The 288,358-nt window shown below is 43.0% G+C and overlaps 2 protein-coding genes across 2 annotated transcripts; one reads left to right on the top strand and one right to left on the bottom strand.

Annotated features, from left to right (window-relative positions):
* Positions 1-79,118: 79,118 nt before the first annotated feature.
* LOC126484004 (cytochrome P450 6k1-like) lies at positions 79,119-136,370 on the bottom strand. Its single transcript, XM_050107323.1, has 8 exons — positions 136,336-136,370; positions 128,526-128,752; positions 122,498-122,736; positions 98,182-98,444; positions 94,928-95,127; positions 91,199-91,420; positions 89,458-89,709; positions 79,119-79,376 (listed from the first exon to the last, which is right to left on the bottom strand). Exons 2-8 carry the CDS (start codon positions 128,743-128,745, stop codon positions 79,210-79,212), a joined length of 1,563 nt encoding a protein of 520 aa, XP_049963280.1. The 5' UTR covers positions 128,746-128,752; positions 136,336-136,370; the 3' UTR covers positions 79,119-79,209.
* LOC126484002 (cytochrome P450 6k1-like) lies at positions 81,361-275,509 on the top strand. The gene is made up of 8 exons (XM_050107320.1): positions 81,361-81,465; positions 220,072-220,299; positions 228,321-228,559; positions 249,765-250,027; positions 253,095-253,294; positions 262,399-262,620; positions 264,102-264,353; positions 275,155-275,509. Exons 1-8 carry the CDS (start codon positions 81,456-81,458, stop codon positions 275,319-275,321), a joined length of 1,581 nt encoding a protein of 526 aa, XP_049963277.1. The 5' UTR covers positions 81,361-81,455; the 3' UTR covers positions 275,322-275,509.
* The last annotated feature ends 12,849 nt before the right edge of the window (positions 275,510-288,358 follow it).

Below are 288,358 nucleotides of genomic sequence, written 5' to 3'. Positions count from 1 at the left end.
GCGACAAAAGAGTTAATTAAATACATTTTTAAACCGAACTGATAGTGTTTCTATGGGTGTAATGTTAAGAAAGCCTTTTCTGTTGATAATGTTGAAGAACGTGTGTTTTGTGAAGGCAAGAACTAGTAGCTGACGAGGCAGTTCCAGTAGTGGAAGCAGCTTGTGAAAGCGTTACAGAAACAGGAGCATGGCAACATCACCAAAATGAAAGAAAATCATCTAAGGAACGTAACGGCCTTCAAATTGCTTTCACATGACGAAAAAGTTAAGAGAATGCGGTTTGTATATTCTCGAACAAAAGCTGCTGTGAACTCCTCTTGTTGCATGTCGTTCAATTCGTATGCTGGTTCCCTCACAGGAAACGGTTTAAGAGACTGGCAAAGCTTCTCTCTAAACACGAACTGTCCACAATCACATTAGTGAAATGTGAAAGTGTAATGAGCGTTCTGAGAGAATTAAAAACCCAATATTTAAAGGACCAGGCAACTCAAGATCAAACTGATTAGGAAGAAAGGAGGGGGAGACCGATTTCGTTAACGTTATTTCCGATAGAGTGTTTCACTGCCGATAGAAATCTTCCATTAAGAGGCGAGCATGAAATGTTGTGAAACAGAGGCAATGGAAATTTTTAGGGAAAATAGAATCAATGACCAATTTCGATCCCATATTAAATGATCCTATTAATCGTGTGTCCAACTCTAGAAGATTTGTTTGTTACTTAAGTAAGGGCATAAAAAGTCAAATCATTACAAACATTTCTGATGAGATTCTATCTATCATGATGAATTACACACAAAAAAGTAAATATTACAGCACATTTCTGTACGCCAGATTTAAGCGACAAGAAGCATCTAAGTGTGGTTTTAAGAGCAGAAGATGTGTTTTCCAAACCAGTTGCAATTAAAGATTTTTTTTAAAGCGAGTGACAGACGCTACTGAAACAAGTCTCACAGAGTTGTTGCTTCATACAACATGACTCTGGAATACCACTTGCACATTGACGGGAACAATCTTACGGCAACGGAAGTAACATGAAGGGCAAGAAGTGTGATGCTCAAGCTCGCATTGTCCAAGAAAATCCCTTGTTGTGCTCATAGCTTGAACTTGGTTGTTAGTGTCGCAGTTAAATCATCTCTAGTTTTGTTACATTTGTTCGATGTAGTTCAAAGATTGCTCACATTATTTTCTGCCTCTGTGAAGCGCTAGGGATCACTCGAAGAAACACACAAACCTGACTCTGAAACCGTTGCGTGATTCAAGATGGGAGGTGAGTGTTGAAAGAGTTGTGGTTGTGAGATCTGAGGTTAATAACATAAGACTTGCATTGTCAGCGTTAAAGAACATCTGAAAAGATGACCAATGTGTTTTAAAGAAGTATCTAGCCACTTTAAGGTAATCACAAAATTTACGAGTTCTTTGTGTGTGTGATATCGCACAGTGTCCTTTGCCATGCCAACAGAATCAATAAAGCAATTGAAGAGGAAGGTATGCAATTAGACACTACAATAAAATTAATAAACTCAGCGCTTATTGTTACTGAAGGGTATAGAGCCAAATTGAAAAGGCTAAGAGTTAACAGCATCCAAAGCTGCAACTGTTAAAAGTCAGTTTTGTTACGAAACCAAAGATGAACTCATTCCAGGGGAACCGCTTCTATGCTGTGGTAGACTCCACTGTTATGTCTTTGTAAGAAAGGTTTCAGGAGGTCAGTAACTGATGTGACGTGTTCGCTGTCATTTGTGAAATTAAGAACTTCGCCACAAGGAGATACCATCTCAAACAGGAGATTCAGGAATCTTGCAGATGCTTTAAGAGACCCTAAAATGAAGAGACATATTTTTGCAGTATCTTGTAAATGAATTGTAATTGTTGTCCCTTGTGCATCAACAAACTGCCAACACGTATTTTGCGCTTTATTCGTCTTCAAAAACAGCTTGAAAGACGTTTTCCCATCAGTAACAACTGCGTTAAGAAGATTTTTGTACATTCCACTGTCTGTAGCCTCTGCAGAACGTAGCTTTCCCATTTAAAAATCATTAAAAATATCTGAGATGTTCGATGAACTACGAATGGCTAAGAGGTCTTGTCATAATAGCAGTGGAAAGACGGACAGCGTATTCACTTGACTTGTAGAGCTTGATGAAAGACTTCGCTGCTCAAAACGCTAGAAGACTGACTCTTTAGGTGAGTAATCTTTAAAATAATGTTTGTATAAGTTAGTAGTCTTTTTCCTCATTTTATTTGTTGTCAGATAGAAACTATTAAACTATATGCCTAATTCTGCACGGTCATAGCAGTGTACGTGACAGTTGAAAGCCACTCAAGCTTCGCTCGGTACCATTGTGAACTTTTACCAAGGCGCGGTCAACATTGATAAAGGATAATAAAAACAAAGTTTAAGAGTGAGTATAAATCAAGTTTATTCCTACGACAGCTCTAACCTGGTACTTGTGTTGATTATAAAATAGGTCAACATTCACGAATCAGAAAACCAAGTGCAGAACTACTCGCTTTATTACTTCTTAAAAAACAAAAATTGCAACGAAACTTTTAGTCGTTGCTAAGTATCTGTAGTAATCTGTGATTCCACCAATTTATATGAAATATTTTAAGGAAGTTTTTTAACACATTTCAAAATGTGCGTAGGGGTGCTTGCTGTTAAATTTCAAGATAAAGAAAACTTTATATTAGACATTATGATTGAGGAAGTACTTTTCGAGGAATATTTTGCAAGTGACATTGCAAGGAAATTCTATTTCATAACCACCGTGCTGCAAAGGGAACATTTGAAAACTGTTTTGGAAGATGTAATAAAAGCCTTACTGAAAGTATTCGCAAGATGTTTCCTATTTTATTGTGAAAGACACAACTGAAATGAATTCAGGTGTGGCTTAGGATGATTATAATATCAGAAACGCCTAATAAATTTTTAGATTCCTGCTTTTACAGTTCTATGTCGTGTGGGTTTTAGGTAACCGTTCGTTCAGTTTATGTGGATTTTCGTATAATTTTGGTGCATATTCTCCGTGTTGTAGCACATAATTCCGGAGTATTTGTACACATTTTGACTCATAAATGAATATATTTAACATGGCTATGCAAACTGGCTATACAACCGGAGTGGCGGGACCATCGTCTTTATATTAGAAAAAGAAAAAAAAAGAGAAAGAAAAGGTAAATGGAGAGATTAGAAATCTACACTATTTGATACTCTTAAAAATCAAGATTAACATGTTACGCTCCGTATAAAAAATCACTGAATTGAAGTGTGTTTCTACCAACAACTTTGAAGCCCATGCAAAATCGCTGGTTAGCTAGTACCTAATAAACAGCTGGGGCGTTTGTCCATTGAGTCAAAGAAACCTCATTCCGTCATTTTCATCGATACTGTTTGAGCACAGACTTACACACACACACACACACACACACACACACACACACACACACACACATTCAAGTAGACATACGCACATATAATTATATATTCATACCAATCATATGTTGTTGTTGTTGTTGTTGTGGTCTTCAGTCGGGAGATTGGTTTGATGCAGCTTTCCATGCTACTCTATCCTATGCAAGCAGTACGTACTGCAGCCTACATCCTTCTGAATCTGCTTAGTGTATTTATCTCTTGGTCTCCCTCTACGATTTTTTCTCTCCACGCTGCCCTCCAATACTAAATTGGTGATCCCTTGATGCCTCAGAACATGTCCTACCAAACAATCCCTTCTTGTAGTCAAGTTGAGCCACAAACTCCTCTTCTCCCTAATTCTATTCAATACCTCCTCATTATTTATGTGATCTACCCATCTAATCTTCAGCATTCTTCTGTAGCACCACATTTCGAAAGTTTCTATTCTCTTCTTGTCCAAACTATTTATCGGCCATGTTTCACTTCCATTCATGGCTACACTCCATACAAATACTTTCAGAAACAACTTCCTGACACTTGAACCTATACTCGATGTTAACAAATTTCTCTTCTTCAGAAACGCTTTCCTTGCCATTCCCAGTCTACATTTTATATCCTCTCTACTTCGACCATCATCAGTTATTTTGCTCCCCAAATAGCAAAACTCCTTTACTACTTTAAGTGTCTCATTTCCTAATCTAATTCCCTCAGCATCGCCCGACTTAATTCGACTACATTCCATTACCCTCGTTTTGCTTTTGTTGATGTTCATCTTATACCCTCCTTTCAGGACGTTGTCCATTCCGTTCAACTGCTTTTCCAAGTCCTTTACTGTCTCTGACAGAATTACAATGTCATCGGCGAACCTCAAAGTTTTTATTTCTTCTCCATGGATTTTAATACCTACTCCGAATTTTTCTTTTCGTTCCTTTACTGCTTGCTCAATATACAGATTGAACAACATCGGAGAGAGGCTACAACCCTGTATCACTCCCTCCCCAACCACTGCTTCCCTTTCATGTCCCTCGACTCTTATAATTGCCATGTGATTTCTGTATAAAATGTAAATAGCCTTTCGCTCCCTGCCACCTTCATAATTTGAAACAGAGTATTCCAGTCAACATTGTCAAAAGCTTTCTCTAAGTCTACAAATGCTAGAAACGTAGGTTTACCTTTTCTTAATCTAGTTTCTAAGACAAGTCGTAGAGTCAGTATTGCCGCACGTGTTCCAATATTTCTACGGAATCCAAACTGAGCTTCCCCGAGGTCAGCTTCTACCAGTTTTTCCATTCGTCTGTAAGGAATTCGCGTTAGTATTTTGCAGTCGTGACTTATTAAACTGATAGTTTGGTAATTTTCACATCTGCCAACACCTGCTTTCTTTGGGATTGGAATTATTATAATCTCCTTGCAGTCTGAGGTTATTTCGCCTGTCTCATACATCTTGGTCACCAGATGGTAGAGTTTTGTCAGGACTGCCTCTCCCAAGGCTGTCAATAGTTCTAATGGAATGTTGTCTACTCCTGGGGCCTTATTTCGACTCAGGTCTATCAGTGCTCTGTCAAACTCTTCACGCAGTATCATATCTCCCATTTCATCTTCATCTAAATCCTCTTCCATTTCCATAATATTGTCCTGAAGTACATCGCCCTTGTATAGACCCTCTATATACTCCTTCCACCTTTCTGCTTTCCCTTGCTTAGAACTGTGTTTCCATCTGAGCTCTTGATATTCATACAAGTGGTTCTCTTTTCTCCGACATCATACAAAGTGTAAAAAACTACTTTGTAGAAAAAAAGTGAGAGGCCTCAAAACTAGACTTCGCAGGGGGCCCCGAAGTTGTTTAAACCGACCCCGACGAATAGGTAAAAGAATCCAGAGAGAACAATAACAATGTAAGACCAAGAGAGACGTGCTTATATTAAAATGTGTGTACGGCTGCGATGCAGTCATTCTCGCATACCGTTCGACCTGCATATAGAAGATGCAGTAACGGACATTTAAAAAAGAAAAGTTTCAAGAGTGAGTTTGAAATTCGTGGTGAAAGTATATCGGCGTTAAGGATCGCCAATGGTATTAATGTCCTCAATGAAAATGGGGAAAATCTACAAGATCTGTTCTGAATGAAATGAACACTCTAGTGAGAACACAATATGAATGGAGAGAAAATTAAAAACAGACTACAATATTGACGATAAGTGAAAATGAGAACATTGACAACGTTAATATCAAAACTGAAGACGACAAAGCAGACGAGGTGAAGGAATTCTTCTACCTTGGAAGTAAAATAACACACAACTAACGAAGAGAGACTGGTACAGGCAAAGAGGGCATCTCTCGCAAAAAGGAGTGTATCAGAACGTCACATGCGCTTTAATTTGAGGAAGCAATTTATGAGAATTCATGTTTGAAGCACAGCCTCATGTGGGAGTGAGAAAACCGGAAATGAGAATCGATGCATTTGAAATGTGTTGCGATAGAAAGATTCAGTGGACTGATGGGACAGAAAGTGAGGAAAAGAATTTGTGGAGAAACTGTCAAGAAGGCGGGAAAGGGTGATACGGTATGCGTTAAGACGTAGAAAATAATTTCCATTGCACTAGAGGGAGCAAAAACCGTAGGTGAAGACAGAGGTTTGAAACTATCCTAAAAGTAACTGAGAATATATTCTGAGTCCAAGTGCTATAATAATAATAATAATGCCGTGTGACTAGAGCCTGCCGTCGGGTAGACCGTTCGCCGGGTGCAAGTCTTTCGATTTGACGCCACTTCGGCAACTTGCACGTCGATGGGGATGAAATGATTATGATAAGGACAACACAACACCCAGTCCCTGAGCGGATAAAATGTCCGACCCAGCCGAGAATCGTACCCATGCCCTTAGGATCGACATTCTGTCGCGCTGACCACTCAGCTACCAGGGCGGACAGTCCAAATGTTGACATGAGATGAAGATACTGACACATAAAGAAAATGGTTGCGCTCCACATCAAACCAGTCAAAAGAGTGATCACCAGAAATGCCAAAGAAAGAAAGATCTTCTGATAATAATGGACAATAATTACCGAAAGTTCGTCAAACTAATGTGAGTTCTGTTTTACTTGTTGTTGTGTCTTGGGTTAGAATGCGGGTTCGATGCGCTTCTCCACGCAACTCTATCCTGCACAAGCCTCTTCGTCTCCGAACAACTGATGCAACCTACTAACATTTGAACTTGGATACCCTATTCACCCTTTGGTCAGCCTCTACAGTTTCCACCCCCAACCCATCCCTACTTACATACACTCAATCTAAGGATGGGCTTCTGGCATTCTTTCCAGGCCTTTACCCTCCCTCCATTTTAACTCTTCCTCGCTTTTTCTTTGCTGTTTGTCGCGTTGGTGTTCATCTTTTCCCTACCTATTATTCTCTAGCGTTGTCTTTTGGGCTGGAGATTTTAGTGTGTTGCAGAGTGGCTGGCTCATCCTTTTTTATTCTTGCAATCAGCTAGCTCAGGCCATCTTCTATATGACTTTAATACCTTCTTTCACTTTTATCCTTTTAGTGTACATTTTCCCCTTTTGTCTGGCTTCTTTCATTTTCTCTTCAGTGTAGTTCCAAGTTAGTTTCTCCGCCTTTTTTACTTTCCCTGCGCGGTTTGAGGCACGGGCAGCACTGCCAGTCCCGCCGGAGGTTCGAGTCCTTCCTCGGGCATGAGTGCGTAAGTTAGTTTAAGCAGTGTGTAAGTCTAGGGACCGATGCTCTAGGCAGTTTGGTCCCTTAGGAATTTACATACATCTGAAAATTTTACTTTCCCCGACTCATCTGGGGAATGGTTGTACTCCGTGACCTGTTTGAATGTGGAAAGATGGACTGCTTTTTCTCCCAATTCTTTCAGTACTACCCCATTAGTTACTCGATCTACGTGTCAAATCTTTGGTATTCATCTGCAACTACACATTTCAAAATCTTCCACTCTCCTCTTGTCTGAACTGCTTCTCGACCAAATTTCACTTCTCCGGATGGCTACACTATAACAGATATCTTCAGAAACGACTACCCAACACATAAACTGATATTCAGTGTTACTAAACTCTGCTTTTTCAGAAATGCTGTTCGTGCTATAGCCAGTCTGGATTTTATATCCCGCCTCCTTTGACTATTATCAATTATTTTTCTGCCCAAATAGCTAATCTCATCTACTCTTTTTGTGTCTCATTAGCTGGCCGGAGTGGCCGAGTGGTTCTAGGCGCTACAGTATGGAACCGCGAGACCGCTACGTCCGCAGGTTCGAATCCTGCCTCGGGCATGGATGTGTGTGATGTCCTTAGGTTAGTTAGGTTTAAGTAGTTCTATGTTCTAGGGGACTGATGACCTTAGAAGTTAAGTCCCATAGTGCTCAGAGCCATTTGAACCATTTGTGTCTCATTTTCTAATCCAATTACTTCAGCATCGCCCGACTCATTTCGACTACATTCCGTTATCTTTATTTCTCTTTTGTTGGTGCTTATCTTATAATATTTTCTAAACTCACTATTGGGCTGTTCTTATCTGGAGGTGTGTAAGAATTATTTAAAACTGCCTATGCGCTCACACACTTCCAAGCTTGGTCATTCATGAAACTGCTAACGTTTTTAGCACATATGAAACTACACACATCAAGGGCCCGATATTTATATCACGAGAATGTGTACAAAGGTTCAACGAATTGAAATGTTAACACTTGGACCCTGGGTTTTCATCTGACTGCTTTCTGAAATCACTTTTTTTGACGTGATTCAAGCTCAAGTTTCCATCTAGCTTTTGATATCAATAAAATTATTCACTATTTCATTATATACGCTACTGGCCATTAAATTGCTACACCACGAAGATGACGTGCTACAGACACGAAATTTAACCGACAGGAAGAAGATGCTGTGATATGCAAATGATAGCTTTTTAGAGCATTCACACAAGGTTGCCGCCGCTGGCGACACCTACAACGTGCTGAAATGATGAAAGTTTCCAACCGATTTCACATACACAAACAGCAGTTGACCGGCGTTGCCTGGAGAAACGTTGTTGTGATGCCTCGTGTAAGGAGGAGATATGCGTACAATCACGTTTCCGACTTTGATAAAGGTCGGATTGTAGCCTATAGCGATTGCGGTTTATCGTATCGCGACATTGCTGCTCGCGTTGGTCGAGATCCAATGACTGTTAGCAGGATATGGAATCGGTGGGTTCTGGAGGGTAATACAGAACGCCATGCTGAATCCCAACGGCCTCGTATCACTAGCAGTCGAGGTGCCAGGCATCTTATCCGCATGGTTAGCAGTCGAGATGACAGGCATCTTATCCGCATGGCTGTAACGGATCGTGCAGCCACGTGTCGATCCCTGAGTCAACAGATGGGGACGTTTGCAAGACAACAACCATCTACACGAACAGTTCGACGACGTTTGCGGCAGCATGCACTATCAGCTCGGAGACCATGGCTGCTGTTACCCTTGACGCTGCATCACAGACAGGAGCACCTGCGATACTGTATTCAACAACGAACCTGGGTGCACGAATGGCAAAACGTCATTTTTTCGCATGAATTCAGGTTCTGTTTACAGTATCATGATGGTCGCATCCGTGTTTGGCGACATCGCGATGAACGCACATTGGAAGCGTGTATTAGTCATCGCCTTACTGGCGTATCACCCGGTGCGATGGAATGGGGTGCCATTGGTTACACATGTCGGTCACCTCTTGTTCGCATTGACGGCACTTGAAACAGTGGACGTTATAGATCAGATGTGTTACGACCCGTGGCTCTACCCTTCATTCGATCCCTGCGAAACCCTACATTTCAGCAGGATAATGCACGAACACATGTTGCAGGTCCTGTACGGACCTGTCTGGATACAGAAAATGTTCGACTGCTGCCCTGGCCAGCACATTATCCAGATCTCTCACCAATTGAAAACATCTGGTCAATGGTTGCCCGGCATCTGGCTCGTCACAATACGCCAGTCACTACTCTTTATAAACTGTGGTATCGTGTTGAAGCTGTATGGGCAGCTGTACCTGTACACACCAACCAAGCTCTGTTTGACTCAATGCCCAGGCGTATCAAGGCCGTTATTACTGCCAGAGGTGGTTGTTCTGGGTACTGATTTCTCAGGAACTATGCACCCAAATTGCGTGAAAGTGTAATCACATGTCAGTTCTAGTACAACATATTTGTCCAATGAATACCCGTTTATCATCTGCATTTCTTCTTGGTGTAGCAATTTTAATGGCCTGTAGTGTACTTCTTCTAATGAAATTAGCTGTTGCAGTTATTAATAATCTCCAATCATACTCGTACTTCTTAACTAACACACAAATATCTTAGTGTTACAAATCAGAAAGGGTAAATATTGGTACACACTTCAGATACATCGTACACATAATGGGTGTCCTATTTATGTCGTATTTATTGAGTCATTTCAGGCATTAAGTTTAGCTAATCGCTTGGCGTGGCGCAACGTGAGGCACTGCGATGTTCGTTTAGTAATACTGTCCAATGACGGCCGCCACATCGGTTTCTCTCATTCCTCAGCGGCAGCGCTGCTATCTCGACGGCCCACGGTGATTGCAGTGTTGTCCACCAGGTCGCCGCAGACGCACTTGTGATCGGGCGCGAGACATGCACCAGCTCTTCCCAATACTCCTTCGCGTTGCAGTAATTTCCTTTCTACTACGTTTCCCAACGCAAGATAGCACACAATAAATCCCCTATTTGATGCTTCATCCGGTGACTCAGCAATAATTTTCAGTACTTTCTCCTTTATTATTTATGGGACGAGTTCAGGTGATGTAACAACGAACGTCGTAGGCGAAGCGTTGCAACACTATCGATACCATTAAACTGCCCTTCCAAATCCTTTGTTGTGTCTGACAGAACTACAGTGTCATCGTCATGGGAATTATTGAGATCCACTCCAACATATATATGAGACAGGCGAAATGTCTTCAGACTTCAAGATGGAATTAAGGATTCCAATTTCTATGACGGTAGGTATTTTCTATCAGTTTAATACAAGAATGGAAAAAACTGGTAGACGCCGACTTTGTGGAAGATCTGGTTGCTTTCCAGAGAATTGTAGGAACGCGCGAGGCCATGCTGATCCTACGACTTACCTTAGGAGACAGTTAAAAGACAGGTAAACCTACGTTTATAGCACTTGTAGACTTAGATAAGAAGTTTGATAATGCTCACTTGAACTATTTTAAGTTCTGAGGACAGCAGGGACACAATGCAGATAATGGACGATTCGGGAAGGGAGTGAGACAAGATTGTAGCCGATCGTACGGCGTACGATGTTTTTTACGAATGTGGTGCCCGTTATCTTCTTGAATACAGCATCCCAAGAAAAAAAAAGTGACCATTCACCTCCAGTCTAGTCCAGCGCCATGTACTAAGCTTACCGTGTAGCTGAAGATACAGTCAGCTGAGAAAGCTCCACCTAAAGTCTCCACTTCTGGTCGCCCAACCGCCATCGTGACCTGAACACAAAGTGGCGTGAGCTGCACTAACCGCAGTTCAACCCGTTACATAAATCCATCAGTTTAAAAAAACCTGAACGGCTATGTTGTTTCCTCAATATACCTAGAATTTCTGACGCAAAATGTAGATTCCTCCCTTTTATACAAGCTATTTTCGAAGATAGAATAAACGACTGTACACGAGTTTTCACATCTCTAAAGTATCGTTACATGCTATGAACATCCTGTGCGACACTGTGGCAAAGGCCATATTTCCTCTAAGTATGCTCTCATCAGGCAGAAAAATCTGTTCTTATTAGCAACGTCATGCATCACAGGACTAGAATATTAAATTCATTTTTGGCTCATGACAGAGTCGCTTCCTCTGGTACCAAACTGGCTGTTAACCGTCGTCAAATAGTGGAAGACACCCGTGACTAATTGTGTTCTGTCTTTCGATTGTCTTGTCATGCTAGTGGAAGTAAGTCACTTATAATTCTGATGTACTGCATCCGAAGTAATCTTGCTGAGACCGGTCAGTCTATGGGCTAGAATTATGTTTCTTCTCCACCTGCACTGGATCACATGTGAACTGCTGCACCACCATCACTGCATCACGAATCTCTGCTCGCGCATTAGGCTGTACCTCTCCCGACAACCAAGCACCCGCCATTCCTGACAGCTTTTAATGATTCGAGACTCCCAAACATGACCCTAACCTTCTCAGAAGGACTAGGCACTTAAATGGCGCCGGGGTAATGCAAGGATGTCGAACAGTTCGCTTCCCCTCATCCCTCCTGCGAACCAATACTTCCTGAGAAGTGTTTTCCAAATATTCTGGAAAGGCTGGTGCAATGAGCAACACCAAAATACCAGTCTACTGGCCTGAATTACGGCAAAACTGGTAACATTGCTAAATTAATCGCACAATCAACTGTGGTGCTTACAAATAAAGAAATGCCGTGTGGCTAGGGCCTCCCGTCGGGTAGACCGTTCGCCAGGTGCAGGTCTTTCGACTTGACGCCACTTCGGCGACTTGCGTGTCGATGGGGATGAAATGATGATGATAAGAACAACTCAACACCCAGTCCCCGAGCGGAGAAAGTCTCCGACCCAGCGGGAAATCGAACCCGGGCCGTTAGGTATGATATTCCGTCGCGCTGACCGCTCAGCTACCAGGGGCGAACATGTGGTACTTATTACAGTGCATCATTCCATGTTGACGGCGTGTTTTCCATCCCATCCGCCCACTGGTACACTGTTGACTCCCACGTACTGATTGAGTGACACCACTTGTTTGAGATGATGAGAGTTTTGGTGGGAGCAACGCCTTCAGGGCCAGCACCGAAACAGTAATCGCGCACATGGCTGCAATATGATAGATCAATGTTCTTGGTCACGCCATCACTGTGGAACGTGAGATTAAATGTAGAGGTAATCATCTTCGGACAGCTGTTTCGAAACGCTCCACAAAGCCGCAGACTCTTTCAGTTTCCATATGCTGTGACGTCTTCCTCATTTTTTCAATGACAAACAACGCCTCTGTCTTTTATTTCAATTGTAAGAGGTCCATGACTAAGGAATTTATTGCTAGCGCACTCGAGCAGATATAACTTCGATGGATTGCTCACGCGCTGCCTGCGATATGTAAGCTATTATAGAACCGCAGACCAGAGAGCAGTGTCGGCAGTGGTAATGGTAGCAGCTCGCAGTCGGGCGGTTGGGTCAGATCGCTCTTAGAGAGCAGTTGTATAGCTCACAGAGAGCACTTGTGTCCTGTATGGAATTACCAAGGCCGGTCGTGGAGAACGATGGCGGTGCCTGAGCGATGTAGTATAAGGTAAAAGCAAAAATTATTATTATTTATTGCCGCGCGCATATGTAATTTGCAACAACTCATTTTGTGTATTGTTATGTCAAAGTCATATGTAAATAATTTTCAATAATTTGCCAATAATAAGATTTCTTATAAAGATAATTTTTGACAGTCATTAATTTGAATTTAAACTTTTTACTAGTTTCTCCTATACATAGTCATGCCAATTATCGTAAATAAAATCAGTTGTTTTTCATACTTAACAAAATCTAGTGGCAAGCATTGCACTGGGCTGTGCCAGAAAAATTTCTTATGGGAGCAGATATATACGCGTTATGCGGCGACATAATTGAGACAAGAATCTTCAGTTTATTCAGAATGACTTTTCAGGGCCATGAACCAGCATCGCTGACATCTAGATTTTCCAGTTTAGATTCACAGTCAGTTAATTACTGAAAGGTTATATATGAGTCACATTTTTATTGCGAGGTTAGTCAGATTATTATTCCGAGGTTATGGAAATAATTTTAACTGTTGCGAGGTTACACAATCATCGTGTGTGTTGTGGGGACAGCATAGTTTAAGCTATGCAATGTCTAGCTTTCTGTGAGACGAAATGGATCGAAATCCGTTAATGTCGGTTTAGCTCCTGACACAGACGTCGAAGTCATGGTACGAAAGCAAAAAGTATTTCTGTGTACCCAGGAATAATCATACTACGCCTCGATGAGTTACAGCAAAAAACAATGTATCAAACTGCTTATGAACCAACATTACATGAACCCACTCCAGTGGTCGAAGGTCGATGTGGTCTTCCTCCAGTACAGACGACAAAACTTTACACCGATCCGTGGAAGCGACTTCGATCACTGGTCCCTGGTCGAAAGGACCAAGTATATGGTCAATGTCAACACGGAGACGGTATTTGTTTCCCGATGTATCAGAAGAGAGTGGCGCGGATAAAATCTTGCTGAGTTCTGTACCAGTCAGCGTTAGCAAAGTTTTTATAGTTCGTGTTTAGTCTGTTGGAAGTTGCAAAAATGACAAGGATAGAGGGAGAGAGAATTTGCTAAAAACGAAGACTCGGACACCGTTACGATGTCGTATTTCTAGCGTAGTAATCATAGGAACAAGATAAAGGAGATTAGGACATGTACAGAGTGATATTTACAGACGGTCATTCGATATCGATGAATTTTAGGGGTAATGCCACCGAAGTTCTTTGCGCAGTCCGCGTTTACTCTGCATGGTTTTGAATTTCTTCCTGTTCGTTAGTGCGCTATTTCCCTCGTTGTGATAGCTCTCTACGTGTCAGCCTTCTGACTAATGGAGGACTGACGTAGGAACGTGATGGTATTTCGTGAGCTAACAGGGTCTTTAACTTGGCGGAGGACATCTCTTACTCGTCGAAATCACGTGAATTCAAACGCTTTACATCGAAGACTGGAAGATACGAGGGAATACGGCACGTAAACGATACTCTGATGGTAGGTGAATTGTGAGGTGTGCTCTATACCGTTTCTTCTAAGTAGTGTGGGTAAATATATTACAGCCTCTCACATACGACTCGCGTAGTGACTGCAGTGAGAAAATTAGGGCTAATACAAAGGTTTCTAGAGAGTGATAATCAGCAGCAGAATTCCCATCTTTCGAATTCGCAATAAATAAGAGATAATATCTTATGGGAGTTTTGTGTATCTGTAACGGGAAGTATCTTAAGACTTAGACTAAATTTACATTCAAGTAGTAAGCCATCATACAGTGTGTTGCGGATGGTACCCTGCACCAGCACTGGTCAATCTCTTCCCTATTCCGCTCGCAAACAGAGCGCGATAACAAGATTACCAGTATACACTTTAATGAACACCAATTTCTCACATCTTATCTTCGTGGTCCTTATGCAGAATTTACGTCTTACCCCGGCCACCTTTACAATTTGAAAGAGAGTATTCCAGTCAACATTGTCAAAAGCTTTCTCCAAGTCTACAATGGTAGAAACGTAGGTTTGCCTTTCCTTAATCTTTCTTCTAAGATAAGTCGTAAGGTCAGTATTGCCTCACGTGTTCCAACATTTCTACGGAATCCAAACTGATCTTCTCCGAGGTCGTCTTCTACCAGTTTTTCCATTCGTCTGTAAATAATTCGCGTTGGTATTTTGCAGCTGTGGCTTAATAAACTGATAGTTCAGTAATTTTCACATTTGTCAACTCCCGCTTTCTTTGGAATTGGGATTATTATATTCTTCTTGAAGTCTGAGGGTATATCGCCTGTCTCATGCATCTTGCTCACCAGATGGTAGAGTTTTGTCAGGACTGGCTCTCCCAAGGCCGTCAGTAGTTCTAATGGAATGTTGTCTACTCCCGGGGCCTTGTTTCGACTCAGGTCTTTCAGTGCTCTGTCAAACTCTTCACGCAGTATCATATCTTCCATTTCATCTTCATCTACATCCTCTACCATTTCCATAATATTGTTCTCAAGTACATCGCCCTTGTATAGACCCTCTATATACTCTTTCCAACTTTCTGCTTTCCCCTCTTTGCTTAGAACTGGGTTTCCATCTGAGCTCTTGATATTCATACAAGTGGCTCTCTTTTCTCCAAAGGTCTCTTTAATGTTCCTGTAGGCTGTATCTATCTTACCCCTAGTGAGATAAGCCTCTACATCCTTACATTTGTCCTCTAGCCATGCCTGCTTAACCATATTGCACTTCCTGTCGATCTCATTTTTGAAACGTTTATATTCCTTTTTGCCTGCTTCATTTACTGCATTTTTATATTTTCTCCTTTCATCAATTAAATTCAATATTTCTTCTGTTACTCAAGGATTTCTACTAGCCCTCGTCTTTTTACCCACTTGATTCTCTGCTACCTTCATTACTTCATCCCTCAGAGCTACCCATTCGTCTTCTACCGTATTTATTTCCCCCGTTCCTGTCAATTGTTCCCTTATGCTGTCCCTGAAGCTCTGTACAATCTCTGGTTTAGTCAGTTTATTCAGGTCCCATCTCCTTAAATTCCCACCTTTTTGCAATTTCTTCAGTTTTAATCTACAGTTCATAACCAATAGATTTGGTCAGAGTCCACATATACCCCTGGAAATGTCCTACAATTTAAAACCTGGTTCCTAAATCTCTGTCTTACCATTATATAATCTATCTGATACCTTTTAGTATCTCCAGGATTCTTCCATGTATACAACCTTCTTTTACGATTCTTGAACCAACTGTTAGCTATGATTAAATTATGCTCTGTGCAAAATTATACCAGACGGCTTCCTCTTTCATTTCTTAGCCCCAATCCATATTCACCTACTATGTTTCCTTTTCTCCCTTTTCCTCCTGTCGAATTCCAGTCACCCATGACTATTAAATTTTCGTCTCCCTTCACTACCTGAATAATTTCTTTTATCTCATCATACATTTCTTCAATTCCTTCGTCATCTGCAGAGATAGTTGGCATATAAACTTGTACTACTGTAGTAGGTGTGGGCTTCGTGTCTATCTTGGCCACTACAATACCTTCACTATGCTGTTTGTAGTAGCTTACCCGCGCTCCTATTTTTTTATTCATTATTAAACCTACTCCTGCATGACCCCTATTTGATTTCGTATGTATAACCCTGTATTCATCTGACCAGAAGTCTTGTTCCTCCTGCCACCGAACTTCACTAATTCCCACTATATCTAACTTTAACCTATCCATTTCCCGTTTTAAATTTTCTAATCTACCTTCCCGATTAAGGGATCTGACATTCCACGCTCCGATCCGTAGAACGCCAGTTTTCTTTCTCCTGATAACGACGTCCTCTTGAGTAGTCCCCGCCCGGAGATCCAAATGGGGGACTATTTTACCTCTAGAATATTTTACCCAAGAGGACGCCATCATCATTTAACCATACAGTAAAGCTGCATGCCCTCGGGAGAAATTGCGGCTGTAGTTTCCCCTTGTTTTCAGCCGTTCGCAGTACCACAACAGAAAGGCCGTTTTGGTTAGTGTTACAAGGCCAGATCAGTCAATCATCCAGACTGTTGCCCCTGCAACTACTGAAAAGGCTGCTGCCCCTCTTCAGGAACCACACGTTTGTCTGGCCTCTCAACAGATACCCCTCAATTGTGGTTGCACCTACGGTACGGCTATCTGTATCGTTGAGGCACGCAAACCTCCCCACCAACGGCAAGGTCCATGAACAGAGGTCTGTTGCTAAGGCAGAATATTCAAAATTTCTGGGTGTGTGCATTGATGCGAAATTTAATTAGAAGAAACACATCGATGATCTTCTGAAATGGTTAGGTTCAGCCACTTATGCTATTAAGATTATTGCAAATTTTGGTGATAAACATATCAGTAAATTAGCCTATTATGCCTATTTTCATTCACGTGGCATCATATTTTGGGGTAATTCATCGTTAAGGGAAAAGGTATTCACTGCACAAAAGCGTGAAATCAAAATAATAGCTGGAGGCCACCCAAGAGTTATCCGGGAAGAACCGTATGGTTCGCAGTACATAAACAATGAATTGTGCGATTAGCTCCCGCGATAACGTGCAGAGAAACCGCGTGTCACGCTCACTAGGAGGCTGCCGTATCGCTGACGAAATTCATCTGACACGCAGATGCGAGCCCGCCGGCTCTTAACTGCTACTTCCTCTCAGGGGACTTCCGGTCGCGCGGGTGCTGAGTCACCGTTGCCCAATGACGGCTTTTGTTTTACCTCTTAACAGTAGAAAGCACTACGAGTTTCCGACTTTGATTGGTTTTCTACGCCCACGCTCTTGACATGAAGTACACAAAATAGTGCGTTCAGTAGTAAACCAAGTTCGTTTCGAATTATTATTATTTTGCTTAGTTCTTAGACACGTTTAAAGAGTCAGGAAAATCTCTTTTAAATAAACGCAAATTTTGTTGCCATTGATGACTTTTGATAAGCTTAATACTTGTAATAGTTACTTTTCCAGTTCTAGACATACGAAAGACACTGTTGCTTTTGGCCAGCAAGCTAATGTGATCGATATCGCAGTTTCATAGAAGTGGGAACAGAAGAAACTCGTGTACAGGTAGGATATTTTATATCCAAAGCAGTGCAATGATACATTTTGCACCTGATAAAGTGTGTCACTCCATAATAATAACAATAACTAATAACACAATTAAGTCAAATGAACAATCTGCAAATTGTTATTAATATCTTACCACAATGTATGTGATTCACAATTAAAGGCAGATTTCCCATTTTACTCAAGACGTATATACAGTTCTAGGGTCAACTGAACGTACCGACACCGTGACGTAATGATATTGAGATATCATACATACACACAGGGTTAGTCAACAAAAAACTGACAATATTTTTTGTGCCTACATTATTTTTTGGAATGAAAGATGTAGTGACAAACTGATCTATATCTTTGTTTAGATAGAAAGGTGACACTTTGTTTATCGAAAGGCAGAACGCAATTAGCATTGGAAGTCATACACTACTTGACTACGGTTAACAGTCATTTTGGCATCAGAGGACGTGACTACCGTGCCTGTGGGAGGCGAACAGAGCCATCACGGAAACATCTGTGTTACCCGGAGAGTGTAGTCCGTCTGCAGGAAAAAATCACTCTCAATGCACTGGGAGAGATGATCATCATAATAAAATCAGATGTATACACTGCTGGCCATTAAAATTTCTACACCACGAAGATGACGTGCTACAGACGCGAAATTTAACCGACAGGAAGAAGATGCTGTGACATGCAAATGATTAGCTTTTCAGAGCATTCACACAAGGTTGGCGCCGGTGGCGACACCTACAACGAGCTGACATGAGGAAAGTTTCCAACCGATTTCTCATACACAAACAGCAGTTGACCGCCGTTGCCTGGTGAAACGCTGTTGTGATGCTTCGTGTAAGGAGGAGAGATGCGTAACGTCACGTTTCCGGCTTTGATAAAGGTCGGATTGTAGCCTATCGCGATTGCGGTTTATCGATAGCGACATTGCTGCTCGCGTTGGTCGAGATCCAATGACTGTTAGCAGAATATGAAATCGGTGGGATCAGGAGGGTAATACGGAATGCCGTGCTGGATTCCAACGGCCTCGTATCTCTAGCAGTAGAGATGACAGGCATCTTATCCGCATGGTTGTAACGGATCGTGCAGCCACGTCTCGATCCCTGAGTCAACAGATGGAGGCGTTTGCAAGACAACAACCATCTACACGAACAGTTCGACGACGTTTGCTGCAGCATGGACTATCAGCTCGGAGACCATGGCTGCCGTTACACTCGACGCTGCATCACAGACGGGAGCGCCTGCGATGGTGTACTCAACGACGAACCTGGGTGCACAAATGGCAAAGTAATTTTTTCGGATGAAACCAGGTTCTGTTTACAGCATCATGATGGTCGCATCCGTGTTTGGCGTGTGCGGTGAACGCACAACGGAAGCGTGTATTCGTCATGGCCATACTGCGTATCACCCGGCGTGATGGTATCATGATGGTCGCATCCGTGTTTGGCGTGTGCGGTGAACGCACAACGGAAGCGTGTATTCGTCATGGCCATACTGCGTATCGCCCGGCGTGATGGTATGGGATGCCATTGGTTCCACGTCTCGGTTACCTCTTGTTCGCATTGGCGGCACTTTGAACAGTGGACGGTACATTTCAGATGTGTTACGACCCGTGGCTCTACCCTTCATTCGATCTCTGCGAAACCCTACATTTCAGCAGGAATATGCACGACCGCATGTTGCAGGTCCTGTACGGTCCTTTCTGCATAGAGAAAATGTTCGACTGCTGCCCTGGCCAGAACATTCTCCAGATCTCTCACCAATTAAAAACGTCTTGTCAATGGTGGCCGAGCAACTGGCTCGTCACAATTCGACAGTCACTACTCTTGATGAACTGTGGTATCGTGTTGAAGCTGCATGGGCAGCTGTACCTGTACTCAATGCCCAGGAGTATTAAGGCTGTTAGCCGGCCGCGGTGGTCTCGCGGTTCTAGGCGCGCAGTCCGGAACCGTGCGACTGCTACGGTCGCAGGTTCCAATCCTGCCTCGGGCATGGATGTGTGTGATGTCCTTAGGTTAGTTAGGTTTAAGTAGTTCTAAGTTCTAGGGGACTGATGACCACAGCAGTTGAGTCCCATAGTGCTCAGAGCCATTTGAACCAAGGGAGGAATCTACATTTCGCGTGAGTAATTCGAGGATTACTGAGAAAACAACATCCCCGTTTCGGATGTTTTAAATTGAGGAGTTTACGTAAGTGGTTGGATTGCAGTTAGTCCAAATCGCACCACATTGTGCCACGTCCAGGTCACGACTGGGGTTGGGCGAACAGAAGTGGAGGGTTCATAGAGCGGTTTCTCGGCTGACTGGCTCTTCAGATACGCATTACACTCGGTACATGGCCACGGACTAGGCTGGACGTGAATGGTCAGTTCAATTTTTCCTCTTGAGATGCTGTATTCAGGCAGATAACTGGCACCACATCCGTAAAAAATATCGTATGCTGTATATCCCTTGTTTCTGTTGGCTAGGATGCGACTTGCAAGTTGGAAATAGGTATAAGTGTGTTTCATTCCCAAATAATGTTGCTATAAGAGTCCTGAATATACGGACACGCTGGGACAGTGAGTCACAGTTCTAATATTATTCGCCATCCTAATGTTCCTTCCAGCAGCCGCTATTCGCCTGTAGATCGGAAGGAGGCTGTCCACCTGTACTTCAGTGATAGTTTGATATCCTGTTATCATCATACATCTGTCCTATATAGCATGTAAGCAACACACTACAGGTTACTGAACTACACATAGTAGTACAGCAGGGTTCAAGAGTGTATACCCCAACTAGTTACAACTAATTACAGAATACTTACGATAAAACATTCTTTATTAGTGTTGGTGCCTTTTTCAACTTCACATCTTAAAATGACAACATGCATACATGATATAATTGAAAACAGCTGTTCATCACTCGTGGCAACTGTAGTTGGACAATGGTCATAAAGCGGCATCTTTTCTTCATTTGTGTTATCACACATTTGGTTCAAAAAATGGCTCTGAGCACTATGGGACTCAACTGCTGAGGTCATTAGTCCCCTAGAACTTAGAACTAGTTAAACCTAACTAACCTAAGGACATCACAAACATCCATGCCCGAGGCAGGATTCGAACCTGCGACCGTAGCGGTCTTGCGGTTCCAGGCTGCAGCGCCTTTAACCGCACGGCCACTTCGGCCGGCTCACACATTTGGCATCGGTTTAATTATTGTATAATCTGTTGTTATTAACTATTACCGTTACAATGACGGAAAAACTGAAATTGTGTCTCATTAGAAAGATGTCTTTTGTGGCCCATAGTATTGCACGATGGCGATATTCACTATGGCTATATTACTTGCAATTTGGTTCGTTTGTGGACATGAACTGGAGTCGAAAGATTTTGAAGCAGTGTCTAAGGGCGGAAATCCATTGCAAAGTACCAGTATTATAAAGTTTTGTGATATATACTGTGTAATTAATTCGTGTATGTACTCTTCAGCCCTGCCACAGTATTACAGGCACCTGTACGAGGCTGTTGTATATTGTTAAGATGAGAAGAAATCTGCATTGTATCTCAAACTGGACGAATGGCTAGATTACCAGACGAAACCCGTAATCCATCGAGATAAAGAAGATTTCTTATACGATCTTTACTTCATGAATTTTCAGTCTACAACATACATAAAAAATTTACAACAGACGCATATCCCCTGGTTGACAGTGTTAACAAACTCGGTTACTAGAGATGAATCTCAAGACTCTCGTTGGGGAAGGATGGGGAATAATTCATCCTTCCCTTATGAAGCGAACCAACCCATCATCGGCCTTACGCGTTTTAAGAAAATGTACACATGGACTACCGGATGAGGATTCGAACGACCGTACTCCCAGGAACGCGTATAGCGTGTTTAGCCACTGCTTCAGCCACACTACTCGGTTTTATAGCTAGGAATTTGCCACTCGCTAAGCGACAGCGCAAAGTCAGCGTTACGAAGCAAACGATAACCGTGAATCGGAGATATTAAGCTGAGTGAAAACTGCCAAGTCACTTTCACAACACATATCTCATTGGCTGCGTTGTGCGACGCAAAGGTTTGGCTGATTGCCGTCTTCTGTTCTTCAGTTTCTTCAAAAATGAACTCTGCTTCAGCAGTATTGGTCTGCCTAGACCACAATTAATTAACGGTGGTAGCCAGAAGCCGTTACGGTCTGTTTCTGTCGTTCCATAGCCAGGCTGTTAACTTTTACCTACTAGATAACGACTTTAACGGCAACTACATTCAGCATATCAGGAACTCTTGGCTAACTGAAAACCGTTTTAACGAAAGATAAAGTTAACGGTCGTACTAAGAACAGAATATTTTAATCTTGGTGTTGCATTTCACTATTACATTTCAGTATCTTCCTACAAGAAAACTGCTATCGTCACCCCTCAGTAACTAAACGATACTACAAGAAATGACAAAGCACACCACTTCAAGTTCTAATCAATGAAACGAAATGATCGTATGTCATTATCGGCTAGAATACACCACCCACTGGGCAGGCGAGTGAAGGTCTTTTTATTTCACGTCACTTCGGCGACCTGTGCAGCGTGTCTACAGGTTACAAAATTTAAATACAGCGAGACAATCGACTTTCGTTTTCCTTTGTATTACTTTGAGTAACACGAATCACTACAACAGAAGGCGTCTGTCTTTCACAAACGTAATCATTTTAGCCGCGGATGTAACATGACAATAATTTTGTTGTTCATTAAAAATATCAATGGGTCCATTACTAGGAAAGATGCTAGTCCGCAACATCTTCTACGTCATGTGTTGTCGTGCCTGCTTGTCAAATGTTATATTAAGTTTCGTTTATTCACTTTGTTGTACCCCTGCGTGAATGAACAACCTGGAAAATTTTTCTTCCGTATCTCTTAGCTGTCAAGCTATAAATGTGTTAATAAAATTTGATTCTTCCTTCCCCGAACGAGTCCCAGATTCTGCCTTTGTGTGTCCATATTTCTGATACCTTTGTGTCGCCACATTTCCTATGATTTTCGCTTTATGCCATTTCCTCCTCACTTTTTTGGTCCGAAAATTGTAACGATTTTTCATTGCTTTTTCACAGTTCATATAATTTCATATACGCTAATTTCTGTTCTTTCTACTTCATACAGTGATTCAGGAAGTACGGCTGTGTTGTACTGTTTTATTTTACGATGATGGACGTGGATCATTTGTTGTAAGGCGCCTATGAGTGTTCAAATAACGTAAGTTAATACCTGACTTCCAGTGACTGCTCTTAAGTGCACTGACCACTCAATAAGTAACTGGAAGCGCTGTAAAAAATACAAAACTTCTATAAAGTCTGTGCTTCTTTGTTCATTTTGGTGCTATCCTAGAACTAGAACTATTGTCAAGTGGAGCTGGCGCTCCTGCCTCGCGAACGGGAGGCTGGGAATCAGCGAAACAAGGTGGCAGGCAGCACCCTTGCAGATTTGCGCCAACATGGAGGAGCTTGGCGTCGTTAGATTTCTTTTAGATGAAGGGTTGAAACCAGTCGACATTCAGCGCCGGATAGTAGTGCAATAGAATGAAAATAGTTTGAGTCGAACACAAGTGTTCGAGTGGGCATATCATTTCAAACGACCTGTAACAAGTGCTCAAGATTCCTACCATCCAGGACGCTCTGTCTGTGGAGTCACAGAGCACATGATTGCCAGAGTTGGTGAGATGATATGGGAAAATAGGCGTATGACGAACGATATTGCAGAAACGATCAACATTAGTGACAGATTAGTCCACTGTATTGTACATGACGTACTGATGTTCAACAAAGTATGTACCACATGAGTTCAAAACATTTGACACAAGAAATGAAAGGAAGGCACATGGATGTGTGAAGGGACCACAGAAGTTCATCTGCTTAGCGCAGCCCCCATATGCACCGGAAATTACACCTCCAGATTACCACATTTTTATGCCACTGAAAAAAGCTCTTAGTGGCTCAAGGTTCGCTGATGGTGAGGATGTCTAGGCAGCAGTGCATAATTGGTTATGCACTTGCCACGAATAATTGCATGCACCTGGAACTAAGAAGCTTGTCCAGCACTGGCATAAATACTTAGGACCTAAGGGGGATTAGATTGAAAATTAAATGTGTGTTGTATTCCATCCTCGTAATAGAGTCCATAATTACGTTTTTTTTAAATTGAATGACCGTTTATTTCAAACGGGTACTTCCACAAAATTGACTATGTTGTGAATATGGGTAGATACTGCTGTGACAGTCTCTCCAACTACTGAGTATGCTCTTGCAATTTCCTGTCGTTGTTTGGATTATGTAATTTCTAGTTTTTGTTTTGCATTCTGTATTTTGGGCTATGAAGGCGAGAGTGCGGTCAAGTATTACTCCCAGGGATTATCTCAATATTTGGTTTGTGAAAGCGATTCTGGGAGCATAGTGTGCCTGATTGTTGTTTAGGTAGAAGCAGGCTGTCTCTGTCTTCATGGCGTTGGATTTTAGTCGCCGTACTTGGAAATATTCATCCATCTTTTTCAGGTCGTTTTCAAGAGTAATCTCTGATGTTTTGATGTTTCGAAGTCGACTTATTGGCTACTGAAACATATGTCGTCGGGGTAAATGAACTTTTTAGAGTGGGTGTTTGGTAGGTCAGATTTGTAAATATTGAAGAGAACAGGCGGAGAACTGATCCCTGGAGTTATCATATTGATAAAAGCACTGAATATCGGTGAATATCATTGTATTGCATGGAGAATATCACACCGCCCTGAGTGGAATGCGCAATTTCTAATAAATGTTCACCAACCTTGAGTCTTCTATAGTTGTTGTCCCCTGCGCAGAAAACAGCACGTAGGTCGTGAATCCGTCATTTTGAGGCTGTAAGAAACTCTTAGAGAGGAGCTCTTATTTCAGAAATGATTACATTTCCAATAAATTTGTCTATATGGTATGCCACTCGCTTTTTATCAGCGGGGCACGTGAAACTGCACAATTACGTTCTACTTTAGTCACAAATAATTTCTTTTCTTCAACAAATTAATGAATTGCCTATCTCCGTAATTACTGTCACACTGTCTCAACTATATATATCAAATAACCATACATGATAGGACACTATTGTGAGGTGCTTTAAATAAGAAATGCACGTAAATGCGCTGTGTAATATGTCTAATACTAATAATAAAAGATTCCATTTTGGCGCGCAGCTTCCGAACGCAGGAACCAATCGCGTAGAAGGACCACAATTTAGGTGCTCTTTCTCACGATAGCCGTACCGAACAAACCATGTGTTATCCGTAACTCACACCACATTACGTCATCAACTCACTGCTGCCTTCTCAATTGCTCTAACGAGAGCTTCTTGAGCCAAATGTGATGGATGTAAAGCCAGAAGCATTACACAAAGTTTAAACAGATTGCAAATCGTACTCTGCACTAGTATGTGCCTAGGAAGTGGATTAAGGACACTAAAAACCCACCGTGGTTTAATAACGAAATCCAAAAAATGCTGAGGAGTCCAAGGTTGTTGCACTCACGATTCAAATGGGAACGCGCAAATAGCAACAGGCAAAGATTAGTAGAGATTCGTGCGTCTGTGAAAAGACCTATGCGCGAAGCATACAACAGCTACCACGTCATACCATGGCTAAAGATATGGCGGAGAACCCGAAAAAATTATGGTTCTACGCAAAATTGCGAAGCGGGTCTAAGGCTCCAACTTAGTCACTCGTTGACCAGTCTGGTTTGACGGTAGGAGACAGCCAACGGAAGCCTGGAGTTTGAAATTCCACGTTTAAGAAATCGTTCACTCATGAGAATCGTACTAACGTACAGTCGTTTGACCATCGCACTGAGTCCTGTATGGAAGACATAACAATAAGAATCTTTGGCGTAGAGAAACAAGTCAAAGAGTTGAAAACAAATAAGTTGCCAAGTCCGGATGGAATCCCAATTCTGTTTTACAAAGAGTACTCTATGTCATTGGCCTGTTACTTATTTTGCATTGATCGCGAATCTCTCCACCAGCGCAAAGTGTCAACCAACTAGAAAAAACCGCAGGTGACGTCTACATATAAGAAGAATAAGAGAACGGATCTGCAAAATTACAGACCAGTATTCTTAAATTCGCTTTGCTGCAGAATTCTAGAGTATATTCTCAGTTCGAATACAAAAAATTTCCCGGAGACCGAGAAGCTCATGTCCACGTATCAGCACGGCTTTAGAAAGCACAGCTCATCTGAAACCAAACTTATCCTTTTCTCACATGAAATACTGCGAACTGCGGATGAAGGGCTACAGGTTTATTCCATATTTCTAGATTTCCGGAAAGCATCCGACACAGTACCCTCTGCAAACTGTTAACTGGCTCGAAGACTTCTTAAGTAATACAACCCAGCATGTTTTCCTCTACGGCGAGTGTTCATCCGGGATGGTTGCTATTTTCTATATACATAAATGATCCGGAAGATTGTTTGGGCAGCAATCTGTTGTTGTTCGCCGATGATGCTGTGGTGTACAGTGACTCTAGGTTGATACAAGGCGACCTAGTCAAAATTTCTAGTTTGTGTGATGTATGGCAGCTGGCTCTAAATGAAGAACAATGTAAGTCAATGCGGATGAGTAGGAAAAACAGACCCGCAATGTTCTGGTACAGCATTACTAGTGTCCGGTTTGACACAGTTACATCGTTTAAATATCTTGTGAAGCGATATGAAATGGAACGACGATGTGAAGATTGTTGTAGGGAAGGTGAATGGTTGACATTGGTTTACTGAGAGAATTTTAAGAAAGCGTAATTCATCTGTAGAAGCCGCATATAGGATGCTAGTGCGACATGTTCTTAAATAATGTTCGAGAGTTTGGAATCTGCACCAAATCGGACTGAAAGAAGACATCGAAGCAGTTCAGAGGCGAGCTGCTATATTTGTTGCCAGTAGGTTCTATCAGCATGCAAGTGTTACAGATACGCTTCGTGAACTTAAGTGGGAGTCCCTGGAGGAAAAAAGATATTCTTTTCGTAGAACACCACTGAGAAAGTTTAGAGAACTGGGATTTGGAGCTGACTGCAGAATGATCCTACATTGAAGTCCAAAGAAACTGGTATAGACATGCATATTGAAATACGGAGGTATGCGAACAGGCAGACTACGGCACTGCGGTCGGCGACGCCTTTGTATGACAACAAGTGTCTAGCGCAGTTGGTAGATCGCTTATTGCTGCTACAATGGCAGGTTACCAAGATTTAAGTGAGTTTGATCTGGGTGTTATAGTCAGCGCAGAAACGATGGGACACAGCATCTCCGAAGTAGCGATGAAGTGAGGATTTTCCCTTACGACCATTTCACGAATGTACCGTGAATATTGTGAATCCGGTAAAACATTAAATCTCCGACATCTCTGCAGCCGAAAAAAGACGACTGAAGAGAATCGTTCAATTTGACAGAAGTGCAATCCTTCCGCAAATTGCTGCAGATTTCAGTGCTGGGCCATCAAGAAGTTTCAGCGTGCGAACTATTCAAGGAAACATCTACGACATGGGCTTTCGGAGAAGAAGTGCCACTCGGGTACCCTTGATGTTTGCACAGCACAAAGCTTTTCACCTCGCTCAGGCCCGTCAACAGCGACTGTGGACTGTTGATGATTGGAAACGTGCTGTCTGGTCAGACGAGTCTCGTTTCAGATTGTATCGAGTGGATAGACGTGTACGGGTATGGAGACAACCTCATGAATCCATGGCCTCTGCATCTCAGCAGGGAACTGGTCAAGCTTGTGGAGGCTCTGTAACTGTGTGCAGTTGGAGTGATATTGTTCGCCCAAACAAAGTTGACAATCGGCGCGGTGGCTGATGGGAGCGACTGTAAATGGGAAATACCTTTACGGTCGCCCCCATCAGCCACCACGGCGAGTGTCAACTTTGTTTGCACGACCTGGCCGGTGTGGCCGAGCGGTTCTTGGCGCTTCGATCTGGAACCGCTCGACCGCTACGATCACAAGTTCGAATCCTGCCTCGGGCATGGATGTGTGTGATGTCCTCATGTTAGTTAGGTTTAAGTTTAATTAATATAGAGTTTATGATACTGGACCCCCGTCTGTTAATTCATCACTAGGGACCTCCGTCGGCGATGGCCCGTGTACAAAATACAGGCCTGTCCTTAACTGTTGAGCCGGCCGCGGTGGCTGAGCGGTTTTAGGCGCTTCAGTCCGGAACCGCGCTGCTGCCACGGTCGCAGGCTCTAATCCTGCCTCGGGCATGGATGCGTGTGGTGTCCTTAGGTTAGTTAGGTTCAAGTAGTTCTAAGTTCTAGTGGACTGATGACCTCATATGTTAAGTCCCACAGTGCTCAGAGCCATTTGAACGATTTTGTTTGCACGTGTAGTATGGGACAGGTGATACTTCTAGATACGACTCTGAGAGGTGACACGTACATAAGCGTCCTGCTTGATCTCTTGCATCCATTCATGTCCATTGTACATTCCGAAGGAGTTGAGTAATTCCAGCAGGGCAATGCGATACGTCACACGTCCACAATTGCTACACAGTGTTTCAAGGAAAACTCTGATTTGAACACCTCCGCTGGCCGCCAAACTCAGCAGACACGAAACTTACTGAGCATATCTGGGTTGCCTTGCAACGTGTTGTTCAGAGGAAATCTGCACCCACTCGTCCTCTTACGGATTTATGGTTAACCCTGCAGGATTCGTTGTGTCAATTCCCTCTGGCACTACTTCCGACAATAGTCGGACCCATGGCACCTCGTGTTGCGTCACTTCTGCGTGCTCGCGGGAGTCCTGCATAATATCAAGCAGGTGTACCAGTCTCTTTGGATCTCCAGTGTATTATCGCCAATATACATTTGGCTTAGGGACCATGAAATAAAATACAAGACATTAGAGCTCATATGGAGATATATAGATAGTCGTTTTTCCCTTGTTCTATCTGCAAATGGAAGAAGAAAGGAAACGACTAGTTTTGGCGCAGAGTAAGCTCCGCCATACGGTGGCTTGCAGAGTATGTATGTAGATGTAGAAGACGGATGTCACAAACTACGTAAGCATGTATGCAACCAATCTGTATTCGAAGACAGAAATGGAAACACTAGAAACCAATGCTTAGAGTTCACAGATCGTGGATATCAGAGCAATGAAAGCAAAGAGCGTGGATGTGGTGGATCAGAGTCTCAGTTCCCTTCACAGGGACCAAGAAACGTAAGATTTCAGTTGAAGTGTTGGCAAGCAAAAAAATACTGCTTAATGTCCCGTTGTCAAAAAAGTCAATAGAGACGAAACATTTAATACAAAATCTCACTAAAATTTTTCTACTTTGGATTTAAAACGAAATCACGGTAATAGTGTTAATGTTTGTTTAATGGTACTGTATGTCTTACGACTTCCTTCCACATAATGAGCCGTTTGTTCTTGATGAATAGCGCAATTTATGCTATGTGGTCCTTTTACTGACCTATTTACCCATTCCTTCTGGTGGTTACTACCGTGTGTCTATGGTGGGAGGGGGGGCAATGAATCTATCCAAGAACATTATTGGATTCACCGATTAATGTTCTTTAACTATCTGAGATCTTATTATCTGTGAACTGCTGTTTTTTCTTAACACTCTCGATTAAGCTGCGCTGCAGGTGTACTCTTATTGTTCGTGATGATGTAACCCCTTGAGGCCAGAAACAGCCCTGACCGCTCCTCCAACTAAGAGGTATACACTCCACTTCGGGACTTTTCAGCATCTCCAGTCCCTTTTTGCGACTGTGGATTGGTCTGCGGCATACAATGATGAATCCAGATCTCATCTACAGTCCCATGACGACGTCTAAAGGCCTTCGCTCAAACTCTTTAGATTCAGTTGTTAATTGCCCTTCTTTCAGTGTTCTTCATCTACTGAAAGCAAGCACTCGTTATCATCACTATTACACTCAGATTCTTCACAATCACTACTCAGTTCATGAAATACACTAATGGAAAATGAGATGCGTGACAGGTGTTGTTCTTCTTTATCCCAGTATGGAACGAGACGGTCCTGAGGTCAGACAATAGATTCGCTTTCTAGAGCACAGCGGTTCACACTCCCATCCATGCGTCAGTTTCCCGAGATTTCCCTAAATCGGTAAAGGCGAATGCTGGGATGGTTCCTTTTAAACTGTACGTATAATATCCTTCCCATCCTTCCCGTCCGTACTTGCGCTCTGCCTCTAATGACCTTATCGTCGGCGAAACGTCAAACTTTAAACATAATGCCTTTCTTCCAATACAGCAACATGAATTTTATTAACTATTTCCTTGTTCGTCCGATTATAAATTATTTTATTATTTGGTATACATTGGTACTGCGTAAGCCGTGAACACGCTTCTGCGTATGGCCTATGTATCCTTATAACATTTTTGCAGAGGAGGTCTACCTCTGCCAAGACATGGCTTACTGCAACATTAAGGAACACGGAACGGAAGCTGTTTTGGCCAGTGAGGCCACTGACAACGGCGAAATGCTTCATTTCGCGATCTCAGCTGTTGATTCCATACAAAGAGCTAAGAGCTAAGGTCAGGGAAGTGCGACAGAAAACATTTTGGGACTCCTCCCAGTATATCGGGAGATATAGGGAAAGTGATTACGTGCAAATGTACCATTAGCTGCAGCTGCATCAGGAGAATGACAGCTGTCGATGTTTGCACAGCCTCGGAACCACCATCACAATTGGATCTAAGACACTATTGCTTCAGACAATACCTCCATCGCATTCGCACATAACATCCCTGCTGTGTGCGTGCCCAAGAAATTACTCTTCTTCAGAAACGCTTTCCTTGCCATTGCCAGTCTACATTTTATATCCTCTATACTTCGACCATCATCAGTTATTTTGGTCCCCAAATAGCAAAATTCCTTTACTACTTTATGTGTCTCATTTCCTAATCTAATTCCCTCAGCATCACCCGATTTAATTCGACTACATTCCATTATCCTCGTTTTGCTTTTGTTGATGTTCATCTTATATCCTCCTTTCAAAACACTATCCATTCCATTTAACTGCTCTTCCAAGTCCTTTGCTGTCTCTGACAGAATTACAATGTCATCGGTGAACCTCAAAGTTTTTATTCCTTCTCCATGGATTTTAATACCTACTCCGAATTTTTCTTTTGTTTCCTTCACTGCTTGCTCAACATACAGATTGAATAACATCGGGAAGAGATTACAACCCTGTCTCACTTCCTTCCCAACCACTGCTTCCCTTTCATGTCCCATGACTCTTATAACTGCCATCTGGTTTCTGGAGAATTTGTAAATAGCCTTTCGCTCCCTGTATTTTACCCCTGCCACCTTCAGAATTTGAGAGAGCGTATTCCAATCAACATTGTCAAAAGCTTTCTCTAAGTCTACAAATGCTAGAAAAGTAGGTTTGCCTTTCCTTTATCTATTTTCTAAAAATGGTACAAATGCTCTGAGCACTATGGGACTCAACATCTGTGGTCATAAGTCCCCTAGAACTTAGAACTACGTAAACCTAACTAACCTAAGGACATCACACACATACATGCCCGAGGCAGGATTCGAACCTGCGACCGTAACAGTGGCGCGGTTCCTGACTGAGCGCCTAGAACCGCTAGACCTCTATTTTATAAGGTAAGTCGTAGGGTCAGTATTGCCTCACGTGTCCCAATATTTCTACGGAATCCAAACTGATCTTCTCCTAGGTCGGCTTCTACTAGTTTTTCCATTCGTCTGTAAAGAATCCGCGTTAGTATTTTGCAGCTGTGACTTATTAAACTGATAGTTCGGTAATTTTCACATTTGTCAACATCTGCTTTCTTTGGGATTGGAATTATTATATTCTTCTTGAAGTCTGAGGGTATTTCACCTGTTTCATACATCTTGCTCACCGGATGGTAGAGTTTCGTCAGGACTGGCTCTCCCAAGGCTGTCAGTAGTTCTAATGTGTTTAAGTAAACACTTTAAAAATACGCAGCATGTTGGTACAAATCATTATATCGTTTCTCAAAACATTTGCCTTTAAAATTTTTTACACTTTTTCTTGTATTCGATCCAGTTCAGCAACCATGCTGTCTACTTTAGTGTTGGTGCTACAGAAACATGATTTTGAAAGGATCAAGAACTCCTTGAGGGGATGCAAGTCACACACATTTTCGCCTAACATAAGGGAAAAATAATAAGTCTTTAGTCAGGTGAATACCGATAATGAGTCATAAATACGATATTTTTAAGCGTCATGTGACAGGCTGTCATTGTGATGAAGGAGAGTGATGCGAAGTGTTTCCTGGTTTCGTCCATGGCAAGAGAGATGTACAGTACCATTGACCATGTTGAGTTCTTCGATTTACCAAGGCAATGGTCGTGACACGTCCCGTGTAGCCATAGATGCAAATGACCTTGTGACTGCATCACAAATGAAACACATATCCCCAAATAGTCATACTCCTCATCGATACATAGTAGGTGTTAAGGTTGTGAAGCCACAAGTGAAGTGCCCGGCTTGGAATGCATCTGATTTTCCATTAGTGTATTTCATGAACTGAGTAGTGACTGTGAAGAATCTGAGTGTAATAGTGATGATAACGAGTGCTTGCTTTCAGTAGATGAAGAACACTGAAAGAAGGGCAATTAACAACTGAATCTAAAGAGTTTGAGCGAAGGCCTTTAGACGTCGTCATGGGTCTGTAGATGAAATGTGGATTCATCATTGTATTCCGGAGACCAATCCACAGTCGCAAAAAGGGACTGGAGATGCTGAAAAGTCCCGAAGTGGAGTGTATAGCTCTTAGTTGGAGGAGCGGTCAGGGCTGTTTCTGGCCTCAAGGGGTTACATCATCACGAACAATAAGAGTACACCTGCAGCGCAGCTTAATCGAGAGTGTTAAGAAAAAACAGCAGTTCACAGATAATAAGATCTCAGATAGTTAAAGAACATTAATCGGTGAATCCAATAATGTTCTTGGATAGATTCATTGCCCCCCCTCCCACCATAGACACACGGTAGTAACCACCAGAAGGAATGGGTAAATAGGTCAGTAAAAGGACCACATAGCATAAATTGCGCTATTCATCAAGAACAAACGGCTCATTATGTGGAAGGAAGTCGTAAGACATACAGTACCATTAAACAAACATTAACACTATTACCGTGATTTCGTTTTAAATCCAAAGTAGAAAAATTTTAGTGAGATTTCGTATTAAATTTTTTCGTTTCTATTGACTTTTTTGACAACGGGACATTAAGCAGTATTTTTTTTGCTTGCCATCACTTCAATTGAAATTTTACGTTTCTTGGTCCCTGTGAAGGGAACTGAGACTCTGATCCACCACACCTACGCTCTTTGCTTTCATTGCTCTGATATCCACGATCTGTGAACTCTAAGCATTGGTTACTAGTGTTTCCGTTTCTGTCTTGGAGTACAGATTGGTTGCATACATGCTTACGTAGTTTGTGACATCCGTCTTCTACATCTACATACATACTCTGCAAGCCACCGTATGGCGGAGCTTACTCTGCGCCAAAACTAGTCGTTTCCTTTCTTGGTCCATTTGCAGATAGAACAAGGGAAAAACGACTATCTATATATCTCCATATGAGCTCTAATGTCTTGTATTTTATTTCATGGTCCCTAAGCCAAATGTATATTGGCGATAATATACTGGAGATCCAAAGAGACTGGTACACCTGCTTGATATTATGCAGGACTCCCGCGAGCACGCAGAAGTGACGCAACACGAGGTGCCATGGACTCGACTATTGTCTGAAGTTGTGCCGGAGGGAATTGACACAATGAATCCTGCAGAGTTGACCATAAATCTGTAAGAGGACGAGTGGGTGCAGATTTCCTCTGAACAACGCGTTGCAAGGCAACCCAGATATGCTCAGTAAGTTTCGTGTCTGCTGAGTTTGGTGGCCAGCGGAAGTGTTCAAATCAGAGTTTTCCTTGAACCACTGTGTAGCAATTGTGGACGTGTGACGTATCGCATTGCCCTGCTGGAATTACTCAACTCCTTCGGAATGCACAATGAACATGAATGGATGCAAGAGATCAAGCAGGACGATTATGTACGTGTCACCTCTCAGAGTCGTATCTAGAAGTATCACCTGTCCCATACTACACGTGCAAACAACATCGTTCAAATGGCTCTGAGCACTGTGGGACTTAACATAAGAGGTCATCAGTCCACTAGAACTTAGAACTACTTAAACCTAACTAACATGAGGACATCACACACATCCATGCCCGAGGCAGGATTCGAACTTGTGATCGTAGCGGTCGAGCGGTTCCAGACCGAAGCGCCAAGAACCGCTCGGCCACACCGGCCAGCTCGGGCAAACAAAGTTGACACTCGCCGTGGTGGCTGATGGGGGCGACCGTAAAGGTATTTCCCATTTACAGTCGCTCCCATCAGCCACCGCGCCGATTGTCAACTTTGTTTGGGCGAACAATATCACTCCAACTGCACACAGTTACAGAGCCTCCACAAGCTTGACCAGTTCCCTGCTGAGATGCAGAGGCCATGGATTCATGAGGTTGTCTCCATACCCGTACACGTCTATCCACTCGATACAATCTGAAACGAGACGCGTCTGACCAGACAGCACGTTTCCAGTCACCAACAGTCCACAGTCGCTGTTGACGGGCCTGAGCGAGGTGAAAAGCTTTGTGCTGTGCAAACATCAAGGGTACCCGAGTGGCACTTCTGCTCCGAAAGCCCATGTCGGAGATGTTTCCTTGAATAGTTCGCACGCTGAAACTTCTTGATGGCCCAGCACTGAAATCTGCAGCAATTTGCGGAAGGATTGCACTTCTGTCAAACTGAACGATTCTCTTCAGTCGTCTTTTTTCGGCTGCAGAGATGTCGGAGATTTAATGTTTTACCGGATTCCCAATATTCACGGTACATTCGTGAAATGGTCGTAAGGGAAAATCCCCACTTCATCGCTACTTCGGAGATGCTGTGTCCCATCGTTCCTGCGCCGACTATAACACCCAGATCAAACTCACTTAAATCTTGGTAACCTGCCATTGTAGCAGCAATAAGCGATCTACCAACTGCGCTAGACACTTGTTGTCATACAAAGGCGTCGCCGACCGCAGTGCCGTAGTCTGCCTGTTCGCATACCTCCGTATTTCAATATGCATGTCTATACCAGCTTCTTTGGACTTCAATGTAGGATCATTCTGCAGTCAGCTCCAAATCCCAGTTTTCTAAACTTTCTCAGTGGTGTTCTACGAAAAGAATATCTTTTTTCCTCCAGGGACTCCCACTTAAGTTCCCGAAGCGTATCTGTAACACTTGCATGCTGATAGAACCTACTGGCAACAAATATAGAAGCTCGTCTCTGGACTGCTTCGATGTCTTCTTTCAGTCCCTCCTGGTGCAGATTCCAAACTCTCGAACATTACTTAAGAACATGTCGCACTAGCATCCTATATGCGGCTTCTACAGATGAATTACGCTTTCTTAAAATTCTCTCAGTAAATCAATGTCAACCATTCACCTTCCCTACAACAATCTTCACATCGTCGTTCCATTTCATATCGCTTCACAAGATATTTAAACGATGTAACTGTGTCAAACCGGACACTAGTAATGCTGTACCAGAACATTGCGGGTCTGTTTTTCCTACTCATCCGCATTGACTTACATTGTTCTTCATTTAGAGCCAGCTGCCATACATCACACAAACTAGAAATTTTGACTAGGTCGCCTTGTATCAACCTAGAGTCACTGTACACCATAGCATCATCAGCGAACAACAACAGATTGCTGCCCAAACAATCTTCCGGATCATTTATGTATATAGAAAATAGCAACCATCCCGGATGAACACTCGCCGTAGAGGAAAACATGCTGGGTTGTATTACTTAAGAAGTCTTCGAGCCAGTTAACAGTTTGCAGAGGGTACTGTGTCGGATGCTTTCCGGAAATCTAGAAATATGGAATCAAGCTGTAGCCCTTCATCCGCAGTTCGCAGTATTTCATGTGAGAAAAGGGTAAGTTGGGCTTCAGATGAGCTGTGCTTTCTAAAGCCGTGCTGATACGTGGACATGAGCTTCTCGGTCTCCAGGAAATTTGTTACATTCGAACTGAGAATATGCTCTAGAATTCTGCAGCAAAGCGAATTTAAGAATACTGGTCTGTAATTTTGCAGATCCGTTCTCTTATTCTTCTTATATGTAGACGTCACCTGCGGTTTTTTCTAGTTGGTTGACACTTTGCGCTGGTGGAGAGATTCGCGATCAATGCAAAATAAGTAACAGGCCAATGACATAGAGTACTCTTTGTAAAACAGAATTGGGATTCCATTCGGACTTGGCATCTTATTTATTTTCAACTCTTTGACTTGTTTCTCTACGCCAAAGATTCTTGTTGTTATGTCATCCATACAGGACTCAGTGCGATGGTCAAACGACTGTACGTTAGTACGATTCTCCTGAGTGAACGATTTCTTAAACGTGGAATTTCAAACTCCAGGTTTCCGTTAACTGTCTCCTACCGTCAAACCAGACTGGTCAACGAGAGACTGAGTTGGAGCCTTAGACCCGCTTCGCAATTTTACGTAGAACCATAATTTTTTCGGGTTCTCCGCCATATCTTTAGCGATGGTATGACGTGGTAGCTGTTCTATGCTTCGCGCCTAGATCTTTTCACAGACGCACGAATCTCTACTAATCTTTGCCTGTCGCTATTTGCGCGTTCCCATTTGAATCGAGAGTGCAACAACCTTGGACTCCTCAGCATTTTTTGGATTTCGTTATTAAACCACGGTGGGTTTTTTGTGTCCTTAATCCACTTACTGGGCACATACTAGTGCAGAGTATGATTTACAATCTGTTTAAACTTTGTGTAATGCTTCTGGCTTTACATCCCTCACATTTGGCTCCTAGTAGCTCTTGTCAGAGCAATTGAGAAGGCAGCAGTGAGTTGATGACGTAATGTGGTGTGAGTTACGGATAACACATGGCTTGTTCCGTACGGGTATCGTGAGAAAGAGCACCTAAATTGTGGTCCTTCTCCGCGATTGGTTCCTGCGTTCGGAAGCTGCGCGCCAAAATGGTAATCTTTTATTATTAGTATTAGACAAATTACACCGGGCATTTACGTGAATTTCATATTTAAAGCATCTCACAATAGTGTCCCATCATTCCATTATGTCACAGATATTAAGAACCAACAGAATAATAAACAACTACTTAACGAAAAGGCAGACGAAGCACTTCGGTGATCTTCAGATCGCGTCTAACTGGGATGACGTGCGAAGTGGTTCGGCAGTAACATCAGAGCGGGTTCTACAGACATGTTGTCTGCCGCGGTCGGTGTTAGTTAAGACTTTATTAGCACTGTATGGTTATTTGATATACATAGTTGAGACAGTGTGACAGTAATTACGGAGATACGCAATTCATTAATTTGTTGAAGAAAAGAAATTATTTGTGACTATAGTAGAACGTAATTGTGCAGTTTCACGTGTTCCGATGATAAAAAGCGAGTGGCATACCATATAGACAAATTTATTGGAAATGTAATCATTACTGAAATAACAGCTCCTCTCTAAGAGTTTCTTACAGCCTCAAAATGACGGATTCACGACCTACGTGCTGTTTTCTGCGCAGGGGACAACAACTAGAGAAGACTCAAGGTTGGTGAACATTTTTTAGAAATTACGCATTCCACTCAGCGCGGTGTGATATTCTCCATGCAATACGATGATATTCACTGATATTTAGTGCTTTTATCAACATGATCACTCCAGGGATCAGTTCTTCGCCTCTTCTCTTCAATATTTACAAATCTGACCTACCAAACACCCACTGTAAAAAGATCATTTACCCAGACGACATATGTTTCATTAGCCAATAAGTCGACTTCGAAACGTCAAAACATCAGAGACTACTCTTGAAAACGACCTCAAAAAGATGGATGAATATTTCCAAGTATGGCGACTAAAATCCAACGCCATGAAGACAGAGACAGCCTGCTTCCACCTAAACAACAATCAGGCACACTGTGCACCCAGAATCGCTTTCACAAACCAAATATTGAGATAAAACCTCAACCAAAATCCCTGGGAGTAACGCTTGACCGCACTCTCGCCTTCAGAGCCCAAAATACAGAATGCAAAACAAAAACTAGAAATTACATAATCCAAACAACGACAGGAAATTGCAAGAGCATACTCAGTAGTTGGAGAGACTGTCACAGCAGTATCTACCCATATTCACAACGTAGTCAATGTTGTGGAACTTATCGTTTGAGTTAAAAGGTCATTCAATTTTTAAAAAAATGTAATTATGGACTCTATTACGAGGATGGAATACAACACACATTTAATTTTCAACCTAATCCCCTTTAGGTCCTAAGTATTTATGCCAGTGCTGGACAAGCTTCTTAGTTCCAGGTGCAAGCAATTATTCGTGGCAAGTGCATAACCAATTATGCACTGCTGCCTAGACATCCTCATCATCAGCGAACCTTGAGCTACTAAGAGCTTTTTTCAGTGGCTTAAAAATGTGGTAATCTGGAGGTGTAATTTCCGGTGCATAAGGGGGCTGCGCTAAGCAGATGAACTTCTGTGATCCCTTCACACATCCATGTGCCTTCCTTTCATTTCTTGTGTCAAATGTTTTGAACTCATCTGGTACATACTTTGTTGAACATCAGTACGTCATGTACAATACAGTGGACTAATCTGTCACTAATGTTGATCGTTTCTGCAATATCGTTCGTCACACGCCTATTTTCCCGTATCATCTCATCAACTCTGGCAATCATGTTCTCTGTGACTCCACGGACAGAGCGTCCTGGATGGTAGGAATCTTGAGCACGTGTTACAGACTCAAACTATTTTCATTCTATTGCACTACTATCCGGCGCTGAATGTCGACTCGTTTCAACCCTTCATCTAAAAGAAATCTAACGACGCCAAGCTCCTCTATGTTGGCGCAAATCTGCAAGGGTGCTGCCTGCCATCTTGTTTCGTTGATTCCCAGATTCTGGCCGATAATGACATACGTCCATTTCGTTTCATTGATTAGAACTTGAAGTGGTGTGGTTTGTCATTTCTTGTAGTATCGTTTAGTTACTGAGTGGTGACGATAGCAGTTTTTTTGTAGGAAGATACTGAAATGTGATAGTGAAATGTAACACCAAGATTAAAATATTCTGTTCTTGGTACGACCGTTAACTGTAGCTTTCGTTAAAACGGTTTTCAGTTAGCCAAGAGTTCCTGATATGCTGAATGTAGTTGCCGTTAAAGTCATTATCTAATAGCTAAAAGTTAACAGCCTGGCTATGGAACGACAGAAACAGACCGTAACGGCTTCTGGCTACCACCGTTAATTAATTGTGGTCTAGGCAGACCAATACTGCTGAAGCATAGTCCATTTTTGAAGAAACTGAAGAACAAAAGACGGCAATCAGCCAAACCTTTGTGTCGCACAACGCAGCGAGTGAGATATGTGTTGTGAAAGTGACGTGGCGGTTTTCACTCAGCTTAATATCTCCGATTCACGGTTATCGTTTGCTTCGTAACGCTGACTTTGCGCTGTCGCTTAGCGAGTGGCAAATTCCTAGCTATAAAACCGAGTAGTGTGGCTGAAGCAGTGGCTAAAACGCTATACGCGTTCCCGGGAGTACGGTCGTGCGAATCCTCATCCGGTAGTCCATATGTACATTTTCTTAAAACGCGTAAGGCCGATGATGGGATGGTTCGCTTCATAAGGGAAGGCTGAATTATTCCCCATCCTTCTCCAACGAGAGTCTTGAGATTCATCTCTAGTAACCGAGTTTGTTGACATTGTCAACCAGGGGATATGCGTCTGTTGTAAATTTTTTATGTGTGTTGTAGACTGAAAATTCATGAAGTAAAGATCGCATAAGAAATCTTCTTTATCTCGATGGATTACGGGTTTCGTCTGGTAATCTAGCCATTCGTCCAGTTTGAGATACAATGCAGATTTCTTCTCATCTTAACAATATACAACAGCCTCGAACAGGTGCATATAATACTGTAGCAGGGCTGAAGAGTACATACACGAATTAATTACACAGTATATATCACAAAACTTTACTGACTAGTGTTGGTACCAACACGGCTTCAGACGTCATTAATATCGTTCTATTCACACATGAAAAATTAAAAACAGCTTTTCATCGTCCGTGGCCAGTGTAATTGAACGATAGTCCTAAATCGGAAAATATACATTAATAAAGAGAAGAGGCACTGAAAATAGAACAATAGTTTCATCAGGAACAATCTACTAAAATTACTAAATATAAAGTTATCGTCTTACTAAAGGTGTTATGCCGTTTAAATTTAATAACTAGAAATCTACATGTTGTAATAAAAATTTAACGATCAAGATGTAAACGTACTTAAAATTACGTAGCTGACAGCAATACAGCTCGCCTTATAGTTAGACCAATGGGACTTTAACGATAATATATACCACTAAAGAGATCAGCTGACGTTATGTAAACCAAACGATGTAATTTTATGTAATACTTTATAATACTGGTACTTTGCAATGGATTTCCGCCCCTAGACACTGCTTCAAAATCTTTCGACTCCAGTTCATGTCCACAAACGAACCAAATTACAAGGAATATAGCCATAGTGAATATCGCCATCTTGCAATACTATGGGCCACAAATGAGATCAGACTAATGAGACACAATTTCAGTTTTTCCGTCATTGTAACGGTAATAGTTAATAACAACAGATTATACAATAATTTAACCGATGCCAAATGTGTGACAACACAAATGAAGAAAAGATGCCGCTTTTAGACCATTGTCCAATTACAGTTGTCACGAGTGATGAACAGCTGTTTTTAATTATATCATGCATGCATGTTGTCATTTTAAGATGTGAAGTTGTAAAGGCACCAACACTGATAAAGAATGTTTTATCGTAAGTATTCTGTAATTAGTTGTAACTAGTTGGGGTATACACTCTTGAACCCTGCTGTACTACTATGTGTAGTTCAGTAACCTGTAGTGTGTTGCTTGCATGCTATATAGGACAGATGTATGGTGATAACAGGATATCAAGCTATCACTGAAGTACAGGTGAACAGCCTCCTGCCGATCTACAGGTGAATAGCGGCTGCTGGAAGGAACATTAGGATGGCGAATAATATTAGAACTGTGACTCACTGTCCCAGCGTGTCCGTATATTCAGGACTCTTATAGCAACATTATTTTGGAATGAAACACACTTATACCTATTTACAACTTGCAAGTCGCATCCTAGCCAACAGAAACATGGGATATACAGCATAGGATATTTTTTACGGATGTGGTGCCAGTTATCTGCCTGAATACAGCATCTCAAGAGGAAAAATTGAACTGACCATTCACGTTCAGTCTAGTCCATTGCCTTGTACCGAGTGTAATGTGTATCTGAAGAGCCAGTCAGCCGAGAAACCGCTCTCTGAACCCTCCACTTCTGGGCGCCCAACCCCAGTCGTGACCTGGCCGTGGCACAATGTGTGCGAGTTTGACTAACTGCAATCCAACCACTTACGTAAACTCCTCAATTTAAAACATCCGAAACGAGGATGTTGTTTTCTCATTAATCTTCGAATTTCTCACGCGAAATGTAGATTCCTCTCTTATATACGAGCTGTTTTCTAAGATAGAAGAAACACTATACAAGCAACAAAAAAAAAAAAAAAATGGTTCAAATGGCTGTGAGCACTATGGGACTCAACTGCTGTGGTCATCAGTCCCCTAGAACTTAGAACTACTTAAACCTAACTAACCTAAGGACATCACACACATCCATGCCCAATGCAGGATTCGAACCTGCGACCGTAGCAGTCGCACGGTTCCTGACTGCGCGCCTGGAACCGCGAGACCACCGCGGTCGGCTAACAGCCTTAATACTCCTGGGCATTGAGTACAGGTACAGCTGCCCATGCAGCTTCAACACGATACCACAGTTCATCAAGAGTAGTGACTGGCGAATTGTGACGAACCAGTTGCTCGGCAACCATTGACAAGACGTTTTTAATTGGTGAGAGATCTGGAAAATGTGCTGGCCAGGGCAGCAGTCGAACATTTTCTGTATGCAGAAAGGACCGTACAGGACCTGCAACATGCTTTCGTGCATATTCCTGCTGAAATGTAGGGTTTCGCAGAGATGGAATGAAGGGTAGAGCCACGGGTCGTAACACATCTGAAATGTACCGTCCACTGTTCAAAGTGCCGCCAATGCGAACAAGAGGTAACCGAGACGTGGAACCAATGGCACCCCATACCATCACGCCGGGTGATACGCAGTATGGCCATGACGAATGCACGCTTCCGTTGTGCGTTCACCGCACACGCCAAACACGGATGCGACCATCATGGTGCTGTAAACAGAAGCTGGATTCATCCGAAAAAATGACTTAGCCATTCGTGCACCCAGGTTCGTCGTTGAGTACACCATCGCAGGCGCTCCCGTCTGTGATGCAGCGTCGAGTGTAACGGCACCATTGTCTCCGAGCTGATAGTCCATGCTGCAGCAAACGTCGTCGAACTGTTCGTGTAGATGGTTGTTGTCTTGCAAACGCCTCCATCTGTTGACTCAGGGATCGAGACGTGGCTGCACGATCCGTTACAACCATGCGGATAAGATGCCTGTCATCTCGACTGCTAGAGATACGAGGCCGTTGGAATCCAGCACGGCGTTCCGTATTACCCTCCGATCCCACCGATTTCATATTCTGCTGACAGTCAATGGATCTCGACCAACGCGAGCAGCAATGTCGCTATCGATAAACCGCAATCGCGATAGGCTACAATCCGAATTTATCATAGCCGGAAACGTAACGTTACGCATATCTCCTCCTTACGCGAGGCATCACAACAACGTTTCACCAGGCAACGCCGATCAACTGCTGTTTGTGTATGAGAAATCCGTTGGAAACTTTCCTCATGTCAGCTCGTTGTAGGTGTCGGCACCGGCGCCGACCTTGTGTGAATGCTCTGAAAAGCTAATCATTTGCATGTCACAGCATCTTCTTCCTGTCGGTTAAATTTCGCGTCTTCGTGGTGTAGAAATATTAATGGCCAGTAGTGTATATATCTGATTTTATTACGATGGTCATCTCTCCCTGTGTAGGTTGGAGAGATCCCACTCCAACGAAGAAACGTCTGATTACCGCTCCAACTCTTGAATCACATCCGTGATACTCTTGACCTCGAGTTCACCTGCCAGGTAGCACGTCAAAGGTACGAAGCTGATAGGCTAATTAATTAAATTAATTATGAGAGTCCCACTGCATTGAGAGTGATTTTTTCCTGCAGACGGACTACACTCTCCGGGTAACACAGATGTTTCCGTGATGGCTCTGTTCGCTTCCCACAGGCTAGGTAGTCACGTCCTTTGATGCCAAAATGACTGTTAACCGTAGTCAAGTAGTGTATGACTTCCAATGCTAATTGCGTTCTGCCTTTCGATAAACAAAGTGTCACCTTTCTATCTAAACAAAGATATAGATCAGTTTTGTCACTACATCTTTCATTCCAAAAAATAATGTAGGCACAAAAAATATTGTCAGTTTTTTGTTGACTAACCCTGTGTGTATGTATGATATCTCAATATCATTACGTCACGGTGTCGGTACGTTCAGTTGACCCTAGAACTGTATATACGTCTTGAGTAAAATGGGAAATCTGCGTTTAATTGTGAATCACATACATTGTGGTAAGATTTTAATAACAATTTGCAGATTGTCCATTTGACTTAATTGTGTTATTAGTTATTGTTATTATTATGGAGTGACACACTTTATCAGATGCAAAATGTATCATTGCACTGCTTTGGATATAAAATATCCTACCTGTACACGAGTTTCTTCTGTTCCCACTTCTATGAAACTGCGATATCGATCACATTAGCTTGCTGGCCAAAGGCAACAGTGCCTTTCGTATGTCTAGAACTGGAAAAGTAACTATTACAAGTATTAAGCTTATCAAAAGTCATTAATGGCAACAAAATTTGCCTTTATTTAAAAGAGATTTTCCTGACTCTTTAAACATGTCTAAGAGCTAAGCAAAATAATAATAATTCGAAACGAAATTGGTTTACTACTGAACGCACTATTTTGTGTACTCCATGTCAAGAGCGTGGGCGTAGAAAACCAATCAAAGTCGGAAACTCGTAGTGCTTTCTACTGTTAAGAGGTAAAACAAAAGGCGTCATTGGGCAACGGTGACTCAGCACCCGCGCGACCGGAAGTCCCCTGAGATGAAGTAGCAGTTAAGAGCCGGCGGGCTTGCATCTGCGTGTCAGATGAATTTCGTCAGCGATACGGCAGCCTCCTAGTCAGAGTGACACGCGGTTTCTCTGCACGTTATCGCGGGAGCTAATCGCACAATTCATTGTTTATGTACTGCGAACCATACGGTTCTTCCCGGATAACTCTTGGGTGGCCTCCAGCTATTATTTTGATTTCACGCTTTTGTGCAGTGAATACCTTTTCCCTTAACGATGAATTACCCCAAAATATGATGCCACGTGAAAGTAGTGAATGAAAATAGGAATAATAGGCTAATTTACTGATATGTTTATCACCAAAATTTGCAATAATCTTAATAGCATAAGTGGCTGAACCTAACCATTTCAGAAGATCATCGATGTGTTTCTTCTAATTAAATTTCTCATCAATGCACCCACCCAGAAATTTTGAATATTCTGCCTTAGCAACAAACCTCTGTTCATGGTCTACATTTATCAATGATGTTATGTCATTTACCGCCCCCCCCCCATGAACTATAGTTCATGGGGGGGGGGGTAAATGACATAACATCATTGATAAACCTTGCCGTTGGTGGGGAGGCTTGCGTGCCTCAATGATACAGATAGCCGTACCGTAGGTGCAACCACAATGGAGGGGTATCTGTTGAGAGGCCAGACAAACGTGTGGTTCCTGAAGAGGGGCAGCAGCCTTTTCAGTAGTTGCAGGGGCAACAGTCTGGATGATTGACTGATCTGGCCTTGTAACACTAACCAAAACGGCCTTTCTGTTGTGGTACTGCGAACGGCTGAAAACAAGGGGAAACTACAACCGTTATTTCTCCCGAGGGCATGCAGCTTTACTATATGGTTAAATGATGATGGCGTCCTCTTGGGTAAAATATTCTAGAGGTAAAATAGTCCCCCATTTGGATCTCCGGGCGGGGACTACTCAAGAGGACGTCGTTATCAGGAGAAAGAAAACTGGCGTTCTACGGATCGGAGCGTGGAATGTCAGATCCCTTAATCGGGAAGGTAGATTAGAAAATTTAAAACGGGAAATGGATAGGTTAAAGTTAGATATAGTGGGAATTAGTGAAGTTCGGTGGCAGGAGGAACAAGACTTCTGGTCAGATGAATACAGGGTTATACATACGAAATCAAATAGGGGTCATGCAGGAGTAGGTTTAATAATGAATAAAAAAATAGGAGCGCGGGTAAGCTACTACAAACAGCATAGTGAAGGTATTGTAGTGGCCAAGATAGACACGAAGCCCACACCTACTACAGTAGTACAAGTTTATATGCCAACTAGCTCTGCAGATGACGAAGAAATTGAAGAAATGTATGATGAGATAAAAGAAATTATTCAGGTAGTGAAGGGAGACGAAAATTTAATAGTCATGGGTGACTGGAATTCGACAGGAGGAAAAGGGAGAAAAGGAAACATAGTAGGTGAATATGGATTGGGGCTAAGAAATGAAAGAGGAAGCCGTCTGGTATAATTTTGCACAGAGCATAATTTAATCATAGCTAACAGTTGGTTCAAGAATCGTAAAAGAAGGTTGTATACATGGAAGAATCCTGGAGATACTAAAAGGTATCAGATAGATTATATAATGGTAAGACAGAGATTTAGGAACCAGGTTTTAAATTGTAGGACATTTCCAGGGGCAGATGTGGACTCTGACCAAATCTATTGGTTATGAACTGTAGATTAAAACTGAAGAAATTGCAAAAAGGTGGGAATTTAAGGAGATGGGACCTGAATAAACTGACTAAACCAGAGATTGTACAGAGCTTCAGGGACAGCATAAGGGAACAATTGACAGGAAGGGGGGAAAGAAATACAGTAGAAGACGAATGGATAGCTCTGAGGGATGAAGTAATGAAGGTAGCAGAGGATCAAGTGGGTAAAAAGACGAGGGCTAGTAGAAATCCTTGAGTAACAGAAGAAATATTGAATTTAATTGATGAAAGGAGAAAATATAAAAATGCAGTAAATGAAGCAGGCAAAAAGGAATACAACAGGAACATTAAAGAGACCTTTGGAGAAAAGAGAGCCACTTGTATGTATATCAAGAGCTCAGATGGAAACCCAGTTCTAAGCAAAGAGGGGAAAGCAGAAAGTTGGAAAGAGTATATAGAGGGTCTATACAAGGGCGATGTACTTGAGAACAATATTATGGAAATGGTAGAGGATGTAGATGAAGATGAAATGGAAGATATGATACTGCGTGAAGAGTTTGACAGAGCACTGAAAGACCTGAGTCGAAACAAGGCCCCGGGAGTAGACAACATTCCATTAGAACTACTGACGGCCTTGGGAGAGCCAGTCCTGACAAAACTCTACCATCTGGTGAGCAAGATGCATTAGACAGGCGAAATACCCTCAGACTTCAAGAAGAATATAATAATCCCAATTCCAAAGAAAGCGGGAGTTGACAAATGTGAAAATTACCGAAATACATCTACATCTACATCGATACTCCGCAAGCCATCTGACGGTGCGTGGCGGAGAGTAACTTGAGTACCTCTATCGGTTCTCCCTTCTATTCCAGTCTCGTATTGTTCGTGGAAAGAAGGATTGTCGGTATGCTTCTGAGTGGGCTCTAATCTCTCTGATTTTATCCTCATGGTCTCTTCGCGAGATATACGTAGGAGGGAGCAATATACTGCTTGACTCTTCGGTGAAGGTATGTCCTCGAAACTTTGACAAAAGCCCGTACCGAGCTACTGAGCGTCTCTCCTGCAGAGTCTTCCACTGGAGTTTATCTATCATCTCCGTAACGCTTTCGCGATTACTAAATGATCCTGTAACGAAGCGCGCTGCTCTCCGTTGGATCTTCTCTATCTCTTCTATCAATCCTATCTGGTTCGGATCCCACACTGTTGAGCAGTATTCAAGCAGTGGGCGAACAAGCGCACTGTAACCTACTTCCTTTGTTTTCGGATTGCATTTCCTTAGGATTCTTCCAATGAATCTCAGTCTGGCATCCGCTTTACCGACGATCAACTTTATATGATCATTCCATTTTAAATCACTCCTAATGCGTACTCCCAGATAATTTATGGAATTAACTGCTTCCAGTTGCTGACCTGCTATTTTGTAGTTAAATGATAAGGGAACTATCTTTCTATGTATTCGCAGCACATTACACTTGTCTACATTGAGACTCAATTGCCACTCCCTGCACCATGCGTCTATTCGCTGCAGATCCTCCTGCATTTCATTACAATTTTCCATTGTTACAACCTCTCGATACACCACAGCATCATCTGCAAAAAGCCTCAGTGAACTTCCGATGTCATCCATAAGGTCATTTATGTATATTGTGAATAGTAACGGTCCTATGACACTCCCCTGCGGCACACCTTAAATCACTCTTACTTCGGAAGACTTCTCGCCATTGAGAATGACATGCTGCTTTCTGTTATCTAGGAACTTTTCAATCCAATCACACAATTGATCTGATAGTCCATATGCTCTTACTTTGTTCATTAAACGACTGTGGGGAACTGTATCGAACGCCTTGCAGAAGTCAAGAAACACGGCATCTACCTGTGAACCCGTGTCTATGGCTCTCTGAGTCTCGTGGACGAATAGCGCGAGCTGGGTTTCACACGACCGTCTTTTTCGAAACCCATGCTGATTCCTACAGAGTAGATTTCTAGTCTCCAGAAAAGTCATTATACTCGAACATAATATGTGTTCCAAAATTCTACAACTGATCGACGTTAGAGATATAGGTCTATAGTTCTGCACATCTGTTCGACGTCCCTTCTTGAAAACGGGGATGACCTGTGCCCTTTTCCAATCCTTTGGAACGATACGCTCTTCTAGAGACCTACGGTACACCGCTGCAAGAAGAGGGGCAAGTTCCTTCGCGTACTCTGTGTAAAATCGAACTGGTATCCCATCAGGTCCAGCGGCCTTTCCTCTTTTGAGCGATTTTAATTGTTTCTCTATCCCTCTGTCGTCTATTTCGATATCTACCATTTTGTCATCTGTGCGACAATCTAGAGAAGGAACTACAGTGCAGTCTTCCTCTGTGAAACAGCTTTGGAAAAAGACATTTAGTATTTCGGCCTTTAGTCTGTCATCCTCTGTTTCAGTACCATTTTGGTCACAGAGTGTCTGGACATAAGACCAAAATTTCTTAGGATTTTCTGCCAAGTCAGTACATAGAAATTTACTTTCGAATTCATTGAACGCCTCTCGCATAGCCCTCCTCACACTACATTTCGCTTCGCGTAATTTTTGTTTGTCTGCAACGCTTTGGCTATGTTTATGTTTGCTGCGAAGTTCCCTTTGCTTCTGCAGCAGTTTCCTAACTCGATTGTTGTACCACGGTGGCTCTTTTCCATCTCTTACGATCTTGCTTGGCACATACTCATCTAACGCATAATGTACGATGGTTTTGAACTTTGTCCACTGATCCTCAACACTATCTGTACTTGAGACAAAACTTTTCTGTTGAGCCGTCAGGTACTCTGTAATCTGCCTTTTTTCACTTTTGCTAAACAGAAAAATCTTCCTACCTTTTTTAATATTTCTATTTACGACTGAAATCATCGCTGCTGTAACCGCTTCATGATCGCTGATTCCCTGTTCTGCGTTAACTGTTTCAAATAGTTCGGGTCTGTTTGTCACCAGAAGGTCTAATATGTTATCGCCACGAGTCGGTTCTCTGTTTAACTGCTCGAGGTAGTTTTCAGATAAAGCACTTAAAAAAATTTCACTGGATTCTTTGTCCCTGCCACCCGTTATGAACGTTTGAGTCTCCCAGTCTATATCTGGAAAATTAAAATCTCCACCTAGAACTATAACATGGTGGAGAAACCTACTCGAAATATTATGCAAATTATCCTTCAGGTGCTCTGCCAGAACAGCTGCTGAGCCAGGGGGCATATAGAGACATCCAATTACCATGTCTGGGCTTGCTTTAACCGTGACCTTCACCCAAATTATTTCACATTTCGGATCTCCGTCAATTTCCTTCGATACTATTGCACTTCTTATCGCTATAAACACGCCTCCCCCTTCACTGTCCAGCCTATCCAGACTATCAGCCTGTCCAGACTATCAGTTTAATAAGCCACAGCTGCAAAATACCAACGCGAATTATTTACAGACGAATGGAAAAAGTGGTAGAAGACGACCTCGTAGAAGATCAGTTTGGATTCCGTAGAAATGTTGGAACACGTGAGGCAATACTGACCTTACGACTTACCTTAGAAGAAGATTAAGGCAAACCTACGTTTCTAGCATTTGTAGACTTAGAGAAAGCTTTTGACAATGTTGACTGGAATACTCTCTTTCAAATTCTAAAGGTGGCCGGGGTAAAATACACGGAGCGAAAGGCTATTTACAATTTGTACAGAAACCAGATGGCAGTTACAAGAGTCGAGGTGCATGAAAGGGAAGCAGTGGTTGGGAAGGGAGCGAGACAGGGTTGTAGCCTCTCCCTGATGTTATTCGATCTGTATATTGAGCAAGCAGTAAAGGAAACAAAAGAAAAGTTCGGGGTGGGTATTAAAATCCAGGGAGAAGAAATAAAAACTTTGAGGTTCGCCGATGACATTGACAAAGGACTTGGAAGAGCAGTTGAACGGAATTGACAGTGTCTAGCAGGGAGGATATAAGATAAACATCAACAAAAGTAAAATGAGGATAATGGAATGTAGTCGAATTAAGTCTGGTGATGTTGAGGGAATTAGATTAGGAAATGAGACACTTAAAGTAGTAAAGGAGTTTTGCTATTTGGGGAGAAAAATAACTGATGATGGTCGAAGTAGAGAGGATATAAAATGTAGACGCAATTTGTTAACATCGAGTATAGATTTAAGTGTCAGGAAGTCGTTTCTGAAAGTATTTGTATGGAGTGTAGCCATGTATGGAAGTGAAACATGGACAATAAATAGTTTGGACAAGAAGAGAATAGAAGCTTTCGAAATGTGGTGCTCCAGAAGAATGTTGAAGATTAGGTCGGTATATCACGTAACTAATGAGGAGGTACTGAATAGGATTGAGGAGAAGAGAAGTTTGTGGCACAACTTGACTAGAAGAAGGGATCGATTGGTACGACATGTCCTGAGGCATCAAGGGATCACAAATTTAGCATTGGAGGGCAGCGTGGAGGGTAAAAATCGTAGAGGGAGACCAAGAGATGAATATACTAAGCAGATTCTGAAGGATGTAGGTTGCAGTAGGTACTGGGAGATGAAGGGGCTTGCGCAGGATAGATTAGCATGGAGAGCTGCATCAAACCAGTCTCAGGACTGAAGACCACAACAACAACAACATGACATTTACTATACAGATTTGTATATACTGTGTTTTCTTAAAATTTGGTGAGAGTCAATTTGCAGAGAACCACTTAATAATTTTCTGAAAGACATCATTTGCAATTTCCTCAGCTGATTTTTCTTTGTTGGGTATGATTTCTACAATTGCATCATCAGCAAAAAGAACTAACTTTGGATCCTCATGAATACAGAGTGGCAAGCCATTAATACATATTAAGAACAATAAGGGACACAAGACTGAACCCTGTGGGATACCATTCTCGATACCTCACCAGTTAGGGGACTCTGCTGATTTATGTAGAGACTAACTGTACTGTTAATTTCAAACTTCTGAATTCTTCCAGTTAATTATGAGTTAAACCATTTGCGCACTGTCCCACTCATACCACAATACTTACGCTTAACCAGAAGAATTTCTTGATTCACACAGTCAAAAGCCTTGCAGAGATCACAAAATATCCCAGTGGGTAATGTTTGGTTACTGAGTGCGCTTAATATTTGATCAGTGAAAACATATCATTTTCTGTTGATCCTTTTTGAAAACCAAAATGACATTTTGTTAGTAGTTCATTTTTGCAATTATGCGATGCTACTCTTGAATACATTATGTGATGCTACTCTTGAATACATTTCTTTTTCATGAATTTTGGATAAAGCTGTCAGAAGTGAGATATTGCAGTAGTTGTTAGTATCAGACCCATCCCCTTTTTTATGCAATGATTTAACAATAGTGTATTTCAGTCTATCTGGAAAGTGCCATGTTTCAGTGGGGTACTACATATGTGGCTGAAAATCCTACTTGTCTGTTGGGCACAAGCTTTTAGTACTCTGTTGGAAACGCCATCAGTTCCTTGTGAGCTCTTATTTTTAAGTGAATTTATTGTTTTCCAAACTTCAGTAGGACAGGTGGGTTGAATTTCAATCGACTTGCGTAAGTATTGCCTCCTCCATATACTGCCTTGAGTTTTCTAATGAATAGCTGCGTCATAATTTCTCTACGACACATAAAATGATTATTAAAAATGTTTTCTACTTACGACTTTTCATTGAGTTTGATAGAAATACAATCTTCCTGTGCTCTCAGTTTCCCTTTTAACAATATTCCAAATTGGTTTATTTTTGTTATTAGATGTGCTAATCTCAGACATAATGCACATACTTCTGGACTTTTTAATAAATCTTCTTAATACAGTGCAGTAGTTTTTATAGTGTTTCACTGTTTCTGGATAATTACTCATCCTAGCTATCACATACATTTCCCATTTCTTTTTACAAGATATTTTTATCCCTTTGGTAAGCCATTAGTTTTGAGATGGTTTCTTACGATTATGTTTCACTGTTTTTCTAGGGAAACTGTTTTCGAATATACTTTCAAAGGCACCATGAAATAGGTTAAATTTTAAATTAGAATCATGTTCCCCGTACACCTCACCCCAGCTTAACTGTCACAAACTTTCCCTAAATTTTTCAGTTGTTAAGTCCTTAACTGAATGCACTGTTCTGGAGGACTAATTTGCATTATGTATAGAGCTATGTCATATACTGTAACGAGCTGTGCAACATGATCAGACAGACCATTCTTAACAGGAAATTTGTTTATTTGATTAAATTTATCTTGGTCTATCAAAAATTATCTATCAGCATGCTGCTTTCCTGTACCACCCCAGTAGGAAAATAAATAACTGATGTGAAATTGAAAGAACCAAGTAATACTTCAATGTGATGCTTTCTATCAGATTCTTTAAGATAATCTGCATTGAAATCCCCACAAACAATTACTCGCTTCCCTTTATCTGACAGATAGCACAACAAACAATCCAATTTTTTCAAAAATAACTGGAAATTTCCCAATGTGGACCTATACATGGCTACAATTATAAAGGTAACGGTATTTAGTTTAAGCTCACTTCTATATGGTAATCTACACAAAATTTTTAGTTTCCAAATTTTTCACACTATGACAGATTTTAACTTATATGTGACTCCTCCTCTCTCCGTAGTGTCTCTACTTACATGTGCTGAAAGCTTATATCCACCTACATTTACCATTTCCATACCTGTGACTAGATAATGTTTGGACAGGCATAATACATCTGTTCCACCCTCAGTTTCTAAATCTTCTAACGAACAATGAGCCCATCTAATCCCCTGATATTCTGATGCAGTATAGTAACATTTATTTCACTGTGCTTTTATGAGAGTCTTGCGACGTCCTAACATTATTTTTTACTGTACTGTTATGAGACTCTTGTGATATTTTAACATCTATATTACCTGCCTGTCTGAGTTACAGATTAAGCTTAATTTCAAACAATGTTGAATGATTGGACACCGATCTTAGCGTAAAAAAGAACTACTCCCATGAATTTCATTGCCTCCCCCCCCCCCCTTAAAGGCCGGCCAGAGTGGCCGAGCGGTTCTAGGCGCTTCAGTCTGGAACCGCGCGACCGCTATGGTCACAGGTTCGAATCCTGCCTTGGGCATGGATATGCGTGATGTCGTAAGGTTAGTTAGGTTTAAGTAGTTCTAAGTTCTAGGGGACTGATGACCTCAGAAGTTAAGTCCCATGATGCTCAGAGCCTTTTGAACCCCCTTAAAGATTTTACTATCATCCCAGCCAATTTACCCCTCCCTTGGCTGTTAAAATGCAGGCCATGTCTTGTGAAGTTCTACCTATCAATTCCATGTCGTTGTATATACAATGTGGTAAACCATGTCTAGTATTTCGGGCTCTTCTTCACTGGTGGTACATAATGTGAGACTTTCCTTTACGAAGTGATTTGAGCTGCATAGTTAAACTACAGGAATCTCCGTCTAGGTTCCTTGTGTTGGGAGCTGTTCTTGATTGGAAGTCTGGAATAGTTACTTAACCTTCTTTGCTGGAAGAATTATGTAATTATCAAAAGCGTTGTGGTCGGATACTTGTTGACTATCATTTGACACGCAGCTGACCTTAAGAGTTCGTGGAATGATATCTGATAAACTGCTGATTAATATAACTTGTAGTCTGTCATCGATGTCCATCTAGGATTCGTCCCATGCTTTTGCTCTGGTGTTCGCCTTTGAAACAGAGGTCTACAGTGCACGCCTGTGAGGTAATCCCAGAATTGGAGGTAACCGGTTCGAAATCTAGTGTTGGAAGAATTTTTACAGCTAGTATTTGGCCGGCAAGCCTTTGGGAAGGTATTTGCATGAAGTTACCGATTGCTACACTTTGCGCCAATGTCGTGCACTAGACTTCAAATCTCTTCTCAGGATTTCATCAAGTAAGGACGTGTGACACTTTTATGGTGATTCGACCATCAGATGTGGATGTTAAGCACTGTGTGGTGCTGTTCGACTAAGCTGTGTGCTGTCATCGAGTTTCACGTACCTCTTCTTTCATCATACAACTCAAACACAAATTCACCCCACACAAGGACCAACTGTAGTCACATATACTCAGCCAATAAACGTAAGACATGACCCGCACACAAAGCAAGTGAAGGCGCAGTTGTGCAAGGTTAGATGGCAGTACCTGCCCGATGGGTCCTCCAAACAACAGTGCATCACTACTCTGTTCTCTTCTTCTTGCGAAAGATTTTCAATTTAGTATTTCTAGTTTCTTCTTTTCTTCTGTCTCTTAAAATAATGACTCCAAATCGGATGTTTTCTGTGACGAAAACTATCGAGAGAAAACGTAAGTGATATTTAATGTGAGAAATCTATAGTGTGGTGTCAAATCACTCTGTTACTAGACTCTTATAGAGGTCAGTTGCCGATTAGGATACTGTAGCACGAATAATGCTGAATATTTCCAGCAGTAGATGAAGCAGCCTGCTCTGTGTCCTCAGCTCGACGTCATAACGTCTCATATACAGTCTTACTGATTTACTGCTAAGACTGACTACCAGTTTCATATTTTGCTCTACTTGTCCTACAACGCCATTCTCTATACTGACTTCTATCTTTAAACGTCCAATTTGTTATGTGGTTAATGCAGTGGCTTCCGTTGCCTCCTGCATCCTCATGTCTATAGCTGTACTTTCCCGTCCTGAGGACAACAATGTGCTTTGGATCTCTGCCCACTTTACTGACCTGTTTGACAAGCTGTTGCAGCATGAATGTGTCTCCGAATGAACTCTTTCGACTATGAGTGCAAGACGCCTCAGACATTGACTGCCTATGACAGAACTTTACTGTTTGTATTCGAAGCTTGTACATCTCCCCTCAACTTCTTCCTTCTGATTCTCTCCTTCCCACCTCTATGCACTTCGTTTATTACAGTCATTAGTAAAAATCCCACGTTCCCCTTCCAAATTTAGTTGTGCACCAAGGGTCTTTATAAACAATGTCTTTTATGGGTCCCCCCAAGAAAAACTCCAGTAGTGTCAACTCTGGAGAACGAGCCAGCCACGACACATCTCCTCCACGTCCAATCCAGCGATATGGGAATTGTCTCTGCAACTCATTTCTAGCCGTCAGCGAAAAATGTGCTGAATACGCATCGGGTTGATACCACCTGCTAGGTGTACACACCACAATCAGTGTTCTCTCAACTAAATAAAAGCGCGAAATTTGCAGAAGCTGTCAAATAGAAAATTTACATGGGAGGGAATAATGGTCCAGTGCAAACACAAGTCCATACTGAATCTTCTCCAATTTACATGTGATCACGAAAGCAGTCCAACACATACTAAGTATTAGTTGGTTATTCAGCTGTATAGAGAATGACATGGTAAGGTGACCTACATTCCTGTACCACCACCGCTCTTTCCATTCGAATGGCTCCTGCTGTTAGTGGGAAAAGTGAATCATTCCCGCCACAGGCCATGGCCGCCGCGCGCCACACACCCCTAGACAGAATCGTCTTAGGAAAAACTGGCTACATACATATTTAATAACTGTACTTACAATTAAATATTACGATTGCATTCTCAACTGGACAACATTTGGCAATGCGTGAAGTATCGTTAATACACCCTGCTGACGGCTGTGGCTCTGGAAATAGAGATATCTGTATCATTCTTATGATCTGACATACTTTTCACTATTCCATGTTAAATCCATACCTTCCTTATGACTGAACATGGTCATTTCCTTTGCACATGTCGGGAAACACACACATACTTTATAAGCCTGATACTCATGGCAAACCTATCACGCACCCCCAACTACTAAGTATAATAGTTCGCCAGTAACTGATTGCCGGCGATACGAAATAATACTGACCGAAAATCAGCGATGGATGGACATGTCTCATACGTTTTTCTTGCGAGTGGTACCACTGTGTCTTAGAAAGAGGTGCCTAATCGTCTTACAAATCCCCATATGTTAAAAAACTCGATCGCAACGACCATGTTACTATCACAATCGCTCCTGGTTCTATAGGTGCACACAAGTATCCATGATAAAACCTATACTGGCTTGGCATTACCTTCGAATGAAGTGGATTTTCCAGGCAAATACCGCTACACAGACTATAGACGCTGATCGCTGAAGCGTATATTAACAGACCGAAAGGGCGGTCACAAGTCGCCGAAAGCTCGTAATAAAATCACCGAATTTAGAAAGTGATTCGGCTAAGGAATGCAGTATGAAGACGGCATTTGCAGCTCCCTCACGCCGCTGCTAGATATTCCTCCAGTACTTGTAATGGATTCTGTCTTGGTGCCACGTCAGAGGTTCTGCAATATATCCACTGGATTATAGGCGATGGTTGATTGAGAATGATCACAAACGGCAGATGGTGTGCTGATTGAGGTCGTAAAGTGTATACAGGCTTTTCATATGGCTAGTGCTACACTTTCCGGTAGAAATGCTGTCTGCGATATGGAATCAAGTCTTTCCATTCCACTACATACCTGCGTTGGATCCTATGGAGAATTCTTTTAATGATTACAGCCACTAATGAATCATATTTGGGCACTCCCATATCTCGAAAGGAGTCACCCTTTTCGAACCTATCTGCTACAGTAAAATTTTAGATAGTCCCTATGCCTCTTGCAACTGCTGCCATTTGTGTAGCTTTGCGCATGAGATCTTTGCAATTTAAGTCTGAACTGAGCAGAAGTCAGAACTGAGCAGAAGTCGGAAAGAGCTATATCTGCCACCTCCTGCAACCTGTGTAGAAACAGAATGACCTGACTTAGTGCGACAGGTCCGTGTTTTGACCATTTGGTGGAAATGGGAACATGTTGTCATAGCTCCGCCAACAGCGTACAACGTGTAATGTCAGCGCCAAACGAAGCCTGCTCCTGCAACATGAGGTAGTACAAAAAAGGCAGTATAGGAACTGGGAGGAGGACGTGGATTTTGCTACCGCATTGTGGTGCGTCCCCAAACTACATACAGGTACTGCAGTCCGTTGCAGATACACGTCCCTCAGGGCCCATTCATGTCTATCACCCCAACATGCTATCATCGTTATTGTGTACCACCCAACAAAGAAAAATTACGACCTATAAAAGTTTCACTAACTTCATCCGATAGGGAACTTGATAAGATTTTTACCACACCTCTCTCCTCCCAAACATCGAAAACAAATACTGTCTGCATGCCGGTATCAAGCACATGTGACGACCCTATTGAATATTCTGGTATTGATCCAATGTACAGATCAGTGTAAAGTTGCATCGCCTGTACTGTAGGAGGGTGACCATATCCGACAAACTATAAGTCGCAAGAGACACCCACTGTCACCATCTGTTGTTGTTTGAAACCCTTTGTAGACTGCCATACGTTTTTTTTCCCGCCATAACTTTGAGATTTGTGTCAGGTTCTAAAATGATAGTAACACATTCCGATCCATTGCTTCTCACAGAAAACTAAACGTCGCATAGTGTAAATCACGTTGTTGCTGCTGCTAACGTAACACACCACACAGACACTGGATGATTTTAAATAAAAGACAATTACAACATAAGGAAACTGTAAGAGTTTGGCAGGGTTGTGGAGCGTTTCCAAACTGCTGTCCAAAGGTGATGACAACCTCTATATTTAAACTCATCTGTCACAGTGGCGGAATAGCTGATGGCACTGCATTCTATTTTTACTGATTCCTGATATTGCAGTCGTGTACGCGATCACTGTTTCAGTGCTAGCCATCCCCAGAAGGTGTTGCCCCTCCACCAAAACTCTTACTCCATCTCAAACAAGCGATGTCAGTCAATCATTATGTGGTAACCAACAGCGTACCAGTGGACAGATGAGATGGAAAAGACACCATCGATGTACTGCAATAATAAGCATCACAGTTGATAGCGTGAACAATTTTAGCAATTTTACAGTAATTTCAACAGTGATCAATGATGCAACAGCATGTTTCCCAGTTTCAGTGTCATCGCTAAACCACCCGTTCTGTACTTTGCGAGTATCATTGTGAATGTAGATAGATGACTGTGCAGTATGTCCATTCATTGTTAATTGTCGAACATATACATCATGAATGTATACCAGACAGCGCTCTACATATTTCTATCACCTCGAGCATAGTGCATAATTTATGATCTATATCTATATGCATGGGAGTCACAGGGCATTCTCGCAGTCGTAGAATAAAATTAGAGACTGAAAGATCCCCTCACACTATCCTTGACCAACCTGGCCTTGAGCGCCGTTATCAATTTCATCTGCAGCTGACCAGAAGTAGACCGCTACATTCCGTGTCTTGTGAGTGAATGGAGCTTACCGGGTTCTCGCCTGTCTCAGTGCGCAATATTTCTCCAGATGCGCCCATGTCGAGGAGGTTAGCACCCCATATCGGTGTGTAGTAGTAGATTTGAAAGATTTGTGATGTAATAGTAGACAATTAAGAAGAAAAAGAAATGGGTGACTTTCATGCATGATGGAGCTCCAGAAAGATAGATTTCGAAGAATTTTATGTAAATCACCTACGTTATCAATTTTGAAGCATTGTTCTGGTATGTGGGATAGGTACCAGGAGGGTACTGGTAAGAGAGAACATAAAAACACACACGCCTAATTCTAGACGGTTCCGCACTTAAAACAGGCTATAATGTTACATTGCTTCAATTAGTGACGTATCAGTCTTGTGGAATGTAGCGCTGTCAATATTCCATTGTAAGAAATATATTTCCATCGCATGACATAAATCCGTCTTGCAGGTCTCTCTATGATAAACTGTTGTAACAGACTGTAAAATGAAAAAAAAAGCTACTTCCTTAAAATATCTATTCAGTGGGATACGTGCACAATGTAGCTTTCCAGGGATGTATAGCGTCCACTGTTCACATCCGATCGTAGATCAGAAATCATACTATGCCCACATCAGTCCTACATAAAATGATCGTTAGTAACAGAGCTACCTTATAAGGAAACAGATAGTGCATAGCAGCAGCGTTCGACATGTGAAATTACACACCATGCCGCCACTAACTCTGTAAACACCGATCGCTAACTTAGAATCTTCTTAGTTATGAAACTGAAGTGTCGATTTTATACCCAAGATGTGACAATGGAATGGAGTACATTGGATAAATCTTTGTTCATTTAGAGGAATGTGCCGAAACATGGACATTTCATCACACTTGAGATGGAAGTGCTCTGATGACCGAGAGGTTTGCTGTTAACAATCGCAGTAGACAGTGCTCTAAGTCCCATACAGAACACGTGATTGTATACAAGTCAAACGCAGGTTATGTCACGTGGCTGATGCATCCTGACAGAGCAGTGGAAAAAATGTTCAAATGACCTGCAACATCATCTCCCTCCCTCTCTAGAATGCATCATCACTCTGCCATTAAATCGTACCTCATTACAGCTCCATCTGAATCGATCACACTGTCCACTCTCTCTTATCCTTCAATGCATATGCATGTAAGTTTAGAAGCAGATGGTTCTCTGTTTTCCTGAAACACGTCAAATTCAGTAGTCAGCTTGTATCACTGCTACAGCAATAGACACACAGCAGGATGCTACCTCAACAGAAAAAAAAGTTACTCCTTCCCTGGTTCCCTTCGCTTCCATGTTGACGTTTTCTCAGATTCCTCATGCTGTCGCATACTTGTTCCCACGCACAAATTGTTTTGCGTCAACAAGAAGACACGCAAGTACTTCCTCAATTTCCTCACATTTTGGTGTATATTCTCTCAATTTATACTTATTTTCTCTCATTTTTCGCAATACTGTCGATTTTATGTCAGTTCATGCAATCCTGACATGACCTCTCGTTCCATGTTCTAAACTTGTAGTACAGCTGCCAACACGTAGCGCAAATGCACTATTTTTGTGATCAGGAGGCACAGTACAGCACTGTAGTCGATTGCATACATTCGCATCCACCCACATATTCCACATTTGCAGTGCTTTTGCTCTGTTTTATGTATGCCTGTGGGTGTGCATGTGTCACAGACACCTCGCAGTACCAGGTTCTCCCACTGATGGACCCAGCGTCGAACATAGAACATGTCTTCGGACGTAACACATGGTTGGTCCACCTGCAAGTGCTATCCCAAATGTTACATGCGACAGATCCACCTCTGAACATCGGTCTGGATATATAGTGCACGGCAGATCCACATTTGAATACTAACACGTATGTGGTAAATTGTGGATCTGCATCCTAACATGCTCTGTACATTGTGCATCTAGAGATGAGCGTAAAAAGCAAATAAGGAAGCAGGTTAGGACCGGACACAGTAACATCTTTCTACCCAGAGGAAATGAGCTCGCCTTTGTACAACAGTTCAGACAGTGACTTTGGTCCGCTGATGGCGCTCTGGACACACATCGGTAGTGGATGACTTGTGACTGTCAGCTGCGGTGGATGACTGCCTGACCTTGTGGGAAATATCTAGTGCTGCGAGGAGTATATACATTGCATGGGCTTATGCTGTCTGTCTTTGCGTTATATGTACGAGTGTCTGGCGGTCGACAGCTATATGCATGATGCAAAAGGGGCGATTTTGTATGGCGCAGGATACGAATTGTATGTTTACTACATCGATGTGGTACGTGGAGATCGGTTTCACGCTGAGATATACAAGCTTCCGTCCTCAGTGGAAGAACAGCGTAATTGAGCAAGACTCTTTCAGCATTTGACGATCTCTAGGCCACTTTTGCAGGGTTTAACTGTCAGTGCAATGTGGCGATCTGTACAAAATAATTTTGCCACTGAAAGTCTCGTCTGCAGAAAGCAAAAGGCGGACAGTGCTTCCACACCAGCAGCATTAGCAATTTGGTGAGTAAATTCAGAAAGAGCCGATCAGAATGCTCCATTCATTTGCAAGACATTCTTTGTGCTGGGACATAAGAGCTTCTACATAGCAGTGAGAATGTTTGCATTTCGGAGATGTTTGTTGAAAGCGGGACTTAACGATTTCCGGGATGGACGGGGTGCCACGTTAGGACCACCAGGAGGGGTGCATTCGGCGTTATTCTGGGCTATTTTCGTAAATAGGTCCTTTTAGACGAGAATTTCCATGGAGACAAGCTGAGACATCGTGAAAGCTCCTACAAAAGCGACTGTTAGCTGTTTCTATGGCACATTATGATTTCCGAGAGGTAGAATTTGCTCTTATTTACATAGACATGTGACAGCAGTATAACACTGGCAATCATTTAGCTGCATCTGCAGGGGTGAGCCGCTATACAAACATCTCAAGCTGGATCCACAGCTCTGAAAGCTACATGTCAGCCAGAGTAAATACGTGCACAGTTAGATGCATCCTGCATGTCCCATTAGGATCGCTAGGAACAATGCACCCTGTACTATTCTGGGATGCATTGCAATAGATTTCTATATCGTGTTCAGTGAGAGCAACGTTGCTGTTATTTACATAGCCATGCGGGATTAGCCGAGCAGTCTGAGGCGCTGCAGTCATAGACTGTGCGGCTAGTCTCGGCAGAGGTTCGAGTCCTCCCTCGGGCATGGGTGTGTGTGTTTGTCTTTAGGATAACTTAGGATAAGTTGTGTGTAAGCTTAGGGACTGACGACCTTAGCAGGTAAGTCCCATAAGATTTCACACACTTTTTTTGGTTATTTACATAGACATGTGACATCAGTTTAACAGTGTGAACCTTCTATCTGCACCTACGATGGTGAGTCTCTCTGCAATTAATTGTTTGCTGCACTGCTGGTAGAAAGGCATCGCACCAGCAATGGAACACACATGCGCGTGGCCCAGAGGCGTTTCAAATAAGGGACTGGCGAGAACGTACCACCTGACATGCGTGCATTGGGACCTTTGTACGGAAGAGTTCGCTGATATGTTGCAGTTGACGATAGTTCGAAAGCGTTTTTTACATGGAATGAGTGTTTGTGAATTGCATAATTTGCGGCTGTTTAAGTGCTGTGAGCATGTTTGCATAGCGTTACAGATGCATTATTTTTTGACAATTTACGAGTTGCTTTCATATCTGTTGCATTATTTTGTGAACAGGAGCGCAGGTTGCGCAGTGCATAATTTCGGCAGTTGACGATTAGCAAGCGTGTTTGCAGCTCGTTTTACATGCATTAGTTCGACAATTTACGTTTGCGTGTCTGTACTGCATTATTCCGGTGATTTACGAGTAGTTTGCAGGTCTGTAGGCTATGTAATGTAATCCCAGGCACTTCAGACTGAGTGTTTTGTATCAGCGTAATAAATGAACCATGTGAAGTTCATCGCTAAATAAATTGTTCCAAAATAAATAAAGTACAGTCCTTCCTATCCAGCAGCCAGAACAGACAGCGTCCTTTTCCCACCATTTTTCCGCATACAGCCTGGGACGACAGTGCCCTCTGTTCGCAATACTGTGCACTTGGTCAGTTGGACTCAAGAACTCATAGTGAACACACTGGATGGAGCTACTGCCTATGACAACTCAAATTGTTTAAATAAACACTGCCTGCAAAGTAAAGACCTATGTCCATCCTATCCAACAGCTGAGCACGGGCTGAGCCCTTGCCCCACCAACTCCTAGGAACAGGTGGTGGTCAGATGGCTTAGGTCAGTGGAGGTAGTGTAAGTGGCTTTTATTACCGCTATTTTCTTAGGGTAGTGGAGGTAGTCCCAAGTGCCCTTTTTCCACTAAAATTTTAACTTCCCGCCATTTTCTGGGGCAAGGTAGGGGTTAGGTTAGTGGAAGTAGCCCCATTGACCTATTTTCCTGTCAAAATTTGAACTTCCCTCCATGGCGTCATTGCGACATTGCCGTAAGTATCGCCGCCATCTTGGATCCTCCATCTTGAATACATTTGGCAACAATGCAATGTGAGGTGTTAAGACCTTTGTCCCACTTACTCCCCTCCCCTCAGATATACTCATGTACCCTCATGATATGGCATTCCTTGTCCCTCATTTTAAAGCTTTCATTCTCCCAAAGAAATCTTCAACATCACCTTAACTATATTTTGTCATACAGCTATCTATCGCACCTGCCAAGAATACCAAGGCATTAACAGTAGGAAAATCACCTGCTGATTTCACCTTCCTGACTTCCACCACACCATACACAGCGTGACAACTGTTGAACTGTATGAAATAAAATGGTCATAGCGTTTGAACGGTTTACGTTCGGACGTTCAAACCGGATGGTTGGCCACAGGGCATGATGGGAATCAGTATGCGTATGCTCATGATTTAGGGACGAAGCCTACTTTAGTGTGGATAGGTTCTTCAATAAGCAGAATTGGAGCATTTGGGGGACTGAGAATCCGTATATCGCGATCGAGAAGTTTCTTCACCCTCAACAGGTGACTGTGTGGTGTGCATTGTCCAGTCACGGAATAATCGTGTGATACTCCTTGATAGCATGGTACATGAAGGTTCTGGAAGATGATTTCAACATAATTATCCAAAGACACCCTGATTTCGACAAGATGCAAGACGGAGGTCGACTCGATCGAAACAGGAAAGTGTTTGATGTCCTGGAGGAACACTTCGTGAACTGTATACTGGCTCTGAGGTACCCAGTGGCCACTGGCATGGGCCTCGATTGGTAACCATATTCTTTGGATCTGAACACATGCGGCTACTTTTTGTGGAGCTATATTATAAACAATGTGTACATCAATAACCACAAAACCATTGTTGAGCTGGAAACAGCCGTTCAGGAGGCCATCGACAGCATCGATGTTCCGACAATTCAGCAGGTCATACAGAATTTCGCTATCCGTCTGCGCCACATCATCGCCAATGATGGCAGCCATATCGAATATGTCATAACCGAAATCTGAATATCTGTAGTGACGTTTACATGTTGAATGAAGTGTGTGCATGCCGTATTTTGTGACTAATTTACGTTTTTTTCATGTGGTTCAATAATTGTCTTCATGTACAACTATCTCATGCAGCTTACTAGAACACTAACACACTTGGAAATAATTTGCTACCGCATGATATCCTGGAAACTCAAAGTTCAACAAAAACAACTAACTCCAACTACCGACATGCCATACCTTGGGATCACATCGTTTCACTAAACCTCGCACCTACAAGTGCCTTATCTGACTCATTCGTATCTCTGCCAATGCTGCTTGTACTTGTGCGTCTTACATATTTTAAAACTCGCTGACGTTCTTGTGTATGATGTTCAACACATTTCATTCTGCAACCGCCTACACTCGTCTACGTGAATATTTTACTAGCAAATTTTAAGTCCTCAAACTTCAGATGTTTCGTAGAGGCATCTTTGTAAACACGTATGAACTGCGTCAGGAAATCCCCACCGTCCTCACATTTATCACCTACACTCGGCCACTACCTGGACGAACCTCTTTCTCTTAACCTTCATACACCCCAAACCTTCTCTGAAGGTGTTTATGGCCGCTAGCACTACCTGATCCAAGAAATCCGTACATAAATCTATCCGTCGAGTCAGCCATGTGCTAATATTCCGTCTTTCGTCTCTTCTCCAAGAATACAAACTTTGTCGCATTCCCTTTCACCTCCTACGTATAGCGGCCAAACACTCACAAAGAACTATAGTTTCCTTCCACCCACAAAATCGGCACAGTACTCCTGCCACCTGCATTACCGCGTTATTACTGAACACGGCCGTTGTCACTTGTCCTTGCTGCTCAGGCCATTGCCTTTGTGTCATACAGTTACAGTTTATGAGTAGTCCACTTCTGACCATATTTTATGTAGTACTGGTAGCTGTTTTTCTCAAACCTATACACCATATCTCCAGACTGTAGGACTACTTTCTAATCATGGAGACTTTTCCGCACCGTTTGTGCACCTGAGCATATCTCCTCCCTCTTACCGCTCTGTTAGCTGAATCACTACACAGGACCAGAAAGTAACAATGGTAATACAACTAAATATTTTTATGTTGAATTTTAAACGATTTTCCAATAACCCATATTTTCTATTTCTGAAGATGAGGTTAGATTTGTTTATTACTTCATGATAGTATATGTGATATTGAGAAATTACAGCTGCATGGGATATGAAATCTGTTTGTTGGATAGGGTAATTTCTTATCATGCCTCATGTAAATCTCTACAAATAACTACTGATTAAAAACAGAGCTACTGCAAGATACTATAATTATTGTGGATGCAACGCGCTGTACAAGTACAAGAACATATCTTAAATGACTCTATTTATTTCATATTGGTTCTTGACTAGTTTTTCAGTTCAGTCGGCACCACTTTTCTTTTTACATTCATTCTTTGCAATTTGAGCTGCTCAGGTTCCATATTCGCGTCAAAGTTGTATATAACATGATAACTTTTTGAAGCAGACATTTGACTGGGTGTTGTGTGATGTCCTTAGGTTAGTTAGGTTTAAGTAGTTCTAAGTTATATGGGTCTGATGACCATAGATGTTAAGTCCCATAGTGCTCAGAGCCATTTGAACCATTTTTTGAAGCAGTCTTTAGAATTGGTTTCACTCTGGCTTATGTTCGTGGACAGTTTTATTTCTTTCATTTGTATACACCATTGTATGGCATATGTATGGCATAGAAGGTGACGCATGTGTTGCATGTTCGTAATAAGTAAGACATTTAATTGGAGCAAACTGTATGCTGGTATATTTTGAGATTTTGAACTGTCCATAATTTTCTTCCATTTTGGCTGCTGAATCTTAGTAATCTGTTGACAGGGGTATCAAAACATACTTTACCTTTTGCTATTCTTTTAATTTTTCATATTTCTGAATAAAAATGTCATTGCTTTAATATGTTTCTTTATACTCTCTGCAAGATAACAAGTAAGATTCTTAAAATTCACTATATTGTCAGGTGATGTTAAGCAGCTGAGAAAGTTTGCAGCTTGGTACACTATGTGATCAAAAGTATCCGGACACCCCCACAAACATACGTTTTTCATATTAGGTGCAGGGTACTACCACCTACTGCCAGGTACTCCGTATCAGCGACCACAGTAGTCATTAGACATCGTGAGAGAGCAGAATGGGGCGCTCCACGGAACTCACGGATTTCGAACGCGGTCAGGTGACTCGGTGTCACTTGTGTCATACGTCTGTATGCGAGATTTCCACACTCCTCAACGTCCCTAGGTCCACTGTTTCCGATGTGATAGTGAAGTGGACACGTACAGTACAAAAGCGTACAGGCCGACCTCGTCTATTGACTGACAGAGACCGCCGACATTTGAGGAGGGTAGTAATGTGTAATAGACCGACATCTATCCAGAACATCACACAGGAATTCCAAACTGCATCTGTATCCACTGCAAGTACTATGACAGTTAGGCGGGAGGTGAGAAAACCTCGATTTCTTGGTCGAGCGGCTTCTCATAAGTCACACATCACGCTGGTAAATACCAAACGACGTCTCGCTTGGTGTAATGAGCGTAAACATTGGGCGATTGAACAGTGCAAAAGAGTTGTGTGGAGTGACGAATCACGGTACACATTATTGCCATCCGATGGCAGGGTATGGGTATGACGAATGCCCGGTGAACGTCATCTATTAGCCTGTGTAATGCCAGCAGTAAAATTCGGAGGCGGTGATTTTCATGAAGGGAGCTTGCACCGCTTCTTGTTTTGCCTGGCACTGTCGCAGTACAGGCCTACACCGATGTTTTGAGCACCTTCTTGCTTCCCAGTGTTGAGGAGCAATTCTGGGATGGCGACTGGATCTTTCAACACGATCAAGCACCTGTTCATAATGCACGGCCTGTGGCGGAGTGTTTTTTTTATTTTTTTATTTTGATCATTGATCTTCTGACTGGTTTGATGCGGCCCGCCATAAAGTCCCTTCCTGTGCTAAAATCTTCGTCGCAGAGTAGCACTCGCAGCCTACGTCCTCTGTTATTTGCTGAATGTATTCCAATCTCTGTCTTGCTTTACAATTTTTGCCCTCTACAACTCCCTCTAGTACCATGGAAGTCATTCTCCCATGTCTTAACAGATGTCCTATCATCCTGTCCCTTCTCCTTATCAGTGTTTTCCACATATACTTGTCCTCTCCGATTCTGCATAGAACCTCCTCATTCTTTACCTTATCAGTCCACCTAATTTTCAACATTCGTCTGCAGCGCCACATCTCAAATGCTTCCATTCTCTTCTCTTCCGGTTTTCCTACAGTTCATGTTTCACTATCATACAGTGCTGTACTCCAGATGTACATAATCAGAAATTTCTTCCTCAAATTAAGGCCGATATTTGATATTAGTAGACGTCTCTTGGCCAGGAATGCCCTTTTTGCCATAGCTTTTGATGTCCTAATTGCTCCGTCCGTCATTGTTTATTTTACTGCCTAGGTAGCAAAATTCTTTAACTTCATCTATTTCGTGACCGTCAACCCTGATGTTAAGTTTCTTGCTGTTGTCGTTTTTACTACTTCTCGTTACCTTCGTGTTTCTTCGATCTACTCTCCGTCCATACTGTGTTCTCATTAGACGGCTCATTCAGTTCAGCAGATTATGGAATTCTTCTTCACTTTCACTCAGGACAGCAATGTCATCAGCGGATCGTATCATTGATATTCTTTCACCTTGAATTGTAATTCCACTCCCGAACCTTTCTTTTATTTCTATCATTGCTTCCTCGATATACAGATTGAATAGTACGGGCGAAAGGCTACATCCTTGTCTTACACATTTCTTAATACGAGCACTTCGTTCTTGGTCGTCCACTCTTATTATTCCCCCTTGGTTGTTGTAGGTATTGTATATGACCCGTCTATCCCTATAGCTTACTCCTATTTTCCTCAGAATTTCGAACCTCTTGCACCATTTTTCATTGTCTAACGCTTTTTCCAGATCGACAAATCCTATGAACTTGTCTTGATTTTTCTTTAGTCTTGCTTCCGTTATTAACAGCAACGTCAGAATTGCCTCTCTCGTGTCTCTACTTTTCCTAGAGCCAAACTGATCGTCGTCTAGCGCATCCTCAATTTTCTTTTCCAGTCTTTCATACATTATTCTTGTATGCAACTTGGATGCATGAGCTGTTAAGCTGATTGTATGATAATTCTCACACTTGTCAGCTCTTGCCGTCTTCGGAACTGTGTAGATGATACTTTTCCGAAAGTCTGATGGTATGTCGCCAGAGCCACACATTCTACACGCCAACGTAAATAGTCGTTTTGTTGTCAGTTCCCTCAATGATTTTAGGAATTCTGATGGAATGTTATCTGTCCCTTCTTCCTTATTTGACCATAGGTCCTCCAAAGCTCTTTTAAATTCTGATTCTAATACTGGATCTCCTGTCTCTTCTAAATCAACTACTGTTCCTTCTTCTATCACATCAGACAAATCTTCGCCCTCAAAGAGGCTTTCAATGTATTCTTTCCACCTATCCGCTCTCTCCTCTACATCTAACAGTGGAATTCCCGTTGCACTCGTACTGTTACCACCCTTGCTTTTAATGTCACCGAAGGTTGTTTGGACTGACCTATCTGCTGAGTCTCTCCTTACGACAAAAATTACTTTTTCGACGTCTTCACATTTTTCCTGCAACCATCTCGTCTTACCTTACCCACACTTCCTATTTATTTCATTCCTTGGCGACTTGTATTTCTGTACTCCTAAGTTTTCCGACGCATTTTTGTACTTCCTTCTTTCTTCAGTCAACTGGTTTCCCATGGTTTCTTCGCAGCCACCTTATTTGTACCTATGTTTTCTTGCCAACTTCTGTGATGGCCCTTTTTAGAGATGTCCATTCCTCTTCAACTGTACTGCCTACTGCTCTATTCCTTATTGCTGTATCTATAGCCTTAGAGAACATAAAGCGTATCTCGTCATTCCTTAGTACTTTCGTATCCCACTTCTTTGCATATTGATTCTTCCTGACTAACGTCTTAAACTTCAGCCTACTCTTAACCACTACTATATTGTGATCTCAGTCTATATCTGCTCGTGGGTACTCCTTACAACCCAGAATCTGATTTCGGAATCTCTGTCTGGCCATGATGTAATCTAACTGAAATGTTCTCGTATCCGGGAGGACGACGGTTCAATCCCGCGTCCGGCTATCCTGATTTAGGTTTTTCGTGATTTCCCTAAATCGCTTCAGGCAAATGCCGGGATGGTTCCTTAGAAAGGGCACGGCCGATTTTCTTCCCCATCCTTTCCTAATCCGAGCTTGTGCTCTGTCTCTAATGACCTCATTGTCGACGGGACGTTAAACAGTAATCTCCTCCTCCTCTTCCCGTATCTCCCGGCCTTTTCCAAGTATACCTCCTCCTCTTGTGATTCTTGAACAGGGTATTCGCTATTACTAACTGAAACTTGTTATAGAACTCAATTAGTCTTTCTCCTCTCTCATTCATTGTCGCAAGTCTACATTCTCCTGCAACCTTTTATTCTGCTCCTTCCCCTTCAGCTACATTCCAGTCCCCCATGCCTATTATATTTTCATCCCCCTTTACATACTGTATTGCCCTTTCAGTATCCTCATACACTTTCTCTATCTCTTCATCTTCAGCTTCCGACGTCGGCATGTATACCTGAGCTATCGTCGTCGGCGTCGCTTTACTGTGGATTCTGATAATAACAACCCTGTTACGGAACTGTTCACAGTAACGCACTCCCTACCCTACCTTTCTACTCGTAACGAATCCAACTTCTGTTATACGATTTTCTGCTGCTGTTGATATTACTCTATACTCATCTGACCAGAAATCCTTGTCTTCTTTCCACTTCACTTCACTGACCCCTATTATATCTAGACTGAGCCTTCGCATTGCCTTTTCCGATTTTCTAGTTTCCCTACCACGTTCAAGCTTCTGATATTCCACGCCCCGCCTCACTGAACATTATCCATCCGTTGATTATTCAATCTTTTTCTCATGGTAACCTCCCCCTTGGCAGTCCCCTCCCGGATATCCGAATGGAGGACTATTCTGGAATCTTTTACCAATGGAGAGATCGTCATGACACTACTTCAATTACAGGCCACATGTCCTGTGGATACACGTTACGTGCCTTTAATGCAGTGGTTTCCATTGCCTTATGCATCCTTATGCCGTTTATCAGTGTTGATTCTTCCGCCTTTAGGGCGGTTTCCCACCCCTAGGACAAGAGAGTGCCCTGAACCTCTATCCGCTCCTCCACCCTCTTTGACAAGGGGGTTGGCAGAATGAGGCTGACTTCTTATGCCAGCAGTCTTCGGCCGCCAACGCTGATTATTAATCAAAATTTAAGCAGCAGCTGGATTCGTAGTCGGGACCGAAGACGTTTTGATTATGAATCAAAGTCGCTACCCCTTTTTTTTAATAAAGAAAGAAAATTACCTCTCCCATTTCATTCCACTTCAGGTGTTGGCCCCTATCACTCATACTACCCCCAAAAACCTATCTAGCCTAAAAACAAAAACAAAGCTAGTGCCACCGCCACTTTCATCCTAAAGCTAACTAGGACGGCCGTTCGCCACCACTCCAGGTTCCGCCAACGAACAAAAATTAAATATGCCTTGAACTTTGTATAAAAAAAATAAAAGTAAAAGGAGAAAGGAAAGGATATAATACTTTATTATATTTCATTTGTTGTTCATTTTGTTCTTATTTTGTTCTTGTGTATTTATTTGGATTCGAACGCAGGTCTCTTGCCCACTTTTTTTTTTAATCTTTTTTTTATTTATATAGATATCAATGTGCGAACAGTCATAATTAATCAAGCCTGGAAAACTAAAACAGAATGAAGACGCCATCGAAGATATGAAACATAAATAACATGAAAAGGAAGCTACAACGTCATAGTGAGGCTTCCCAGGGACTGCGCCCACTGATAAAGGTTGTTCAACATATGCTCGTTTGCAGTTCGTTCTGACCTCATCTGCCACTGCCTGGAACATTCCAGTTGCACAGCGGGCTGTGAAAGGCACGCCATAGGTAGTTTGCGAAGCACTGTCGATATCTGGTATGCCCGGAAATAGCATGATGTCTTTCTTACAAATGGAGCCATAAGTCAAGGAAATTCTTGTGTCCATCACGACAGAGGTAATGGACTGCATGTCCACGTATCCAGGTGACAGAGTTGGTTCGAGTCTTGGGGTAAAATGTCTCATCCGGAAACAATAACGTGCGTGCAGATATATGCTCCAGCCTAACTCGCAAGAGATAAGCCAGCATCTGCCGCACTAGGTGCCAAACCGGTTCCGCCTCTCCACAGCTGAGGCGGTGCTCGTCAGAATCTACTTTATTACAACCCACACAATTGGGAGATTCTGCCATGTGGATATTGTAGAGACGTTCTTGCGTCACCAGCTTCCCATTAACGACTACGTACCATTGGGAAACAACATCGGAATCAAGCATGGCATCGTGTACAGTCTTCCACACCACGCGCCACCGTACGTCAGGATATTTTAGTTCGACCACATTTATGGGGCGGCGTTGCAGCATGTCATGATATAGGCGTCGAGTTGTGGCCATTTGTGGTGTCGTGAGCGCGACACTCCAATAACTTTGTTCTAAATAGAAACGTCCTATATAAAAGAGGGGCGCTGGGATGTCCTGTAGTGGCACCGGCGCTTTTAGTGAAGCAGGTCGTAGCGCCGTCAGAAGCAGACTCGTGAGGCTCGTAGGACAACGGCGCAGCAGACATACATGTGAGCTAACATAGAGGGCAATGGCCCTATCATGGACGTTAACTAGGCCGAGACCACTTTTTTCCTTGGGGAGGGTAAGAGATACGTATCTGATCTTCAGTAACATACCAGTGGTGACGAAGTATCCCAGCGCTGCCATAATGCTTCAAGCCAAGGGCTTCGGAATGGGTAGCGTTTGGGCGACATGCGGTATGCGGGACGCAAGGTATACATTGGCATAATACGCCCGCTGAACGATGTTGAGGGATCGCAAGCGCTGATTTGCAACACCGGCCCTAATTTGGTTAAGAAGGCGTCAATAATTGAGCATCGTCGCGCGTCGCATGTCGTTCATGAAATCTAAGCCCAAGCAGCGTACAGTATCACTGAAGCGTAAGGGGGCAATGTGTTCCTGCGGTAGCCCAATCCCGATGCTCAAGGCGACGGACTTGTCAACGTTGATTTGGCTACCAGAAGCTGTACCGTAGGTTGCAATCCAGTCCAAAGCCGCCGCCATGTCGTCAGCTCCACGTATGACGATCATCAAATCATCCGCATATGCGGTGCAACGATAGATGGAGCCGCAGAACTGTATTCCAGTGAGCCTGTCTCGGAGACCACACAACAAAGGTTCTAAGGCCAATGCAAATAACAATGTTGATAACGGACATCCCTGTCGTACTGATCGGCGGATCGGCATGGGCGCCGTCAGTCTTCCATTAACAAGAACTCGAGAAGTTGCACCATGTAGTAGGCGTGTCAACACTGTGATAAAGGGGTCGGGGTGTTCCATGCGCCGTAGAACGGCCGTGAGGAAAGTGTGGCCCACACGGTCAAAAGCCTGGCTAAAGTCGATAAACGCGAGGGCTGCCGGCAAACGTCTCACCCGTGCAAGGGAGATGAGATCTCTGTAACGACATAACGCAGTTCTGACGTTGTTGGGTCCCCCCAAGGACGTCTGATCGCCGGACAAGACGTGCAATAGTGTGCCGCGAATACGTTCTGATAGCAGCCTCGAAAAGATCTTGAAGTCGCTGTTCAATAACGTTAAGGGACTATAATCGCGGACATGATTCCGTCCGTTCGGCTTATGGATGGGGATAATCAGACCTTCCAAGAATTGTGCAGGCAATGTTATACCCTGGGACATCAATTCCTGGCAAATTTCAATCAAACACGGTAGCAACAGTTGTTTAAAGGCTCGATAGAACTCTAATGGTAATCCATCGATTCCTGGTGATTTATGGGGAGCACCTTTACCAATGGCGTCGAGCACTTCCTCTTCTGTCACTTCTCCCAGTAAAGTCGGTACCATGTCTGGTGGAACTGTACCGTGGACATGTGCTGAAACGGTGTCTACCGTCGCCATATCAGGGAGCACTGCTGAATAAAGTTGAGCCTAATGCCCATAGAAGGCTTCTGCTGTATCTGCTTGTTCTGCCACGTGTCGACCGTCGTCGGTTATCATGTCGGTTACCAGTGCCCTACGGTGCCTCCTGCGTTCTAGGAGCACGTGGTGCATAGATGGCCTTTCTGATTGTATCATGTCTGGAGCACGCGACCGTATAACAGCGCCCTGTAAATGATGGCGTGCTAAGGAGACGAGCTGCGCTTTCGCGCGATTGACTATGATCTGCCTGTCAGGTGAGGGCTCCATAGCAAGACATTCCCGTAGGACGGCGTAATAAAAGTTTTCCGTGCTCCTCCTCCATGCCGCTGATTCCCGGCCGTAGGACATGAAGGTGCGCCTAAGAGCAGGCTTCGCACATTCAATCCACCAACTGAGGGTCGATCGGTAACGACCACGACGCTGTAAGGACGCGTTCCACGACTTTTCGACAGCACCTTTACATGCCGGCTCGTCCAGATGGGCGACGTTCAGTTTCCAGGGGGGCCTACTGCGCTACACACGTGCAGGTTGGAGGGCAATGGTGCAAATATAGGCTGTGTGGTCGGTGAAAGCAGTGGGCCAGAGCTCTGCTCCTCTCGTCGCCGTCGAAAGGGTGCTTGTGACGTAAATCCTGTCTAACCGACTTGATGAATGGCTTGTATAATGGGTGTAACCAGGAGCTGGGCCATGGATGTGGCGCCACGTGTCAATCAGGTGGAGGTCACGCACTAGCATTTCCAATTCCGCACACGGGACGTGATGTGGCTTCTGATCAGACGGAGATAATGTACAGTTAAAATCTCCTCCGATCACCATATCGTCTATGCGGCCCATAAATAGACGTGTAATATCTTCCGAAAAAAAGCGAGCCCGATCTCTCCGTCTCCCGGATCCTGAAGGGGCATATACATTGATGAGTCGTACACCGTTGACAGTTACTGCCATGGCTCTTGCACTCGGTAAGTACAGTACGTCCGTAGCCGCCAAACCGTCCCGTAGCAGAACAGCCACACCACAATCGGTAGAAGAGGCGTGGGAGATGTGGGCGGTATATCCGTAGAAGTCGGGGAAACTAGCGACACATACTTCCTGTAAGAGGGCCACGTCGATGTCCGCCGCGTCAAGCATGCGTTGTAGCATTGTCAGTTTGTGTGATGCCCTTATCGCGTTGATATTGATTGTGGCAAGGCGCCGGCCGAAGTGGCCGTGCGGTTAAAGGCGCTGCAGTCTGGAACCGCAAGACCGCTACGGTCGCAGGTTTGAATCCTGCCTTGGGCATGGATGTTTGTGATGTCCTTAGGTTAGTTAGGTTTAACTAGTTCTAAGTTCTAGGGGACTAATGACCTCAGCAGTTGAGTCCCATAGTGCTCAGAGCCATTTGTGGCAAGGCGAAAGGTGTACTGCCTAGCCTCTTCACCTAGGGTAGACGCCATGGCAATCAAAGCTAACCGCAAGAGATGCCGGTCCCACCAAACCCGTTACAAATTATGAGTCTTTCACGCTAGGAGTGGCATCCCCAATGCCGCCCCCTCCCCTGTCACCCGTGCCCTCTTCAGGAAGTTCCTCAACATCGTCCGACCACAGTGGGTGCAACACGATGCTGTGTGGCTGATCGGCACCTAAATCTCTCTCACGTACGTCGTATTTGGTAGAGGTAGACGGAGCGCCATCCATCGACGCGACCTGTCGCGTTTGTGGTGCAAGAAGTAACTGGGCACTCGTAGTATGGGCAAGTGAACTGTCTAAACCACTTAGATCCTCAGCAGGCGCAGCATCCATGCTGTCAGATGAGATGTCACCTTCTTGACCGGGCGTGTGTAGGAGGCAATCGTCAGAAGGGGTCCGCCGACGTCGCTTGCGTCGTCGAGGCGAACGTTGCTTTCGAACGTGGACATCCGTATCCGAATGTGGGAGGCAATCCAGCGTCGTATCACCTTCCGCTAGGAGAGCCGCGGTCGGGACAATGTTCGCGTCCACATCCATCGCGTTCTGAATGTTATGTTGCGTCTTGAGTCCGTGGGACTGTTGCTGCTGTTGTTGCTGTGAAGGGGGCGACATATGGGTTGGCACCGAGGGTCCTTCCTCTTCCTCCCTTGGTACTTCTGACGTCGATGGATGTGTCTGATCGCCCGTTTCGTCCTCAACTATGGTGCGCATCGTCGTCTGAGCGTACGCGAGGGGCAGGATTGACGTCCCTGTCGGGGAAACGGAGTCTCCCACTGGTATCTGCGTAATTCTACGTTGTAAGCAGCTCGATCGAACATGGCCTTCCTGCCCACATCCGGAACAGGTACGCGGTTGACCGTCGTACATGATGATTGCACGACAGCTACCAATGTTCAAATAGGACGGCACATGCTTCTTGAGCTCAAGTTTAATTTGGCGCACACCATTGTAGACCTTATACGTCGAGAAAGTTTGCCACTTTTCTGCAACGTGGCTGATAACATTGCCATATGGTCGCAAGGCGTCCTTGACAACTTCCTTTGGGACCTCGAAGGGGAGCTCAAAAACCCTTACAGTCCTTAGACCCGTGCCTGCATGATCCACCGTCACTGCACCGATATGCCCGTCAGATTGTTTGAATCTGAGAGAGTTCGAGTATTTAGAAACCACTGTCGCGCAGACCTCTGCACTGGTCATTTTAACATAAACCACGCTCGCCGTTATAGAAAAATGTATTCCGACGACAGTCGCCGGATCTAAACGTAGATCGTCGCGTATGAACTGTTCTATTTCATAGGCTCGAGGACGCGCGTGATCTGGTTGAAAAGTAATTTTGATCGTATCGTGGCGCCATGTATGTGCCATAGTCGCACTGAACTTGGAACAAATACAACTCGCGCCGCGAGAAGGTAAACACAAGCAAGCGCTCACGGTCGCGCACGGCGGGGTGCAGCGGACGCCCTCGCCCCACCGCAGCCGAAAGCAGACTGACCCCTGGACGAATGGTTGCATGACAGTAATATCCCTGTAATTGACTGGACTGCACGGGGTCCTGACCTGAATCCTATAGAACACTTTTGAGATGTTTTGGAACGTCGATTTCGTGCCAGGCCTCACCGACCGACATCGATACCTCTCCTCAGTGCAGCACGTCGTGAAGAATGGGCTACCATTCCCGAAGAAACCTTCCAGAACCTGATTGAACGTATGCCTGCGAGAGTGGAAGCCGTTATCAAGGCTAAGGTTGGGCCAACACCATACTGAATTCCAGCATTACCGATGGAGGGCGCCACGAACTTGTAAGTAATTTATAGGCAGGTGTCCGGATACTTTTGATCACATAGTGTATGTCTTGAACTTATGAGTGACCTTCCTGTAGAGGTTGTGAGTTTTAGGGTGAAATCGCTGAGATGTGTGGATTTACTGATCTGTTTATCACCTACAGAAATAAAAGATTTGATAAACAACTTCCGTATTCTCTCTTGAAATTTTGCTGATTTACCTGATTTATCTTTATTTATAAAATAAACATAATTTTCTAAGACGAAACTATTAACTTATACTAATCCTCGCCGCACATGATCATAGCTGACTTCCATTTGTCAGCTATTGATCGTAGCGCCACGCCAACAGTCGGAAATGATATCTCATCTGTTCTGCATTTAATGTCAACCTTGTTGTCTTGCTAGGGTTATTTTAATTCTTCCACTACTGTACTTTCCTCAAAGTGAAAGCTTAGCAATCGCTATTCTGCATTCTGCACCTCTTTACAGATTTCCCCTTGCTTCTCCGTTTGCCATATGTCAAGCAGGCTATTCATTTCATTCAACTATTCTTATGTATCTCGCTTTCTTTCAGCGGGGACCTTAGCCTTACCATCTGTCCCCACGCAACCTCATCTGAAGTAGGATGTCTGCTACAGTTTCTGATCCGCTGAAATTAATGTTAGCTACAAGCTCTTGACCAAATCAGCACAAAATTTTATTTCATTATCTTACGTACTGTTGCAATGTTGGAGGCGCTATAAAACCCTTGAAAAAAATTAATTTGATGTTTAGTCTAGGTTTCAAAGAAAGATCAGTAGTATTGCAAGGCCCATTATGTCATAGTCAGAAAACAGTCTTCAGTTAATTCTGATCTCTTACCGTAACAAGACAGAATGAGTGTTTAATCATCTGTCATTTATTTTAAAGTTAATGTAAAATCCTACCCTTCATCCTGCTTGTGTAGGTTAACGCAAGATGCACTAGCCTGAAGTACACAAAGTTAATTCAGACCAAGGTAGAATCTGTGCCGTGCATGGCACACAGTGCAATTTTTACGTCACTTCTACTGTCATCTTGGCAAATGGTGGACTTCGTGCATTTCCGAGGCAAACTGTGTCATTTTGTCAATACTGTTTATTTATTGTAATTTCATCCCTTAGGGCACTGCTGGTAATTGTGCCTCTTGCCACTCTCCAGTAAAATGAATTGTATAAGTAGTAACAGATTTTTTAAAACAAATTATAAGACATAAAATTACAGTATATTTTAACACTGTAGGGAAGCAGCTTACTCACCCCATATAGAATTCATATGCTTTCCATTGTGTGCCAGCCTAGTCCGCTGTAACTAGCTATGACGTCACAAATGTTGCGCAATACCTTAGAAGTAAAGTAAATGATCTGAAAAGTTAATAGCATGTCAGGAGTGATGCTAAAATAATAATGTGTTAAGTTCCCAGTTTAGTAACTTTAATAGTTTTCGAAATTTGGGCGTTTTACATAAAAATCATTGACGCAACAGGAAGGAGCTAGAAACTTCAAAATTTATATTCGGATTCCTTTTTCATTGTAATTTAATGGAAACAGCATGCTGGATGTCACAAAGTAAAAATTTCGTTGAAATTCATGATTTTCTGTTTTTGTATCCTGAGAGTAAGGAAGCAAGATAGATTAAGTAAGTGATTAGATGAAGCTACGATGTTTAGATTTAGGTAGAATGGAGATACGCTATAATAACAAAGGTATGAGAAGTTTCCAAAAGGTAGCTATAAAACTATAGCTGTAGCGTCTCTGCAAAGGGCAAGTTCAGAGCGCATCTACTGCATGCAGTGCAACTACAATAATTCTCTCGCCAAAAGAAATTAGCCTAGCCACATCAGAATTTTATTACAGATACTTACCGGTGTGCTGATAGCACAATTAAATTGGGAACTTCATTGGCCTTCGGCGAATGAAGCCGTTAATTATTTAGTAACTTGAAGTGGTGCTTTACAGGCAGAGCGGCTAGTCAGGAAGGCAAATGCTGTCGGCTGTGCCTTGGGCGGTGCGCAGCGCGGCTATATAAATAAGGGCGTTGCGAGCTAGAGCCAGGCCCCAGTTCTCTTCCAGGTTCCTATCAGAGCGCACTCAGTGTTGGAAGCCTCGTCGCATTGCAAGGAACAGCCTTGGATGCCATATTACGTAACTCGGTATGCACGTAACAATGAGTTCATATTTGGGTAAAGTGTTAATTGCGGAACGACTCCAGTGATTTATTCTCAGTTTGCGTGTGTTGTATTTTCACATGTCGCTGCAGGATAGACCTTCTATCATTACTAGCGTGGCGTTTGATGAGTGTTAACATAAAATTTTGGCGAGCATTCACTTTGAACATTTACATCGATAAAGATTATTGAACAGTTTCGTAATCTAGTGATAATACCATTTGCGCAATAGACTCTGAACAGCTCTGATAGTACAATAGCTGATAGTAGCAGTGCTTGGTAAAACATTTATCTGGAATTTTACGCTTTACCATTTTCAGAATGTAGTGAAAAATGTTATAGTAAACTGCATATACTATGAATCCCAGACATCCTACATCCTCAGAGTAACGAACTTCAGTGATCAATAATATTATTTCTCCATCAGCGTGGGCACAGTGAAATTTAATTACAGGCATTACGTTTTTGCTAATCACTTTCTGGTTGCCAACATTGTAGTTAGAGAGCTTGTGTTGAGAACGGCAACAAATAATACAAAGAAATTAAATTTTTCCACCCGCCGCCCCACAGCTGGTAAAACAGAAGTTCAGCACACATGGTACCGAGAACATCATAAATATTACTGCTTCTTGGAAGTATGAAAATACGAACTTCAGATCCTACACATTTTAGACAACAGTTAAGTTATTCAGATTATTTCATTTGTCTGAATGTCTATTTCATAAAATCACCTCAAAATGCTCTTTTACGAAAGCATAGGTCTCTGTCTTCCTGATGTACAATTTCTATACCATAGAGGCATCTCAGCGTCACTATTGTCATCTATGGGATAGGTACTCAACTGGGAGCCAGTTGTATAAAGTAACCATTAGATGGCCACTGTGGTTTCCCTTTTAGAAAATATTACGAAGAGCAGTTGCAGTAGCAATCATCATCTTACAGTTTAAGTGAAATACGTAGTAGTGTGTTTATTTATTAAAAATAAGTGCACAATATGTGCTAAAAGTTCAATATTGAATGTCAGTTGTCTGCATCTCACGCAATAGTAATTCAAAGAATAAAGCCGTTGTGTAAGGATTATCTACCACCTACAACGCTTAATTACATAGACAACACAGAACACAGTAATTACAATTTCAGGCACCAATACTGATCACTTTGCTCGTGAAGATCATTCTTCTTTGTTGTCCTCCTAGAAACGCCTTACAAACTGAAGATGGATTCCACTTTTAGCCATGAGGACTGGAGACCGTGGATGGTAATCCAGGTTTGCTACTGTCTTCTGCGTGGTTCGCACGCTATACTTAGAGAGGATGTTTGTGAGGCCCACTTTGGTTTGCAACAGGCCCATCCGCATACCTGAAACATGTATACAGATCAAATTGTAGAGCTGGGGGGAGTGATTTTAAATCAGCATAAATTGTGCCTCCTCATTAGAAAGAAACTGCTTTTCTGTATCGTCCTGTCGTCGAAAGTATCCAGACACCCCCAAAAACATACGATTTTCATATTAGGTGCATTGTGCTACCACCTACTGCTAGGTACTCCGTATCAGCGACCTCAGTAGTCATTAAACATCGTGAAAGAAATGAATAGGGCGCTCCACTGAACTCACTGACTTCGAACGTGGTCAAGTGATTGGGTGTCACTTGTGTCATAAGTCTGTACGCGAGACTTCCACACTCCTAAACATCCCTAGGTCCACTGTTTTCGATGTGATAGTGAAGTGGAAACATGAAGGGACAAGTACAGCACAAAAGCGTACAGGCCGACCTCGTCTGTTGACTGTCAGAGACCGCTGACAGTTGAAGAGGGTCGTAATGTGTAATAGGCAGACATCTGTCCAGACCATCACACAGGAATTCCAAACTGCATCAAGATCCACTGCAAGTACTATGAGAGTTAGGCGGCGGGTGAGAAAACTTCGATTTCATGGTCGAGCGGCTGCTTATAAGCCACACATCACGCTGGTAAATACCAAATGACGTCTCGCTTGGTGTAATGAGCGTAAACATTGGGCGATGGAACAGTGGAGAAGCGTTGTGTGGAGTGACGAATCACTGTGCACAGTGTGGCCCTCTGATGGCAGGGTGTGGGTATGACGAATGCCCGGTAAACATCATCGGTCAGCGTGTGTAGTGCCAGCAGTAAATTCGGAGGTGGTGGTGTTATGGTGTGGTCGTGTTTTTCATGGAGGGGGCTTGCACCCCTTATTGTTTTGCGTGGCACTATCACAGCACAGGCCTACATTGATGTTTTAAGCACCTTCTTGCTTCCCACTGTTTAAGAGCAATTCGGAGATGGCGACTGCATCTTTCAACACGATCGCGTACTTGATCATAATTCAAGGCCTGTGGCGGAGTGGTTACACGACAATAACATCGCTGCAGTGGACTGGCCTGCACAGAGTCTTGACCTGAATTGTATAGAACTCCTTTGAGATATTCTGGTACGCCGATTTCGTGTCAGGCCTCACCGAGCGAAATCGATACTTTTCCTCAGCTCATTACTCCGTGAAGAATGGGCTGCAGTTCCCCAAGAAAACTTCCAGCACCTGTTTGAACGTACGTCTGCGAAAGTGGATGCTGTCATTAAAGGCTAAGGGTGGCCTAACACCATACTGAATGCCAGCATTACCGAGGGAGTGCACCACGAACTTGTACGTTATTTTCAGTCAGGTGTCCGGATACTTTAGATCACATAGTGTACGTTTCAGACAGGTAAAATGCGGCCATTTGTATACTTTGACACATAGATACTTTTAATCGATGAATTCCCTGGACTTGTTATAAACGTAAGCTCTAAACGTTACTGTTGTTTGTCCGCAAGGCATATCAGAATAAGTATCCACGGATAAGGTGTCATGTGCTGGTGCTATGTAGGCATATGCTAGGCTCCGTTTTCCTTCTTTTGCTCTCCCTCTCGTTTTTCCTTTTCTTTCTAACAACATTGGCGATATTTACTGAGATCACAGAAGCCAGAGGTATCAGTTTCCGATTTTAAAATGTTTCGAGTTTCAGTATGAAACCAAAATGTTAAATGTCACCTGCTTGCTTCATCTGAGGAACTCAAGGTGACAATCGCGGAAGTAACTGCGGGATAGGATATTATCATGACTTATACAGTAATATGCTCGTTCTGCAATGTGACTTTTGCATCAGAGATGGAGGTTTCTCAATCAGTTGAGAAACTATAATTGTGTTAATTGAGAACTGGTGCTGAAATGCGCCACCGAGAAACCCGGTATTGGTTTTTAGTGTTTACATGGAATGACTTCAACAGAACGCTGCGGTGGATCCTTTTTCAACTGGGCTACTGACCAGTGGAGGGTGAAGACCGGCTGGTTCCGAGCTCCCTCTTGGTGGCCCAGGCAGCCCAACACCCCCGGCCAGACCGGAAGCAAAGAGTCACACACCATGCCTGCCAAGACACTTCATCATGCACGAAGGTAGGTGTGTTCTGTAATGTTCGAGAGTTGTGTGTTTGCGAGTAGAGGAAGTATGTGTAAAATGTAAAAGAGGCTGCTTTATTCACAGCATCATAGCTTGGTAATTAACTTGCTATCGTTTAATTGTCAGGCGAGGTTATAATAGTAATTCGAAATGAAGTAGCAATGTTTCACGTAATTCAGAGTTGACACAGTAGGAAAGCAATGCTTTCTTTACCTCTAGTCTAGTGTAGCTCGTTCATACCTGCCAATCATTTAATTGATTCAACAGTGGGTTCTTGAAGAAACATTGTGTGTTGCATTAACTAACCGAAAGCCCATTTTTAGTACACAACTGACCCCAAAATGGCAACCAACCATAGGTAAACAAGCCATCCTTTTAATATATGTCCCAAGAAGGCTATGACCAGGGACGTAAAATAATAAAAACAATAGCCACAAATACTGAATTTGAATTTAGCGTTATTGACAAAATTCTCTACAAAACTTGTAAAAGCAAGCCAGATCACTATAGTACCCAGTGGACACTGTAGATAGACTGCAAAGGATATTTTGCAATTTACCTGTTACAGATAAAATTTCTAGTAGAATGAGCAAAATTTTAAAGGCAAAGGGTTTTTCTTTGTCTTTATATATCCCACAGACACTGGGTAGATGTTTCTTTAATTCAAAAGGGAAACAAAACGGCCTTAACGGAAAAGTGTGGTTTATAAGATCATCTACCAAGAGTGTTAGTCCTCCCGTATACTGGTCAGACTGGAAAGCCAATCCGTACGAGACTAAAAGTACAATATGGAAGCTAGAGATTAAAGAAGCCAGATTCATCCTTTGCCGAACACTGCTTAAACCAAAAATACAAGTATGTGATAGATGTAGAAGGAGATGTAGAGGGAAAGGGGTGAAGATTAAAAACATTATAAATTAAAAAAACAGATGTTTGTATTCCCACATTAACTATTAAATGCAGAAAATAATTTCAATTATGCAACCCTTTTAGACAATGTTACAAACTCTACGTGCGAGGAGAACCTGGGCGCCTCTTTTATAAAAGGATAATGACAATAAGTCTCATTTCTCTGCACGTACCTCCACTTCAGTGTATGTTTATACGTAATTATTGTAAAAGGTGTTCTAAGAATTGTTTTTGGATGCAAATGTAACTATGGCAAAATTGTCAACAGAGATGATTTTTATACTTTACGTCAACGATCGGTCGATTAAGAAGTTGACGTGTTTATCTGTGCTTGGTTACCTTCACTGTGAACCGAGGATGTAGAATAATAACAACGTTTATGAAACACGACAAAAAAGCGTTTCATGTAGTTAAATGTAGTCAAAATATTATAATTCTTTCAGAAGTTGTAAGGAAATCCATGTCTTCTATCACACCCAAAAAACTGATTTACATCCACATCTATAGACATGCTACACAAGCCGCCGTACGATGTATGGAGGAGGGTTCCACGTACCACTTACTAATCATTTCATTTCTTGTTCCATTCGCAAACAGAGCGAGGGAAAAGGACTGTCTAGGAAACTCCGCTCGAACCCCAATTTCTCGCATCTCATCTTCGTGGTCCTTACGCGAAATGTACGTTGGCGGCAATAGAATCGTTCTGCGATCGGTCTCAACGCCTACTAACTAAATTTCCCGAATGTCGCATCACGAAAAGTTCGTGGTCTACCCACCAGGACTCCCATTTGAGTTCTCGAAGCACCTCCGTAACACTTGCGTGCAGACCAAAGCTACCGTAACACATCTAACAGCGTACATCTCAATTGCTTCGACAACTTCCTTTCATCTGGCCTGGTAGGGGTCCACAACACTCGAACAGTACTGAAGAATGGGTCGCAGTAGCTTTCTATACGATGTCTCCTTTGTGGATGAGCTACACTTGCCCAAAATTCTCCCAATAAAACGAAGTGGAACCTTTGCCTTCCCTACTACCAACCTGACGTGCTCGTTCCATATCGCTCTGCAACGTTACGGCCACGTATTTAATCGATGTGACTATGTCAAGCAGCGCGCTACTAATGCTTCATTCGAACGTTAGAAGATTATTTTCCCTACGCATCCGAATTAACGTACATCCTTTTTTATGCATTTAGAGCAATGTTCTGTTCCTTGTACCAATTAGAAATTCTAAGTCATATTGTATGCTCCTACAGTCACTCAACGACTACACCATCTTGTACACCACTGCGTCATCAGCAAATAGCCGTAAATTGCCGCCCACCCAATCCGTCAGATCATTATTCATCTATACAGAGAATAAGAGCACTCCTATCACGCGTCCCTGGGGCATTCCTCACGCTGCCTTCAGGGACAACGAACTGGGTTCCATTATTAAAAACGTCTTTGAGCAATTCACGTGTCTGAGAACCTCAACTGTATGCTCCGACCTTCGTCTGCAGTGGGGCACCGTGTCAGATGCTGTCCGGAAATCTAGGAAAATAGTATCTGCCTGTTGCCATTCATCCATTGTTTGTAGGATATCATGCGAAAAAAAGGGCATGTGGATACCAGCAGGAGCGACGCTCTCTAAAACCACGCTGATTTGTGGCCACATGCTTTTCTGTGGCAAGGAAATTTGTTACGTACTAGCTCGTAACGTGTTCAAGAGTGTTGCAGCAAACCGATGTTAAGGTTATTGGTCTGACATTCTGCGGGTCCGGTCTTTTACCTTTCTTATACACAGAAGTTAGCTGCGTTTTTCTCCATTCGCTTTGGAATTTGCGCTGGGAGGGGGGCGGGGGGGGGGGGGGAGAGAGATTCAAGATAGATGGAAGCTTAATAAGGCTCCAGACCGAACTGGGTATCCACCCGAACCTGACGACTTACTTGTTTCTAACACTTTCGGCTGCTTCCCTAAGCCACAGATACCTATGTCCTCTATGCGGGAGTTTGTAAGACAGTCAAAAGACGTTATGTTTATAGGATCCTCTTGCAGGAATGATTGCTTAAACGTGAAATTTAAAACTTCAGCTTCCTTTTTGCTGTTTTCTACACAACCAGACTTGTTGACGAGTGGGTGGACAGAAGCCATCGATCCGCTCAGTGATTTTACGCAGGACCGTAATTTTCTCGAGTTCTTGGCAAGATCGTTCGCTGAGGTATAATGATGGAAGGTGTATGCTTACAGCACTGATGTTGCTACGGGAGCACGAATTTCTATTAATTTTTTGCTGTCAACATCTGTGCGCACTTTTTTGAACCGAGAGTGCTACAATCTCTGTTTCTTCAGCATTTTCATTATCTGATTAAAACCACGGAGTCTCCTTTTCGTTCTTAATCGACACACGCCAACATCACCGATCGGTGTCATGCAGAATAGACTGAATTACGGCGCCTCGTATCACATAAATAACTCGTGTTCTCCAGATAAAATTTTTGCTTAAGAGTATTACGCAAAGGACAGATCATTTTGAATCATGGGTAATACCAGAAATTGTTTATTCATGGAAATAGAAAAGTTACGATACGATTCTCAACGCAAAATTTTTAGAGTATTTGATACCTTTGCAAATAGAAGAATAGTGACACAGAGAAGCAATTTTTAGATTGCAGTGTTTAGTGAAGTAAAAATAAAACAAAAAACAATGCTACCTCAGTATATCTGGTAGCACGTTTTAATCCGTAGTGATATAATGACAGTTCCGATTTCTGCCAGTGACGTTGGTGGTAGTTGAAATCTATCCCCCCCCCCCCCCCCCCAAACCCCTACCCGCCACCGCCCTTCCACCCAGGCTCGATCGTGTTGAATGATTCAGTCGCCGTCCCTGAATTGCTCTTCAACAGTAGGAAGCAATAAGGTGCTTAACATCAACGTAGGTCTGTACTCTGGTAATGCCATGCAAAAGACTCCTCCGTGAAAAACACGACCACACCATAACACCACCACCTCCGAATTTTTTGCTGTTGGCGCTACACACGCTGGCAGATAACGTTCACCGGGCATTCACCGTAGTCACACCCTGCTATCGGATGGCCATACTGTGTATACTCTGTAACAAAGTATGACTGAATAAATGTTCTCTCGCATGGAAACCATGCATTTGCAGACATAAGTTCATTGGTCCTTTTTTGTTCCATATCCTCTCGTCGATCAATCCCTTGAGTTTGTATACGGTGGAAAAAGTCGTCCTGTATGTTATATACTATCGCGAAGTTTCATAACGGTTGATACACTGGTGGATTGATCTTTTCTGGTTTTAGCATCTAGGCTGGTGTGTTCAATGTCTGGATCGGCAGTAAAAGCAAGAATATTAGCAACTGTACTACGTTCAAATGGTTCAAATGGCTCTAAGCACTATGGAACTTAACATTTGAGGTCACCAGTCCCCTAGAGCTTAGAACTACTTAAACCTAACTAACCTAAGGACATTACATACATCCATGCCCGAGGCAGGATTGGGACCTGCGACCGCAGCAGCGCGGTTCCGGACTGAAGCACCTAGAACCGCTCGGCCACTGCGACCGGCTGCGTCCAGCTAAAAAGTGGGATGATTGGGTGGGGAAGCGGAGGACATTGCACTGGCTGTAAACTTTGAGCCTAGCTATGTCACCTGGCACTTTCATAAATGTATTGTCCAACTGACGTTATTATCTGTCTCATGTGCACTGTAGTCTGATCGAACTCTGGCCTCTAAACGTGTTATCTGTGTATTCCATCTTCTCTCAATATTACCTTATTTCTGTCAGAGGCATCTAAATATCGCGATATTAACATGAAATTGTTCATGATGTATATTAATGACCTTGCAGAAAATATTAACAATAACCTCAGCCTTTTCATATATGATGCAATTATCCATTATAGGGTACTCTCTGAAAAACTTGCACGAGTATTCAGTCAGATATTGGCAAGATTTTCAAGTGGTGCAATGACTGACTGGCAGCTTATTATTAATATAATTAAATGGATTTTAGAAAAGCTGAGTAGTCGCATACAAACAGGTTCTAGTTTTTTTTGTGCATATATACCAGTTGATATGTTTCTGGCTCTCCCCATCATCAGATTTCCTGGTGTAAACACTGCGACAAATAATTTGTAGTGTCGGCAGACTTGCCAACACTACGTACACTAATAGAAAGAGGCGGCCAAGATGCACGCGCTAACTCACGCAGGGTGGCGTGAGGTCTGAAACAGGATACGTAATGAATACTATAAAGAAAAGTACGTAGCTGCTGGAATACTTAACTTTAATCCATCATTTGTACATCGCTCTTGACGATACAAGTGAGACTCTCTCTAGATAAATGCAATGTAATGCTAATGGCGCCTTGCTAGGTCGTAGCCATTTACTTAGCTGAAGGCTATTCTAACTATCTGCTCAGCTAATGAGCGATGCTTCGTCCGTGTAGTCGCTAGCAAAGTCGTCCGTACAACTGGGGCGAGTGCTAGTCAGTCTCTCGAGACCTGCCGTGTAGTGGCGCTCGGTCTGCGATCACTGAGTGGCGACACGCGGGTCCGACATGTACTAATGGACCGCGGCCGATTTAAAGCTACCATCTAGCAAGTGTGGTGTCTGGCGGTGACACCACATAATTAGTTATACATTTTTTTAAAACACCAAATGTTAACAAGGAAGCGTAAAATCGAACAAAGTGTTAGGACCAATACATACCACTTCATACCAGAAATAACTTTGACAGTTTGTTCCTTAATCATAAATTCACGAACCAAAAGGTGTGACATATAATTTAAACCTGGAAAAAGGGAATGTTTGTCGTGAGAAGGACTACGGAGTACTGCTACTTCAGTGCGCTCGCAGTTGCTATGGAAACCACTCGGTGCAAGAGCGCACCACCTCACGGCAATGCGGCTGTGCAAATGCCGATATTTTTATCAAAAGTCAAAACAGTAACCAATAACAAGTAAAAGTATATCTTATGTGCCTGCACATTGGTAAACACACATTGCAGTAGTACAAAGTACATTACAAAATTGTAGAAGAAATGTTTTGTCTTGGAAAAGGATGACTTGTCCAAGATTACAAAAGGATTTGTCTAAATTGGAAAAGTAAATTACAAAATTGTACAAAAAAGTATTTTGTTTTAGATAGACATGACTTGTCAAAAATTACAAAAAGAAATGTTTAGATTTGTAGTTCCACTCTGCACTGTTCGTCAAACGTAAAAATGTGAAGACATTTGTCCCACCCTATAATTTATTATTACGGTTGTTCATATGCCAATATGTTTACTGCCCGTTAAAGCAGTAAAATAAAAACAACAAAAACACATGTAGTTTGTGTGCACGTAAAGAAAATAGTAAAGGGACGGTGGTTGCCTGCCACATTTAACCTCAGTAAAAGAAGCATCACTGTAATACCTGGGCACGAGATTGTACCTTTCAACAATTAAAAAATTATTTATCTTCAAAGAATAACGTTACAAAATTTCAGAAAATTTGTCTTCATTCACTAATCAGAATGGTACATAGGGAAGGGACTGTACATTTGAAGGTTCAATTTTTTTACTCTTTTTAAATATTTTTATTAAATTTTTACGTGGTATTTGCTAATCACTGTAGGGCGCAAAGAAAAGTAGTAAAGGGAGAAGTGGTTGTCTATATACTCTATTTCAGAAAAGTGGTTAGGAGGGTGATAATAGTTTTTACGTGCCTCTCACAACAAATCGTCAAAATGACTAAAAACCATTCCCCACCTCTACTGATTAGTTCTTTGATTGACAGTTCTGGAGCCACTTGACTGAATGCACGTATTTCAAATTCGCCGGCCGCAGTGGCCGAGCGGGTTCTAGGCGCTACAGTCTGGAACCGCGCGACCGCTACGGTCGCAGGTTCGAATCCAGGCTCGGGCATGGATGTGTGTGATGTCCTTAGGTTAGTTAGGTTTACGTAGTTCTAAGTTCTAGGAGACTGATGACCTCAGATGTTAAGTCCCATAGTACTCCGAGCCATTTCAAATTCCTCCAAGATGTCCCAATTGTTCCCCTTCCTCTCTGTGTGTAGGACTGTCATGCTACTTTCTAATTCTGGCTGAGTATGGCTTTTATCGTTCACATGGGGACGTAATGCGCTACTATCGCTGGCATACCTATGTTCTTTAAACCAGTATTTGAACTCTCGCCCTGTTTGTCCCACGTAAAAACATTCACATGATCCGCACTTTATTTTATGTACTCCAGTTTTACAAAACTTATTTTGCACGGATTCCAGACCGAGCCTCAACAGGTTCCCCAAATTGTTAACCGTTTGGAATCCTACCTGAACGTTAAGCTTTTTGAACAAGTTTGCAATCTTTTGTGAAAGTAGTCCTAAAAAAGTTAACGCTATGTGTTTTACTTCTTCTCTACGTTCCATTTTGCCTGCTGCAATCTTCGCAAAAACTTTTTCACCTAGTCTCCTAACATTAGCTTCATGTTACTCATTTGATAGACCGATCTGTACAATTGTCCCGATTTCCTTATTTATACCAAAAAACAACTAGTACCTGTTTCTTTGCGACTACCCAGCTTTTCTAAAATCCAGTTAATTATCCCACTTATTAAGTTTCAAGAACCAACTTTAAGTGATCAGTCTGGGAATACATTATAATCCCCTGAAAATTGCTCCTGTAAGATTCGTGTAGAATTAGACTAATTTACAGCACTCACAGAACGTTTAAGTAGTCATTCTTACCGCATTCTGTTCGTGGATGAAACAGGAAAAAACTTTGGAAACTGGTACAGAGTACCGTCTGCCATGCACTTCACAGAGGTTCACAGAGTATGGATGAAGATGTAAGGTAAGGGTAGCTCAGAAAACGGTGTATATAGCAACACAAGTCTTATTGAGACAGTCCACAAGTTTGGCTCCGGGCAGTGAATCACATCTTTTCTGTGACCATAGAGCGAGCGGCATTGCAGAACACAGCAGTACACGATCGGCCATACGAAAGTCGGTATAAGATGGTCATACTGGCAGCCTGTGCTACCATGAGGTGACAATGTAACTTAATGCAGGCATCAGACGACTAAGTACTCACCTATGCAAATGCGTGGTCCCTCCCCGAAAGGCAGGTACACATAGGGGTGGCGCTTAGCTTTGGCCTCTTCGGAGAACCTCTCAGGGTCGAAGCGGTCGGGGTCAGGGAAATGCGTGGGATCGTGGTGGAGGCCCAGCACAGACACCACTACTGGAGTTCCCTTCTCCAGAACGACGTCGCTGTCCGGAATCTTGTAGTCTTGGTTGCACTCTCTGTTCAGTACTGCTGCTGGTGGGTGTTTCCTGAGAGACTCTGGAACCGAAATGAAAAAAATATGAATATTGAAAGACAGAAATGCGCTGAACTGATTCGAGAAAGTGATCACGAACAGTATGAGGGCGGTAGGTACTCGAATCGGTTACTTACGAATCGAGTACCACCGGCCTATGCGGAGTTGAACATCTGACGGAGAACTAGCCGAGAGCTCAAGCCTTCAAAGTCAGTGTCGCGTTGGCGAGAGAGACTTATGAATTGCTTCCGATTGTTGCTGGCACTCATTGGCTATCATTATCATTAAGTTCGTAGGGTGTTCAATAAGTAGTGCAGCACCCTCTCTTTCTGAAATCAGGTTGGTTTTGTTCAGGATTCAAACTGTTCCCCACTCCTTTCGCTACGAAACCGTATTTTTCAACATGATCTCCGCATCTCCGTTCAATGCGCCGGCTTTACGCATCATCCACCTACTGCTTCACTGTGTGCGTCCTTCATTGGGAGTCAGAAGGTGCGAGATCCACCAGGAAGCAGAGTCATCCATTTTCATAGTACGTATTAACAATCAGAGCACAACAGTACAGAGACTGTGGCTGTAGATGATTTTTAAATAAAAATTACTTAGCTAACATATGATTAAAAAAACGTTGATGACTGTTAAAACATCAGACTGTCTTAAAGTTTCACTTACAGTGACAGCAATGAGATAAATAATACATAAGTTGGACCAGCTTCCAAGACCGGAACATAAGTGTACGAGAGGTACGGTTGCTGACCAATCATCGCGCTTCTGGTTTTTTTTTTTTTTTTTTTACATCAGGTTTATTCTTATGATGAACGAAGTATAGTAATGTTTTAGGTACGCCCGTCAAAATGTAACTGAGAACACGACTACATACAACGATTTACAACGTTCTTCCGCTTTCCTGAAAAACGTAAATTTTCGAAAAGGTCGGTTTTTTGTAGTTGGTACTGTAATTGTAATCGATACGGGGTTTTAGCACTGAGCGCTGCGAATCTCTGGATAGAGGCAGAGTACAAATTACTGTAATTTTACGCAAAATTTCCGCAGCTTCTTTAGCTGAGCTCTTAGCTGGGTCGAACACAGTCTGAATCGTAACCAAATTCGGCAGCTGCTTTAGCTGACTTTCTCAGATGGGTCGAGCACAGTCTCAATCGTAACCACCACTTTCCTTAGATTAACTAAGCCGTAAATTCGAAAATCTCGACAGTTTATTGAAATCAGCTTCTATTGTTTCTCTTAATCCGTTTAATTTGGGGCCGGGATGCTTCCTCGAACAAGAACAAAGGTGAAACCCTTCCTCAAGAATTTCAATCGGAGTTAAAGTACAGTCTCCAAGGAATTCCATGTTCGCAGAATTTTAATTAGTGATATTTATTCCTTCCGTCTTCCGCCATCTAATAAGCGTGTGGGTGAACCCATTGACTCTCCTAACGTGAATGATGACAGTCCATGATGTGGAAGGTTCGCACAGCACGCCAATTGAAAATGAAGATAGATTTTCCTTACCAGATACAACCTTGTCGAGGTAAGTCATTTTGCCGATGACGTCGTAGGAAATTTCACCGCCGTTTTCCTCGAGCACGGCGTCAATTTCATCGTGAAGCTTGCTCTGTATGTCAGGGTTGAGCGCCAATTCGTGAAGCGTGAAGCTCGTCGCTGTTGAAGAAGTCTCGAAGCCTGCAGCGAAGAAGACGAACGCCTGCGCTGCCATGTCTTCCATCGACAACTCTATACAAAGATAAAAGAAAGTTAAAAGTCACAAAAGACTAAAACGTGAAATGTGAAAGGGAATATCATTGAATTATATAATACTTTCATTATCGAAGACTGTGTACCAAAACAAAAAGGAATGTTTTTGGAGTCTCAAATTGTAGCCTTCACCATATTTAGTTAACCAAATCAGACATGCTAGCGCTGCCAGCGAGGAAGTAAATGTATCAGTTGTTTCATTACTTCGCATTAGTCCCTTGAAACTTGCACAATTTCTTTAATATATGTGTTCAGCCATAAAGAATGGGGTAGTCATTTGGCATTGTTGGTAACAAGACACTAAGTAGTAGCTTCAGCTGTCTGATTGTAAAGGCTTTTCTTTCTCTGTATCTACATACGAGGGTCGTTCAATAAGCAATGGCCTACACTTTCTTAAAAAGCCATTAATATGCATACACAAACGTCCTTGTTGCTGCTTCACATTTGACGTCTGTGCGCTGTTGAAGTTCTGAACCATTCTGGCAGGTGGGTGAGCTGTATTGCAGCGTCAAAATGACGTCTAGATACGACTCACGTGACAAGCAGCGTGCCGTTATTGAATTCTTGTGAGCAGAAAAAGAAACCGTGCTGAACATCCAAAGACGTTTGTGCGCTGTGTATGGCGATGCTGCAGTTGATCGGAGTATAGCTGGGCGATGGCTAAAGAGCGTTGCAGAATCAAGAAATGCAGAAACAGAGCTCCAATATCAGCTGCGCTCGGGACGTCCTGTCACAGCCACTGCTCCAGACATGCTGAATCGTGCGGAAGCCATTATTCGCATCGACCGGCGAGTCACAATTCGACAATTGTCTCTACACTTTGAAGATCACGAGAATGTCAGTCAGGCAGTGAAAACACGGCTATGCCTACCGTACAAGATCTTTTACCAGCAGGGAATACATGCTCTTCCACAACGATGGCGTACTGCCATAGAACGTGATGGAGATTACGTAGAAAAATAGGACATGGACGAGATATGTTGATGTATATTCTCACCAAATTCTGACTCGTAATAATAAATATGTTCTGCGAAAGAAATGTGGGGCGTTAATTATTGAACGACCGTCGTACATAGTCTGTAAGCTTTGTATGGTATAGAGCAGAGGGTACTTTGTACCAATGCTTGTCTTTTCCTACCATGTTACACTCGCAAATTGAGCGGGGGAAGACAACTGTGTATGCCTCAGTACGAGGTCTCATTTTACTCATTTTTTCTTTGTGGGCCTTGTGCGAGTTTTATGATGGTGATACTATAATCATTCTGTAATCTATATGTATATGAAGGTGGTATCTGATCTTTCGTACATTTCCGAAAGAACAGATACCATCAGTGACCATGCAGCTTGTTAGAATGAAATTACAATGAAATGAATACCCCTAGCTGCATACAGGCGTTGACGTAAGTCAACGGGGACAGTTGAAAATGTGTGCACCAAGCGGGACTCGAACCCGGGATCTCCTGCTTACATGGCAGACACTATATCCATCTGAGCCACCGAGGACACAGAGGATAGTGCGACTGCAGGGACTTATCTCTGGCAAGCCTCCCGTGAGACCCACATTGCCAACTTATTTTCCCGCACTATATTCATAGTGCCCCTGCCCATTATACTCATTACTCGCGGCTTTTTGCCGATTCCCGTTAGATTTCGGGCACTGTTTGTGCATCCACACAGAAGATGATGGTCAAATGGCCGGTGAGCCTTAACTAGTTATATATATATATATGAAGATGGTATCTGTTCTTTCGGCCATGTCCGAAAGAACAGATACCATATCCATATAAGTATGTAGTTCTGGCAATACCGGCCATGACCTTCTTCTTCTGTGCGGATGTTCACATATTCCCCGAACTCTTAAGGGACTTGCTAAGAATGTCTTCAACGAGTAATGATTGTGTTTGGGTGGGACACTACGAATGTAGTGTGTGGACATACAAGGTGAGAATGTGGGTCTCGCGGGAGGCGTGCGCGAGATAGTCCCTGCAGTCGCACTATCCTCTGTGTGCTCGCTGACTCAGATGGATAGAGCGTCTACTTTGTAAGCAGGAGATCCCGGGTTCGAGTCCTCGTCGGGGCACACATTTTGTTCTGTTCCCATTGATATATATCAACGCCTGTCAGCAGCTGACGGTATTAATATAATTCTAATTGAGATACAAATATATTGGGGAGGTTGTAAGATGCGCGGAGCCATGAGAGAATTAACGACCCATTAACAACAGTTGAGCTGATATTCTGGGATGTCCGCTTATTGCTACAGGAGGGCTCCTACAAGTGTTAAACGGAACGGCAACGGCCTTGCCACCGTGGTAACACCGGTTCCCGTCAGATCACCGAAGTTAAACGCTGTCGGGCTGGGCCACCACTTGGATGGGTGACCATACGGTCTGGCAAGCGGGGTGCACTCAGCCTTTGTGAGGCAAACTGAGGAGCTACTTAATTGAGAAGTAGTGGCTCTAGTCTCGTAAACTGACATACGGCCGGGAGAGCGATGTGCTGACCACATACCCTTCCATATCCGCATCCTGTGACCCCTGTCGTCTGAGGATGACACGGTGGCCGGTCGGTACCGTTGGGTCGTCCAAGGCCTGATCGGACGGAGTTTAATTTTAGTTAAACTGAATGCTAAACTGGTTCCACATAGGGAGGGGTCAGTAGAAGGAAGTACTAACCCACAAGAAAGTATGTTGCTTTTCTGCATGTTATATGTCTTGTTACATTCAAAGTCAAGATCATAAATACAGTGAGACAAAGCACTTTATCTAGTAGGCTGTAATTTATAGTGGTACTCATTACTAGCATGTCCTGCATTCGAAACCACAACAGATAACGCAACGACCCTAATTCTTACTAAATTGTGGGGTTTAGAGTTATCTCTTTATTTCACTCAAGTTCTCATACAAACTACGGAATCACGACTCACAAACAATAGAAGACACAATCATCAGTTATGTGATTCGTAGACACACAGAGAATATGATGAAGTTACTGTCATGTAACGAAGTCTTTGTACTGTCAGGCAGAGACCACCTGTCCGGATAGCCACGCACGTTATGGCGTTGATACCAGGATAGGAGGTGCGGCGGTCCCGGATCGTTTCTGCCTGGCGGATTAATGACGAGGGTCGGTGTGCTGGGGAGCCTGGATGTGGTTCTTTTTTGCGGTTTCCCAAATTCGTCTAGGTGAATAACGGGCTGGTACCCAATTCCTGCCTCAGTTGCACGGTTCGCAAACGTTTAAAAACCTTGCTCACTTTTATGTGAATATCACTACAAACAGACAGTTGAGGAGAAAATATTTCGTCTTGGAGGGCTAATGGTATGATGACAGGAAGGATATGTGGTAACCGCTCTAAATCCGTAAATGTATGTGCCGACCCTGCGCCGATCGGGACAAAGGCACAAAAGGAAGAAGGCCTTCAGAAAGAGAGGGCACTATGTGTGCAGGTAAACACTAACGAGAAAAAGAAGAAGAGGAACTTACTGTCGGTGGTGCCTACTCCTTTCTGCTGTCCATTCTCCACTGTCTCTCCTTTGTCAGGGTCGACGTATCCCTTGTTTTTGAGCTGAATGAGAAGGTCTATGAAGTCTTTCCTTCTAAAGTTGTTCTTCTCTCTGTAAGCGACAGTGTCTGCAACCATCTGCTGGAAATATTTGCTGACATCCGATCTTCCTCCTTTGATTCTAGAAAAGAAATATAACAGTTGTTTAAAAAAAAAATTAAAATGGCTGGGAGCACTATGGGACTTAACTTCTGAGGTCATCAGTCCCCTAGAACTTAGAACTAGTTAAACCTAACTAACCTGACACCACACACATCCATGCCCGAGGCAGGATTCGAACCTGCGACCGTAGCGGTCGCGCGGTTCCAGACTGTAGCGCCTAGAACCGCTCGGCCACACCGACCGGCTTAAAACAAAGATTCTATCAACAATTCCTCCTTTTCCACTGTGGAAGGAGATTACTTATCTAACATATCCCACATTTTATGTACAGTGGCCAATGTAAGAGACAAGTTACTTAGTTTGTGAAGATTAACAAGAAGCGAGAAAAGACTGTGAACCATTCCTAGTACAGTGGCAGGAAGCAGGAAGAACGATGTGTGCTGGCACATGACTGCTAGCAAGCCCATGTCCATTTGTTCCATAGTGTGGTGTCAAGAAAAGTCTAATCGGCAGATGGACGCAATCCAAGCAGATTCGTGTTGATAGTGTTCAGGTAATGCCGATAACTATAAACAAACGTCGGCTGTTGGAGATTTCATGGACGATTATGGTGAACTCATGTGGCAGTTTTGTTTCCTTTAGCGATCTCTTAATACATTACTGACCATGAAAAGTGCATCACCAGGGAGAATGGCAAACGTACTCAGAGGATGTATATGACTTTAGCGTGTGCATTCTATTGTGAAGGACGCAAAAGGAAAAGTAGGCTTTAAAAACCCACGGGCGACGAGACCAGTAGAGACATATAACTCCTACATCCGTTGAGCATTCTGCCCCAGATGAACGTGACTTCATACACGAAAATTATGTAAGGAGGAAGCCTCTACAGCCGTCCATAACAACGAAGGTGTTGCTAGTGAAGGATTTTCTACACAAACTGACCTCTCCATTATGTCCCATAAACGTTCGATAGCTGGCCATAACATTCGCTCGAACTGTCCAGGACGTTCTTCAAACCAATCTCCAACAGTTGTGTCCTGGTGGCATGGCACATTATCGTCCATCAAAATTTCTTCGTTGTTTGTTAACTCCGTGAAAGGCTGAAAATGGTCTCCAAGTAGCCGAACATAACCACTGTCAGTCAGTGATGGGATCAGTTGGAGCAGAGAACTCGGTCCATTCAATATAAACATAGTCCATATCATTACGAAGCCACCGCCAGCTTGCACAGTGCCTTATTGACAGCTTGGGACCATGGCTTTGTGGGGTGTGTGCCACACTTGAACCCTATCATCAGATTTCAACAACTAACATCGGGACTCATCTGTCCGGGCCACGGTTTGCCAGTCGTCTAGGGTCCAACCAATGTGGTCACGAGCCCAGGAGAGGAGCTGCAGGCGATGTCCTGCTGTTGGCAAAGACACTCGCGTCGGTTGTCTGCCGCCACTTTTCGCTTGACTGTCCTAACGGATACGTTCGTCGTACGTCCTACGTTGATTTCTGCGGTTATTTTATCCCGTCTTGTTTTTTTTCTGTTAGCACTACAACTCTACGCAAACGCCTCTGTTCTCGGTCGTTAAGTTAATGGCGTCAGCCATACCTTGTCCGTGGTGAGACAAAATCATCAGAACAGAAAAGCAATTACTGTAACACCAGGGTGGCTTGAGGGCCATGTTCTGATCATTCACCAGTTACGCCCCAAGACTGCAGCTGTTTGTTTCAACACAGTTTTAGCAGAACCACTGCCGAAGAACAGTTAGTGACTTGTAATCGGAAAGAACGAAATGAAAAAGGTAAATCGTCTTTGAGCACGGTAATTGCAACAACGTAGCACTCCGTCGTGCTGCACATCGGTCGATGCGAATTTGGCGATGCCCAAGAAGATGGATAAGAAAGTACGACACTTTCCAGTCACAGATGCCCATGGAGGTAATCAAAAATCAAATGTTCAAATGTATGTGAATCTTATGGTACTTAATTGCTAAGGTCATCAGTCCCTAAGCTTACACACTACTTAACCTAAATTATCCTAAGGACAAACACACAAACCCATGCCCGAGAGAGGACTCGAAACTCCGCCGGGATCAGCCGCACAGTCCATGACTGTAGCGCCCCAGACCGTTCGGCTAATCCCGCGCGGCGCCATGGAGGTAATCGCCAGAGATAACTTAACCTCTCGTTTCAAAGAAGTTAGCGCACCAAAGTGACCGACTACATATAGTTGAACAAAGATTTCAAGTGAGGAACCCCACTGAAAATCAATACGGTCATATTCTAAGAGCGCACGAAATGGCAAAATGAGTGAAAGTTGCTTGTTTCACTCTCCTGATATATTCAATGACTACATGATGTTAACCACAAAGTATAGAACAGTTGAGTTCATTGCTTTGTACAAACAAAGATTTGTAGGTTCTCACGTTCCACAGGCTGAGTTATCCCACAACACTTTTTGACTTCATAACTGTTGGTTTGGCTGTTTTTAGAATCTCAAACTGGCAGACTTGCTCTTGGCATCATTCTTGAATTTTTGGACCACTGTCATGAAAACACCCTGTAGGCAACGATACACAGTGAAGTAGTGCAAAGCCATAATAATTTACTTTTTCGAGCAAGTCCAGTATCCCCACGATTAGTGTATAGAAGCATTAATAGTCCATGAAGACGTCGTGGAATGGACGTAACTTCAAAATATTACTTTTGAGCCCCTGAGAAGTGAATTCGGCAGCAACACAATAGGGATGCGCTATGTTTATGATATGAAGGGTGTTGTCCATCACATCCAAGCTCTCAAAGAGGACGATTAGGATTTAATGTTCTATTGACAAACAAGACACTACAGACGAAACGAAAGCTTGAATTGGGAAGCGATTTCAGACGTGTCTTTCTAAAGGAATCTTTCTGACGTTTGCCCTAAGGGATATAGAGAAACTACAGAGAAGCTAAATCTGCGTAACTGGGTGAGGATTTGAACAGGTACCCTCTGGAGCATGGTACCAGACTCTTATCCATTGCGCCTTGAGGCTCCTCATATCAAAGTGATTCCTCTGGTGGAACGGAGCGTTGCAGGTCTCACCTTACATACTCCATTAATGTTGGGCTGACGAAGTTAAGAACGAAAGCGATGCCTGCTTGCCAAGAAGGCTCAAAAATCTTGCGTCCCCACTGCCGGAACTCGTGGTCTGGGTTCCGCTGGCAGTTGCACTCCTGACCGAAGGCGACGGAGGAGATGACGTCAGTGGTGAACCGTGCTATCAGCTCGCGCACCTCCACCGACTCCCCGCGGTCCACCATCTCCCCAATCACGTCCATCATCTCTTGCCCGCAGTCCTGGATCGTCTGTCACAAACACAGATACACTTCGTTGGTTGGTTGGTTGGTTTTGGGGAAGGAGACCAGACAGCGTGGTCATCGGTCTCATCGGATTAGGGAAGGATGGGGAAGGAAGTCGGCCGTGCCCTTTCAGAGGAACCATCCCGACAGTTGCCTGGAGTGATTTAGGGAAATCACGGAAAACCTAAATCAGGATGGCCAGACGCGGGATTGAACCGTCGTCCTCCCGAATGCGAGTCCAGTGTCGATCCACTGCGCCACCTCGCTCGGTCCATACACTTCGTCAGTGTCCATAATAGAGAAGAGTGTTTCAGCAAACTTGCATTTTTTTGTAACTGGATTAAAGTTTTTTTGTAAGAAATAACTTAATTCTTTATTCTTAACGGTACTAAATCAACAGTATTGATGTTTATTTCTGGTGTACCTCTGAAGAATGTTATAGGATCAGTACTGTTAACAATGTACAGACCGATCTTGCTAGGTGGGGACAAACTGCAGGACGCAATCTCTGCAGGTATAAGGGACAAAAAAAGTAATGTAGGTATAAGGCCAGAAATGCGTTCTGAGGGAGGTATATTCACTTGAACTGGAGAAGGGATTTCTGACAGTGACCGCGGTATCAGCACCAGGCACATGGCCCATCAGCTTAGGGTAAGTCAGACGACCATGTCGGACATATCCCATGATAACTGGCACTACCTGTACCACATGCGACACGCGCAGGTGGTACTACCAACAGCCTTGCCTCTGAAGCACGGTTCTGTCGTTGGTTCACTGCACAGGCCACCCATGGTTCTAGAACTTCAATCATCCATCTCTCCCAAACTGAGAATGTTTGGAGCATTGTAGGGAAGGCTCTCCAACCATCTCTGGGTTTCGACAGTCTAACGCGCCAATTGGACAAAATTTGACCCGATATCCATCAGGAGGACACCCAAAAACCCTGTAAGCCAGTGCCAAGCTGAACAGCTCCTTGCATAAGGGCCAGAGGCGGACCAGTGCGTTATTGACTTGCTCAGTGTGCCCTGTCTCTAGAATAAATCTTTCAATTTTTCTGAAATTATTTGTTTGTCTCTACATGGTCCGCCCCGATAGCCGAGTGGTCAGCACGGTGGTCTGTCACGGCAAGGGGCCCGGGTTCGATTCCCGGTTGGGTCGGAGATTTTCTCCGCTCAGGGACTGGGTGTTGCTTTGTCATCATCATCATTTCATCATCATCAGTGGAAGGCAACGGGAAACCACCACTGGAATTACTTCCCTAGACGATCATGTAGTGGACCTCTCTGACGAGGCTTCCCCCTTGACAACACCTGCCGTAAGGCAGAACACGAAGTTTGTCTCTACATGTGCATCACATCTACTAATTTCCATCCCATTTGGATAATTCCTTCATGGTGCGTCGTTTTTTGCCTCAAAGAGCACATATACATATATCCATGTGTATATTTATGCAGATACACATAAATACATACATGTAAATGCATTTATATGTGCATGTATATATGCACCTCCCAAAATAAAAGAAAGACGTGCTTGCAACTTAAGAGTTAAACTGCTAAGGAAACACAGAAATAGTTAAATAAGTAGCTTGCTGTCTGCTTGGTTTCTGGAGACAGTTACAGGCTTAAAGTGTAAATTCAGGCTGCCTGTGGCGCATTTGTTATTCATTTGTTTGTTTTGAAGAGCCAGCAACAGTTTGTTTCAGCCCAGTCAGGTTCCTACACTCGCCTGCTACATCAAGTTACGTATTTAGCTCTTTTTGTGTATTCTTAGTAGTGCTGGGATGGAAAGGACGCCCGCATGCTGTGTGTGGATGCAGGAGGAGCTGTCCATAGTGTGTAAACAGCTGAAGCAGCTTTTGGGTACGGTCAGGCATCTTCAGGCTGCTTCCTGAGATAAAGCAATGGCGGAGCATCTGGCATATGACATAGGACATTTCAGGTGTCTCTTGTTTAGCTCACAGGCTCTGCCACTGAGGCATCTCCAAGTGGACCCAACGGGGTGATCCGTCATCGCTGCAGGCTGAGTGGCGGGCTGTAATGCATTCACGTTGCTCCAGGTGGAGGGTCAGTATGGAGGCTGGCCATTTGGCCTCGCCCATTCACCCTGTGACTGGCTCCTTCAGGAGGGTCTGACCAGGCACACGGGGTGAAGCGTTTGCCAGTTATTGGGAGCTCCAATGTTGGTGTGTTATGAAGCCTCTTAAGTAAATAACATTCAAGACCAAAAAGAAAGCCAGAGTGCACTCGGTGTGTCTATTGTGAGGCATCATCTGAGTTGCATGCGAGGCCCTGCCTGCGGCTATCGAGAGTACAGGACGCTTATGTCAGCACCAGTGAGGTCTGTTGCTTGGGTTCTAAGGCCGTCCTCAGTTCATATGGGCAGCTGGCACAGGTGTTGAAGGCTGCTAACCTCACGCATGGTGTGCAAGCACCGTTGTTCTCAGAGTTGGTCGGGGTCTTTTGGTTTGGAACTGAGTGGAGGGTCCCAAAAAAGTCTTCGTTGACTCTGTAACGGTCTTGGCTGTAGATTTTCTGGACCTGCGTTATTGGGTGGAGAGCTTTAGGCTCCTCCTCATAGACCAGGGGTGTGCTACGTAGACGAAGCAGCTACTCGAGTAGCAGAGTACTTATGGAGTGCACATGTGGATTTTTTAGGCTCGGTCGTGATTTGAGGCACTTGGATGAATACTCGCCAGTGGACATTCACGTAACGAAATTTGACCAGGTTCACAGTAAGGACACGCAACTGTCAAAATTGTATCAGTAAATTGTCGAAGTATTCGTGGAAAGTACGCGAATTTACTGATTCCCACACTGTCGGACACTAATTATAATCGGGAATAAGAGTTGGCTGAAACCCAAGGTAGAAATCTCTCAAATTTCTAACGAGTCACGGAAGGTGTATCGCAAAGAGAGATTAGTTGGCATATTAGGATGAGTCTTCATTGCAGTGTACGAAAATATTGTGTCTAATGAGGTCGATTTTGAGTGTGACAATGGAGTTATTTGGATGCGTGTAACAGATCTAGGTTAAACCAAGTTAGATGTTGCATGTTTCTACCGGTCATACGATTACGCCGTAACAGTTTTGGAGTCATTCAAAGACTGTCTGTGCTCAGTATCGCGGAAATACTCAGATCATCCCATATTCGTCGGAGGTGTCTTTAACGCACCAAATATAGATTGGAGGGACAGGCATTCTTGTGAAATACTTTCGAACACCTTTTGCAAAAGCTGTCATCAGTAAACCAGTTAATAGCAAGTTCGACAGCTCACACGTAATGGAAACATTTTAGACCCTGTAGCTTCAAAAGGCCTGACCTTATCGACGGTGTCAGTATAGAGACAGGGATTAATGACCGTGATGTCATCATAGCGACCTTTTTTTTTTTGGTCATCAGTCTACTGACTGGTTTGATGCGGCCCGCCGCGAATTCCTTTACTGTGCTAACCTCTTCATCTCAGAGTAGCACTTGCAACCTACGTCCTCAATTATTTGCTTGACGTATTCCAATCTCTGTCTTACCCTACAGTTTTTGCCCTCTACAGCTCCCTCTAGTACCATGGAAGTCATTCCCTCATGTCTTAGCAGATGTCCTATCATCCTGTCCCTTCTCCTTATCAGTGTTTTCCACATATTCCTTTCCTCTCCGATTCTGCGTAGAACCTCCTTATTCCTTACCTTATCAGTCCACCTAATTTTCAACATTCGTCTATAGCACCACATCTCAAATGCTTCGATTCTCTTCTGTTCCGGTTTTCCCACAGTCCATGTTTCACTACCATACAATGCTCTACTCCAGACGTACATCCTCAGAAATTTCTTCCTCAAATTAAGGCCGGTATTTGATATTAGAAGACTTCTCTTGGCCAGAAATGCCTTTTTTGCCATAGCGAGTCTGCTTTTGATGTCCTCCTTGCTCCGTCCGTCATTGGTTATTTTACTGCCTAGGTAGCAGAATTCCTTAACTTCATTGACTTCGTGACCATCAATCCTGATGTTAAGTTTCTCGCTGTTCTCATTTCTACTACATCTCATTACCTTCGTCTTTCTCCGATTTACTCTCAAACCATACTGTGTACTCATTAGACTGTTCATTCAGTTCAGCAGATTATGGAATTCTACTTCACTTTCACTCAGGATAGAAATGGCATCAGCGAATCGTATCATTGATATCCTTTCACCTTGTATTTTAATTCCACTCCTGAACATTTCTTTTATTTCCATCATTGCTTCCTCGATGTACAGATTGAAGAATAGGGGCGAAAGGCTACAGCCTTGTCTTACACCCTTCTTAATACGAGCACTTCGTTCTTGATCGTCCACTCTTATTATTCCCTCTTGGTTGTTGTACATATTGTATATGACCCGTCTCTCCCTATAGCTTACCCCTACTTTTTTCAGAATCTCGAACAGCTTGCACCATTTTATATTGTCGAACGCTTTTTCCAGGTCGACAAATCCTATGAAAGTGTCTCGATTTTTCTTTAGCCTTACTTCCCTTATTAGCCGTAACGTCAGAATTGCCTCTCTCGTCCCTTTACTTTTCCTAAAGCCAAACTGATCGTCACCTAGCGCATTCTCAATTTTCTTTTCGATTCTTCTGTATATTATTCTTGTAAGCAGCTTCGATGCATGAGCTGTTAAGCTGATTGTGCGATAATTCTCGCACTTGTCAGCTCTTGCCGTCTTCTGAATTGTGTGGATGATGCTTTTCCAAAAGTCAGATGGTATGTCGCCAGACTCATATATTCTACACACCAACGTGAATAGTCGTTTTGTTGCCACTTCCCCCAATGATTTTAGAAATTCTGATGGAATGTTATCTATCCCTTCTGCCTTATTTGACCGTAAGTCCTCCAAAGCTCTTTTAAATTCCGATTCTAATACTGGATCCCCTATCTCCTCTAAATCGATTCCTGTTTCTTCTTCTATCACATCAGACAAATCTTCACCCTCATAGAGGCTTTCAATGTATTCTTTTCACCTATCTGCTCTCTCCTCTGCATTTAACAGTGGGATTCCCGTTGCACTCTTAATGTTACCACCGTTGCTTTTAATGTCACCAAAGGTTGTTTTGACTTTCCTGTATGCTGAGTCTGTCCTTCCGACAATCATATCTTTTTCGATGTTTTCACATTTTTCCTGCAGCCATTTCATCTTAGCTTCCCTGCACTTCCTATTTATTTCATTTCTCAGCGACTTGTATATCTGTATTCCTGATTTTCCCGGAACATGTTTGTATTTCCTCCTTTCATCAATCAACTGAAGTATTTCTTCTGTTACCCATGGTTTCTTCGCAGCTACCTTCTTTGTACCTATGTTTTCCTTCCCAACTTCTGTGATGGCCCTTTTTAGAGATGTCCATTCCTCTTCAACTGTACTGCCTACTGCGCTATTCCTTATTGCTGTATCTATAGCGTTAGAGAAGTTCAAACGTATCTCGTCATTCCTTAGTACTTCCGTATCCCACTTCTTTGCGTATTGATTCTTCCTGACTAATGTCTTGAACTTCAGCCTACTCTTCATCACTACTACATTGTGATCTGAGTCTATATCTGCTCCTGGGTACGCCTTACAATCCAGTATCTGATTTCGGAATCTCTGTCTGACCATGATGTAATCTAATTGAAATCTTCCCGCATCTCCCGGCCTTTTCCAAGTATACCGCCTCCTCTTGTGATGTGTGACAATGATTACTAAAGTTAATAAATCAGTCAAGGTGGTTAAGAGAGTATTTTTGGTAGAAGGAGCTGATAGGCAGCTGATAGCATCAGTCTTAGACAATGAGTGGAGACCGTTTAGATCTGATATCATGAAAGAAGAGGAGGAATTATTGGCAAAGTTTAAACGGTTTTGCAAATCGCGCTCTGGAGATAAATGCCGAGCAAGTGGATTAAGGACGGAAAAATCCATCGTGGTTTAACAACAGGTTTGGAAAATGTTTAGGAACGAAGATCGTTGCACTCTCGGTTCGAAAGAGAATGGGCGAATGACGACTGGCAATAGTTAATAGAGGTAAGCGTGGGTAAAAAGAGCTATGGACGAAGCATACGACAACGACCACCGTCATACACCAGCAAAGGATGTAGCCGAGAACACAAGAAAACTCTGGTCCTAAGTAAAACGGCTAAGCTGATCGATGGCTTCTACCCAGTCAGCCATTGGTCAATCTGGTGTAACAGTAGAAGATAACAAAAAGAGAGAAATCGTTCATAAGAAGGATCGTACAAACATACCATCGTTTGATATTCGAACAGACTCTCGTGTGGAGGACACAGAAATAGGCATCTCTAGGGCAGAGAAACAACTGAAAGAGATGAAAACAAATACATGGCCCGGTGCGGATGGAATCCCAATTAGATTTTACAGAAATTACTCTGCAGCCTTGGCCCTTTACTTAGCATGCACGTATCGCGAATGTCTCGTCGAGCGCAAAGTCCGAAGCGAGTGGAAAAAATAATTAACATGAATGCAGATGCTAGCGAAGCCTACAGGTTTGATTGCTGTATTTGACCACAAACAGCACATTTGTAATGTCTCCAACATGTTGCACGTGTCAGTCGTGGCCTGAACAATGATCTGTGTAGTTGAGGGTGCATTATGTTGGAGCTAAGAGAATTCTAATCTGTCGTGCTTGCACGGTCGGTGCCCCCATAACGCAGGCGGCTGAAGTGTTTGGTATTTCAAGAGGCATCATATTGAAGATTTACATCGCATACAGGAAAAGGAAATACATCATCGGATAGATCACACTGTAGGTAAAGTGTGTTTAAGTGAACATGACGGAAGACCGTGAGAAGGATTTTCACGAAAAATAAGAAGACAACATCTCCAAAAGTAGCTACAAAATTGAATGGCGCAGTTGCAAACCCAATTAGCACAAAAATAAATAAATAAATAAAGAAAAATGCGGAAGGAGCTCCATAAGCATGGAATTTCTGTGCGAGGTGGAGTTCCAAAATCACTCTTCAGTGAAGCTAATGTGTGTGCTTATGTACGTGTGTGTGTGTGTGTTTGAAGTTCCAGGGCACTCAGTGGCGAGTTTATCAGCTTCCTTAAAATATTAAAAGAAACGAATGTGAGGAAAATATCTAAAACTGTAAACCGACAAAACGACACTCAATCACTCACTCCTACCTTATTCGTGTTGATCCACACAATCACTCTATCTCACATGCCGTAATATAGAGGAGAGAAGGTAAAAGGTGGTGTACCTCGGATGAAAACACGGATAAAACGAAATGGTTCAAATGGCTCTAAACACTATTGGACTTAACATCTGAGGTCATCAGTCCCCTAGACTTAGAACTACCTAAAACTAATTAAGGACATCACGCACATCCATGCCTGAGGCTTGATTCGAACCTGTGCCGTAGCAACAGCACGGTTCCGGACTGAAGCACCTAGGTAAAACGACAGAGCAGCTAAAATAGAGAACTGTGACTTGCTGACCACATACGAAAAACAATGGTGAGCCAGTTGTAAAATACCTTAAAGATGCTAAAACGGAAAGTAAAACAAAAAATACGAGAGAAGAGATAAAATAACAGCTTAGAGAAAAGTTACTACTTGACCACACTAAAACCTGGGTGAGCCATTCACCATTTTAACACTTTAAAAAAAGCTCCCTAAAAGTTTAGGAAACATAAAATCTCTGACCACATTCGTTTGACTGTCACTTAAAAGAGACGGCAGGTCTGTTGGCATATCTGCACCTCTCTTCTGGTCTGAAAATAAAACAGAGTCTTGTAAAAAGTGTCGTACAGTGATCTGAACGCCACAAGCACCATACATTGAAGGGTCCTCTCGCCACAGCAAGAAGCCACGCTTAGAGAGCTGTGTCCTATAGGAAGATGAGTGAGGAAAACCTCATCCCACCTGTGTGGCTGGAAGGAGGTATGCCGTGTCCACGTTGTGGGCTCTACCGGATGCAGCTTCTTGTCTCTCACTCCCAGTCACTCTTCCACACCCTCTTCCACACACTTGTACCTCAACAGCGAGGCAATAGCCCGTAACTAACTGAGTAGTGCATCTGTGGTCTAGGGGCCTACACAGCCATACTTTCCATTGCCAGGCATAAGTGGATGACATCCTGCTCCTGGCACTTTCACCTACAGAAATACAATACGCCATTGCATGGATCCGACAGTATGGAAGATCCTCTGGAAACATCCTCAATGTAGCCAAATCAGCGGTTATGAACTTTGGTAGTGGCCTCCAAGACAAAGGGGCACTGTCGTTCCTCACAATGGGCAAATTCCATTACCTGGGTATTACATTCAATGGAAATACCTATCGTATGGCGGCGTAGGCCAACCGCCGTTTGCTTCACATAATATGAGCCCACATACAACAGAATCGCCGCTGCAGCTTGAATAAAGTCTAGCCAGTGGCCTACAGCAACACCAGTGTTGTGCCCAAGCTAGAACCCGTTACCCAAACCTTCTCTTTGCCAATGGTCCTTGGGCGACAATTTCAGGTGGCCATTGGGTACTTAATATCAGCAGGAACCATCTTTAAGGTCCCTTATGACACTTTCACCCTCCCCACTTCAGCAGAAGGACTCGGTCTCGTCGATGCTAAAGCCAGGAGATCCGCTTTATAATTAACTACTACGATTAGGTGTTGCACATCTCCTCCACGTCACCCATACACAGCCACATACAAGATGCGCTTCCGAACACGAGCGCACCATGGGTGAAACAGTTTTGCAAATTGTTTTCGCAATGCATCCCCTCCCCTCCCTGCAATATGTTGGAGAGCCTCCACCCAGTTATTCATTGGACAAGAGCGTTGAAGAACATCCATGTACCTTTACTTCCAGCGGATGCACGAGCCCTGTGGTACCGCGTCGTGAACGGTAAAAACGTGACGAACCAGCGACTTCACTGTACTGGACTGACTGAATGACCGTCATGTATTCTGTGTCAGAGTGAGAATACTGATGAGCATCGTCTCATATGTTCGTCAATGCACGATATATGGCAACTCGTGCAGTGGATACTGGTGATGATGTGCACTCCAAGTTCGACTTTTGGTACCATGTTGTAGTCGCTCACACCGCTCTTGAGCTAACGCCATTTTACCGACTTCAGTTTGCTAATTACTTACACAACGTAATTTACGATCCTCCCCCTCCCCCCGCCCGCCACACAGTTGGAGTTATCCAACATTCAGCGTGCCTGAAAACTCATGACAACCTTTTCAAGAACGGTAACAGCCCAGTCCCGGGTGCGAGCCGCAGATACTCTCCAAGAAGTGTGCGCTACATCTCCCAAGTTATCTTCCTTTATCTTCGATAAGGATGGAAGCCGATGCAATGAATTACAATTTGTGGCACAGCCACGACTTGAACCCAGGTCTGCTGCTTGCTAGGCAGACCTTCGAGCGATTACACCACTGTAGCGTTGCGACTACCACAGCTAGATGGACTACCTAAGTCCAACGCCTTCCCTAACACAAACTTCGTTCAAACCTTCAATCCATTATATTGTTCTCACATCATCACCACTGCTGAGGTTCAGGACGCTATCTTGCTCTTGCGGTGGGAAACTGCCCCTAAAGGTGGAAGAATGAGGAAAGATCAACAACATGCAGGGGGCAATGGAAACCGTTGCATTAAAGACACATAATGTGTATCCACACATGTGGCCTGTAACTGAAAAACTGTCATGATGATCTCTCCATTGGCGAAAGATTTCAGACTACCCCCCCCCCCCCCCCAATATAGATCTCCGGGAGGGGACTGCCAAGGGGGACAAAGAGTAAAGTCAACGTTAATGTCAGAAATTTGAACGTGGTAGGAAAGCTAGAAAATCGGAAAAGGATAATGCTAAGGCTCAGTGTAGATATAGTGAGCGTCAGGGAAGTGAAATTGAAAGAAGACAAGCATTTCTGGTGAGATGACTATCTGGTAGTATAAACAGTATCAGAAAATGGGATTCGTGTGAATAGGGAGGTAGGGCAGAGATGAGTTACTGTGAGCAGTTCAGTGATAGGGTTGTTCTGATCAGAATCGACAGCAAACCAAAACCGACAACGATAGCTGAGGTATGTATGGCAATGTTACAAGCTGAAGATGAGGAGATAGCGAAAGTATGTAAGGATGCTGAAAATAGGTGATGCAGTACATAAAGGGAAATGAAAATCCAGTAGACATGGGCTATTCGAATGCAGCTGCAGTGGAAGGGGTAGAAGGAAGGGTTACTGGAGAATATGGGCTTGGTACTAGAAATGAGGGAGGAGAAAGACTAATTGAGTTCTGCAATAAATTTCAGCTAGTAATAACGAATACTCCTCTCAAGAATCACAAGAACAGGAGATACACGTGGAAAAGGTGAGGATATACAGGAAGATTTCAGCTACATTACATCATGGCCAGGCAGAGATTCTGAAATCAGGTACTGGATTGTAAGGCGTACCTTGAGCAGATATAGACTCAAATCACAATTTAGTAGTGATGGAGTACGCTGAAGTTTAAGAGATTAGTCAGCAAGAATCGTAAAAAAGTGGGATATGAAAGTACTAAGGAATGAAGAGATATGCTTGAAGTTTTCATAGGCTATAGATACTGCTGTAATGAACATCGCAGGGGGCCGTTTAAACGAAGACGAACTGACATCTCTTAAAATGGCAGTCACAGGAGTTGGAAAGAAAAACATAGATACAAAGAAGGTAACTGCGAAGAATCTACATGTAACAGAAGAAATACTTCAGTTGATCGATGAAAGAAGAAAGGACAAAGGTGTTCAGGGAAATTTTGGAATTCAGAAATACAAGTCACCTAGAAATGAAATAAGTAGGAAGTGCAGGGAAGCTAAGGGGAAACGGCCGCATGAGAAACGTGAAGAAATCGAACAATAAATTATTGTCAGAAGGACTGACTCAGCATATAGAAAAGTGCAAAGAATCTTCGATGAAATTAAAAGCAACAGTGATAACACTATCATTGCAATGTGAATTCCACTGGTAAATGTAGAGGAGAGAACTGATTGTTGGAATGAGTAAATTGACGGCCTCTATTGGGAGAGGGGGGGGGGGGGAGGGGGAATTGCCTGATGTGATGGAAGAGGTGGATGATCCAGTATTAGAATCAGCATTTAACGAAGTTTTGGAAGACTTATGATCGAATAAGCCAAAAGGGATCGATAATTTCCTCATCAGAAATTCTAAAATCATTGGCAGAAGTGGCAACAAAACGCCTATTCATGTTGGTGTGTAGAATGTATGAGTCTGACCATTGACTTTTGCAAAAATATCATCCACACACTCCCGAATAGTGTAAGAACCAGAAAGTGCGAGAATTATCGCACAATCAGCTTAACAGCTCATGCATCCAAGCTGCTGACAAGAATAGTACACAGAAGAATACAAAAGAAAACTTAGCGTGTGTTACATGACGGTCGGTTTGGCTTTAGGAATGCTAAAGGCACCTGGGAAGCCTTTCTGACGTTGTGGTTGATAATGGAAGCAAGACTAAAGAAAAATCAAGACACGTTCAATGGATCTGTCCACCAGGAGAAAGCGTTCGACAATGTAAAATGGTGCAAGATGTTCGCAGTTCTGAGAAAAATATGGGTAAGATGTAGGGTAAGATGGATAATATACAATATGTACAAGAGCCAAGAGATAACAATAAGAGTAGAATATCAAGGACGAAGTACACAGACTAAAAAGTGCGTAAGACAAGGATGTAGTCTTTCACCCCTGCTGTTCAGTCTATACACCGAAGCAGCAGTGAAGGAAATATAAGGAAGTTTCGAGAGTGGAATTAAAATTAAAGGTGAAACGATATCAGTGATAAGATTCGCTGATGACATTGTTATCGTAAATTAAAGTGAAGAAAAATTACTTGATCTGCTGAATGGAGTGACAGTCTAATGAATACATAATATGAATTTAGAATAAATCGGAGGAAGACGAAAGTAATGAGAAGTATCAGAAATGGGAACAGTGAGAAACATAACATCAGGAATCGTGATCACAAAGTAGGCGAAGTTAAGGAATTCTGTTACCTAGGCAGCAGAATAACCCACTACGGATGGAGCAAGAGGACATAAAAACCCAACTGGCAAAAATGGTAAGAAAAGTCTGCTTGTAACAAGCTAGACGTTAATATGAGGAAGAAATTCCTGAGACTGTATTTTGGAGCACATCATTCTATAGTAGTGAGACATGGACTGTGGGAAAACCGAAAAGAAATGAATGAAAGCATTTGAGATGTGGTGCTACAGAGGAATGTTGAAAATTAGGTAGACTGATAAGGTAGGAAAGAGGAGGTTCTACAGAGAATCGGCGAAGAAAGAAATAGATTGAAAACTTTGGCAAGAAGAAGGGACAGGATGGTAGGACATCCGTTAAGACATCACAGAATAACTTCGATGGTACTGGAGGGACCTGTAGACGGTAAAAACTGAAGGGGGAAACCGAGATTGGAATACATCTACCAAATAATTGAGGACATGCACTACAAGTGCTTCTCAGAGATGATAAGCTAGGCACAGGAGAGGAATTTGTGGCGGGCCACTTCAAACCCGTCAGAAGCTGTTCCATCCGTCCTTTCATTTCATCGAAATACCCTTGTGCCTTGGAACCCAGCAGAAAGACACCTTTTCCGCCAGCCTTTGTAGTTGGAGGAGGGGGTTTTGAATATTGTCGACTGTCTTATCCGCTTGGTACAAACATTGCAGAGGGTGAAGGGCACTGAGGAATTTAGCACTCTACACACATCTCATCTGCTCCAGCACCTGCAAGGTCGCGCATAATTCCACGCTGAAAACAGTGAAGGGTGCAGGAAGGCGGATCTTGAGGATACGCTCAGAGAAAGCTACAGAGCAAACAGTGGAGTTCCCTGTTTAGACCCATTCACAAATACAGCCACATAATTGTGGTGTTGATTTGAAATGTTATAAAAGAATGTATTAAAAACATAAGCAGTAGTACAACCTGTCCTGTACTGCAGTAAATCTAGAGTTACTCTATTGATGATTGTTAAAGTGACATTAATAGTTGTACGAGCAGCAGTACTTGCAGCAATCAACATTATCGAGCAGGACTGAAGAGTTATTCAAGTCTCTGATGGATATGTACTTTTGTAAAGGTTGATCATTGTACTTCAAGAGAACAGTTTATTTATTACTGTACCAAGTGACGCTTTAATAGTTATGACAGTTGTAAGTTATCAAGCCCTCCTGTGGCAAAGGACACTCTCAAATTGGGAAAAATCTTTTTATCACCCATGTAATAAAGTGAACTAATATTTCAAATGTTGCGTTTACAATGAACCCTCTCCCACAGCAGTCAAAGAACCCAGAGTTTTGCAGCTTCCTCGGATTCTAACAGAGCGTAATGGCGAGTAACGAGGAATTTATATGGCCGATGCACCATGAGAAGCTGCTGACAGATTCCAAGTAGCAGCTTATCAGCATCAGCATAGAGACTGGCTATGAGGCTAGTTCTGTAAGTGCCTGCACCCAGCCTCATCCCCTCATAGTGTATAGCATTAATGATCTTCAGGTAAGAAGGCCACTATGACCGACACATTGTGTCGGTCTTCCCAAGACCTGTGGCTAAGACACTTCAAGATATTCAGTGCCTTCTGGTCCTCGCCTTCAGGTCGTTGAGGTGTAGTAACCAGGACAGTTTAGAGTACAAAATGCGGCCCAGAAACATCAGAGAGTCCTTAAAAGGGTGAATTATGTTCCACATATGCATTTCACGTAAAATTAAAAAAAGACGACGAGAACGACTAAAATGAACACATACACTTCTCTGTAGAAAATATAAACCAAGTCTCTGCAGCCCATATCTCCAATCTCTTCACCAAGAGTGGCGACTGACGACTAGTAGAGGACCAGAAATCCCTCGTCCACAAATAAGCAGCATTGGGAGGGAATTCTTACTCTGGACGTTACACTGTTAACAGCTGTTGGAAAGAGGGTGACACTTAAAACAGTGCGTTGGGAAAACCAATTTCCTGCACAAAACTGACAGGATCTCACCAACGCTGTACCTAAAAAGTTGTCTTGGGGGGAAGCACTGATTAAAGAGGGAAATTGGCCACAAAAGCACCATTAGTGTAGCTACTGGAAATATTGCACCTCTTGGTAGTGTCACAGACTTCACTGACATCAAAAAGTACCACTAGACAATGCTGTGTACATAGGAAAGCCTGCTAGATTCCGCCCCTAGCTGGATCAGATTGTCGACCGTTGATTGAGATCTCCTGAATCCACAATGAGAATTGCTAAGGAGTTTCCTGGTCTCTAAAAGACGGTTGACTATGTGCTCTAGCGTCTTTCCTACACAGCTCATTAAGGCGATGCTCTGGTAACTGCTGGTACACGTTTGTTTCTTTCTTGGTTTAAGGAGAGATAAAATTTCTTCTCGCAACGAGTCGGTAAATTGGCATGACAGACATGTGGAATGAAAGTATTATAAGAGAATTTCCTTTGACAACATCTGTAAGTGTTGCAGCACGGTATGTTAGATTTGGTGGTGACCAGGTGCTGTATCATAAGCGACAGTCAGTGCTGAATCTACCTTCCACATGGAAAATGCACAGTTGTAGGACTCTGAATTGGTGGACCAGAAGTCTAACTCGATCCTTTCAATGGTGGCACAGTAACAATGAGACACTGTATTCTAGTTGGCAGTGGCAGTAATCAGTGCAAAATGCTCGTCCACCATCTGCACAATGCCTCCAGCTTTTGTTTGGAGACACCTCTGTTCCTACAACTGGAAATACTCCTGATGGTTTCCCATACTATTTCAGAGCACGTGAGCTGTTTAGAAAGTCGATGAAAACCTCTCATACCCTTGTCTTGCTCTCGCTGATGATGCCTCGAGCCTTGGCCTTTGCTAATCGAAATGCTGCGAGGTTTTCTGCCATTGAGCGACACTTAAATAGCACAGAGTCACACGTGTGACGTGCATCACTGAAGGCACTCATAAGTTCATCAAGGGACAGGTTACCTCCTAAGATGACAAAGTACATCGGAATGGAGAAGTCATCAACACGGCAAATCAAATAGGTCATTTTATCCTCCCATTCCTGTATTTAGTCATGGCGTTCAAATATATCTAGCTGGCTGAACAATGTCCAGTTGACTCTGCTGCTCATGTATCATTGCTACATCCCTCCAGTGAGAACTCCATCCGGCAGATGAATCCAGAGTGGGAAGTGATCACTTCAATGAAGATCATCAGCAACTTCCCACTGAACAGAGTCCACGAGGACTGAAGAATAGCAAGATTGGTTGATGGCTGAGGATGACCCAGTAGCAGCATGGAAATGAGTGGGAGTGCCTTTGTGGAAGATGCATAGTTCGTGAGACGTCATCAGGCTCTCCAAAACCCAAACCTGAGAACGAGCAGAAGTCAAGGCCTACAGTAAATTATGGGCATTGAAGTCTCCCACTAGGAAAAATGGTCGGAGGAGTTTTTATATAAGATCTGTGAAAGCCTCAGTGTGTGTTGCATCTTGTGGAGATAAATACAGCAAACAAACAGTGATCTGACACACCAAAATTTCAACTGTAACTGCCTGCAGGCCAGCAGCCAAGAAAGGAAAAGGAGTGGTGCATGTTATTGACAAACATAGACCCCTGTCTAATTTACCAGTAAAGTCATTGTTGCCATGGTCCTGTAATACAGGGCATGATGCTTTAAAATGCGTTTCCTGTCAATAACCACATGGGAAATTCCTGTGACAGGAGTTTCAACAGAAGTGAGTTGACAAACGCAGTACTAGTGCTGACACTAACAACCTCACCTTGCATTGGGTTTTCTGAAAAGGTTTCTTAAGAGCTGAAGCAAATGAGGTAGCGGACATGGGGGGCAGCAGGCCTAAGGCATCTTTTGGCCTCACCATATGCGATGGGCTATATAATTTTAAACTTTTGTACCTTCTTTTTCTCAAGATATATGCTGCGGTCCCTACTCCAGACAGGGTGATCCCAAAAGCAATTAACCATTTCAAAGGAGAAGAAACTCCTACTTCGTGGGTGGTTCTACCAAGTAGCTTCTCCCATTTGGTCCAGTGTAGTGTGCCCAAAGCGCTGGCATTTGAAACAGGGCACTGGCTTGGATAGATAAGGCCGCACATTTACATGAAGAAAATATGCCTTGACACACATTGGTAACTTCACACTACTGAAAGTGAGGCTGAAAAAGTGGATTTGATGAGATCACCATCTATCCTTTGTATGATATTCTGAATGTCACCAATACCTTCTTGGGCCTACTCAGCTTTTAATGTTTCTTTAGCAATGCTCATCAGATCCATACATGACAAAACAGTTTGCTGTATTTCAGAGTGGTGCATAGCTCGGTTTCAGTGGCATATTATACATGGCTTTTCGCGTTCTGCCTATTTTTCAGTTGTTGGAAACTAGAGGGTTCGACCAACAGTGTCCCATTATGGATCCAGTTGACAGATTTTAAAGTATCTGCCACGCTCTCTAAGCTGGTTTGAGTGAGAAGTTTCTCAAAGCTTCCTTCTCTTCGTTTAAGTATGAAAAACACATTCTGGGCCAAAGCATATGTTCTGCTACAAAAGACTGGCATACCCTGAAGAAATCTAGAATGTTGGGGCTCACCTCATAAGACCGCTGTAGAGACTGGGTGTTGATAGCTACAAGTGGCCCATCCGTTATGCTAGGGTGGTGGAGGAGAAAATTTCAAGGGTTTCACCTCGGTCACATGAGCATGACAGGGTCCTCTCACATGAAGTCCCCCTGGCCTGAAAAGCCTTATACAACTGAGGTGTGACAGTTCCTCAGTGGTTGCCCACTGACAACCATTCCACCTCAACAGCGTTGCATGTCATCAGCAGAGCGCAGCACACCTTGAGAGTGAGGGTTTTATAGAGGTTTTTACGACTCTCTTGCTGAGGTCGGTCAAGCCAAAATCCCCATTCCCCGTGGCACACAATGCACCATCATGGAGCCATAAGAAATTGGAATTTGTGGTGAGGACTATGGGCCCAAACTGCTGGGGGTCATCAGTCTCTAGGCTTACACACTAATTAAAGTAATTGTACCTAAGTTATACTAAGGACAATACACACATCCATGCCTGAGGACCATCATGGAGCCATAAGAAATTGGAATTTGTGGTGAGGGCTATGGGCCCAAACTGCTGGGGTCATCAGTCTCTAGGCTTACACACTAATTAAAGTAATTGAACCTAAGTTATACTAAGGACAATACACACATCCATGCCTGAGGGAGGATTCGAACCTCCTCTAACTTCTGGTCAAGTTTGTGTCCCATGTGTGGAACTTGGCGGGTGTTCAGCGATGATATGAGTAGCCATATCATCCTTCTCTATGGGCCCCATGGTTCCTCTGCAAGGTCGCATTACAGGCAAAGAATCTGCTTGCTTATGAGATCCAGCCCAAGGTACAATGCTTGTTCCCCAATGATGATGGCGGGTGTTCAGCGACGATTTGAGTAGCCATATCATCCTACTCTATGGGCCCATGGTTCCTCTGCAAGGTCGCATTACAGGCAAAGAATATGCTTGCTTATGAGATCCATCCCAAGGTACAATGCTTGTTCCCCAATGATGATGTTGTGCGAGATGATACTGCCCCATTCCCACAGCTTGTATAGTCCAGAACTGGTTTTGTGAGCAGGGGATGAATTTCACATCTCCCCTGGCCACCACAGTCTCCACATCTCAGTAGTACTGAGCCTTTGTTGACTGCTTTCGAGGGAAGAGAGCGTGATCATCATTACCTGAGCTTGCCAGGGTTTTGTAGGAATAATGGTATAATACTAATTTGTAGAAATAAGGCGAATGAAAGCTGTTTCGAATGCCAATGGTTTTCCTACACCTGTAATGTGTTGTGTAGACTCAACCAATGAGCGAGGTCTCTGAGCATGTGGAGACAGCGACATCGAAAGTGACACCACAGTATTCACTGGTTAGTTTGAAGCGAGTCGACACCTGTGGCTGCACAGAATCCCCATGGTACCATGGCAATAAAAGCAGCAGTACTAGGTCAGCCTCATTGTAAGGATGGCGATTATTGGCGACTGCCTTGTGCGACCTGTGATCCTACATCAACGCTTCACAGGCGAGGTGTACAGAATTCTGCACTTCCTGTGTATGATCCTGCAGGAGGATGTTCTTTTGGTGGTGTGAAGGGCAATGTTGCCACTACGTGATGGTACTCCACCCCACTGTCCTCTTTAGTGGCGGAGTTCAAACAGCTGTATAGACAAGAAATCCCCATTTATCTGGTATGTTCTTAGGGGTGCTTTCAATGACTGAAACCTACAGAGTCAAAGATCGTTTAAGATTTCCACTATACCCACGTAATCGTTTTTGCTTCCTAATTTCTCACGTATTGTTCGCTACACTTTGTGGCCTTTTAGCAGAATCACCCTGAATTTAGTCTTGGGCATGACGTTGGATGTTCCATGAGGCTATTTCCAAACGATGCTGTGGCCTGCAGGAAGATGGTAATGCTGTAAGACTGTAGCGAAATGCAGGAAGATCTGCAGAGGATCAAAGATTGGTGCAGAGACTGGAGATTGATACTGAATGTAAATAAATGTTGCGTATTGTGCAGAACTAAGTGAAGAGACCCATTGTGGTTCGACCTATAATGGAATGACCATAGAAAAGTCATTGTAGGATAGACTGGCACCAGGCCTGTGATTTACTGAGACTATCTTAATGAAACATAATTCAGCCATGAAAGCAGAGGTTACAAAACTATTGTTTGACCATTTCTTAGGTATTGTTGATAGATCTGGGCTGTTACCAAGTAGGATCATCAGAAGAGAGAGAGAGAGATGATCCAAAGAAGAGCGGCACATTTCTCCAGGGGCTCGTTCAGTTGGGGTGTGTGCATGACAGATATGTGAGTAGCAGGATAATGTAAGTTCTGGCGCACCCTGTTCTTGCAAGGTACATACATTCAGGGACAAACTTGACTGGTTTATGACCATCTCATCTCCCCTTAATCTATTGTTCTTTTAACAAATTTATGACCACCTGTGGATAATCCATCCTTCTGAGAAGCCCCTCCCCTCCCCCTCCACATTTCCCACCTCTCTGGGAAATCCCCTCACATTACAAGCACACCTTTGATATTAAAATAATGACTAATGGTAAATTAATTAACCCTCCCCCTAAGGGAAATCCCCCATCCCTCACCCCTTCACCCTCTTTGAAACAAGCACACTTTCAGGCCTGAGTTAGTCGAATAGTCTCATTCTGCTCTATTAAGCTGACAGACTAATTAATTAAATCAATAACCTTTTGTGTGGGACAGTTTCCCTTTGTGGGTACCGCTCCCTTCTGGAAATACTGATTGATTGGCTATTTGGTGGGAAATCAATTGCAATACATGGAATACTGTCTAAACAATTTCTGGCAGACAAGGTGATGTGTGGATTATTATTTATTAAAATAATTTATTGGATACATAGTGAGGTAGAGAATATAGTTTATTTATTTAAAGAATTTTGTGGGAAATCATTTACAGTGTATAGAATATTGTTTAAAAAGCTTCTGGTAGACAAGGCAATAGATTATATATTGTTTATTTGAACAATATATAGGATACAAGGCAATGTATGAAGTATAATTTATATATTTAAAGAATTTGTCAAGAAATTGACTATACTATGGAATTCTATCCAAACAAATTGTGAGTGACAAGGCAGTGTGGAATATTTAAAAATATATTGCGCTTTTTAATCTAACTGCGCAAGGAATAGTGCCATGAAAGACTCACCACACATAATTACACTGTTACAATCGCACTAAGCAAATCTGGTGAAAAAAACCTCCTGATCATGTCACTGACTTTCAACACACCACACATGCCACTGGTCAGGGACTACCGAAGCTGCTGGACCACACTAATCTTCTGCTTATGAAGCATCAGGTAGTGGCATTCCTTTGAAATTTGATACCAGCTTCATTTCCTTCCCCTCTCCCTCTCCATTTCAAGTGGTTATGTCCTGTTTGTGTGAACCAATGTATGCAAACACACAAAAACCAAGATGTCCTCCACAACCCTTCTCCCATCCCCCTCCCCTGTCCCCTTCGCCACCTATGGAGACCTGGCACTGGTAATCGGTATATACTCATATCACTCATCCAATTACACACAATCTCTCTAGATGCTTGCATGTTAAGGAGTTTAGCACTATTTTTGGTATATAGCACATGTGAGCCTGATACATTTGAGAGAATTGTGGGGATATAACAGACTATTAAGAAGAAGAAGAAACATTTGAATTATGCATGATGGGACTCCAGATGGAATGATTTTGAAACAATTGTGTAGATAACTTGTGCCAACAAATCTGTAGAATTTTTGTAGTGTTTGGATTCAATATCAAGAAGCTACTGGGAAGAGAGAAATGATCACAGAACATAAACATAAATGCATAGGAGCATCGTTTAACATGTAAAATTACATGCCATGCTACTCTAATTCCATAAACAGAATACGATCTCTTCAACACCAACAACATCTGTCAAGCAAATGTGTACACAGAGATTGCAGTAGCTCACAAACTCCTGTCACTAACTTAGAATCCCTGCAGTCATGAAACTGAACACTCGATTTATATCCATGATGTGGCAGAGAAATGGAGTAATTCATGTACATCTTCATTAATCTAGAGGAGGATGTTGAAATAGGGTTTCCATCGATGGACATGATTCATCACACATGTGTTGGAAGTCCTCAGCTGTCTGTGGTATGAAGAGGTTTGCTGTGAATGACGGCAGGTAGATAGCTCTTTAAGTCACATGTAGAACATGGTATTGTATTTGAGCCAAATGCAAGTTATATCTCACAACTAATGCATCCCGAGAGAACAATGGAAAAAGGTAGAGAAATGCGTGATAAATGACCTGCAGAAAAATCTCCCTCTCTCCAGAATTCATCGTCAGCCTATCATTAAATCTACCTCATTACAATCCCTCTCAACGGATCACACTATCTACTTTCTATCATCCTTTTATGCAAACCCACCTCAGTTTAGAGCTAGATCATTCTCTTTTCCTTGAAAACATCAAAGACAGTAGTCAACTTGTGCATATCCCTGTTACCTCAAAAGACATAGAGCATAATTTTGTTAAAAAAACAAGCCATACAGAAACTGATTGTGAGGTTTTTGTTAGCTGACACAGAATAGCTGTGATTGGTGGAGAGTACAGAGAAACACATTACAAATATCGTTACTTAGAATCGAAACACCTAAACAGTCTCTGCACGGGGTCAAACATTAATCCTTTCAGTAGATGTATATCACAGTCCCCCACCAGGTAATACAAGGCTCTTTAGCTAAGGTCACGTTATAAATATCTATATGCTGGTTGCCAATAACATTGGGATCACACCTGGCCTTGTGATCCGACATACATAAATTTATTACTCAACATTTCGTGGTCATCCACGTCAAACAATCTATTCCAGCCATCTTATCGCTTTCTACGAAAAATAACTGTTTCTCTGGTTCCCAGTGCTTCCATATAAACTTTTTCTCTTATTCCTCACTGAGCGAGGTGGCGCAGTGGTTAGCACACTGGACTCGCATTCGGGAGGACGACGGTTCAATCCCGTCTCCGGCCATCCTGATTTAGGTTTTCCGTGATTTTCCTAAATCGCTTCAGGCAAATGCCGGGATGGTTCCTTTGAAAGGGCATGGCCGATGTCCTTCCCCATCCTTCCCTCACCTGAGCTTGCACTCCGTCTCTAATGACCTCGTTGTCGATGGGACGTTAAACACTAATATCCTCCTCCTCCTCCTCCTCTTGTTCCTCCTGCTGCCACATTCCTGTTCCCAAATACAACAATTTTCCAGCATCAAGCAGACATGTAAGTACTCCCTCACTCTCCCTGAATTTCCCCACAGCCGGCCAATGTGGCCGAGAGGTTCTAGGCGCTTCAGTCTGGAACTGCGCACATCGCTATGGTCGCAGATTCGAATCCTGCCTCGGGCCTGGATGTGTGTGATGTCCTTAGGTTAGTTAGGTTTAAGTATTTCTAAGTTCCAGGGGACTGATGAGCTCCGATGTTAAGTCCCATAGTGCTCATAGCCATTTGAACCATTTCCCCGCATTTTGGCGTATTTTCCCTCAATTCATGCGTATTTTCCGACAATTTTCGTAATTTTACCGATTTTGTGTCACTTCTGCTCATGTGTTCATGACATAACTTTTCCCCACGTATTCTAAAACTACTTGTAAATGTAGTACGGTTGTCAACACCTAGTGCAACTAAGGTATTTGATATCAAAGGTATGCTTCTAGTGTCGAGGGATTTGCGAGAGGGTTGGGGAGGTGGAGGGAGAGGGGAAGCGGTGGAGGGGGTTTCTCAGAATGATGGATGATAACCAGTGGTCATAAATCAATTAACAGAACAATAGGTTAAGGGGTGGGTGAGGGGTCATAAATCAATCGAGGTTGCTCCTGAAAGTATGTAACCTGCACTAGTCAACTGCGCCAGAATATATACTTTGTGTCACTGAGAGCATCGATGTTCATATTAAGAGGTACCAGTACAGTACACTGCAAGAAGAGACGGCCGTCATACCTCCTCCCACATACGTCTCATGAAATGACCATAGGGAGAGAAATCGGAGCTCATAAGAAAGTTTATAGTGAGCGATTCTTGACCCGCACTATTTGTGAATGCAAAAGAGAAAGGGAATAATGACAGGGGTACAAATGGTACTCTCCACCACACAATGTAAGCCGGCTTGATGAGTATGGATGTACAAGTGACAATAGAGCTGAAATCCTACTTCGGATACTCATTCTCCAACATGCTATAAAAACAATATGTACATTACTTTTCTTGTGCTGAACCTAAAGCTAGTACAAGCATATAACCCAGTTAAAATGTTGCAAAGAGTTGCATGCAAAGGAAGTGACTCTCCATATTCTGTACTAAATTGTCTGCACACTAAATTGCCCTTCAGCCTAAACATACAGTATATACATAATATTCTGGGAGGCTATCACGTCGTTATTATGACGGGTAGATGGCGTAGTGTTTTGAGCCGGTATCCTGGACTCCAGTTCAGTCCTCATCTCATATCCGTTTCGATTGACTGTTAAGACTTTTTGAGTCTCGTACATGCATAGAATGGGAAAATTACACACTATATGGCAACCTAACTGTGAGGGGACAGAGGGTGAATTTCTGTCGTAATACTACATAGACTTCCAACGTGTACTGAAACGTTACTGTATACTTTTATCCGTTGAATGGTGGCTGATCAGCTCCATGTCATCTAATAGCATCACAGAAAATGGGGATCTAGGCTCAAACGCAGACATTGTGAAATATGTATATGTAAGGGGAAGACCCAAGATAACTAAACGGTATTATTATTAAATAACGATGTCTTAATCCTTTCAGACCCATTGGCTTCCATTGTGTACATTAATGTTTAATGTGTCACCGCTGAAAAAGAAGTACTTTCCCCCAATGGAATCCTGAAGCACACATTTGTGAATATTCAGCCCTCTCATTATGGTAAAGCGCTGCCAGCTGTTGGGCATTACTATGAAAATATTAACATGTCAAAGTAGCAATGTGCACCAGCTCGTCACCACTGGAATACACAGATGTGGTTGGTTCGATGTATTCCACTGTTGTTGTTATTTTGCATGGTAACTACTGAATGATCTTTTTTTTACTACAACAGAGAATCTTTCATAATTAGTTATTTTAGTCCATAAAATGAAGCCAAGTCTACAAAGTATGTTTTGAAAATGGGTACATATTTTTGTAAAACTTTTCCTTCTAAAACCATTAAAAAATCGCCTAAGAGCATTACCACGTAAAGAAAAATTTTCCTTCCTTCAAAAACAATACAGGTCTGAAAGGGTTAAAGGAGCGATGATCGATTCTGAACCTATAGGCTCCAACAATATTCAAACAGATTTTGCGCTTTGCCAGCATTCCCCACACAAGGAAAAATTCTCAAGCTTTCAAGAAACAGTTTTTGCATCAAGGATTCTTGATCTATAACAGAAAAGGGCTATCCACGGGTCGCACAACAGCTCACCTTAAACATGCCCTTCAGTTTGCCGGATGTGAACGTAGGGCTCAATTTGATTCTCAGCTGGCGCCACTTCTTTCCTGCCAGGAAAAATAGATGTTTGTTGAGAGGTTCTTCATCGTCGATGAACAGTCCCCTGTCGTGGAACGTCCCAAAATCCTTGATAAGGACGTGGCGAATGAGTTCAGGGTCACGGATAAGCAGCAGTGGTCGATGGAATCCGTAAAACCCGACGTACCTCTCTTCTGAAACGAAAACAGAGTACAGTTACGAATTAAATTAACGACAGATATCACCTCTGGGTAGTAACACATACATCCTACCACAATTATTGTCGTATTGACCCTCAGTCTTAAGTAGATCCACAGCTAAGACGGCATGACGAGTGCGTGACACATCTAAATGCAGACGTGCTCTGTGACGAGAGTCCCAGTAAACTTGGCCAGACTATGTTTGGCATGGGTTCGGCGACCCTGGTATCCCGTCAATGGTGGATTATCAGCTCTGCTTCATCTGTTAGGTGGGCAGGTAACGGGAATCTTGGCTTCATCTACTTCTTCATCTACATGAATACTCTGCAAATCATATTTAAGTGCCTGGCAGGTGGTTCATCGAACCACCTTCACAATTCTCTGTTATTCCAATCTCGTACAGCGCGCGGAAAGAATGAACACCTATATCTTTCCGTACGAGCTCTGATTTCCCTTATTTTATAGTGGTGATCGTTCCTCCCTATGTAGGCCGGTGTCAAAAAACTATTTTCGCATTCGGAGGAGAAAGTTGGTGATTGGAATTTCGTGAGAAGGTTCCGTCGCAACGAAAACAGCCTTTCTTTTATTGATGTCCAGCCCAAATCGTGTATCATTTCTTTGACACTTTCTCCCATATTTCATGTTAATACAAAACGTGCTGCCTTTCTTTGAACTTATTCGATGTACTCCGACAGTCCTATCTGGTAAGAACCCCACACCGAGCAGCAGTATTCTAAAAGAGGACGGACGAGCTTAGTGTAGGCAGTCTCCTTAGTAGGTCTGTTACATTGTCAGTGTCCAGCCAATAAAACGCAGTCTTTCTGTAGCCTTCCCCACAACATTTTCTATGTGTTCCTTCCAATTTAAGTTGTTCGTAATTGTAATACCTCGGTATTTAGTCGACTTTTAGATTAGACTGATTTATCGTGTAACCGAAGTTTAACGAGTTCCTTTTAGCACTCATGTGGATGACCTCACACTTTTCGTTATTTAGGGTCAACTGCCACTTTTCGCACCATTCAGATACCTTTTCTAAATCGATACAGCGTCAGCACTGGAAATCTTTACAAAGGTAGAAAAAAACCTCAATGAGTGCTAAATGGCATAGGAGCGTGCGACTGCTGAGGACAAACAGTTGTCATGGAATTCCCTTCGGCCAGTAACCTGATTTCTGTTCTAAGAAGCTTACTGTGGTAGTTGGGTGCGCAGTAAGTACTATAACTTCCTCTAAAAAGCCTGTTACAGGTTCGGGTGGCTTGTTGGACAGTGCAACAAATGTAATCTCGTGGGCTGTTTGCCGCCAGAAAAATTTTCGTATAATTCAGAAAACAATGATAATGGAAAGTCGCCTGTCGAAATGTGTTATACGTTGTGAAACGAGAGCAAAAAAAAAATCTATAAAAATTTCGTATCTGTATACATAAATAACATTCAGTACAGCACGAACTGCGAATTCCATGTGGCGATTGTCCTTATAAAGCTAAATGCTTGGAAAATTTCTCTATCGTGATGAAGTTGTTCAGTACACTGAATTACAACAAAGTAGACCCGCCGTGCTAGAACATAATTGATCTTGATGCAGGTGGCGGAAATAGGAATGGTAGTCGGCGAGTATCAGTGACGAAAAAAAAAAAAAAGTATGAATAAAGGTAGTCAGTGAGCAGCATGAAACTCTTGTACGTGTGTTAAAGTTAAGTATAACGGCACTCTAAGGATTTATTACGGCAGATACCATCCACCTCTTAATACGGACCTACGTTTCCGTCTCGTTACGATATTTTAAATGCCAAATCTTAGTACAGCAACTGTGGCGTCTAACGATCAAGCTACATGTGATTAATTTAGCAGGGTGCTCCAGAAACAGTGAAGTGTTGTTAATCTTCTGCACAATATCTTAACTACACAGGTAAAGTCAGTAGTTACCCACCTACTCGAAGGAGACAAATATCTAAGGTCCTGAAAAATACTGCAGCATATTACTTTTTTCGAGCTAGAAAGGCCATCAAAGCTCTGCAGCGCAATTTATTTCAAAGATACGGTCACAAAATGCATGTAAGAAGTTTCTGTATCCACACAAGCAAATGGCGAAAGCAATGCCACATGCTCCTCTAAGTAAAACTGCGAATGGAAAATCAGTTCGTGAAAAGTCACAGTACAGCGTTCCAGAGTCAGTAGACACGACTGGCAAAGTCGAGGGACTCAGGGTGATGTGGAAGGAGAAATTTACTAAGTTTTCGGAATTAAGAACTGGATGGGTTCCGACAGGAATTGAAATTTGCCCGAACACCTCTTTTTTCTCATCATTCTATGAAAGTGAGTTCGCCATGCTGCGATGTCCTCCATCTCAACCTGAAATGTTCTGTATTTAATTTTTTTTAATAGGAAGCTATCATTTTCGTTTTTCTTCTAGACAGAATTGAGCTACGTTAATTATTGACACTTATTTATCTGAGCAAACTCTTCGATAACGTATATTTGCATGATGACCAACCATTTCAGAAGCTAAGAATATGCAGAGTTATTAACAGAGTATGACTGTACAATGCCGTGTCACGTGCGTTGGTCGTGTACTGTGGAGTACTGTCAAACACCTTCTTTCCGGTCTGCACTAAACAAAGCTTGGTCTTGCCTTCTGCCGTCGACTACTGTAAAGCGAGGTTATTACTAACTTGACATGTAGCTAATCTAAAGTAAACCTGATAAAGAGATGAAGTGAGTAAACAAGCAGACACAGATAAAACGGCAGCGAGACTGTTGCTGCGCTAAGCGTGGCGGGTACCCAAGGGGCCCAAGGGGGGGGGGGGGGACTGGGAAGACGCCCTCCAGGCCTTCGCCATGGGGAAAAACCGTGCACTTACTTCTATGCTCTGTGATCACAGGTCACCGAGGAGGCGGCGTGTGATGCCGTCCATCTCTCTCAGCAGCAGGCGGTCCCCTGGGCCGTGCTGTTGCTGTTGGTGAATACGCGGGGACCGCGAGGTGAGCCAGCAGTCACGTGGCCAACAACAAGGGGTTTGTAACGTCACCGCGGGCGATTTTCCCCAGGAGAGTGGACGTTGCAATTCAGTGTGAGGTTGGGGGCGGGGAGAAGACTCAAAGGCCGCAGGTTGCTTTATAGATGCTACGCAAGTGTGCGTACTAATAAAGGGTGTGGAACAGGCAGCAGCACCACATGAAAAAGTGAAACGAAACGAGACGAGGAGGTTCGTCTAAACACCCCCTCTGTACACATACAATACATTAGGCACCGATGGTGGAAACTATAGACCTACCAGCTACTTTTAAAAGTTATAACTTCAAAATGGCTTGAGGTGAGCGACAGGGTGACAGTCGAAAAAACTGGAAGTTTTTTTATTGCGGTATCAGAAGGTATATAGATTGAAGAATTAGTCCCCAAAATATTATGCGCGAACTTTAAAAAGTTACGATTCTGTGAGCGTTTGAAGCCCAGAATTCACTGCAGGCCTCAGCAAAAGAGGTCCGGTTCCATGCGTACACTTCCTATTTATACCGATTTGAGTAAACCTCATTGGCTGGAGCGTTGTTTGTGCGGTTTTACTCGAAATGTGAACGAAACTTTCAATAGTCTTATTTGGAGATGCGCTCCAAAAATAACATGAAGCCGAAGCGAAATAGTCAACGTCGCTTCAAATTTGGCCGCATGTCTATTCAGTGTAGATCCTTCTGCATTAATGCACGTGGTAAATGCCATTCAAACCAAAACTGGCGACGGAATTCGCCGATTCTGTGAAGACAGAGACGCCAGCGGCGATGCACTCAGCGACGAAGAGGGCTTTGAGGTCGTAAGTGAGGGCTTATTAGGTCAAAGTAGGAGAAAGCGGCCGTCCACTAGCCAGGGCGATAGTTATTACTGACGAGGAATCGATGCTATCCCTTAAGTTCCAAGCTTTCTCCCTTTTTTGTATGATAAATATTTGTCAAACTTTAAAGGCGGTTTTCTCAAGCGGCCATCCACTAGCTGCAGCGATCGTTATTACTGACCAGGAATTGATGATATCCCTTAAGTTTTAAGATTTGTCCGTATTTTATATGATAAATACTTGTCAAACTTTAAACACGGGTTTCTAAAAACTACACCCACGCTACAATTTTCGTCCGGCTTTAATAATTTTTCGACTCCTTTGAAGCAAATCCTCTTCACTCCACCGTAGCCGTTTTTTTGTAAATTGATGTTTAGTATTTTATTCGGCCAAAAAAGAGGGGTCAGTAGTGGGACGAACCTAGCTGCAGTACGATGCATTCGAAAATGTTGTGTCACGATTTCATGGCATGATCTAACTGAAATGTTCCATTCTTCTGCGGTCTCTCGGACAGTCAGTCTTCCACTGGAACGCACGACTTCGTGAAGTTCCTGACTTGAGCGTCGTCAGTAGACGTCGAAGGGCGTTCTGAACGAGGATCATTTTTAACTTTGACCCCCCTTATGAACCATCTCTAACACCGGGTACTCATCACTGTAGGCTTCCTGCATCATTTGGCGAGTATCTGTAAAGGTTTTCCGAGTTGCACGCAACATTTAATGCAGACGCGGTGCTGCTCTATCTCTGACATGTCGAAGTTCCCAAACTATGCGACACATACAACAAAGAAACAAACGGTAGTTCCAGATTAAAGACAGGCGTGTGTAGGTATGTCAGCCGCATTTCTCTCCAATACACCACTGGCGCGAAATTACAAATTTTCCGGAATTTTTTAATTGTTCGGCGCTGACAACCGCAAATTCCGCATTGCCCACATCCCAATCGCGTGCTACAGAAAGAGGAGCCAGCTTCATCAGGTTAAGACAGCCACCTCTCCTACACCATACCGCTAATCAGTGCGATGATCAATTCCGTCCGCTGGACTGGACAACGAGCACCACAAACCGTCATTGTTCCATTTGAAAATGGTTACCAGCTTCTCGTGCCGCTCTCTGCTGTATAAACAAAATTTCATAACCGTCCAAAGTCAAAAAAGTTAGGGTGGCACACAGAAACACTACGCTTCAGGTATCCACCGGAAAGAACGGAACAACGGAACTTACTGTGAAGTGTTACACACGTCGGTGAGACCCCATCCAGCTCGCTGATGGCTCCACATCTTGCTAAGCCGCCTCTTTCTGCCTACTGTGTATGCGTTGGCTACACCGCCGTAGTCGCCTTGGAAAGAGCACAATGAACAAGGCGGTGCCCATACACAGTAACTTGCCAACTCTTCCACAACCTTTTGCAGAGGCCAACAGCTTCATTAGTGACTGACTGCCGACTTCCGAAATCCGTCCGTGAGGTTTCAGTATTCACCACCTGCATGCCATAAGCATTTGCAGTCGACTTTGGCGAGTCGCGGGTAGCTCCACGAAATTATCTAACAATGAGCCCTTCCAGCCAGTCAGAGTCAGCAACAGAATTCACGCGTTTCTTCCTACACGCTAACTGCACTCGCTGCGAGGTGCTGCTACCTGCCATGTCTTCCAGAAGGGTTTCCCCAACAGTTTCTGGTGATGACCAGACAACTGAACCATTCGCCCTTGAGCCAGCCGCCTCGGCCTCCACAGCAGCACACTGAAGAGAGACCAGTCCGTCTGAGGCTACCGACCGCCTCAGACACCAGTCTGTGGCGTCCACAGCAGCAGCAGAACGAACACGCAGTTGCGGACAGGAAGTGGAACGTTGGAAACGCACAGAGCACGTCTACATCATCACATATTATGTCCCAGATTCTCTTAACAAATAATGAATATAATTATAGTCTGTTTATCACTGACAAAAATTTTAATTTCTTACTTGGCAGCTGATTGTATATGTTCTGCATGGTCTGAGCAATACATTCGTGGCCGAAAAAGTTTCTCCAGAAGTTTCCAAACGGAACTGTAGGTTCTGCGTACGGCACCCCCTTGTTCTTCCAGTACCTGTAGCTACTGGAGAACCAGAGGTAGAGGGCGAGCACGGCCGCCGACAAGACGACGACCAACTCGGCGATCCACGAGTCCAGGAGCAGCGCCATCTGGAGCCTGGAAAAAAAGTACAAAGCGGGGAACGGCGTCAACGTCCATTGGACTTACAGTAAGCTACGCACGACGTGGAAACTTATAATGGTGTGGGTGAGAATGGAGTGCACGAATGATGCTCTGCTGGAGATGGGTGAAGGTGCAGAAGGTAGCCAAATGTTGTGAAATGCCTTTATTTTTAACCCTAAGGAGACGTATTGCAGTGGCCCAGAGGCGACGGACGTTGAATGTGACACCTGGGCACGCCGGTCTGAGCACTCCACTATAAGCACTTCTCGAAGAGGCAGACCCGTAGCGAGGGGCTTTGGCCGTCGCCACATTCCGGGCGGCCGGCTGTTTCCGAGTCAGCATTGCCTGGCAGCGTTTGGAGTGAGGTGGCCGTGGCGGAGCAGGCGGGTGACCGGCCCAGAGGGAGCGGCAGTCACTTCGGGGCGACGAACCCAGAACCGACGGCTGTGGCGCTGCGTCCCATGGCGTCGGACCCCAGCGGCTCACCGCCGCGAGGTCCTCGCTTTGTGCCGTGACGCTACGGCATGATCCTTGGAGGGGGGTCTCGTGGAGACGACGAAGGACTGAAGGCGGTCTGGTGGCTGGGACTGTCAGACAGCTGTCTCTGACACGCAGCCTGTCTGAGTCAGCAGAGTGGCGGGCGGCGTCATGAGACAAGCCCACACACCCGGCAGGTGTCAGTCCGTACTCCAGTAGTGCCTTGCCGGTAACCCAGTCCGCCGGCTAGGGGGTGTATATGTACGGTCAGTGCTTAATTTATAAAATTTTAGGTCTTTCAGTCCATATGTGTTGCGCTCGTTGACATACCAAGACAAAACAACGATGCCCCTTCGGAATTCACCCAATCCACCTTCTGTCAGGGAGCACAATTACATTTCTTTGCCATTTATGGGCAATTTTAGTTATGAACTGGCAAAACTTTTCCGGGGAGTGGGCTCTCGTATAGTATTTTCCGCGGCTACCAATCTCCAGTTTATGTACATACATAATGAATCACCTAAAAAGAACAACCTTTTGGCTTCGGGGGTATATCTGCTGGAGTGTAGCGATTGTAATGCAGGATATGTTGGACAAACAGGCAGGACCTTCAAAATTAGATTGCAAGAACATCTTCTTAATAGATGGGGACAGGTAAAACAGAGCTCTGCCTTTGCCCAACACCTTAAAGCCACAGTCTTCCGCAAGTACAAAATCTTAAGATTTTGCATTTTGCGCAAAAGGGTAAGAAGTTAAACGTTTTGGAAGAAATTGAAATAGTTAGGCATATGGAAGACAAATATTTGTCTCTCCTTAACGGCCAAATAATTGGCGCCGATCAGGCCTTTTTAGAAGTTATGAAATAGGTGTTATTAATGTAATCCTGGAGCTCTCGTAGTCCTGCCTACTGCCTAAATATGAGCCCTGTTCCTCTCTGGTCTTAGAAAATCCATTAGGTTTTTTTTTTTTTTTTACTCAAGTAGGATACTTGCGAGTTTGTCGCTTTAAATGACGAGGTTACACATTTCAATGTAGCTATAAAAAAAAGGGGGGCGCAAGTTTACCCGCATAACGTCCGTCTTCCACGTTGGTGTGTATTTTTTAGGCCTAATAATTTTACTTGTATTTTATAAAAGAAAGTTTTCTTGCTAGATGCTCTAGCTCCGAATGACGCAGTTTTATTTGAAATTACGGTACTGTGTTTTTAATGTTCTCGTTCTAGTGGTATATGATACGAAAAATCTGTTTATGTACTGCATCTGTGTGTTGTATTATACACCCTGTTTTCTAATTTTGAATTTACCGTCTTCATTATATTTTAATTCGCCAAAATTTTAGGATAAGTTAAGCACAATTGTAGCCACTAGTAATTCCATCTGATCAATGTCTTATGTGAATTACATTTATAAACTTATAGTGGGTTTGTATATCCAGTTTACAATCTCTGATTTTTAATCACTGCTGCGTCGCAGCGCCACCTCCTGAGGTGATTCTGTCTTAGAGGCTTCAGTACTGGCACACGACGCTGGGGCGCATTATGCTTACTACCTGAGCCCCCTTCTTACTGTTACTCGCTCCTGTGAACGGGAACGCGTTATGCGGATCTTGGTGCCTCTCGCGTCCATCTAGAAAAGGTAATGATTTTACTATTTTATATTTATAGTTTTTACCGAGTTTAACGAAGGCAATGTTGGCCTGATATATTCGACGATGCCCTTTGGCTACACTGACTAAATGATTCTTAAGAAATACCAAATTAAGATATTTGCTCTTTCAATAGGTGATCTGTTTATATTTTCACTAGGTGATCTGTTTATACATGCTTATAGGTTATCCAAGTCTGCACAACGCGATCGCGATTGTTAAATAGATGTATTTCTTCTCTGTCTTCTATTTAGATAACCTGAAGATGCCTAAATAAGGCGAAATGCGTCGTTGAAAAATAAAAAAACTAAAATTGCAAACAAGACTGTTTTTAACCAATAAAATTATAGGTGCAAGAACGCACCCCTTCGAGCACCCAACACCGCACGTCCTTCCTTCCCTCCCTCCACCCAACCGCCTCGCCCCTTTCCGTACCCGACGCCACCCCGACCCCGCCAGCCTCTGCCACATGCAGGTCTTAAAAATCACAGGTGTCGAGTGTCGAAATTATTTTTACTAACCAATGTTCTGAAAGTGAAGTTTTTAAAGAACTATCTCATTTAATCAAACCATCAAAACGACAAGATGTAATATAAACAAGATTTCGTCAAAGCAAATTATACAGATGCTTATGTTCAAACACTCGTTAAGTAATTTATTACATCTACATTTACATCTACATATCTATATCTGCACAGCCACTCCGCAAGCCACAGCACGGTGCGTGGCGGAGGGTACCCTGTATCACTACTAGTTATTTGCTATCCTGTTCCACTCGAAAATAGAGCGAGGGAAAAACGACCATCTATATGTTTCTGTATCACCCCTAATTTCTCGCATCTTATCTTGGTGATTCTTACGCGGAATCTATGTTGGCGTCAGTAGAATCGTTCGGCAATCAGCTTCAATTGCCGCTTCTCAAAATTTCCTCAATAGTGTTTCTCAAAATAACTCAGCCTTCCCTCCAGGGATACCCATTTGAGTTCCTGGAGCAACACTTACGTGTTGTTCGAACCTACCGGTGACAAATGTAGCGAACCTCTTCAATGTTTTACTTCAATCCGACCTGGCGCGGCTCCCAAACACTCCAGCAATCCTCAAGTACAGGTCGCACCACTATCCTGTATGCAGTCTCCTTTACAGATGGATCACAATTTTCCACAGTTCTCCCAATAAACCGAAGTTGACGGTTCGCCCTCCCTACCAAAGTTCTCACATGCTCGTTGCACCTCACATCGCTTTGCAACGTTACGCCCAGATATTTAAAACATATGTCTGTTTCAAGCAGGACACTAGTACTACTGTATCTGGACATTACAGGTGTGACCTTTCTATTCATCCGCACCAACTTACATGTTTCCACATTTAGGGCCAGCTGCCATTCATCCCACCAACTGAAAATTTTGTCTAAATCGTCTTGTATCTTCCTACAGTCACTAAACTTCGACACCTTACCGTACACCACGGCATCATCAGCAAACAACCGTAGCTCATTGATACACTTGGCACGAGACGTCGCCATGCTACTAGATCGCTGATGTTGCTGGCAATCATAAACAAAACACTGTTGACAAGAAGGCTACCGATTTGGACCAATCACAACTTTGGAACGAAGCTCAACTTAAGTTGGGTGCAGAATCCCACACACACCCACACACCCACACACACACACACACACACACACACACACACACACACACACACACGGTCGGACACTATCATGCCTCTTCTCATCACACCGACGTTCATCTTCCTTTGTCACGTTCTTGGCCGAGCGGTTCTAGGCGCTGCAGTCTGGAACCGCGAGACCGCTACAGTCGCAGGTTCGAATCCTGCCTCGGGCATGGATGTGTGTGATGTCCTTAGGTTAGTTAGGTTTAAGTAGTTCTAAGTTCTAGGGGACTGATGACCTCAGAAGTTGAGTCCCATAGTTCTCAGAGCCATTTGAGCCTTTGTCACGTTCAGGTACAGTGGTAAATTATAGTTACACTGTGGTTTAATACAAGTGTTCTATTTTCAAATTACCAGAGCCAACTTGTTCCAGTGATTTCAAAAAACAATTCTTTGGGAGGTATGTTACGGCAAAAATTAACCCCCTGTATGCGGCCGAAGGAGGCCTTTTAACGTGGAAGACGAGTACTATCTCATACATTAGCCCTTTGGAAACTTCCCGAAGGCTCTTCATCTCCCACAGAGCTGGGTCGCTATTGAGCAAGATGTCGGTCTGACAAAACGCTACATTGCTTGACTGAAATCCGCGCCCAGAGTATGCCCGTTCTGTCACCCCATCAACGCTCAAAAATATTTAATCCTCGTTTCAGCTCTGTTTGTAGACAATTTTAGACAAGCTTTATACCTGGTGATAAGCTCACCATAAAGCTGAATCACCTGAATCTATGTGTGTGTTAGTACGAGCCGGAAAATAAACAGCAGTCAATTGCTTGGCTGTTCTGACATGAACCGACCCTGACAAAAGTGCTCCCTTATCAAGACTTCTATCAAAATGACTACCTCTGTTCCTTTGATTACACTAATCATGGCTTGACCGTTCCCTTAGACAGTCAAACGATAGTTAGCGCAAAATGGTATTTCCATACTATAATATAGACGATGCCTACCATAAATAAATACACATGCTCTAACGGGTATAAGTAAAGACATTTTTACATGTTGTACACTGATACATACGCACACAATATGTTGTTTATGTTTCTCTGCGTCAAACATTCGTCCCACAAGCACATTACAAAATTTACGATCTGACGCTTTCTGCACCGCGTAACTGCACCACCAAGTGGACTGCTCCTGTCAGTATAGACCAACCGTTTTGCGTCAACACGTCCACATTGTAACATCTGACCTGCTGCCCAGAGGAAAATAAGCATTAGTGGCTTATTGATGCCACACCTACTCGGAGATACTAGCCTACCTAAAAACATACAACTTGTAATAGCTATAATTTTTAGTCTGCAAATGATGTAAATATTGATGTAATGTTGTTTGCTACACAGTCCTCAGTCACCAATAGAAATGTCTGCACTTATACCTGTTACACCCCATATGTAATAACTACAGCGGAAATTTATATAAAAATTTAAATGTGGTTAGTTCAAGACATTAAAGCTCTTAAAGTTCTGCACCAATTGCTTCGAAATTATGACGCAACAGTGCATTCGAATTCAGGTATATTTTATACGTCTACTTTTAATATATATCTATTGTGAATAGATACGTAATATATACTCTTCAAAATAATAAGAGAAAAACGTCTACAAACTTGTGATATGTTAAATCTATTTTGACGTAGGGGTTACTTGTGGTCTTACTTCATGGTGTGAGATCTTCGCTTTCACTGTAGACAACAATTAAAATCATTCGCCATGTATTCGCTGTGTTATGCACTACAGTGTTAGGTGACTCCTAAGAAGAAAGTGAGTACTGGTGCACCAGTGTTTTCTAATGAGGTACACAGATGGTAGATGTCACTTGTGGACGTTGTATTTAAACAGGCGCATAGACTGTGGCATTTGAATTAAGTACATGTTGCAAGGGCGGTCTGTTTGAAGCAAAATGGATGAAATTTCTGTAATGTTGCTATAGATGCCAATGCCTCTCAGTGTGTCATCCATAGGTTGTGGACATGGTATAGGGAGAAACGTCAATGCACAAGGCTATTTGGGTAAGTTTACACACCCGGAAACTTCTCCATTAGGCGTCAAACGTTGTCATCCACAAATTTATTTGCATAGGGACAACATGGAACTCAAGAATCTTGCAAATCAGTGTGTCGAGTATACCAAATTTCGGGCATTGCCTCTCACCACGTACGAGGCAGTGGTCGATGGCTTCACTTAGCTACCAAGAGCAGCGGCGTTTGTGTAGAGTTGTCAGTGCCAACAGACAAGCACAGAAATGACCGCAGAAATAAATGGGCGACATACGAGGTACGTATCCGTTACGACAGTGTGGCGAAATTTGGCGTTAATGGGCTATGACAGCAGACCACGGACGCGAGTACTTTTGCTTACAGTATGAAAGCGCCTGCAGCGCCTCTCCTTGGTTCGTGACCAAATCAGTGGAACCCTAGACGACTGGAAAACAGTGGCTTGGGGAGATGCGTCAGAATTTCAGTTGGTAAGAGCTGATGATAAGGATCGAGTGTGGTGCAGATCCCACGAAGCCTTGGACACAAGTTATCAACAACGCACTGCGCAAGCTTGTGGTAGCTCTGTATGTGTGTGGGCGATGTTTACATGGAATGAATTACGTCCTCTGGTCCAACTGTACCGATCATTGATTGGAAATGGTTATGTTAGTCTATTTGGAGACCATTTTCAGCCATTCATGGACTTTGTGTTCCCAAACAACGATGGAATTTTTGTGGATGACTACGCCCGTGTCTCCAGTCCACAGTTGTTCGCGTTTTGTTTGAAGAACATTCTTGGACAATTTGAGCGAATGATTTTGCCACCCTGATCGCTCTACATGAATCCCATCGAACGCTTATGGCACGTAATCGAGAGATCAGCTGGTGCACAAAATCCTGCGCCAGAAACACTTTCGCAATTAATAGACGGCCATAGAAGCCGTATGGCTCAGTATTTTTCTATCAGATCTCCAACAACTTGGTGAGTCAATTCCACCTCCTACTGCTGCACAAAATCGGTCAAAAGGCAGTCCGACACGATATTAGGAGCTACCCTACGACTTTTGGCACCTCGGTCTATAATCCCTGTAGTCATCCGTGGTTTTTTACGTAGTTCTTTCATGTCCTTTCTGATTAATTTATATGGAAAGAGTTTTCAAATAATGACATGAGTTTACTATGGAATGAATTAAATTTTATGTTAGCATTTGGTTCATTATACATTTTATCCTAGAACGTCTCTTGTAAACTATTCTTAAATGCATTTGTCCTGGCTTTTCAGTTATTCGAACTGGTTTCCACTGACACGATTAAATACTGTGAGGCATTGTCTTATTTATCCTAAGCATCTGAGCGTCATGATAGGAGAGAGCATTTGTTACTCAGTACACACTAACTTTCTTTCTCTGACCTTCACCAAAGTAGACATTATCAGTTAGGGTCCTACTGTCTTTACCCATAATCACCTTCCGCCTCGACGTCGACGACTTTCAAAAACGATAGTTCCAATGGCTCTAAGCACTATTGGACTTAACATCTGAGGCCATCAGTGCCCTCGACTTAGAACTGCTTAAATCTAACTAACCTAAGGACATCACACACATCCATGGCCGAGACAGGATTCGAACCTGCGAACGCAGCAGCAGCAACGCGAATCCGGACTGAAGCGCCTAGACCCGCTCGGCCACAATGGCCGACATGACGAATTTACTTGTAACGAGAACATAGAATGAAAAGTAGCACCACTGATGTTAAATACTGACATGCTAGATGTACCGCACAGGGTACTTGTAGCCAAACGCGCACCGACCTGTAACGGGCAAGCAGCGTCTGGTAGCTGGGCCGGCGGTGTCGGCTGCACTTTCCGGGGTCTGAACTGCGCCGCAGTTGCCGAGAGGAGACTGTCCTGCCGTCACCTGGATGCCGCGTTTAAATCTAGGAGGACGCGGCGTGCATCGTGACGCGTCAGACGCCGTCTGCGATAACGGTGGCGGATCCACCTCAAGGCCAGAGTCCGTTTCCCAGTCACCCACACGGGAAGACACTACGATGCACGCATTCGATTATACTGCGCTCTGCACGTACCTGAAATATCGGTATGAGGCTGATTTTCTTTCATTTACACAGACCACACTTCGTTGGCATTTGTAACAAATATAGCGAACAGGGCCAACTCTTCCCTGCTATAAGCTCAGTAACAAACTTGACTACGCGGTGTCAGGCAGCCGTTCTCATGACGTCACAATCGTACCGTTGCGCGGATACGTATGGACATTTCGGCGTGTTGAGCTTATTTTAAGTCTGAAACTTGTGTCGGAGGTTTAGTAGCCTGCGATGGTGTCTCCAGCATTAGTAAATTAAAGTTTAAGCGGAGAAACGTGCCTTGTTTTAGCTGACTTTTTGGGGTGAGTCATCGATCTTCTGTATGGGTTAATACGCCCCCCACGAATTCCTCTCCTGTGCCAATCTCTTAATCTCAAATTAGCAGTTGCACATAACGTTCTCAGTTATTTCTTGGATTTATTCCAATCTGTACCCTCTTCTACATTATTTCCCCTCTACAACTCCGTCAAGTATCATTGAACTGTTTGTGTGAAATCTTATGGGACTTAACTGCTAAGGTTATTAGTCCCGAAGCTTACACACTACTTAACCTAAATTATCCTAAGGACGTCACACACACCCATGCCCGAGGGAGGACTCGAACCTCCGCCGGGACCAGCCGCACAGTCCATGACTGCAGCGCCTTAGACCTATCATGGAACTAATTCCCCGATTTCTAAACACATCTCATATCAGCCTGTCCCTTTTTTCGTCTCACTGTTCCTCAGATATTCCTCCTCTCGCCAATCCTGCGGACAACCTCATCATTTCTTACCTATCCAGTCTATTTAATTTTCAACATCCTCCTACAGCATCAGAGACGTGTGTTGCGTTGTCGACCAGCCGGGCACCGGGTGAATGATGATTATTCCGAGGTGACACCAAAGTCTACGGCCTTTTTGCCTCACACAGGGGCATGTCAAACAGCATTTTGAAGAAATATAATGTGAAGTATCTTTTTCGATCACCAACCACGATCAGGGTGCTTTTAGGTTTCGTAGAGGATGATCGTGGATTGAGTGAGGCGGGTGTTTACCGTATTACTTGCAGTTATGGCATACATAGGCTAGACTATCAGTGCTGTGGAGGACCGGCGTATTGAGCATAAGTGCCTCACACGCTTACAACAACAGAGCAACTCCGCCATTGCACAACATTTTCTTGTCACGGTCCCGTCATCCTATGGAATGTAACAACACGGAGATTATGGCACGCACTTCCAGCTATTCGGACGGTGTTATTAAGGAATCTGCTGAAATTAAAATAGCAAGTAACCTTATAAATACCGATGGTGGGTTTTGTTATATTCTACTTGGAATTGTGCTCTCCTATGTCAAAAAACAGAGGGACACATTTTGTGCTACCACACCAGTCGATTATTAATTTCATTATCGATAACTTCTGAGGCCGGTCATCTTTGGTTTGTGATGGCGCTAGTGTTTACAGTAGTTTGTGTGTGTGTTTTTTTATCTTTACTCGAGGTTATGAACTCCCTTGCTCAGTACTTACTGTTTTTTACGTTTACTCGAGGTTGTAAACTCCCTTGCACAGTACTTACTTTCTACAGTATTGCCTTGAAAGTGGACGGGTTTCCTCCCGTCGAAATATCGGCTGTTATCGATGATTTCGTCTGGCTGCATTCCTCTAAGTTATTTAAACATTGTCTATGGCGTGAGAAACTCAGGACTACACCACCGTCTTATTACCTTTCTAATCTAAGGCCTTCGTTCTTTGTCTTCCGTGGTTACCAGATAATACGGTAACGGCACTGGTGTCTCGCTAGTTGCAGCACGAACCACTTGTAGCGGTCGATACGTGGATTCTGATGTCCAAGGCTACGAATTAGCGCACTCTCCAAAATTTGTGCAGTGTGCTGAAATTCTTTAGCTTGCTCCTGAACCCCGTGGACCACTTCCTGTCATTGTGCTTCCGGTTTTATCAGAAGGGGCGGACGTGCAGGGGGATGTGACAGATCTTTCTCAACGCCTTCTTCTGCTGCTGTAGCAATCATTAGAGACATATCTGCACTTGTAGGCTGCGTTCCATGGATGTTTGTTGTTGAGTAGCTCACTGAGGATGACACCAAGATACTTAGCTGTACTCGTCCAATGTACTGTTGTGCCAGAGAGGGTGATGTCCGTTGTGGTTTGTGGAAGTCTTTTCTAGAGTAGCAGAGCATGACTCTTACAAGGGAAATTCCCCATCACACACCCCTCAGATTTACTGTTAAAATGGTCCATTGGATAGCGCGTCACTCATCCGCGTATAAATTAAGAGCGTCGATAAGAGATTCCTATCACAAGACACTCATACATACTGTCCCTAATGCCGTGTATGACTCATCAGACATGTTGTCCGGAGGAGGATCCGGTTCATTTATCGCCTTGTCATCAAACGTTTGCAGTTCTCATTCGAAAGCCACTTTATAACGTGCTACTTGCGTAGAACAGATACGAGGTACCTCACACCTCGCTGTTACAAACGGACGTTACACCTTGACACAGACACAAATTTGAATACAGAGAGGAAAAAACAATTGGCGCTACGGGAATCCGAACACGACTCTCCCCCCTTGCAGTCCCATATCGTGACTACGTGATCACGACGTCATGTTTTTTTCAGCATAGTGTTATACTTCTTTTGCTTAAACTGTTCACTGTTTCTATTCAGCTTTTTTTCCACCGTTCTGTATACCTTTCTCCTGTTTTCGCGCTTGATCCGTGTTCAGTTTTTGACGGGCTGTCTGCAGAGCCCTCTTACTGCCAAATCTGAGGTGGGTGCGATCGGGAGTTTCGCTTATTAGCTGCGTAGAAGCCAATGCGCCATGTGCTATCCACTTCTAGAAATCACTGCAGGCTTCTTGGGGGCGTCTCTAAATCGCTTCGTAGTGGCTGAAGACTACAAAGTTTTCTTAAACATACTTTACATTTTCTACGTGACGTAAACTGTTCGAGTAATGACCCGCGTGGAAATAGGGAATTTGCAGGAAAATACCAGACACGGTGGTACATTGGGACACTAAATCACAATTTTAATTATTTAACGGGCAGTGATGTTGCCGCGTAAGTGTGCATATTAAATAGACACAATTTACAGTAGACACCTGCAAAGAATGCCTGCGAGAGCTGAGGGGGAGAGCGGATAAGCAGCACTTTGCCTCACTCTAGACGCTGGTCTGATTGCAGTCGAACCCACTTCCTGATTCAAGGCACGTGACGTGGCTGTGAGATCCGGCACAGCAATTTCTCTGACCGTACCTGTCCTATCGGGCGCTAGTCACTGGAGCTGCTGAGATCCTGCAGGGCATTGAAAATGGCTCTCTTGAACTCATCGATTACATAATCCCATGACAGTCGTCGCACCTAGAGCAGCACTAGGAGAAATTACACAGAACATTAGACACCAGTCTACCACGGGAAGACATCCTGACGCTGTCGAATTACGATACGCCTGGCACACGTTTCTGCTTCTTACGCGAGGCATGTCACGATTTTCTCTCGAACGACCAACATTCATGTGCCATTTCTGGATGACAAACCCACTGTGGAAACTCTCCCTATACGCAGGATGTAGATGGTGTTATTCATACCTGCAGTAGCGCTGGAAATCCGCGTATCCCAGCACCCCAGTATGATGTTTGTAACACGCTGGATGCCTTCGTGGTGCCCCAATTTCAATTACCAGCAGTACTAATTCAGCCTTGAATAAGCACATCCCAGAATGCCGAAGGAGGATCAATGCGAGGGAAATAAATTTAATTTAAAAATGGACAGAAGAGAATTACTAGTGGTTAACATTCCGCCGACGACTTCGTTATGACACACTCCGCACAAACTCCTATGGAACGACGATGGCGAAGTATATTCGCTGTGTCCTTATCAAAGAAACCAATCCAGAATTTGACTTCAGTAGTTTAGAGAAAACTACGGAAGATGTAAACCAGACTAGTCTGCAAAGGTTCAAATGGCTCTAAGGACTATGGTACTTAACATCAGAGGTCATCCGTCCCCTAGACTTAGAACTACTTAAACCTAACTAAGCTAAGGACATCACACTCATCCATTCCCGAGGCAAGATGCAAACCTGCAACCGTAGCAGCAGCTTGGTTCCGGACTGAAGTGCCTGGAACCGCTCGGCCACAGCGACCGGCAGTCTGCTAAGGATTTGAACGTATTTCCTCCGGAAAGCAAGAGAAAGATTCAATCATTGTTCCAAAAAATGAAAAGACGATTGGAGACGGGGCTGTGTGTCACACCGTGCTGAATGTCCAGCAAAATCTACCAAAGACTTTCATGAGGCCATGATGTGTAACTTTATTTTTCAGTAGTTATTCTGCTACTTAAAGTTAAGGAAACAGAAAGGCTAGTAATTAACTACGTCGTTAGCGTTACAAGTGTGCCTTGTAGTTGGAAATATTTTAAGACACTTGTTGAGAGATACGAGTTTCGTCGTTCCAGTATAGTGACCGTCATCACAAACCAAGTTAAATTGTACGAAGTCAGTTTTTGCGGCAAGACTGATATGGGAACAATGGTAGCAAATGCTTACAATTCACAGAAATATTCCACAACAGACACAAATTTTGTAAGCAATGGCTTACGTGTGGTAGAGCATATTTTCAGTTCATATTCTGAGAATAAAGTAACATACAATTTCATTCGAAATAATCGAAAGGAAGAAGACACTTTGTGTCCCATAGTCCACAATACCAGTAAAGGCGAAAAATTTAGTACGGAATCTCATAGAAAATTTATAATTTTGTATGTGAAACGAAGTCATGGTAATGATGCCAGCGTTTGTTTACTGATACAGTATCTCTTACAGCCCCCTTTCATACAATGGGCTAAACGTTTTTCGTGAATACCATAACAACAACATGATTCGTGATGTATCTTCGAGTGCTTGCTGTGGGCTTCTGTTAGTGAGCCAGTCCTCCTAGGCGTTAAGGGAATGAGATGAGGAGGCGCTACTGAACCAATCCGAAAACTTCAATCTCTCGTCAACGTTCTTTAACTGACTGGGGTCTTATTCCCTATGAATTACTATTTCTATTAACAGGTAGCTTCGCCACAGGTGTACCCTTTTCTTTACACCGAGATAGAAATGGAACCCCTTAGACCAAAATGAGTCTTCATAGCTTTTCCCCTGCAACCAAACGGCGTACACTCTATTTTAAGACTTTTCAACTTCTGCATTCGTCTTTTCCGACTGTGGACTGGTCTCCACAGTCTAATGGTGAATCCATATTTCACCTACAGAGTAAAGTCCCATTACAACATCAAGAGTCCGACATTTGCACTAACGTATTCAGATTCAGTTTTGAAATGCCCATCTTTCGGCGCTCTTGATCTGATGCATGGAAACAAATTATGGCTATCAGTAATACACTCAGATTCTTCACACGCAGTACGCAGTTTATGAGAAACGCAAATGAAACATTAGATACATCGCATACCGGGTTTCATAGCCTTAACACCCACTTCGTCTCGATGTGGGGAAAGGTGTTTCGATTGTGAAGCGTTCCCCACATTGCTTCCTTCTTTGGTTACATCCGACATGTCACGACTATTGCCCTAGACGATAGTGATGATGATGATCATGATCATGATATGGTGGTGAGGTCGCACGACAGCAAAGTATTTAGCATCCGTGGACTGACTACTCTACATAATCTGATTCGACATCATGTTCGTCGTCGATGGGTGTGTCTCTTTTCTCTCAAGACCAAGGATGGCAATGTTGTGGTGGCACAGAAAGACACATTACATGCTTTACATCAATTCTGTGTGGCCTGTATGAGGTACTCATTCATGTCACTATGTCATACGATTTGTTTGTTCGAGCTCTGGTTCCTAGACATGCACTTACTTATAATCCTGCGAGTTTAGATGCGCGACGTCTATAACCCTGTTGTCAGATCGCCTTTTGGTAAGTCGCTAGGATTGGATGGTCTGCCTAGGAAGATTTATGCACGTTTTTGTCGTTTGTTGGGTACTACTTTCACATTGTTTTTGATCGAATTGTTGAGAGAGGGATTAGTGCCCATCTCGTTTGAAGTTAGCAAAGTCGTGTTAATTCCTAGGAGTTCTCCTCAGGCAGGAATTGATAAATTTCACCTGATCACTTAGATTTTAATTATTAGTCGGTGGCGAGGGCGGTGAATAGCCGGTTGTCTGGGTTGCTGGAGAAAGTTGTTGCAGGCCATCAAAGATGTATTCCTGGTCGTACAGTTCTGACTGGAGTAGCTGAAATTCTAGGTGTCATACTTGTGGCCACTGTTACTTCTGTACCTAATGCTCTGTCTTTTTGGATTTTGACAAGGCGTTTGACGAGATCAGCCATGGCTTCCTTCTGCAGGTACTGGAGGCCGATGGGTTTACAACTGACGTGCACAGCGTCTTGTCTAATTTGTTTACGGGTATCCAAGCTTCTGTAGCTGTCAATGGCCAACTGACACCCTCAATTAATATCGATAGGGATTTTCCTTATGGAAGCGCGTTTCAACTGTCGTTGTTTGTTATATCACTTGTGCTCCTTTTTCCAAGGATCGTCGCTCCGTTACGAGTATGGAGTTTCTTGGGCATGACGATCCCGATGCATATACGTGGAGGATCTGGTTGAGTTACTCTGTTCTCCTGCTGAAAATTCGTTGGTCTGGGCTATGTTGGATGCCATTTCCCTTGTATCTAGCATCCGAATCAATGATGGCATGTGCTGGATGATGAAATTATGGGGTTTCGAGAATGCTGTCATTTCGAGGGCGACAGTAATCGATCTTCGAGAGCCATAATTGAGCAGTCTCTACTCCAAATGGCTACACTTAACTGGAAGATGTAAGGTGCTATCTTGGAAATTGAACGGGGTTCCCTTAATCTGCTTCAGAAAATTCGGATCCTCGTTACCAACATTTTTGGCAAAGCATATCACATCGCTCAGATCTCTCTGCTTCACACGATGATGGCTAGGAAACTAAAGTAACTGTCTAGTCGTTATTTATGGAAGCATCACATCTTTCCATTGCGATATGAGATGGCTGGGCGTGCGCATTTCCTCGTGGATTCGGACTTACCGTTATTGAATGAAAAGCGTCTGTGTTATTTGTTTGGCCCACAGTGCTGACTATCCCTCAAGCAATTCGCACGTTCAAAACTATTTTATTTTACTGTCTGAGGCCGGGCGATCTTTAAGTGCCTGTCGATGTTGGTCGATTGAATTTCCAGTTAAAACATGCTTATGAATTTTATGTTACTGTCAGATATTAGGGGGCTGATACTCTACAGGGGCAGCATCTCACCACCTCATTTTTGTCAATGCGTCAGGAAGGGATTAACTATACGGCGCCTGTTGAAAAGCCATCACCGCAAAGTTCTTGGAAGACGCTGTGGTTTCATCTTAACTTTTCTGTTGTACCGACGGTGGTGGCGTGTTCTGGTATTAGGTGGTACATAACCTGTCACCCATCAATGAGCGCCTATTTCGTACGTTGAAACGTCCCCTTAGAACAATTATACACGACTGTCCTTAAACTGATACACAATATTTTTTAGCGCAACGCAGTCTGAGTTTCAAAAATCCCTACAAAAGAATGGCCCTGACTAACATTAACCTATAAGTTTCACAAATCACTTACCTCACAAAAATCTTCGCTACTCAAGCTACTGCAATACAGCGAGCGCCACTACTGCCAGCTAAATAAAAGTTTCAAAGTACTGAAGGCACTAACTACTGATAGGCATAGTTAGCAAATGAAAGATTTTGATAGAGAACAACCAATGTATTTACCTCAATAGTCATAATATATATAGCAGTTCATGACAAATTTCAAAACTCCGCCATCTCTCTCCCCACATCCACCACTGCTGGCGGCTCACCTCCAACTGCGCAACGCTACGCGCTGTTCACAGCCAGCTGCCGCTGCCCAACACTACAATGGCAGACAACAATGCAAACTAGACACAGACTGCACACAGCACAGCCAGTGAATTTTATACCGAGCGCTACGTAACGTTGCCAATAAGAAAACATAAACAGCCTACTTACATAGCCCCCATGCTCCCCACAAAAATTTTACAAATTTTTTTGGGCAGTGGCCAATAATGATTTGATAAAATTTTTCATAATTACAGTAAGAAAGATATCAAATGCACACACTTCCTGATACAGTATTGGTCAGAAGCTAAAATTTTATCACAGTCTATAAAGACAGTCCTGATTCATCACAGTAAAATTACAGTGTTTTTCTTTTTTTGTTAAAGTCTGAACAGTAAAAGAAAATGCACACAGAAGTAGTGGATTTCCATGCAGTCTTGAAGAAGTAGTGTTGTCCTTCCAACGGAAAGACAGTGCTGACTCTTGACATGCTGACAGGTAATGGGCCACAACAGAGCAAACCCACCGCAGAGTCAGTCGAAGTTTTGAAGAATATTGGTAGGTAGGTCATCACAGAGCAGACCACTGTAGTCCTGGTAGAGATTGTGGTATTGGTGGGCCACCAGAGGTGCAGACCCACTGCAGTCCTTGTAGAATTAATGGTATTGGTGGGCCATCAAAGATGCAGACCCACTGTAGTCCTTGTAGAAATGATGGTACTGGTGAGTCAGCAAACGTGTAGACCCACTGTAGTCTGTAGTCCTTGTAGAAATGGGCAGCAGCCATCTGTTGTGACTGTGCAGGTGCACAATCACCATTGAAGAGTCTTGCGGATAATATAGCAAGTCCATAAACCACCACTTGTGCACTCACAAAGTTTTTGGAATTGTCCTTAGAACCAGCAATGCTGTTATCCAGTCCCTTGCTGAATTATTAACACACGTGCAAACACTAACAGTCCCTACTTCTCACATATTGTCCATATACTATGACCAACAGAAACGTGTGCAGTGAAATGGAACTTACAAGTTAATAATATGATGAACTGGTGTCAATTACAATTTTATAACATAGAATACAATTACAAAGGTACAAAATACATCATTAAAGAACATAACAATACAGAGAACATTTGTAGTACAGGCTTTACAAAAGAATCGAAATAACATATACGTCACTGTTACAGGAATTATGACATGAGTACATACATAAAAGATCAGAATAACTTTCAAAACATCAACTTCACACATGAGCATTAAAACAAAACAGAATAAATAATGTCTAAACATCTTTACAAAGTAAATAACATATTATTAGAAAAATTCTACAACATAACTCTTATTAGCTAAACACATAAAGACAGGAAAAACGCAAATATACAAGAGTACACAAACACATAGGGGGATAACACAATGGAAAGGACAGGGTTTGTTTTACTGCAGTATTTTGCATGGAGATCTCCCTTTGTTCATCATTATTCCCAAAAGTATTATCTAAGCCTGCTTTCTGTATTCTGTTCACATCCTCGTTCAAAATAGATTTTCTCCACTGAACACTACTTTTTTTTATATCTTCTCAATGCATGTCTTCCAATTCATCACAACTCGTTCTCTTATATAGCCTACCCCCTTTTTAAGCTAACTTAAATCTACTGAGCTCAGATACTAAACTAAGGGACGAGGCAATGCAGCAGCGCAAAACAATTAACGCAAACAGCAATGAAAAAAATGCAGATTTGCGAAGCAAGCAGCATTATAGAAATTAGCAAAGCAATTGCAATATTACAACTAATATAAGGCAATGTGCAGCAAACAATAAAAATAAATCATTAGTAAAACTGGCTTCACAGAGTAATACAAAGTCAAATTCAGTAACATTATGCCTGGCAAGCAGCAGCAGTAAATGCTATAATGTATACCTAAGCATGACAAAGCTCAAGCAGAAAAAATTGTACACTAAAAATGGCCATGTCTAATACCTATGTCACATCTTAACACTATAGTGATGCATCACGAGAACTTACACTAGCAGATAAGTTACCAAATCGTAAAGAAATTGTTTATGCAATTCCTGTGAAGGGAAATGTCTATTTATGTGCCCTCGTTTTCTTGGAAGTAGATCATAAATTTCTTATTGACTGGATCTGTAGGCATAAAATAACTATATTAGTACATATATTAAATTTTATTTTATCCAATGCTGCAGTGCAGCTAGAAACTATATATTAAAGAAAATGAGCAAATATGTACAAAGGAAGGCATGAAACATCATTCATTAGCCATATGGCATTTCATAAGGCAGTAAAAATTCTCTCAATTCTCGAGAAAGACGCTTGTCATAATCAGGGGTGCAGATGTAAGTATCTTTCCAAGTAATGAGCGTGTCGTATTTGCGGTGCTTTCTACAAGGAATGTCAATAGCGAGGATAATGGCCTCCCTTTTTTTCTTTTCTACCTGTGCCTCTGAAAGGGGCACACGCTAATGGCTTTTTTTTTTCAGGCGAATGTCGCCCAGCTGGGTGCCCACGACGCATTACGTGCAGGTGGTCACTTAACTTTCTTACCAAAATATTTACGACACCAGTTTCCGCTACAGTGACAGTCTCATATAAAAATATTTCACAGGTCAAGAATTTGCGTTACAAATCTGTAGAAACAAAATCCTGTAAATATAACAGAGTGCAAAAAATTTTCGCCGGCATTGTGATACATTCACGCATTTACACACATTTCATAACTCTTAAAGTACGATTCTTGGTTTCCAACATCCTTTTTCACAAGTCAGAGTCCCTAACCACTATTCATTACTCCTTACCTTATTACACATATATATATTCGTCGACACATCAATCTTGCGACGACACTTCAATACTTCATCATAATAAATACATAGCATAATCAAATAACTCATATAGCATCAGCTTATTGATCGTAAACATACCGCAACAGCATAATACACATCATCATCGTGATAATAACATCATAACACCTCAGTCAACTCTCAAAAGCGTCGTAGCTTCCTCCAATAATTTCAAAACCTAAAAAAAATTCTCTACTCATGTCAAAAGTGTCAGCTGCCTCAAACGTACTTTAAAAATCATAATCCCTTTACCAAATACATCATTCAAAGCTCTCATAGTATCACAATGGTTCTGAAAAAATATGAACAGTTCACAAAGTACAGACAAAATACAGTTTCATAAGTGTGAAGTTATCCAACTGTGTAATTATGTAAACACCTGTCACTGATGTAGTAAAAAAAGTTTCTTTCTCTGTTAAATGATCAGATAGCTGTGTAATTCTGTGTTAGAGAAATATGGTACCAACGTGTAAAGTTGTATAAGCAAATACCATATTAGCTAGGGCTCCTTGTGCTTGCCAAACACATGGTACACAAAGTAAGCATGTACCCCCCTGAGGATTAATGTAATTATACCCTCAGGTGTTACAGATTACAACAATGGAATGAAATGTATTACGGAAAACCTTTGTATTATTGTACTTCAAATATCTTTAAAAATAAATTATTTAAGTACAAAATTAATCACTCAAGTACATGTCCTGTAGCGCTAAATGTGCGTCATGCTGTATGATAATCTATGTTGAAGTGTTGTAGTTATTGTCCTCCGAAAGCTAAGTTCTGCAGAAGCCAATGTACTTACCTCATCATAAACAAAAGTGAAATGCTTTGCGTATAGATATCTTAGATATTACGCTTATTGTTGTGATGAAGAAATTACTGTGCTGTAACATATTGTTGTGCTACGGAAAAGGCTGTCTCATTGTAGCTATACTGCAAAAGTTACTACTAAAACATGTTTTACTTTCCAGAATAACACAGAAAACTGTGCAGATATAAAACAGATACACCACAAAAGCAACATTGTAAATTGTCACTCATTAGTAGCGTCGTGATAAAATCGTGTAGCTGTCACATAAACTAACCACTGTCTCATCTGGTATCTCACAGAAAGTACTTTAAATCCAGAATGTATTTTCAAGTAAACCAAAATATTGCATTAGAATCTCATTAGCAGTACATGTTCTAAGTATGTAAGCCTTATAGTCGTTACGTAATCGAGCAACTAACAAGCAAGAATGTACACACACAATAACACTGTGTCATCTGTTCACAATAACAATGCATTCATAATTTCTGTTTAAATAAGTTTTCTTGGTTCTTGATTGGATATTTAACTTCAAACATTGTTGCATGTTAACAGTTTCTTAAGTCTGACAAAGCATACTAGAAATGTGAAGTGAAAAGTTTTATGGCAAAGACAAAGTTAAAAAGCAGATTATCTCTCAATAAATGGTTTTACATGTGAAATGTGGTGTAAACCTTTACTCATCCTAGTACTCACAGTTTGATTTGAATGCAATTATCATGTTGTATACGTCGGTAAGGAATGGTAAAATTTTTCTCAAGGTTAGCGTGTATGCTATTTTTTTTTTCCTGAGCCAGCCGGCGCAGGTGGCTGCCTGCGATGCGAGTCATTGTCTGTCTCTTTGTTGGCGCACGCCGTTATTGGGATTAGGAGACCGAACTTCTACAAATTCACGTTGTCGAAAGTGCCCTGCTTTGTTTGAATCCCGCCAGTTCTGATGAAATTCAGGCCTGTCGTTATGTTTATCTCGTCAGTCGTCATGTCGGTAGATTCCATAGTTTCTTTCTTGTCGGTCACGTGGTGGAGAATTTCTCCCTGAATCGTAACTGCGCGCTGGACCGTTGTGTCTAAAGTTATTCTGTCTCCCTTGATAATAATTATTTTGGTTCCCAAATTGTCTGTTTCTCTGATTGTCTCTGTGATAGTCACTACCACAGAGAGGTGATCTTTCCCTGTAATTGTTACTACTCTGACAACGGTTGTCATACGGGTGGTGTCTGTTTCGGTCACGATTTACGTTGAAAGAATAGCCTTGTGGTATATTATTTCTGTCATCGCGGAATTGTGACGGATGTGATCTGTAATTGTTGTGCTCCTGTTTCCGCGTTCCCCGATTGTCAGTGTCAATTTCCAGTTCTTGTAACAGTCCCTGAAAAGCCTCAATGTCTTCTTTGCAACGTCCTGCTAAAATAATATGTCGTAAATGTTCAGGTAATTTGATTAAGCAAATGCGGTTGAGTTCTGAGGGGCTGTATGGGTTTGCCAGGTACTGATTCTTGTGCAACATGTCTTCAAAATATTTCACAAGACTGGAAAATTCAGATTGTTCGAAATGTTTCATCATTATGATGCTATGTTTTACTCGGTCTTGTGTAGCTTGAGACCAATATGCGGAGAGGAAGGCATGATAAAAATCTCCCTCATTGTGGCAATCGTGAATGACCGATCGCATTCTTACAGCTGGTTCATTCTCCAAGTAGCCACACATAAATTCTAACCTGTGCTCTAATGACCACTTGGGAGGAAAACAATGAGAGAATTGATGGAGCCACGCTTGTGGATGAATGTCGTTGCCAGAATTCTTAAATGTTTTGAATTTACGTGTAGTAATGAACAGCTTATAGTCAAAGTCATCATGTCGGCGAGTCGCATATCGGTCATTGTTACGTCGTGTCGGCGGTTCCATCTAAAAATTTGGTGCACCTTGCCAATTTCTTTCATAATTTCCGAAATGCCCTGTGTTATTATTTTGTGGCTTTTCCGTATTTCTAAGTTCCTCTTCCCGTGTTGGAGCGCGAGTGTCCTCTGAAATATGAAATTTTTGTATTACTTGTGCCAACTCATCATGTACTTCCCGGATTTCTCTTTTGTATTGTGTATTAATTTGATTCTGATTTTGTTTGAATTTCTTAATTTGTTCATACTCTTCTGTGTCAGTGATGGCTACAGGTCTTGTGTCATTCTGGTCATCATCTACCTTTGCAGATAAGTTAGTGAACTGATCCGAAAGTTCGGCTACTTTCTCCGATAGTGTACTTATTTCCTCAGTGTGTTTTTCTGGACCAAGTTTCAGAGTGTCCATTTGTGTTGAAATCGTATCTACTGTGTCCTTTAAGTTTTCTTGAGTTTTTGCAAGTTGTGTAACCGAATCGGTAGATGCAACTGAGTCAATTTTAGCTTGCAAGGTGTTGTGATTTTCATGAACAATAGTTTGCAGTTCTTTTATGGCTGCTTCATGATTCTGTAATGCATTTTCATGGCGCGAAAAAATAGGTTGGAAATGCTCACAAATTTGTGTTTTTACGTCATTACAGACTTTTTGACATTTCGATTCGATGCTATGTAACTCAGTAGTTAAATCTTCACGTGTTTGTTCAAGCGTGGTGTGAAGATTTTGTTCCATTGCGTCTAACTGTTGCTGTGTTTGTCTCTGGTGTTGTTTCATTGTGTCTAACTTTTGAAGCTTTTGCTGTGTTTGTTTCTGATTTTGTTCCATTGTGTCTAACTTTTGAAGCTTTTGCTGTGTTTGTCCCATTTGTTGTATTAATTGTAATAACAATGCATTGGTGTCTGAAACATGTTCCTCAGTGCTTTTCGGCGGTGAATTTGCACCGGCAACATTCACATTTTGACAAGCGGAAAATGTGTCTTGACTCATTTGAGAAAACGGTGAGAACCCAAAACCTGAGTCTACAGTATTTGCTATATTGTGTTCTGTCATTCCCGAATCCTGAGGCGGGCTGTTGCCGACCGATCGATCGATAATGCTTCCCTGTTCACTACCTGTTTCACTGTCTACACCATTATTTGACGCCCGCTCCATTTCCCTATGCACAGTTACCAAATTACTACTTTGAACATTAGTAAATTCATTACTCGGCGGCGCTGATAAGCTACGCTCGTCGTCACTACTATTTCTCAGTTTACTTTGCAGCCTAGTGTTACGTTTTTCACACGACATTATTGCCACAATATTTCACACGATAACACAGAAAAGCACAATTTGAAGAGCAAAAATAAGAGAACACATTAACATAGCACTGAAAAAATATCTAGTTAATTGCACGCGCTGCTGAGAAATACTTGGTGTAAAACTGCATGCATGCTACAACTGTTTTACTGTACCACAATGAAAGATTGCAACTACAATGGAGATTCTCTCTACAATTACGCGCTAGCAATAAAGAAAAGCTACACTAATTACACAAACTACAAGAAAAAATCAGAAGATTCCAGTGAGATATCCTCGGCTAAGGGTCGACATATGAAACGTCCCCTTTGAACAATTTATACACGACTGTGCTTAAACTGATACACAATATTTTTTAGCGCAAGGCAATCTGAGTTTCAAAAATCCCTACAAAAGATTGGCCCTGACTAACATTAACCTATAAGTTTCACAAATCACTTACCTCACAAAAATCTTCGCTACTCAAGCTACTGCAATACAGCGAGTGCCACTACTGCCAGCTAAATAAAAGATTCAAAGTACTGAAGGCACTAACTACTGATAGGCATAGTTAGCAAATGAAAGATTTTGACAGAGAACAACCAATGTATTTACCTCAATAGTCATAATATATATAGCAGTTCATGACAAATTTCAAAACTCCGCCATCTCTCTCCCCACATCCATCACTGCTGGCGGCTCACCTCCAACTGCGCAACGCTACGCGCTGTTCACAGCCAGCTGCCGCTGCCCAACACTACAATGGCAGACAACAATGCAAACTAGACACAGACTGCACACAGCACAGCCAGTGATTTTCATACAGAGGTGGCGTTACCAATAAAAAAACCTAAACAGCCTACTTACATAAAGAAAACATAAACAGCCTACTTACATAGCCCCCATGCTCCCCACAAAATAAGAGAAATCAGATCTCGAACAGAAAGGTTTAGGTGTTCGTTTTTCCCGCGCGCTGTTCGGGAGTGGAATGGTAGAAAGATGTGAATTGCAGAGTAGTCATGTAGATGTAGATGTAGATGTACTGGAGACCGATGGTTTACAACTGACGTGCACAGCGTCTTGTCTAATTTGTTTACGGGTATCCAAGTTTCTGTAGCTGTCAATGGCCAACTGACACCCTCAATCAATATCGATAGGTATTTTCCTTATGGGAGCACGTCTCCACTGTCGTTGTTTGTTATATCACTTGTGCTCCTTTTTCCAAGGATCGTCGCTCCGTTACGAGTATGGAATTTCATGGGCGTGACGATCCCGATGCATACGTGGAGGATCTGATTGAGTTACTCTGTTCTGCTGCTGAAAATTCGTTGGTCTGGACTATGTTGGATGCCATTTCCCTTGTATCTAGTATCCGAATCAATGAAGGCAAATGCTGGATGATGAAATTACGGGGTTTTGAGAATGCTGTCATTTCGAGGGCAACAGTAATCGATCTTCGAGAGCCATAATTGAGCAGTCTCTACTCCAAATGGCTACACTTAACTGGAAGATGTAAGGTGCTTTCTTGGAAATTGAACGGGGTTCCCTTAATCTGCTTCAGAAAATTCAGATCCTCGATACCAACATTTTTGGCAAAGCATATCACATCGCTCAGATCTCTCTGCTTCACACCATGATGGCTAGGAAACTAAAGTACTGTCTAGTCGTTATTTATGGAAGCATCACATCTTTCCATTGCGATATGAGGTGGCTGGGCGTGCGCATTTCCTCGTGGATTCGGACTTACCGTTATTCAATGAAAAGCGTCTGTGTTATCTGTGTGGCCAACAGTGCTGACTATCCCTCAAGCAATTCGCACGTTCAAAACTAGTTTATTTTACTGTCTGAGGCCTGGCGATCTTTAAGCGCCTGTCGATGTTGCTCGATTGAATTCCAGTTAAAACATTATGAATTTTATATTACTGTCAGTTATTAGGGGGCTGATTACAGGGGCAGCATCTCACCACCACATTTTTGTTAATGCGTCACGAAGGGATTAACTATACGGCGCCTGTTGAAAAGGCATCACCGCAAAGTTCTTGGAAGACGCTGTGGTTTCATCTTAACTTTTCTGTTGTATTAGGTGGTACACAACCTGTCACCCATCAATAGCGCCTATTTCGTACGTGTCTTAGTGTCACGGACTAATGCAGTAGCTGTCGCGCCGTATACACGCTACAACATAGATTTGCCTGTCATGGTCACGAAGTGAAATGTCACTGGCTTAAAAAGCAATTAGCGTATCTGACTCGATCTGATGAGACTGCCATTTCGACTGATATCCTGCTGTATCCAGACTCTTCCGAGGGCAAATTCAAATACGACTGCATCGCTGTTGGGCCACTACGTTCATTACATTTTGAATGATGGGGGCGACACGGACGCACTTGCCACCCAGCAATATGTGGCCACTGCGTTTTGGAAGTGTTTGTTCCTGCCGCAGTGTCGCGACTTATTCACCAGCATGCTGAACCTCATGCTTCGTCGTCACGGTATCGGTTGAGGTAGCCAGCCCTCGTAGCATTCTAATCGTGGCCCCTTTTGAGGTATACTTTTTCACAGTTTATCTCATTTTTGTGGCAATGTTGGTCTTTTCAAAAAATGTAGTAGCTGGCAACGTCTGAAAAGGGAAAAAGTCTTTTTCTTATTTTGGTAAGTGTAAGTCGTGGTACCATGTAAGAATAACTCCAGTTTTTGTTTTATTTCTTTTTGAGTAGCAAGTTTAACTTGCAATTTTAGAGAATTAGTTGGAAGGGAAGTGGTCTGCGCGACAGACGCTCATATGGGTGATCCACGTACTGTTGTTGGTAGGACCAGGGACCTTTTTTTTTTTTTTTTTTAAGAAAATGTGCTAAAGCGTCTGGCTACGAGCCGAAGGGCTGTAGGATCTAATCCCAGCACGATTTCTTTTTTCACTCAACCTTGTAACCTAGCATTCACCTCTCAAGACGTGGAGATCGCACGAAACGAAACGTAAAACGCTGCAGGGGACGCAGCTTTGCCTCCAGTTTGGATCGAATTCTGCCAGAGATACTTTACTGAGTGGTACTGAGCAACGCAAGTTTCATACAAATGGAATATACAGGGTGTTTCACAATTCATGTTACATACTTCTAGATGTCGTAGACAGGATTTACCACACCCATTTTTGCATAGGAACCCACGTCCAGAAACGTCATACAACGACGGTACGGAACATCAAAGCTATAGACGGTGTCACCTGTAAATGTATGTATATACAGGGCCATTCCGCGATGGTGTTACAAGCTTTCTAGGATGATGGAGAATTATACATGTATCAATGTGAGGTAAGGGACCATCTACCGGAAACGAACGAGTTGAAAGTTACAAACGAAAACCGTTCTGATTTCTCTGACAGTGTAATACATGTACCGGCACTGTTGTTGCTAAAATTGTAGGGTACACCTTTCAGAGGTGTTAGTATGGACCAAAACAAGGAACAAGGGAAAAGTATCCAGTAAACATGGGCTCTAAAATGCGTATCTTAACAGCTATGAGCACCTGTTCATCTTCGGCACTGTGAAACACATCTCCTCTACTGAATAAGTGCTCGTATCTTTTAAGGAATGCATTTTAAATCCCATTTTACTGTACATTTTCTCTTGTCTCGGTCCATACTGCCACCTCTGAAAGTTGCCTACCCTACAATCTTAGCAACAACAGTACCAGCTCATGTATTTCAGTGTCCGAGGTATCAGGACGGTTTTGCTTATAACTTTCAACTCGTTCATTACCCGTACACTTCTCCACATATATATATCCAGGGTGATTCCGTGATGACGTTATAAACTTTCTATGATTATATATATATATATATATATATATATATATATATATATATATATATTTATAACTAATCTACTAAGTCTCTCCTCTACAACCTGCAGTACTGTGTAACATGAAGTGTGAAGCACCCTGCAGATCAAATGTCACTGTAAGTACACGGCGTAATCATCGTTCGCAAAAATTTAATTTCGGAGGCCACTATGTTGTTGTGTTCAATTAAAAATTGTCTACCGACATTCTTACGCTTGCATTTAAATCTTACATTTATCAGGCAGAACATTACTGCCACTTAACTAATAACCGGTATGTCCACTTTTGGCACCGGGCACAGTTGCGACGGTTCGTGTTATGAAGCAATGAGGTCTTGGTAGGTCGCTGGAGGGACTAGGCACAATACCTGCTCACATGAGTCACCTAATTCCCGTAAATTCCGATGATGGGGAGGATGAGCTCCGACGCCACGTTCAGTCACAGCCCAGATGTATTTGACTGGGTTCAGATCTAACGATCTGGGGTCAGGACCCCAACTGGAACTCACCACTGTGTTCCCCGAACCACTCCATTACACTCCTGGCCTTATGACATGGCGCATTATCTTGTTGAAAAATGCCACTGCCGTCGGGAAACATGATCGTGATGAATGGGTGCGAGTGGTGTGCAACCAGTGTATGATACTCCTTTGCCCTCACTGAGACTTGCACGAACTCCACTGGACTCATGAATTTCCTCTTGAATGTTCCCCAGAGAATAATGGAACTACCGATAGCTTACCTTCCCCTGGAAGACGACGGATTCGCGGCGTCCCATCGATATGATGAGGAATTCTGCTTCATCAGACCATGCAACATTCTCCCACTCCGCCAACGTCCATTGTCGATGGTCACGTGCCCATTTCAGTCGTTGTTGCCGATCTCACGGTGTTAACATTGGCACATGCATGGGTCGTCGGCTGCTCAGGCCAATCGTTGGGAATGTTCGGTGCACTGTGTGTTCAGACACACTTGTACACTGTCTAGCATTAAAGTCTGATGTTAGTTCCACCACAGTTCGCCGCCTCTCTTGTTTTACCAGTCTGTCCAGCCTACGACGTCCGATATCGGTACTGAGCGATGACTGTCCAATCCCACGACGTCTGGTCGTGATTTCACTTTGGTTTCACCACGTGTTGAAGACGCTCACTACAGCACTGCTCGAACACCCGACAAGTGGTGCAGTTACCGAAATGTTCGTGCCAAACCTCCAGTTCATCAAAATCTGCCCTCCGTCAAACTCAAAAGATAGATTGCGTATTGCGTACATTCCCCATTCTACACATGGACAGCTCACTCGCTGATACTACATGCACGGTGCACTTCTCTAACTAACAGTCGTTCCTCACCAGGTGAGGCTCCTATTGCCTGGACGGGTTTATATCGATAGTAGATCGCTGATCAAAATCTCCTTGCTCGTCAGTGTATATCGTTTAATATGTGTCTAGCAGAACCTGTAAAATTTATTTCTTCAGTTAACGTTTTTGTGAATGTTGCTAATGCTGGTATTCACCATTGTCGTAGAATTCAATATGTGTCTCGCCGACCTAGCAGATCCTGTAAAATTTATTTCTTCAATTAACTTTTTTGTAAATGTTGCTAATGCTGGTATTCGCCATTGTCGTAGAATTCATATGTTGTCCAGAAGACGAATCCTTTATTAAAGTCCTTTAGTTTGGTTGAAGAACTGTCTAGTTTATTATATTTTTGTGGGAGAATCGGATATTTGGGATTTTCCGTCTCGACAGACGCTCTGTGTTCTTAAATCAACGCCACAAGCTGCAACACAAACAGCCTCTACGTTAGAAAGGTTTTTTCTTACAATGGTATTTTTCTTCGTTGACATATCACTGCGTATCTTGCTATCATCGCTATTGAGTATTGCCGCCTTGCGCAATCTTTCGTAACGAAAGTGTATGTAGATGGTAACGATTCACCAACATCGTCTGCATGATGCTTTAAGTATTTACAAACATTGTGGATTAGAGATTCGCTCTGTCGCCGAAATTTGGTCGCCGTTTTCAGCCGCATTCTCCCTGATATGAAAATGCGTTCTGTAGGAGTTGTTTGTAAACCCCACCCACACTGTACAGGGGAAATCTCTCTTTTTTCCTGCCTTTTCATTTTAAACTTACGCGAACACTTCCACTCACTAAAGAAATTGCACAGATCATACCACAAAATAAAATTCTTTATTTCGGGTCAAACTACTGCAACTACACCTGCCTAATATCGTGCACGGCCCCCGCGAGCGCGCAGAAGTCTGCGACGCGACGTGCCATGGGCTTGACTAATGTCTCAAGTAGTACTGCAGGGAACTGACACCATGAATCCTGCAGGGCTGTCCATGAATCCCTAAGAGTACGGCTGGGTTGAGATCTCTTCTCAATAGAGAATTTCGCTGCACAGTGCAGACGAAGTGTAACATCCGTGCTGCACAGAATTTAACAGATGACGGACCCTAGTTCTCCGAATGCAGCCTTGGAAAAAAAATAAATGAATAAAATAAAATAAGTGCAGCCACCGGCTTTCACACACTCTGAACGAAATATTATTAGTCACAAATCGAGAACGATTAAAGCAATGCTCGGATGGAAGGTACCGTTGTTTTTCTCGTGTAGCTCTCCATATGTTTCACATGTCGCCTTAGCTCCCCCCCCCCCCCCCTAACTTTACAATGAAAATTACTAGCTGCATCCGAGATGGCGGATTCCATAATGGCCGCCGTGCTGGTAACATACCCTCACAGACTAATGTTCATGTCTGGAGAGTTTGGTGGACAGCGGAAGTGTTTGAAATCAGAAGCATGTTCCTGGAGCCACGCCGTAGCAGTTCTGGAAGTCTGGGGTGTCGCATTGTCCCTGTGCTACACATGCCATCCATGACGAAATAGGTAACTTCGTAGCGGATCTGCCGCCTCTATATCAACACACCGCCGACGGCGTAATGCTGTGCAGTAAGCCTGGGACAGTCATGTTCACCGCCAATGTGCATGGATGTTACGAGGATTTTATCGACTATGTGAATTTTACCAACCGTGTGCTTTTTACCAACTGGATTTTTATCAACATACACTAAAGAGCCAAGGAAACAGGTACACCTGCCAAACACCGTGTGGGGCTCCCACGAGCTCGCAAAAGCGCCGCAACACGACGTGGCATGGGTGCTACACTCCGTCTGCACCGCGCAGCGAAATTCCACCACGCAGCTGTGGCCACGGCCACCGTTTCCCATGCAGCACCGCGTGGAGGTGCGGGTGCGTGGAGAGCTTTTGTCCTATATTGTGTAAGATACAACTGTGATCACTCCTTGAAATTATAATTCACGAAATTTAGAAATGAAAAATTATAACATTTTAGGGAATGAATAACACCTACTTGTAAACACTTTTATTGTTCCGAGATGATTGCTTTCAACAGTCTTATGCTGCCACCATCTGATCTAAACGGAAAACATAAAAATAATTAGGGGGGGGGGAGGGAGAGTACAATTAGTTTCATCAGTTATATAAAATACGAAATTCGACATAACGTCGAACATACAATAAAACTGGCATGTTATCTTAGATGCACTCAAAGCATGAAAGACACTCCACACACATCATGTCCTGATAACAATCCCGTTGATAAAATGCACACAGCTCATAAAATGCACACAGTCGATAAACTGCACAGAGATGATAAAATTCTCTTACGATCAATGAGTATCGGAAGTGAACTTGACTCTCCCAAGCTTGCCGCACAGCACTATGCTGACAGTGGAGTATGAAAACGCACAAATTTGCAGAAGTAAAAAGAGATACCCAGATCAACTTCTTGATGACCAGTTAAAGTCAGCAGATCAGAATTTTCTTAGCGTTTTGGTGATGTATTATAAGTTGAGTTAAGGCTCTGGAGGTGATTGTAGTTTACTACACTCCTGGAAATTGAAATAAGAACACCGTGAATTCATTGTCCCAGGAAGGGGAAACTTTATTGACACATTCCTGGGGTCAGATACATCACATGATCACACTGACAGAACCACAGGCACATAGACACAGGCAACAGAGCATGCACAATGTCGGCACTAGTACAGTGTATATCCACCTTTCGCAGCAATGCAGGCTGCTATTCTCCCATGGAGACGATCGTAGAGATGCTGGATGTAGTCCTGTGGAACGGCTTGCCATGCCATTTCCACCTGGCGCCTCAATTGGACCAGCGTTCGTGCTGGACGTGCAGACCGCGTGAGACGACGCTTCATCCAGTCCCAAACATGCTCAATGGGGGACAGATCCGGAGATCTTGCTGGCCAGGGTAGTTGACTTACACCTTATAGAGCACGTTGGGTGGCACGGGATACATGCGGATGTGCATTGTCCTGTTGGAACAGCAAGTTCCCTTGCCGGTCTAGGAATGGTAGAACGATGGGTTCGATGACGGTTTGGTTGTACCGTGCACTATTCAGTGTCCCCTCGACGATCACCAGTGGTGTACGGCCAGTGTAGGAGATCGCTCCCCACACCATGATGCCGGGTGTTGGCCCTGTGTGCCTCGGTCGTATGCAGTCCTGATTGTGGCGCTCACCTGCACGGCGCCAAACACGCATACGACCATCATTGGCACCAAGGCAGAAGCGACTCTCATCGCTGAAGACGACGAAGAAATTGGTTAAATGTATGATGAGATAAAAGAAATTATTCAGATAGTGAAGGTAGATAAAAATTTAATGGTCATGGGTGACTGTAATTGGATAGTAGGAAAAGGAAGAGAAGGAAACGTAGTAGGTGAAAATGGATTGGGGCTAAGAAATGAAAGAGGAAGCCGCCTGGTAGAATTTTGCACAGAGCATAACTTAATCATAGTTAACACTTGGTTCAAGAATCATAAAAGAAGGTTGTATACATGGAAGAACCCTGGACATACTAGAAGGTATCACATAGATTATATAATGGTAAGACAGAGACTTAGGAACCGGGTTTTAAATTGTAAGATATTTTCAGGGGCAGATGTGGACTCTGACCACAATTTATTGGTTATGAACTGTAGATTAAAACTGAAGAAACTGCAAAACAAGTGGGAATTTAAGGAGATGGGACCTGGATAAACTCACTAAACCAGAGGTTATACAGAGTTTCAGGGAGAGCATAAGGGAACAATTGACAGGAATGGGGGAAAAATACAGTGGAAGAAGAATGGGTAGCTTTGAGGGATGAAGTAATGAAGGCAGCAGAGGATCAAGTAGGTAAAAAGACGAGGGCTAGTAGAAATCCTTGGGTAACAGAAGAACTATTGAATTTAATTGATGAAAGGGGAAAATATAAAAGTGCAATAAATAAAGCAGGCAAAAAGGAATACAAACGTCTCAAAAATGAGATCGACTGGAAGTGCAAAATGGCTAAGCAGGCATGGCTAGAGGACAAATGTAAGGATGTAGAGGCTTATCTCACTAGGGGTAAGACAGATACAGCCTACAGGAAAATTAAAGAGACCTTTGGAAAAAAGAGAGCCACTTGTATGAATATCAAGAGCTCAGATGGAAACCCAGTTCTAAGCAAAGAAGGGAAAGCAGAAAGGTGGAAAGGGTATATAGAGGGTCCAAACAAAGGCGATGTACTTAAGGAGAATATTATGGAAATGGAAATACCCTCAGACTTCAAGAAGAATATAATAATTCCAATCCCATAGAAAGCAGGCGTTGACAGATGTTAAAATTACCGAACTATCAGTTTGATAAGTCACGGGTGCAAAATACTAACGCCAATTCTTCACAGACGAATGGAAAAACTGGTAGAAGCCGACCTCGGGGAAGATCAGTTTGGATTCCGTAGAAATATTGGAACACGTGAGGCAATACTGACCCTACGCCTTATCTTAGAAGCTAGATTAAGGAAAGGCAAACCTACGTTTCTAGCATTTGTTGACTTAGAGAAAGCTTTTGACAATGTTGACTGGAATATTCTCTTTCAAATTCTGAAGGTGGCAGGGGTAAAATACAGGGAGCGAAAGGCTATTTACAATTTGTACAGAAACCAGATGGCAGTTATAAGAGTCGAGGGACATGAAAGGGAAGTAGTGGTTGGGAAGGGAGTGAGACAGCGTTGTAGCCTCTCCCCGATGTTATTCAATCTGTATATTGAGCAAGCAGTAAAGGAAACAAAAGTAAAATTCGGAGTAGGTATTAACATCCATGGAGAAGAAACAAAAACTTTGAGGTTCGCCGATGACATTGTAATTCTGTCAGAAACAGCAAAGGACTTGGGAGAGCAGTTGAACGGAATGGACAGTGTCTTGAAAGGAGGATAGAAGATGAATATCAACAAAAGCAAAACGAGGATAATGGAATGTAGTCGAATTAAGTCGGGTGTTGCTGAGAGAATTAGATTAGCAAATGAGACACTTAAAGTAGTAAAGGAGTTTTGCTATTTGGGGAGCACAATAACTGATGACGGTCGAAGTAGAGAGGATATAAAATGTAGACTGGCAATGGCAAGGAAAACGTTTCTGATGAAGAGAAATTTGTTAACATCGAATATAGATTTAAGTGTCAGGAAGGCGTTTTTGAAAGTATTTGTATGGAAGTGAAACATGGACGATACATAGTTTAGACAAGAAGAGAATATAAGCTTTCCAAATGTGGTGCTACAGAAGAATGTTGAAGATTTGATGGGTGGATCAGATAACTAATGAGGAGGTACTGAATAGAATTGGGAAGGAGTTTGTGGCACAACTTGACTACACGAAGGGATCGGTTGGTAGGACATAATCTGAGGCATCAAGAGATCACCAATTTAGTATTGGAGGGCTGCGTGAAGGGTAAAAATCGTAGAGGGAGACCAAGAGATGAATACACTAAGCTGATTCAGAAGGATGTAGGTTGTAGTTGGTGCTGGCATATGAAGAAGCTTGCACAGGATAGAGTAGCATGGAGAGCTGCATCAAACTAGTCTGTGGACTGAAGACCGCAACAACAACAACTTGTCATTTACTGTACAGATTTGTATATACTGTATATACTGTTGCTCGTGACTGACATGAGGAACATTCTCGACAATTCTAGGGAATAATTTTGCCATGCAGATCGCCCGACATGAATCCCATCGAAAGTTTACGGTACATAACGGAGTGGTCAATTGGTGTACAAAATCCAGCACCAGTAACACTTTCGCTATTATGGATGGCTATAGTAGCTGCATGGCTCAGTATTTCTTTAGCAGATTTCAGCGAATTTTTGAGTCCATGATACGTTGTGTTGCTACACTATCCCTGGCAAAAGGAGATCTGACACGATATTAGGAAGTATCCCACGGCTTGTGCCACCTCGGTGTATAATCCCTGTAGTGATCCGTGGGTTTTTGAATGGGTGTTTCATGTTCCTTTTAATTAACTTAAAAGGTTTTTTAAAATAATGCTATGAATTTACCATGAAATAAACTAAATTTTATGATAGCATTTGGTTCATTATACATTTTATCCTAGAACATCTCTTGTAAACTATTCTTAAGTGAGTTTGTCCTGGCCTTATGAATTATTCCAACTGAGGTGGTGGTAAGTTCCTTGAACCAAACTGCTGAGGTCATCGGTCCCTAGGCTCACACATCACATAATCTAACTTAAACTAACTTATGCTAAGGACAGCACACACACCTATGCCCGAGGAAAGGTTCGAACCTTCGACGGGGGGAGCCGCGAGAACCGTGGCAAGGCTCCTCAAACTGCGCGGCTTCCCGTCGCGGCTGTTCCATCTGATTCCCACTGAGGAGTATATACAGGGTGAGTCACCTAACGTTACCGCTGGATATATTTCGTAAACCACATCAAATACTGACGAACCGATTCCACAGACCGATCGTGAGGAGAGGGGCTAGTGTAATTGTTTAATACAAACCATACAAAAATGCACGGAAGTATGTTTTTTAACACAAACCTACGATTTTTTAAATGGAACCCCGTTAGTTTTGTTAGCACATCTGAACATATAAACAAATATGTAATCAGTGCCGTTTGTTGCATTGTAAAATGTTAATTACATCCGGAGAAATTGTAACCTAAAGTTGACGCTTGAGTACCACTCCTCCGCTGTTCGATCGTGTGTATCGGAGAGCAATGCAACATACATCGCGTTTCTACAGAATGATCTGCCAACGTTGCTCGAAAATGTCCCACTGGAAACGCGTCGACGTATGTGGTATCAGCATAATGGTGCACCTGCGCATTCCGCAATTAACACTAGGCTGACCCTTGACAGGATGTTCGACGGGCGTTTCATAGGACGTGGAGGACGCATAAATTGGCCAGGCCGTTCTCCTGATCCTACACCTCTGGACTTCTTTCTGTGGGGTACGTTAAAGGAGAATGTGTACCGTGAAGTGCCTACAACCCCAGAGGATATGAAACAACGTATTGTGGCAGCCTGCGGCGACATTACACCAGATGTACTGCGGCGTGTACGACATTCATTACGCCAGAGATTGCAATTGTGTGCAGCAAATGATGGCCACCACATGGAACATCTATTGGCCTGATATGTCGGGACACACTCTATTCCACTCCGTAATTGAAAACGGAAACCACGTGTGTACGTGTACCTCACCCCTCATGGTAATGTACATGTGAGTCAGTGAAAAAGACCAATAAAAAGGTGTTAGCATGTGGACGTAATGTGCTGTTCCAGTCTCTTCTGTACCTAAGGTCCATCACCGTTCCCTTTGGATCCCTACGTAATTCGGTGCTCTCCGATACACACGATCGAACAGCGGAGGAGTGGTACTCAAGCGTCAACTTTAGGTTGCAATATCTCCGGATATAATTAACATTTTACAATGCAACAAACGGCACTGATTACGTTTTTGTTTATATGTTCAGATGTGCCAACAAAACTAACGGGGTTCCATTTAAAAAAACGTAGATTTTTGTTAAAAAACATACTTCCGTGCATTTTTTATGGTTTGTATTAACCAATTACACTAGCCCCTCTCCTCACGTTCGGTCTGTGGAATCGGTTCGTCAGTATTTGATGTGGTTTACGAAATATATTCAGCGGTAACGTTAGGTGACTCATCCTGTATATTGTAAGGTACTATCTTATTTATACTAACTAACTGTGACTCATGATCAGAGACAGCATTCGTTACTAGGTACACAATTATTTTCTTGCTCTGAGCTTCACCAAAGTAAACATTATCAATTAAGAGTCCTTCTGTCCTAACCCACAGTCACCTTCCGCCTCGACGTTGAGGACTTCACTTGTAAGGAGAACATAGAGTCAAAGTGGCAGTATTGGTGTTAAATACTGGCATGCTATATGTACCGTACAGCATGCTGTAGCCAAACCCACACCGACCTGTAACGGGCAAGCAGCGTCTTGTAGCTGGGTCGGTGGAGGTGGCTGCACTGCGCCACAGCTGCCTAGAGGGGACTCTGTAGCCGTCGCCTGGCAACCGCGTTTAAAACCGCGAGTACGCGGCGTGCGTGGTGACGCGTCACGCCCCGGTTGCGATAAAGGCGGCGGACCACATCAAGGCCAGACAGCGTACGTGGGCCAGTCACCCGCACAGGAAGACACTACGGGACACACATTCTCTTACTATGCTACGCACATACCTGAAATATCGGTGTGAGGCTGATTTTCTTTCATTTACATATACAACAGTTTGTTGGCGTTTGTAGTAAATATAATGAACAGCGCCAACTCTTCCCTGCTATAAGCCCAGTAAGACACGCGAATACTCGATATCAGGCAGTGTTCCGATGACGTCACGATCCTACCGTTGCGCGGATACGCAAGAACACTGCGGTTTGTTGAGCTTGTTTTAAGTCTGAGACTTGTGTCTCAGTGTTAAAAGCGTGTGATGTGTCCAGCAGTAGTAAATGAAACTTTAAGCAGAGAAACATGCCTTGTTTTAGTTGACTTTTTGGGGTGAGTCATCTATCTACTGTCTGGGTTAATGCGAACGTCACAAATTCCTCTCCTGTGCCAGCCTCTTCATCTCAGAGTAGCATTTGGACATAACTTTCTCAGTTATTTCTTGGATGTATTCCAATCTGTGTTCTCTTCTACATTTTTTCTCCTCTACAACTTTCTCAGGTATCATGGAAGTCATACCCTAATTTCTAAACACATCTCCTGTCAGGCTGTCTCTTCTTCCTGTCAATATTTTTCACATCTTAACCTCCTCGTCGATCCTGCGGACAACCTTATCACTTCTTATATAATCAGTCTACTGAACTTTGAACGTCCTCCTATAGCGTCAGGTCTCAAACGCTTCGATTCTCTTCTTTTCCCCTCTTCCCACCGTTCATGATTCGCTCTCATAAAACTCTGTGTTCAAACGTACATTCTCACAAGGGAAATTCCCCATAGCACCCCCTTAGATTTAGTGGTAAAAGGGCCCAGCAGATAGCCCTCTCAAAAACTGAACAAGGATCAAGCAGGAAAACAGGAAGAACGTGTACTGAACTATGAAAAAAAAGCAAAATAGAAACAGTCAACGGTCCAAGGACAAGAAGAGCAATATATGGCAAATCGAAACAGCACCGGCGTCGTGCTTAATTGATTACGGTGTTGGACTGCCACGCGAATGAGTCGTGTTCAAACCTCACTTGCACCAATTTATTTATTTATTTCTTTTTTCGCTGTCCGCCGTATACAAATTTGTGTCAATGTCGTGGTGTGACGTCCGTTTTCCACAGCGGAGTGTAAGAAAGGGACCTATAATGACAGTTGACTCTGCACAAATACTCTATTAGCTGCCGAAAGGAACTTGCTTTCAAATGGGAACTGTAAACGATTGATGACAAGGTGACAAGCCAACCGAATTCTCCACCGGGAAACACGTCTCGTGTGTCACACACGACATTAGTGAGAGTACATATGTCTTATGATAGGAATCTGTTACCGACGCACCTAATTTGTACGCTTGCCCGATTTAGGTGTTCGAATGAATGAGAATGTGATCACCTCCAAGGGAGTGAAGAAAACAGAATAGTTTATCAGGTAAACTGTAACAAATGAACACAACAGTTTCACAATCACACACTTTCTCTGTGCTTTGCCAAAACATGTTTTTAAGGTTTTTGAAGTTCCGTTCCGTTTTCGAAGTTTCGACTCTTGCAATTCTTTGTTGTAATATAGTTCAGACACATTTATGTGTTGTTTTCATTTCTGTGAGACGTCTATGTGATACCTCGCCTATTCTCACACCTCATCACGTTTACTTGCGACAGCAAAGTATTCTTACTACATGGCTCATATTCTATAAACAGCGTATAGTGTGACAACTCTCAACATTACAGATTCGTAATGTTACGAAAAAAAAATTAAATGAGTGACACGAGGGATGTTTGAACCATGACCGCTTGATTACGACGCCATGGTTCTTCCGTGTTCTTCGATGTTACACTTGTTAAGCTTGGAACGTTCTGTGATCCCGTTTTGATTTCTTTTTTCACAGTTCAGTGCACCTTCTTCCTGTTTTCATGCTTGATTTGTGCTCAAGTTTTGACGGGATGTCCAATAGGCAATCTTACCAATCTGAGGGGTAAGCGATGGGGAGTTTCCCTTCTAAATCATGCTCTGCTACTATTGAAAAGACTTCCGCCAGCCACACCGGACATCACCATCTTTGGCACATCAGTACAATGGACGCTCACAGCTAAGTTTATTGATGTCATCCTCGATCGGCTGCTCAACAGCAAACATCCGTGGAACGCAGCCTATAAGTGTAGATACGTCTCTAGTGATTGCTACAGCAGCAGAAGAAGGCGTTGAGAAGGATCCGTCACATCCCGCTGGACGTCCACCCCTGATGCCTACACGCGAAGCATAATAACAGGAAGTGGTCCACAGATTTCAGGAGCAAGCTAAGGAACTTCAGCACAAGTTTTGGAGAGTGCGCTAATTCACAGCCTTGAGCGACAGAATCCACATATCGACCGCTACGAGTGCTCCGGGCTACTACCAGTGAGACAGGAGTGCCATTACGGTATGACCTGATAGCCACGGAAGATAAAAAAACGAAGGGCTATGCGTTTTTATGTCCTTACTTCGCCCACCATGTGTTATTTTGCTTTTTAGAACAAGTGAATTCAGTCCACTCCAATACTTGTTTCAACGTGGAAGTGGAAAAGGATGGTTGTCTTCTGTTCCTTGGTCAGCGGGAAGGTGGATGGTACGTTGGCACATGCCGTTTATAGAAGGCCCACTCACACTGACTGCAGGCTGGTAGTTGTCACCATCCGGCTCAATGTGAAGGGCTGAGTTAAGCCACCTCGAAGTCACCTTTCGTCAGAACGGTTATGGTGAAAGAGAGATGAGACGTGCGTTGTGCTGCCGACGAACTGGGCAAGTGACGATAATACCGAGGCAACACCAAAGTCTACGGTCTTTTTGCCTTACGCAGGGGGAATTTCAAACAGCATTTTGCGGAAATATAATGTGAAGTCTGTTTTTCGATCACCAACTAAGATCAGGATGCTTTTAGGTTCCGTAAAGGATGAACCTGGTTTGCGTAAGGCGGTTGTCTACCGTATTCCGTGCAGTTGTGACACTTCATATGTCGGCTAGACTATCAGTACTGCGGAGGACCGGCGTATTGAGCATATGTGGCTCACACGCTTACAACAACCGAGCAAATGCGCCATTGCAGAACATTCTATTGACACCGGTCATCCTATGGATTATAGCAACACGAAGATTGTGGCAAGCACTTCCAGCTATGGGGATGATGTTGAAGTTAAAGTAGAAAGTAACCATACAAATAGGGAAGGTGGGTTTTGTTTAAATTCTGTGTGGAATCCTGCTCTCTCCCTTGTCAAGAAATAGAAGGACACAGTTTATGCTACCTCACAAATCGATTATTAATTTCACTATCGATAACTTCTGGCGTCGGTCATCTTTGGTTTGTGATGGCGCTAGTGTTTACAGTGGTTTGTGTGTGTGTGTGTGTGTGTGTGTGTGTGTGTGTGTGTGTGTGTGTGTGTGTGTGTGTGTGTGTGTGTGTGTGTTTGTGTTATCTTTACTCGAGATCATAAATTTCCTTGCAGAGAGCTTAATCGCTACAGTTCTGCCTTGAAAGTGGCAAAGTGTGTTCCTGTCGAAATATCGGCGGTTGTCGACGGCGACACCCGGCTGCATTCCTCTAAGTTATTTGAACATTGTATGTGACTACACCCCTTATTACATTGCTAATCCGAGCTCTTCGTTTATTTATCTTCCATGGCTACCAGGTCATATTATTATGGCACTGTTGCCTCACTAGTGGCAGCACGAACCACTTGTAGCGGTCGATACGTGGATTCTGTTGCCCAAGGCTGCGAATTAGCGCACTCTCTAATATTTGTGCCGTGTGCTGAAGTTCCTTCAAATCTAAAAGAGCCGTCATCACTTTTCCCCTACAACTGAACGATGTACACTCTATTTGAGAACTTTTCAGCTTCCGCATTCCTCTTTTCCAACTGTAGATTAGTCTCCACAGTCTAATGGTGAATCCATATTTCATTCACAGAGTACAGCCCCACGACAACATCAAGAGCCTTAACTTCTTCAGATTCAGTTTTGAAACGCATATCTTCTAGCGTTCTCGATCTGATGCATGGAAACAAATTATGATTATCAGTATTGCAGGTAGATTGATCACACGCAGTAGGCACTTCATGAGAAACGCTAATAAAAAAATTAGATAACACCACGTTCCGAGCATGGCTTCATAGTCTAAACACCCACTTCGTTTCGATGTTGTGTGTTACTAATCGGGGAAAAGTGTTTCAATTCTGAAGTGTTCCCCACATTGCTTGCTTCTTTGGTTACACCCGACCTGTCGCGACAATTTCCCTAGTTGATAATGATGGCGATAATGATGATCACGATACGGTGGTGTAGGCGCACGATAACAAGGTCTTTAGCATCCGTACGAAAGTGTTACTAGGCGAGTGTCGATACAATACAGTTGACAGAATTATAAAACTGCAACTACAGCTAAAAATAGCGAAAAATCCGCAAAACATGTTGTAGACGCGTACGCACATACACAGAGTGGGGGAGCGGTAATACCGACTTTAATGGCATTCTTATCGGACAATAATTACGAAATACACAGAACTGAGATTAACTGAGACGCTGAATCAACCAAGTGACTCCTACCTGACGTTGGCACCGCGCTGTACTACAGATCGGTGTGACACCACATTCTGTATTACAATAAATAAAAAAAACTAATATTGTCACTGTTTTATTCTCTTCCCGTTTACGCATGTATGACATCACAGTATAACTAAAGTTATGTATAACTGTCTTAGTTTATAGAAGAACAGTTGAACGCACGCTGTGTGATGTCCGAAAGAACAGATACCATCTTCATATAGTTTAGGCTAACCGGCCATTGACCTACTTCTTCTGTTCTGGATGCACACGCATTGCCCGATCTCTTACGGAACTCGGTAAGATTGTCTGTCGCGAATAATGAGTGTAATGGGCAGGGGTACTACGAATGTAGTGTGTGGGCATTAAGTTGGGAATGTTAGTCTCACAGGGAGCGTGCAAGGGATAAATCGCTGCAGTCGCACTTTCCTCTGTGTCATCGGTGGCTGAGATGGATGCCGGCATGGTAGCTGGTTGGCCACTGTAATAATAAAACTGAGTGAAAGGATCAACAACGAACTTGAAAAGATGTCATTGACGTCCGCAACGACCAAACACAACGAACAACAACGAACAAAATGAAAAAAAAATAAATGGATAGAGCGTCTATCATGTAAGCAGAAGATCCCGATTTCGAGTCCCGGTCGGGGCACAAATTTTCAAATGTCCCCGTTGATGTATATCAACACCCGTCGACATCTTAAGGTCTTGATTTAATTATCATTTAATTTCTTTATCATGTTTGGAGTGGGAAATTGCACCCTGAAACCGTCGCACTATTCTCCATAATGACAAACTGTTACACAGCACGTCAAAATATTGATTGTTTGATGGAAGACACATCGAATTTATAAATCATTGAACGTATTCACCTGACTAACCACTTCATATTGTCCCCTTATGTCAGACAAATGTGTCTGCGAGTTTCAGCATCTCAAGAAGTTATTGCCCCTTTAATAACCACGCGTTTGTAGTATCAACATGAGAGTTAACAACAAAAACGCACAAGAAGAAGCGTAAACAGTGTTAAAGGCGAGTATTTTGAGAAACATTACTAGCTACTTATTTTATAAGTGTCTGGGTAAACACTAAACAGGGCGCTCTCGCATCTCGCACTCGTTCAAATGAGATGTGTAACATGTCAAAAATCTCAGTAAACTTTTTGTGTAGCTCTTCTCTATCCTAGTAGCAGGCGAGATCGTGCTGAGGTCAGGCAATAGACTCACTTTCTGGAGCACAGTAGTTCATATTCTGTCCATGTGTCGGGTTCCCGTGATTTCCCTAAATCGGCTAATGCCGATATGTTTCCTTTTAAAATGTAAGTACAATTTCCTTCCCAGACCGCACTCGTGCTCTGCCTCTAACCACCTTGTCGTCGACGAGACGTTTAACTTTAAGCATCCTACCTTTTTTCCAGTACAGTAATGTGAATTTCATTGGCGATTTCCTCGGAACGTAACGAAACTGCACAGTTCCTTCCTTCAATTATAAATTATTTTATCGCTTTATAAATAGTGCCTACTACACTGAAGCAACTTCTGTATTTCCTACTACAGTTTCTTTAGATGTAGCAACATCACTGTGAACGTTCAAAAACTCAGTCAGCTTACGTGTTTTTGATATGACAGTTTTCCCCGTTTTTACTTTTGCTTTTAACACTTCACTTCCAGACGCATAATGTCGGTTGGTATCTCTAAGGCTACTGATTATACGGGTTACCTAGATCTGCATAGAAGGGAAAATAAATTACAAAATAAAATGGAATTCTACTATTTAATCAAATGGCGTTACGCATCGGTTTAATAATTTGCATTTGTTTGGTATTGCCGGCCGGGATCGCCGAGCGGTTCTAGGCGCTACAGTCTGGAACCGCGCGACCGCTACGGTCGCTGGTTCGAATCTTGCCTCGAGTATGGATGTCTGTGATGTCCTTAGGTCAGTTAGGTTTAAGTAGTTCTATGTTCTAGGGGACTGATGATCTCAGAAGTTAAGTCCCATAGTGCTCAGAGCTGTGTTTTGTAATGAAACCAGTGCCAGTTGGTTGCTTCACGTTGCCAACAGAGATCGCGGATAAATGCAAGGTAAGTAAGAGGCCAATGCTGCAGAATACTCTTTGTAAAACGGAACTTGGATTTCATTCAGACCCGGTGACTCATTTGTTTTCAACTCTTTCAGTTGTTTCTCAATGGCAGGATGCCTATTACTATGTGCTTCATATGGGAGTCTGTGCGATGTTTAAATGACGGTATATTTGTATGATTCTCTTGCGTAAACGATTTCCTAACGCGAAATAACTTCCTGTCTTCTACTGTCACACCATACTGGTCAAGGAGTGACTGGATAGTTGCCTTCGACACAAGTAGCAGCAGAATTTTCTCGTGTTCTCGGCAAGACTTTTACTGAAGTGGTAGTTGTATCCCTTGCACACATATCATCTTTACAGACGCACTAACTTTTGCCTGTCGTCATTCGGCCGTTATGTTGTGAACCGAGAGCAGAGTGCAACAGTCTTTGCTTCCTAAGCATTTTCCAAAAGTTATTGTAAAACTACGGTGGGTCTTTTCCATTCTTAATCTACTTACACCGAGAGCACAATTTACCGTCTGTTTAAACTTTGCCCATAATTTCTCTCCATCAGTCGTACTGGAACTAAATGCTGTCCATTCATTATGTAAGTGACATACTACATACTGCTTATGTACTCCAGAAGGAGTTTTTCACTCTGCAGCGGTGTGTACGCTGATATGAAACTTCACAGAAGTGCTTCTGTGAAGTTTGGAAGGTAGGAGACGAGGTACTGGCAGAATTGAAGCTGTGAGGACAGGTCGTGAGTCGTGGTTCGGTAGCTCAGATGGTAGAGCACTTGCCCGCGATAGGCAAAGGTCACGAGATCGTGTCTCGGCGCGGCACCCAGTTTTTATCTGCCACGAAGTTTTGTTTGCTTATCTACTCTTTTCAGCAAAAATACTCTGCAAGCCTTCTTGATTGTTGTATTAATTCTATCAAACGTCGTTGCTATGACGACATCATGATCATTAAGCCCTGTGTCTATACTGACACCCTTGATAAGGTTAGGCTTGTTTGCAGCTACAATTATTAAAATAATTCCATTGCACGTGGATTGCCAAACTACCTGCTCAAGGCAGTTTTCCGAAAACGTGTTCAAAGGTACTTCGTAAGACTGTCTGTTCGTACTGAATCCATAGACATCCCAGTCTATGCCCGGTACGTTAAAGTCAGCTCCAACTGGTACTGCATAATCTGGATATTACTGTGCTACTGACTGTAGACATCCTTTTAATGACTTTAAAACTGTCACAACGGAACCTAGTGGCTGGTAAATCGTCGAGCAATTAAGTTGATTTCACGTACATCTGTTCTACGTGGCCGAATAACTTCACTGTCACACTAAAATTCGAGGTCATGCAATGCCACAATGAAGCATAGCCAAGGCGCAGCAGTTGAGTAAGTGAACGCTCATGTCATCTGTTGGATAGTTGCGCAAACAAAAGCACAGGTGATTCCGCCTGGCAGTATCTGAATAGTGCTGCGCTCGGACGACGAAATAAAGAAGCACTACACTAGGATAATATTATTATGTGTAGTAAAAATATTAATTTGATATTATATATATATATATATATATATATATATATATATACGTATATGTATGTATATATAAAATGACTGTAATATGGTAATGTTATGGTATGTCCACTTGTAATTAGAGAACTTGGCATGGTGTAAATTAATGTTTAAGTGTGAGGGAAATCCCCGAGAACGCGAGCAATGCAGGTTGGCACGTGAATTTGGCGGTAGAGAGAGATGTGTTCTGGAACTGTTCAGATGCAGAACAGAGATTACGCGGCGCGAAAGTGACGGTTTAAGTACAGTATGGTAACGTTGCTTGTGAAACGTCCCCTTTGAAGAATTATACATGACTGTGCTTGACCTGACACACAATATTTTGTTAGCGCAACGCAATCTGACTTTCAAAATTCCCTACAAAAGAATGGCCCTGACTAACATTAAACTATACCTTTCACAAATCACTTACCTCACAAAAATCTTCGCTGCTCAAGCTACTGCAATACAGCGAGCGCCACTACTGCGAGCTAAATAAAAGATTCAAACTATGGAAGGCACTAACTACTGATAGGGATAGTTAGCAAATGAAAGATATTAATAGAGAACAAACAATGTATTTACCTTGATATCATCATATATAAATATAGCAGTTCATGACAAATTTCAAAACTCCGCCATCTCTCTCCCCACATCCACCACTGCTGGCGGCTCACCTCCAACTGCGCAACGCTACGCGCTGTTCACAGCCAGCTGCCGCTGCCCAACACTACAATGGCGAGTATTACAACAATGCAAAGCAGACACAGACTGCCCACAGCACAGCCAGGGATTTTCATACAGAGGTGGTGTTACCAATAAAAAAACCAAAACAGCCTACTTACATAGCCCCCATGCTCCCCACAAAAAATTTTACAAATTGGGTTGGGCAGTGGCCAATACAGATTTGAAAAAAATTTTTCATAATTACAATAACAAAGAAATCAAATGCACACACTTATTGATACAATGTTGGTCAAAAGCTAAAATTTTCTCACAGTCCATAAAGACAGTCCTAATCGTACATAACAGTAGAATAGCAGTGTTTTTCTCAAAGTCTGAGCAGTAAAAGAAAATGCACACGGAAGTAGTGGATTTCCATGCAGTCTTGAAGAAGTAGTGTTGTCCTTCCAACGGAAAGACAGTGCTGACTCTTGACGTGCATACAGGTAATGGGCCACAACAGAGCAAACCCACAGCAGAGTCAGTCGAAATTTTGAAGAGTATTGGTAGGTAGGTCATCACAGAGCAGACCCACTGTAGTCCTGGTAGAGATTATGGTATTGGTGGGCCACCAGAAGCGCAGACCCACTGCAGTCCTTGTAGAAATAATGGTACTGGTGAGTCAGCAAAGGTGTAGACCCACTGTAGTCCTTGTAGAGACGGCCAGCAGCCATCTGTTGCAAATGTGCAGGTGCACAATCACCATCGAAGAGTCTTGCAGAGAATATAGCAAGTCCATAAACCACAACTTGTGCACTCACAAAGTTTCTGGAATTGTCCTTAGAACCAGCAATGCTGTTATCCAGTCCCTTGCTGAATCATTAACACACGTGCAAACACTATCAGTCCCTACTTCTCACATATTGTCCATATACTATGACCAACGGAAATGTGTGCAGTAAAATGAATGCTAACAAGTTACTTAGTTTGATAAACTGGTGTCAATTACAATTTTATAACATGAGAATACAATAACAAAGGTACAGAATACATCATTAAAGAACATAACAATACGGATAACATTTGTAGTAAAACAGGCTTTACAAAAGAATAGAAATAGACATATACATCAATGTTACAGGAATTATGAGATAAGTAGATACATAAAATATCAGAATAACTTTTGGAACATCAACTTTACACATGAGCATTAACACAAAACAGAATAAATAATGTCTAAACATCTTTACAAAGTAAATAACATATTATTAATGCCAATTATATTCGAGGATAACAGTATTCCTCATCATAGTGAATGTAGCTTAATATTAAAAGAAGAAAAAATTCTATGAAACTACACAGAGACAGGAAGAAAACAAATACACAAGGATACACAAACACATAGTGGGATAACACCAATAGGAAAGGACAGGGTTTGTTTTCAGTGTAACATTTGGTACTGCAGTCCAACCCAAAACTTCATATATCTTTCCTCTTATTTCATCCTTTGTTTCCACCAAAAAAATTCTATCTAAGCATGCTTTCTGTATTTATATGTTCACACATTTCTTACCTCAACATTTATTTCCAAGAAAATCCTACCTAAACCTGTTTTCTGTACTTTTTTCGTATAACTTCTCAATGCATTTCTTCCAATTCATCGAAACTCATTCTCTTAGAGGCTACCCCCTCTTAAGCTAACTTAAATCTACTGAGCTCAGATGCTAAACTAAGGAACGAGGCAATGCAGCAGCACAAACTAAGTAACACAAACAACAATAACCAAAAAAATGGAAAATTGCAAAGCAAGCTACAGTAAATCTAAATTACCAAGCAATGCAACATTACAACTAATATGAGCCAATGTGCAGCAACAAGAAAAATAAATCAGTAGTAAACTGGCTTAGCAGAGTAACACAAAGTCAAATTCAGTAACACTATGCCTGGCAAACAGCAGTAACTTACCCGTATACCTAAACATGACATAGCTCAAGCAGAAAAAATATTACAGTAAAAACAACAATACAGATAAGGGAAATGTATATTCACATCTTAATGTCTATGTAATTAAAGTGGTGCACCACAAGAAGTTATTCTACCAAAAAAATTACCAAGTAGTTGAAAAGAAAATTCCGTATGCAATTCCTGTGAAGGGAAATGTCTTTTTATGCTCCTTCGTTTTTTTTTTTTTTGATTAGATCATAAAATTATTTACTGGATCTGTAGGCATAAAATGTTTATACTAGTACATCTATTAAATTTTATTTTAACCAATGCTACAGTGCAGCTAAAAACTAGATATTAAAGAAAATGGAAATATGTACAAGGAAGGCATGAAACATCATTCATTAGCCATATGGCATTTCATAAGGTAGTAAAAAATTCTCTCAATACTCGAGAAAGACACTTGTCATTATCAGGTTTGCAGATGTAAGAATATTATTTCCAGTCATTTCATTAGGCATTTCAGTAAATATCATAAATTACGAGCTCCACAGTATGCTTTCAACAAGGAAATGTCAATAGCGAGGACAATGGCCTCCCCTTTCTCTTCTTCTACCTGTGCTTCTGATGAGCCACTCACTAATGACTTGTTCTCCCGGCGTCTGACACAGCTGGGTGCCCACGACGCATTACGTGCAGGTGGTCACTTAACTTTCTTACGGAAATATTTATGACAGCAGTTTCCGCTACAGTAACAGTCTCACATAAAAATATTTCACAGGTCAAGAATTAGCGTTGCAAATCTGTAGAAAGAAAATCCTATAAATATAAGTGTCCAAATAAATTATTCGTCAGCATTGTGATACAGTCACGCATTTACGCACATTTCATAACTCTTAAAGTACGATTCTTGGTTTCCAACATACTTCTTATTCCTCATATACGGTAGCATCATCTTATTGATCATAAACATATCTCAACAGCATAGTACACATCGTCGTCGTAATAATAACATCATAACACCTCAGTCAAATCTCAAAAACGTCGTAGCTTTCTGCAATAATTTCAAAACCTAAAAAAATTCTCTGCTCATTTCAGTAGTGTCATCTACCTCAAACGTACTTTAAAAATCATGATCTCATACCAAATACATCATTCAAAGCTCTCGTAGTATCACAATGGTTCCGAAAAATATGAGCAGTTCACAAAGTACAGACATATACAATTTCATAAGTGTGAAGTTACCCAACTGTGTAATTGCGTAAACATGTGTCACTGATGTAGTAAAAAAAGTTTCTCTCAGTTAAATGATCAGATAGCTGTGTAATTTATGTTTCAGAGAAATATGGTACCGATGTGTAAAGTTGTATAAGCAAATACCATACTAGCTAGGGTTCCTTGTGCTTGCCAAACACATGGTACACAAAGTAAGCATGTTCCCCCCTGAGGATTAATGTAATTACACCCTCAGGTGTTACAGATTACAGCAATGAAATGAAATGTATCACTGAAAACCTTTGTATCATTGTACTTCAAATATCTTTAAAAATAAATGTTTTAAGTACAAAATTAATCACTCAAATGTGTGTCCTGTAGCGCTAAATGTGCGTCTTGCTGTAAGATAATTCTGTGGAAGTGTCGTACTTATCGTCCTCCGAAAGCTAAGTTCTGCAGAAGTCAATGTACTTACCTCATGATAAACAAAAGTGAAATGCTTTATGTATAGATATCTTAGTTATTCCGCTTATTGCCATGATGAAGAAAGTACTGTGCTGTAACGTATTGTTGTGCTACAGAAAAGGCAATCTCATTGTAGCTATACCACAAAAGTTACTACTAAAACATGTTTTACTTTGCAGAATAAAACAGAAAAACTGTGCAGAAATAAAACAGAAACACTACAAAAGCAACATTGTAAATTGTCACTCATTAGTAGCGTCGTGATAAAATCGTGTAACTGTCACATAAACTAACACTGTGTCATCTGGTATCTCACAGAAAGTACTTTAAATCCAGAATATATTTTCAGGTCAACCAAAATGTTGCATTAAAATCTCATTAGCAGTACTGGTAAATGTTCTAAGTATGTAAGCCTTATAGTCGTTCCATAATCGTCCAACTAACAAGCAAGAATGTACACACACAATAACACTGCGGCGTCTGTTCACTATAACAATGCATTCGTCATTTCTGTTTAAATAAGTTCTCTTGGTTCTTGATTGAATATTTAACTTCAAACATTGTTGTATGTTAACAGATTCTAAGTCTGACAAAGCATACTAGAAATGTGAAGTGAAAAGTTTTATACCAAAGACTAAGTTAAAAAGCAGATTATCTCTCAATAAATGGTTTTACATGTGAAATGTGGTGTAAACCTTTACTCTTCCTAGTACGCAGAGTTTCAACTTCAACGCAATTATCATGTGGTATACGTCGGATTCTGTATGGTCCATTGTAAACTAGAAAGAATTTGTGACTCAAGTGTTTCTTCTTATGTGACAATGAATGAGCTTTAATGAGAACTTTCTGACCAATATACAATTTCTTTGCATTTGCTTTACCGTGTAGTTTTCTCCTTTTGTCTGCTGCAGATTTTATATTTTTAAGTGTCAAATCAATTATGTCTTTGTGTCGAAGTTTACGTGTATTCGGGAAAGGTACAAGCTCTCTGATTCTGTTCGGTGGTTCTTCATTCTTCAGTACAAGAGTAGTTGGTAAAGCAGTGGAATCATGAGGCATTTCATTCAGCACGTTTTGAAATAAGTGTAAATATCTGTCCCAATGCTGATGCTTTCTGTGACAATAAAGCCTGCAAAGCTTATTGATTTCTTTCATAATCCGTTCGGAGGGGTTACAATGTGGTGAGTACAATGAAATAAAAACAGGTTTGATTTTATGGTTGCGAAGCATGCGTGACCAAACAGCAGATCTGAATTGCGGTCCGTTATCTGAAATGACTTTACTAACATGTCCAACTTCACGTAAGAAATTTTTAACAAATGCGTTGGATACAGACCGTCCAGTGGCTTTACGTAACGGTGTGAAAGAAACAAATTTTGAAGTAAGTTCAACAGCGACTAGAACGTACGAAAATCCATTAGATGTTCTGACATGCGGTCCCAAGAGATCAACAGCAGCAAATTCTTTTAATTTAGAAGGAATGATAGGAAACAACGGAGCACGATGTGAGACAGTAGATGATTTCGCCTTTTGACAAAGTTTACAAATAGACAAGACTCTTCGAATTCTCTTTTCCATGTTGTTAAAATAACAAGTCGTTCGAAGAATATGATAACATTTTCGTGGACCAAAATGTGCGTAGCTGAAATGAATGTACCAAATAAGCTTATTAACAAAATCGTCTGGAATGCAAAGTACCCATAGCTTGTCATCAACAGTGCAGCGTTTGAAGAGTATGTTGTTTCTAACCAGGTAATAATGCCGAATCTGTGTGTGTGTCTTTTCATGCCATTTGCTCTTGATGTCTTTCCAAATCGGATCTTTATCTTGTTCATGAGCAATGTCCTTTAAAGATGTGGTGATGAAGTTTTCAAAGGCGACTTTCTGAATGTAAAGAATACTGAAATTTTTCTCGAGGTTGCCTTCTGTGGTACTTTTCTCAAGCCCAGCCGGTGCGCGTGACAGTGCGTCCGCAACAATGTTCTCCTTGCCGGGAATGTAGACTATTGTGAAGCGGAATTCTTGCAGAAACAATGCCCAACGTTTTAACCTGTCATGATTTAATTTTGAAGACATAAGAAATTGTAATGCACGATGATCACTGTATACTTTTACGTGCTTACCAGAAAGAAAGAAACGGAATTTGTTAAATGCCCAAACGATAGCTAAAGCTTCTAATTCAGTAACGGAATAATTTTTTTCAGATTTTGTTAGCACTCGGCTAGCAAAAGCAATGGTTTTCTGAATGGTAGTGCCATTTTCTATGGCTTCTTGAAATAAATGGGCACCAAGACCGACTTTAGAAGAATCCGTGCTAAGGCAGAAATCTTGTGACAGATCTGGATGAGCTAAGACTGGCGCGTGAAGTAACGCTTCTTTCAAAGAATTGAATTCCAACTGTGCTTGTTCGTCCCAGTTCCAAATAGTATTTTTTCCAGTGAGAGAACAAAGTTTTGGTGTAACAAGAATTTGCATATTCAGAAAACGAAGGTAAAAATTTACGAGACCTAGAAAACTGCGGACTTGTCTTTTTGTGGATGGAACTGGAATGGCTCTGATTGCTTCTAACTTTTCAGGATCTGGCTGAATGCCTTCAGAATAAATAATATGTCCCAAAAACCTCACCTTTGACCTACCGAATTCAGACTTTTCCAAGTTAACTGTAATTCCAGATTCTGCAAAAATACGTAACAAACTGTTGAGGATGCGATTATGTAGTTCCCATGAAGCTTCTGCTATTAGAATATCGTCCACATATAAGGTGATGTGACGTTTTAAGAACTCAGGTAATATGGGATTTAGCCCGCGAATGAATGCTGCTGAAGAAATGTTCAAACCAAAGGGAAGTTTCCGAAACTGATAACAAACGCCGAAACAAAGGAAAGCTGTGTATTTTCTACATTCTGGATGAAGTTCGATCTGATAAAAGCTGAATCTGAGATCAATGGAAGACAACACTTTTACACCATTAAAATTTTGAAGAAGTTCTTCCAACGTTTGCGGCCTGTCTGTTTCAGGAATAATGATCGTATTGATTTGTCTCGAATCTAAGACAAGCCTGATCGATCCATTTTTCTTCTCAACAATATGTATTGGATTGTTGTATGAGCTTACTGCAGGCTCAATAATGCCCTCGTCGAGCATAGATTGTATTTCTGTTCTAACACGGTCCCTATAATGTGCTGGAATTACATATGGTCTAACACAAAACTTAGTATGCTCACGAACACGAAATTGGTATTGAAATCCCTTGATTGTTCCTGTTTTATGAGTAAAAACTGTGGAATGTGCTTGTAAAATCTCAAAAAGGTCCTGCCTATGAGTGTCATTCCAATTCTCAATTGTTTGAATTTTATTCTGAATTAACTTATTAGTGTCAAATGCGCCGTCGATATCATCCCTGTCAGTACTTGCAGAATGATTGTTAGCGTCAAGTTCCGTAGAAAAGTCCGAACTGTTGTCTAACAGAAGGTAAAGCCGATTAATTTCCTCGTCATGGTTTGAGAGCCAATCTTCAAATTTCAAAGCTATTGACTTACCTTCTTTCTCTAAACTTATTTCAGCATAGTGAAAGTTTAAGATTGCTTTGTATTCATTCAAAAAGTCTACTCCCAATATAATTTCCGTCGACAATAATGGAACAATAAGAAAGCTCATAGAGAAGCTGTGGCTTTGACAAAAGAATTCTAAGTTGGTTTGTTGGCGTACATCTACACTTTTTCCAAAGATTGCACCTTGTAATTTAATCTTACGTAACGGAAGTGTGGGACAATCGTTCGATTTGTTGCATTTGCTAAAGGCTGTTTCACTGATTACTGAAATGGGACTGCCAGAGTCAAGTACTGCTGTAAATTTTACGTCATTTACAGTAATGTGAATCACAGGATATGCAATGTTGTTATGTTTTACGTCGTGTTCCTGGAGTAAGATGTCCCAAATGTCTTCCATTTTTACGTAATTACTAGCTACGGCAGCTGCGTCGTTAGTGTCATAAGAACGTTTTGTGGCTGCCAGCGCTGTGAGTCATTGCCTATTGTCTCTTTGTTGGCGCGCGTCGTTATTGGGATTTGGAGACCTAACTTCCACAAATTCACCTCCTCCAGAGGGCCCTGCTCTGTTTGAATCCCGCCAGTTCTGATGCAATTCAGGTCTGTCGTTACGATCACATCGTCTGTCGTCATGTCGGTAGTTCCTGTAGTTTCTTTCTTGTCGGTTAAGTGGTGGAGAATTTCTCCCTGAATCGTAACTGCGCGCTGAACTGTTGCATCTGAAGTTATTCTGTCTCCCGTAATAATAATTATTTTGGTTCCCATATTGTCTGTTTCTCTGATTGTCTCTGTGATAGTCACTACCGCGGAGAGGTGATCTTTCCCTGTAATTATTACTACTCTGCCAACGGTTGTCGTACAGGTGGTGTCTGTTTTGGTCACGATTTGCGTTGTAAGAATAGACCAGTCGTGTCCGGTTATTGTTTCTGTCGTCACGGAATTGTGACGGATGTGACCTGTAATTGTTGTGTTCTTGTTTTCGCGTTCCGCGATTATCAGTGTCAATTTCTAGTTCTTGTAACAGTCCCTGAAAAGCTTCAATGTCGTCTTTGCAACGGCCTGCTAAAATAATATGCCGTAAATGTTCAGGTAATTTGATTAAGCAAATGCGGATGAGTTCTGAGGGGCTGTATGGGTTTGACAGGTACTGATTCTTGTGCAACATGTCTTCAAAATATTTCACAAGACTGAAGAATTCAGATTGTTCGAAATGTTTCATCATTATGATACCATGTTTTACTCGGTCTTGTGTGGCTTGAGACCAATATGCTGAGAGGAAGGCATGGTAAAATTCTCCTTCACTGTGGCAATCGTGAATGACCGATCGCATTCTCACAGCTGGTTCATTCTCTAAGTAGCCACACATAAATTCTAATCTGTGTTCCAACGACCAGTTGGGAGGAAAACAATGAGCGAATTGATGGAGCCATGCTTGTGGATGAATGTCGTTGCCAGAATTCTTAAATGTTTTGAATTTACGTGTAGTAATGAACAGCTTATAGTCAAAATCATCATGTCGGCGAGTCGCATATCGGTCATTGTTAGGTCGTGTCGGCCGTTCCATCTCAAAATTTGGTGCACATTGCCAATTTCTTTCATAACTTCCGAAATGCCCTGTGTTATTATTTTGCGGCTTTTCCGTGTTTCTAAGTCCCTCTTCCCGTGTTGGAGCGCGAGTGTCCTCTGAAATACGTAACTCTTGTATTACCTGTGTCAGCTGATCTTGTACTTCCCGGATTTCTCTTTGGTGTTGTGTATTAATTTGATTCTGATTTTGTTTGAATTTTCTTATTTGTTCATACTCTTCTGTGTCAGTGAAGGCTACGGGTCTTGTGTCATTCAGATCATCTACCTTTGTAGATAAGTTAGTGACCTGATCTGAAAGTTCGGCTACTTTCTCCGATAGTGTACTTATTTCTTCAGTGTGTTTTTCTGAACCAAGTTTCAGAGCATCTACTGTGTCCTTAAAGTTTTCCTGAGTTTTTGCAAGTTGCGTAACCGAATCGGTAGATGCAACTGAGTCAAATTTAGCTTGCAAGGTCTCATGATTTTCATGAACAATAATTTGCAGTTCTTTTATGGCTGCTTCGTGATTCTGTAATGCATTTTCATGCCGCGAAAAAATAGGTTGAAAATACTCACAAATTTGAGTTTTTACATCATTACAGACTTTTTGACATTTCGCTTCAATGTTATGTAACTCAGTAGTTAAATCTTCATGCGTTTGTTCAAGAGTTTGTTCCAATGAGTCTAACTTTTGAAGCTGTTGTTGTGTTTGTCTCTGATTTTGTTCCATTGTGTCTAACTTTTCAAGCTTTTGTCCCATTTGTTGCATTAATTGTAATAACAATGCACTGGTGTCTGAAACATGTTCCTCAGTGCTTATCGGCAGTGAAGTTGCACCGGCAACATTCACATTTTGACAAATGGAAAATGTGTCTTGACTCATTTGAGAAAACGGTGGGAACCCAAAACCTGAGTCTGCAGTATTTGCAATATTGTGTTCTGTCATTCCCGATTCCTGAGGCGAGCTGTTGCCGACCAATCGATCGATAACGCTTCCCTGTTCACTACCTGTTTCACTGTCTACACCATTATTTGCCGCCCGCTCCATTTGCCTATGCGCAATTACCAAATTACTACTTTGAACATTAGTTAATTCATTACTCTGCGGCGCTAACACACTGCTTTCGTCTTCACTGTCATTTCTCAGTTTACTTTGGAGCCTAGTATTACGTTTTTCACACGCCATAATAGTCACAATATTTCACACGATAACACAGAAAAGCGCAATTTGAAGAGCAAAATAAAATAACATAGCAATGGAAATAATGTATACTTATTTGCAGCGCAGCTGCGAAATACTTGGTGCAAATCTACATGCATGCCACAACTGTTTTACTGTACAACAATGAAAAACTACAACTACAAAGGAAATTCTCTCTATGATTACGCGCTATCAATAAGCAATAGCTACACTAATTACACAAACTACAAGAAAAAAATCAGAAGATTCCAGTGAGGTATCCTGGGCTGAGGGTCGACATATGAAACGTCCCCTTTGAAGAATTATACATGACTGTGCTTAAACTGACACAAATATTTTGTTAGCGCAACACAATCTGACTTTCAAAATTCCCTACAAAAGAATGGTCCTGACTAACATTAAACTATACCTTTCACAAATCACTTACCTCACAAAAATCTTCGCTGCTCAAGCTACTGCAATACAGCGAGCGCCACTACTGCGAGCTAAATAAAAGATTCAAACTATGGAAGGCACTAACTACTGATAGGGATAGTTCGCAAATGAAAGATATTAATAGAGAACAAACAATGTATTTACCTTGATATCATCATATATAAATATAGCAGTTCATGACAAATTTCAAAACTCCGCCATCTCTCTCCCCACATCCACCACTGCTGGCAGCTCACCTCCAACTGCGCAACGCTACGCGCTGTTCACAGCCAGCTGCCGCTGCCCAACACTACAATGGCGAGTATTACAACAATGCAAAGCCGACACAGACTGCCCACAGCACAGCCAGTGATTTTCATACAGAGGTGGTGTTACCAATAAAAAAACCAAAACAGCCTACTTAGACTTGTAGACAGTTAAAAGTGAGCTTGCAACAAACATGAACTGGATTTATGGTGTGTCAGCAAGTCAAATGGACAATAAGGCTTGCAGGATGCAACATTTCGACGGAGACGGCTTGTGAGCGATATAGTTACTGTTACCGCTCAAAAAGCACATGGCACGCCTTGTGGAAGTCCGCGTAATTTACGACGGACTGCAGCGCCCAGCAGCAAGGTATGAAGTGACCAGTGTCTGCATCTAATGTTGCAATGTGATCTTACTACCATATGGGATTCATTGATGAGCTCACGCCAGCAGAAGCAACGAACAGGTAGTTATCGTACGACAGTGTTTTTATGAACAGTGCATTTTATACCGCCACCATAACAAGTACATTTATTCGTAGCGAACCAATTTATGTATTTATCAAGTCAAGTTCTCTACAGTGTAATGGCTGAGTGAAATAATAAGTTTGTGATTCAAAGTGCATTCCACGTGTGTCATCAATTATTTACAGAAAATAATTCATTATTATCCCAAATCCATCACTGTGTGTGCAGCAATACAAGTGAAAAGGCTATATTACATGTGTATCGGCGTATTAATGCAACAAGAGGATATAATCGGAGTTAACGCCGAAAATTTCCAACAAACGCCGGATTATACAACTGACAGAAGACGCCAGGTACTGTGCCACATTAATTACAGTTCAACTCGATGTGGTGGCTTTTCAGTACATTATCAACGTAAAAACTCATTTAGTTTCATTAGAACAAAATGATTCTAAAGTAATGTTTTTGACATCTCTAGTAACCATCAGTACTATAGTGTTCATTGATTATTCAATTAAATAATTTATTGCCACCACAGTACGATAACTACCTTCAGTACAATGCAAATTCAGTAACATTAAAATCATTACTGACAGTTGGTGTGGATCGATCTAACTTACAGCAAGTTCAAGTGTTTATCATATGTGTGTGTATATTGTGTTACGTAAATGTTGTTCACCTTCTATGCGTGATTAACGTACACAAGTTAGTGCATTCTGTTCAGTCACTTCAAAGAGGTTATTTTTGTTAATGAAAATCAGAATTCATTTAACATCCGATTTCTTGTACGCCATCGCCAATATTTATTCAGTAATTCCGTGTAGTAGTCTGAACTACATACCAAAGCTATTCAGGTTTATTACACGCGATGACCTCTTTCCAGAAGTCCGATGCCGCATGGTCTAATAATATTACAGTACATTCTGATAGTGGCATCGGATATGGCTTTGCCGTGGCAGGACTCGTCACAGTAGCCAATTTTTCGTGGTATTTGACCGCCACGTGGCGACCATAGGCGAAAGAGGTATTACTCTTAAATTAGTGTCCTGAACTTTGCAGTTAAAATTGGGTGTATTTTAAGTAATACGATCTCTAAATATTTACGAAATTCCAAGATGGCGGACAAGAGAAAATTGTTAAATGACATGGTCAAAGTAGAGCAAGATGGCGGAAGTCCAAATAGTAACAGTGGGAAGATAACACATGTGAACCAGAGATGGCACAGTATTTGAGAGTAAACCAGAACGTGTTCGATAGTTGTGCAAAGAGTAGTGGGGCTGAAGAGGACTTACAAAAGAATGTGAATGTAAAGATCGAAACTATAAAGCAGGAAGTCACAGATAGTGACCAAAGTAATTTAGAACGGACAACTGCATACCCAGTACACGTAGGAAAGATAAAAATGGAACACATAGGGGAACCCACTTGGGATTTAAGTATGTTGGTAGGCATGTTGCAAACAAGGAATGGAAACATAGGCACAATAAACGGAAATATAGGTTTGCTGAAAGAGGAAGTAAATGAAAATATAGCTTTGCTGAAAGAGGATATGAATGAAATAAAAGGGGAAGTGAATGAAAGAATAGGCTCACTAGGCGAAAAAACAGACACTGTAAATAGAAATATGGAGGCATCATTGAAAGTAATGTGGGAGAGGCCAGACACCTATGAAGGACGTGTTAGTGCAGTTGAAAAGAGTGTAGAATTAGTAAACTTTGAAGTCAAACATATTTAAGGATCTCATGAGATAGTAGCTCAGGAAATGAAAACCGAAATACAGGAATCCGTTTCTGAATTGGAAACCAAGATTATTCATGTTCAGTCAAGCACTGAAACCAAAATGCAAGCAGTTGAAGAGGCTGTAGATAGCAAAATTGTTAATGCAGTAGCAGTAATAAAGCAAGATGTAGTTGGTAAAAATAAAGTCTTAGCTAGCCATGTGCATCAACAAATTTCTGAATTGAAAGTGAATGAGGTAGGAGGGCTAATTACAGTAACTTCACAAATTGCTGAAAGGATTGAGAGTTTGGAAAATGCGAAGAAGTCAGCTATCATGTATTCATTTGGAGGGGCATGTCATAACCATATAGGTGCCGAATTGGAAAAATTTGACCCGAAAGGCAAAATACATCCTGTAACTTCTATGAAAGCTTAAAGGACTTTGATTCCTGGGAAAACTCTCTGAGAAAAATAGAATAATGATAGCAGAAACTAAGATGATTGGTGATGCTAGGAATTGGGCAAGTAAGGCCGCAGATGGTTGTGAAACTTTAGAAGAGCTTTTGGGTAAATTTGAAGAGGAATTTTGGTCCAAGAGTAAACAGAGTGAAGTGTACAGGAATTCTTGGATACTGCACCATATAAACTAGGTAACAACAGGACCATGAGAGAATATTGTGAGGACTTGTGTCGAAAAGTAGATAATGTAAGGGGTTTGGTAACAGAGGAGCACTTGCTACATGTGTTGCATAAGAAGTTACCTTGGAATGTACAAGGGTATATTAGCTCGGCAAGTAGTTACAGGAAATATTTCTTGCGAAGGATAGGTGAACTGGATGTGTGGAATAGGAGCAATGAAAACAAGTCCAACTATAATAACCAGAACAGACACAATTACAGTAATTATCATAATAATAGTAATAATAACAGGAATGAACAGAGGCAGGAATATGGAGTGAGAGCAATGAGGACTTAAAGAGGTAGAGGAGGTGGAAGAGGTTTTGGTGGTAGAGGTAACTACAATGGTAGACCTCTGTACCAGTTGGAAAATGAAGAGCCGCCACAGTAGAGGGCCGAACTGGAGAGGAATATGGGGTAGGCCCAACAACAGTATAATAGGAACCAACATTATCACCAAAATAAGAATTACAATAATAATAGGCAATATAATAGACAGAAAGTAAATTATTGCAATAAGAGTGAACAGAATGAATACCATGCTTGGTGTGAGAAAGATATGAAGCAATGGGGGAAGAGAGAATGGGACTCTAAATTAAAATGGGTACAAAGTTTACCTGGATTTTGTAGAAAGAAGGAACTAGATACGTATTACAAGCTAAGGAAAGCCTATCAAGTAGACTTAGATGATATCTTGCCAGAAAATGAACATAATAGCATAACTTATGTTAAAGAAGGGATACCCAAAAGGGAAAAGCTTGGTACTTGCAGAAATATAGGAAAGATTATCAATGGTAGTACCGGAAAAGAAGTAGGAAGTGTAGTTATTGAGAGTAAGTCTCCCATTAATACTAGTGGTAAGGAAGGATGTGATCACTGGGTAAATGACTTATATGAGTTAGGTACAGGATTAATAGAGTATGAGAGGGAGCTAGGAGAGGATACTCGTAGTAGATACGAGAAAGTTGAAGGAAGGGGTAGAATTGAAATAGAGGAGAATATTGAAGATATTCCCAAAATATGTAGTGAAATGGAGGAGGAATCATTAAGTAGTACCAGTGATCACAGTGATGAGGAAACTAGTAGTGACGAGAGTGATGAGGAGGTAATGGAGAGGGGTGCTACTACTGATAATATTGAACTATGTAGTGTGAGTACACGGATAGAGCATAATTTGCAAGGAGAGTGTTTCAAAGGAAATAATTCAAAGAGTGGCCAGGAAGGTAACAGCTTGGTAGACATGGGTACTGAAATCATTAGTGCAGAGGGGCAAGTATTTAATGGTAAATGTGATATGGTGATAGTAGGTGAACCTAGTCAAGAACATGAGAGGTTATATGGTACCCAAAGAGCAGAACTAAGTAAAAGAGAGTATTCCACTCATACTGAAAGGGAAACACAAGTTTACCTTGTCAAAAGAGGCAATTGTAGGGATCTGAGCCAAGAGGATGAAAGTGTGATAGGTGGTAATGAAAATTCCTCAATAGAAATGAGTCAAAACACAGTAGGAGAGACAAACAGAAAAATACCCCAGAGAGAGTTTGTCACAGAGAGGGAAAAGGAACCACCTGATAAGTGTAGTGATAAGTTAGTGCAAGGAATGTTAGCAGATCGGACTAATGAGGCAATTGATCAAGATTTGCTAAGGAAGAGGAAGATGAGTCATCAATTAGGTTAGGTCAACCCTTAATAAGTGTACAGTTGTATGATGTAAGTGAATATGCATTATTAGATACAGGTAGTGAGATAACTTGTATTTATGAGACCTTATGGAAACATATTAGTAGTAAATATGAGATTCCAGAAATGTCTATGTCTGGACTCAAGATAGTAGGTGCCATAGGGAAGTGAAGTAAACCTGTGAAAAACAAGTGTATTTCTTTCAAAATGGGCAATTGTAAGATGGAAAGTATGTTTTTAGTTATTGGCTCTGAGGACTATGAGACTTAACTTCTGAGGTCATCAGCCCCCTAGAACTTAGAACTAATTAAACCTAACTAACCTAAGGACATCACGCACATCCATGCCCGAGGCAGGATTCGAACCTGCGACCGTAGCGGTCGCCCGGCTCCAGACTGTAGCGCCTTGAACCGCACGGCCACTCCGGCCGGCTTTTAGTTCTTCCTAATTTAAGTATAAATATGATTACAGGTTCAGATTGGATGATGGAAAATCAAGTAATAATAAATTGTGACCAAGGGCTGATTCTGTTTAAATATTTGGGTACAGAACATACAGTGAATTTTGCAGGACACATGGTAGATGAGAAGGAACCATTAGGTTGTCTCAAAATAGTGGAAGGGTCAGTAGTGGAATGTTGTGAAGAGTGGGAGGAAGGAAATGTTGGTGAAAGTGAGAATCTATGGTTAGACAAGAATAGGTTGTTCCATCAGAAGGTGAGTGAAGTGGACGGTATTGATGTACAACAAAAGGAGGAGCTGTATAATCTGTTAGTAGAAAACGAACAGGTGTTTTCTGAGGAACCAGGAAGAGTAATCGATTTTGAATGTAGGTTAAATGTTAAACCTCATAAACCATTTAATAGAAGACTATTTGATATAGCTACAGCAAAGAGTAAGTCAGTAGCCGCTGAATTGGACAGGATAGAAAGAAGTAATAGCAATTATAATAATCCGATGATGTGTGTACATAAAAAGGATGGTGGAATGAGAGTAGTAGTGGATGCCAGGAAGCTAAATTCAATAATAGAAAGAGAGTATGACAAACCAGACAGTTTAGATGGTATAATACAAAATTTTAATGGGATTAAATACTTAAGTAGTCTCGATTTAATAGCGGGATATTGGCAAATAGACCTGGCAAAGGAGCATAGAAAATAAACAGCTTTCTTATTTGGAGGAAAATGTTACCAATATTGCGTGGTACCACTTGGTCTGAATATTTCAGCATCCGTAATTATTCGGGCTCTAGACAAAGTATTACGAAAGGACTTGAGTAGCAAAACTACAGTGTATGTGGACGATATACTCATAGCTACCAAAAGTTGGAAGGAACATTGTACTATATTGAGAGAGGTGTTTCATGCATTGCATAAAGGAGGAATGACGTTACGATTGAAGAAATCTGAATTTGTGAAAAGTGAGATTATGTTTGTAGGTTACATAACTAGTAGTCAAGGAATTAAGAAAGATCCAGAGAAGATTAAAGCGATAAAGGAATTCCCTGTGCCCAAGTGTAGGAGGCATTTGAAAGCTTTTCAAGGATTGTGTGGTTTCTTCAGAAAATATGTGTCAGTCCAGGCATTTAATAGTTCAGCACTCAATGAGTTACTAAAGGTTGGTTGGTTGGCTCTGAGCACTATGGGACTTAACATCTATGGTCATCAGTCCCCTAGAACTTAGAACTACTTAAACATAACTAACCTAAGGACATCACACAACACCCAGTCATCACGAGGCAGAGAAAGTTACTAAAGAAAAGTAAAGCTTTTGTTTGGTCAAAAGAGTGTCAGGAGGCGTTTGAACATCTGAAAGAGAAACTTAGTGATGATAGTATTTTAAGTCATCCAGACTTAGGTCTGCCCTTTTGGTTAGAAACGGGCAGCAGTGAATATGGATTAGCTGCACACTTATTCCAAGTAGTCAATTTGGAGGGGCATGAGGAAAGAAAATCTATAGCATTTGCAAGCAGGACATTGAGTAAATGTGAACGCAACTATACCATTTCAGAAAAAGAAGCTCTAGCAATAATTTGGGCATTTAAAAAATTTTATAACTTTTTGTGGGGACATGAAGTAATAGTGTATACTGACCATCAGGCATTGACATTTCTTAATAAATGTAAGTTAGTACATACCAGATTGACACGATGGGTGTTGTATTCACAGTAGTTTGACATTGAAATGAAGTATATAAAAGGTGAACAGAACGTGGTATCAGATGCTTTGTCCAGGCTACCTATAGGAAAGAGACCAGAAGAAGGAGTGTTAGGAGAAGAAGGTTACAAGAGAATTCACTACATAAAAGGGATGAAAAATCAGAAAGAAATCAAGAGTACACGTAAGAATTTAAGAAGGGAACAGAATAAGGATCCATTTTTAGTATTAGTGAAAACTGAACTTCGTGTAGGGCAGTAAATTCGGGAAAATCGTCTCGAATACTTCGACAGCCCACTGATAAAAATTTGTTACAGCTGCAGTTTCTTTACTTTGAAGGCGCTCTGATTCGCTGCCTGCGTGTCGTCTGGCGAGTGTTATCAGAGTACTTCCAACTACAGCGTAGTCTAAAAAACCTTGTGAATTCCATGTATGTAATCCAAATATGCCTTCAAAAATTAGATTGAGATTTCGTTTTTCTGTGCATGAAATTAAAGGTTCTGCATTTGAGTCATTCAAGTTATACTTCTACTGGTCGAGGTGGCTGATGAAGTCACCCATGTAAATACCTGGACGTAGGTGTTTACGGATAACATGAGATGGCCACTGAACTGCTGGAGGTCTGTAGATGTTTACAATAATTAAATCCCCAATTTTTGTAACAGTTTCGTAGGTATCGTTAGACATTTCTGTTGAGATTCACTACTGTATAGTGCACTCACACTGATCAGCCAGAACATTATGACCATCGACATATTATCGATATAAACCAGTCCAGGCGATAGCAGCGTCATCTGGCGAAGAACGACTGCTAGTAAAACAGTATCAGTGATCGTGCTGTCCGTGTGTAGAATGGAAGATGCGCCATCTATCTCAATTCGACCGTGGGCAGGTTGTGATGGCCCAGAGGCTCGGCACAAGCATTTCGGAAACTGCACGACTTGTCGGGTGTTCGAGGAGTGGTGAGTGTCTTCAAGACGTAGAGAAAATAAGGTGAAACCACGTCCAGACATCGTGGGGTTGGGCGGCGACCACTCTTTACAGATGTGGAACGTCGTAGGCTGAGCAGACGGGAAAAGTAGGACCGGCAGAGAAATTTGGCAGAACTGACATCAGACGTTAATGATGTGCAGAGTACAAGTGTGTCTGAACACACAGTGCACCGAACACGCCTAACGATGGGCGTACGCAGCTGACAACCCATGCACATGCCAATGTCAAAACCCCACGATATCGGCTACTACGACTGAAAACGGCACATGACTATCGGCGCAGGATGTTGGCGCAGTGGCAGAGCGTTGCATGGTCTGACGAATCCCGATACCTTCTTCATCATGTCGATATGACGGTGTGAATCCGTCATCTTCCAGTGGAACAGTTCCTTAACATCTATATTGTAGGACGGAGACAAGCTGACGGCGTCTCCGTTATGTTCTAAGAAACATTCCCTTGGGCAACCGTGGGTACAAAGGACCTCGTGCACGGCACAGTGAAGGACGAGGACTATCGTACATTGGCAGCACGCCAAGCGCACCCTTTAATGACGATTATGTTTCCCAACTGCAGCGGCGTTTTTCACCAAGATAACGCGCCATGTGCCAAGTCCAGGAGTGTGATGGAGTGGTTCGAGGAACACAGTGGCGAGTTCCAATTGATATCCTGCCCCCAGCTCATTAGTTCTGAACCCGATCAATCGCATCTGGAATGAAATTGAACGTGGCGTCAGAACTCATCGTCCCCATCACAGGAATCTACGACAATTAAATGACTGATGTGCGCAGATGTGATGACAGTTCCTTCCAGAGACCTACCAAGGACTCATTTCTTCCAAGCCACGACGCTTCTCCGCTGTTGTCCGTGGCGAAGGTAGACATACCGGCTATTAGGTAGGTGCTCATAGTGTTCTCGCTGATCAATGTATGTGGCAATCCCGTCAGTTGGATGGTAAGTTGGGCCAAGTAGGTGGTATCATCGTATTTTACCCCTTGTCTTTAGTTGATCCTCATCACATGGATAGCGATGACGCCACCATTATTTTCCAGGCATAGTTTTAATAAATATTGGCATTTATGTTTGTACTTCTCTCTATATGATGGCCGTTTGGAAAGTCCGAACAAAGTCCCAGAGATGGCACCACCGGCGCGTATAGAGGTCATGTTTAGCTAGTAGCATCTTTGGAAAGAACGCACACGAAGTCTCAGGCATATTGGTCTATTTCTTTGTGCTTGGCATTCGTGTGAATCAAGGAAGTCGAATGATTGTCAAAAAGTGGATGAAAAAGAATTTCGTGTGGTGATTAAACATTACTTTATGAAAGGCAAAACGCTTAAGGAGACTGAAGAGGAGCTCGATAAACATTACGGTGACTCTGCACCTTCGATCAGAACAGTTTATAAGTGGTTTCAAAACTGTCGGAGTGGCCGTATGGGCACAAGTGATGCTGAACGTTCTGGACGCCCTGTGGAGGTTACGACATCAGAAATCATTGATAAAATCCCTGATGTGGTGATGGATGACAGAAGGGTTAAGGTGCGTGAGATAGCTAGTGCTGTGGGCATCTCGAATGAACGGGTAAATAATATTTTGCATAAGCATTTGGACAGGAGAAAGCTATCCGCAAGATGGGTTCCGCGATTGCACACGCTTGACCAAAAACCGAATCGTGTGAAGTGTTGCGAGGATGGTTTGCAGCTGTTCAGGAAGAATCCGCAGAACTTTAAGCATCGTTTCGTCACTGTGGATGCAACATGGCTACATTACTATGCTCCTGAAACCAAACAACAGTCTAAACAGCGGGAGAATCCGCACCAGAAAAGGTGAAGAGCATTCATTCGGCTGGAAAGGTTATGGCGACTGTCTTTTGGGATTCGCAAGGGATATTCCTCATCTACTATCTAGAAAAGGGTAGAACTATTACAGGTGAATATTATTCATCGTTATTGGATCGTTTTGAAAACCGAGCTGCGAGGAAAACGCCGGCGATTGGACCGCAAAAATGTCCTTTTCCATCTCGACAATGCACTAGCGCACAGCTCAGCAGTTGTGGTCGCAAAATTAATGGAAATACGATTCCAACTCGTTTCACATCCCCCCTATTCCCCGGACTTGGCTCCCTCGGACTACTATTTGTTCCCCAATTTGAAGAAATGGCTGGTGGGACAAAGATTTTATTCAAATGAGGAAGTGATTGCAGCAACTAATAGCTATTTTTCAGACTTGGACAATTCCTATTTTTGGGAAGGGATCAGTAAATTAGAACAGCGATGGACGAACTGTATAAGTCTAAAAGGAGACTATGTCGAAAAATATAAAAGAGGTTTACCCCAAACACATAAGTAGTTTTTATTTTTGCATGGACTTTTCAAACGCCCCTCGTATAAATCAATAAAATTCTATAAGAGCCCAAAATATCTAGGTCTTTGGTCCTTAAAAGAATCGTTGTTGATGTTAGGATCCATACTACTGCGTTGTGTTAGGAGACCACGAGGACTTTATAGCTGCTAATGTCGTTGCTTACTTAGAAGCACTCAGGTGCCTCGTATTGAATACATGAGACCTGTGGTGCATATGTCCACTACAATGGAAAGCTGTTAATGGTGGCTTTTTTGACGTTTCCAATCAGTCCTGAGGCAGAAAATGTACTCGGTACACAGCACCAGTGGGGAGTGCCCTTTGGGTGGACGGCGTGCATTTGCAGTCTCAGGACTGACTGAAGACGCCGAAGAAGCGACCAGTAACAGCCGTGCACTGCAGTGCAGAAGCACACCACATTAGGTTGCACCTACCGATCTGGAGTAAGACCGACCCTCAACGTTATTATATTGCGATGTCGTGCATGACCAAACGGGAAAAGAACAGAACAGTGATAGTACTGGGTTCTTTTTTTTATTCTTTGTAATACAGAATGCTGCGTACCCGATGCCAACGTCAGGAAGATGACACTTTGTTGATTGAAGGTTTCAGTTAAGGGGAGCCGGAGGTGCCTATGCCGCCCATGTTAAAATCACTAAGTTTGAGGAACATTTATGAATTAACTACCAAATAGAAAAATTTGAATTCTTTTTTACATATAGAGTGGTTTAGTATTGCAGTTATGACAGAGGGCTTTTGGAGTATCTTTTCTAGTTTCCTTCCAATTATTTTTTTTATTAATGACCCAAATTTTTTTTACAAATAATTGCTTTATAGTTAAACTGAAATGAAACTACTGAACATATTGCCAAATGGCTGTGTTACAATGTACGTTTGACCACTAGGAGTGCTGTACAAAAATTTAATCTCTCTAGCTTGAGTGGATTTTGAGAAAATGTTCCTTATATTCGAAAAATTCTAATTTACGGGAAATGGCTGTCAAAGTTTCTCAATACATTCCTGCACTATAGAATGGATTATCAGGGTTTTTTTCTTCATCCTCCAAAAGCTTCCTCTTCTGTCTTCTTTCCTGGCCTGTTGTTCCATCATACTTCATATGCCTTTCTCTTCTTTCTGCTCCTCTTATCCTTTCTCTGTCAATATTTCTTAGTGCTCGTACAGTGTTCACCCCAGCTGTAAATCCTAATGCCTTCAGAACTTCACACTTCACACTGTTCCCTTTGTTGTAGGTTGCTATTGCGTCATAAATGCCAAAGTGCAGTGTTTTTATGCTTACAAACACCCTTTTAGGAATCACTTTCCAAATCAAATTGTTTGCGCTCTAATTAGGATTCTGCGTCTTTCCGTGTAGACATTTGTGTAACAATTCTGGCTGTGCCAAGTCATGTAAAATTGGTTTTATTGTTCCCTCCTGATTCTTGTACATACTGCATATTACCCGCTTTACACAAGAAGTATGATATCACCAACAACAGGTGCAACACTGAACTAATTCGAAACGGTAAACAGCAAAGAGACGATGTTCCGCGCTCTTATTCATTGTGGTATCGCAACTTGGTATTAGTGTTAATTTTCTTTTACCTACGTTCTTCCTCTTCTTATATACACGGTTACTAAAACGTGACATCGTAACCAGAACAAAAGAGTATGACAATATTAAATGGAGCAAGATGTTCGAAATTCTGAGGAAAATAGGAGTAAGCTGTAAGGAAATACGGGTAATATTTGTCACAGAAAACAATGTAGCCAACCCTTGCACAGTCGCTGAATGCGTAAAATAAGGTGCTGTATGCGTAACAGGCCGAGAAAATCCCAAGCAGTTCGCCAGGAAGTCACGAGAGGGTGTTAGATGCATTCAGCGGCCGCCCATTTCCTCTGCAGGCGTGGGGGAAAATGGTAATAACTCCACTTCTAGGGCGAGTAGAACAATAATTCAAAGTTTGCATTAAAGAGGAATGTTCCAATTAATTTTCGGTAGCAAAAAAAATCGTAATTTTTTGGATTTGACCACCTCCGGCTCCCCTTAATGTCAGTTCTACATAATTCAAAATTATTGTCCGACAAGGACGCCATTAATGCCGGCAGAGGACATTTTTAGCAGGTCTGCCACTAGAGCACGTGTGGAATCACGCAGATATACGAAATCGATCAAGATACGGGCACGCATTCAGCAGGGATGTTATGTAGCGAACGCAGTGCAGGCATTCTTTGAAGCAACCATGTCTGAGACCTAGGTATGTGATGGTGGTTCTGAGCCTGCTCGAACATCGGCAGTTTTTCTATTGAAGCATTTGTAGCGAATGGTATATTTGTACCTCATTCCTTTTCCTATTTCTGCGGGAGTCCCAAAATTCTTTCTGTCGTACTTACCTGGCTTTATCTCTTGACTCTTTGTGTGGAATCCAGAGCTGAGATCCCAGAATGAAGCATTTCGCCAGTGGGCTCTCTGGCCAAAATAGCTTCCGTTTTGTTTCTCTTACTGTTGCAGTCTGCCCTATATCTGCAGCCGTGTTAGGTCACGCGCAGAAGCGTGTTCACGTCTTACGCAGAGCGAATGCTTCAATGTAGAATACACTGTTTATTAAGCGATAAAATAATTTACACTCGGACCAACGAACTGTGCAGTTTCGTTAAGTTCCAAGAAAATCGCCAATAAAATTCATATTAACGTATTGGAAGAAAGGCAGGAAGTTTCAAGTTTGACGTTTCGTCATTAGAGGCAGAGCGCAAGTACGGACTGGGGAAGGATGGGAAGGAAATTATACGTACGTTTTGAAAGGAACCATTCCAGCATTCGCCTTAAAATATTTAGAGAAATCCCAGGAAACTGACGCATGGACTGCATGTGAACCGCTGTGCTCCAGAAAGTGTACCCATTGTCTGACCTCTAAGCACCGTCTCGCTCGATGCTAGGATAGGTAAGAGCAGACTGAAAGTATTGTAAGAGTTATGAGGTGTTACGCATCTCATTTGAACGGGTACGGGATGTCAAGACGCCATGTTTAGTGTTTACATGACACTTAAACAATTAGTAGCTTGTTGGTACAGGTCGTTCTATGGTTTCTCAAAATACCCGCCCTTAAATGTTTTTACACTTCTTCTTGTGTTTTTTTGTTCTTAACTCTAATATTGGTTCTATAAAAGCATGGTTTTTAAAGGATCAATAACTTTTCGAGAGGATGAAAGTCAGAAATATTTTTGTTTGACATAGGAGGACAATGAGAAGTGATTAGTCAGGTGAATACGAGCAATGATTTGAAAATTCGCTGTTCCTCCATCAGTCAATCGATAAATTTGATGTTTCTTCCGGCGAATAATCGATTGTTGGACATTAAAAAGAGCAGCGCGATATTTCAGGTGCATTTCCTAATTTCATACATGGTAAATAAAGTTGTATATCGTACAGCATGCATCAACGGTTCCCCTATAATCTCTCTCTCTCTCTCTCTCTCTCTCTCTCTCTCTCTCTCTCTCTCTCTCTTCCTCTGTGTGTGTGTGTATGGGGGGGAGGGGGGAGGGGGGGTGTCTGTGTGTGTGCGCGTGCAAATGTTTTTCTGATTTTTCGTTCTTTTTAATTGTCATTGCAGTTTCATAGTACCATCAACTAATTTATCGATACTCGTCTCACACCAGTTTCATACGGATGTTAAAGACTTTGGTGTCGTACGTCCTCATATCGCGCAACCTTTCTTCAAAAGAGAATGAAATAAATTATTCTGATGATTGGAAATGAAAATGTATTGCTAAAAATTCTCTTTTATGTTGGTTAAAAGTCACGGCTAATTGTTTCTCAGGGCGCTATCGCCATAAATATCATACGTATTCCAACGTGAAGACATTCGCCTTATTCACGATGCATTTAAAAAAAATCTTTCTTTCATGTTACGAGATAAACCAGCTAAATAAACAGCTTAATTATTTCCTTTTCTGTGAGGCTTGATGCCACAGTATAGCTGCTTATGTGCAGTGGTAGCGTACACATTAATAAAAATTATTATTCGTAAAACTGTACCTCTGGCCTAAAAAATGAAAAGTAAAATGTTACAAGAAGCCGTTCTGTATTTATTACGATTATTATCTTTAATACTTCTTGTAAGAAATGACTATTAAAAGCGTTTTTATCATTAATGTCGTCGCTACAACAAGTAACTTGCACAAAAGGGCCAGGACAGCCTTTAATTATTACGTAAGTGAATCATGGGTCAGAGAAGGTACATTTTGCTACCAACAAAAAACACATTCTACCACAAATCATTGCATATATATTTAACAAAATTGATAATAAGGCTACAGATAATTATTTTAATTATCTCTATGCGATCGTCACATAGGACATCAGAACCAACAAGACCAGGAAGACAAAGAAGAAGACAAACAAACAAAATGTCCTTTTCTTATACAAGGTGCTCTATTGATCGTGACCGGACCAAATATCTCGCGAAATAAGCGTCAGACGAAAAAACTACAAAGGACGAAACATGTCTAGCTTGAGGAGGGAAACGCTATGGTTGGCCCGCTAGATGGCGCTGCCATAGGTCAAACGGATATCAACTGCGTTTTTTAAAATAGGAACCCCCATTTTTATTACATATTCGTGTAGTACGTAAAGAAATATTATTGTTTTAGTTGGACCACCTTTGTCACTTTGTGATAGATGGCGCTTTAATAGTCACAAACATATGACTCAAAATTTTAGACGAACAGTTGGTAACAGGTAGGTTTTTTAAAGTAAAATACAGAACGTAGGTACGTTTGAACATTTTATTTCGGTTGTTCCAATGTGATACATGTACCTTCGTGAACTTATCATTTCTGAGAACGCAAGCTGTTACAGCGTGATTACCTGTAAATACCACATTAATGCAATAAATGCTCAAAATTATATCCGTCAACCTCAATCCCCAATTGGCAGCAAGTATTACGACGTTCCTCTCAACAGCGAGTAGTTCGTTTTCCGTAATGTTCGCACATGCATTGACAATACGCTGACGCATGTCAAGCGTTGTCAGTGGATCACGATAGCAAATATCCTTCAACTTTTCCCACAGAAAGAAATCCGGGGACGTCAGATTCGGTGAACGTGCTTCGACGACCAATCCACCTGTCATGAAATATGCTATTCAATACCGCTTCAACCGCACGCGAGTTGTGTGCCGGACATCCATCATGTTGGAAGTGCGTCGCCATTCTGTCATGCAGTGAAACATCCTGTAGTATCATCGGTAGAACGTTACGTAGGAAATCAGCATACATTGCGCCATTTAGATTGCCATCAATAAAATTGGGGCCAATTATCTTTCCTCCCATAATGCCGCACCACACATTAACCCGACAAGGTCGCTGATGTCCCACTTCTCGTAGCCATCGTGAATTTTCCGTTGCCCAGTAGTGCATATTATGCCGGTTTACGTTACCGCTGTTGGTCGATGACGCTTCGTCGCTAAATAGAACGGATGCAAAAAATCTGTCATAGTACCGTTTTTCTCTTGTGCCCAGTTGCAGAACATAGAAATATGGTACGGGTGCAATCTATGTTGTTGCAGCATTCTCAACACCGACGTTTTTGAGATTCCCGACTCTCGCCCAGTTTGTCTGCTACTGATGTGCGGATTAGCTGCGACAGCAGCTAAAATACTTACTTGGGCATCGTCATTTGTTGCAGGTCGTGGTTGACGTTTCACATGTGGCTTAACACTTCCTGTTTTCTTAAATAACGTAACTATCCGGCGAACGGTCCGGACACTTGGATGATGTCGTCCAGGATACCGAGCAGCCTACATAGCACACGCCCGTTGGGCATTTTGATCACAACAGCCATACGTCAACACGATATCTACCTTTTCCGCAATTGATAAACGGTCCATTTTAACACGTGTAATGTATCAGGAATCAAATACCGTCAGCACTGGCGGAATGTTACGTGGCACCACGTACTTACACGTATGTGACTATTACAGCGCCGTCTATCACAAAGCGAGAAAAGCGGTCCAACTAAAACATTCATATTTCTTTAAGTACTACACGAATATGAAATAATAATGGGGGTTCCTATTTACAAATCCATTTGACATATGAGAGCGCCATCTAGCGGGCCAACCATAGCGCCATCTGGTTTCCCCCTTCAAGCTAGACAAGTTTCGGTCTTTGTAGGTTTTTCAGTTGACGCTTATTTCGTGAGATATTTGGCCCGGTCACTATCAATGGACCACCCCGTATACTACGATACAGAGATAGTAATTATTGAACATCTAAGGGCGCAGAGAGCGCTTCCATTGTTGATGCATATCGATAATTGAATGCCTGCCGCGGTGGGCTGTGCGGTTCTAGGCGCTGCAGTCCGGAACCGTGGGACTGCTACGGTCGCAGGTTCGAATCCTGCCTCGGGCATGGATGTGTGTGATGTCCTTAGGTTAGTTAGGTTTAAGTAGTCCTAAGTTCTAGGGGACTGATGACCTAAGATGTTAAGTCCCATAGTACTCAGAGCCATTTGATAATTTAATTTACATAACTCTTTTCCAGAGGCTACGCTATACTCACCACCATAACGTGATCATCATCATCATCATCATCATCACTATCGTCTAGGGCAGTAGTCGTGACATGTCGGTTGTAACCAAAGAAGCAGGCAATGTGGGGAACGCTTCACAATCGGGACACCTTCCCGACATCGAGACGAAGTGGGTGCAAAGGCTATGAAGCCCGGTATGCGGTGTATCAAATTTTTCATTAGCGTTTCTCATTAACTGCGTTCTGCGTGTGAAGAATCTGAGTGTAATACTGATAGCCATAATTTTTTTCCATACAGTAGATCTAGAACGCCGGAAGATGGGCATTTCAAAACTGAATCTGAAAAAGTTAGAGAAAATGTCACTCCTGATATCGTCATGGGACTGTACTCTGTAGGTGAAATATGGATTCACCATTAGACTGTGGAGGCCAATCCACAGTCGGAAAAGACGAATGCAGAAGCTGAAAAGTCCTCAAATAGAGTGTACACGGTTTGGTTGTAGGGGAAAAGCGATGACGACTCTATTCGGTCTAAGGAGTTTCGCCACTACACCTGTGGCGAAACTACATCATACCTGTTGATAGGAACAGTAATTCATAGGGAATAAGATCCCAGGCAGTTAAAGAACGGTGATCAGAGATTGATGTTTTCGGATTGATTCAGTAACACCTCACCATCTCATTACCTCAACACCTAGGAGGTCTGGATCACTAACAGAACACCACAGCAAGCACTCAAAGATTCGTCACGAATCATGCTGTTGTTATGCTATTCACGAAGAACGTTCGGCCCATTATATGAAAGGGGGCTGTAAGAGATACTATATCAGTAAACAAACGGTAGCAGCAATGCCTTGACTTCGTTTCACGTACAAAATAATAAATATTCTATGAGATTCTGTACTAAATTTTTCGCCTATAGTGGGTATTGTGGATGATGGGACACAAAAATGTGTTCTTCCTTTCCATCATTTCGAATGAAATTGTATGTTGCTTCATTCTCAGAATATGAACTGAAAATATGTTCTACCACACGCAAGCCATTGCTTACAAAAACTGTGTCTGTTGTGGAATATTTCTGCAAATTGTAAGCATTTGCTGCGAGTGTTTAAATATCAATCTCGCCGCAAAAACGGACTTCGTACAATTTAACTTCGTTTGTGATGACGGTCACTATACTGGTACGACGAAACTCGTATGTCTTAAAATATTTCCAACTACAAGGGGCACTTGTAACGCTAACTTGTGTGCTCCCTGCCGCCGTTGGATGAGCAGCTGCAGCAGCAAGTCGTATACTCCTAGCTCACTCATTTGTTACATAGTTTAATTCTTAATTTCTTTGCGTGTTCTTGGTACTTGCATCGTTTAATTCATAAATTTCGGGCGTATTATAGTATTTGAGAGTTGTAGCATCGCGTTTTAGTACCTGAATAGTGTAAATTCGCGTAGTCGTTTGTCTTCTGTTTTTGTTATGAACGGCCAGTGTCGGTTGGTCACAGTCAGTGTGCTCCCTGCCCGTTGGATAAGCAGCTGCAGCAGCAAGTCGTATACTCCTATCTCACTCATTTGTTACATAGTTTAATTCTTAATTTCTTTGCGTGTTCTTGGTACTTGCATTGTTTAATTCATAAATTTCGGGCGTATTATAGTATCTGAGAGTAGCATCGCGTTTTAGTACCTGAATAGTGTAAATTCGCGTAGTCTCCTTCCGCCGCCGAGCAGTGTGTCAGCAGTGCGCAAGTAGCAGCATTACTGTTTTTACTAGGCAATCTTGTATTTTAATAACCGTTTAAATTTCGTGTCGATTTGTTTGCGCTCTCTGTAGATTAGTTCAGACGTTCTTTGCACAAGTTTTTAGCACTAATAGGGACTGCAACTACTGTGTTCGGATGCAGGCTGAGTTGGCATCACTTCGCTCCCAGCTTCAGGCAGTGTTGGCTTCGGTCTCACAGCTTGAGGCTGTTGCCAATGGGCATCACTGTGGGGGTCCGGATGGGGGTTTGTCGGGGACAGCCAGCTCGTCCCACGCATCCCCCGATCGGACTACGACTGTGGTTGCCCGGGATACTGCCCGCATTGAGGCTGATCACTCACCTGTGGTAGAGTGGGAGGTCGTCTCAAGGTGTGGCAGGGGGCGAAAGACATTCCGGAGGGCTGAACGGAAGGCCTCTCCAGTTTGTCTGACGAACCGGTTTCAGGCTCTGTCTCAGGCTGATACTGATCTTCGGCCTGACATGGCTGCTTGTCCTGTTCCAGAAGTTGCCCCTCAGTCTGCAAGGTCCGGGCGGTCGCAGAGGGTGGGCTTACTGGTAGTTGGGAGCTCCAACGTCAGGCGCGTAATGGGGCCCCTTAGGGAAATGGCAGCAAGAGAGGGGAAGAAAACCAATGTGCACTCCGTGTGCATACCGGGGGGAGTCATTCCAGATGTGGAAAGGGTCCTTCCGGATGCCATGAAGGGTACAGGGTGCACCCATCTGCAGCTGGTCGCTCATGTCGGCACCAATGATATGTGTAGCTATGGATTGGAGGAAATCCTCTCTGGATTCCGGCGGCTATCTGATTTGGTGAAGACCGCCAGTCTCGCTAGCTGGATGAAAGCAGAGCTCACCATCTGCAGCATCGTCGACAGGACTGACTGCGGACCTTTGGTACAGAGCCGAGTGGAGGGTCTGAATCAGAGGCTGAGACGGTTCTGCGACCATGTGGGCTGTAGATTCCTCGACTTGCGCCATAGGGTGGTGGGGTTTCGGGTTCTGCTGGATAGGTCAGGAGTCCACTAAACGCAACAAGCAGCTACACAGGTAGCAGGGGTTGTGTGGCGTGGGCTGGGCGGTTTTTTTAGGTTAGATGGCCTTGGGCAAGTACAGAAAGGGCAACAGCCTCAACGGGTGCGGGGCAAAGTCAGGACATGCGGGGACCAAGCAGCAATCGGTATTGTAATTGTCAACTGTCGAAGCTGCGTTGGTAAAGTACCGGAACTGCAAGCGCTGATAGAAAGCACCGAAGCTGAAATCGTTATAGGTACAGAAAGCTGGCTTAAGCCAGAGATAGATTCTGCCGAAATTTTTACAAACGTACAGACGGTGTTTAGAAAGGATAGATTACATGCAACCGGTGGTGGAGTGTTCGTCGCTGTTAGTAGTAGTTTATCCTGTAGTGAAGTAGAAATGGATAGTTCCTGTGAATTATTATGGGTGGAGGTTACACTCAACAACCGAGCTAGGTTAATAATTGGCTCCTTTTACCGACCTCCCGACTCTGCAGCATTAGTGGCAGAACAACTGGGAGAAAATTTGGAATATATTTCACATAAATTTTCTCAGCATGTTATAGTCTTAGGTGGAGATTTCAATTTACCAGATATAGACTGGGACACTCAGATGTTTAGGACGGGTGGTAGGGACAGAGCATCGAGTGACATTATACTGTGTGCACTATCCGAAAATTACCTCGAGCAATTAAACAGAGAACCGACTCGTGGAGATAACATCTTGGACCTATTGATAACAAACAGACCCGAACTTTTCGACTCTGTATGTGCAGAACAGGGAATCAGTGATCATAAGGCCGTTGCAGTATCCCTGAATATGGAAGTTAATAGGAATATAAAAAAAGGGAGGAAGGTTAATCTGTTTAGCAAGAGTAATAGAAGGCAGATTTCACACTACCTAACAGATCAAAACGAAAATTTCTGTTCCGACACTGACAATGTTGAGTGTTTATGGAAAATGTTCAAGGCAATCGTAAAATGCGTTTTAGACAGGTACGTGCCGAGTAAAACTGTGAGGGACGGGAAAAACCCACCGTGGTACAACAACAAAGTTAGGAAACTATTGCGAAAGCAAAGAGAGCTTCACTCCAAGTTTAAACGCAGCCAAAACCTCTCAGACAAACAGAAGCTAAACGATGTCAAAGTTAGCGTAAGGAGGGCTATGCGTGAAGCGTTCAGTGAATTCGAAAGTAAAATTCTATGTACCGACTTGACAGAAAATCCTAGGTAGTTCTGGTCTTGCGTTAAATCAGTAAGTGGCTCGAAACAGCATATCCAGACACTCCGGGATGATGATGGCATTGAAACAGAGGATGACACCCGTAAAGCTGAAATACTAAACACCTTTTTCCAAAGCTGCTTCACAGAGGAAGACCGCACTGCAGTTCCTTCTCTAAATCCTCGCACAAACGAAAAAATGGCTGACATCGAAATAAGTGTCCAAGGAATAGAAAAGCAACTGGAATCACTCAACAGAGGAAAGTCCACTGGACCTGACGGGATACCAATTCGATTCTACACAGAGTACGCGAAAGAACTTGCCCCCCTTCTAACAGCCGTGTACCGCAAGTCTCTAGAGGAACGGAAGGTTCCAAATGATTGGAAAAGAGCACAGGTAGTCCCAGTCTTCAAGAAGGGTCGTCGAGCAGATGCGCAAAACTATAGACCTATATCTCTGACGTCGATCTGTTGTAGAATTTTAGAACATGTTTTTTGCTCGAGTATCATGTCGTTTTTGGAAACCCAGAATCTACTATGCAGGAATCAACATGGATTCCGGAAACAGCGATCGTGTGAGACCCAACTCGCTCTATTTGTTCATGAGACCCAGAAAATATTAGATACAGGCTCCCAGGTAGATGCTATTTTTCTTGACTTCCGGAAGGCGTTCGATACAGTTCCGCACTGTCGCCTGATAAGCAAAGTAAGAGCCTGCGGAATAACAGACCAGCTGTGTGGCTGGATTGAAGAGTTTTTAGCAAACATAACACAGCATGTTGTTATCAATGAAGAGACGTCTACAGACGTTAAAGTAACCTCTGGCGTGCCACAGGGGAGTGTTATGGGACCATTGCTTTTCACAATATATATAAATGACTTAGTAGATAGTGTCGGAAGTTCCATACGGCTTTTCGCGGATGATGCTGTAGTATACAGAGAAGTTGCAGCATTAGAAAATTGTAGCGAAATGCAGGAAGATCTGCAGCGGATAGGCACTTGGTGCAGGGAGTGGCAACTGTCCCTTAACATAGACAAATGTAATGTATTGCGAATACATAGAAAGAAGGATCCTTTATTGTATGATTATATGACAGCGGAACAAACACTGGTAGCAGTTACTTCTGTAAAATATCTGGGAGTACGCGTGCGGAACGATTTGAAGTGGAATGATCATATAAAATTAATTGTTGGTAAGGTGGGTACCAGGTTGAGATTCATTGGGAGAGTGCTTAGAAAATGTAGTCCATCAACAAGTAGACGAAAGTAATAGCTAGCCTTTCTGTTTTCTGAACTTTAAGTAGCAGAATAACTACTGAAAAATTCCTTAGTAGATCTTGCTTGACACTCAGCACGGTGCGACACAGAGTCCAATCTCCAATCGTCTTTTTCCTTTTTAGAAACAATGATTGAATCTTGCTTTCTGGAGGAAATACGTTCAAATCCTTAGCACACTATTCTGGTTTAGTTCTTCCGTAGTTTTCTCTAAACTACTGAAGTCGAATTCTGGATTGGCTTCTTTGATACGGACACAGCGGATATACTTCGCCATCGTTCAATAGGAGTTTTTGCGGAGATTAATAACAATGTTGTCGGCGGAATGTTAACCCCCAGTAATTCTCTTCTGCCCATTTTGAAATTAAATTTATTTCTCTCACATTAAACCACCTTCGACATTTTAGGATGTACGTATTCAAGGCTGAATACTGTCGGCAATTGAAACTGGGGCACCACGAAAGCATCCAGCGTGCAACAAATGTCGAAATGGAGTGCTGGGATACACGGATTTTCAGCGCTACTGCATGGAACTTCCGACACTATGAGTAACGCCATCTACATTCTGCTTATAAGGAGAGTTTCCGCGGCGGATTTGTAATGCAGAATTGGCACTTGAATGTTGTTCGTTCGAGAGAAAATCGTGTCATGCCTCGCATAAGAAGCAGAAACGTCTGCCAGGCGTGACTTAATTCTACAGCTTTAGGATGTTTTCCCATGGTAGACTGGTGTCTAATGTTCTGTGTAATTTCTCCTAGTGCTGCTCTAGGTGCGACGACTGTCATGGGAATATGTAATCGATGAGTTCAAGAGAGCCATTTTCAATGCCCTGCAGGATCTCAGCAGCTCCAGTGACTAGCGCCCGATAGGACAGATACGGGCAGAGCAATTGCTGTGCCGGATCTCACAGCCACGTCACGTGCCTTGAATCCGGAAGTGGTTTTTACTGCAAACAGACCAGCGTCCAGAGTGAGGCAAAGTGCTGCTTATCCGCTCTCCACCTCAGCTCTCGCAGGCATTCTTTGCAGGTACCTATTGTAAATTGTGTCTGTTTAACATACATGCTGCCCATGTTAGGCAAAATTCTTCTGCCTGACTCATGTAGTACTATCACCGTCAGAGGGTGGTAAGGGACTACAAGTCCCACCGCCACACCTCCAAAGTGATTTGCAGTGACGGAGTTACTGCCCTGTGGAAATTTACTGCCCCACCAACACAGTTAGACCGCAATAGACCGGTGATGCTGTATTGTAACATATCACCCCGGACTACAAGTCCATTAAAAACAAAAAAAACCATACATGCTCACACTGCAACAACGGTGCATTAATCAGATTCAGTTGTTTTCTCCGTATGATTATGATAGAACTGACATGTGTCAGTCGTTAATGTGGCTTGTATCGCGAATGGAACTACCAGCCAAGTAATCTAAACTGTCACTCAGTATCCCAATGTACCAGCTTGTCTGGCAGTTGCCTGCAAATTCCCTGATTCCACATGGGTCATTACCCAAACAGTCCACGTCACTTAGAAAATCAAGAGTATGCTTAGAAAAACTTTGTGGTCTCAGCAAATACGAAGCGATTCAGAGACGGCCCCAAGAAGCCTGCAGTGATTTCTGGAAGTGGACAGCAGATTGGCGCATTGGCTTCTACGCAGCTAACAAGCGAAACTCCGCATCGTACCCTCATCAGATTTGGCAGTAAAAGGGCTTAGTAGACAGCCCGTCAAAAACTGAACATTGATCAAGAGCAGAAACAGGAGAAAGGTATACTGAACGGTGAAAAGAAAAGCACTAGAAGTGTAACATAGAACAAGCTGAAAAATACATGACGACGTGATTAAGTAGTCATGATATGGGACTGCAAAGGGGGCGAGCCGTGTTCAAATTCCATAGCGACATTTTTTTTTCCTGTCGAGGTGCAACGTCCGTTTGCAACAGTGAGGTTTAAGGAAAGGACCTCCAGACGTAAGTACCTCGTATCTGTTCTACGCAAGTAGCACGTTATAAAGTGGCTTTCGAATGAGAACTGCAATCGTTTGATGACAAGGCGATAAATGAACCGGATCCTCCGCCGGAAAACACTTCTGATAAGTCATACACGGCATAAGTCACAGTACGTGTGCCTTGTGATAGGAATCTCTTATCGACGCTCTTAATTTATACGCGGATGAGTGATGCGCCCTCCAATGGACAATCTGAATGCGATCACTTACAAGTAAATGATGCAAGCATGATTGTTTAGCACATACGCTGCAACAAAGGAACGCAATAGTTTCACAATCACACAGTTTTTTTGTGCTCTGCCAGAACATGTTTTTGAAGTTGCGTTCAGTTTTGAGTCTCGCACTCCTTTGTTGTGATGTAGTTCAGACCAGTTTATGTGTTGTTTTCATTCCTGTGAAACGTCTATGTGGTATCTTGCCTACTTTTACACCTCATCACGTTTACTTGTGACGGCAAAGTATTCTTACTACCTGACTCATATTCTTCAAACGGTATATAGTGGTCCGCAGCTCGTGGTCGTGCGGTAGCGTTCTCGCTTCCGCGCTGGGTTCCCGGGTTCGATTCCCGGCGGGATCAGGGACTTTCTCTGCCTCGTGATGACTGGGTGTTGTGTGATGTCCTTAGGTTAGTTAGGTTTAAGTAGTTCTAAGTTCTAGGGGACTGATGACCACAGATGTTAAGTCCCTTAGTGCTCAGAGCCATTTGAACCATTTTTTGGTATGTAGTGTGACAACTGGCAAGATTACAGAAACAGCACAAACATTTCAATGACTGGACGGACAATTCATAATGTTTTGAAAAAAAAAATAAAGAAAATTACACGAGGGAGGTTTGGACACGGTTCGTCCACTTTGCGGTCTAACACCGTGACCGCTTAACGACGACGCCTTGGCTCTTCCGCGTTTCTCAGTGTTGTACTTGTTAAGGTCGGACCGCTCAATGTTTATACTCGTATTTTGATTTTTTTTATCACAATTCAGTACACATTCATCCTGTTTTCATGCTTGATCTATGTTCTGTTTTTAACGCGCTATCTTACCAGTAAATCTGACGGGTGTTTGATGGGGAGTTTCCTTGTAAGAGTCACGCTCTGCTACTCAAGAAAAAGACTTCCGCCAGCCAAAATGGCCATCACCCCCTTTGGCTCAATCGTACAATGGACGAGTACAGGCAAGTATCTTGGTGCCATCCTCAGTGGGCTGCTCAACAACAAACATCAATGGAATGCAGCCTGTAAGTGTAGATATGTCTCTAGTGTTTATTTTTGAATACATTGTGGGAGTGAACAGTGATCAATGTGTTACAAATATTTACTATCAAAAACAGTCTTGACCATATTTTATTTATTACGGTGACGGGTTTCGACCACTACTGTGGTCATCTTCAGACCAATGAGTAAGAACCTCCTTCTGGAGGTAAATCACTACTTAGTAGGCGTTGAGAAAGATCTGTCACATCCCACTGGACGTCCATCCCTGCTACCTACACGCGGAAGCATAATGACAGGAAGTAGTCCACAGATTTCAGGAATTTCAGCACATGGCACAAATATAGGAGAGTGCGCTAATTCGTAGTCTTGGACAACAGAATCCACGTATCGACCGATACAAGTGGTTCGTGCTGCAACTAGTGAGACAGCAGTGCCATTACAAAATGCTTCAAATGGCTCTGAGCACTATGGGACTTAACTTCTGAGGTCATCAGTCCCCTAGAACTTAGAACTACTTAAACCTAACTAACCTAAGGACATCACACACATCCATGCCCGAGGCAGGACTCGAACCTGCGACCGTAGCGGTCGCGCGGTTCCAGACTGTAGCGCCTAGAACCGCTCGGGCACTCTGGCCGGCTACATTATATAGGATGACGGGACCAGTGTCAAGAAAATGTTGTGCAATGGCGGATTTGCTGGGTTGTTGTAAGCGTGTGTGCCACTTATGCTCAATACGCCGGTCCTCCACAGCACTGATAGTCTAGCCTATGTATAACACGCCACAACTGCAAGGAATACGATAGACACCCGCCTTATGCAAACCAGGATCATTCTCTACGGAACCTAAAAGCACCCTGATCGTAGTTGGTGATCGACAAACATACTTCACATTATATTTCCGCAAAATGCTGTTCGACATGCTCCCTGTGTAAGGCAAAAAGGCCGTAGACTTCCACCTCGGAATAATCATCACACACTCGCTGCTCGGTTGGTCGACAACCAACACACATATCAGCTCTCTTTCATCATAACCATTTTGACGAAAGACGACATCGAGATGGGCTGACTCAGCCGACAACGTCTCAGGATCCGAGATGACGTGGGCCCTGTATTCACATGTAGCCGGGTGGTGACAATTGTCTGCCTGCAGATACAAGTCAGAGTGAGTAGGCTTCCTACAAACGGCATGTCCCACTATACCTTCCGTCTTCCTCCTGACCAAGACATCAAGGAAGAGAAGACAGCCATCCTTTCCCACCTCCATAGTAAAATAAATGTCCGGGGTCGACTGAATTCAGATGTTCTTAAAAACAAAATAACACATGATGGGCAAATCAAGGACATAAAAGAGGATTAGCACAGGCAGAGAGCACTTGTCAAAAGAGATTTACTAGGGTCAAACAATGCCTTAATTGAAGGAGCAAATTTCCGAGAATGTACCTTTGGTACACAGAATTTTATGGAAGCCAATCATAAACTGTGAGAAGAGGGGAAAAGAAGAGAATCGAAGTGATTGAGATCTGATGTTGTAGGAGAATGTTGAAAATTAAGTAGATTGGTTGGGTAAGAAATGACGAGGCTGTCCGCAGGATTGGAGAGGAGAGGCATATCTGAAGAACAGTGAGACGAAAAAAGGGACAGGCTGATATGACACGTGTTTAGAAATCGGGGAATGACTTCCATGATACTTGACGGAGTTGTATAGGGAAAAAATGTAGAAGAGGATACAGATTGGAATAAATTCAAGAAATAAGTGAGGAAGTTGTGTACAAATGCTACTCTGAAATGAAGAGATTGGCACAGGAGAGGAATTTTTAGCGGGCGTATTAACCCATACAGAAGACTGATGACTCACCCCAAAAAATCAGCTAAAACAAGGCATGGTTCTCCACTTAAGCTTTTATTTACTAAGGCTGAAGACATCGCAGGCTACTAAACCTTAGACAAAAGTTTCAGACTTACAATAAGCTCAACACGCCGAAATGTCCATACGTATCCGCGCAACGGTACGATTGTGACGTCATGAGAACGCTGCCTGATATCGCGTAGTCGAGTGTGTTACTGAGCTTATGGCAGGGAATAGTTGACCCTGTTCGCTACATTTATTACAAATGCCATCGAAGTGTGGTATGTGTAAATGAAAGAAAATGTTTCAGGTACGTGCAGAGCGTAGTATAATCGAATGCGTGCCCCGTAGTGTCTTCATGTGTTGGTGACTGGCCGACGGACTCTGTCTGGCCTTGAGGTGGATCCGCCACCGTTATCGCAGGCGGCGTCTGACGCGTCACGACGCACGCTGCGTCCTCCTAGATTTAAACGCGGCTTCCGGGTGACGGCAGGACAGTCTCCTAAAGGCAACTGCGGTGCAGTTCAGACCCCGGACAGCCGCCACCGCCGGCACAGATACCAGACGCTGCTTGCCCGTTACAGGTCGGTGTGCGTTCGGCTACCAGTACCCTGTGCGGTACATCTAGCATGTCAGTATTTAACACAAGTGCTGCTATTTTTCATTCTATGTTCTCGTTACAAGTAAATTCGTCAAGCCGGCCGCTGTGGCGGAGCCGTTCTAGGCTCTTCAGTCCGGAATCGCGCTGCCGCTGCGGTCGCAGGTTCGAATCCTGCCATGGATGTGTGTGATGTCCTTAGGTTAGTTAGTTTTAAGTAGTTCTAAGTCCAGGGGACTGATGACCTCAGATGTTAAGTCCCATAGTGCTTAGAGCCATTTGAACCACCGTTTTTGAAAGTAGTCGACGTCAAGGCGGAAGCGATTACGGGTGAAGACAGTACGACCCTAACTGATAATGTCTACTTTGGTGAAGGTCAGAGCAAAAGTAAGTGTGTACCGAGTACCAAATGCTCTCTCTCATCATGACGCTCAGATAGTTAGGATAAATAAGACAATGCCTCACAGTTTTTATACGTGTCAGTGGAAACCAGTTCGAATAACTGATAAGCCTGGACAAACGCATTTAAGAATAGTTTACAAGAGATGTTCTACGATAAAATCTATAATGAGCCAAATGCTAACATAAAATTTAATTCAATCCATAGTAAACTCATGTCATTATTTGAAAACGCTTTCCATATAAGTTAATCAGAAAGGACATGAAACAACCACGTAAAAACACCTTGGATCACTACAGGGATTATACTTCGAGGTGCCAAAAGTCGTGTGGTGGCTCCTAATATCGTGTCGGACCGCCTTTTGATCGATTTTGTGCAGAAATACGAGGTGGAATTGACTCAACAAGTTGTTGGAAATCTGATAGAAAAATACAGAGCCATACGGCTTCTATAGCCGTCTATTAATTGCGGAAGTGCAGGATTTTCTGCACCAGCTGACCTCGCGATTGCGTCCCATAAGCGTTCGATGGGATTCATGTCTAGCGCTCAGGGTGGCCAAATCATTCGCTCAAATTGTCCAAGAATGTTCTTCAAACAAAACTCGAACAACTGTGGACTGGAGACACGGGCGTAGTCATCCACAAAAACTCCAAGTAGACTAACATAACCATTTCCAATCAATGATCGGTACAGTTGGACCAGAGGACGTAATTCATTCCATGTAAACATCGCCCACACACATACAGAGCTACCACAAGCTTGCGCAGTGCGTTGTTGATAACTTGCGTCCATGGCTTCGTGGGATCTGCACCACACTCGATCCTTATCATCAGCTCTTACCAACTGAAATCTGGACGCATCTCCCCAAGTCACTGTTTTCCAGTAGTCTAGGGTTCCACTGATTTGGTCACGAACCAAGGAGAGGCGCTTCAGGCGCTGTCGTACTGTAAGCAAAAGTACTCGCGTCCGTGGTCTGCTGTCATAGCCCATTAACGCCAAATTTCGCCGCACTGTCGTAACGGATACGTACCTCGTATGTCCCACATTTATTTCTGCGGTCATTTCTGAGCTTGTCTGTTGGCACTGACAACTCTACACAAACGACGCTGCTCTTGGTAGCTAAGTAAAGGCCATAGACCACTGCCTCGTACGTGGTGAGAGGCAATGCCCGAAATTTGGTATACTCGACACACTGATTTGCAAGATTCTTGAGTTCCATGTTGTCCCTATGCAAATAAATTTGTGGATGACAACGTTTGACGCCTAACGGAGAAGTTTCCGGGTGTGTAAACTTACCCAAATAGCCTTGTGGATGGACCTTTCTCCCTATACCATGTCCGCAACCTATGGATGACACACTGAGAGGCATTGGCACCTATAGCAACATTACAGAAATTTCATCCATTTTGCTTCAAACAGACCACCTTTGTAACATGTACTTAATTCAGATGCCGCAGTCTATGCGCCCGGTTAAATACAACGTCCACAAGTGACATCTACCATCTGTGTACCTCATTAGAAAACACTGGTGCACCAGTACTCACTTCCTTCTGAGGAGTCACTTAACACTGTAGTGCGTAACACAGCGAATACATGGCGAATGATTTTAATTGTTGTCTACAGTGAAAGCGAAGATCTCACACCATGAAGTAAGACCACAAGTAACCCCTACGTCAAGATAGATTTAACATATCGCAAGTTTGTAGACGTTTTTCTCTTATTATTTTGAAGAGTATATAATATGTATCTATTCACAATTGATATACTTTAAAAGTAGACGTATAAAATATGCCTGAATTCGAATGCACTGTTGCGTCATAATTTCGAAGCAATCGGTGCAGAACTTTAAGAACTTTAATGTCTTGAACTAACCACATTTAAATTTTTATATAAATTTCCGCTGTAGTTATTACATACGGGGTGTAACAGGTATAAGTGCAGACATTTCTATTGGTGACTGAGGATGTGTATCAAACAACATTACATCAGTATTTACATCATTTGCAGACTAAAAATTATAGCTATTACAAGTTGTATGTTTTTAGGTAGGCTAGTATCTCCGAGTACGTGTGGCATCAATAAGCCACTAATGCATATTTTCCTCTGGGGAGCAGGTCAGATGTTACAATGTGGACGTGTTGACGCAAAACGGTTGGTCTATACTGACAGGAGCAGTCCACTTGGTGGTGCAGTTACGCGGTGCAGAAAGCGTCAGATCGTAAATTTTGTAATGTGCTTGTGGGACGAATGTTTGACGCAGAGAAACATAAACAACATATTGTGTGCGTATGTATCAGTGTTCAACATGTAAAAATGTCTTTACTTATACCCATTAGAGCAGGTGTATTTATTTATGGTAGGCATCGTCTATAATATAGTATGCAAATACCATTTTGCGCTAACTATCGTTTTACTGTAAGGGAACGGTCGAGGCATGATTAGTGTAATCAAAGGAACAGAGGTAGTCATTTTGATAGAAGTCTTTATAAGGGAGCACTTTTGTCAGGGTCGGTTCATGTCAGAACAGCCAAGCAATTGACTGCTGTTTATTTTCCGGCTCGTACTAACACATACATAGATTCAGGTGATTCAGCCTTATGGTGAGCTTATCACCAGGTATAAAGCTTGTCTAAAATTGTCTAAAAAACAGAGCTGAAACGAGGATTAAATCTTTTTGAGCTTTGATGGGGTGACAGTACGGGCATACTCTGGGCGCGGGTTGCAGCCAAGCAATGTAGCGTTTTGTCAGACCGACATCTTGCTCAATAGCGACCCAGCTCTGTGGGAGATGAAGAGGCTTCGGGAAGTTTCCAAAGGGCTAATGTATGAGATAGTACTTGTCTTCCACGTTAAAAGGCCTCCTTCGACCGCATACAGGGGTTAATTTTTGCCGTAACATACCTCCCAAGGAATTGTTTTTTGAAATCTCTGGAACAAGGTGGCTCTGGTAATTTGAAAATAGAACACTTGTATTAAACCACAGTGTAACTATAATTTACCGCTGTACCTGAACGTGATAAAGGCTCAAATGGCTCTGAGAACTATGGGACTCAACTTCTGAGGTCATCAGTCCCCTAGAACTTAGAACTACTTAAACCTAACAAACCTAAGGACATCACACACATCCATGCCCGAGGCAGGATTCGAACCTGCGACCGTATCGGTCTCGCGGTTCCAGACTGCAGCGCCTAGAACCGCTCGGCCACGAAAGTGACAAAGGAAGATGAACGTCGGTGTGATGAGAAGAGGCATGATAGTGTCCGACCGTGTGTGTGTGTGTGTGTGTGTGTGTGTGTGTGGGTGTGTGTGGGTTTCTGCACCCAACTTAAGTTGAGCTTCGTTCCAAAGTTGTGATTGGTCCAAATCGGTAGCCTTCTTGTCAACAGTGTTTTTTTTTTACGATTGCCAGCAACATCAGCGATCTAGTAGCATGGCGACGTCTCGTGTCAAGTGTATCAATGAGCTGCGGTTGTTTTCTCATGATGCCGTGGTGTACGGTAAGGTGTCGAAGTTTAGTGACTGTAGGAAGATACAAGACGATTTAGACAAAACTTTCAGTTGGTGGGATGAATGGCAGCTGGCCCTAAATGTGGAAACATGTAAGTTGGTGCGGATGAATAGGAAGGTCACACCTGTAATGTCCAGATACAGTACTACTAGTATCCTGCTTGAAACAGACATATACACTCCTGGAAATGGAAAAAAGAACACATTTACACCGGTGTGTCAGACCCACCATACTTGCTCCGGACACTGCGAGAGGGCTGTACAAGCAATGATCACACGCACGGCACAGCGGACACACCAGGAACCGCGGTGTTGGCCGTCGAATGGCGCTAGCTGCGCAGCATTTGTGCACCGCCGCCGTCAGTGTCAGCCAGTTTGCCGTGGCATACGGAGCTCCATCGCAGTCTTTAACACTGGTAGCATGCCGCGACAGCGAGGACGTGAACCGTATGTGCAGTTGACGGACTTAGAGCGAGGGCGTATAGTGGGCATGCGGGAGGCCGGGTGGACGTACCGCCGAATTGCTCAACACGTGGGGCGTGAGGTCTCCACAGTACATCGATGTTGTCGCCAGTGGTCGGCGGAAGGTGCACGTGCCCGTCGACCTGGGACCGGACCGCAGCGACGCACGGATGCACGCCAAGACCGTAGGATCCTACGCAGTGCCGTAGGGGACCGCACCGCCACTTCCCAGCAAATTAGGGACACTGTTGCTCCTGGGGTATCGGCGAGGACCATTCGCAACCGTCTCCATGAAGCTGGGCTACGGTCCCGCACACCGTTAGGCCGTCTTCCGCTCACGCCCCAACATCGTGCAGCCCGCCACCAGTGGTGTCGCGACAGGCGTGAATGGAGGGACGAATGGAGACGTGTCGTCTTCAGCGATGATAGTCGCTTCTGCCTTGGTGCCAATGATGGTCGTATGCGTGTTTGGCGCCGTGCAGGTGAGCGCCACAATCAGGACTGCATACGACCGAGGCACACAGGGCCAACACCCGGCATCATGGTGTGGGGAGCGATCTCCTACACTGGCCGTACACCACTGGTGATCGTCGAGGGGACACTGAATAGTACTCGGTCCATCCAAACCGTCATCGAACCCATCGTTCTACCATTCCTAGACCGGCAAGGGAACTTGCTGTTCCAACAGGACAATGCACGTCCGCATGTATCCCGTGCCACCCAACGTGCTCTAGAAGGTGTAAGTCAACTACCCTGGCCAGCAAGATCTCCGGATCTGTCCCCCATTGAGCATGTTTGGGACTGGATGAAGCGTCGTCTCACGCGGTCTGCACGTCCAGCACGAACGCTGGTCCAACTGAGGCGCCAGGTGGAAATGGCATGGCAAGCCGTTCCACAGGACTACATCCAGCATCTCTACGATCGTCTCCATGGGAGAATAGCAGCCTGCATTGCTGCGAAAGGTGGATGTACACTGTACTAGTGCCGACATTGTGCATGCTCTGTTGCCTGTGTCTATGTGCCTGTGGTTCTGTCAGTGTGATCATGTGATGTATCTGACCCCAGGAATGTGTCAATAAAGTTTCCCCTTCCTGGGACAATGAATTAACGGTGTTCTTATTTCAATTTCCAGGAGTGTATTTTAAATATCTGGGCATAACGTTACAAAGCGATGTGAAAAGAAACGAGCATATGAGAACTTTGGTAGGGAGGGCGAACGGTCAACTTCGGTTTATTGGGAGAACTGTGGAAAATTTTGATCCATCTGTAAAGGAGACTGCATACAGGATAGTGGTGCGACCTGTCCTTGAGGATTGCTGGAGTGTTTGGGAGCCGCACCAGGTCGGAAGTAAAACATCGTAGAGGTTCGCTAGATTTGTCACCGGTAGGTTCGAACAACATGTAAGAGTTGCTCCAGGAACTCAAATGGGTATCCCTGGAGGGAAAGTGCAGTTCTTTTTGAGAAACACTATTGAGGAAATTTAGAGAAGCGGCATTTGAAGCTGATTGCCGAACGATTCTACTGACGCCAACATAGATTGCGCGTAAGAATCACTAAGATAAGATGCGAGAAATTAGGGGTGATACAGAAACATATAGATGGACGGTTATCCCTCGCTCTATTTTCGAGTGGAACAGGATAGCAAATAACTAGTAGTGATACAGGGTACCCTCCGCCACGCACCGTGCTGTGGCTTGCCGAGTGGCTGCGCAGATATAGATATGTAGATGTAAATGTAGATATAATAAATAACTTAACGAGTGTTTGAACATGAGCATCTGCATAATTTGCTTTGACGAAATCTTGTTTATATTAAATCTTGTCGTTTTGATGGTTTGATTAAGTGACTTTTAGAACATTTCTTAGTAAAAATAATTTCGACATTCGACACTTGTGATTTTTAAGACCTGCATGTGGCAGAGGCTGGCGGGGTCGGGAAGGCGTCGGGTACGGAAAGGTGCGAGGCGGTTGGGTGGAGGCAGGGAAGGAAGGACGTGCGGTGTTGGGTGGTGGAAGGGGTGCGTTCTTGCACCTAAAATTTTATTGGTTAAAAACAGTCTTGTTTGCAATTTTAGTTTTTTTATTTTTCAACGACGCGTTTCGCCTTATTTAGGCATCTTCAGGTTATCTAAATAGGAGACAGAGAAGAAATACATCTATTTAACGATCGCGTTGTGATAACCTATAAGCATGTATAAACAGATCACCTAGTGAAAATATAAACAGATCACCTATTGAAAGAGCAAATATCTTAATTTGGTATTTCTTAAGAATCCTTTAGTCAGTGTAGCCAAAGGGCATCGTCGAATATATCAGGCCAACATTGCCGTCGTTAAACTGCGTCATTCGGAGCTAGAGCATCTAGCAAGAAAACTTTTTTTTATAAAATACAAGTAAAATTATTAGGCTTAAAAAATACACACCAACGTGGAAGACGGACGTTATGCGGGTAAACTCCCCCCCCCCCCCATTTTTTTATAGCTACATTGAAATGTGTAACCTCATCATTTAAAGCGACAAACTCGCAAGTATCCTATAAGAGTAAAAAAAAAAAATAGGAAACCTAATGGATTTTCTAAGACCAGAGAGGAACAGGGCTCATATTTAGGCAGTAGACGGGACTACGAGAGCTCCAGGATTACATTAATAGCACCGATTTCATAACTTCTAAAAAGGCCTGATTGGCGCCAATTATTTGGCCGTTATGGAGAGACAAATATTTGTCTTCCATATGCCTAACTATTTCAATTTCTTCCAAAACGTTTAACTTCTTACCCTTTTGCGCAAAATGCAAAATCTTAAGTTCGTGTACTTTCGGAGGACTGTGGCTTTAAAGTGTTGGGCAAAGGCAGAGCTCTGTTTTACCTGTCCCCACCTATTAAGAAGATGTTCTTGCAATCTAATTTTGAAGGTTCTGCCTGTTTGTCCAATATATCCCGCATTACAATCGCGACACTCCTGCAGATATACCCCCGATGCCAAAAGGTTGTTCTTTTTAAGTGATTCATTATGTATGTACATAAACTGGAGATTGGTAGCCGCGGAAAATACTATACGAGAGCCCACTCCCCGGAAAAGTTTTGCCAGTTCATAACTAAAATTGCCCATAAATGGCAAAGAAAAGTAATTGTGCTCCCCGACAGAAGGTGGATTGCGTGAATTCCGAAGGGGCATCGTTGTTTTGTCTTGGTATGTCAACGAGCGGAACACATATGGACTGAAAGACCTAAAATTTTATAAATTAAGCACTGACCGTACATATACACCCCCTAGCCGGCGGACTGGGTTACCGGCAAGGCACTACTGGAGTACGGACTGACACCTGCCGGGTGTGTGGGCTTGTCTCATGACGCCGCCCGCCACACTGCTGACTCAGACAGGCTGCGTGTCAGAGACAGCTGTCTGAGAGTCCCAGCCACCAGACCGCTTGTGTCCTTCGTCGTCTCCACGAGACTCCCCTCCGAGGATCCTGCCGTAGCGTCACGATTCAAAGCGAGGACCTCGCGGCGCTGAGCCGCTGGGGTCCGACGGCATGGGACGCAGCGCCACAGCCGTCGGTCCTGGGTTCGTCGCCCCGAAGTGACTGCCGCTCCCTCTGGGCCGGTCACCCGCCTGCTCCGCCACGGCCACCTCACTCCAAACGATGTCAGGTAATGCTGACTCAGAAACAGCCGGCCGTCCGGAATGTGGTGACGGCCAAAGCCCCTCGCTACGGGTCTGCCTCTTCGAGAAGTGCTTATAGTGGACTGCTCAGACCGGCGTTCCTAGGTGTCACGTTCAACGTCCGTCGCCTCTGGGCCACTGCGATACGTCTCCTTAGGGTTAAAAATAAAGGCCTTTCACAACATTTGGCTACCTTCTGCACCTTCACCCATCTCCAGCAGAGCATCACTCATGCACTCCATTCTCACCCACACCATTATAAGTTTCCACGTCGTGCGTAGCTTGCTATAAGTCCAATGGACTTTGACGCCGTTCCCCGCTTTGTACTTTTTTTCCAGGCTCCAGATGGCGCTGCTCCTGGACTCGTGGATCGCCGAGTTGGTCGTCGTCTTGTCGGCGCGCCGTGCTCGCCCTCTACCTCTGGTTCTCCAATAGCTACAGGTACTGGAAGAAGAAGGGGGTGCCGTATGCAGAACCTACAGTTCCGTTTGGAAACTTCTGGAGAAACTTTTTCGGCCACGAATGTATTGCTCAGACCATGCAGAACATATACAATCAGCTGCCAAGTAAGAAATTAAAATTTTTGTCAGTGATAAACAGACTATAATTATATTCATTATTTGTTAAGAGAATCTGGGACATAATATGTGATGATGTAGACGTGCTCTGTGCGTTTCCAACGTTCCACTTCCTGTCCGCAACTGCGTGTTCGTTCTGCTGCTGCTGTGGACGCCACAGACTGGTGTCTGAGGCGGTCGGTAGCCTCAGACGGACTGGTCTCTCTTCAGTGTGCTGCTGTGGCGGCCGAGGCGGCTGGCTCAAGGGCGAATGGTTCAGTTGTCTGGTCATCACCAGAAACTGTTGCGGAAACCTTTCTGGAAAACCTGGCAGGTAGCAGCACCTCGCAGCGAGTGCAGTTAGCGTGTAGGAAGAAACGCGTGAATTTTGTTGCTGACCCTGCCTGGCTGGAAGGGCTCATTGTTACATAATTTCGTGGAGCTACCTGGAACTCGCCAAGTCGACTGCAAATGCTTATGGCATGCAGGTGGTGAATACTGAACCCTCACGGACGGATTTCGGAAGTCGGCAGTCAGTCGCTAATGAAGCTGTTGGCCTCTGCAAAAGGTTGTGGAAGAGTTGGCAAGTTGCTGTGTATGGGCACCGCCTTCTTCATTCTGCTCTTTCCAAGGCGACTACGGCGGCTTAGCCAACGCATACACAGTAGGCAGAAAGAGGCGGCTTAGCAAGATGTGGAGCCATCAGCGAGCTGTATGGGGTCTCACCGACGTGTGTAACACTTCACAGTAAGTTCCGTTGTTCCGTTCTTTCCGGTGGATACCTGAAGCGTAGTGTTTCTGTGTGCCACCCTAACTTTTTTGACTTTGGACGGTTATGAAATTTTGTTTATACAGCAGAGAGCGGCACGAGAAGCTGGTAACCATTTTCAAATGGAACAATGACGGTTTGTGGTGCCCATTGTCCAGTCCAGCGGACGGAATTGATCATCGCACTGATTAGCGGTATGGTGTAGGAGAGGTGGCTGTCTTAACCTGATGAAGCTGGCTCCCCTTTCTGTAGCACGCGATTGGGATGTGGGCAATGCGGAATATGCGGTTGTCAGCGCCGAACAATTAAAAAATTCCGGAAAATTTGTAATTTCGCGCCAGTGGTGTATTGGAGAGAAATGCGGTTGGCATACCTGCACACGCCTGTCTTTAATCTGGAACTATCGTAAGTTTCATTGTTGTATCTCTGTTAATTATTGTTGAGTACTGTATTGAGTAGAACGTTGTGTCGCATAGTTTGGGAACTTCGACATGTCAGAGATAGAGGAGCACCGCGTCTGCATTAAATGTTGCGTGCAACTCGGAAAACCTTTACAGAGACTCGCCAAATGATGCAGGAAGCCTACAGTGATGAGTCCTTATGCCGTACCCGGTGTTAGAGATGGTTCATAAGGGGGGTCGAAGTTAAAAATGACCCTCGTTCAGGACGCCCTTCGACGTCTACTGACGACGCTCAAGTCAGGAACTTCACGAAATCGTGCGTTCCAGTGGAAGACTGACTGTTCGAGAGACCGCAGAAGAATGGAACATTTCAGTTAGATCATGCCATGAAATCCTGACACAACATTTTCGAATGCATCGTACTGCAGCTAGATTCGTCCCACGACTGACTCAAGACCAGAACGACTTTGCCTCGCAACGTGTGAAGAGCTTTCGAATCGTGCAAAGGAGAACGAAATGTACCTCAAGACAATCATAGCTGGTGACGAGACATTGGTCTACGGTTATGATGTTGAGACCAAGGTTCAGTCTTCATAATGCGTCGGTAAAGGTTCTTCGAGAGCACAAAAAGCTCGTCAGGGAAGAGCTTTCGAATCGTGCAAATGAGAACGAGATGTTCCTCAAGACAATCATAACTGGTGACGAGACATTGGTCTTCGGTTATGATGTTGAGACCAAGGTTCTGTCTTCATAATGCGTCGGAAAAGCTTCTTCGAGACCACAAATTGCCCGTCAGGTCAGGTAAAATGTCAAAGCCATGATGATAGATTTCTTTGACTTTAGTTCATCATGAATTTCGTGCCGCAGGGACAAACTGTTAATCGATGGTACTGTCGGGACGCGTTGCGATACCTGCGAGAAATTGTGAGAAGGAGACGGCCTGAAATGCGGAGAGAGAATTCACGCCTCTTGCATCACGATAACACAGCCGCACATTCATTCCTGTAGGTGCGTGACTCTTGCACAAAAACCGAAATCACTGTGCCGCCTCCTCAGTACTCTCCAGACATGGCCCCTGTGGACTTACTTTTATCTCCAAAAAAAAAAAAAAAACCCTTGAAACGACGAAGATTTTCAACGATAGACCAGGTAAAAGAAAATTCGCAGACGGCGCTTCGCGCGATCCAGCAAGAGGCGTACCAAGAGTGTTTGCGGAATGGAAACGGCACTGGGAGCGGTGTATCGGTGTATCAGTTGTGGAGGAGAGTATACCGAAGGAGAAAAAAAAAATGGTTCAAACGGCTCTGAGCACTATGGGACTTAACATCTGAGGTCATCAGTCCCCTAGAACTCAGAACTACTTAAACCTAATTAACCTGAGGACATCACACACATCCATGCCCGAGGCAGGATTCGAACCTGCGACCGCAGCGGTCACGCGGTTCCAGACTGTAGCGCCTAGAACCGCTCGGCCACTCCGGCCAGCACCGAAGGAGATCAGGGTCAGTAAGTGAAAGGTAAGCTCTTCACCTGACTATCCCTCCCTCATAAACACACACGATATAAACATTACGGTCTTGAACATATACGACGTTAGGTTGGCAACAAGTAGGTAAACACACCGAAGAGGAGGAAACACGTAAAGATGCCGCAATATTTACGTTGTTAAAAGCGCAGTGTCCGAAGAAATAATTTTATCGAGTGGCAAAATAACAATAGTACACCACAGAAAAGAGGAAGAAACATAGTGAACAGTGTGAAAAAGGTCGGAACTCAAAATTGTGCTTATGTATTGGTAATAAAGTGGTAGCACAATCTCCAGACCAGATGAGAGGAAACGCTGATCACAACAAATCGTAAGTAATTACTTTTTACATAAAAAATCGTGACGTGAACTGTTTGATAATCTAAAAATAACAAAACTGTATCGTTATAGATCTCACTGATCATGCCTTAGCATAAGAAAAATGCGAAACGTGTCTTGGAAAAATAAATTAATTGGCAGCAGGAAAAGGCGGTTTTATTTACGAAACAAGTATTAAAGAGAATTAAACTATAGAGATAGTCTTTGTAGTCTATTACGTAATAGTGGCGCTATACACATCTTTTGCAGTTTATTTTGAGCTGAAATGCGTTTTCTAATAATCTGAATGAACATTCCGAACCATAACTCACATTGTACTGCTCTTATATAAACTGTAAACATAATGTCAGATAGTGATCTCCAAGCGCCATTGTTCGACACTTCAAAAAAATGGTTCAAATGGCTCTGAGCACTATGGGACTCAACTGCTGAGGTCATCAGTCCCCTAGAACTTAGAACTAGTTAAATCTAACTAACCTAAGGACATCACAAACATCCATGCCCGAGGCAGAATTCGAACCTGCGACCGTAGCGGTCTTGCGGTTCCAGACTGCAGCGCCTTTAACCGCACGGCCACTTCGGCCGGCTGTTCGACACTTCATTTGTTAAGATTCCTTAAAGGGGAACGACAGGGTGACGGACGAAAACATTGCTCAAATTCAGGATTCTTTTCTGCGTACTAGAATGTAGTAGACAAATGTGGTTTGCTGCAATGAATGCGGCATAAATTGAAAATTTATTGGGTATTTTTTTAACGAAAAATACTAATGTCTTCACTGTGTAATGGTGATTTTCCAGAGGCTGCTCTGAAAGGAGGCAGATCGACGGTTGTTGCTGTAACTTCGGTTGTGGTTAACTGCAACCTGAAATAAATGTGTCACCCTGATCCTTACAGATGTAATTTTAGTTCATCATACGGATTCGGAAAAAAAAAAATTGGTGAATTATACATATTTTAAAAAATTTGGATATTTTCGGACCCCTTTTTTTTGGCCGAATAAAGTAATAAACATCAATTTACAAAAAAACGACTGCGATGGAGTGAAGAGAACTAAATTTGCTTCAAGGCAGTCGAAAAATTATTAAAACCGGATGAAAATTGTAGCGTGGGCTTATTTTTAGAAACCCGCCTTTAAAGTTTGACAAGTATTTATCATACAAAAAAGGGAGAAAGCTAGAAACTTAAGGGATAGCACCGATTCCTCGTCAGTAATAATTATCGCCCTGGCTAGTGGATGGCCGTTTTCTACTACTTTGACCTAATAAGCCCTCACTTACGTCCTCAAAGCCCTCTTCGTCGCTGAGTGCATCGCCGCTGGCGTCTCTGTCTTCACAGAATCGGCGAATTCCGTCGCCAGTTTTGATTTGAAGGGCATTTGCCAAGTGCATTAATGCAGAAGGATCTACACTGAATAGACATGCGGCCAGATTTGAAGCGACGTTGACAATTCCGCTTCGGCTTCATGTTATTTTTGGAGAGCATCTCCAAATAAGACTATTGAAAGTTTCGTTCACATTTCGAGTAAAACCGCACAAACAACGCTCCAACCAATGAGGTTTACTCAAATCGGTATAAATAGGAAGCGTACGCGTGGAACCGGACCTCTTTTGCTGAGGCCTTCAGTGAATTCTGGGCTTCAAACGCTCACAGAATCGTAACTTTTTAAAGTTCGCGCATAATATTTTGGGGAATAATTCTTCAATCTATATACCTTCTGATACGGCAATAAAAAAAATTCCAGTTTTTTCGACTGTCACCCTGTCGCTCACCTCAAGCCATTTTGAAGTTATAACTTTTAAAAGTAGCTGGTAGGTCTATAGTTTCCACCGTCGGTACCTAATGTATTGTATGTGTACAGAGGGGGTGTTTAGACGAACCTCCTCGTCTCGTTTCGTTTCTCGTTTTCGTGTGGTGCTGCTGCCTGTTCCACACCCTTTAATAGTACGCACACTTGCGCAGCAACTGTGAAGTAACCTGCGGCCTTTACGTCTTCCCCCCCCCCCCCCCCCCGGCCACAACCTCACACTGAATTGCAACGTCCACTCTCCTGGGGAAAATTCACCAACAGCAACAGCACGGCCCAGGGGGCCGCCTGCTGCTGAGAGAGATGGACGGCATCACACGCCGCCTCCTCGGTGACCTGTGATCACAGAGCATAGAAGTAAGTGCACGGTTTTTCCCCATGGCGAAGGCCTGGAGGGCGTCTTCCCAGTCCCCCCCCCCCCCCCCCCCCTTGGGCCCCTTGGGTACCCGCCACGCTTAGCGCAGCAACAGTCTCGCTGCCGTTTTATCTGTGTCTGCTTGTTTACTCACTTCATCTCTTTATCAGGTTTACTTTAGATTAGCTACCTGTCAAGTTAGTAATAACCTCGCTTTACAGTAGTCGACGGCAGAAGGCAAGACCAAGCTTTGTTTAGTGCAGACCGGAAAGAAGGTGTTTGACAGTACTCCACAGTACACGACCAACGCACGTGACACGGCATTGTACAGTCATACTCTGTTAATAACTCTGCATATTCTTAGCTTCTGAAATGGTTGGTCATCATGCAAATATACGTTATCGAAGAGTTTGCTCAGATAAATAAGTGTCAATAATTAACGTAGCTCAATTCTGTCTAGAAGAAAAACGAAAAAAAAATTAAAAACAGAACATTTCAGGTTGAGATGGAGGACATCGCAGCATGGCGAACACACTTTCATAGAATGATGAGAAAAAAGAGGTGAGCGGGTAAATTTCAATTCCTATCGGAACCCATCCAGTTCTTAATTCCGAAAACTTAGTAAATTTCTCCTTCCACATCGCCCTGAGTCTCCCGACTTTGCCAGTCATGCCTACTGACTCTGGAACGCTGTACTCTGACGTTTCACGAACTGATTTTCCATTCGCAGTTTTACTTAGAGGAGCATGTGGCATAGCCTTCGCCATTTGGTTGTGTGGATACAGAAACTTCTTACATTCATTTTGTGACTGTATCTGTGAAATAAATTGCGATGGATAGCGGCTGCAGAGCTTTGATGGCCTTTCTAGCTCGAAAAAAGTAATATGCTGCAGTATTTTTCAGGACCTTAGATCTTTGTCTCCTTCGAGTAGGTGGGTAACTACTCACTTTACCTGTGTAGTTAAGATATTGTGCAGAAGATTAACAACACTTCACTGTTTTTGGAGCAGCCTGCTAAATTAATCACATGTAGCTTGATCGTTAGACGCCACAGTTGCTGTACTAAGATTTGGCATTTAAAATACCGTAACGAGACGGAAACGTAGGTCCGTATTAAGAGGTGGATGGTATCTGCCGCAATAAATCCTTAGAGTGCCGTTATATTTAACTTTAACACACGTACAAGAGTTTCATGCTGCTCACTGACTACCTTTATTCATAATTCTTTTTTTTTTTTTTTGCATCACTGATACTCGCCGACTACCATTCCTACTTCCGCCACCTGAATCAAGATCTATTATGTTCTAGCACGGCGGGTCTGCTTTGTTGTAATTCAGTGTACTGAACACCTTCATCACGATACAGCAACTTTCCAAGCATTTAGCTTTTATAAGGGCAATCGCCACATGGAATTCGCAGTTCGTGCTGTACGGAATGTTATTTATGTATACAGATACGAAATTTTTATAGATTTTCTTTTTGCTCTCGTTTCACAACGTATAACACATTTTGACAGGTAACTTTCCATTATCATTGTTTTCTGAATTATACGAAAATTTTTCTGGCGGCAAACAGCCCACGAGATTACATTTGTTGCACTGTCCAACAAGCCACCCGAACTTGTAACAGGCTTTTAGAGGAAGTTATAATACTTACTGCGCACCCAACTACCACAGTAAGCTTCTTAGAACATAAATCAGGTTACTGGCCGAAGGGAATTCCATGACAACTGTTTGTCCTCAGCAGTCGCACGCTCCTCTGCCATTTAGCACTCATTGAGATTTTTTTCTACCATTGTAAAGATTTCTAGTGCTGACGCTGTATCGATTTAGAAAAGATATCTGAATGGTGCGAAAAGTGGCAGTTGACCCTAAATAACGAAAAGTGTGAGGTCATCCACATGAGTGCTAAAAGGAACTCGTTAAACTTCGGTTACACGATAAATCAGTCTAATCTAAAAGCCGTAAATTCAACTAAATACCCAGGTATTACATTTACGAACAACTTAAATTGGAAGGAACACATAGAAAATGTTGTGTGGAAGGCTACAGAAAGACTGCGTTTTATTGGCAGGACACTTAGAAAATGTAACAGACCTACTAAGGAGACTGCCTACATTACGCTTGTCCGTCCTCTTTTAGAATACTGCTGCTCGCTGCTCGGTGTGGGGTTCTTACCAGATAGGACTGACGGAGTACACCGAAAAAGTTCAAAGAAAGGCAGCACGTTTTGTATTAACATGAAATATGGGAGAGAGTGTCAAAGAAATGATACACGATTTGGGCTGGACATCAATAAAAGAAAGGCTTTTTTCGTTGCGACGGAACCTTCTCACGAAATTCCAATCACCAACTTTCACCTCAGAATGCGAAAATAGTTTTTTGACACCGACCTACATAGGGAGGAACGATCACCACGATAAAATAAGGGAAATCAGAGCTCGTACGGAAAGATATAGGTGTTCATTCTTTCCGCGCGCTGTACGAGATTGGAATAACAGAGAATTGTGAAGGTGGTTCGATGAACCATCTGCCAGGCACTTAAATATGATTTGCAGAGTATCCATGTAGATGAAGATGTAGATGAAGCCAAGATTCCCGTTACCTGCCCACCTAACAGATGAAGCAGTCATAGTCTGGCCAAGTTTACTGGGACTCTCGTCACAGAGCACGCCTGCATTTAGATATGTCACGCACTCGTCATGCCGTCTTAGCTGTGGATCTACTTAAGACTGAGGGTCAATACGACAATAATTGTGGTAGGATGTATGTGTTACTACCCAGAAGTGATATCTGTCGTTAATTTAATTCGTAACTGTACTCTGTTTTCTTTTCAGAAGAGAGGTACGTCGGGTTTTACGGATTCCATCGACCATTGCTGCTTATCCGTGACCCTGAACTCATTCGCCACGTCCTTATCAAGGATTTCGGGACGTTCCACGACAGGGGACTGTTCATTGACGATGAAGAACCTCTCAACAAACATCTATTTTTCCTGGCAGGAAAGAAGTGGCGCCAGCTGAGAATCAAATTGAGCCCTACGTTCACATCCGGCAAACTGAAGGGCATGTTTAAGGTGAGCTGTTGTGCGGCCCGTGGATAGCCCTTTTCTGTTATAGATCAAGAATCCTTGATGCAAAAACTGTTTCTTGAAAGCTTGAGAATTTTTCCTTGTGTGGGGAATGCTGGGAAAGCGCACAATCTGTTTGAACATTGTTGGAGCCTATAGGTTGAGAATCGATCATCGCTCCTTTAACCCTTTCAGACCTGAATTGTTTCTGAAGGAAGGAAAATTTTTCTTTACGTGGTAATGCTCTTAGGCGATCTTTTTATGGTTTTAGAAGGAAAATTTTTACAAAAATATGTACCCATTTTCAAAACATACTTTGTAGACTTGGCTTCATTTTATGGACTGAAATAACTAATTATGAAAGATTCTCTGTTGTAGTAAATAAAATGACCATTCAGTAGTTACCATGCAAAATAACAACAACAGTGGAATACATCGAACCAACCACATCTGTGTATTCCAGTGGTGACGAGCTGGTGCACATTGCTACTTTGACATGCTAATATTTTCATAGTAATGCCCAACAGCTGGCAGCGCTCGACCATAATGAGAGGGCTGAATATTCACAAATGTGTGCCTCAGGATTCCATTGGGGGAAAGTACTTCTTTTTCAGCGATGACACATTAAACATTAATGTACACAATGGAAGCCAATGGGTCTGAAAGGATTAAGTCATCGTTCTTTAATAATAATACCGTTTAGTTATCTTGGGTCTTCCCCTTACATATCCATATTTCACAATGTCTGCGTTTGAGCCTAGATCCCCATTTTCTGTGATGGTATTACATGACATGGAACTGATCAGCCACCATTCAGCGGATTAAAGTATACAGTAACGTTTCAGTACACGTTGGAAGTCTATGTAGGATTACGACAGAAATTCACCCTCTGTCCCCTCACAGTTACGTTGCCATATGGTGTGTAATTTTCCCATTCTATGCATGTACGAGACTCAAAAAGTCTTAACAGTCAATCGAAACGGATATGAGATGAGGACTGAACTGCAGTCCAGGATACCGGCTCAAAACACTACGCCATCTACTTGTCATAATAACGACGTGATAGCCTGCAAAAATTTATTTATATACTGTATGTTTAGGCTGAAGGGCAATTTAGTGTGCAGACAATTTAGTGCGGAATATGGAGAGTCACTTCCTTTGCATGCTACTCTTTACAACATTTGAACTGGGTTATATGCTTGTACTAGCTTTAGGTTCAGCACAAGAAAAGTAATGTACATAATGTTTTTATAGCATGTTGGAGAATGAGTACCCGAACTAGGATTTCAGCTCTATTGTCACATCTACATCCATACTCCTCAAGCCGGCTTACATTGTGTGGTGGAGAGTATCATTTGTACCCCTGTCATTTTTCCCTTTCTCTTTTGCATTCGCAAATAGTGCGAGTCAAGAATCGCTCACTATAAACTTTCTTATGAGCTGCGATTTCTCTCCCTATGGTCATTTCATGAGACGTATGTGGGAGGAGGTATGACGGCCGTCTCTTCTTGCAGTGTACTGTACTGGTCCCTCTTAATATGAACAGTGATGCTCTCAGTGATACAAAGTATATATTCTGGCGCAGTTTACTAGTGCAGGTTACATACATTCAGGAGCAAACTCGATTGATTTATAACCCATCACCCTCCTCTTAACCTATTGTTCTGTTAATCGATTTATGACCACTGGTTATCTTCCATCATTCTGAGAAACCCCCTCCACCGCTTCCCCTTTCCCTCCTCCTCCCCAACCCTCTCGCTAATCCCTCGACACTAGAAACATACCTTTGATATCAAATACCTTAGTTGCATTAGGTGTTGTCAACTGTACTACATTTACAAGCAGTTTTAGAATACGTGGCGAAAATTGATCTCGTGAACACATGAGCAGAAGTGACACAAAATCGGTAAAATTACGAAAATTGTCGGAAAATACGTATGAATTGAGGGAAAATACGCCAAAATGCGGGGAAATGGTTCAAATGGCTATGAGCACTATGGGACTTAACATCGGAGCTCATCAGTCCCCTAGAACTTAGAAATAATTAAACCTAACTAACCTAAGGACATCACACACATCCATGCCCGAGGCAGGATTCGAATCTGCGACCATAGCGGTGTGCGCAGTTCCAGACTGAAACGCCTAGAACCTCTCGGCCACATTCGCCGGCTGTGGGGAAATTCAGGGAGAGTGAGGGAGTACTTACATGTCTGCTTGATGCTGGAAAATTGTTGTACTTAGGAACAGGAATGTGGCAGCAGGAGGAATAAGAGAAAAAGTTTACATGGATGCACTGGGAACCAGAGAAACAGTTATTTTTCGTAGACAGCGATAAGATGGCTGGAATAGATTGTTTAACGTGGATGACCACGAAATGTTGAGTAATAAATTTATGTATGTCGGATCACAAGGCCAGGTGTGATCCCAAAGTTATAGGAAACCAGCATATGGATATTTATAACGCGACCTTAGCTAAAGAGCCTTGTATTACCTGGTGGAGGACTGTGATATATATCTACTGAATGGATTAATGTTTGACCCCGTGCAGAGACTGTTTAGGTGTTTTAAATTCTAAGGAACGATATTTATAATGTGTTTCTCTGTACTCTCCACCAATGACAGCTATTCTGTGTCAGCTAACAAAAACCTCACAAACAGTTTCTGTATGGCTTGTTATTTTAACAAAATTATGCTCTGTGTCTTTTGAGGTAACAGGGATATGTTCAAGTTGACTACTGTCTTTGATGTTTTCAAGGAAAAGAGAATGATCTACCTCTAAACTGAGATGGATCTGCATTAAAGGATGATAGAGAGTAGATGGTGTGATCCATTGAGAGGGGTTGTAATGAGGTAGATTTAATGATAGGCTGACGATGAATTCTGGAGACAGGGAGATATTTCTGCAGGTCATTTATCACGCATTTCTCTACTTTTTTCCATTGTTCTCTCGAGATGCATTACTTGTGAGATATAACTTGCATTTGGCTCAAATACAATACCATGTTCTATATGTGACTTAAAGAGCTATCTACCTGCAGTCGTTCACAGCAAACCTTTCCATACCACAGTCAGCTGAGGACTTCCAACACATGTGTGCTGAATCATGTCCATTGATGGAAACCCTATTTCAACATCCTCCTCTAGATGAACATAGATGTACACGAAGTACTCCATTTCTCTGCCACATCATGGATATAAATCGAGTCTTCAGTTTCATGACTGCAGTGATTCTAAGTTAGTGACAGGGGTTTGTGAGCTACTGCAATCTCTGTGTACACATTTGCTTGACAGATATTGTTGGTGTTGAAGAGATTGTATTCTGTTTATGGAATTAGAGTAGAATGGTATGTAATTTTATATGTTAAACAATGTTCCTATGCATTTGTGATTATGTTCTTTGATCATTTCTCTCTTCCCAGTAGCTTCTTGATATTGAATCCAAACACTACAAAAATTCTACAGATTTGTTGGCACAAGTTATCTACACAAATGTTTCAAACTCCTTCCATCTGGAGTCCCATCATGCATAATTCAAATGTTTCTTCTTCTTCTTAATAGTCTGTTATATCCCCACAATTCTCTCAAGTGTATCAGGCTCACATGTACTATATACCAAAAGTAGTGCAAAACTCCTTAACATGCAAGCATCTAGAGAGATTGTGTGTAATTGGATGATTGATATGAGTATATACCGATTACCAGTACCAGGTCTCCATAGGTGGTGAAGGGGGCAGGGGAGGGGGATGGGAGAAGGGTTGTGGAGGACATCTTGGTCTTTGTGTGTTTGCATACATTGGTTCACACAAACAGGACATAACCACTTGAAATGGAGAGGGAGAGGGGAAGGAAATGAAGCTGGTATCAAATTTCAAAGGAATGCCACTACCTGATGCTTCATATGCAGAAGATTAGTGTGGTCCAACAGCTTCGGTAGTCCCTGACTGGTGGCATGCGTGGTGCGTTGAAAGTCAGTGACATGATCAGGAGTTTTTTTCACCAGATTTGCTTAGTGCGATCTGTAACAGTGTAATTATGTGTGGTGAGTCTTTCATGGCACTATTCCTTGCGCAGTTAGATTAAAAAAGCGCAATATATTTTTAAATATTCCACACTACCTTGTCACTCACAATTTGTTTGAATAGAATTCCATAGTGTAGTCAATTTCTTGACAGATTCTTTAAATAAATAAATTATATTTCATACATTGCATTGTATCCTATATATTGTTCAAATAAACAATATACAATCTATTGCCTTGTTTACCAGAAGCTGTTTAAACAATATTCTAGAAACTGTAAATGATTTCCCACAAAATTCTTTAAATAAATAAACTATATTCTGAACCTCACTATGGATCCCATAAATTATTTTAATAAATAATATTCCACACATCGCCTTGTCTGCCAGAAATTGTTTAGACAATACTCCATGTATTGCAATTGATTTTCCACCAAATAGCCAATCAATCAGTATATCCAGAAGGGAGTGGTACCCACAGAGGGAAACTGTCCCACACAAAAGGTTATTGATTTACTTAATTAGTCAGTCAGCTTAATAGAGCAGAATGAGGCTATTCGACTAACTCAGGCCTGAAAGTGTGCTTGTTTCAAAGAGGGTGAGGGGGTGAGGGATGGGGGATTTCCCATATGGGGAGGGTTAATTAATTTATCATTAGTCATTAATTTAATATCAAAGATGTGCTTGTAATGTGAGGGGATTTCCCAGAGAGGTGGGAAAGGTGGAGGGGGAGGGGAGGGGCTTCTCAGAAAGATGGATTATACACAGGTGGTCATAAATCTGTTAAAAGAACAATAGATTAAGGGGAGGTGAGATGGTCATAAACCAGTCAAGTTTGTCCCTGAATGTATGTACCGTCAATAACAGAGTGCGCCAGAACTTACATTATCCTGCTACTCAGATATCTGTCATGCACACACCCCATCTGAACGAGGCCCTGGAAAAATGTGGTGCTCTTCTTTGGATCATCTCTCTCTCTCTCTTCTGATGATCCTACTTGGTAACAGCCCAGACCTATCAACAATACCTAAGAAATGGTCAAACAATAGTTTTGTAACCCCTACTTTCGTGGTTGAATTACGTTTCATTAAGCTAGTCTCAGTAAATCACAGGCCTGGTGCCAGTTTATCCTACAATCACTTTTCTATGGTCATTCCATTATAGGTCGAACCACAATGGGTCTCTTCACTTAGTTCTGCACAATACGCTACATTTATTTACATTCAGTATCAATCTCCAGTCTCTGCACCAATCTTTGATCCTCTGCAGATCTTCCTGCATTTCGCTACAGTCTTACGGCATTACCATCTTCCTGCAGGCCACAGCATCGTTTGCAAATAGCCTCATGGAACATCCAACGTCATGCCCAAGACTAAATTTAGGGTGATTCTGCTAAAAGGCCACAAAGTGTAGCGAACAATACGTGAGAAATTAGGAAGTAAAAACGATTACGTGGGTATAGTGGAAATCTTCAAGGATCTTTGACTCTGTAGGTTTCAGTCATTGAAAGCACACCTAAGAACATACCAGACAAGTGGGAATTTCTTGTCTATACAGCTGTTTGAACTCCGCTACTAAAGAGGACAGTGGGGTGGAGCACCATCACGTAGTGGCAACATTGCCCTTCACACCACCAAAAGAACATCCTCCTGCAGGATCATACGCAGGAAGTGCATAATTCTGTACACCTCGCCTGTGAAGCGTTGATGTAGGATCACAGGTCCAACAAGGCACTCGCCAATAATCGCCATCCTTACAATGAGGCTGACATAGTGCTGCTGCTTTTATTGCCATGGTACCATGGGGATTCTGTGTAGCCACAGGTGTGGACTCGCTTCAAACTAACCAGTGGATAATGCGGTGTCACTTTCGATCTCGCTGTCTCCACATGCTCAGAGATCTCGCTCATTGGTTGAGTCTACACAACACATTACAGGGGTAGGAAAACCATTGGCATTCGAAACAGCTTTCATTCGCCTTATTTCTACAAAATAGTATTATAGCATTATTCCTACAAAACCCTGGCAAGCTCAGGTAATGATGATCACACTCTCTTCCTTCGAAAGCAGTCAACAAAGGCTCAATACTATTGAGATGTGGCGACTGTGGTGGCCGGGGGAGATGTGAAATTCACCCTCCTGCTCTCAAAACCAGTTCTGTACAATACAAGCTGTGGGAATGGGGCAGTATCATCTCGCACAACATCATCATTTGGGAACAAGCATTATACCTTGCGATGGGTCTCATAAGCAAGCAGATTCTTTGCCTGTAATGCGACCTTCCAGAGGAACCATGGGGCCCATAGAGTAGGATGATATGGCTACTCAAATCATCGCTGAACACCCGCCGCCATCATTGGGGAACAAGCATTGTACCTTGGAATGGATCTCATAAGCAAGCAGATTCTTTGCCTGTAATGCGACCTTGCAGAGGAACCATGGGGCCCATAGAGTAGGATGATATGGCTACTCAAATCATCGCTGAACACCCGCCAAGTTCCACACATGGGACACAAACTTGACCAGAAGTTGGAGGAGGTTCGAGTCCTCCCTCAGGCATGGATGTGTGTATTGTCCTTAATATAACTTAGGTTCAATTACTTTAATTAGTGTGTAAGCCTAGAGACTGATGACCCCAGCAGTTTGGGCCCATAGTCCTCACCACAAATTCCAATTTCTTATGGCTCCATGATGGTACATTGTGTGCCACTGGTAATGGGGATTTTGGCTTGACCGCCCTCAGCAAGAGTGTCGTAAAAACCTCTATAAAATCCTCACTCTCAAGGTGTGCTGCGCTCTGCTGATGACATGCAATGTTGTTGAGGTGGAATGGTTGTCAGTGGGCAACGACTGAGGAACTGTCACACCTCAGTTGTATAAGGCTTATTCAGGCCAGTGGGACTTTGTGTGAGAGGACCCTTACTATTCTAGTTGCTCATGTGACCGAGGTGGAACCCTTGAAAATTTCTCCTCCACCGCCCCAGCAGAACGGATGGGCCACTTGTAGCTATCAACACACAGTCTCTACAGCGGTCTTATGAAGTGAGCCCCAACATTCTAGATTTCTTCAGGAAATGGCAGTCTTTTGTAGCAGAACATATGCTTTGGCCCAGAATGTGTTTTTCATACTTAAACGAAGAGAAGGAAGCTTTGAGAAACCTCTCACTCAAACCAGCGTAGAGAGCATGGCAGATACTTTAAAATCTGTCAAGTGGATCCATAATGGGACACTGTTGGTCGAAACCTCTAGTTTCCAACAACTGAGAAATAGGCAGAACGCGTAAAGCCATGGATAATATGACACTGAAACCGAGCTATACACCACTCTGAACTACAGCAAACTGTTGTGTCATGCAGGGATCTGATGAGCATTGCTAAAGAAACATTAAAAGCTGAGTAGGCCCAAGAAGGTATTGGTGACATTCAGAATATCATACAAAAGATAGATGGTGATCTCATCAAATCCACTCTTTCAGCCTCACTTTCAGTAGTAGGAAGTTACCAATGTGTGTCAAGGCATGTTTTTTTCATTTAGATGTGCGGCCTTATCTATCCAAGCCAGTGCCCTGTTTCAAATGCCAGCGCTTTGGGCACACTACACTGGACCACATGAGAAAAGCTACTTGGTAGAACCACCCACGAAGTAGGAGTTTCTCCTCCTTTGAAATGGTTAATTGCTTTTGGGATCACCCTGTCTGGAGTAGGGACTGCAGCATATATCTTGAGAAAAAGAAGGTACAAAAGTTTAAAACTATAAAGCGCATCGCATATGGTGAGGCCAAAAGATGCCTAAGGCCTGCTGCCCCCCATGTCCGCTACCTGTTTTGCTTCAGCTATTAAGAAACCTTTACAGAAAACCAACGCTGCCATGCAAGGGGAGGTTGTTAGTGTCAGCACTAGTACTGCGTTTGTCAACTCACTTCTGTTGAAACTCCTGTCACAGGAATTTCCCATGTGGTTGTTGACAGGAAACGCATTTTAAAGCATCATGCCCTGTATTACAGGGCTATATCCTCCATGGCAACGATGACTTTACTGGGAAATTAGACAGGGGTCTATGTTTGTCAATAACATGCACCACTCCTTTCTCTCTCTTGGCTGCTGGCCTGCAAGCAGTTACAGTTGAAATTTTGGTTTTTCAGAAGATCACTGTTTGTTTGCTGTATTTATCTCCACAAGATGCAACACACAGTGAGGCTTTCACAGATCTTATACAAAAACTCCTCTGACCATTTTTCCTAGTGGGAGACTTCAATGCCCATGATTTACTGTAGGTCTTGACTTCTGCTTGTTCTCAGGTTTGGGTTTTGGAGAGCCTCATGACGTCTCACGAACTATGCATCTTCCACACAGGCATCCCACTCATTTCCATGCTGCTACTGGGTCATCCTCAGCCTTCAACCCCTCTTGCTATTCTCCAGTCCTTGTGGACTCTGTTCAGTGGGAAGTTGCTGATGATCTTCATTGAAGTGACCACATCCCACTCTGGATTCATCTGCCGGATGGAGCTCTCACTGGAGGGATGTAGCCATGATGCATGAGCAGCAGAGTCAACTGGACATTGTTCAGCCAGCTAGCTATGTTTGAACGCCGTGAGTAAATACAGGAATGGGAGGATAAAATCACCTACTTGATTTGCCGTGTTGATGACTTCTCCATTCCGAAGTCCTTTGTCATCTTAGGAGGTAACCTGTCCCTTGATGAACTTATGAGTGCCCTTCAGTGATCCAGGTCACACGTGTGACTCTGTGCTATTTAAGTGCCGCTCAACGGCAGAAAACCTCGCAGCATTTCGATTAGCAAAGGCCACGGCTCGAGGCATCATCAGCGAGAGCAAGACAAGGGTATGAGAGGTTTTCATCGACTTTCTAAACAGCTCACATGCTCTGAAATAGTATGGGGAACCATCAGCAGTATTTCCAGTTGTAGGAGCAGAGGTATCTCCAAACAAAAGCTGGAGGCATTGTGCAGACGGTGGCAGAGCATTTTGCACTGATTACTGCCACTACCAACTAGAATACAGTGTCCTATTGTTACTGTGCCACCATTGAAAGGATCGAGTTAGACTTCTGGCCCACCAATTCAGAGTCCTACAACTGTGCATTTTCCATGTGGAAGGTAGATTCAGCACTGACTGTCGCTTATGATACAGCACCTGGTCACCACCAAATCTAATATAGCGTGCTGCAACACTTACAGATGTTGCCAAAGGAAATCCTCTTATAATACTTTCATTCCACACGTCTGTCATGCCAATTTACCGACTCGTTGCGAGAGGAAATTTTATCTCTCCTTAAACCATGAAAGAAACAAACGTGTACCAGCACTTACCAGAGCATCCCCCTAATTAGCTGCGTAGGAAAGACGCTAGAGCACATGGCCAACCGTCTTTTAGAGATCAGGCAACCCCTTAGCAATCTCATTGTGGATTCAGTAGATCTCAATCAATGGTCGACAATCTGATCCAGCTAGGGGCGAAATTTAGCAGGCTTTCGTATGTACACAGCATTGTCTAGTGGTACTTTTTGATGTCAGTGAAGTCTGTGACACTACCTAGAGGCGCAATATTTCCAGTAGCTACACTAATGGTGCTTTTGTGGCCAATTTCCCTCTTTAATCAGTCCTTCCTTCGAAGACAACTTTTTAGGTACAGCGTTGGTAAGATCCTGTCAGTTTTGTGCAGGAAAATGGTTTTTCAACGCACTGTTTTAAGTGTCACCCGCTTTCCAACAGCTGTTAACAGTGTAACGTCCAGAGTAAGAGCTCCCTCCCAATGCTGCTTATTTGTGGACGAGTTTCCGATTTCTGCTCCTCTACTAGTCGTCAGTTGCCACTCATGGTGAAGAGATTGGAGATATGGGCTGCAGAGACTTGGTTTATATTTTCTGCAGAGAAGTGTATGTGTTCATTTTAATCGTTCTCATCGTCTTTTTTTAATTTTACGTGAAATGCATATGTGGGACATAATTCACCCTTTTAAGGACTCTGATGTTTCTGGGCCGCATTTTGTACTCCAAACTGTCCTGGTTACTACACCTCAACGACCTGAAGCCGAGGACTAGAGGGCACTGAATATGTTGAAGTGTCTTAGCCACAGGTCTTGGGAAGACCGACACGATGTGCACTGTGTGTCGATCATAGTGGCCTTCTTACCTGAAGATCATTAATGCTACACACTATGAGGAGATGAGGCTGGGTGCAGGTACTTACAGAACCAGCCTCATAGCCAGTCTCTATGCTGATGCTGATAAGCTGCTACTTGGAATCTGGCAGCAGTTTCTCATGGTGCATCGGCCATATAAATTCCTCGTTACTCCCCATGCATCAGTACGCTCTGTTAGAATCCGAGGAAGCTGCAATCATGTGGCATAACTCTGGGTTCTTTGACTGCTGTGGGAGAGGGTTCATTGTAAATGCAACATGGGTGATAAAAAGATTTTTCCTGACTTGAGAGTGTCCTTTGCCACTGGAGGGCTTGATAACTTACAACTGTCATAACTATTAAAGCGTCACTTGGTACAGTAATTAATAAACTGTTCTCTTGAAGTACAATGATCAACCTTTACAAAAGTACATTTCCATCAGAGACTTGAATAACTCTTCAGTCCTGCTCGATAATGTTGACTGGTGCAAGTAGGGCCACGAACTGGGCAGAACACTTTCATTCTCGGCTCTATATCGACATCTGTGCAAGGGCACTGCTGTGCTGAGAGAGAGCGCGCGTCTTCGATAGTCTTCTCATGTGTCATTGCCGATTGCAGCGAGACATCGCAAATGCGTGTGGTATCGATTTGTGTTGCCGACTTTGGTGTGGCGCCGGGAAATTTGGACTATAGCTCATACCGTACAGTTGCTCGTACAACTGTTAATGTCACTTTAACAATCATCCATAGAGTAACTCTAGATTTACTGCAGTACAGGACAGGTTGTACTACTACTTATGTTTTTAATACATTCTTTTATAACATTTTAAATCAACACCACAATTATGTGGCTGTATTTGTGAATGGATCTAAACACGGAACTCCATTGTTTGCTCTGTGGCTTTCTCTGAGCGTGTCCTCAAGATCCGCCTTCCTGCACCCTTCACTGTTTTCAGCGTGGAATTATGCGCGATCTTGCAGGTGCTGGAGCAGATGAGATGTGTCTGGAGTGCTAAATTCCTCAGCGCCCTTCACCCTCTGCAATGTTTGTACCAAGCAGATAAGACAGTCGACAATATTCAAAACCCCCTCCTCCAACTACAAAGGCTGGCGGAAGAGGTGTCTTTCTGCCGGGTTCCAGGGGACAAGGGTATTTCGATGAAATGAAAGGACGGATGGAGCAGCTTCTGACGGGTTTGAAGTGGCCCGCCACAAATTCCTCTCCTGTGCCTAGCTTATCATCTCTGAGAAGCACTTGTAGTGCATGTCCTCAATTATTTGGTAGATGTATTCCAATCTCGGTTTCCCCCTTCAGTTTTTACCGTCTACAGGTCCCTCCAGTACCATCGAAGTTATTCTGTGATGTCTTAACGGATGTCCTACCATCCTGTCCCTTCTTCTTGCCAAAGTTTTCAATCTGTTTCTTTCCTCGCCGATTCTCTGTAGAACCTCCTCTTTCCTACCTTATCAGTCTACCTAATTTTCAACATTCCTCTGTAGCACCACATCTCAAATGCTTTCATTCATTTCTTTTCGGTTTTCCCACAGTCCATGTCTCACTACTATAGAATGCTGTGCTCCAAAATACAGTCTCAGGAATTCCTTCCTCATATTAAGGTCTAGCTTGTAACAAGCAGACTTTTCTTGGCGAGGAATGCCATTTTTGCCAGTTGGGTTTTTATATCCTCTTGCTCCATCCGTAGTGGGTTATTCTGCTGCCTAGGTAACAGAATTCCTTAACTTCGTCTACTTTGTGATCACGATTCCTGATGTTATGTTTCTCACTGTTCCCATTTCTGCTACTTCTCATTACTTTCGTCTTCCTTCGATTTATTCTAAATTCATATTATGTATTCATTAGACTGTCACTCCATTCAGCAGATCATGTAATTTTTCTTCACTTTCAGTTAGGATAACAATGACATCAGCGAATCTTATCACTGATATCGTTTCAACTTTAATTTTAATTCCACTCTCGAAACTTCCATATATTTCCTTCACTGCTGCTTTGGTGTATAGACTGAACAGCAGGGGTGAAAGACTACATCCTTGTCTTACACACTTTTTAATCTGTGTACTTCGTCCTTGATATTCTACTCTTATTGTTATCTCTTGGCTATTGTACATATTGTATATTATCCATCTTACCCTATATCTTACCCCTATTTTTCTCAGAACTGCGAACATCTTGCACCATTTTACATTGTCGAACGCTTTCTCCTGGTGGACAGATCCATTGAACGTGTCTTGATTTTTCTTTAGTCTTGCTTCCATTATCAACCACAACGTCAGCAAGGCTTCCCAGGTGCCTTTACCATTCCTAAAGCCAAACCCATCGTCATGTAACACACGCTAAGTTTTCTTTTCTATTCTTCTGTATATTATTCTTGTCAGCAGCTTGGATGCATGAACTGTTAAGCTGATTGTGCGATAATTCTCGTACTTTCTGGTTCTTACACTCTTCAGGAGTGTGTGGATGATATTTTTGCAAAAGTCAATGGCCAGACTCATACATTCTACACACCAACATGAATAGACGTTTTGTTGCCACTTCTGCCAATTATTTTAGAATTTCTGATGGGGAAATTATCGATCCCTTTGGCTTATTCGATCATAAGTCTTCCTAAACTCCGTTAAATGATGATTCTAATACTGGATCTTCCACCTCTTCCATCACATCAGGCAATTCCCCCTCCCCCCCCCCCCCCTCTCCCAATAGAGGCCGTCAATTTACTCATTCCAAACATCAGTTATCTCCTCTACATTTACCAGTGGAATTCACATTGCAATGATAATGTTATCACTGTTGCTTTTAATTTCATCGAAGATTCTTTGCACTTTTCTATATACTGAGTCAGTCCTTCTGACAACAATTTATTTTTCGATTTCTTCACGTTTCTCATGCGGCCGTTTCACCCTAGCTTCCCTGCACTTCTTATTTCATTTCTAAGTGACTTGTATTTCTGTATTCCAAAATTTCCCTGAACACCTTTGTCCTTCCTTCTTTCATCGATCAACTGAAGTATTTCTTCTGTTACACGTAGTTTCTTCGCAGTTACCTTCTTTGTACCTATGTTTTTCTTTCCAACTCCTGTGACTGCCATTTTGAGAGATGTCAGTTCCTCTTCGTTTAAACGGCCACCTGAGATGTTCCTTATAGCAGTGTCTATAGCCTCTGAAAACTTCAAGCATATCTCTACATTTCTTAGTACTTTCATATCCCACTTTTTTACGATTCTTGCTGACTAATCTCTTAAACTTCAGCGTACTCCATTACTACTAAATTGTGATTTGAGCCTATATCTGCTCAAGGTACGCCTTACAATCCAGTATCTGCTTTCAGAATCTCTGCCTGGCCATGATGTAATGTAGCTGAAATCTTCCTGTATATCCTCGCCTTTTCCACGTGCATCTTCTGTTCTTGTGATTCTTGAACGGAGTATTCATTATTACTAGCTGAAACTTATTGCAGAACTCAATAGTCTTTCTCCTCTCTCATTTCTAGTACCAAGCCCATATTCTCCAGTAAACCTTCCTTCTACCCCTTCGAGTGCAGCTGCATTCGAATAGCCCATGTCTACTGGATTTTCATTTCCCTTTATGTAGTGCATCACCTATTTTCAGCATCCTTACATACTTTCACTGTCTCCTCATCTTCAGCTTGTAACATTGCCATACATACCTCAGCTATCGTTGTCGGTTTTGGTTTGCTGTCGATTCTGACAATCCTATCATTGAACTGCTCACAGTAAGTCATCTCTGCCCTACCTCCCTATTCACACGAATCCCATTTTCTGATACTGTTGATACTACCAGATATTCATCCCACCAGAAATCCTTGTCTTCTTTCCATTTCACTTCCCTGACACTCACTATATCTACACTGAGCCTTAGCATTATCCTTTTCCGATTTTCTAGCTTTCCTACCACGTTCAAACGTCTGACATTAACGTTGACTTCACTCTTTCTCCCCCTTGGCAGTCTCCTCCCGGAGATATATATGGAGGGGGGGGGGGGGTAGTCTGAAATCTTTTGCCAATGGAGAAATCATCATGACAGTTTTTCAGTTACAGGCCACATGTGTGGATACACATTATGTGTCTTTAATGCAACGGTTTCCATTACCCCCTGCATGTTGTTGATCTTTGCTCATTCTTCCACCTTTAGGGGCAGTTTCCCACCGCAAGAGCAAGATAGCGTCCTGAACCTCAGCAGTGGTGATGATGTGAGAACAATATAATGGATTGAAGGTTTGAACGAAGTTTGTGTTAGGGAAGGCACTGGACTTAGGTAGTCCATCTAGCTGTGGTAGTCGCAACGCTACAGTGGTGTAATGGCTCGAAGGTCTGCCTAGCAAGCAGCAGACCTGGGTTCAAGTCTTGGCTGTGCCGCAAATTGTAATTCATTGCATCGGCTTCCATCCTTATCGAAGATAAAGGAAGATAACTTGGGAGATGTAGCGCACACTTCTTGGAGAGTATGTGCGGCTCGCACCCGGGACTGGGCTGTTACCGTTCTTGAAAAGGTTGTCATGAGTTTTCAGGCACGCTGAATGTTGGATAACTCCAACTGTGTGGCGGGCGGGGGGAGGGGGAGGATCGTAAATTACGTTGTGTAAGTAATTAGCAAACTGACGTCAGTAAAATGGCGTTCGCTCAAGAGCGGTGTGAGCGACTACAACATGGTACCAAAAGTCGAACTTGGAGTGCACATCATCACCAGTATCCACTGCACGAGTTGCCATATATCCTGCATTGACGAACATATGAGACGATGCTCATCAGTATCCTCACTCTGACAGCGAATACATGACGGTCATTTAATCAGTCCAGTACAATGAAGTCGCTGGTTCGTCAGGCTTTTACCGTTCACGACGCGGTACCATAGGGCTCGTGCATCCGGTGGAAGGAAAGGTACATGGATGTTCTTCAACGCTCTTGTCCAATGAATAACTGGGCGGAGGCTCTCCAACATATTGCAGGGAGGGGAGGTGATGCATTGCGAAAACAATCTGTAAAACTGTTTCAGCCATGGTGCGCTCGTGTTCGGAAGAGCATCGTGTATGTGGCTGTGTATGGGTGACGTGGAAGAGCTGTGCAACACCTTATCGTAGTAGTTAATTATAAAGCGGATCTCCTGGCTTTAACATCGACGGGACCTTCTGCTGAAGTGGGGTGAAAGTGTTGTAACGGACCTTAAAGATGGTTCCTGCTGATATTAAGTACCCAATGGCCACCTGAAATTGTCGCCCTAGGACCATTGGCAAAGAGAAGATTTGGGTAACGAGTTCTAGCTTGGGCACAACACTAGTGTTGCCGTAGGCCACTGGCTAGACTTTATTCAAGCTGTAGCGGCGATTCTGTTGTATGTGGGCTCATATTACCTGAAGCAAACAGCGGTAGGCCTACGCCGCCATACGATAGGTATTTCCAGTGAATGTGATACCCAGGTAATGGAATTTGTCCATTGTGAGGAACGACAGTGCCCCTTTGTCTTGGAGGCCACTACCAAAGTTCATAACCGCTGATTTGGCTACATTGAGGATGTTTCCAGAGGATCTTCCATACTGTCAGATCCATGCAATGGTGTATTGTATTTCTGTAGGTGAAAGTGCCAGGAGTAGGATGTCATCCACTTACGCCTGGCAATGGGAAGTATGGCTGTGTAGGCCCCTAGACCACAGATGCACTACTCAGTTAGTTACGGTCTATTGCCTCGCTGTTGAGGTACAAGTGTGTGGAAGAGGGTGTGGAAGAGTGACTGGGAGTGACAGACAAGAAGCTGCATCCGGTAGAGCCCACAACGTGGACACGGCATACCTCCTTCCAGCCACACAGGTGGGATGAGGATTTCCTCACTCATCTTCCTATTGGACACAGCTCTCTAAGCGTGGCTTCTTGCTGTGGCCAGAGGACTCTTCAATGTACGGTGCTTGTGGCGTTCAGATCACTGTACGACACTTTTTAGAAGACTGTTTTATTTTCAGACCAGAAGAGAGCGGCTGATATGCCAACAGACCTGCCGTCTCTTTTAAGTGACAGTCAAACGAATGTGTTCAGAGATTTTATGTTTCCTAAACTTTTAGGGAGCCTTTTTTAAAGTGTTAAAATGGTGAATGGCTCACCCAGGTTTTCGTGTGGTCAGATAGTGACATTTCTCTAAGCTGTTATTTTATCTCTTCTCTCGTATTTTTTGTTTTACTTTCCGTTTTATCATCTTTAAGGTATTTTACAACTGGCTGACCATTGTTTTTCGTATGTGGTCAGCAAGTCACAGTTCTCTATTTTAGCTGCTCTGTCGTTTTATCTAGGTGCTTCAGTCCGGAACCATGCTGTTGCTACTTCGCAGGTTCGAATCAAGCCTCAGGCATGGATGTGTGTGATATCCTTAATTAGTTTTAGGTAGTTCTAAGTCTAGGGGACTGATGACCTCAGATGTTAAGTCCAATAGTGCTTAGAGTCATTTGAACCATTTCGTTTTATCTGTGTTTTGATCCGATATATATCACCTTTTACCTTTTCTCCACTATATTACGGCATGTAAGATTGTGTGGATCAACACAAATAAGGTGGGAGTGAGTGATTGAGTGTCGTTTTGTGGCTTTACAATTTTAGATATTTTCTTGACATTCGTTTCTTTTAATATTTTAAGGACGCTGATAAACTCGCCACTGAATGCCCTTGAACTTCAAACACACACACACATACATAATCACACACATTTGCTTCACTGAAGAGTGATTTTGGAACTCCACCTTGCACAGAAATTCCAGGCTTATGGAGCTCCTTTCGCATTTTATTTATTTATTTATATTTTTTTTTGTGCTAACAGGGTTTGCAAGTGCGCCATTCAATTTTGTAGCGAGTTTTGGAGATGTCTTCTTATTTTTCGTGAAAATCCTTCTCACGGCCTTCCGTCATGTTCACTTAAACACACTTTATCCACGGTGTGATCTATCCGATGATGTATTTCCTTTTCCTGTATGCGATATAAATCTTCAATATGATGCCTCTTGAAATACCAAACACTTCAGCCGACTGCGTTATGGAGGCACCGACCGTGCAAGCACGACGGATTAGAATTCTCTTAGCTCCAACATAATGCACCCTCAACTACACAGAACATTGTTCAGGCCGCGACTGACACGTGCAACATGTTGGGGACATTACAAATGTGCTGTTTGTGGTGAAATACAGCAATGAAACCTGTAGGCTTCGCTAGCATCTGCATTCATGTTAATTATTTTTTCGACTCGATTCGGACTTTGCGCTCGACGAGAGATTCGCGATACGTGCATGCTAAGTAAAGGGCCAAAGGTACAGAGTAATTTCTGTAAAATCTAATTGGGATTTCATCCGCACCGGGCGATGTATTTGTTTTCAACACTTTCAGTTGTTTCCCTGCCCTAGAGATGCCTATTTCTGTGTCCTCCATACGAGAGTCTGTTCGACTATCAAACGATGGTATGTCTGTACGATCCTTCTTATGAACGATTTCTTTCTTTTTGTTATCTTCTGCTGTTACACCAGACTGACCAATGGCTCACTGGGTAGAAGCCATCGATCAGCTTAGCCGTTTTACTTAGGACCAGAGTTTTCTTGGGTTCTCGGCTAAATCCTTTGCTGATGTATGACGGTGGTCGTTGTCGTATGCTTCGTCCATAGCTCTTTTTACCCACGCATACCTCTATTAACTATTGCCAGTCGTCATTCGCTCATTCTCTTTTGAACCGAGAGTGCAACGATCTTCGTTCCTAAACATTTTCCAAAGCTGTTGTTAAACCACGGTGGATTTTTCCGTCCTTAATCCACTTTCTCGGCATTGATCTCCAGAGCGCGATTTGAAAAACCGTTTAAACTTTGCCAATAATTCCTCCTCTACTTTCATGATATCAGTTCTAAATGGTCTCCACTCATTGTCTAAGACGGATGCTAGCAACTGCCTATCAGCTCCTTCTACCAAAAATACTCTCTTAACCATCTTGACTGATTTATTAACTTTAGTAACCATAGTCGCTATGATGACATCACGGTCATTAATCCCTGTCCCTATACTGACACCGTCGATAAGATCAGTCCTCTTGAAGCTACAAGGTCTAAAATGTTTCCATTATGTGTGAACTGTCGCTCTAACTATTCAAAACAGTTTTTGGAAAAAAATGTTGGAAAGTATTTCGCAAGAATTCCTGTCCGCACCCTCTGTAATGAATCTGTAGACGTCCCAATCTATACTCGGTCGGTTATAGTCATCTCCAACTAATACTGGATGATCTGGGTATTCCCACGATACTGAGCACGGACATTCTTTGAATGATTCTAAAACTGTTACGGCGTCATCGGATGGCCGGTAAAAACATCCAACATCTAACTTGGTTTCACCTAGATCTGTTACACGTATCCAGCTAACTTCACTGTCACGCTCAAAATCCATCACATTAGACACAATGTTTTCTTAAACTGCAGTGAACACTCATCCCCTCATGCCATCTAACCCCTCTTTCCGATATACCTTCCATTTCAGAGCTTTCTATCTTGGGTTTCAGACAACTCTTATTCCTGATAATAATTAGAGTCCGACACTGTGGTAATCAGTAAATTCGCTGACTTTCCACGAATACTTGGACAATTTACTGATAAAGTTTTGGCAGTTGCGTGTCTTTACCCTGAACCTGTTCAGATTTCGTTATCTGGATGTCTACTGGCGAGTGTTCATCAGAGTGCCTCAAATCACGGCCGAGCCTAAAAAACCCACATGTGCATTCCATAAGTACTCTACTACCCGAGCAGCTGCTTCCTCTATGTAGCACACCCCTGGTCTATCAACAGAAGCCTACAACTCTCCACCCAATAACGCAGGTCCAGAAAATCTACAGCTAAGACCGTTGAAGATTCAACGAAGACTTTTTTTTGGGACCCTCCACTCAGTTCCAAACCAAAAGACGCCAACAAACTCTGAGAACAACGCTGCGTGCACACCATGTGTGAGGCTAGCAGCCTTCACCACCTCTGCCAGCTGCCCATATGAACTGAGGGCGGCCTTAGAACCCAAGCAGCAGACCTCACTGGTACTGACATAAGCGTCCTGTACGCTTGATGGCCGCAGGGAGGGCCTCGCATGCAGCTCAGATGATGCCTCATGATAGACACACCGAGTGCACTCTGGCTTTCTTTTCGGCCTTGAATGTTACTTACTTAAAAGGCTTCATAACGCACCTAACATTGGAGCTCCCAATAACTGGCAAACGCTTCACCCCGTGTGCCTGGTCAGACCCTGCTGAAGGAGCCAGTCACAGGGTGAATGGGCGAGTCTAAATGGCCAGCCTCCATACTGACCCTCCGCCTGGAGCAATGTGAATGCATTACAACCAGCCACTCAGACTGCAGTGATGGCGGATCACCCCGTTGGGTCCACTTGGAGATGCCTCAATGGCAGAGCCTGTGAGCTAAACAAGAGACACCTGAAGTGTCCTATGTCATATGCCAGATGCTCCGCCACTGCTGCATCTCAGGAAGCAGCCTGAAGATGCCTGACCGTACCCAAAAGCTGCTTCAGCTGTTTACACACTATGGACAGCTCCTCCTGCATCCACACACAGCATGCGGGCGTCCTTTCCATCCCAGCACTAGTAAGAAAACACAGAAAGAGCTAAATACGTAACTTGAAGTAGCAGACGAGTGTAGGAACCTGACTGGGCTGAAACAAACTGTTGCTGTCTCTTCAAAACAAACAAATGAATAACAACTGCGCCACAGGCAGCCGGAAGTTACAGTTTAAGCCTCTAGCTGTCTCCTGCTATACATCTGCAGACAGCAAGCTGCCTATTTAACTCTTTTTGTGTTTCCTTACCAGTTTAACTCTTAAGTTGCAAGCACGTCTTTTTTTTTTATTTTGGGAGGTGCATATATACATGCACATATAAATGCATTTACATGTATGTATTTATGTGTATCTACATAAATATACACATGGATATATGTATATGTGCTCTTTGAGGCAAAAAACGACGCACCATGAAGGAATTATCCAAATGGGATGGAAATTAGTAGATGTGATGCACATGTAGAGACAAACTCCGTGTTCTGCCTTACGGCAGGTCTTGTGAAGGGGGAAGCCTCGTCAGAGAGGTCCACCACATGAACGTCTAGGGAAGTAATTCCAGTAGTGGTTTCCCGTTGCCTTCCACTGATGATGATGAAATGATAATGATGACAAAACAACACCCAGTCCCTGAGCGGAGAAAATCTCCGACCCAACCGGGAATCGAACCCGGGCCCCTTGCCGTGACAGACCACCGTGCTGACCACTCGGCTATCACGGGCAGACCATGTAGAGACAAACAAATAATTTCAGAAAAATTGGAAGATTTATTCTAGAGACAGGGCACACTGACCAAGTCAATAACGCATTGGTCCACCTCCGGCCCTTATGCAAGGAGCTGTTCAGCTTGGCACTGGTTTACAGGGTTGTTGGGTGTCCTCCTGATGGATATCGGGCCAAATTCTGTCCAATTGGCGCGTTAGACTGTCGAAACCCAGAGATGGTTGCAGAGCCTTGCCTATAATGCCCCAAACATTCTCAGTTGGGGAGAGATGGATGATTGAAGTTCCAGAACCATGGGTGGCCTGTGCAGCGAACCAACGACGAAACCGTGCTGCAGAGACAAGGCTATTGGTAGTACCACCGGAACGTGATACCGCGATCACTGTCAGAGATCCCTTCTCCACCTTCAAGTGAATATACCTCCCTCAGAATGCATTTCCGGCCATATACCTACATTACTTTTTTTTGTTCCTTGTATTCCCAGGGATTATGTCTTGCAGTTTGTCCCCTCTTAACAAGATCAGTCTGTACATTGTTAACAGTACTGGTCCTATAACATTCTTCAGGGGTACTCCAGAAATAACCTTCAATACTGTTGATCTTGTACCGTTAAGAATAAAGAATTAAGTTATTTCTTATAAAAAATCTTGAATCCAGGCCCAAAAACATGCAAGTTTGCTGAAACTTGCTTCTCTATTATGGACACTGACGAAGTGTATCTGTCTGTGACAGACGATCCAGGACTGCGGGCAAGAGATGGTGGACGTGATTGGGGAGACGGTGGACCGCGGTGAGTCGGTGGAGGTGCGCGAGCTGATAGCACGGTTCACCACTGACGTCATCTCCTCCGTCGCCTTCGGTCAGGAGTGCAACTGCCAGCGGAACCCAGACCACGAGTTCCGACAGTGGGGACGCAAGATCTTTGAGCCCACTTGGCAAGCAGCCATCTCTTTCGTTCTGAACTTCGTCAGCCCAACATTAATGGAGTATCTAAGGTGAGACCTGCAACGCTCCGTTCCACCAGAGGAATCTCTTTGATATGAGGAGCCTCAAGGCGCCATAGATAAGAGTCTAGTACCATGCTCCAGAGGGTACCTGTTCAAATCCTCACCCACTTACGCAGATTTAGCTTTTCTGTAGTTTCTCTATATCCCTTAGAGCAAACGTCAGAAAGATTCCTTTAGAAAGACACGTCTGAAATCGCTTCCCAATTCAAGCTTTCGTTTCGTCTGTAGTGTCTTGTTTGTCAATAGAACATTAAATCCTAATCGTCCTCTTTCAGAGTTTGGATGTGATGGACAACACCCTGCATGTCACAAACATGGCGCATCCCCATTGTGTTGCTGCCGAATTCACTTCTCAGGGTCTCAAAAGCAATGTTTTGAAGTTACGTCCATTCCACGACGTCTTCATGGACTATTAATGCTTCTATACACTTGCTCGAAAAAGTAAATTCTTATGGCCTTGCACAACTTCACTGTGTATCGCTGCCTACAGGGTGTTTTCATGACAGTGATCCAAAAATTCAAGAATGATGCCAAGAGCAAGTCTGCCAGTTTGAGATTCTAAAAACAGCCAAGCCGACAGTTATGAAGTCAAAAAGTGTTGTGGGATAACTCAGGCTGTGGAACATGAAAGCCTACAAATCTTTGATTGTACAAAGCAATAAACTCACATGTTCTATACTTTGTGGTTAACATCATGTAGTCATTGAATATATCAAGAGAGTGAAACAAGCAACTTTCACGCGTCTTACCATTTCGTGCGCACTTAGAATATGACCGTATTGATGTTCGGTGGGGTTCCTTACTTCAAATCTTTGTTCAACTGTATGTGGTTGGTCACTTTGGTGCGCTAACTTCTTTGAGACGAGAGTTATGCAGAGATTAAGTTATCTCTGGCGATTACCTCCATGGGCATCTCTGACTGGAATGTGTCGTACTTCCTTATCCATCTTCTGGGGCTTCGTCAAATTCGCATCGCCCGATGTGCAGCGGGACGGAGTGCTATGTTGTTGCAATACCGTGCTCAGAGCCGATTTACCTTCCTCATTTCGTTCTTTCTGGTTACAAGTCACTAATTGTTCTTCGGCAGTGGTTCTGCTAAAACTGTGTTGAAACAAACAGCCGCAATCTTGGGGCGTAACTGTGGAATGATCAGAACATGTCCCTCAAGCCGCCCTGGTGTTGCAGTTATTGCTTTTCTGTTCTGATGATTTTGTCTCACCACAGAGAAGGCATGGCTAATGCCATTAACTTAACGACCGAGAACGGAGGCGTTTGCGTAGAGTTGTAGTACTAACAAGAAAAAAAAGGAAAGAAAAAAAAAAGAAACAAGTCGGCATGGAAATAACCGCAGAAATCAACGTAGGACGTACGACGGACGTATTCGTTAGGACAGCCCAGCGAAAAGTGGCGGCAGATGGTTCAAATGGCTCTGAGCACTATGGGACTCAACTGCTGTGGTCATAAGTGCCCTAGAACTTAGAACTACTTAAACCTAACTAACCTAAGGACATCACACACATCCATGCCCGAGGCAGGATTCGAACCTGCGACCGTAGCGGTCGTGCGGTTCCACTCTGTAGCGCCTTTAACCGCTCGGCCACTGCGGCCGGCGTGGCGGCAGACAACCGACGCGAGTGTCTTTGCTAACAGCACGACATCGCCTGCAGCTCCCCTCCTGGGCCTGTAACCATATCGGTTGGACCCTAGACGACTGGCAAACCGTGGCCCTGTCAGATGGGTCCCGATGTTAGATGTTGAAATCTGATGATAGGGTTCAAGTGTGGCACACCCCCCACAAAGCCATAGTCCCAAGCTGTCAATAATGCACTGTGCAAGCTGGCGGTGGCTTCGTAATGATATGGACTATGTTTATATTGAGTGGACCGAGTTCTCTGCTCAAACTGATCCAATCACTGACTGACAGTGGTTATGTTTGGCAACTTGGAGACCATTTTCAGCCATTCACGGACTTCACGCTAACAAACAACGAAGAAATTTTGATGGACGATAATGTGCCATGTCACCAGGACACAACTGTTGGCGATTGGTCTGAAAAACGTCCTGGACAGTTCGAGCGAATGTTATGGCTACCTATCGAACGTTTATGGGACATAATGGAGAGGTCAGTTTGTGTAGAAAATCCTTCACTAGCAACACCTTCGTTGTTATGGACGGCTGTAGAGGCTTCCTCCTTACATAATTTTCGTGTATGAAGTCACTTTCATCTGGGGCAGAATGCTCAACGGATGTAGGAGTTATATGTCTCTACTGGTCTCGTCGCCCATGGGTTTTTAAAGCCTACTTTTCCATTTGCGTCCTTCACAATAGAATGCACACGCTAAAGTCATATACATCCCCTGAGTACGTTTGCCATTCTCCCTGGTGATGCACTTTTCATGGTCAGTAATGTATTAAGAGATCGCTAAAGGAAACAAAACTGCCACATGACTTCACCATAACCGACCATGAAATCTCAAACAGCCGACGTTTGTTTATAGTTATCGGCATTACCTGAACACTATCAACAGAAATCTGCTTGGATTGCGTCCATCTGGCGATTAGACTTTTCTTGACCCCACACTATGGAACAAATGGACATGGGCTTGCTAGCAGTCATGTGCCAGCACACATCGTTCTTCCTGCTTCCTGCCACTGTACTAGGAATGGTTCACAGTCTTTTCTCGCTTCTTGTTAACCTTCACAAATTAAGTAACGTGTCTCTTACATTGGCCACTGTGTGTTTAATGTGGGATATGTTAGGTAAGTAATCTCCTTCCACAGTGGAAAAGGAGGAATTGTTGATAGAATCTTTGCTTTAAGCCGGCCGGAGTGGCCGAGCGGTTCTAGGAGATGCAGTCCGGAACCGCGCGACCGCTACGGTCGCAGGTGCGAATCCTGCCTCGGACATGGACTTGTGTGGTGTCCTTAGGTTAGTTAGGTTTAAGTAGTTCTAAGTTCTAGGGGACTGATGACCTCAGAAGTTAAGTCCCATAGTGCTCAGAGCCATTTGAATTTTTTTTGCTTTAATAATAAATAACTTATATTTCTTTTCTAGAATCAAGGGAGGAGGATCGAACGTCAGCAAATATTTCCAGCAGATGGTTGCAGACACTGTCGCTTACAGAGAGAAGAACAACCTTAGAAGAAAAGACTTCATGGACCTTCTCATTCAGCTCAAAAACAAGGGTTACGTCGACTCTGACAAAGGAGAGACGGTGGAGAATGGACAGCAGAAAGGAGTAGGCACCACCGACAGTAAGTTCCTCTTCTTCTTTTTCTCGTTAGTGTTTACCTGCACACACGCAGTGCCCTCTCTTTCTGAGGGCCTTCTTCTTTTTGTGCCTTTGTCCCGATCGGCGCAGGGTCTGCACATCCACATCCACATATCCTTCCTGTCATCATACCATTAGCCCTCCAAGACGAAATATTTGCTCCTCAACTGTCTGTTTGTAGTGATGTTCACATAAAAGTGAGCAACGTTTTCTAAATGTTTGCGAATCGTATAACTGAGGCAGGAATTGGGTACCAGCCCGTTATTCACCTAGACGAATGCGGGAAACCGCAAAAAAGAACCACATCCAGGCTCCCCAGCACACCGTCCCTCATCATTAATCCGCCAGGCAGAAACGATCCGGGACCGCCGCACCTCCTATCCTGGTATCAACGCCATAACGTGCACGGCTATCCGAACAGGTGGTCTCTGCCTGACAGTACAAAGACTTCGTTACATGACAGTAACTTCATCATATTCTCTGTGTGTCTACGAATCACATAACTGATGATTGTGTCTTCTATTGTTTGTGAGTCGTGATTCCGTAGTTTGTATGAGAACTTGAGTGAAATAAAGAGATAACCCTAAACCCTCAATTTAGTAAGAATTAGGGTCGTTGCGTTATCTGTTGTGGTTTCGAATGCAGGACATGCTAGTAATCAGTACCACCATAAATTACTGCCTACTAGATAAATTGTTTTGTCTTACTGTATTTATGATCTTGACTTTGAATGTAACAAGACACATAACAAGCAGAAAAGCAACATACTTTCTTGTGGGTTAGTACTTCCTTTTGCTGACCCCTCCCTATATGGAACCAGTTTATCATTCAGTTTAACTAAAATTAAACTCCGTCCGATCAGGCCTTGGAAGGCCCAACGGTACCGTCCGGCCACCGTGTCGTCCTCAGACAACAGGCGTCACTGGATGCGGATATGGAAGGGTATGTGGTCAGCACACCGCTCTCCCGGCCGTATGTCAGTTTACGAGACTAGAGCCGCTACTTCTCAATTAAGTAGCTCCTCAGTTTCCCTCACAAAGGCTGAGTGCATCCCGCTTGCCAGACCGTATGGTCACCCATCCAAGTGGTGGCCCAGCCCGACAGCGTTTAACTTCAGTGATCTGAAGGGAACCGGTGTCACCACGGTGGCAAGGCCGTTGCCGTTCGGTTTAACACTTGTAGGAACCCTCCTGTAACAATAAGCGGACATCCCAGAATATCAGCTCAACTGTTATTAATGGGTCGTTAATTCTCTCATGGCTCCGCGCACCTTGCAACCTCCCCAATATATTTGTATCTCAATTAGAATTATATTAATGCCGTCAGCTGCTGACGGGCGTTGATACATATCAATGGGGACAGAACAAAATGTGTGCCCCGACCAGGACTCGAACCCAGGATCTCCTGCTTACAAGGTAGACGCTCTATCCATCTTTTTTTTCCAATACAATGTCAGGTTATCACCTTTGCTGACATACATTTTGTTGTACTACCGCATAAATAGTGTCTACAATGTCCATATGTTGACAAATAGTGCCTAATTAGAAAATTATGTAATTAAGGAAATGAATAAAACAGAAACACCGAAATGAAAGACATGAAGACATTGCGGAAAGTACAAATGCAAAAGAAACGTGCTCCTGTAGCAATGAAATGAAATTCGTGTCGGGGGCGACACCTGTTCACGACCCGACGTTCGATATAGCAAGAGAGCCATCTGTCGACTCGTTCTTCAGAGATTGGTGTTAGACTGGGTCGTCTTCTCGAAATTAACTAAGGGTCCGTAAGTGTGATCGATGTCTATCTCGGCTTCTTCGTCTGTCTCATCTCTCACCCGTCACACCCCATCTGGCCGGCGGGTCGGTAAATGTAAGTCGCAAGTAATTAGCGAAGTCTTGCCCATATTTCTTATGCTGTTGCAGCTTCGTGTTTCAATCCAGGAGAAAATGCCAAAAATCAATTTTGTCCTTTTCCGATTCGTTATACACGTAGCCCGCCACCATTCCCCGTACCCGTGTCACTGCATTGGTTTTTTGGACGGGAAAATAAGATTCTTAGGGGAACAAAAGTGTGTCTGGTGAAATTGTGTGAGGGGCGGAGCGTAACAGGAACGCCAATATCTGTTGTGCCAAGTGCCACACTGGAGCCGTCCCACCACATGCTAAACGATGTTCATCAGTGTCCACTGTTGCGCAGCCTAAACATAGTGGAGTGTCTGCCAAAAGAATCGCGTGTCGCCGTTGATTCGTTGCGAACTTCCTATTTACCACCACATACCATGTTGAGCGTACCGACGTTGGGAGGTAAACGTTCCGTATAACGCGCCATATCTGTCGCCAGTTCTTGTCTGGGTACTTCTTTTCCAGGGTATTCCTGGGACACCGGCGCAGTAAGAGTTGGTATACATCTCGCGTCGTCGGTAGTCGTGTTGTTGGGAAGGAATCTCTGACATAGCTAAGCTCAAAAAAAAAAAAAAAAAAAAAAAAAAAGAGACTTGAAATGTGACAGCTTCGGTGAAATATGGCCCACATTGACTGGGGGCAGCATTGAAGTGGGCACTAGGACATCGGCCAACGCACCCGAGATATTGCGAAACTGACCGCGCCAATGTCGGAAAATCGTACTGACGAATAACGCCCGTGCCTTTTCATATACGTTCACTAGACCAAGTCCACCCTCTCCAGGTGGTAGCGTAAGTGTTGTGTATTGGACCTTAAGCAGGTGTCCCACACTCACGTAGGTTCCGAAAGTTGCTTGTATCCGTGATGCCATTGCGCGCGTTAAAGGCAGGACATGCGCCACGTGAATGAGTCTCGGTGCTAGGTATACGTTAACATAGGTCACCCTCTGAATCATATCCAACGCTCTTAATATCAGCACCATTGTCCGCATCAGCTTCAATATGCGTCGGTAGTTTTCCGCTGCTGTCCGCTGCACATCCGTATGGAACGTAATACCTAGGCATTTTATGGTCTTAACTAACATGAGCGGGCCTTCCTCCCCCGGTTGTAATCCTCTACCGACATTCATGCAACGTGATTTCTGTAGATTAAACACGCTTCCTGCCGCCATCCCGTATCGCTGTATCCATGCCAACGCCGTACGTACTACTTCGCCTGTCCGTGCCACCAGCATCACATCGTCAGCATAAGCGCGGCAATGAAAGGTCAGTTGTGGCAACGGCACTCCCTCCAACAGTCTTCGGAGACCATATAGACTGGGTTCCAAAGCCATTGCATACAAAAATATCGAAAGGGGGCAACCTTGACGAACTGACCTTGAAATAACAATGTAGTCAGTGCCCCGTCCATTCACCGAGACCTTTGATCGCACGCCGTGTAACAGTCGCATGATCACTAGAATGAAGGCCTGTGGGATTCCCAGTCTGCCCATCACCGCATGCAAAAAGGTATGATCCACTCTGTCGAACGCATGCTCGAAGTCAATAGCGACGAATGCCCCACGCACTCGGCATGCCGCTGCTAATGCGACGATATCTCGGTAGTCACCGAGCGCCGTATGTACGTTACTCTTGCCGCCGAGGCAAGTTTGATCTATGAGGAGTCTATCAGAAATTGAAGACCGCAGGCGAGCCCCAAGGATGCGCGCGAAAATCTTATAGTCGCGGTTCAAGAGATTGAGTGGTCTATAATCTCCTGGCCTTCTGCCACCGCGTGGTTTGGGTATTGGGATGATGATACCCTCCGTGAAATCGGCAGGTATCTCAGTCTGCGGTAACAGGAGTTCGTTGTACATCTGAATCCAAGTCCGTCCCATGAGGTATGCAAAGGCGCGGTAAAATTCAATTGGGAAGCCGTCCTGTCCTGGGGACTTGTTCGGAGCCCCCCTGGCAATTGCATCCGTCAGCTCATCCTCTGTTATCGCTGTGATGAAAGTCTCTGCATCCAGTGGTGGTCCTCTATCTGGCATTTCCAAGATGACATCATGTAGTGCCTCGTGGTTCACTTATACAGATCCATATAAGTGGCGGAAATAGTCAGTAAACACATGCGCAATATCACGCTGGTGCACAACTTGCTGGCCAGTTTCAGAGATTAGTTCCCTGATCAATGTCCTGCGTCGTCGTTGGCGTTCACGTACTACGTGGTGCATGGAGGGCGTTTCGGCAGCAACTGTGTCCGCCAATCTCGCCCGGACCATTATACCTTCCATTCTTAGTCTCGTCAGCTGTAATAACTTGGCTTTTATCCTGCGCATGGCCGTGTGCCTTTCCAGCGATGGTTGTTGGGTCATCAGCTCTCTCAGAGCTGTAAAATAAAAATCAGCCGCCGTGCGGTTCCACTGCGATTTGTCCTGCCCGTATCGTATCAACGTTCTCCGTAACGTTGGTTTTGCGCATTTAATCCACCACTGGAGAACCGAGGTGTATGCTCGTTGGCGGCAAACGCAGGTCTCCCAGGCCGCCTCTATCGTCCGGCGACATTCAGTGTCACATAAACGTGCACAATTCATTTTCCAGTGACCCTTACTCCGCCATATCTTCTGACGCGTTAGTGAAATCGTACAGACGTACGCCATATGATCCGTAAAAGCCGCTGGCCAGATTTCGGCATCCAGTATCGTCGTCCGTAGAGCTCGTGTCACGTACACTCTATCAAGTCTACTCGCCGAGTGTCCCGTGACAAACGTATAACCCGGTCTGTCACCATGCTGCAGTTCCCAGGTATCCAGAAGCGCCATTTCGGTAATCAACGCACGCAGTTCCACGCAGGGCACATAATGAGGTACTTGGTCCTTTTTGTCGACGACACAATTAAAGTCGCCGCCCACTATATAGTTGTCATAGCGTCCAGCGAACAACGGTGCTATCTCTTCGGTGTAAAAGGTCGCCCTTTCTCTGCGTTTTGTGGAGCCAGATGGCGCGTATAAATTGATGAAACGAACGCCGTCGACAGTGATCGCTATGCCACGTGCCGAAGGGAGAGACATGACGTCCTCCAGTCCCATTCCTTCCCTGGTGAGAATCGCCACACCGCATCCATTTTCATCGTGCACTGAATAATGTGCCTCGTATCCGTAGAACTCTGGCGGCGATCTGAAACGCACTTCTTGTAGGAGTACAATATCCACGTCCGCAGCGCGTAACATATCTTTCAGCATTTGAATTTTAAGCGGTGTCCGAATGCCATTAATGTTTATCGTGGCAATGCGGTACGCCTGGCGTGTGTTCATCAGTTGTAGGGCGGTGTCATTAAGCGTCTATCTGCACCCCCGGCGCTCCTCACCACACTAAGTTGTTCAACATTTCCCGACCCCTCCCGGCCTCTGGCCAGGACTATCGTCAATCGTCGCGTTCGTATTTTCATTCTGTTCCTGTTGGTCCATTTCTTGCGCCCAGTCCCCCAGCATATTTCCGGAACTGGTCGACGGATGGGAGGCAACGTCGTCACCGCTCTGATGTTGGACAGTTGTCATCTCCACTTCTGCCTTCCGGTCACCAGAAGAAGAGTTCAAGTTATCGTCGCTGTGTAATTCCTGCATCGTCATCTCGGTATCTGTTGAATCCACTGGTCTCAGGTCGATACTGTCGTTGTCGTCCACTGTCCCCTCGGGACTATGGCTATCGTCAGCAGAAGTCAGTCGACGCTTCTTTCTTCTCTTCGGCGAACGCTGTTTCCGTTGCCTTGCTTCCGCATCGGCTGTTTGGGTTGCGTATCCTCCGTCCTGGCCCTGGCCTATCACGCTCTCGGTGGAAGCACTGGCAGCCACCACGGATGAGCCTGGAGCGGCCGTCAGCTGCATCTCTTTTGTGGTGTCCTGTGTCTGCTGTAGTGGAACCGGTGGTCGGAGTTCCAATCCGTTGGTGTCCATGTTCTGTATAGGGGGCAGCTGCTGGTTCCCATCGGAAATCTCCCTCACATCGCCTCTCAGGGCTTCCACAAAGGTCAACGGTAAGACAGTCATCTGTTGTGGCGCCTGAACGTCATCCCGTAGCGTTTGCACTAAACGTCGCTGGAGGCATTCCGAGCGGACGTGACCTTCTTTCCCGCACCCCGAGCAAGTGCGAGGTTGCCCATCATAGATTATAATCGCTCGACAACCTCCTATGTACAAATAAGAGGGGACGTGCTTTCGCAGTTCCATCCGTATTTGTCTTACCTCATTTAAAACGGGGTACGTGGTAAAACTCGTCCATTTTTCGGCCACATGGGATAGAACTGTACCGTATGGTCGAAAGGGGTCGGTAACAAGTTCAGGCGGGACCTCAAACGGAAGTTCGAAGACTCGTATAGTGCGGATCCCCATTCCCGCGTGATCGACTGTAATCGCACCAACATTCCCGTCGGCATGACAGAAACGATACCCGTTCGGTGATCGTTGTAGAAGTCTTTCGCAAGCAGCCTCGTCAACAAGCTTGACATAGACGACGCTAGAAACGATCGATAAATTGATTCCCACGATTTCCTGTGGATCGAATTTTACCTCTTCTCTTAAGAAACGTTCAGTTTCGTGTGCCTTTGGTCGTGTGTAGTCGTTCGCAAAACTGAACTTCAAAGTCGTTTTTCTGTACGAGTGTGCCATCTCGTTCTTGACTCACAACACCGCACACGCGAAGCTGCTCCGGCGTAAACAAACAGGCGCGCGCACCACAGCGCGGCCGGCAGGCAACACGGTCCGCACTGTGTCACTGCCGAAGGCAGACTGCATCCCGCTTGCCAGACCGTATGGTCACCCATCCAAGTGGTGGCCCAGCCCGACAGCGTTTAACTTCGTTGATCTGACGGGAACCGGTGTTACCACAGTGGCAAGGCCGTTGCCGTTCGGTTTAACACTTGTAGGAACCCTCCTATAGCAATAAGCAGACATCCCAGAATATCAGCTCAACTGTTGTTAATGGGTCGTTAATTCTCTCATGGCTCCGCGCATCTTGCAACCTCCCCAATATATTTGTATCTCAATTAGAATTATATTAATACCGTCAGCTGCTGACAGGCGTTGATATATAAAATGGGGACAGAACAAAATGTGTGCCCCGACCAGGACTCGAACCCGGGATCTCCTGCTTACAAAGTAGACGCTCTATCCATCTGAGTCAGCGAGGACACAGAGGATAGTGCGACTGCAGGGACTATCTCGCGCACGCCTCCCGCGAGACCCACATTCTCACCTTGTATGTACACACACTACATTCGTAGTGTCCCACCCAAACACAATCATTACTCGTTGAAGACATTCTTAGCAAGTCCCTTAAGAGTTCGTGGAATATGTGAACATCCGCACAGAAGAAGAAGGTCATGGCCGGTATTGCCAGAACTATATACTTATATGGATATGGTGTCTGTTCTTTCGGACATGGCCGAAAGAACAGATACCATCTTCGTATATGTATAACTAGTTAAGGCTCACCGGCCATTTGACCATCATCTTCTGTGTGGATGCACAAACAGTGCCCGAACTCTAACGGGAATCGGCAAAAAGCCGCGAGTAATGAGTATAATGGGCAGGGGCACTATGAATATAGTGCGGGAAAATAAGTTGGCAATGTGGGTCTCACGGGAGGCTTGCCAGAGATAAGTCCCTGCAGTCGCACTATCCTCTGTGTCCTCGGTGGCTCAGATGGATATAGTGTCTGCCATGTAAGCAGGAGATCCCGGGTTCGAGTCCCGCTTGGTGCACACATTTTCAACTGTCCCCGTTGACTTACGTCAACGCCTGTATGCAGCTAGGGGTATTCATTTCATTGTAATTTCATTCTAACAAGCTGCATGGTCACTGATGGTATCTGTTCTTTCGGAAATGTACGAAAGATCAGATACCACCTTCATATACACATAGATTACAGAATGATTATAGTATCACCATCATAAAACTCGCACAAGGCCCACAAAGAAAAAATGAGTAAAATGAGACCTCGTACTGAGGCATACACAGTTGTTTTCCCCCGCTCAATTTGCGAGTGTAACATGGTAGGAAAAGACAAGCATTGGTACAAAGTACCCTCTGCTCTATACCATACAAAGCTTACAGACTATGTACGACGGTCGTTCAATAATTAACGCCCCACATTTTTTTCGCAGAACATATTTATTATTACGAGTCAGAATTTGGTGAGAATATACATCAACATATCTCGTCCATGTCCTATTTTTCTACGTAATCTCCATCACGTTCTATGGCAGTACGCCATCGTTGTGGAAGAGCATGTATTCCCTGCTGGTAAAAGATCTTGTCCGGTAGGCATAGCCGTGTTTTCACTGCATGACTGACATTCTCGTGATGTTCAAAGTGTAGAGACAATTGTCGAACTGTGACTCGCCGGTCGATGCGAATAATGGCATCCGCACGATTCAGCTTGCCTGGAGCAGTGGCTGTGACAGGACGTCCCGAGCGCAGCTGATAATGGAGCACTGTTTCTGCATTTCTTGATTCTGCAACTCTCTTTAGCCATCGCCCAGCTATACTCCGATCAACTGCAGCACCTCCATACACAGCGCACAAACGTCTTTGGATGTTCAGCACGGTTTCTTTTTCTGCTCACAAGAATTCAATAACAGCACGCTGCTTGTCACGTGAGTCGTATGTAGACGTCATTTTGACGCTGTAATACAGCTCTCCCACCTGCCAGAACGGTTCAGAACTTCACCAGCGCACAGACATCAAAAGTGAAGCAGCAACAAGGACGTTTGTGTATGCATATTAATGGCTTTTTAAGAAAGTTTAGGGCATTACTTATTGAACGACCCTCGTATGTAGATACAGAGAAAGAAAAGCCTTTACAATCAGACAGCTGAAGCTACTACTTAGTGTCTCGCTGCCAACAGTGCCAAATGACTACCCCATTCTTTATGGCTAAACACGTATTTCAAAGAAATTGTGCAAGTTTCGAGGGACTAACGCGAAATAATGAAACAACTGATACATTTACTACCTCGCTGGCAGCGCTAGCATGTCTGATTTGGTTAACTAACTATGGTGAAGAGTACAATTTCAGACTCCAAAAACATTCCTTTTTGTTTTGGTACACAGTCTTCGACAATGAAAGTATTATATAATTCAATGATATTCCCTTTCACATTTCACGTTTTAGTCTTTTGTGACTTTTAACTTTCTTTTATCTTTGTATAGAGTTGTCGATGGAAGACATGGCAGCGCAGGCGTTCGTCTTCTTCGCTGCAGGCTTCGAGACTTCTTCAACAGCGACGAGCTTCACGCTTCACGAATTGGCGCTCAACCCTGACGTACAGAGCAAGCTTCACGATGAAATTGACGCCGTGCTCGAGGAAAACGGCGGTGAAATTTCCTACGACGCCATCGGCAAAATGACTTACCTCGACAAGGTTGTATCTGGTAAGGAAAATCTATCTTCAGTTTCAATTGGCTTGCTGTGCGAACCTTCCACATCATGGACTGTCATCATTCACGTAAGGAGAGTCAATGGGTTCACCCACACACTTATTAGATGGCGGAAGAAGGAAGGAATAAATATCACTAATAAAAATTCTGCGAACATGGAATTCCTTGGAGACTGTACTTTAACTCCGATTGAAATTCTTGAGGAAGGGTTTCACCTTTGTTCTTGTTCGAGGAAGCATCCCGGCCCCAAATTAAACGGATTAAGAGAAACAATAGAAGCTGATTTCAATAAACTGTCGAGATTTTCGAATTTACGGCTTAGTTAATCTAAGGAAAGTGGTGGTTACGATTGAGACTGTGCTCGACCCACCTGAGAAAGTCAGCTAAAGCAGCTGACGAATTTGGTTACGATTCAGACTGTGTTCGACCCAGCTAAGAGCTCAGCTAAAGAAGCTGCGGAAATTTTGCGTAAAATTACAGTAATTTGTACTCTGTCTCTATCCACAGATTCGCAGCGCCCAGTGCTAAAATCCCGTATCGATTACAATTACAGTACCAACTACAAAAAACCGACCTTTTCGAAAATTTACATTTTTCAGGAAAGCGGAAGAACGTTGTAAATCGTTGTATGTAGTCGTGTTCTCAGTTACATTTTGACGGGCGTACCTAAAACATTACTATACTTCGTTCATCATAAGAATAAACATGATGTAAAAAAAAAAAACAGAAGTGCGATGATTGGTCAGCAACCGTACCTCTCGTACACTTATGTTCCGGACTTGGAAGCTGGTCCAACTTATGTATTATTTATCTTATTGCTGTCACTGTAAGTGAAACTTTAAGACAGTCTGATGTATTAACAGTCATCAACGTTTTTTCAATCATATGTTAGCTAAGTAATTTTTATTTAAAAATCATCTACAGCCACAGTCTCTGTACTGTTGTGCTCTGATTGTTAATACGTACTATGAAAATGGATGACTCTGCTTCCTGGTGGATCTCGCACCTTCTGACTCCCAATGAAGGACGCACACAGTGAAGCAGTAGGTGGATGATGCGTAAAGCCGGCGCATTGAACGGAGATGCGGAGATCATGTTGAAAAATACGGTTTCGTAGCGAAAGGAGTGGGGAACAGTTTGAATCCTGAACAAAACCAACCTGATTTCAGAAAGAGAGGGTGCTGCACTACTTATTGAACACCCTACGAACTTAATGATAATGATAGCCAATGAGTGCCAGCAAAAATCGGAAGCAATTCATAAGTCTCTCTCGCCAACGCGACACTGACTTTGAAGGCTTGAGCTCTGGGCTATTTCTCCGTCAGATGCTCAACTCCGCATAGGCCGGTGGTACTCAATTCGTAAGTAGCCGATTCGAGTACCTACCGCCCTCATACTGTTCGTGATCACTTTCTCGAATCAGTTCAGCGCATTTCTGTCTTTCAATATTTATATTTTTTTCATTTCGGTTCCAGAGTCTCTCAGGAAACACCCACCAGCAGCAGTACTGAACAGAGAGTGCAACCAAGACTACAAGATTCCAGACAGCGACGTCGTTCTGGAGAAGGGAACTCCAGTAGTGCTGTCTGTGCTGGGCCTCCACCACGATCCCACGTATTTCCCTGACCCCGACCGCTTCGACCCTGAGAGGTTCTCCGAAGAGGCCAAAGCTAAGCGCCACCCCTATGTGTACCTGCCTTTCGGGGAGGGACCACGCATTTGCATAGGTGAGTACTTAGTCGTCTGATGCCTGCATTAAGTTACATTGTCACCGCATGGTAGCACAGGCTGCCAGTATGACCATCTTATACCGACTTTCGTATGGCCGATCGTGTACTGTTGTGTTCTGTAAAGCCGCTCGCTCTATGGTCACAGAAGAGATGTGATTCGCTGCCCGGAGCCAAACTTGTGGACTGTCTCAATAAGACTTTTGTTGCTATATACACTGTTTTCTGAGCTACCCTTACCTTACATCTTCATCCATACTCTGTGAACCTCTGTGAAGTGCATGGCAGACGGTACTCTGTACCAGTTTTCAAAGCTTTTTCCTGTTTTATCCACGAACAGAATGCGGTAAGAATGACTACTTAAACGTTCTGTGAGTGCTGTAAATTAGTCTAATTCTACACGAATCTTACAGGAGCAAATTTTAGGGGATTATAATGTATCCCCAGACTGATCACTTAAAGTTGGTTCTTGAAACTTAATAAGTGGGATAATTAACTGGATTTTAGAAAAACTGGGTAGTCGCAAAGAAACAGGTACTAGTTGTTTTTTGGTATAAATAAGGAAATCGGGACAATTGTACAGATCGGTCTGTCAAATGAGTAACATGAAGCTAATGTTAGGAGACTAGGTGAAAATTTTTTTGCTAAGATTGCAGCAGGCTAAATGGAACGTAGAGAAGAAGTAAAACACATAGCGTTAACATTTTTTAGGACTACTTTCACAAAAGATTGCAAACTTGTTCAAAAAGCTTAACGTTCAGGTAGGATTCCAAACGGTTAACAATTTGGGGAACCTGTTGAGGCACGGTCTGGAATCCGTGCAAAATAAGTTTTGTAAAACTGGAGTACATAAAATAAAGTGCGGATCATGTGAATGTTTTTACGTGGGACAAACAGGGCGAGAGTTCAAATCCTGGTTTAAAGAACATGGGTATGCTAGCGATAGTAGCGCATTACGTCCCCATGTGAACGATAAAAGCCATACTCAGGCAGAATTAGAAAGTAGCATGACAGTCCTACACACAGAGAGGAAGGGGAACAATTGGGACATCTTGCCATTTTGCCTGCTGCAATCTTAGCAAGAACTTTTTCACCTAGTCTCCTAACATGAGCTTCATGTTACTCATTTGACAGACCGATGTGTACAATTTTCCCGATTTCCTTATTTATACCAAAAACCAACTTGTACCTGTTTGTTTGCGAGTACCCAGCTTTTCTAAAATCCAGCTAATTATCCCACTTATTAAGTTTCAAGAACCAACTTTAAGTGATCAGTCTGGGGATACATTATCATCCCCTGAAAATTGCTCCTGTAAGATTTAGTTTCAAGAACCAACTTTAAGTGGTCAGTCTGGGGATACATTATAATCCCCTAAAAATTGCTCCTGTAAGATTCGTGTAGAATTAGACTAATTTACAGCACTCACAGAACGTTTAAGTAGTCATTCTTACCGCATTCTGTTCGTGGATGAAACGGGAAAAAACTTTGGAAACTGGTACAGAGTACCGTCTGCCATGCACTTCACAGAGGTTCACAGAGTATGGACGAAGATGTAAGGTAAGGGTAGCTCAGAAAACAGTGTATATAGCAACACAAGTCTTATTGAGACAGTCCACAAGTTTGGCTCTGAGCACTATGGGATTTAACATCTGAGGTCATCAGTCCCCTAGGACTTAGAACTATGTAAACCTAACTAACCTATGGACATCACACACATCCATGCCCGAGGCAGGATTCGAACCTGCGACCGTAGCGGTCGCGCGGTTCCAGACTGTAGCGCCTAGAACCGCTCGGCCACTCCAGCCGGCGAATTTGAAATAGTGCATCCAGTCAAGTGGCTCCACAACTGTTAATCAAATAACTTATCAGTAGTGGTAGGGAATGGTTTTTAGTCATTTTGACGATTTGTTGTGAGAGGCACGTAAAAACTATTATCACCCTCCTAACCACTTTTCTTAAATAGAGTATATAGACAACCACTTCTCCCTTTACTACTTTTCTTTGCGCCCTACAGTGATTAGCAAATACCACGTAAAAATATAATAAAAATATTTAAAAAGAATAAAAAAATTGAACCTTCAAATGTACAGTCCCTTCCCTATGTACCATTCTAATTAGTGAATCAAGACAAATTTTCTGAAATTTTGTAACGTTATTCTTTGAAGATAAATAATTTTTTAATTATTTCAGGAGTGCTAGTTCTGCAAGGTTCGCAGGAGAGCTTCTGTAAAGTTTGGAAGGTAGGAGACGAGGTACTGGCAGAAGTAAAGCTGTGAGGCCTGGCCGTGAGTCGTGCTTCGGTAGCTCAGATGGTAGAGCACTTGCCGACGAAAGGTAAAGGTCCCGAGTTCGAGTCTCGGTCGGGCACACAGTTTTAATCTGCCAGGAAGTTTCATATCAGCGCACACTCCGCTGCAGAGTGAAAATCTCATTCTGGAATTTTTTAATTGTTGAAAGGTACAATCTCATGCCCAGGTATTACAGTGATACTTCTTTTACTGAGGTTAAATGTGGGCAGGCAACCACCGACCCTTTACTATTTTTTTTACGTGCACACAAACTACATGTGTTTTTGTTGTTTTTATTTTACTGCTTTAACGGGCAGTAAACATATTGGCATATGAACAACCGTAATAATAAATTATAGGGTGGGGCAAATGTCTTCACATTTTACGTTTGACGAACAGTGCAGAAGTGTAATTACAAATCTAAACATTTCTTTTTGTAATTTTTGACAAGTCATGTCTATCCAAAACAAAATACTTTTTTGTACAATTTTGTAATGTACTTTTCCAATTTAGACAAATCCTTTTGTAATCTTCGACAGTCATGCTTTTCCAAGACCAAACATTTCTTCTACAATTTTGTAATGTACTTTGTACTACTGCAATGTGTGTTTGCTAATGTGCAGGCACATAAGATATACTTTTACTTGTTATTGGTTACTGTTTTGACTCTTGATAAACATATCGGCATTTGCACAGCTGCAATGCCGTTGGTGCGCTCTTGCACCGAGTGGTTTCCATAGCAACTGCGAGCGCACTGAAGTAGCAGTATTCTGTAGTCCTTCTCACGACCAACGTTCCCTTTTTCCAGGTTTAAATTATATGTCACACCTTTTGGCTCGTGAATGTATGATTAAGGAACAAACTGTCAAAGTTATTTCTGGTATGAAGTGGTCTGTATTGGTCCTAACACTTTGTTCTATTTTGTGCTTCCTTGTTAACATTTGGTGTTTAAAAAAAAAAAGTATAACTAATTATTTGTTGCAGTGTTTACACCAGGAAATCTGATGATGGGCAGAGCCAGAAACATATCAACTGGAATATATGCACAAAAAACTAGAACCTGCTTGTATGCGACTACTCAGCTTTTCTAAAATCCATTTAATTATATTAATAATAAGCTGACAGTCAGTCATTGCACCACTTGAAAATCTTGCCAATATCTGACTGAATACTCGTGCAAGTTTTTCAGAGAGTACTCTATAATAGATAATTGCATCATATATGAAACGGCTGAGGTTATTGTTAATATTTTCTGCAAGGTCATTAATATACATCATGAACAATTTCATGTTAATATCGCGATATTTAGATGCCTCTGACAGAAATAAGGTAATATTGAGAGAAGATGTAATACACAGATAACATGTTTAGAGTCCGGAGTTCCATCAGACTACGGTGGACATGAGACAGATAATAATGTCAGTTGGGCAATACATTTATGAAAGTGCCAGGTGACATAACTAGGCTCAAAGTTTACAGCCAGTGCAATGTCCTCCGCTTCCCCACCCAATCATACCACTTTTTAGCTGGACGCAGCCGGCCGCAGTGGCCGAGCGGTTCTAGGTGCTTCAGTCCGGAACCGCGCTGCTGCGGTCGCAGGTCCCAATCCTGCCTCGGGCATGGATGTGTGCGATGTCCTTAGGTTAGTTAGGTTTAAGTAGTTCTAAGTTCTAGGGATAGTGCTTAGAGCCATTTGAACCATTTGAACGTAGTACAGTTGCTAATAAGCTTGCTTTTACTGCCGATCCAGACATTGAACACACCAGCCTAGATGCTAAAACCAGAAAAGATCAACCCGCCAGTGTATCAGCCGTTATGAAACTTCGGGATAGTATATAACATACAGGATGACTTTTTCCACCGTATACAAACTCTAGGGATTGATCGACGAGAGGATATGGAACAAAAAAGGGCCAATGAACTTATGTCTGCAAATGCATGGTTTCCATGCGAGAGAACATTTATTCAGTCATACTTTGTTACAGAGTATGGCCATCCGATAGCAGGGTGTGACTACGGCGAATGCCCGGTGAACGTTATCTGCCAGCGTGTGTAGCGCCAACAGCAAAATTCGGAGGCGGTGGTGTTATGGTGTGGTCGTGTTTTTCACGGAAGTCTTTTGCGTGGCACTACCAGAGCACAGACCTACGTTGATGTTTTAAGCACCTTATTGCTTCCTACTGTTGAAGAGCAATTCAGGGACGGCGACTGAATCTTTCAACACGATTGAGCATGGGTGGAAGGGTGGTGGGGAGTAGAGGAGGGGGGGGGGGATAGAATTCAACTCTGTTACCTTACCACCAACGTCACTGGCAGAAATCGGAACTGTCATTATATCACTACGGATTAAAACTTGCTACCAGATATACTGAGGTAGCATTTTTTTTACTTCACTGAACACTGCACTATAAAAATTGCTTCTCTGTGTCACTGTTCTTTTATTTGCAAAGGCATCAAATACTGTAAAAATTTTGCGTTGAGAATCGTATCGTAACTTTTCTATTCCATGAATAAATAATTTCTAGTATTAACCATGATTCAAAATGATCTGTCCTTTGCGTAATACTCTTAAGCAAAAATTTTATCTGAGGAACACGAGTTATTTATGTTATACGAGGCGTCGTAATTCAGTCTATTCTGCATGACACGGATCGGTGATGTTGGCGTGTCTGGAATAAGAACGAAAAGGACTTCAAATGGTTCAAATGGCTCTGAGCACTATGGGACAACATCTGTGGTTATCAGTCCCCTAGAATTTAGAACTACTTAAACATAACTAACCTAAGGACATAATACACATCCATGCCCGAGGCAGGATTCGAACCTGCGACCGTAGTGGTCACGCGGTTCCAGACTGAAGGGCCTAGAACCGCACGGCCACACCGGCAGGCCCGAAAAGGACTCTCTGTGGTTTTAATCAGATAATGAAAATGCTGAGAAAACAGAGATTGTAGCACTCTCGGTTCAAAAAAGGGCGCACAGATGTTGACAGTCAAAAATTAATAGAAATTCGTGCTCCCGTAGCAACATCAGTGCGGTAAGCATACACCTTCCATCATTATACCTTAGCGAACGATCTTGCCAAGAACTCGAGAAAATTATGGTCCTGCGTAAAATCACAGAGCGGATCGATGGCTTCTGTCCACCCACTCGTCAACAAGTCTGGTTGTGTAGAAAACAGCAAAAAGGAAGCTGAAGTTTTAAATTTTACGTTTAAGCAATCATTCCTGCAGGAGGATCATATAAACATAACGTCTTTTGACTGTCTTACAAACTCCCGTATAGAGGACATGGAAATAGGTATCTGTAGCTTAGGGAAGCAGCCGAAAGTGTTGGAAACAAGTAAGTGGTCAGGTCCGGGTGGATACCCAGTTTTGGATTTGCAATGAGTGCTCTACTGCACTGGAGCCTTATTAAGCTTCCATCTATCGTGAATCTCCCCCCCCCCCCCCCCCCCCAGCGCAAAGTCCAAAGCGAATGGAGAAAAACGCAGCTGACTTCTGTGTATAAGAAAGGTAAAAGAACGCGGACGCGCAGAATTGCAGACCAATAACCTTAACATCGGTTTGCTGCAACACTCTTGAACACATTATGAGCTAGAACGTAATAAATTTTCTTGACACAGAAAAGCATGTGGCCGCAAATCAGCGTGGTTTTAGAGAGCGTCGCTCCTGCTGGTATCCACATGCCCTTTTTTCGCATGATATCCTACAAACAATGGATGAATGGCAACAGGCAGATTCTATTTTCCTAGATTTCCGGACAGCATCTGACACGGCGCCCCACTGCAGACGAAGGTCGGAGCATACAGTTGAGGTTCTCAGACACGTGAATTGCTCAAAGACGTTTTAAGTAATGGAACCCAGTTCGTTGTCCCTGAAGGCGACTGTTCACTAGAGACAAGGGCAGCGTGAGGAGTGCCCCAGGGACGCGTGATAGGGGTGCTCTTATTCTCTGTATAGATGAATAATGATCTGACGGATTGGGTGGGCGGCAATTTACGGTTGTTTGCTGATGACGCAGTGGTGTACAAGATGGTGTAGTCGTTGAGTGACTGTAGGAGCATACAATATGACTTTGAATTTCTAATTGGTACAAGGAACAGAACATTGCTCTAAATGCATAAAAAAGGATATACGTTAATTCGGATGCGTAGGGAAAATAATCTTCTAATGTTCGAATGAAGCATTAGTAGCGCGCTGCTTGACATAGTCACATCGATTAAATACGTGGCCGTAACGTTGCAGAGCGATATGGAACGAGCACGTCAGGTTGGTAGTAGGGAAGGCAAAGGTTCCACTTCGTTTTATTGGGAGAATTTTGGGGAAGTGTAGCTCATCCACAAAGGAGACATCGTATAGAAAGCTACTGCGACCCATTCTTCAGTACTGTTCGAGTGTTGTGGACCCCTACCAGGCCAGATGAAAGGAAGTTGTCGCAACAATTGAGAGGTACGCTGTTAGATGTGTTACGGTAGCTTTGGTCTGCACGCAAGTGTTACGGAGGTGCTTCGTGAACTCAAATGGGAGTCCTGGAGGGTAGACCACGAACTTTTCGTGATGCAACATTCGGGAAATTTTGTTAGTAGGCGTTGAGACCGATCGCAGAACTTTTTACTGCCGCCAACGTACATTTCGCGTAAGGACCACGAAGATGAGATGCGAGAAATTGGGTTCAAATGGCTCGGAGCACTATGCGACTTAACTTCTGAGGTCATCAGTCGCCTAGAACTTAGAACTAATTAAACCTAACTAACCTAAGGACATCACACACATCCATGCCCGAGGCAGGATTCGAACCTGCGACCGTAGCTGTCGCTCGGTTCAAGACTGTAGCGCCTAGAACCGCACGGCCACTCCGGCCGGCCGAGAAATTGGGGTTCGAGCGGAGGTTTCTAGACAGTCCTTTTCCCTCGCTCTGTTTGCGAATGGAACAAGAAATGAAATGACTAGTAAGTGGTACGTGGAACCCTCCTCCATACATCGTACGGCGGCTTGTGTAGCATGTCTATAGATGTGGATGTAAATCAGTTTTTTGGGTGTGATGCAAGACATGGCTTTTCTTACAACTTCTGAAAGAATTACAATATTTTGACTACATTTAACTACATGAAACGCTTTTTTGTCGTGTTTCATAAATGTTGTTATTATTCTACATCCTCGATTCCCAGAGAAGGCAACCAAGCACAGATAAACACGTCAACTTCTTAGTCGACCGATCCATGACTTAAAGTATAAAAATTATCTCTGTTGACAATTTTGCCATAGTTACATTTTTAGAACACCTTTTACAATAATTACGTATAAACATAAACTGAAGTGGAGGTATGTGCAGAGAAATGAGACTTATTGTCATTATCCTTTTACAAAAGAGGCGCCCAGGTTCTCCTCGCACGTACAGTTTGTACCATTGTCTAAAAGGGTTGAATAATTGAACTTATTTTGCGCATTTAATAGTTAATGTGGGAACACAAACATCTGTTTTTTTTTTTTTTTTTTTTTAATTTATAGTATTTTTAATCTTCACCCCCTTTCCCTCTACATCTCCTTCTACATCTATCACATACTTGTATTTCTGGTTTAAGCAGTGTTCGGCAAAGGATGAACCTGGCTTCTATAATCTCTAGCTTCCATATTGTACTTTTAGTCTCATACGGATTGGCTTTCCAGTCTCACCAGTATACGAGAGCACTAACACTCTTGGTAGATGATCTTATAAACCACACTTTTCCGTTAAGGCCGTTTTGTTTCCCTTTTGAATTAAAGAAACATCTACCCAGCGTCTGTGGAATATATAAAGACAAAGAAGAACCCTTTGCCTTTAAAATTTTGCTCGTTCTACTAGAAATTTTATCTGTAACAGGTAAATTACAAAATATCCTTTGCAGTCTATCTACAGTGTCCACTGGGTACTATAGTGATCTGGCTTGCTTTTACAAGTCTTGTAGAGAATTTTGTCAATAACGCTGAATTCAAATTCAGTATTTGTGGCTATTGTTTTTATTGTATTACGTCCCTGGTCATAGCCTTCTTGGGACATATATTCAGAGGATGGCTTGTTTATCTATGATTGGTTGCCATTTTGGGGTCAGTTGTCTACTACAAATGGGCTTTCGGTTAGTTAATGCAACACACAATGTTTCTTCAAGAACCCACTGTTGAATCAATTAAATGATTGGCAGGTATGAACGAGCTACACTAGACTAGAGGTAAAGAAAGCATTGTTTTCCTACTGTGTCAACTCTGAATTACGTGAAACATTGCTACTTCATTTCGAATTACTATTATAACCTCGCCTGACAATTAAACGATAGCAAGTTAATTACCAAGCTATGATGCTGTGAAGAAAGCAGCCTCTTTTACTTTTTACACATACTTCCTCTACTCGCAAACACACAACTCTCGAACGTTACAGAACACACCTACCTTCGTGCATGATGAAGTGTCTTGGCAGGCATGGTGTGTGACTCTTTGCTTCCGGTCTGGCCGAGGGTGTTGGGCTGCCTGGGCCACCAAGAGGGAGCTCGGAACCAGCCGGTCTTCACCCTCCACTGGTCAGTAGCCCAGTTGAAAAAGGATCCACCGCAGCGTTGTGTTGAAGTCATTCCATGTAAACACTAAAAACCAATACCGGGTTTCTCGGTGGCGCATTTCAGCACCAGTTCTCAATTAACACAATTATAGTTTCTCAACTGATTGAGAACTTCCATCTCTGATGCAAAAGTCACATTATAGAACGAGCATATTAATGTATAAGTCATGATAATATCCTATCCCGCAGTTACTTCCGCGATTGTCACCTTGAGTTCCTCAGATAAAGCAAGCAGGTGACATTTAACATTTTGGTTTCATACTGAAACTCGAAACATTTTAAAATCAGAAACTGATACCTCTGGCTTCTGTGATGTCAGTAAATATCGCCAATGTTGTTAGAAAGAAAAGAAAAAACGAGAGAGAGAGCAAAAGAAGGAAAACGGAGCCTGGCATATGCCTACATAGCACCAGCACATGACACCTTATCCGTGGATCCTTATTCTGATATGCCTTGCGGACAAACAACAGTAACGTTTAGAGCTTACGTTTATAACAAGTCCAGGGAATTCATCGAGTAAATGTATCTATGCGTCAAAGTATACAAATGGTCGCATTTTACCTGTCTGAAACGTACACTATGTGATCAAAAGTATCCGGACACCTGACTGAAAATAACTTACAAGTTCGTGGCGCACTCCCTCGGTAATGCTGGCATTCACTATGGTGTTAGGACACCCTTGGCCTTTAATGACAGCATCCACTTTCGAAGGCGTACGTTCAATCAGGTGCAGGAAGTTTTCTTGGGGAACTGCAGCCCATTCTTCACGGAGTAATGAGCTGAGGAAAAGTATCGATTTCGCTCGGTGAGGCCTGACACGAAATCGGCGTTCCAAAATATCTCAAAGGTGTTCTATGCAATTAAGGTCAGGACTCTGTACTGGCCAATCCACTGCAGCGATGTTATTGTCGTGTAACCACTCCGCCAAAGGCCTTGCATTATGAACAATAACGCGATCGTGTTGAAAGATGCAGTCGCCATCTCCGAATTGCTCTTAAACAGTGGGAAGCAAGAAGGTGCTTAAAACATCAATGTGGCCTGTGCTATGATAGTGCCACGCAAATCAATAAGGGGTGCAAGCCCCCTCCATAAAAAACACGACCACACCATAACACCACCTCCTCCGAATTTACTGCTGGCACTACACACGCTGACAGATGACGTTTACCAGGCATTCGCCATACCCACGCCCTGCCATTAGATGGCCACACTGTGCACAGTGATCCGTCACTCCACACAACGCTCCTCCACTGTTCCATCGCCCAATGTTTACGCTCATTACACCAAGCGAGACGTCATTTGGCATTTACCAGCGTGATGTGTGGCTTATGAGCAGCCGCTCGACCATGAAATCAAAGTTTTCTCACCTGCCGCCTAACTGCCATAGTACTTGCAGTGGATCCTGATGCAGTTTGGAATTCCTGTGTGATGGTCTGGACAGATGTCTGCCTATTACACATTACGACCCTCTTCAACTGTCAGCGGTCTCTGACATTCAACAGACGAGGTCGGCCTGTACGCTTTTGTGCTGTACTTGTCCCTTCATGTTTCCACTTCACTATCACGTCGGAAACAGTGGACCTAGGGATGTTTAGGAGTGTGGAAGTCTCGCGTACAGACTTATGACACAAGTGACACCCAATCACTTGACCACGTTCGAAGTCAGTGAGTTCAGTGGAGCGCCCTATTCTTTTCTTTCACGATGTTTAATGACTACTGAGGTCGCTGATACGGAGTACCTAGCAGTAGGTGGTAGCACAATGCACCTAATATGAAAATCGTATGTTTTTGGGGGTGTCCGGATACTTTTGACGACAGGACGATACAGAAAAGCAGTTTCTTTCTAATGAGGAGGCACAGTTTATGCTGATTTAAAATCACTCCCCCCAGCTCTATAATTTGATCTGTATACATGTTTCAGGTATGCGGATGGGCCTGTTGCAAACCAAAGTGGGCCTCACGAACATCCTCTCTAAGTATAGCGTGCGAACCACGCAGAAGACAGTAGCAAACCTGCATTACCATCCACGGTCTCCAATCCTCATGGCTAAAAGTGGAATCCATCTTCAGTTTGTAAGGCGTTTCTAGGAGGACAACAAAGAAGAATGATCTTCACGAGCAAAGTGATCAGTATTGGTGCCTGAAATTGTAATTACTGTGTTCTGTGTTGTCTATGTAATTAAGCATTGTAGGTCGTAGATAATCCTTACACAACGGCTTTACTCTTTGAATTACTATTGCGTGAGATGCAGACAACTGACATTCAATATTGTACTTTTAGCACATTTTGTGCACTTATTTTTAATAAATAAACACACTACTACGTATTTCACTTAAACTGTAAGATGATGATTGCTACTGCAACTGCCCTTCGTAATATTCTCTAAAAGGGAAACCACAGTGGCCATCTAATGGTTGGCTCAAATGGCTCTGAGCACTATGGGACTTAACATCTATGGTCATCAGTCCCCTAGAACTTAGAACTACTTAAACCTAACTAACCTAAGGACAGCACACAACACCCAGCCATCACGAGGCAGAGAAAATCCCTGACCCCGCCGGGAATCGAACCCGGGAACCCGGGCGTGGGAAGCGAGAACGCTACCGCACGACCACGAGATGCGGGCATCTAATGGTTACTTTATACAACTGGCTCCCAGTTGAGTATCTATCCCATAGATGACAATAGCGATGCTGAGATGCCTCTATGGTATAGAAATTGTACATCAGGAAGACAGAGACCTATGCTTTCGTAAAAGAGCATTTTGAGGTGATTTTATGAAATAGACATTCAGAAAAGTGAAATAATCTGAATAACTTAACTGTTGTCTAAAATGTGTAGAATCTGAAGTTCGTATTTTTATACTTCCAAGAAGCAGTAATATTTATGATGTTCTCGGTACCATGTGTGCTGAACTTCTGTTTTACCAACTGTGGGGCGGCGGGTGGAAAATTTTAATTTTTTTGTATTATTTGTTGCCGTTCTCAACACAAGCTCTCTAACTACAATGTTGGCAACCAGAAAGTGATTAGCAAAAACGTGATGCCTGTAATTAAATTTCACTGTGCCCACTCTGATGGAGAAATAAAGTTATTGATCACTGAAGTTCGTTACTCTGAGGATGTAGGATGTCTGGGATTCATAGTATATGCAGTTTACTATAACATTTTTCACTACATTCTGAAAATGGTAAAGCGTAAAATTCCAGATAAATGTTTTACCAAGCACTGCTACTATCATCTATTGTACTATCAGAGCTGTTCAGAGTCTACTGCGTAAATCGTATTATCACTAGATTACGAAACTGTTCAATAATCTTTATCGATGTAAATGTTCAAAGTGAATGCTCGCCAAAATTTGATGTTAATACTCATCAAACGCCATGCTAGTAATTATAGATGGTCTGTCCTGCGGCGACACGTGAAAATACAACACACGCAAACTGAGAATAAATTACTGGAGTCGTTCCGCAATTAACACTTTACCCCAATATGAACTCATTGTTACGTGCATACCGAGTTATGTAATACGGCATCCAAGGCTGTTCCTTGCAACGCGACGCGGCTTCCGACACTGAGTGCGCTCTGATAGGAACCTGGAAGAGAACTGGGGCCTGGCTCTAGCTCACAAAGCTATTATTTATATAGCCGCAGTGCGGACCGCCGAAGGCGCAGCCGACAGCATTTGCCTTCCTGACAAGCCGCTCTGCCTGTAAAGCACCACTTCAAGTTACTAAATAATTACCTGCTTCATTCGCTGAAGGCCAATGAAGCTCCCAATTTAATTGTGCTATCAGCACACCGGTAAGTATCTGTAATAAAATTCTGATGTGGCTAGGCTAATTACTTTTGGCGAGAGAATTATTTTAGTTGCACTGCACGCAATAGATGCGCTCTGAACTTGCCCTTTGGAGAGACGCTACAGCTATAGTTTTATATCTACATTTTGGAAACTTCTCATATCTTTGTTCTTATAGCGTATCTCCATTCTACCTAAATCTAAACATCGTAGCTTTATCTAATCACTTACTTAATCTATCTTGCTTTCTTACTCTTAGGATACAAAATCAGAAAATCATGAATTTCAACGAAATTTTTACTTTGTGACATCCAGCATGCTGTTTCCACTAAATTACTCCTTCCTGCTGCGTCAATGATTTTTATGTAAAACGCCCAAGTTTCGAAAACTATTAAAGTTACTGAACTGGGAACTTAACACATTATTATTTTAGCATCACTCCTGATATGCTATTAACTTTTCAGATCATTTACTTTACTTTTAAGGTATTGCGCAACATTTGTGACGTCATAGCTAGTTACAGCGGACTAGGCTGGCACACAATGGAAAGCATATGAATTCTATTTGGGGTGAGTAGGCTGCTTCCCTAAAGTGTTAAAATATACTGTAATTTTATGTCTTTTAATTTGTTTTAAAAAATCTGTTACTACTTATACAATTCATTTTACTGGAGAGTGGCAAGCGGCACAATTACCAGCAGTGCCCTAAGGGCTGAAATTACAATAAATAAACAGTATTGGCAAAATGACACAGTTTGCCTAGGAAATGCACGAAGTCCACCATTTGCCAGGATGACAGTAGAAGTGACGTAAAAATTGCACTGTGTGCCATGCACGGCACAGATTCTACCTTGGTCTGAATTAACTTTGTGTACTTCAAGCTAGTGCATCTTGCATTAACCTACACAAGCAGGATGAAGGGTAGGATTTTACATTAACTTTAAAATAAATGACAGATGATTAAACACTCATTCTGTCTTGTTACGGTAAGAGATCAGAATTAACTGAAAACTGTTTTCTGACTATGACATAATGGGCCTTGCAATACTACTGATCTTTCTTTGAAACCTAGACTAAACATCAAATTAATTTTTTGCCAGGGTTTTATAGCGCCTCCAACATTGCAACAGTACATAAGATAATGAAATAAAATTTTGTGCTGATTTGGTCAAGAGCTTTCTGAGCTTGTAGCTAACATTAATTTCAGCGGATCAGAAACTGTAGCAGACATCCTACTTCAAATGAGGTTGCGTGGGGACAGATGGTAAGTCTAAGGTCCCCGCTGAAAGAAAGCGAGATACATAAGAATAGTTGAATGAAATGAATAGCCTGCTTGACATAGAGCAAACGGAGAAGCAAGAGGAAATCTGTAAAGAGGTGTAGAATGCAGAATAGCGATTGCTAAGCTTTCAGTTTGACGATTGTACAGTAGTAGAAGAATTAAAATAACCCTAACAAGACAACAGGGTTGACATTAAATGCAGAACAGATGAGATATCATTTCCGACTGTTGGCGTGGCGCTACGATCAATAGCTGACAAATGGAAGTCAGCTATGATCATGTGCGACGAGGATTAGTATAAGTTAATAGTTTCGTCTTAAAAAATTATGTTTATTGTATGAAGAAAGATAAATCACATAAATCAGCAAAATTTCAAGAGAGAATACGAAAGTTGTTTATCAAATCTTTTATTTCTGTAGGTGATAAACAGATCAGTAGATCCACACATCTCAGCGATTTCACCCTAAAACTCACAACCCCTACAGGAAGGTCACTCATCAGTTCAAGACATACACTATGTGATCAAAAGTATCCGGACACCTGCCTATAAATTACTTACAAGTTCGTGGCGCCCTCCATCGGTAATGCTAGAATTCAATAGGGTGTTGGGCCAACCTTAGCCTTGATAACGGCTTCCACTCTCGCAGGCATACGTTCAATCAGGTTCTGGAAGGTTTCTTCGGGAATGGTAGCCCATTCTTCACGACGTGCTGCACTGAGAAGAGGTATCGATGTCGGTCGGTGAGGCCTGGCACGAAATCGACGTTCCAAAACGTCTCAAAGGTGTTCTATAGGATTCAGGTCAGGACCCCGTGCAGCCCAGTCAATTACAGGGATATTATTGTCATGTAACCATTCGTCCACAGGTAGCGACTTTGATTCATAATCAAAACGTCTTAGGTCCCGACTACGAATCCAGCTGCTGCTTAAATTTTGATTAATAATCAGCGTTGACGGCCGAAGACTGCTGGCATAGGAAGTCACCCTTATTCTGACAACGGTCTTCTCAAAGAGGTTGGAGGAGCGGATAGAGGTTCAGGGTACTCTCTTGTCCTAGTGGTGGGAAACTGCCCTAAAGGCGGAAGAATCAACACTGATAAACGGCATAAGGATGTATAAGGCAATGGAAACCACTGCATTAAAGACACGTAACGTGTATCCACAGGACATGTGGGCTGTAATTGAAGTAGTGTCATGACGATCTCTCCATTGGCAAAAAAATTCCAGAATAGTCCTCCATTCGGATATCCGAGAGGGGACTGCCAAGGGGGAGGTTACCATAAGAAAAAGATTGAATAATCAACGGAAGGATAATGTTCAGTGAGGCGGGGCGTGGAATATCAGAAGCTTGAACGTGGTAGGGAAACTATAAAATCGGAAAAGGAAATGAGAAGGCTCACTCTAGATATAATAGGGGTCAGTGAAGTGAAGTGGAAAGAAGACAAGGATTTCTGGTCAGATGAGTATAGAGTAATATCAACAGCAGCAGAAAATCGTATAACAGAAGTTGGATTCGTTACGAGTAGAAAGGTAGGGTAGGGAGTGTGTTACTGTGAACAGTTCAGTAACAGGTTTGTTATTATCAGAATCCACAGTAAAGCAACGCCGACGACGATAGCTCAGGTATACATGCCGACGTCGGAAGCTGAAGATGAAGAGATAGAGATAGTGTATGAGGATATTGAAAGGGCAATACAGTATGTAAAGGGGGATGAAAATATAATAGACATGGGGGACTGGAATGTAATTGAAGGGGAAAGAGTAGAATAAAAGGTTGCTGGAGAATATAGACTTGTTACGAGGAATGAGAGAGGAGAAAGACTAATTGAGTTCTATAATAAGTTTCACTTAGTAATAGTGAATACCCTGTTCAAGAATCACAAGAGGAGGAGGTACACTTGGAAAAGGCGAGGTGATACGAGAAGAGGAGGAGGAGATTACTGTTTAACGTCCCGTCGACAACGAGGTCATTAGAGACGGAGCACAAGCTCGGATTAGGGATGGATGGGGAAGGAAATCGGCCGTGCCCTTTCTAAGTAACCATCCTGGCATTTGCCTGAAGCGATTTAGGGAAATCAGGGAAAACCTAAATCAGGATGGCCGGACGCGGGATTGAACCGTCGTCCTCCCGGATACGAGAGGATTTCTGTTAGATTACATCAAGGCCAGACAGATATTCCGAAATCAGATTCTGGGTTGTAAAGAGTACCCAGGAGCAGATATAGACTGAGATCACAATATAGTAGTGATTAAGAGTAGGCTGAAGTTTAAGCAAATGCAAAGAAGTGGGATACGAAAGTACTAAGGAATGACGAGATACACTTGATGTTCTCTGAGGCTATAGATACAGCAATAAGGTATACCTCCGTAGGCAGTAGAGTTGAAGAGGAATGGACATCTCTAAAAAGGGCCATCAGAGAAGTTGGCAAGGAAAACATAGCTACAAAGAAGGTAGCTGCGAAGAAACCATGGGAAACCATGGGTAACCAGTTGACTGATGAAAGAAGGAAGTACAAAAATGCGTCGGGAAACTTAGGAATACTGAAATACAAGTTGCCAAGGAATGAAATAAATAGGATGTGTGGGTAAGGTAACTCGAAATGGCTGCAGGAAAAATGTGAAGACATCGAAAAAGTAATTATTGTCGTAAGGAGAGACTCAGCATATAGGAAAGTCAAAACAACCTTCGGTGACATTAAAAGTGTGGTGTCACCGCCAGACACCACACTTGCTAGGTGGTAGCTTAAATCGGCCGCGGTCCATTTAGTACATGTCGGACCCGCGTGTCGCCACTGTGTGATCGCAGACCGAGCGCCACCACAAGGCAGGTCTCGAGTTACGGACTAGCACTCGCCCCAGTTGTACGACGACTTTGCTAGCGACTACACTGACGAAGCCTTTCTCTCATTTGCCGAGAGACAGTTAGAATAGCCTTCAGCTAAGTCCATGGCTACTACCGAGCAAGGCGCCATTAACCGTATCTGAAGATAGTCTTATTTGTATTATCAAGAGCGATGTACCAACAAGGATAGATAAAAGTTAAGTATTCGAGGAGCTGCATACTTTTCTTATTAGAATTCACTACTTATCCTGTTCCAGAATTCACGCCCGTCTGAGTTAGATAGCGTGCATCTCGGCCTACTCTATCTACAAGGTGTTGGCACATTTACCAACACATCAAAAAGCAAGGGTGGTAACATTAAGAGTGCACGGGAATTCCACTGTTAAAAGTAGAGGAGAGAGCGGATAGGTGGAAAGAATACATTGAAAGCCTCTATGAGGGGGAAGATTTGTCTGATGTGATAGAAGAAGAAACAGGAGTCGATTTAGAAGAGATAGGGGATCAATTATTAGAATCAGAATTTAAAAGAGCTTTGGAGGACTTATGGTAAAATAAGGCGGAAGGGACAGACAACATTCCATCAGAATTCCTAAAATCATTGAGGGAACTGACAACAGAACGACTATTCACGTTGTTGTGTAGAATGTATGGCTCTGGCGACATACCATCTGACTTTCGGAAAAGCATCATCTACGCAGTTCCGAAGACGGCAAGAGCTGACAAGTGTGAGAATTATCACACAATCAGCTTAACAGCTCATGCATCCAAGTTGCTTACAAGAATAATGTATGAAAGACTGGAAAAGAAAATTGAGGATGCGCCAGACGACGATCAGTTTGGCTTTAGGAAAAGTAGAGACACGAGAGAGTCAACTCTGGCGTTGCTGTTAATAATGGAAGCAAGACTAAAGAAAAATCAAGACAAGTTCATAGGATTTGTCGATCTGGAAAAAGCGTTAGACAATGAAAAATGGTGCAAGAGGTTCGAAATTCTGAGGAAAATAGGAGTAAGCTATAGGGAGAGACGGGTCATATACAATACCTACAACAACCAAGAGGGAATAATGAGAGTGGACGACCAAGAACGAAGAGCTCGTATTAAAAAAAGTGTAAGACAAGGATGTAGCCTTTCGCCCGTACTATTCAATCTCTATATCGAGGAAGCAATGATAGAAATAAAAGAAAGGTTCAGGAGTGGAATTACAATTCAAGGCGAAAGAATATCAATGATACGATTCGCTGATGACATTGCTGTCCTGAGTGAAAGTGAAGAAGAATTCCATAATCTGCTGAACTGAATGAACCGTCTAATGAGTACACAGTATGGACGGAGAGTAGATCGAAGAAACACGAAGGTAACGAGAAGTAGTAAAAACGAGAACAGCAAGAAACTTAACGTCAGGGTTGATGGTCACGAAATAGATGAAGTTAAAGAATTTTGCTACCTAGGCAGTAAAATAAACAATGACGGACGGAGCAATTAGGACATCAAAAGCTACGGCAAAAAAGGCATTCCTGGCCAAGAGACGTCTACTAATATCAAATATCGGCCTTAATTTGAGGAAGAAATTTCTAATTATGTAAATCCGGAGTACAGCACTGTATGATAGTGAAACATGGACTGTAGGAAAACTGGAAGAGAAGAGAATGGAAGCATTTGAGATGTGGTGCTGCAGACGAATGTTGAAAATTAGGTGGACTGGTAAGGTAAAGAATGAGGAGGTTCTATGCAGAATCGGAGAGGAAAAGTATATGTGGAAAACACTGATAAGGAGAAAGGACAGGATGATAGGACATCTGTTAAGACATGGGAGAATGACTTCCATGGTACTAGAGGGAGTTGTAGATGGCAAAAATTGTAAAGAAAGACAGAGGTTGGAATACATTCAGCAAATAACAGAGGACGTAGGTTGCGAGTGCTACTCTGAGGCGAAGATTTTAACACAGGAAGGGAATTTGTGGCGGACCGCATCAAACCAGTCAGAAGACCAATGATGAGAATAAAACAATAAAAAGAAACACTATGCCACAGGCCGTGCATTATCAACAGGTGCTTGATCGTGTTGAAAGATCCAGTCGCCATCCCAGAATTGCTCTTCAACACTGTGAAGCAACAAGGTGCTCAAAACATCGGTGTAGGCTTGTGCTGTGACAGTGCCAGGCAAAACAAGAAGCGGTGCAAGCTCCCTTCATGAAAAACGCGACCACACTATAACATCACCGCCTCCGAATTTTACTGCTGGCATTACACAGGCTAGTAGATGACGTTCATCGGGCATTCGTCATACCCATACCCTGCCATCGGATGGCAATAATGTGTACCGTGATTCGTCACTCCACACAACTCTTTTGCACTGTTCAATCGTCCAATGCTTACGCTCATTACACCAAGCGCGACGTCGTTTGGTATTTACCAGCGTGATGTGTGAATTATGAGAAGCCGCTCGACCAAGAAATCGAAGTTTTCTCACCTCCCGCAGTTTGGAATTCCTGTGTGATGTTCTGGATAGATGTCGGTCTATTACACATTACTACCCTCTTCAAATGTCGGCGGTCTCTGTCAGTCAACAGACGTGTCCACTTCACTGTCACATCGGAAACAGTGGACCTAGGGACGTTTAGGAGTGTGGAAATCTCGCATACAGACGTATGACACCAAATCACCTGACTGCGTTAGAAGTCTGTGAGTTCCGTGGAGCGCCCCATTCTGCTCTCTCACGATGTCTAATGACTACTGTGGTCGCTGATACGGAGTACCTGGCAGTAGGTGGCAGTACACTACACCTAATATGAAAAACGTATGTTTGTGGGGGTGTCCGGATACTTTTGATCACATAGTGTACCAAGCTGCAAACTCTCTCAGCTGCTAAACATCACCTGACTATATTGTGAATTTTAAGAATCTTGTTATCTTGCAGAGAGTATAAAGAAACATATTAAAGCAATGACATTTTTATTCAGAAATATGAAAAATTAAAAGAATAGCAAAAGGTAAAGTATGTTTTGAAACCCCTGTCAACAGATTACTAAGATTCAGCAGCAAAATGGAAGAAAATTATGGACAGTTCAAAATCTCAAAATATACCAGCATACTGTTTGCTCCGGTTAAATGTCTTACTTATTACGAACATGCAACACATGTGTCACCTTCTATGCCATACAATGGTGTATACAAATGAAAGAAATAAAACTGTCCACGAACATAAGCCAGAGTGAAAACAATTCTAATGACTGCTTCAAAAAATGGTTCAAATGGCTCTGAGCACTATGGGACTTAACATCTACGGTCATCAGTGCCCTAGAACTTAGAACTACTTAAACCTAACTAACCTAAGGACATCACACAACACCCAGTCAAATGACTGCTTCAAAAAGTTATCAAGTTATATACAAGTTTGACCCGAATATGGAACCTGATCAGGTCGAATTGCAAAGAATGAATGTAAATAGAAAAGTGGTGCCGACTGAACTGAAAAACTAGTCAAGAACAAATATGAAATAAATAGAGTCCTGTGTAGTGATTCAGCTAACAGAGCTGTAAGAGGGAGGAGATATGCTCAGGTGCACAAACGGTGCGGAAAAGTCTCCTTGATTAGAAAGTAGTCCTACAGTCTGGAGATATGGTGTATAGGTTTGAGAAAAACAGCTACCAGTACTACATAAAATATGGTCAGAAGTGGACTACTCATAAACTGTAACTGTATGACACAAAGGCAATGGCCTGAGCAGCAAGCACAAGTGACAACGGCCGTGTTCAGTAATAACGCGGTAATGCAGGTGGCAGGAGTACTGTGCCGATTTTGTGGGTGGAAGGAAACAATAGTTCTCTGCGAGTGTTTGGCCGCTATACGTAGGAGGTGAAAGGGAATGCGACAAAGTTTATATTTGTGGAGAAGAGACGAAAGGAAAGACGGAATATTAGTACATGGCTGACACGACGGATAGATTTATGTACGGATTTCTTGGATCAGGTAGCGCTAGCGGCCATAAACACCTTCAGAGAAGGTTTGGGGTGTATGAAGGTTAAGAGAAAGAGATTCGTCCAGATAGTGGACGAGTGTAGGTGATAAATGTGAGGACGGTGGGGATTTCCTGACGCAGTTCATACGTGTTTACAAAGATGCATCTATGAAACATCTGAAGTTTGAGGACTTAATTTGCTAGTAAAATATTCACGTAGACTAGTGTAGGCGGTTGCAGAATGAAATGTGTTGAACATCATACACAAGAACTTCAGTGAGTTTTAAAATATGTAAGACGCACAAGTACAAGCAGCATTGGCAGAGATACGAATGAGCCAGATAAGGCATCTGTAGGTGCGAGGTTTAGTGAAACGGTGCGATCCCAAGGTATGGCATGTCGGTAGTTGGAGTTAGTTGTTTTTGTTGAACTTTGAGTTTCCAGGATATCATGCGGTAGCAAATTATTTCCAAGTGTATTAGTGTTCTACTAAGCTGCATGAGATAGTTGCACATGAAGACAATTATTGAACTACATGAAAAAAACGTAAATTAGTCACAAAATACGGCGTGCACACACTTCATTCAATATGTAAACGTCACTACAGATATTCAGATTTCGGTTATGACATATTCGATATGGCTGCCATCATTGGCGATGATGTGGCGCAGACGAACAGCGAAATTCTGTATGACCTGTATGTGTAACGCTATGCAAACATGCTCACAGCACGTAAACAGCCGCAAATTATGCAATTCACAAACACTCATTCCATGTAAAAAACGCTTTCGAACTATCGTCAACTGCAACATATCAGCAAACTCTTCCGTACAAAGGTCCCAAGGCACGCATGTCAGATGGTGCGCTCTCGCCAGTCCCTTATTTGAAACGCCTCTGGGCCACGCGCATGTGTTTTCCATTGCTGGTGCAATGCCTTTCTACCTGCAGTGCAGCAAACAATTAATTGCAGAGCGACTCACCATCGTAGGTGCAGATAAAATGTTCTCACTGTTATACTGATGTCACATGTCTATGTAAATAACCAAAAAAAAGTGTGTGAAATCTTATGGAACTTACCTGCTATGGTCGTCAGTCCCTAAGCTTACACACTACTTATCCTAAATTTACCTAAGGACAAACACACACACTCATCCCCGAGGGAGGACTCGAACCTCCGCCGAGACTAGCCGCACAGTCTATGACTGCAGCGCCTCAGACTGCTCGGCTAATCCCGCATGGCTATGTAAATAACAGCAAAGTTGCTCTCACTGAACACGGTATAGAAATCTATTGCAATGCATCCCAGAATAGTACAGGGTGCATTGTTCCTAGCGATCCTAATGGGACATGCAGGATGCATCTAACTGTGCGCGTATTTACTCTGGCTGACATGTAGCTTTCAGAGCTGTGGCTCCAGCTTGAGATGTTTGCGTAGCGGCTCACCCCTGCAGATGCAGCTAAATGATCGCCAGTGTTATACTGCTGTCACATGTCTATGTAAATAAGAGCAAACTCTACCTCTCGGAAATCGTAATGTGCCATAGAAACAGTTAACAGTCGCTTTTGTAGGCGCTTTCACGATGTCTCAGCTTGTCTCCATGGAAATTCTTGTCTAAAAGGACCTATTTACGAAAATAGCCCAGAATAACGCCGAATGCACCCCTCCTGGTGGTCCCAACGTGGCACCCCGTCCATCCTGGAAATCGTTAAGTCCCGCTTTCAACAAACATCTCCGAAATGCAAACATTCTCACTGCTATGTAGAAGCTCTTATGTCCCAGCACAAAGAATGTCTTGCAAATGAATGGAGCATTCTGATCGGCTCTTACTGAATTTACTCACCAAATTACTAATGCTGCTGGTGTGGAAGCACTGTCCGCCTTTTTCTTTCTGCAAACGAGACTTTCGGTGGCAAAACTATTTTGTACAGATCGCCACAGTGCACTGACAGTTAAACCCTGCAAAAGTGGCCTAGAGATCGTTCTGCCACTGAGGACGGAAGCTTGAATATCTCAGCATGAAACCGATCTCCACGTACCACATTGATGAAGTAAACATACAATTCGTATCCTGCGCCATACAAAATCGCCCCATTTGCTTCATGCATATAGCTATCGACCGACAGACACTCGTACATATAGCGCAAAGACAGGCAGCATAAGCCCATGCACTGTATATACTCCTCGCAGCACTAGATATTTCCCACAAGGTCAGGCGGTCATCCACCGCAGCTGACAGTCACAAGTCATCCACTACCGATGTGTGTCCAGACCGCCCTCAGCGGACCAAAGACACTGTCTGAACTGTTGTACAAAGGCGAGCTCATTTCCTCTGGGTACAAAGTCGTTACTGTGTCCGGTCCTAAACTGCTTCCTTATTTGCTTTCTATGCTCATCTCTAGATGCACAATGTACAGAGCATGTTAGGATGCAGATGCACAATTTACCACATCTGAGTTAACATTCGAATGAGGATCTGCCGCGCAGTACATATCCAGAATGATGTTCAAAGGCGGATCCGGCACACGTAACATCGAGGATATCGCTTACAGGTGGACCAACCAAGTGTTACGTCCGAAGACATGTTCTATGTTCGAAGCTGGGTCCATCAGTGGGAGAACCTGGTACTGCGAGGTGTCTGTGACACATGCACACCCACAGGCGTACAGAAAACAGAGCAAATGCTCTGCAAATGTGGAATATGTGGGTGGATGCGAGTGTATGCAATCGGTTACAGTGCTGTACTATGCCTCCCAATCAGAAAAATAGTCCATTTGCGCTAGGTGTTGGCTGCTGTACTATAAGTTTAGAACACGGAAAGAGAGGTTATGTCAGGACCACATGGGTAAAACTGACATAAAATCGAATGAATTGCGAAAAATTAGTGAAGATAGGTATACATTGAGGAAATATACACCAAAATGGGGGGAAATATAGGAAGTACTTGCGTGTCTTCTTGCTGACGCAGAACGATTTGTGCATGGGAACAAGTATGTGACAGGAAGAGGAATCTGAGGAAACGTCGACATAGAAGCGAAGGGAACCAGGGAAGACTTTTTTTCCGTTGAGGCAGCATCCTGCTGTGTGTCTACTGCGGTAACAGTGATACAAGCTGAGTACTGAATTTGACGTGTTTCAGGAAAACAGAGAACCATCTGCTTCTAAACTTACATGCATATGCATTGAAGGATAACAGAGAGTGGACAGAGCGATCGATTCAGATGGAGCTGTAATGAGGTACGATTT

The sequence above is a fragment of the Schistocerca serialis genome, chromosome 6, assembly GCF_023864345.2.
Source record: "Schistocerca serialis cubense isolate TAMUIC-IGC-003099 chromosome 6, iqSchSeri2.2, whole genome shotgun sequence".
NCBI lineage: Eukaryota > Metazoa > Arthropoda > Insecta > Orthoptera > Acrididae > Schistocerca > Schistocerca serialis.
This window is presented reverse-complemented; position numbering and strand designations above follow the sequence as displayed.

What these genes read in the sequence shown, in the direction of transcription:
- LOC126484002 (XM_050107320.1), top strand. An exon ending in AACTGAAGGGCATGTTTAAG is followed by an intron (nt 228,560 to 249,764) that starts GTGAGCTGTTGT and finishes TGTCTGTGACAG; the next exon opens with ACGATCCAGGACTGCGGGCA. An exon ending in AGGAGTAGGCACCACCGACA is followed by an intron (nt 253,295 to 262,398) that starts GTAAGTTCCTCT and finishes ATCTTTGTATAG; the next exon opens with AGTTGTCGATGGAAGACATG.
- LOC126484004 (XM_050107323.1), bottom strand. Translation starts at nt 128,745, where the DNA reads ATGGCGCTGCTCCTGGACTCGTGGATCGCCGAGTTGGTCGTCGTCTTG. An exon ending in CATATACAATCAGCTGCCAA is followed by an intron (nt 122,737 to 128,525) that starts GTAAGAAATTAA and finishes TTTTCGTTTCAG; the next exon opens with AAGAGAGGTACGTCGGGTTT. An exon ending in ACATTAATGGAGTATGTAAG is followed by an intron (nt 95,128 to 98,181) that starts GTGAGACCTGCA and finishes TTTCTTTTCTAG; the next exon opens with AATCAAAGGAGGAAGATCGG.